A 288,358-nucleotide genomic window follows, 5' to 3' on the forward strand; every position below is an offset into this window, starting at 1 on the left:
TTATTTAATGTTTAAGATTTATATTATTTCATAGCAATTAATAAAAATCTTTTCTCTACAGCTAGTGGCTTTAAGCATTCTTATTTCAATGAACCACAACAAGAGTATAAGAACTCAGGGCCTAGAATGCTTAATAGTCCCTGGCAAGCAGGCAGAAGCCCACTGTACACTAAGACCTGTTATGATTAAGGACTGTGCAATACCTGAAGTTAAGGAAAGCTGCACTGATTGTTTTGATTTTGGTTTTGCCACTGTAAATAAACTGTGTACCCCGCTCTGCGGGCCATTGCCTTTCTACTTCAGTGACTGTGCCACACTTCCCTGCTCCTCAGGGAAGCGCCCTGTGTTCTTCAGTGACTGTGTCTTCCTTCCCCGCTCCTCGGGGCAACGCCTTGTGTACTTCAGTGACTGCGCCGCGTTCCTGCTCCTCGGGGCAGCGCCCTGCTTCACTTCAGAGACTGTGTTTACACTTCCCCGCTCCACGGGGTAGCGTTGATGTGCATTGCCAGAGACCCCTTGGGCTTCGCCGCTCCTCGGGTAAGTCTACGTCATTTCCTCCATGCTGATTCACCACGTGGCTCCGTCCCTTGGGTTGTCTCCTCAGCACGTCTCCATACCCTGCCTTGCATTCCCTTCTCTGCACTTCACCACAATGAGTTCCTACTCGGGCACTTGCATCCACACCCCAGTCTCTCTCTTTCCCCGTACTCTCTGGGCTGTCATCTGCTGCTACAGACTTCGCCTCCTGATGGTGAGGCCCAGTGGGGCTCCTCCCCGTGGGCGGTACCAACTCTCACCTCGAGCCAAGGGCCCACTAACTCACGAATCCTAACAAAAGTAATGCACATAGGGAAAAATAATCCCAACTACAGGTACAAGATGCTAGGTTCTGTACTAGGAGTCCTTGTGGACAATACTTTGAAATCACTGGCTCAGTATAAGATGGTCAAAAAGGCAAACAGAAAGTTAGGAATTCTTTGGAAAGGAATAGAGAACAAATCTGAGAATATCATAATGCCTTTGTATAGATCCATGGTGCGACCACACTTTGAATATTGTGTGCAGTTCTGGTCATCCCCAGCTCCAAAACAAAATAGTGGATATAGAAAAGGTACAGAGAAGGGCAACAAAAATGATAAAAGGGATGGAAAAGCTCCCTTATGGAGAAGGGCGAAACAGATTAGGTCTCTTTAGCTTGGAAAAGAGACAACCAAGAGGGGATAATGTTGAGAATAAAATCATGAGTGGGGAGGAGCAGGTAAATAGGGAACAGTAATTTACCCTTTCAAAGAACCCTAGGACTAGAAGGAACTCCATGAAAATAGCAGCCAGTAGATTTAAAACAAAAGTCATAGGAAATATTTTATCACTCAGTGTGCAATCAAACTGTGGAATTTGTTGCCAGTGGAAAGAAGCTGCCAGATAACTGGATCAGTTAGTACTTATCTGGCGTGGGTCACCACTACTTAGCCAGATTACAGACTTATGTGGGTAAGTGGCAGCAGTAATTTATCCGGCTAAGTAGCGGCTGCTGCCACTTACCCACATAAATATGGTCTTATCGATCTATCTGGCAGTGGGAAATTGGCTAAGTTAGTACTTTATTTTTATCCGCTACTTAGCTGGATAAGTACTTTATTTTTAAACTGTTTTTAAAACATTTTCCCCTTTTTTAGGGGTTTTAAGTGCCAGCATGTTAGTGGTGGAAACTTGATAAGTAGCTCTGACCTGGAGTTAAATTTCCAGTGCTAAAACAAGTACGCTGACTCCATGCAGTCTCTCTGCGTCGGGTGGGTACTGCTTAATGCCCTCAATTGCATAGGATTTTCATCCGAGGACATTAAGCAGTGCTCCCAATTAGAAGTGTGCATTTTCTGCGTGCAAAATTCCTTGCTGCAGCAAGAGTAATTTTTGCTCACTGAAGTGCAGGCAAAAAGGTGCATTCAACTGAATGCACCTTTCTGCATTGGCCTGATAGTGGGGTTCAAAAGAGGACTGGACAAGCTCCTGAAGGAAAAGTCAATAAAAAGTTATTAACCTGGTAGGCTTCAGAAAGCAAGTGCTTATGCAGGGAAGCGAGATACAAGAAATAGATCAAAGGTTGCGAATCTGCTGACCTGGGCTGGCCACTGTTGGAGACTGAATGCTGGACCAGATGGACCGTGTTCTGACATGTTTTTATGTTCTTATGGGTACAATTACTGAATATCTCTAAATGCCAGGATTGGTCTTCTCTCTTTTGCAAGTCCCAAAGGCATCGCTTTAGCAATGCACAGACTATATTATAGAGTTCATTCTAAAATTAATAAATTATATTATAAACAACCATAGTTAAAACACAAGGTGCCTCTTTGAGCTCAAGGTCCGCAAAGTAAACTACAGCTAGAGTTACCTCGCCAGTTCACTTCAACCACTCATGCCATGGATCTGCAGCTACAGCTAGGCATATTTAATTGCCTGTTTGAAATAGCAAAATGGTCTCCGATGAGACAGAAGAACAGATTTGGAAAGCTCAAGGGTTGAGGGGGAAATAGCTGGATATGGGTCCAGCTCCCCAGTTTGTTTGGTTTTTTTTTTCCCTGGGGAAACTGGGTCACTGCTTAGGCACCTGGTTTGGTCTCAACTCGTACTCTGGAGGAGCATCTCCATCTCTGAATTTCCTGGCTCGGGCTCACCCCCTGTGTATTTCTTTCCGTGGGATGCATCACCCATCTTGTCATCCCTTAACCACAAGCAGAAAAACAAACAAAATGTAGAGTCAGAGTAATTAGACCATGCTGGTGGCTGTGCCCATGATGAGCCTACTTGAAGAAAATCACTAGATCCACTGTGAAAAGTCTGGATTGGGTAAAAAGTAGATAGAATCCTGTTATTGCATAGCTGATCACTTTAAGATTGATGCAGATAGGGGGATAGGGGTTAACCCACAAACTCTCTTGCTAAGAAATTGACACATACACATTCACATTCTGTCACACACACTTTCTCAGACACTGACACACACTATCGCACTCTTTCAGACACACACACACAAAGGCTTAGTAACATAGTAACACAATAGATGTTGGTAGAAAAAGATACAAGAGGTCTATTTAGTCTGCCTAGCAAGCTTTTTTATTATTTTTATTATTTTCTTCCTGGGGTAATTGCTGCTTTGTATAGGTTACCCCAGTTACCATGGGCTACCCCTTTAGTCTGTTGGGAATCCCAGTCACAGACCGCCGCAGCTAGGTTCCCCTATGTTGACCAGCAGACACCGGCTTCTGTCTTCCTTCGCGGCGCCTCCGGGTAGGCTGCTCCGGGCCTCTACTACGGTGTTCTCCAGAGGGAGACACCGCCGACTACATCCTGGGCTCCTCCCCCTTAGGCATGCATGCACGGCCTAGCCGGGGATTTAAAGGGGCCGAGGCAGGAAACCTTGGCCCGGCCCTCAATGCTGACATCATTGGCTGGGGCTATTTAAGCCCACTTCCTTTGCCTTGGCAACAGGTCAGCTTGTGAGAGTAGTTAATTGTCTGTTCCTGCGTTCCAGTCTCCATTCCTGTGTTCCTGCTTGTTCCAGTGCCTGCTCCTGAGTTCCTGTTCCCGCCTTCGGTTGTCTCCTCGGTTCTGACTTTGGCTTGGTATCCTGATTCTTCTGTCTTCTGCCCATCCTGACCTTTGGTGTGTTCCTTGGCTCCTGCTTGTCTTCTGCCTGCCCTGACTTCTGGCCTGGTTTATCATCATGTTGCACTGCTGCTGCCCGCCTTGATTCCCGGACCGCCTCCGTTCTTCTGGATCTCTGCCAGCCTCGATTCGGATCACCTATTGGGCTTCACTCCGCCAGGAAGACCTCGCCTAAGTCCTGCCAGCCCCGGCACCCAACGGCTCAACCTGCAGGGAATGAGAGCTGGTAAAGGTGAAGCTCCTGACAGGTTTCCTGGTCCTGCACCACCTCCCGGCTATGAGAGCCACTAGAGGACCTTCCCTTGGTGGATCCACCAGCTCTAAAGCCGGCTCAAGGGTCCACAGTTTCAATAGTCACTGAATGGAAATGAAAGGGGTAACCTCTCTCAGAAATGCACTCTCTCTTTCTGACAAACATATACTTTTATTGCTGCTCATATGCTCACTCAGGGCCTGATTTTCAAAAGCATTTATATGCTTAAAACTGGATTTTACCCATGTAAGTGGGTTTTTGGAAACTGCTACAATAAATACCATTGAATTGTCCAAAGGATTTGCTTGCGTAAGTACATTTTATATGCGTAAATGGCTTTAGAAAATTGTTACTGTTGTATGCTACATTTACCAGAGTAACTCCTTTGAAAATTCGCTTGATAATGTTACATTTAATTGCCTAACTCCTTTGAAAATTCGCTGGTCTGTGAGCCTCCTCTCCCCTTGACTGGATAACCAAAGCACTACAGCATCATCATGTAAAGTGCTTGGGCTGGCTGCCAGCCCTTTCCCAGCCTAAAGGCGCCATCTTTACACTTCCTTTCCTTGACCTCCTTTCCACGCTTCAGGCTACCTGTGCGCACGTGACAGGGGACAGTGTTCCCACCCTCACCTCAACCTTACCCGGGCGCTCGCCATCCCGAAGGCGGCCCTCTGATTGGTAGGAAATGAGGCTTGCTGACACCCCCCCCCCTCCCTCCCTCCCTCCTCCCCGATGGGTGGTGGAACTGAACGTTGCGCGCGAGCACCAAGGCGAAAACGGCCGCGACAGAGCGAGCGACGCTGGCGTCACCTTACGTCAGCATTCGGGTTGCCCTGGCAAGGATTCAAGGGAAACTTTCAAGCGGGCGCTGTGAGGAGTCTGCCGGGGCGGGCGGAGCTGTCTGCGGCCGCTCCTCTTCCCTCCTCTAGTAGTTTCAGTTCGGGCGGCGCTGTGTCTTACCGACCCCGAGCTGCGGCTTTTTCAAAGAGAGCGAGAACGAGCAAAGCGGAGCGGACGCTGCCGGTCTCAGGTAGCCATGGAGGACATCCTGCGCTCCGGCTTGCTGGAGATCTGCGTGCTGGTTGGGGCTCCTAGTAACAAGCTAAAAGAAGTCGCGCAGGTAACAGTTAATAATAATAATAATAGTCATTCATGTCTGAGTGAATCCTTTGCAGACCTGATGCCGTTCCTCTTTCTATATTATTAATGCTGCATGACTCTTCCGAGGCTTTCTAGGGCGATGCTGCAGGTTTTCACTTAGTTTACGTTCAGCGTGGCGGGTTTTTTTTTTTTTTATTTTTTTCTGCTGAAGTTTGCCCTGCATTACAGTACATTTCAACCCTTGATGACTCCGCGTGACTCACCTGGACAGGTGGCTGCCCATCTCTCTCTCTCTCTGTCAGCGGCGAAACCCTCTGCCCCTTTTCTGTTCCCGGATCCTCGGGGCGCGCGCCTTCTGCTGTTCGATTTACCTGGTTCAGGGTCCCCAGAGATTAACCTGCAAGACTTTGATTTTCGTGGGCAGACCGGGCACCGCAATGCTACCATGATTTGGGGGGGGGGGGACGTCCAGTTAACTGCTCACGCTTTTTTCCCGTCATTTCAGGAGTTCCTGGAAACCCATCAGGATTTAGGTTAGAAATGTGTAAAATTCATGTGAAGTCTTTAATATTGGTTTTCTAAACAGTACGGGGGTGGGGGAATCAGACAAGCTAACAGCTCCAGTTATGTGAAGCTTTTACCATGTTTGCTACATGAATAGACTACATATTGGGCCAGACTTACTAAGGGGTTTTTCCTATATAGGGCCTGAGTCATTCTTTTTTTTTTTCCATAGACATAAAATGGAAGAAAAGTCTTAATGAAACAGGCCTTCTGCGTCAATGGGGAAATGGTTAATATATCTGGCGTTGTGTAACAAGGACAGATGGAATACGCGAAGGTGGAAACATGCCGACTGTGCCAGTTAGCAGCAATGCTTATTCCAAAGGGTGTGTAGTCAAGACAGTACTAAAGAAAATATTTTTTATATTTGTGGGGCTGTAGCTTTCCTTCAGTTTTAGTTGTTATCACGATTGATTAACTTTACTATAATGTTTGCAAAATTAGGGTAAAAGTCAGTAAAAAAAACAAAACACACTTGCATTTTATTTATTAAAAATTTGTATAAATTATAAAATGAGGTCTTTGAGGATATCTGAGACTTAGAGAGACTGCAAGCTTTGAGGCTTTATGGTCACCAGAGCAGTTACATTATCTTTAATTTTTAAAACAAATCTAGAATGACCAAATCTTCTCTTTCTGCTGATTCATTCTAATGATGGGAGGAATTAGTGGTTCTGACACCCTAATCAAATTTTGTCTTCTATTTAAGGGGTTTTCTATTTAAGGGGCCTATTTTAAGCATTTTCTGGGGAAAATGCTTAAAATAGGTCCCTTGAGGCTTGACTTATGAAGTGACTTCTCCCATTCTGGAAAAATGCTTAGTAAATCTGGTCCTTACTTTCAGGCCGATACAGTAAGGAGCGGTAGGAAGAGCTGCGTTAGTGCCGGGCGCACCCGCAGTAGCCGCACGCACAGTCCGGCTCACCTACCGCTCGATACTGTATTTAAATTGTTTATTTTATTTAAAAACGTTTCTATACCGTCATTAAGTTAGGTACCATCATAACGGTTTACAGGAAGGCACCAATATTAATATTGGAAAACAGATAAAATCTATCACTAAACAAGTGCCAAGACTTTACGGTAACATAGCTCGTTTATAATTACTCATAATTGTAAGTGTTATCATGTTCTATCTTGTCCATTCTTTATTGTATCATATTTTTAAAATTGAGAGCAAACATATTTAAAAATAAAAGTAGAATATATTCGCGTGTAGTTTGGGGAGGTGTGCATGAGTGTTCTGCAGATCGATTTTTTTTTTTTCTTTATCCCTGTATACTACTCTCCTTTCTCATTGTTGTAAATGCTCATTGCTTGCAAATGCAAGCCGCGTCCAAGAAGCGTTAGGCCCGTGCAACCCATTTTACTGTATAGAGCGCTATACAGTATCCTGGGTGCGCTGGCCTAACGCTTCACGGACACGCTGGTATCTGTCATTTCAAATGTCATTTCAAATGACAGGTACTAGGAAGTGGACGGTTCTCCTACGCTCGAGATTGCCAGTCCTCTCTCCCCTCCTCCCGAAGCAAGGCGCGAAAAGCAGCCTTGCTTCGGGAGGAGAGGAGAGAGGACTGGCAGTGTAAAGCAACGACTTACTTTTTTCACAGCCCTCCTCCGGAGACAGACATCTGCGGAGAAGGATCGCGGCTCCCCTGCCTCCCGGCGAAGATGGATGCCTGCACGGGCGAAACTGGCCCCTGTGCGTGCAGTTGGGCCGCTCAAGACGTGATGTCACATGTCGTGTCGCCAGACGTCGTGACGTCGCGCCTTGAGCGGCCCAATTGCACGCACAGGGGCCGCTTTCGCCCGTGCAGGCATCCATCTTTGCAAGGCGCGGAAAGTCGTTGCTTTACGCGCCTTGCTTCGGGAGAGAGGACTGGCAATCCTGAGCGTAGGAGAACCGTCTACTTCGTTGCTACTTTTTTTTTTTTTTGGCTTTTTTCGATTTTTTTCCGCTTTCATTGCTTCGGGAGGAGGGGGGAGAGGACTGGGGCTGCCCCGGAGACCAGCACCCATTGACCAGCACCCATTGCTAACTTACCACCTACCCTTACCCCTGCCTCTAATGCAGGGGTAAGGGTAGGTGGTAAGTTAGCAGGTTAAACGCGCGGCAAAACGGCAGGGTAAAAAAAGCGATAGTCGGGGCGCGCGTTACTGTATGGGAGGGAATAGCTAATTCGATCGTTTACATCTAATATACATGCCGCGGGCAGAAGGGGTTACTCGGTGATTTAAAGAGGCGGTAAGAATCGGTTAAAGGGGATTGTGTATCGCAGGAAGGGCTAACGTGGCCGGAAAGTGAGTAGAAAGCGGGTTAGGAGCGGGGTAACCGCGGCCGCACTTTACTGTATTGACCTGTTTGTAAGCCTGCTAGTGACTCATTCCTACAGCACCTGAGTATAATTTGCTTTGAAGTAACTGACCAATCACAAGAGGTAGAATATCAATCAAAAAATAAAATATAAAGTTTCCTAGTTATGTGATTGGTTCTGATATTAATGTAAGCAGTTGTAAAATTTTATCTCACAAAACCCTTACTTGCATAACAAAATTTGTGAGTTTATCAGGGGAATAGTATAGTGGATAAGAACAGCTCTTATTTAACTAGTGCCCTGTACGAAAAAAAAAATTCACATGCCGCTCCCTGACCCCTTCCCACCCCCGTGGGAGCTCTGGCATAGCACTCCCTCCCTTGACAATGGCTTTGGCACAGTATACACATCTTCCCTTCATATGCTTTTCACCCTCTGCCCAGCACCAGTATCCCTGTCTGCCCTTCCCTGTTTCCCCCTGCCCACAGTGCTCAGCATCCCTCTAGCATCCTCTTCTTTCTATTTCTATTTCTTCTTTCCTGCTCAGCAGCATCCCCCTCTTTTTCTTGCCTCCCCTCCTCTATGCAGTCTGATTAGTCACCTTACACCATAGACAGAAGCATTCTTTATCCTGCACAGAGTTCCTGAGTCTACTGCTTGCAGATGTATGGGAAGGGTGCGGGAGGGAGAAGGTAGTGGTGCCCTCTTGAATGTGGCGTCCTGTGCAGCTGCTATTAAAAAGAAACTGGCTTCGATAGTGATGGCAATGCACAGCAAAGTTAAATGTTTTAGGGAATTCAGAGCTTACTGTTGAAGACAGTTTACAGGTAAAGCAATTGATAGTTCATAGGCAGTATGTTAATTGGGTTAGAATTAATGGCCCAAAATTATACAGTGAGGAGCAGTTATGCTGCTATGATGGAGAACTCTGTTTTCAAACCCAAAAGTTAGACTATTAGCATTTAAAAATTTTAAATTTTGGGTTTTTGAGAGTGGTTTAAAGGATGTTTTATTGCACATTCAGTATAAAAATTATTTAAAACAATTGTATCATCTCTATATTGATATGGGGATCTGTGTACTAGTAACACATTAAATGATGGCAGAAAAGACTCAAATGGTTCATCCAGTCTGCCCAGCAAGTTGTTTAAGATAATTGGTCCATGCAGATTAACCCCATGCCTTCTGTTAAGGGTAGTAACTGCTGCTCCATGCAGGTTTTCTCCCTTTTTTTGGTGCCAATGCAGTACAGTGCGCTCAGCCAGCGCACTGAATGACCTGCAGTTGGATGCAAGTTGTATAGGCGCTAGGTAATCCCCTTATGCAATAAGGGAATTAGCGCAATCAATGTGGAGTGAAACCAAACGCTCATCACATGCAAATCATGTGAATGAGGCTAGTAGCTATTCACTCCACATGCCAAAAAAAAATGTGCGTCTAAGATGCACATTTTTGTGCTCAGAAATTAACGCCTGCCCAAAGCAGGCGTTACTTTTAGGAGTGCTCAGCAATTATTAAAGAAAAGCAGAAAAAACTGCTTTTCTGTATAGATTCCTACTTAATATCATTGCGAAGAAATCTTTCAAAAAAACAACCCCCCCCCCCCCCCCCCAAAAATGTTAGCAGTCAGGTGCAGGAAATGGACGCTCTGTTGACAAGCATCTGTTTCCTGAACCCCTGGCTGACCACCATTTAGGAAAAAATTGGTGTCTGTTTTCCTAACCGGTGGACAGCCGATGCTTGCGGGCTCCCATTATCTAGCGCCCCATTAATAACGCGACCCCTAATTTAAAAAATTGCATGGCGTCCCCAGGAGGGGGGCGCCTGGAGGCACATTAGGAAAGCAGGTGCTGACTGTTCAGCGCCCGCTTTCAGCACACAATTATTACATCGGCCCCTTTGTGTGTGTGTGTGTGTGTGTGTGGCAAAGATGCCTAGTATGTAAGAGCATCATTATGAATTGAATTTTTTTTATAGAAAGATATTGGCTTAAAAAACAATGCACATGTCTGTATTGAAATCCATGTTCAGACATACAATACAGCTACAGAGAATTTTTGTTGTGTGTGTCGATAGTGATACTGTATCACTATAGATAAAGCCACTAAGCAGGGCTGGTGCAAGGTTATTGGGTGCCATAGGTGAGGCTTACAGCTTTGTGCCCCACCTTCCCTCCAACTCCAGATATCTACCTGTCACATGGGTCTGTGTGGGGTGTTCAAAATGGTTAAATCTATTTCTATTCTATTTTTATTTATTTGATTTATATTCTGCCTTTCAGGCATTTCAAAGCAGATTACATTCAGATACTGTAGGTTTTTCCATATTTCCAGAGTGCTTACAATTTAAATTTGTACCTAAAGGCAATGGAGGGTGAAGTGATTTGCCTAAGGGTACAAGGAGGGCAGTGAGATTTGAATCCTGGCTTCCCTGGTTCACAGCCTACTGCTCTAGCCATTAGGTTTCTATTGTAAGAAGTTGCCATACTGGGTCAGACTGAGGGTCCATTAAACCCAGCATCCTGTTTTCAAGAGTGGCCAATCCAGGATACAAGTATCTGGCAAGAATCCAAACAGTAAAAAGATCCCATGCTGGTAATAAAGAACTATTCCTTAAGTCAACTCAAGAGTTTATGGACTTCTCCAGGGACGTGTCCAAACAATTTTTTAAACCTTGCTACACAGCCTTTACCGCATCCTCCAGCAATGAATTTCAGAGCTTCTTCCTCCACCATTCTCTACCCAGTCTTTGCATGGTTTCTCTTCATAGGTTTCAGTGATTGAAACTAGATCAGAGTCTACTTCTCTCATGGTGCCCTCCAAGTTTGTGATTATTTATTTGTATGCTTTTATATACCGAAGTTTGGCGCAGGCCTTCACTCCGGTTTACAGATAACTATGGGAGAATGGTTTAGTAACTATAACGGCTAAGTTTTAGAAGTTTAACTGTGAAGTACAGCATCACATTGAATATATTCTAAAGTGAAAAACTTAACAGAATTCAAGAATTTACACCTCCTTTTTAAAATTTCCTTTTGCTGCTCTTTTTCCATGAACTACTTTAGCAGCTGCCCTTTACATTTGGTTTTGTTTGCATTTTATTTTCTGATTTTATGTTGAGTATTTACTACTTTAGGGTTTTACCTTAACTGTGTGTGCTTGTGGGGGAGATCAGTTTGTACCTCTATCTCCCCACTCCCCCTCTTTTGCTTAATGTAAATGCTGATCCAACTAGGACTTGAAACAGTTAGGATAGACAGATGGATTTATTTGCATATTTATATAATTTACTTATGACTTGCCTATGGTAACAAGCACTCATTCAAAGTGAGTAACAGTGTTAACATTAACAGAACAGTCAAAATTACAAGAGCAGGATAATATACAGAATAAGGGTCTGAAAATTCATTCAAAGACCTGCAAAAAAAAAAATTAACACTTCCTGAATAACTTGAAACTATCCTGTTTGGCAGAGCTGGAAAAAAACCCAGGTCCCTAAAATTCTGCATCTGGCCTGAGAAGCTGATGTAGGAGCTGCAGCTTGGTGTTAGGCTCTGTACTAGTGTGCTGGGAGGGAAGTGGAAGAGGTGGAGAGATGTAGATAGTATCTGGTAGGAGAAAACAAAGAAACTTAAAAATAAAACAAGCTCCCAAGCAAGCCAAAAAAAAAAAAAAAAAGGTGAAAGGGAGAAAAATTCTTTGGCACCTAAAATGTTTTGGCTGGTGCCTAAGATTATGCAATATTTTTCCATCCCTGCTCCTAGGTCACTAATATAACCAAATTAACGTTCCTTGTGGCAGTCTTCCATCTCTGAATTCAAGGGTAATCTCTTCTGTTATAGGCTAACAGCACTTTTGAGAGAGAGTCATAGATTCAGCTTCCTGTCCAAAACCCTTCCACAATTCCTTGAACTGCATCTGAATCATTAGTAGCTCATGTGAGGTCATTTGTACTTGGTGTACAATGATATCCCGTTCATCTCCCTTTCATGCTCCTCTAATTATGCTTTGGATTCTTTGAAAGGAAAAACGTTTAGTCAGTGGAATTTGAGTTTTAAAAATATTAGCAATGATAATGGTAGGTGGATATAGCTGTGTAACTAGAGTATTAGAAACATTTTTGTATTTGAGAAATCATTTTAATGCTCTTATTTCTTCATTTTTAAACAAACCTTTTCTACCTTCTTAGTAATGGAAAAGGTTCAAACATTAGGCACCCAGCTCATCTGTTTGGTGCCTGTTGCCAGTCTGGACTGGAGAATTGTCACTGCTGTGGCTGGGGGCTTGGACTGATGAATGGAGGAGCTGCTGCTTAACTGCAGAAGAGAGGCCGGGGAGAGCCCAGGATCTTGTCTTTGATCAATCTAAGTTGCAAGTACCTGGCAGAAGAAGTTCTAATTCCTGATACTCATGCCCAGGGATGGCAATCGTTTCCTTTAGCCCACCTGACTAATAAAGTGTTATGGACTTTTCCTCCAGGAACTTGTCCAGATCTCTAATTCTCATTATGCTAGTTGCCTTGATCATGTCCTCTGGTAACAAATTCCATAGCTTGATAGTGTGCTGAGTTTCATGGATTGCCCCCTTGTTTTAGTATTATAAAGGGGTAAATAACCACCCTTTATTTACCCATTCCACTCCACTCATGATTTTATAAGCTTCTATCATGCCCCCTCTCAACCATATTTTTCAAGCTGAAGTGACCTAGCCTATGTAGGCTCTCATAGGCGAGATGCTCCATCCCGTTTATCATTTTTTACTTCCTTGAGATGGGACCAGAATTGCACATAGACAACATGATATTTTCCGTTTTATTCTCCATTGCTTTTTTTTTTTTTTTTTGTGTAAATCATTTTTATTAAGATTTCAGAGAGGGTCACACAACAGTCAGCAGAAGGTCTCCATTGCTTTTTGGATCATTCCTAACAATCTAGTTGTGCTTTTTTTTTTTAATTTAATTGTATTTATTACAATTCTAACAAAGCTTCCACTTTGTGTCAGCAACTTTGGTGCATTACAAGAAATAAGAAAAACAAAAGCAAGTATCATTTCTATTTGCTTTTTTGACCGCTGCTGCACACTGAGCCCAGGATTTCAATGTATTGTCAAAAAGGATTTCAAGGTCCTTTTCCTAGGTAACAATTCCCAACACAGAATCCAGCATCAACCTATAGTTGGGATTATTTTTCCTTATGTACATCACTTTGTACTTTTCTATATTACATTTAATCTGCCATTCATTTGCCCAGTCTCATAGTCTCAGAAGGTCCTTCTGCAGTTTCTTATAATCTGCTGTTGTAACAGCTTTGAACTTTGCAAATTTGATTACTTGTCCCATTTTCCATATTATTTATGAATGGTTTACCCTAGTTCTTCATTCCTCTCCTCTAGCCTCTAAGGATTTGCAGTGTTTATTCCATGCCATTTTGAATTCCAATACTGTTCCAGACATCCACCACCCTCTCTGTGAATATTTTCTGATGTTTGTTCTGTCAACTTCCTGGAGTTTCATATCATGACCCCAGTTCTATGGTTTCCTTTCCAACAGAAAAAGTCTGTTTGTGCATCTTTAACACCTTTCAGGTACCTGAATGTCTATCATATCTCTACTGTTCCTCCCTTCCTCCAGGGTTTACATATTTAGATGCTTCAGCCTGTCCCCATAGGTTTTCTGATGCAAACCCCACACCATTTTGGTTGCCTTTCTCTGGACTGCTGCCAACCTGTGTCTATCCTTTTGGAGATCACTTTTTAGGTGTTAACATTTCTGCATGGGTGGTGGTGAGTGGAGAACATCCATGAAGCATCAGTTGCTACCCTTCACAGAAAGCATGGGGGGAGGTAATATGCATGGAGTGGCAGTTACTACCATAAGCAACATGCTTGGGCAGACTTGATGGAACACTTGGTTTTTATCTGCCATCAGTTATTAGTATGTTATTTATGCTTTCCAAATATTAAAACAAGCATCTAATTGAGAAAGGATATTGATATCCTAGTAGTAATAAAGGAAGAAAAATTAAAATGCATGTAACAGATCATCAAACTCAACCCCAAACCAAATTAGCCTGATACTTCACTTTCAATGCATACTAGCCTGATACTTCACTTTCCAAGCAGCTTTCTGCTTCAATGGCAGGGGGAATGAAGAAAAGAGGATTTATATTCAAACAACCAACAAGGACTAAATTGCACAGGCTGGGCAAACAAATAAGCGTGGGAGTAGCTTGCTTATTGCGGCGGTTACTACCCCTAACCAATTAGGCTTCACATTGCAGCTCCAGCACTGTTCTCTACATCAATTGGCGGTGGTGGAAGGAAATTAGAACCAAAGAGTTACCAAAAAGGGCCCTGACCTTACCGGTCAGAGTAACAGATAAGTATGAGAAAAATAAGTATGAAAGCTTGCTGGGCAGACTGGATGGGCCGTTTGGTCTTCTTCTGCCATCATTTCTATGTTTCTATATTTCCATCTATTTCTTCCTTATGGCATCTTAACCTCTCTAGTATGTCCCAGTGGAATGTTGACCCAGTCAGTACCACGGTAATTGAAATCTATTATCCTTTTTTGCCAAATGTATTTGCTTTTAAAATTTCTGCTAGCATTTCATTCTTTCTTTACCCACTGCTATATTCTTGCCCTTCGCGTGTGGAATTTCTGTCCATAAGGGTTCCACGCTGGACTGGTGCCTAAATTTTCTAAACATTTTTCCATTCCCGTTAGTCTCAGATGATTTTTAGAGTGAGAGAATTTGGATTTCTGTGTAAAATTTCAAATGTTTCAGCGTTTGTGATAGAATTCTTAGGCCTGTGGCTGTGTATTTTGGTTTTAAACTAACGTAGTTTCCTTAGAGCTCAAGTCATCCAAAGTCATTTTTGCTTCTGGAGGGTGCATTGTAAGATTCAGGTTTTGCTCACTAGTAACCGCTATAAAAGGGAAATATTAAGCAAAAAGATTTGAGTGTGCAGGAACCAACATTAATGCCCCAGTTAGATATTCTGCTGTGTTCATAACTATTCATACAAAGACTTATTCACTGAAATACATATACACCTTCTTTATTTGTTTCTAGTAACCTTCAGATCTCAGTTGTATTTACTTTTACTTGTGGTTGGCATAAGTCTGGGCTGAAGTGCTATCGCACTTGTACAACTGTTAATACTTGCTCTGGAAGTAATTTTGACATTTTTGTAAAACTTTTTTTTTTTTTTTTTTTTTTTTTAATGCTTGTAGAAATATAGAAAAAGCTGAAACAAATCCTCTTGTACTGTGCCAGGTAACCCTACACAAATGTTCCAATCTTTTTCCTGCTTTTTAAACATGCTAATATTTTCCTGAAAAAGCTGCTTTTCTAGGGAGAGAGTTGCTTCTGCCACAGACATCAGTGTTCACCATTTAGAAACTGTTTTAGCGTGCCGTAGCTCATATAGCCTGTACAAATTAATGCCATCTCGTTCTGTCCTACATCTTTTTGTTTCTTGCAATTGCAACAACATCTCCGCATTTATTCTGCCACATCAAGTACACTAATGCTTGTACGCTACACATTTTCTAACAGGCCAGTACAGAATGGTGCGCTGGGCCGAGCGCATCGTTTAGCTCCCGTTTGGACACGCTTTTTAGATGCGCTATTATTACCCCTTAAACTGTAAGGGGTAATAGCGCATGGAAAACGGGTGCCCCCTCCAAACTAATAGCGCTCATAATATGCAAATGCATGTTAATGAGCCTATTAGCTAGTCACCCAAAATACAGAAAGTAAAATGTGCGGCCAAGCCAAAGGCAGGCGTTAATTTCAAATGGCACCGAGTAAGTGTACAGAAAAGCAGAAAAAACTAGAAATGTGCATTCGTTTGCAACGAAATAGGGAACAAAGATGATATTTCCTATTTTGTTGCATTTCGGGGGGCTGACAAAACGAAAGGAAAACCCACAATTTTGTGTGAATTTCCTATCTTTTTTTTGGGGGGGGGGGGGAGAAAGGGCACATTAAAAAAAACAAAACAAAAAAAACACCAAACCCAACCTTTCAAATTTAATTACAAAACCCCACCGTCCTGACCCTCTTCCTCCCCCCCCCCAAGAATTACCAAAAGTCCCTGGTGGTCCAGCGGGGGTCCCGGGAGCTATCTCCCCCTCTTGGGCCATCGGCTGCTAGTAATCAAAATGGCGCCGGTGGCCCTTTGCCCTTACCTTGTGATGGGGCCGACCAATGGCACCAGTAGCCCCTGTCACATGGTAGGAGCAATGGATGGCCATGCCTCCCGTTGGTGCGCACTAACCCCGAAATTCAGGGTGGTCGCAAAAAAATTGGCTCGAACTGCGGGAAAATGAAATTTCCTGCAGCGGGCCAGTAATGAAGGCTGAACCAAAAGGTTCGGCCAAATCACATCTCTAGAAAAAACTGCTTTTCTATACACCCTCCAACTTAATATCATAGCAATATTTTTTTTGTCAGAATAATTTTTATTGGCAAAAACACAACCAACCAGCCTAGAACAAACTAAACAAAACCAAGCTCAGACAACTAGGAATTACAATACCGTATCAATCCCAGACAAGAGTAGCCGGATACAGCCAGCAGGTATATGCCTTCCCCAGCAATTCCTCATACCTACCCCTCCTCCCCCCACCCTCCGCCCGCCAACAGACATACCCATTCACACTTCAGTCACACCGCTCCACCCCTCCCCCCCTGAGCCCCACCCTGCCCCCCAGGGACCATAGATTGTACCCAATCATTGGTATACCCACTCTCCCGTAAACCAGCTTGAACAGACTCTGGCAACAGTAATACACATTTAGTCCAACACTCTCCATATATACGATCAGGTTTCCGATGTCCTTTCAAAAAATCCAAGCGCTCCATCTGCAGAATCAAAGCCATTCGCTGAAACCACGCCACTGAAGAAGGGGCCGTCGTCGGTTCCGCCCATCCCGACAAGATAGTACGGCAGGCCAACAGAGTCGCAATTCGGCCAAACCGATCCTTAGAGGAGCCCACTTCTGCAGCACAAGCCTGCGGGCTGGACAACAGAAACTTCCCGGAGTGAGGTGGTAAGGTTCCAGTGCTCTGTGTAATCACTCCAAACACTGTAGACCAAAATGGTTGCAAACTAGGACAATGATACAGTCTATGAACCAATGTGCCCTCCTCTTGGGCACATTTAATACAAAGAGGAGAGTCAGTACTTCCCATCTTAAAGCGTCGCACATCGTCACAATAGATACTGTGAATAATGCGAAACTGTACTTCTCGCAACCCAATATCAGGAAGTTGACGATGCACCGCTGCAAAACAGAGCGTCAAATAAGTCGCTGAAATGGGTTCACCAAGAACAGCCGTCCATTTTGACGCCAAAAAGTCCAAGCGAGGTGTTATTTGCATTGTTCTGCCAAGCTTAGCCCATCTTTTCACAGTGTTGGCAAGACTAGCCGTCTCAAAGACTGTATTAGCAAAGGATGACTCCTGTCTCACCACCTCCGACGTCCAGTGAAATGAAGTCAAATAGTGGCGGGTTTGCAGGTAGGCAAAAAAATGATGAGACGATAAGTGGTAGCCAGAGTAGCAAAGTCCAACAGTACACAAGTATCAGGATCATAGAAATGAACAGCATACATCACGCCATTATCAGCCCACTTATGAAATAGAGCCCCACAATCCCGGCCAGGTAAAAAGCCCACATTGCCGGTCAATGGTACCAGGAACGAGAGCACCCCCTTCACTCCCCCCCGTCGGCGCAACCACCGCCAGGCCGCAATACAAGGGGACAGCAAAACTCTGGGATAGACAAGCCGCCTACGTTCAGCCGCACTCGACTGAATAAGGCTCAGGGGCGACCAGGGAGCAGCCATGCCAGAGATCAACCCCCGCTCACAGTATTTATATTCCCCCGTGAGCCATTCTCCTATGAAGCGCAATTGGCATGCAGCATTATACATTCGAAAGTCTGGTAAACCATACCCCCCTTTGTCCCGGGGATAGGTCAGGGTCATATAACTAAGGCGGGCTCTCTTTCCCTTCCATAAAAAATGCTGTATAGCCACTTGCACACCCTTAAGGTCCCGTTCCCGCAGCCAACAGGGAATCATAGACAACACATATAAAAGTTTTGGAGCTATGATCAGTTTGATAAGAGCGCAACGCCCAAAAAGGGACAAGGGGAGAGGGGCCCAAGCCTCCAACTGAAGGCGTACTCGATCCAAGAGGCTACTAACATTAAGCTCGTACAGGCGTCGTACATCCCTCGAAATCCAAATACCCAAATACTTCAACCGATCGGTCGCCCACCGAAAAGGGAAAGAGCCCACCCAGGAGGATTGCAGCCGGGGATTTAAGGCCAACGCCTCTGATTTCCCATAATTAATACGTAGACCCGCCGCGGCTCGGAATTGGTCAAATAGCGTGACAATCACGGGAACACTGGCTTGGGGCTTACCAACAAAAAGCAGGATATCATCGGCAAATAGCGCAGTGCGCAGGGACTGATGACCCACCCGCAACCCCCAAATCTGAGGCTCCTCCCTCAAACGTATGGCCAAGGGCTCCAACGCCAAAATAAAAAGCAGTGGGGAGAGGGGGCAGCCCTGACGGACCCCACAATGTAGAGCAAAGGAAGCAGTTACCGCCCCATTCAATAAAATGCTAGCGCTATAGAGAGTCTCCACCCACTGTACAAAAGCCCCCTCAAATCCATACTGACGTAACGCCCAAAATAAGAAGTCCCAGGACAGTGAGTCGAAAGCTTTTTCAGCATCGAGACTCAATATCACCGCGTCCGCCCCGACAGAGTAACTAAGAGAGCAGGCGGCGCATATTGCGAACCCCCTGGCGGCCCCGAATGAAACCAGTCTGATCGTCATGGACGACAGTGGGAAGAATAACACTGAGCCGTGCGGCCAAAATGGCAGCAAGCAACTTAACATCAACATTAAGTAAAGAGATGGGTCTGTAAGACCCTACCTCCTCCGAATCCTTGCCGGGCTTGGGGAGAACAACTATAACCGAATGATTCAGCTCAGGCGAGAGGGCCTTCACCTCTAATAAATTATTATAAAAAGCCGCAAGAGGAGCTAGCAATTGGAATTTTAATATTTTGTAATACTCGGAACCCAAGCCGTCTCGTCCCGCAGCCTTTCCCAGCTTAAGTCTGTGAATACCCATATGGACCTCTTGATCCGTAATAGGAGCATTGAGATCCCCCAGCTGAGCCACGGTCAGTCGAGGCCACTCAATAGACTGGAACAAAGTCTCCCTAACTGACGAATCACTGTGGCGCGCCGCATATAATTCTTGGTAAAATTCAAAAAACCGAGCCGAAATAGCCCCCGGAGACGTCTGGCGGACGCCTCGGCAATCCTTGATACCAACAATAGCCTGCCGTTGATTCCTGGGACGGACCAAGTGAGCCAGAAGCCGGCCAGCCCGGTTCCCATATTTATATAGTTGATATTGATAATATTTAAGAGATTTAGACGCCCGCTGGTGAAGCAGACCATTTAACATATCCCGAACCTGGTCAACCTGGCCCTTAGCATCCGGGGTCATATCAACCACATGACGCTGTTGCGCGGCTTTAAGAACTTGAGTGAGGCGGACGATTTCTGAATTCTGCTGCAGATTAATTTTGGCTACATACGCAATGATCTCCCCCCGCATTACAGCCTTCCCGGCCTCCCACAGGGTGGCCGCAGAGACATCCGGAGTGGAGTTATGTGTAACGTACTCCTTCCAACACCCCTGAAGGTGCGCAGTGAACTTCGTATCAAAATACAACTCGGGGCGCATGCGCCATGAAAATGGGGGCCTAACCCCTGGGTCACTCCGAAGCACTACAGAAACCGGGGCATGATCCGAAAGCGAACGGACACCTATGGTCGCCTCCTCCACCCTGGCGAACCATTTATCAGAAACAAGCAAATAGTCCAAACGCGAATAAACTTGGTGAGGATTAGAGTAAAAGGTAAAGTCAAGTTCGCCAGGATGGAGAACCCGCCACACGTCCAATAGTTGCAGCTCGTCGCACAAAAAGCCAACTCCCAAGGAACGGCCCCGCGCCTCAGCAGGTCTGGGCGGCTTACGATCTATCTGATTATCAGCTACAACATTGAGGTCACCCCCAACTACCAGGACATGGTCCAGAAACTCACTCAGCAACCCCACCAGGGACGAAAAAAACTCCTGGGAATATACATTGGGCCCATAAACATTACAAAAAGCAATTTTTTGGTGTCCCAAAACCCCAGCTGCAATCACAAAGCGACCTTCCTTATCATGACAGGTTTTAGTGAGGTGAAACGGCAGTTGCCTGTGGATAAGGATGGCTACACCCCTCTTACGAGGCGTATAAGAAGAATAAATGCAGTGACCCACCCACTCGCGCTTAAGTTTACGATGTTCCTCATCGTTTAAATGCGTTTCCTGGAGGAAAACGACTTGGGAGTGCATACGATTAAACATGGTTAGTAACTTTTTCCGCTTTATCGGGGAGTGTATACCATCCACGTTCATGGAGGTAACTCTAACCTTCGCCATGTCGCTCTGCAACTCGCCTAAATGGCAGTAGAACCCAACCAGTGGGCTCCAACCACGTATTATACCACCCCCCCTCCATCTACCAACCCAGTTATCCAACCCCCCATTCGCACCCACCACACACACCCATACACACATACCCACACATATACTTAACCGCTCAAGGAGGCACAGAGCCCTCACCCCCCCCATCCACAAGAAATGGGTGAAGGAAAACCCCCCTCCGTCCCACTCCCCAACCCAGCGCCACCCCCCCCCCTGCCTAGAAACAATAACAGATACAAACAAGGGAACGCACCCTCAGAACCAGTAGAATGAAACAAGACCACGCCCACCCGCCACCCAAGGGGTGAGACGGCCAGGGCCCAAACCACCAACAAAGGGCTGTAGAGTGTCAAAAAGAAAAATCCGTACAGTAAAAGTTATTGAAAGTCCCACACCGAACAAAACATGGTGGCAAGCAGTCCGTACGAACTCCATCACCCCCCCCCCCCCCTTCCCAAAACAGGGGTGCACATAGGTAGGGGATCCAACTGTAAGCAAAGACTGAAGATGTAGCCAACCGGACACGCAACCTTCTCACTCCCCTGCATCTTGAGGCAACCCAGCAATGAAGCCATCCGCTTCCTCCTTAGTGTTAAAGAAGAGGACTTTGTTGTTGTGAAACACCCGGAGTTTGGCCGGATACAGCAAGCCAAACTTTATCCCCCGCTTGTAAAGCTCTGAGCAGGCCGGTGTCATCAGTTTCCTCTCTGCTGCTGTGGCGGCAGAAAAATCATTAAATAATAATATCTTATGACCATTATAATCCACCGAATCCTTTTGCTTGAAGGCACGCAGCAGTTTGGTTTTGTGATCCCAATTTAAAATCCGGACCATCACCGGCCTGGGTCTGGCCGCCCCCTCCCGCAGGGGTCCGACCCGGTGGGCCCGCTCACATTGCAGCTCATTAGGAGGGATGCCCAGGCCTACCTGCGCAGGGAGCCACTTCTCCACCCAGTCCAAAAGCGCACTATCCTTCACCGATTCCGGGAGCCCCACAATTTTAAGATTGTTTCTGCGCCCACGATCCTCAAGATCCTCTATTTTATCTAGCAACTCCTGATGTCGGGAGCTCAAATCGGCCACGTGGCGCTCAGCCTCTGCCATCCGATCACCGTGGTCGGACAAAACGTGTTCCGCCTCATCCAGACGCTTGGATTGGCCCTCCACTGCCGCTTTAAGTTCTTCCATGGCAGATTGAATCCGGATCAGCCTCACATCCAAAGCAGCAGTCACGCTCTGAGAAATTTGCAGCAGAGCGTCCTCCGACACCGTTTCCAAAACTTTCGCGCCGGAGGAGGGAGAAGGGGCCGTCGCCATCTTGGGGAAGCAAGGTCGTCGCACCACAGCCTTTCGTGCGCTTCTCTGCCGCATTCCCCGCGCCACCAATGCGCGATCCGGAGCCTCTGCAACCCTTCCCCAAATATCAGGCAAGCAACCGGCGGCGTTCCGCGCTGTTTTTTGGGGGATTTGACGCCGAGCTGGGGAGCGGGACCTCGGAGCACTAAATCCGTGCTGCCGGCGCCTCTACGTCATCGCCGGAAGCCCCAATATCATAGCAATATTAAGTCGGAGGTCCCAAAAATTAAACCCCCCCCCCCCCCAAAACTTCTTTAAAAAAAAAAAAAATCTGCCCGCTGCTCTGCAGGTTCAAAAGGGACGCTCAATTTTGCCGGCATCCGTTTTCCAAACTCGTGGCTGTCAGCGGGTTTGAAAACAGATGCCGGTAAAATTAAGCATTGGTTGATGGACCCGCTGACAGCCGCCACCTCCTTATTAGCGCCAGCCCATTTAAGTACAGAATCGCACACCCAGGAGAGGTGCCTGGGCGCCCCTCTGGAGAGCGGGTGCTCAACACGGAGCGCCGGCTCTCCCACAGGTTTTTTTTTTTAATCGGCCTGTAAGTGTATCCAAACCTTGTATACATATCTGATTCTCATGTAGGACTATGGATCCTGAGGCTTGTAAGATCAGACTACTTGACTGCTCTTATTGCAGCAATGTTACCTACTTGCTATTGTATCTGTCAAACTAATTATAGCACTGCATAGAATTCATTATATTTGTTAATGCTTTCTCACATAGGCTAATTTTTTTTGGTCCTGCAGTTTCCTTCCGCTTCTTTGAACTTCCATTCTCCACTTAAAAAAAAAAAAAAAAGCTGATTAGTGACACAAATGGATGTCCTCATCCAGGACTGATGTAGAATCGTAGAAAAGTCTAGAAAGCTTTGCTTGACATGTGGGACTACTGGTTCTACGTTTACAGGAAGGATTGAATTAGCCATGCTATATGGATGACGACGTCTGATGGCACTAAATGGACCCATCTGTCATAGCTCAGTAGAAGCTTTAGAGTGCGCAATGGTTCCCATACACGTGCTTCCTTCTGAGCCATCAGTCTTTTTGTTTGAACTATCTCAGACATGTGATCCTTTGCCTCGGTGCTGGCGAGTATGTCCTGCATACAAGAGAATTAATTATTCTAGAAAAAATCAAATTAGCCAACAAAATCCAGTTATCCCCAACATGTATGTGCATGATGATTCACAAGGCCCTTCACAACATCTCCCCACTCAACCTAACTTTCCAGCTTCAACTACACTCTTCTAACAAACCAACCAGAACGGCATACCAGAATAGAATGATCACACAACCTGCAAAATCTACCCTGAGAAAACGTGCTCTATCCACAGCGGGCCCGTCTCTCTGGAACTCACTCCCACCAGACCTCTGTCTTGAACCATGCCACATTACTTTCAAGGCGAAACTCAAAACTTGGCTATTCCATCAAGCTTTCCCAGAGAGCTAATAGCAATAAGAACAAACATCCAGCCTTGCCTTGCAGCAATAATGTAATGTTCATTTATTTATTTATTTATTTTTAGATTTTTATATACCGGTGTTCCTGTATTAAAATACAGATCACATCGGTTTACATTGAAACATAAAAATTACGCCAAGAGGCGGTACATATAACAAGGTTATAGAACTTGGAAAACATGGAAAACAGGTTCGAAAAATAACATTGAGAAAATTGTATAGTCTCTTTGAGAAACCAAATCATAAAATAAGGCGTAATTGTCTAAGATAAATGTGATCTGCAGAAGGGATTGCGATGGTGAGAAAATCTTGATAGCTGGAGGTAAAAAATAATCAAAGTTCTGGAAAAGCTTGGCTAAAGAGCCAGGTTTTAATTTTCTTTTTGAAGGAAGCGAAGCAGATCTCAAGGCGGATGTCTGGCGGGAGCATGTTCCATTGGACGGGTCCTGCTAAAGAGATGGTACGTTTCTGATGTAAGGATATTGTTGAAGGAACATAGAGTGTGCCTTTATAAGCTCCTCTGATAGGTCTAGATGAAGAGTGAAAACGAAGTTGGGTACTTAAGTGGAGTGGGGATATGTTGTAAATAGATTTATGAATTGCTGTGTATACTTTATAGAGAATCCTTTGCTTAATAGGCAGCCAGTGGAGGAGTTTTAGTATGGGGGTTATATGGTCTCTTTTATTTGTATTGGTAAGGATTCTAGCTGCAGAGTTTTGAATCATCTGGAGGGGTTTCATCTTGCTTCAGTTACATGTACCAAGTTATTCCCTAAGTTTATTTCAGTTGTTTTAAATTAGATTGTACTTTATTATAGTTTATTCGATATGTTCCATGTTCCATGTACGTTCCATGTAAACCGCCTTCCCGGCGATAGTTTTCTCTGTTAATTGTGAACCGGAGTGATATGTATTGTATACAGGAACTTCCGGTATATAAAAACCTAAAAATAAATAAATAAATAAATGTAATAAATAAATGTAAATTCAGAGACTTTGAAGCGGGTCATAAGAATTGCCATACTAGGTCAGACCAAGGGTCCATCAAGCCAGCATCCTGTTTCTAACAGTGGCCAATTCAGGCTCTAAGTACCTGGCAAGTACCCAAACACTAAGTAGATCCCATGCTACTAATGCCAATAATATCAGTGGCTGTTCTCTAAGACAACTTAATAGCAGTTAATGGTCTTTTCCTCAAGAACTTATCCAAACCTTTTTTAAACCCAGCTACACTAACTGCATTAACCTCCTCTTCTGGCAACAAATTCCAAAGCTTAATTGTATGTTGAGCGAAAAAGAATTTTCTCCGATTAGTGTTTTTTTTGTCAAAATCATTTTTATTAATAAGCAACGCAGGTACAACCAAAACTGTATCTAGGGGAAAGGGAAGGTACAATATAAACCAAAGATTGATGCTGCTTTGCAATACAGGATTATTCCCCTTAATTATTTGAACCAACTTGAACACCACCCTGCGTACACGCTGTTTGAGGTCCACGGACCATAGTGATCAAACCAAACTCAGGCAGTCCCACACAACCCATTCATACCACAGATATTCTCCCACACTGCTCACAACTCCCCCCCCCCCCCCCCCACCAACCCCTAGGAGAGACAGCCCTATTGCAATCTTCAACAGGTAATCATAGAAAGGTAAATATCGAACGTCATTTAAGGTCTATGCCTCGCCTTACTGCACATTGACTGCAGACCAAACGCTATTTTGTGTATCAGTCCAGTAGGCACAGGAGATAAGTCAGGTCCAGGAAGGGTGATATCCAGTGGCAAGTAGAGTGGATTGAATTTCCATCGGGAGTAGAGTATAACTAGTGGACCAGCAAGACTTGTAAATCGAATCCTGTTCTCTCATGCTGTTCAATGCAGCTAACCGTTCCATTTGCATTGAGGATGCAAGCCGACCATACCAGGCCCGCAGGTTGGGTGGCATGCCCGGCGTTATCCAGTCAGCCAAGATCGTGCGACACGCCAATAGCACTGCATTATGGCCAAACTTATCCAGAGATAACTTGTAAGAGGGGAGAACACCCCGTAAACCAGAAAGAAGTAATTTGCCTGTCCAGCCAATAGTGGAGCCTGTGCATTGAGCAACCACTTCAAGCACTTTCGTCCAAAATGGTCGCAGAACAGGGCAGGTAAACAGCCGGTGTGCCAAAGTGCCAGTCTCTTGGTGGCATTTAATACACTTAGGTGAGAGCAATTTCCCCATACGGCAGCGGTGAACATCGTCGCAGAATATGTGGTGTAAGATCTTAAATTGCAGTTCGTGGAGAGGATAGGTCTGGTAAACTTTTAGGCATAAGCTTAAAACAGGAAAGCAAGTAAGTAGTGGGGATATCTATCGCCCACGCCTCAGTCCAATACCGGGCTACAGATTCCATATGGGGTACAGAGTGATATGTTCTGCCGAACTCGCACCAGCCTTTGATGGTATTACGCTTTAAGGCCCCATCAAAAAAGCGTTGAGTAAAAGTGGACTCTCAGCGGTAGGATTCCTCAGTCCAGCGGAAGGATTGGAGATAATGGCATGTCTGCAAATACGCATAAACATGTTTAGACTGTAAACCATAGTCTCTGGCCAAAGATGCAAAGTCTCTTACTACCGGCGAGTCATTGGCATAGAAGTGGAAGATGAACGGCAGTCCTTTTTGTAGCCAGGCATCAAAAATGAAATAACTGGCACGACCTGGGGGAAAATCCGGGTTACCCAACAAGGCTCGATATGCCCTGGTACTAGCCTGCATAATATACAGGGGGGGACTAGGGAGAGACCATGCTAATAACAAGCCCATCCTCACAATATGCATATTCATCAAGGAGCCACTCCCCCTCATAGCGAAGTTGGAAGGCTACATTATATACCCGGACATGTGGCAGTCCCAGGCCCCCCTCCCCTCGCTGGTGCATCATCACTTGATAACATAATCTCGCTTTTTTCCCCGCCCAAAGGAATTTTTGAAATGAAGACTGCAACCATTGTATGTCTCTACCGGTGAGCCAACAGGGCAACGTGTAGCTTGGGCATGAGCACCATCTTAAGGAGAGCACTTCTGCCGAAGAGGGAGAGAGGTAAGGAGTGCCTCGCTTTAAGTTGGACATCCAACTCTGCCAGTGTACTTTTTATATTCAGGTCATAAAGATAAAGAGGGTCACTTGAGATCCAGACCCCCAGGTATTTTATTTTATTCTGAGCCCACATAATAGGGAACCCTCCCGGCCAATGTTGTACTCCAGGGTCTAGGGCTAGCGCCTCCAACTTAGAAAAGTTGATGGTTAAGCCCGCTATGGATTGAAATAAGTTAAAATAGCGGGTAATGACAGGGACGCTAGTCCGGGGTTGCCCCACAAACAGTAGGATGTCATCAGCGAACATCGCTAACTTCATCTGACGGCCGATATGGAAGCCTTGGAACCCATCCTCCAATCGCAGCTTAATAGCCAGAGGCTCCAGCGCCAGCATAAATAAAAGGGGGACAGAGGGCATCCCTGATGGACCCCACATAAAATAGAAAAGGACTCCGACAGGGCACCATTAATAAGTAACCTGGCACTGGGGTTAGCATACAATGCTTGCAGCCATGATAGAAAAGAGCCCATTATACCATATGCTTGGAAAGCCCAAAACAAGTAATCCCACGAGAGGGAATCAAAGGCCTTCTCTGCATCCAGCACCAGGGCCTCAGTCTTCGGGTGAAAGCTTAGAAGACCAATCAATCGCCTCACACTTTTAACTCCCTGTCGCCCTTTAATAAAGCCTGTTTGGTCTGCATGAATTACTGAAGGCAATAGGAGATTCAATCTGGCCACCAATACTGCTGCTAGTATATTTTAAATCCCCATTGATTAGGGATATGGGCCTGTATGAGCCCACTTTCTGTGAATCTTTCCCAGGTTTAGGGAGTAAGACTATAGTAGATTGGTTTTCCATGGGATTAACAGAGGCCCCCTGGACTAGACTATTGTAATATGGCCGTAGCACAGGTAGAATTGGGAATTTCAAAATCTTGTAAAATTCAGTTCCGAGCTTGTTCGGGCCAGCTACCTTTCCTGTTTTTAGGCCATGTATAATGGCATGAATTTCGGTATCCGTTATGGGCATATTTAACGAGGAGCTGCGCCTCAGTGAACTTAGGCCATGGAAAATTAGAAAAGAAAGCCTCTCTTGAAGGTAGGTGGCTAGTTTTCTCCCCATAAAGCCCACTGTAATATTCAAGGAAGCGGTCTGCAATGGCTGTGGGAGTTATCTGACAGGCCCCAGTTTTATCTTTGATACTAGTGATGAGGGATTTAGGGCCACGTGCTCTAACCAAACTGGCTAACAATTTACTGGGCCGGTTACCATAGTGGTACAGCTGATATTTGTAATATCTCATAGATTTGGAAGCTCGTTGGAATAGGAGCGCTTGCAGAGTTTCCCATATTCTTTCCACTTTGCGCTTACTAGTCTCCGACATTGTTTTGATATGCCGGAGCTGGGCTTGTTTTAGTTCTTCTGTTAACTTAAGGATTGTGGCGTTGCGCTTCTTATTTTGGGTAGCAACATAGGCTATAATGTGCCTTCTCATAACTGCCTTTCCTGCCTCCCATATAACCCGGGGTGCTATGTCAGGAGTAGAATTGAGAAGCATATATTCCTCCCAATGTTCTGTGAGAAAGCGGGAGAACTCTTTATCCAATAACAAACCCGGGGGCATGCGCCAAGAGAAGGGGGGTTTAGGGGTTCGCCCAAGTGAGTCAGTTACGGATACCGGTGCATGGTCAGATAGGGCAATCGTGCCTATGGAGGCGGCTGTTGCTCTGGAGAACAGGAGCTCCAAGATCAAAAAATAATCTAATCGGGAATAAGACCCATGAGGGTGGGAGAAAAAAGTGTAATTTTGTTCTCCAGGGTGTAAAGCTCTCCATGGGTCCAGCAGGTGCAGTTCCTGACACAAAAAGTTAGGGCCCTTGTGAATATCAGAAAGTTCCCCCAGAATTCCCAGGAGATGTGTAAAAAAACTCATGCTGATAAACATTAGGAGCATATAGTCACCCCTCTCTCTTTCGAGAGGAGTATGAGGAGGAAAAGCACTGTCCCACCCATTCTCTCTGTAACTTTGCATGTTCACCCGCCGACAAGTGAGTATCCTGAAGAAACACTACCTGTGACCCCCATATGCTTAAAGGCCATGAGTAATTTCTTCCGTTTGATAGGGGAATGTATGCCGTCTACATTGAGAGATGTAAATTTTACCGAAGCCATGTTAGGGATTACCTAAGAATCATCCGCAAAAAATATTTGAGTGGATGCGATTAGCAAAAATCCCTTGGCTCCCCAGCCTGAGCCTCCAGGATCGTATGAGGACAGCAGCAAGAGACGTATGTCATTGTCCATTAAAAACTGCCTCATATCCATCTCAAGAGGGGTGTCTCCCAAGGTTCCCAGTAACCCCATCCCCAACAAACACAGCCATGCATCCCAGGCACACCATTCACACCAGCCACACCCAGACGCATACACACACGATCCACACCACATCCACACGCCCCAAGAGGCTCAGAGCTACTCCCACCCCCCCTCCCCCGAACAGTAACAACCTTATAGAACAGTCGGTCAAGAACGGCAGAATCTTAAAGTGTTTGTGGAGCTGTGAGGTCCTCAACCCCAAGAGGCTGCGACGCCCCGGTCCCATTCCAAGTACTCTAGTATCAAACGCAGGTCAGGCCATAGCATTTCTTGATGACACAAACAAGAGAGAAATTCCCACAGTCAGCAAGCGCGGGAGAATATCCCGAATAACAGGAGTTCGAGCCGGCAGCAAACTTCCATCATTAAGATAGCGGGTAAGACAACTTATCAAAGACTGGTCATCATTCTCCACCGGCGATGGGCAAGGTGGCTATAAACTTTTCTGCGTCATCTCTAGAGGTGAAAAAGAGAACCTTATTATCATGGAAGACACGCAACTTGGCCGGATAGAGCTGTCCAAATTTTATGACTTGTTTGTGTAATGCCGGGGACATATTCTTCCGTTGCGCTGTCGTAGTCGCCGAAAAGTCGTTGAAGAGAAGAATTTCTTGTGGCCCTGGTAATCTATGGCAGCCTGTTGCTTGGAAGCCCTCATGACCTGGGTTTTGTGAGTCCAATTCAGGATTCTCGCCAGCACCGGTCTGGGCCTTGCGGCCCCTTCATGCAGCACTCCCAACTCCGTGAACCCTTTCACAGACCATCGGGGCCGTAGAGAGCTCTAGGCCCAACTGCCCCGGCAGCCAGGTCTCCACAAACTCAGGCAACTCACTGTCCTTAACTGACTCAGGAACCCCAATGATACGGATGTTATTCCTCAGACATTTGTCTTCTAAATCTTCAATTTTTGCTAGCAGGTCTAGTTAGGTAGCTTGCAGCACCTCCACATGGCGCTGTGACTCGCCCAGCGGTCTCCATGTTCCGACAGGACGTGCTCCGCCTCGTCCAGTCTTTTAGTTTGACCTTCCAAGGCCAATTTGATGTCTTCCATAGAGGCCTGTATCTTAGTAAGGCGAAGATCTAATGCTGCTGTGACGCTTTGAGAGATTTGAAGCAGAGCATCCACAGACAGCAAGTCCAAAACCTTGGCGACTGCAGGGGCTTCCACCATCTTGGCAGCAGGGGGACGAGAGTGGCAGATGACACTCTTCCGTGCACTCCTCTGTCGCATCGCCCCCTCCTCCAGACAGTAAGAGGGCCCCCAGGACAAGGGGGCAAACGTGGGATGTCAGGCTCGCACCGATGAGAGATCTGGGATGAGAAGTCCAAGCAGGCTAGCTGATTTTAAGAATAAAAGCCTGGAGCGGAGTCAGCTGCTGCCTTCAGTGGTAGAAACCCTCTTAAGCCGGGCCTCAGTGGGGCTAGGCAGGAGACTACCATGGAACACTTAGAAGGTGCAGTCCATCTCCTCTCCACACCAGCAGAAGGGAGGAGGACAGAAGTTACAGGGGCTCCCAAATTTTAGCAGTGCTGCCACTCATAGGGATCCGACCTTCTATCCCCAAGCGAACTCAGTTACAGTACCTTGTGAGGGCAGTTACCATCATGGCCAGGCAGTTGCGCCCTCAAATATTTTCCGTCCACTGCCCTGTCAAGATCCCAAGGCTAGCAGGGAGGTATTCGGGGTGTCTCCGGAGAGGAAACGCCACGGGATCGCTCACTTGCATCTGTGGGAAGAGAGGGCCTTGCAGCATGCCGGCCGCCATTTTGGATGCGCCGTGGTAGCCTCAACCCCCAGCCGAATCTGCCACCATCTACCTCAGTTTGGTTCCGAATCGGCAGTCTCTGGGTCCCATCGATCTCCAAAGTCCGTCCCCCCCCCCCCCCCCGAGTTGAGGGCCGCTCAAATCGCCACTCTATTGTGGGGTTATCGGGGGGAGGCCGGCGGGGGACTGCGGAGCTCAGATTTCTTCTGTCTTCCTGGTGACATCATCACCGGAAGAGCTCTCCGATTAGTTTTAAATGTGCTATTTGCTGACTTCATGGAGTGCCCCCTAGTCCTTCTACTGTCCGAAAGTGTAAATAACAGATTCATAAAGACCTCTATCATATCCCCCCCTCAGCCGTCTCTTCTTCAAGCTGAACAGCCCTAACCTCTTTAGCCTTTCCTCATAGGGAGATGTTCCATATCCTTTGACATTTTGGTTGCCCTTCTCTGTACCTTCTCCATCGCAACTATACCTTTTTTTGAGATGTGGTGACCAGAATTGTACACAGTACTCAAGGTGCGGTCTTGCCATGGAGCAATACAGAGGCATTATGACTTTTTCCATTTTATTCACCATTCCCTTCCTAACATTGTTTGTTTGCTTTTTCAACTGCTGCAGCATACTGAGCTGATGATTTCAATGTATTATCCACAGACTCCTAGATCTTTTTCTTGGGTGTTAGCTCCTAATATGGAACCTAACATCGTGTAACTACAGCATGGATTATTTTTCTCTATGCATCACCTTGCACTTGTCCACATTAAAATTTATCTGCCATTTGGATGCCCAATCCTCCAATCTTGCAAGGTCCTCCTGCAATTTATCACAATCCACTTGTGATTTAACTTCTCTGAATAATTTTGTATCATCTGAAAATCTGAATACCTCACTTGTATTTATTTCCAGATCATTTTATAAATATATTGAAAAGCACCAGTCCATGAATAGATCCTTGAGGCACTCCACTGTTCACTCTTTTCCACTGAGAAAATTGACCATTTAATCCTACTCTCTGTTTTGTCTTTCAACCAGTTTGTAATCCACGAAAGGACTTCGCGTCCTATCCCATGACTTTAGTTTCCTTAGAAGCCTCTCATGAGGCAGTTTGTCAAATGCCTTCTGAAAATCCAGATAAACTACATTTACTAGCTCACCTTTATCCACGTGACAAGGAATAGAGCTTTTTCAGTTGCTGGTCCCATTTTATGGAATGCTTTGCCAGATCCTTTAAGGTTAATATGCAGTCGAAAAGAGTTTAAGAAGGCATTGAAAACCTACCTTTTCCAGGAAGCATTTAAGGAATTCGAACCCCATAGCCAAATAGGCAGGTCGATACAGTAACATTGAGTTAAAGATTCCCCGTCTGTAACGTGCTGGGAGCGCACAATACAGACGAGTAAGGCCATCCAGCGATACAGTCTCCAGTTTCACGCGTCCTTAGCGCTTCCTAAACCCTTTCCTAAACCCTTTCCGCACCCAGCATGTAAATGAACGAAAAAGCTGTATAATGAAGGAATTAGCTATTCCCCTGCGATACTGTAACGGGCGCTGATATTATCTCCTCCGTAACCCGCTGTTCTGCAGCGGCCTTAACCTGCTAGTTTACCGCCTCCCCCTAGTAGGAGTTAGTGTAGTGTAAAAACATTGCTTACCCGCCCTGGTCCCGTCCGGTCTCCTGCAGCCCTGTCCGGTCCCCTCCTCCCGAAGCAAAAAAAAAACAAACGAAAAAGTAGCAAGGCTCGGGCCTGCTACGGTAAGTGTAAAAAGTGTAAAAAAACAAAAAACCTGTGTTTATATAAAAAAATAAAACAATTTTAAATACCTGTCGGAGGGCCGTGGGTCCAGGTGGGCGGCGGGCAGCCATCAGCGGCATCCGGTAGTCCCTTCTCCCTTCCTCCCGATTTCGCACGGGCATTCATCCAGGCAGAGGGAGCCGACGGCGAACGACCTCCGGCTCCCCCTGCCTGGATGAGCACCAAAATCGCACGGGCGGGTCTGCAGCGGGGGGGGGGGGGGCGGCAGCAGGATCCGGGAGCGGCGGGTAGGCAGCAGCCAGGTCCGGGGGGCAGCGGCAGCAGGATCCAGGGGCGGCAGTGGCAGCGAGATCCGGGGGGCGAGTAGCGGCAGCGTGTTCGATCGGGCAGGTAGGTGGGAAAAAAAGATGGCCGCCTGCACGGGGGAAAGCTGCAATTGGCCGCTGAAGACGTGACGTCACACCCCGTGACGCCAAACGTCGTGACGTCACGTCTTCAGCGGCCAATTGCACGCTTTTCCCATGCAGGCGGCCATCTTTTTTTTGCCACCTACCTGCCTGCCCGATCGAACACGCTGCCGCTACTCGCTCCCCGGATCTCGCTGCCGCCCCTGGATCCTGCTGCCGCTGCCCCCCCGGACCCCGCTGCTGCCTACCCGCCGCTCCCGGATCCTGCTGCCGCCCCCCCCCCCGCTGCCGACCCGCCCGTGCGATTTTGGGAGAAGGGACTACCGGATGCCACTGATGGCTGCCCGCCGCCCACCGGCCGCCTGGACCCACGGCCCTCCGACAGGTATTTAAATTTTTTTTATTTTTTTATATAACACACAGGTTTTTTGTTTTTTTACACTTTTTACACTTTTTTACACTTCCTGGTGCCTGTCATTTCAAATGTCATTTGAAATGACAGGTACCAGCGCACCCAGGTTACTGTATAGGCGCTGTTACAGCGCCTATACAGTAAAATGGGTTGCGCGGGCATAACCCTTCCCTAACGCTTCACAGCCGCGGCATGCATTTGCATGCGATTAGAAGAGAGAATCAGGCGTTAGGTCAGGAGAACTGTGCGTGCGGGGAGGAAGGGTGCGCCTGACACTGCCGCACTGTTTTTACCGCGGCCTTACTGTATCGAGCCGTAAGTAAGGTCAGGTACGCTCAAATTATCCTTTTTTCAGGTCTTGAATACTACTAATGTAAAATGATTTTGTCTACTTAATTTATTTCTGATCTTTTAGTTTTTAATTGTAAGTGGCCAATTCTTTCTATGATATCACTTTAATTTTATTGATTACATAATATATTGTATTTTTTATTCTTACTTTGTTTTAATTTTCTAATTTTTATTTTATTTTTATTCAACCAATTTAATTTCTAATATAGTTTTGATTTAAAGTTTATTTTATTATTACTATTGTAAACCGCTTTGGTCTGTGTGTTTCACTGGTAAACGGTATATAAATAAGGCTAAATAAAATAAACATTTATTAACCCCTTCAAAAAAAAAAAAAAGAAGCAGATTTGTGAGGCAAGACTTGCCTTGGGTAAATCCATGCTGTGTTCCATTAAACCATGTCTTTCTATATGCTCTTTGATTTTGATCTTTAGAATAGTTTCCAATATTTTCCTGACACTGAAGTCAGGCTCACTGGTCTATAGTTTCCGGGATTGCCCCAGGAACCCTTTTTACATATTCAGGTACAATGGATGATTTAATGATAGGTTACAAATTTTAATTACTAGATCTGAAACTTAATTTTTTAGTTCCTTCAGAACCCTGGGGTGCATACCGTCCGGTCCAGGTGATTTGCTACTCTTTTTAACTTGTCAATCTGGCCTACTATATATTCTAGGTTGACAGTCATTTGGTTCAGTTCATCTGAAGCATCACCCTTGAAAACCATCTCTGGAACTGGTATTTTCCCAACATTCTCATTAGTAAACACAGAAGCAAAAAATTAATTTAGTCTTTCTGCAATGGCCTTATCTTCTGTAAGGGCCCCTCTGTCATCTAATGCTCGAACAGACTCCCTCACGGGTTTCTTGCTTCGGATATATTTTAAAAAGTTTTTGAGTTTTTGCCTCTATGGCCAACTTCATTTCAAATTCTCTTAGCCTGCCTTAATCAGTGTTTTACGCTTTAACTTGATAACTCTTATGCTTTTCCTATTTTCTTCAGATGGATCCTTCTTCCAATTTTTGAAGCTTTTTTTTTTTTGGCTAAAATAGCCTTTCACCTCAACTTTTAACCATGCTGATAATTGTTTTGCCTTTCTTCCACCTTGCTTGATGCATAGAATACATCTGGACTGTGCTCTAAGATTTGTAACAAAAGCAGTTCATGATCGCCTCAACGCCAATGTATTGGAACATGATCAATAGCACAGAAAGAAAGATCATCAAAACAATTCCTCCTTCCCAGAGACACTTTAGACTTTTTTACCGACAGTAAAAAGTTGGGCTGCCAATAACAAGGTTTCTCTGAAGTTGGCAGCCTTGTTTGAAGTGCCTTCTCTAACTTTAAATTTTCATGGTTAACCATAGGGTTTGTATAGGAAATACAGAGCCCAGCAATGAATGCACAATCCTGGAAGTAGAGGGGGGAGGGCAGGGCAGGAAATAGAGTAGAGGACAATGGATGGGAAGGAAGGGAGACAGAATTCATGAGAGAGGTGGGAACTGTGGAGAATGGATGAGAGAAATCTGTCCTTTTCCCTCATTCCAAAGTATCTGATTTATTACCTGCCTTTTTGAATAGTAGGTTGTACCCTGCCAAGGGTAAATTTTATTAGTATGGAAACAGAAACCTGTGGTTGTAGCAGCTTGACAATTTAAGTCTGAAGCAGACTTCAGTAAGGACTTAAACTTGATTAAACTAACAGGACTAAGCTAGGTAAAAATACAAAATGTCCCAGTAAATCAATAGATTGTAGTAGTAATTACAAGGCATTCCTATAAGATATCAAACAGTCTTATAGTGTCATTTTAGTTCTAATGCATGTAGGAAGTGCGTTTTATCTACCTTCAGGGTCAAGGAAGTTGTGGGTTTGTCTCTAAAGGTCTAGTACAGGGGTCTCCGAAGTTTTTAAATGTAGGGCCACATGTGACAGATGGTGCATTTGTGGTTTAGGCGTAGAGGATCTCTAGTTGTGAAGAAGTGGAGGGAGTCTGATGTCAGTTGGCATCTGTAGCACTGCAAAAGGAATAGGACTAAGCAGTAAGTGGACCTTATAATACTTGTCTGCCGTTAGATCCTGTGTTCCTATTTTTCTATTTACCTTTTATGTGTATATTTTTCTAACTATTGCATAGATTTTACATTGTGTTGAATTTCACTTTTCATCTATTTGCCAAGAGAACATATTTGTTTAAGATGTGACATTTTGGCAGGCAACTTCATGTTTTAATTTTTAGTGCTTCTATATCTAGTATTCATGTATTTGCATTTTTTTTGTTTTTTTTCCACTTAGCCTTAAAATATTTATTATTCCTTAGTCCTCTGACCATTTGCTAAAATACAATATGATTAAAATCAATAAAATGTCTTTTGCTTTTCCAGATTGTTCAGAGAGGAGGAGGCATGAAAGTCCATTCTTTTGATCCAGAAGTTCTCTCTGTGTTTGTGCCTCCATTTGTTGTGAAGGATGAAACACAGACATCTCAAACAAATTATAATAGCTTTAACAGGACAGCAAAAAGGCGTTCTTTTCGAAAAAAGAAAGAAAAACCAAAAGCTGAAAATGTAGACAGTACAAATGGGGAGCAGAAAGAACTGGTTACTGAAGATGTTAGTATCCCAAAGGATGTGGATCTTCTTGGCTTACCACAGCTTTGTTTTCCAGGTATTATGTCTAACACTTTCAAGATGCATTGTGTGACTTTTATACTGTGTGAAGGTTTCATGCTTTCCTGATTGATCTAATCTTCAGATTTTTATTTTTCTTTCTTCAGCTTATGACAATGTTTAATATGAAAAGGCCATTAAAAAAAATTGTTTACAATTCAGCAGCATACAAATTTAGCCCACTCTGGGATTAAACACTTCAATACCTTTATAAGACCAGTGGTTCCCAAACTTTCTCATGTCTCAGCACATCTGGCACCGGTTTCATTTCTGGCACATAATCACTTTCCCTACTCGCCTGTGCCCCCCCCCCCCCCAGTCTCTCTGGCATAATCACCTTTTGTACCCTCCATCCACTTGCAAAATCATTTTCCAAGCCCAGCTGCAGGCATCTGATTCATGCCACGGCTTCCTTTTCCCTTGAGTTTGGGTGGTTATGGAGTCATTTATTTCCTTTTTTTCCCTCTGCCTAGGACTCTACTTCCCCCAGAGAGCCTTTATAATACCACATGCTTTTAAAGAACGGTGTACTCTGCTCATTGATACATACATAGTTACATAGAAATGAAGGCAGAAAAAGACCAAACGTCCTATCTAGTCTGCCCAGCAAGCTCCCACACTTATATCCCATACTTAACTGTTTCACCGATCACCAAGTTCAGGGCCCTTGTTGGTAATTGTTTGATTCAAATTTCCTGCTACCCCCTGCCGTTGATGCAGAGAGTAATGCTTCTTTTAATTGCTAGATCCCCTTTTCTCTCAATTTCAGGAAAAAGGTTTTCTTATAGTCATTTAAGACTCTCTCTATAACAGATTCTCCAATGCTTCAGCTTGTGGGCAAAGGAGTAATTAAAAATGTTTCCTGATTGTTGGTTCCTAGAAAGCTCCAGCAACTTCTAGTATTTCTCTGAGGACAAGTAGGATGGTAGATCTCCCACATGGTAACATCAGATGGAGCCTGGCATGGAACTTTGAGGAAAACATTGAGAAGCTTTGAGCATGCCTTTCTGGGCATGTGCAGCTCTGACCACTTAGTCTGATCCCATGCAGACTCATCTCTTCCACAGACCCTGTGGGGTATGTTTCATCTCTCTCATAGCTGCTGCAGAGAGTTTTTGGAGCTACAGGTACTGTTTCTTGCAGGGCCCCACAGGTTGTTTTTAAGCCTCTAATACAGAGCTTTCCAAAGTGTGTGTCGCGACACTTTGGTGTGTCGCCTGAGGTGTGCCGGTGTGTCGCGCAAGCCCGGTGCACGTGACACACCGGCAAGTGGGAGCCAATGCGGCCGCCGGTGGAGCTCATCCCACTGGCGGCTGAGCAGCGAAGAATCGTTGTGCTGCACACAGCCGGAAGATCGGTAAGGCCGTGGTGAGTTCACGTCACCACGGCCTGAAGAAAAAGGGCACGTCTGAACGTGCAGGTGCTCCGCCTCCTTCCTGCCCACGCGGCCCCGGAAGAAAAATGTTGCCGGAGCCGCATGGGCAGGAAGGAGATGAAGCAGCCGCGTGCAGAAGAGGAGCTGCGTTGTTGCAGCGGGCGAGAAGAGTCCCGGTAGCAGGGCCCCCACCGCGGATCGGATCAGCCCGAGAAGATCAGGGCCGCTGCAGAGCCGATCCTGCAGCGACCCGTGAAGAGGAGGCCCAGAGGTAAGAGAGAGGCTGAGGGCCCGTAGAGTGCGTGTATTAGCTGAGTTGAGAGATTGTGTGCGTGTATGAGATGAGTTGAGAGATTGGGTGCCTGTGTGAGTTGAGAGATTGGGTGTGGGAGTGAGGATCTCAATGTTTGCAGAGACAGCATGTGAGAGCCTGTGTGTGTGTGTGAGAGAGAGACAGCATGTGACAGTGAGAGCCTGTGCATGAGCAAGACAGCATGTGGGAGTGAGAGCCTGTGCATGAGCAAGACAGCATGTGGGAGTGAGAGAGAGCCTGGGTGTGTGAGAGTCAGACAGCATGTGCAAGAGAGAGACTGTGTATGAATGATTGTATGAGAGAGAGAGAGCATGTGAGAGTGAGAGCCTGTGTGTGTGTGTGAGAGAGAGAAAGCATGTGAGAATGAGAACCTGACTGTATGTTTGAGGGAAGAAGATAGATGGAGAGAAAAGAAATAGAAAAAAAGACAATATGAAATGAATTGGCAAAAAAATAAGAAAGGGGAGGTGGAACAAAAAAGCCTGGGACCAACCAATTAGAAAACTAAGATCAGACAGGAAAGGTAAAAAAAAAAAAAAAAAGAAATTACTTTTTACTGATTGGCACATGTAATCTTTGTTAATGTCAAGAGTAGCACTTTCTCTATGCGGATCTCACAATGTACGAGATCAACATGGAGGAACTGGAAACCCACAGGGCCTGCACAGAGGAGGCAGCAGAATGGGCTTCAGTGCCAATAGCAGCAATCAGCGCCTCCCCAATAGCCATGCGGCATCAGTGGCAGCAGAGGAATGAGAGAGGCTCCGAGGTTGCTGGCAAAAGAAAGAGAGGGGGTCTGCCTTTAGTGTGTGCATGTGTATGAATGGGTGCCTGCCTGGGGGTGTATGTGTGTGAATGGATGGGTGCCTGCCTTGGGGGATGGTGAGGGAGTGGTGTGAAAATGAATGGGAGCCTGCCTGGGGGTCAGTTTTAGTGTGTGAGAATGACTGGGAGCTTGCCTGGGTTTGTGTGTTTGTGTGTATGTGAGGGAGCCAGAGAGAGTGTGTATGAGAAAATCCAGGGAAGTAAGAGTTTGTGTGTGGGGTGTGTGTGGAGGGGGAGAGAGTGTCTTAGAGCCTGAGAGTGTGTCAGTGTCTGTGAGAGCGAGAGGTTATGGTGGGTATAAGAGCATGAATGTGTATGTATGTGACAGTGTATGTGTGAGAGAGAATGGACATGTGAGTCTGTGTGAGAGAGGATAACCTCTGGGAAATTGTAAAAAATGTATATGATTTTAATTAATAGAAATTCTATTTATCAGTAGTTTTAAAATATTCTTTTATTAGTATGGTTTTACTATTATAACTGATGCTTTATGTTTCTTGATTTTGTTTGTTTTATGAGGAATGGTGGTTCTGTTTTTCCATTGTTAATACACAGTCTGGCTTCTTGGAGTTTCCATTTCAGTTTTTGTCTAATTTGTGCTCCTTTATTTTGTACTCTGTATTTGGTGAGGGTCTGTCTCTGCTCTGTGTGTGTGACCATGATGAGAGATTCTGCTAGCATAGGGATCTATAGCAATCGGGTTTGTTTTGTTTCCTCAATAGGTGGTGTATTGGTATTCTAGGACCCAGTGTAATATTTACCCATGCTTTTTCACAGGTAGGGTTATTGTTGTTTGAGTCCTTGGTGTTATTACTGTTATGTTACAATGGGATTGCAGTATAGATTTTGAGTGTCTTTTTTGCAAGGTTTTATTTTATTTATTTATTTATTTTATTTTATATACCGGCAACCGTTTGCACATCGTGCCGGTTTACAGATAACTTACAAACAAGGATATATAGGCAAAGCCTTTACAAAGAACAGTTTGTAACAATAAACTCAGTAACATAGCAATAAACAAGATAAATAGGTGGGGAGGAGAGGTATATAGGTAGACAAGACAAAGAGAGAGGGAGGGGGGAGGGGGAAAAGGATACATGAGGAAAGGTATGTACAGGGGTTTGAGGAAAATGTGATAAACACATAGATTATTTACAGGCTAGTATAAGCGCAGAGGAACAATGATTGGGGGGGAGGGGTGGGTACTAACTGAAATTTTAGTTTTGAAGTTCATTGGGGGGGGTGGGTGCAGGGAGTATGTCCTGAAGAGGGGGTGTTGGTGGGGGTAGGCGGTTGGGTGAGGATGTTTGTAAGGGATGATGAAGATTGTGATTGGGGGTATGCTTGGAGGAAGAGCCAGGTTTTGAGTTTCTTTTTGAAGGTGGGTGTGGAGGTTTCGGTACGAAGGTCAAGGGGCATGGAGTTCCAGAGGGAAGGGCCTGCTAGGGAGAGGGCCCGTTTGGTGGTGGACATAAGTCTTGTGGATTTTATAGAGGGGTGAATAAGGGTTCCACGGAGCGAAGATCGGGTGGGTCTGGTAGAGGTACGTGGGAGGAAGGGGGGGTTTAGCCAGTTGTAATGTTCATTAGTAATACTTTTGTGGATGAGGGTAAGGGTCTTGTAGGTAATGCGTGAATGAATGGGTAGCCAGTGGAGATTAATGAGGGTGGGATATGGGGATTAATGAGGGTGGGATTTTAGTTCACAATGTGCCTGGCAGTGGAAGGTGTTTGTGCTGCTGTTACTGTGAGGTGACACCAGCATTTGAAAATATCTTTTAGTATGATGAGCTGTAAGGGAAACATCCAAGCTCCATTGTTTGGGGGAATTTCAGTGGATGCACAGAGTTACAGAACTGGAGGTGCAGGATTTATATTGACATTCTGTCCCTTCCTATAAATTCCAGATTTCACTCTCATAGCCATACATAATTAGTAGAATGAGGCTATCAAATAATTTTATAGTGTGAAACTGGCCAGCTTTTTAAAATTATGCAGAAGACCCTTTGAACTTTTTTATTAACACCAAATATTCAAAAGCTGTGTTCATCCCATCAAGCTCATATATCTCATTAAAGAGGTAAATTGAATAACACAATAACTTTGTTTTATTATTGTTACTCATAAATTATAACAATAACATTAATCTTGGAATATTATATATTTTTAATATAAACAAAAGGTTTTCACAAGATAGGTTGTGTCGTGAAACATTTTATTATGTATATATTTAAGGAAACATACATAAATTGTCGAAATACATTTCGTTCATTTAACCTTTAACCTCCGGTTTGCTTGTAGACTAATTACTGTGTCCCGAAATTATGTTTGTCTAAAAAGTGTCACCAACATGAAAAGTTTGGAAAGCTCTGCTCTAATAGGTAAGTTTTTCATACAGTGTTAAGCTATTTAATTTTTCTGTCGGCCATATGGTGCATCAGTTCTGGTTCTCCAGGATGGTATTGGTGAGGTTTTTTTCTCACACCAAGTAGTTTATTCAATTTATTTTTCATCTGTTGCTTAGATGCCCACTGTCGCTGGGTTAGGTCTATCGCTCCCCATGATCTATGCTTGAGTGCTGACCATGTCTCGGACTGCTCTCTTGGTGAAGCTATGACCTTTAGAGGATGTTGTTTCTGGTGGGAACTGCTAGAAGCAATTCGGGAGACTTTTGTCTAGCCAATAGGCATTTGCATCGATGTCATGTCAGACATTGAGGGATACAGAGGCTTCAGACTTTTAGAGGCCCATGGGATCAAAACTAGTTGAATATGGATAAAAGGACAGGATTCTACTCAAAGTATTTCCTGCTTCCCAAGCATGTGAATGGTTCTGTCCCATCCTTGACTGCCTTTAGCTCTCACATAAGCATCTAGTGTGGGTACAAAATTCCTTGCAGTGTTGCTTGCGCACCTAAGCAAAATTGAGGGGGTTGGGGAGTGCATAATTTCTCTACCTTGATGATTAGTCAAGACCACATCTTAAGGAGGCATTAAAGATTTAATAAGTAAAATCATCCAGATGTTTCAGTTGCTAGTTGGTTATCTCTATGATCTCACCTGAACCTGTCACCTCAATTGGATTTATAGGAGCTCTACTAGATGTGACACGGGTGAAAGGCCTTTTCCTGAAAAAAAGGATTAATAGGTGATATCTTGTGGAGAGGATAAGAATGGGTGAGTTGTCAGATGCCATCATGGGACATGTCTAGGTTGTGGGTTCTTATGGTTTTGACTTGTACATGTTACTCTTAGGGCATGTCTTCACAGTCCAATTGACCCTAAAATCACGATGGATTCCAGCCACTCAGCATCTACAGGACCGCACTGTCCAGTGTTTGAGGGATTCTGGGTCCTGAAGGCCGATTCATTCTGTATTCCTCTAGTTCAAATTTACTTTAGTTTATTTTTTAATTGAATTTTGTTCATTTGTAAATTAAAATGATGTACTACTTACAAGTTGACTTATCCATGGATGTGTCTATCCTGGTTGGGAGGTTCATATAGAGGGGCTTCGCATCCAGCGATTCTGGCCTGTTCAGGAAGAATTTCATTAGATAAACTTCCTTGAGCTGAAGGCATTAAGGTATGCTCTAAAGGCTTTCAGGGTTAATTGTCAAATGAATTATCCTTGTCCAAAGAGACAGTCAGGTAGCTATATTCTACATCAACAAGCAAGAAGGAAAGATCATACTTACTGTGGTGGGAAACTCTCCAGATGTGGCCCAAGGCCATTGCTCACAGAACTCTTCTCAGAGATATATGTCTGGAGGATGAGGCAACAGTCCTGGGGGACAGACAGTCAGGTCCTGGAACACCTCAAATGGACAGAGGAGTAGCAGACCAGATAATCCTTGTGGTGCACAGTTGTGGTAGCTGTGTTTGTATATCCTGTGGATAGAAAGGTCCTCAAACTTCTGTTACAAGAGAGGAGTATGCAGCAACTAGTCTCAGATGTCTTTGCACTAGAATGGAGTCTGGGCCTTCTTTAAGCATATCCTTCAAGTCCTGCTCACAAGAGCTTATGGAAACTTGGATTAGACCACAGAACTATCATCCTCATTGCTGCCTATTGCTAAGACAGATTTGGTTCTACTCCTTTGGGAGATGTTTATCAGGGATCTATTCAGGATAGGGAGTTTCTCAATGTTAATTTTCTGGATTGGGGGCTGCTAGGCCACCTCAACATTGTAACTGGCTCTTTGTCTTAATGTTAAAAAGATAGCCCTGCAATTTCTGAATCTGACTAGTGAGGGGTGTCATTGTTTTTGTGGCTCCCAAGAAAAATGTCATGAGAAAATCCTATGGTTTGGAGTAGAGAACCTTTACCATGTAGTGCAGGGGTGGGCAATTCCAGTCCTCGAGGGCCACAAACCTGTCGGTTTTAGGATATCCTAATGAATATGCATGACATAGATTTGCATACAACTGAGGCAGAGTGCATGCAAATCTCTCTCATGCATATTCATTAGGGATATCCTGAAAACCAGACTGGTTTGTGGCCCTCGAGGACCGGAACTGCCCACCCCTGATGTAGTGTGAGGGGAAGGCCCAAGGTCCTTTGGCTTGTTTGACACAGACTGCTTGACTACTTTCTACATCTAAGTTCAGCTTGTGAACCAGCTCAGTTAGGGTTCACTCCAGTGTAATGGATGCTTATCACTACCATGTAGAAATGTAAACCCATCTCTGTATAGTTCATTTTATATGGGGCTTGCTTTGGTTGAAGCCTTCTGCTATGCCATGAGACCCCAGTGTGGTACTTGCCCAGTTGAAGAAAGTTCCATTTGAGCCTCTGGAGTCTTGTGAGCTGAAGTACCTGACTTGGTAGATATTTTTAGTGGCTGTCACTTAAGCATCTGGAGTTGGTGAGCTCCAGACCCTAGTGACTTACCCAGCTTATACAAAGTCACAATGTGGTGATTTTATGCATGCATCCTGAGACTGCCATTGATTGTCAGTCCTCAAAAGTGAACAGATGTTGCAGTCCCTATTGCATGAGAACCTTAGTTTTCTATCTGGAGCAAATTGAAACCCTTAGACCACCCAGGTTTTGCTTTGACACCAGTAAGCCTAGAATTGTAGTAGACAAGCACTTTACATCTGTTTGGCTAGCAGATTTCATCTCCTGTTGTTCCTAGGCAGGGCGGAATCTGGTGGGGCAAATCAAGGCTCATAGTTAGACCCATGGTGGCAACAGTAGCCCACTTGAGGGTAAGCCTCCATTGAGGGAGATTTGCAAAGCTGTGGTGTGGTGTGTTCTCCACACATTCATCTAGCTTTGCTATGATAGGGCCTTCTGTTGGTCGGTCTGTATGGTGGTGTGTGTGTAGAACCTTTATTCCATCCTTCTTGGTCATCATTTTGGTTTCAGACTGCAAAAAATAAACTTATAAATAAAACGCCAGAAAACTTTAGGCAGGCCTGCTGCACCAAAAATGGCACTGTTTTTGGGTTTGGTTTATCCCCCCCCCCTTTTTTTTTGTCACCCTCTTAGTTTGGGACTCCTCATGTGTGAGCACTGTCGTCCTGCTTGTCTTTGGAGAAAGTGGAGTTAGCTATATAATCAGTTGCGTAGCCCACCTACTCAGTTACACAGTGCCTGAGAAGTGAGGTCTGAAACAAGGCCATCGTGAAACTCATTCTGCATGGCCTGAGGCCTGCCCAGATCTTTGAAGGACCGCTGCGGAGCTCATCCCTTCAGAGAAGAGGCCTTGCAGCAAGGAGGCCTGGGAGAGAGGGAGAGGCCCTGATAAATGTGTGTGTGTTTGTATGCGAGAGGCAGAATGGGAATAAGTATGTGTGTGTGAGAGCATGAGAGTGAGAAGCCTGTGTGTGTGTGTGTGCGTGCGCACGCATGCCTATGGGAGTGAGAAGCCGGTGTCTGTGAGAGAGCATGGGAGTTGAGAAGCCTGTGTGTGTGTGAGAGAGAGCAAGGGAGTGAGAATCCCTGAGGAAGGAAAGGGCAAGAGGAGAGAGAAGAAATAGAAATAATAAAAGAGCCCCTGAAGGAATTAGGAAAAGACAGTCAAGGGACAAAAAGTCTGGGACCAAGTGATTAGAAAATATATATATATTTCAGCCGAAATACTGAATCGCTGTCACACATGTGGAGCACAGACCAACACTTACATAATACAGAATAAGTCCTTTTGACTTTCGTTGATTGGAATATACCATCTTTGGCAATATACATTTCTTATATAATCTGTATTTTGCTTTTTCTTCAGTATTTCTATGTTAACAGGAACTGGTTTATTGGGCTTTCCATTTCAATCTTATCTGCATGTTTCTAATTTGTAGTCCCTTATTCTGTATTATGTAAGTGTTGGTCTGTGCTCCGCATGTGTGACAGCGATTCAGTATTTCGGCTGGCATTTTTTGTATCTGTCCTCTAATCTCACGCTGTCTATAGCCCAAGGCAGCATAGCTGCCTCTGGGCTGCTCTATAAAATCAGTGTTAAATGTATTGTTAATTGTGCAGAGAGGGTGGGGCGGGGCCTGTCTCAAGGCTGTAAGGTTAGTCTATGATGCCCTTACTCTTGTGCCAGCCCTGCGTACAGGTAAAATAGATTACTCCCCCATTCATTGTGGGTTTACTGGATTATTGTTGCCTGAAGTATGGGCTAACTGGGGTTAATGGAGGTGGATGAATCAAAGTTATCCTAATAACATATGGTGCTGCTGTGCCTGTGCCCTTCCTCAACCATCGATATTGCTTTCTTTTTGTCCATGTAGAAAATGTGTAAAGTGCAAGATAAGTTTGTTACAGAAGCACAGAAGCGTGATGGTAAAAAAAATGATCATATGGCTTATCTGTTCTGCCCATTTTCCGAACTAATTACGTTTTACAATTTCCATCACTCCCTCAGAGATCTCCTGTTTAATCCCATGCTTCCTTGAATTCAGATACTATTTTTGTCTCACTGGGAGGCTGTTCCATGCATCCACTACACTCTCTGTGTCTGTAAAGAAATTTCCTAAGATTATTACTGAGTCTACCCCTTTCACCCTCATCCTATGACCCCCTGGTTCCAAAACTTGCTTTCCATTGAGGCTCACTCCTGTGCATGGAAATTTTAGACCTATTTAAATGCCTCTATCATATCTTCCCTATCTCTCCTTTCTTCTGGGATATATATATGTTTAGATCTTTGGCTCTCCCCAGATGCTTTTAGAACAAAGACCACTGACTATTTTAGTAGCCACCCTCTGGACCAACTCCAACCAGTTTATATTCTTTGGAAGGTGCGGTCTCCTGAATTGTACACTATATTCCAAGGATAATATAGAGGGGCAATATGGTCCCTGGATAACGTTTTTGGGTGGTAGCCAGCCCTTCCTGCAGAATTGGCATGGGAGACAGGGGCCCAGGTGTTAAGAGGTGGCTTCCAATCCTCTCCTACAGCTCCAAACCAGGCAGCAATATGCCTCAGACTGCTTCCTTTTAATGTGCAGCCAGAGTGTTGCACTTTGAACTGCGCGGCACTGCAGTGTCTCCCACAAATTCCAGCCCTGGGCTGAATAAGCAGAGGAAGCTGTCTGAGGCATTCTGTTGCCTGCTGTGCTTTGAGGAAGCCTGGAGTAGTGAGAGGGAGGGTTAATGGGAGGGGGAAATCAGATGGCGTGAGTGAGTAAAGGAATCGGGGGGGGGGGGCGGGATTGTGAGGGGGATAGCCGGGTGTAGTGTGTGTGTGTGTGTGTGTGGACAAGGGGAGCTGATGCATTAAGGGGCACTTTTCGGTGCTAATGTAGCCCTGATATGTAAAAAGGGCTTAAGCACCATAAAAAAACCCCTACACTAAAAACTGCGGCAGCCTAATTAGCTGTTATGCTGTAGTCGAAGGAGGCGTGCTAAGCAAGAGACTCTAGTGCGTCACCTACTACTAAGACATTTAACACCTGCTCAAAGGAAGTGAATTTATTCATTCCATTTACTGCCGCTTGGTCCATTCACTATCACATGTAAGTGAAAGGACCAATCCCCTTTCAGAAGGCTGTCCTGAAAGGGGATTGATCTTTTGGTCCTTTTGACTGACAAGTGTCAGCAAAATCAGGAATAGCTCTGCTGGAGGAGAGTCTCCGGCAGGGGTTCCTGGCCTTGGAGGGTAGATTTGGGGTCTGGCAAGAGCTGTTTTAACACATGGTCCCCAGAATGCACCATTTCAGGTAGAGGACCCCTGGGTCTGACCTTGACCACCGTGACCTTTCCTGGGCACCTGATGCTAAATTTAAATGACCTGCCACATTTAAAAAAAAAAAAAAAAAAAAAAAAAGGACACGCTAGATAAAAATTGTGTATCCCTAGCACTCAAAAGAATCTGGCACCCAGGAGATATGGCTGTGCGCTCACAACAGCATCGTGCACCCAGACCAGCGGCTGACCTGACCAAAGCTCCATCCCCACCTCCAAGGTCTTGGCCAGAGCTTTAGTCAGGTCAGCCACTGGTCTGGGTGCACGATGCTGTTGTGAGCGCACAGCCATATCTCCTGGGTGCCAGATTCTTTTGAACGCTAGGGATGCACAATTTTTATCTAGTGTGTCCCCCCCCCCGTGACCCGGAACAGGAAGTGATACGCAGTGCGTGGGAAGGAGAAAGTGCTGTGCCGCATGGAAAAATAGCGGCGGCAGCAGCATCGGCCCCCGAGCAATCAAAGCAGCTGGTAATCGGGAAAGGAGATGGCAGCATGAGCCTCCCACGGCCGATGGGATTCTTCTTTCTTGGCCTGCGGGGGCTGGAGGAGGAGGCTGCTGCAGCTACCATTTGTACTTGGGGGGGGGGGGGGAGTGAGTGAGTGAGAGAGAGAAGCAGCCAGAAAGCCTCTGTGTAAGTGAGAAAATGTGTGTGTGATTGAGCACCTGTATGTAAGTGAGAGAATGTATTTGAGAGCATGTGTGTGATTGAGAGAAATTGGTCAGAGAGCTGGGGTGTGTGAGAGATAATGAAAGTGACTGCTCAGGGAGATGACTGTGTATGTGAAAGTGTGAGACAGTCAGGGAGGTGACACTGTGTGTGAGAGAAAAAGCATGGAAGTGAGAGAGCATGGGAGTGGGAAGCCTGTGTGTGTGCGCGCATGCATATATGAGAGACACAGACTGGTTGGTTGGTAAGGTGACTGTGTGTGTGTGATAGAGAGACTGATGTGAGTGAAAAAATGTGATTCAGGGAATGAGAAGCCTGTGCATGTGAAGAGTGAGCATGGGAGTGAGAAACCTGGGTGTGTGTGAGACACAGCATGGGAGGGAGAAACCTGTATATATGTAAGACAGAACATGGAAGTGGGAAGCCTTTGTGTGTGTATGCATGAGAGAGATCAGGTGACTGGTGTGTGTGTGTGAGAGAGAAAGAAAGAAAAAGTGATTATGAGAAGCCTGTGCATGTGGAGAGAACAAGCATGGTAGTGAGAAACCTGGGTGTGTGTAACACAGCATGGGAGTAAGAAGCCTGTATATCTGAAAGAGAAAATGGGAGTGGGAAGCCTGTGTGTGTGTGTATGCATGAGAGAAATCAGGTGACTGGTGTGTGTGTGTGAGAGAGAAAGAAAGAAAGTGATTATGAGAAGCCTGTGCATGTGGAGAGAACAAGCATGGTAGTGAGAAACCTGGGTGTGTGTAACACAGCATGGGAGTAAGAAGCCTGTATATCTGAAAGAGAAAATGGGAGTGGGAAGCCTGTGTGTGTGTGTGTATGCATGAGAGAGATCAGGTGACTGGTGTGTGTGTGTGAGAGAGAAAGAAAGAAAGAAAGTGATTATGAGAAGCCTGTGCATGTGGAGAGAACAAGCATGGTAGTGAGAAACCTGGGTGTGTGTAACACAGCATGGGAGTAAGAAGCCTGTATATCTGAAAGAGAAAATGGGAGTGGGAAGCCTGTGTGTGTGTGTGTATGCATGAGAGAGATCAGGTGATGTGTGTGTGTGTGAGAGAGAAAGTGATTATGGGAATGAGAAGGCTGTGCATGTGGAGAGAACAAGCATGGGAGTGAGAGAGACTGGTGAGTGTGTGTGAGACAGAAAGTGATTATGAGAGTGAGAAGCCCGTATATGTAAGTAGAACACAGGAGTGGGAAGCCTGTGTGTGTGTATGGCATGAGAGAAACTGTTCAGGAAGGTGTCTGGTGTGTGTCAGACTGTTTGGGAAATGATTGGTGTGCGAGAGACAGAAACTGGTCATGAGGGCATGACTGGTATGGTGTGTGTGTGTGTGAGTGACATGAGCCCTAAGGAAGAGGACCATGAGTATAGAGCTTAGTCTCTACTGCTGCTTCTGTTGTGTTCTATGGCCTGCATCGTGGAAGAATAGGAGAGCTGCTGGAGGGGGTAAGTAAAGGTGGCTTAAGTTTTTTTTTTTTTGTTTGTTTTTTTTTTATTGACTGCCATTTTAATTAGAAACATAGAAACATAGAAATGACGGCAGAAGAAGACCAAACGGCCCATCCAGTCTGCCCAGCAAGCTTCTATTTAATATTATGTGATGTGTCTGCTTTTTTTGAAATATTTTATTGGTGTTTGGAGAATTTCTAATAGTTTTTATGAGTTTTTAATTGTTGGATGTTCTGTTTTGAAACATTTATTCTGCTTAGTATAGTTTTACAATTATTTCTGAGTGGGGATCTATAGCTGCTTGCTAGTTCTGTTTTCCTAATAAAAGGTGTATTGGTTTTTAGGGCCTGATTTAATATTTGTAGTGTTGCCTTTTTATAGATAGGGTTGTTCCTGTTTGAGTTTATTCCATAATACAGGTGTAACTGTGTGCGGATTAGTTTATGTGCATTACTACAGATCCTGGGAGTATGATAGGTCGGTTCTGAGATATTTTACTAGCACGTAAACGTTTGTATCAGTCTTATTTGTTGTGTTTTCTCAAGAGGACATGCATTGGTGGTAAAACTGCTGTCTTTTCATAAGTAGGGCTATTGAGCCTGGAAGTAGAAGGAGTTTGAGTTGCTTTTACTGAGATGACGACAGAACCAGAATATCTTTTTTGTAGGATGAGTTGTATAGGGGATGTCATAATTCTGCTTTACATCCATTAATGTGGGTCGGGGGGGTTCCTGTGGATGCAAACTGTACTTTTACATCTAGCCCCGTGACGATCATGGGTCAGTGTGTCACGCATGTGAGAACCATCTGTCAGATGTGTCCCGACAGAAAAAAGGTTGAGAACCACTGCTTTAGAGCACTCAGTCCGTTTATAGTCTGTGCAGAATCATGCCAAAAGTCTTGCTGAAATCTAAGTACATTACTTGTTTGTATACAGTAATTTATATACTGTTTATCAGAACCTGTTTTGGGTAGTTTACAGCAGGGGTCCCCAACCACCGGTCCGCGGACCGGGACCGGGCCGTGGGAGTTTTTTGCCGGTCCGCGGCGCCGCCAAGCACCGGCAGGTGTGTCGCGCGCTCCCAGACTCTCCCGCTGCTCTTCCTTCCCTGCTGCCATTGCCGCTGGGCTATCAGCACGTTCAAGCCCAGCGGGAACGGCAGCGGTGCAAAAAAAAAAAAAAAGCTGTGGCATCCGCTGCTGGCCTTTTCTTCTTCCTGACCCGGAACAGGAAGTGATACGCGGTGCGCGGGAAGGAGAGAGCCGTGCCGCATGAAAAAATAGCAGCGGCGACAGCAGCATCGGCCCCCGAGCAATCGAAGCAGCTGATAATAGGTAAAGGAGACAGCAACGTGAGCCTCCCGCGGCCGATGGGATTCTTCTTTCTTGGCCTGCGGGGGCTGGAGGAGGAGGTGGTGCAGCTACCGTTTGTGCTCGGGGGGGAGGGGAGAGGAAGTGAGTGAGAGAAAGAGAGAGAAGCAGGCAGCCAGCATGTGTGTGATTGACTGGTCAGAGAGCTGATGTGTGTGTGTATGTGAGAGACAATGAAAGTGATTGCTCAGGGAGATGACTGATGTGTATGTGAGAGTGTGAGACATTAGTCAGGGAGGTGACTGATGCGTGTGTGTGAGAGAGAAAAAGCATGGAAGTGAGAAGTCTGGGTATGTGAGAGAGCATGGGCGTAAGAAGCCTGGTGTTGTGGGGGTGAAAGAAAGCATGGGAGTGAGAAACCTGGGTGAGTGTGCATGCATGAGAGAGAGAGACTGCTTGGTAAGGTGACGGTGTGTGTGAGAGAAAAAGACTGGTGTGTGTGAATGTGAGAGAATGTGATTCAGGGAATGAGAAGCCTGTGCATGTGGAGAGTGAGCATGGAAATGAGAGAGACTGGTGTGTGTGAATGTGAGAGAAAGTGATTATGGGAATGAGAAGCCTGTGCATGTGAAGAGTGAGCATGGGCGTGAGAAACCTGGGTGTGTGTGAGACACAGCATAGGAGGGAGAAGCCTGTATATCTGAAAGAGAACATGGGAGTGGGAAGCCTGTGTGTGTGTGTGTATGCATGAGCGAGATCAGGTGACTGGTGTGTGTGTGTGTGTGTGTGTGAGAGAGAGAGAGAAATAGTGATTATGGGAATGAGAAGCCTGTGCATGTGAAGAGTGAGCATGGGAGTGAGAAACCTGGGTGTGTGTGAGACACATCATGGGAGGGAGAAGCCTGTATATCTGAAAGAGAACATGGGAGTGAGAGACTGGTGAGTGTGTGTGAGAGAGAGAGACAGAGAAAGTGATTATGAGAGTGAGAAGCCCATATATGTAAGTAGAACACGGGAGTGGGAAGCCTCTGTGTGTGTGTGTGTATGGCATGAGAGAAACTGTTCAGGAAGGTGACTGGTGTGTGTGTGCGCCAAAGACTGTTTGGGAGATGATTGGTGTGTGAGAGACAGAAACTGGTCATGGGGGCATGACTGGTATGGTGTGTGTGTGTGTGTGTGTGAGTCATGGGCACTAAGGAAGAGGACCATAAGTATAGAGCTTAGCTTCTACTGCTGCTTCTGGTGTGTGCCACGGCCTGCAGGGAAGGGGAGTAAGACAGCTGCTGGAGGGGGTAAGTAAAAGTGGCTTTTTAAGTTTAATTTTCTTGACTGCCATTTTAATTGTGTGATGTCTGCTTTTTTGAAATATTTTATTGGTGTTTGGAGAATGTTTACTAGTTTTTATGAGTTTTTAATTGTTGGATGTTATTCTGTTCATAGCTGTTTTGAAACATTTATTCTGCTTATTAGTATAGTTTTACAATTATTTCTGTGTGGGGATCTATAGCTGCTTGCTAGTTCTGTTTTCCTAATAAGAGGTGTATTGGTTTTTAGGACCTGATTTAATATTTGTACTGTTGCCTTTTCATAGATAGGGTTGCTCCTGTTTGAGTGTATTCCATAATACAGGTGTAACTGTGTGCAGATTAGTTTATGTGCATTACTACAGATCCTGGGAGTATGTTAGGTCGGTTCTGTGTCTGTTACCGAGATGAAATATTTTGCTAGCATGTAAGCGTTTGTATCTGTCTTATTTGTTGTGTTTTCTCAAGAGGACATGCATTGGTGGTAAACTGCTGTCTTTTCATAAGTAGGGCTATTGAGCCTGGAAGTAGGAGTTTGAGTTACTGTTACTGAGATGTCACCAGAACCAGAATATCTTTTTTGTAGGGTGAGTTGTATGGGGAATGTCATAATTCTGCTTTACATCCATTATTGTGGGTCAGGGGGGTTCCCATGGATACAAACTGTACTTTTACATCTAGCCCCATGACGATCATGGGTCAGTGTGCCATGCATATGAGAACCTATGGTGAGTTGTCACATTCACATTATAAATGTCATAATTAAATAAGTGTGCACTAAAATCCAACTCCCTCCATAACCCCGCCCTCATATGACCAAAGCCCCGCCCCTGCCCCGCCCTGCCGGGCCATGGAAAAATGGTCCCTGGTGCAAAAAAAGTTGGGGACCACTGGTTTACAGCATAATATAGCATAAACATAATGCAAATATTGAACATAATTACTGGGCATATAACTTCAAACATAAAAACGTCAAACAGATTTCCTGATCCAAAGAGAACTGGGGACCTCCGCCCTATTCTGGACTTGTGGGCCTTGAACAAGTTCCTGAAATGGGAAAAGTTCAAAATGGTCTCTCTCGGCACCTTAATACCTCTCCTGCAGAAAGGGGACTGGTTATGCTCCCTCGATCTAAAGGACACCTATGCCCACGTCGAAATTTCCTGTACCTACACTTCATGGTGGGTGTGAGCTATCTCCAGTACAGAGTATTGCCATTCGGTCTGATGTTTGCGCCCCACGGTTTCCAGAGTGTCTAGCGGAGGTTGTGTGTGCAGGTGTTTCCCTACCTAGACGTCTGTCTCCTCAGGAGTTCCACCCAGGAGGGGGCTCTGAGGTCTCTGCACTCCACCATTCAGGTGCTGGAGACCTTGGGTTTTCTGGTCAACTACCCGAAGTCGCATCTAGTCCCGTCACTGCAGTTGGCCTTCATTGGGGCCAGATTCGACACAGTGCAGTTCGGGCATTTTTTACCCCTAGACCGTGCGCTTGCCTTGGTGGCCTTGGGAGCAATGTTTTCTCGGAGCAGCCAGGTCTCTGCACACCGTATGCTGCTGCTGTTGGTGCGTATGGCGGCGACCATCCATGTTACTCCCTTTGTGTGTCTGCACATGCGTAGGGCTCAGTGGACCCCCCTCCGATCCCAGTGGCGCCAAGCCACCCAGGACCTCAAGGTGTGCATCAGTCACACAACCACTTCAGGTCTTCCTATCATGGTAGGAGACCGTGTCTTCTTAGAGACAGGGATACCCTTCCAGCTCTCCTCTGCTCAAGTTGTGCTCACCATGGATGCCTCGCACCTTGGGTGGGATGCCCTTGTAGGGGATCTCCACACCCAAGGTTGATGGTCTGCTCAGGAAGCGCAGCTTCAGATCAACTTCCTGGAGCTCTGGGCGGTCCAGTATGCATTTGGGGCATTTTGAGATCACCTTGCCAACAAGGTGGTCCTTGTCAGGACCAAAAATCAGGTGGATATGTAGTATCTGAACAAACAGGGAGGTACGAGGTTGATCCTCCAATGCCAGGAGACAGTCCAGATCTGGTCATGGACTGTGTCCCAAGGCATCCTCCTCCGTGCCATGTACCTTCCAGGGATGAGGAATAAGGTGGCAGATGGCCTGAGTCGCTCGTTCTGCCCCTACAAATGGTCCCTGAAGCAGGAAGTGGTGGATTGGATCTTCCATCTTTAGGAAACCCCAGACATGGATATGTTAGCCTCCTGCAACAAGAAGGTAGCTCTGTTCTGCTCTCCGTTCAGAGAGAAGGCCAGCTGGCATCATATGCCTTTGTACATTGTTGGGACATGGGCTTCTTATACGCATGTCCTCCGCTTCCACTGGTGTCGAAGACCCTCCTGAAGCTCCAACAGGACCATGGGACCATGATCCTCATCGCTCCTTATTGGCTGTGGCAGATCTAGTTCCCACTCTTGCAGGATCTCACCCTGAGGGAGCCGATCATCTGGGGGCCGCCTCAGACCTTTTCACTTAGGATCAGGGCAGATCGTGTCATCCTAACCCTTGAATCTTATCCCTCATAGCGTAGATGTTGAAAGGCTGATAAATGGTGTCCCAGGTCTTGATGGAGTCCAGGAGGCCATCTACTAGAAAGTCTTATGGCCTTAAGTGGAAGAGCTTATACACTTGTTGTGAGGGTCATGGGTTAGATTTGTTCTCTTGCACCACCCCTAAGCTGCTGGCATACCTGCTCCACCTCTCTGATTCTGGTCTGAAGACCAACTCAGTCAAGGTGCATCTTGGTGCTACTGGGGCTTATTACCAGGAAGTGGATAGTGCACCCATCTCTTCTCACCCTGTCGTTGGACGCTTTGTGTGGGATTTGCTTCAGCTGAAGCCTCCCTGAGGCCCACTTGTGGTGACCTGGGACCTCAGCATAGTCCTGGCTCATCTTATAAAGGCTCCTTTTGAGCCTCTGTGCTCATGTGACCTAACGTTTTTGACCTGGAAGGTCGACTTTCTAGTGGTGGTCACTTCAGCATGCAGGGTCAGCGAACTTCAAGCTTTGGTGTCATACTCACCCTACACACATTTTTTCACAACAAGGTGGTTCTGCGTACATATCCTAGATTTCTGCCAAAGGTGGTAACTGATTTCTATCTGAATCAATCCATTGTCCTACCCACCTTTTTTCGAAAGCCTCAATAGCATCAAGGTGAGAGGGCTCGCCCTAGTGTGGATTGCACGCGAACCTTGGCCTTTTACCTGAAACGGATGGCAGGCTATAGGCAATCTATATCAACTCTTCCTCTTCTTTGACAGAAACTGATTGGGAGTTGCGGTAACCAAGCAGATATTGTCCACCTGGCTGGTGGATTGTATCGCTTTCTGCTATACGCAGGCAGGATTGTAATTGGGCCATGTCAAGGCTCACTCTGTTTGGGCCATGGCAACTTCGATGATCCACTTGCGAGCGGTCCCCGTGGATGAGATCTGCAAGCCTGTGACTTGGAGCTCCCTCCACACTTTTGGCTTGCACTACTGTCTGGACAGCGCCAGCAGACGTGATAACAATTTTGGCCAGTCTGTCCTACGGAATCTTTTTCAGATGTAAATCCCAACTCGTCCTGCCTCACGCCCTTTGTTTGGGTTCAGGCTCTCTCCCTCTATTACCAACAGCACCTGTTAAGTGATTGTTGGTCTTATTTCAGGAACAGCCTGTAGCTAGGTATTCACCCTTTTTGTGAGGACTACCATCCTGCTTATCCTAGGAGAAAGAGTTGCTAGTGTTCTAGGACAGCAGGATGTTAGTGCTCAAGAAACCTGCCCACCACCCTGTGTTGGATTTTCTCCTAGTTTATTTAATTTTTTCGTAATTCTTTATTACAAGACTGAAGAGGGACCCCGCGTGCATGGTGACATGCTCAGTGTGCCTAGTCAAAGTTCTAGAAACTTTGACAAAAGTTTTGTCGGGCTCCATCTGACGATGTCACCTGCTTGTGAGGACTACCATCCTCCTTACCTGTAACAGATGTTCTAAGCAATATCACAATAAAATCAATTCAATATGGCTAAAAGGCTTCTTGAAATAACAGAGCTTTCAACTTTGTCTGGTGATTGACCATATAATATTCCACTGAGAGGTTGACCAACGTGACAGCAGTAATTTGACACTTCTAAAAGCCATTCTTGATGTATTGGGTGAGATTCAGCACTTTGTTTATAAATGACTTTCCTGACTGAAAGCAGAATTTGTTGTAGTTGGTTTTATGCTTAGTTTAATTTTCTATTCTAAAAGAGAGAACAATTAAAATAGCTTTATCTATTTCTAGGAGGACTTTACTTGTCATCACAACCAAGAGATGCCCACTTTCATTTCCTGGTCTTTACAGATGTCTGTGGAAATAGAACGTATGGAGTTGTAGCACAGTATTATCGACCTATACAGGTAACTGATTTTAATATGACCCAATTAATGCAGTTCTTTATTTGTAAGATGCTCAAGAATATGTATAGTATCTAGTTGGTTTATTTGCAATATCAAATTTCAATATACAATCAAGGAGGTTTACAATAAAAAAAAAGAAAACCTAGCATAAATACAAAAGTCATACCAGTAATGATAGCTGTACTCTGACATAAGCCAACAAGATAAAAAGGATATAGACAGTTTCATACATATTTTAAGGTAAGACTAAGCATACATATAACTGTAAAATATCACTACTAATAAATCACATTTTATGTGCAGAAAATGACTTTCATGATGTTTGCACATTAAAATAAGATTCTATACAGAAAACATTCATAAATCATATTTAAAACACAGAAATCATGGTTTATGTGCACAAATAGTTTACTGCACATAAATCCACCATCCCCATAGACTAACACTGGCTCAGGAGTTAAATTTTGAGCCATAATAAAACATGCGTTAATCCTACACGCCTCTTTGCACTGGGGTGGAGGGAGGATAATAGCTAATGCTTTCATTAGCATCTGATTTCCATTTGAGGGTGCTATCCAATATGTGCAGTTTTATGCGCGCACATTTTGTGCAGAAAACTTGCTGCCTCGGGAGTCAAGTTTTAGCGCACAAAATCTGCCCACTACTGCAGGTAAAATTGTGTGCTCTTGATTGTCACATGGGGCCACTGTTTTCACTTCATATTATTACCATTTAGTTGGATACTGAACAATAATTTACTTAATCACCAGAAAATAGATTTTTAAAAAGATTGGTGTGTGAGAGCTGAAATCTCTGGCTGTCAGTCATGGCTGCACAGGTGCTAGTTTAGAGTGTTCCACACAGGATTCATTCTTACTAAATCATTCCAGATAGCTTTTTATATCATCTGCTCTCAGAATCTTCATCACTTGAAGGTCTTTATCACCTCCCTTAGTAATGTGTTCAGTGGTTTGCAATGCCTTGAATTAGGGATGTCTTCCTTAGATTTAACACACATCTGTTACTTCCTGTGCTTTCCCCTGGTGGAGATGGAAAATAGCTTATCTCCATCTGCGACTCATCGGCCGACGCCGGATAAAACTTAGACGCATGCGTTGACCAGGCTGCGCCCTTTGACGCAGGCACCTTCGCCAATGCACCCATCGACGCCGGCACAGCTACCGAAGTGCCTTCTGACGCCGGCGCATACTCCGACCTTGACGCGCCCAGCGATGCCGGCACTTTTACCGTCGTCAAAGACATCAAAACAGATGCAGAGTTCAAATACACCTCACCACTCGATGCAACCTTCTACGCAGGGCGATTCAAAATCGAAGCACAAAAAACAAAAACCACATAAATGCAGCTGTGGGATATCAAAATTTACCAGAGGTATCTCAAAAGAAGAAACAAAGAATAGAAATATTTCCTACTCCTCATTTGGAGCATATTCCAAGGAAACATTCACATAAGAGGAAGCATATATCACACTCGCATTCCTCGGGTGCCTCTCTGCCTACAGATCATTCACAAATTTCACCTTTACATTTGAGCTCTACTCATCATAGCTCTCCTACTGACGATTGGATGGATATATCTTCTCAGTCATCGCATTCTTCCCAGAGGTCATTAATCTTATCCTCTGCTTCACATTCACAGGGCAAGGAACATAAGAAATTGCCATGCCTTTTGGAGTTAAAAACATAAGAACACAAGAATTGGAATCGGTATTTAGTAAACCTTCTCACAAAAAACGACCACGAGAGGTGACTTTAACAGCACCACCTGCACAACCACACCCAAAAAGTGGGGAAGACTTGCAAGTTCCAACTCCCGCACCAATACAATGAAACACACTTCCACCTCAATACAACAAGCTTTGGCGCAGATTTCCACAGCACTCACGAGTCTCTTCACGTCAATACAGATCACATATCAACTTCCTCAACCCTCGCCACATAGCCCTCCACTATCTCCTTCAGTTTCGAGAGGGCACTCTCCTAAAAGACCATGAAGAGTACATCGCCAGGGTCACCAACTCAGACTTCTCCCTTGCCAATATAACCAACAAAACCAGATCCTTCCTCAATTCCGCAACAGCCAATTTCCTTCTCGTCACCTACATCATCAACGGGATACCCATCAGATCCCACTGAAGGCCCACAGGAGCCTTTTTCGCCTTCTGAAGACCTTACCTACCCTAAATTTATTAGTAAGGTAGGTTTGGCTCTACAATTGGAAATTCTAGTGGTACCTGATCCACGATTGGAAACCTTAGGTCTCTTAAAACTTTTTGACCTACCTACGGAACCGACCAGCCTACCATCGCATAAAGTTTTCGATACCTTACTTGAAAAAGCCTGGGAGAGTCCTTTCAACATAACCTCCATTTCTCGAAAGATTGACCTCCAAATATAAGATGAAGCAATCAAAATATTATTCCACCCCGCAACTGCCACATCAATCCATAGTGGTGGAATCAGCTATGCAGAGAGCTAAGAGGAATAAAACTCATTCCAATAACCCCCCTTGTAAGGACCATAAGTACTTGGATGATTTTGCAAAGTAGTCATTCCAATCAGCAATGTTAGGTGCTCGAATTGGTCAGCACCAATTTTACATCGTTCAGTACTTATATGATTGTCTACAACAGATAAAAAAATCTGTTGCCAACATCAGACACAACTTCAGTGATGCCTCAGCCTATACAAGATATGGAAGAGGGATTACGCCAGGGGTCAGGAACCTTTTTGGCTGAGAGAGCCATAAACGCCACATATTTTAAAATGTAATTCCATGAGAGCCATACAATATGTTTAAAACTAAATATAAGTAAATGTGTGCATTTTATGTAAGATCACACTTTTAAAGTACAATAAGTCTCTGAAAATATTACACCAGGCCTTAAGACACCAATACATCTCCTATTAGGAAAACGGACCAAGTCAGGCTGCTATAGAGTCCTACACAGAAACTACACGCCAGCAGAAAACCTCACCTGAATCACGTGCTGTCCCTCACCTAACATAGAATAAAAAGACCAAAACGCATAACAAGAAGCATACAGAAAAAAATGAATTGGAAACTGCAACAAGCCAGAGTCTCTGTATGCAGTGTAACAAAGGAAAAAAGAAACATCACCCATCCTTATAAAACAAATCAAGAAATATAAAATCATCAGCAGTAAAACTGTACTAACAAAAAGAACATATTTCGAAACAGCTAATGAGTGGAATATCCAATAATTAAAAACACATATAAAACATTTCCAGATACAAACAAAATATTTCAAAATAGCAGACACAAAGACCCAGTAATGAAAAATAATAAGGATACAAACATTTTTTTGCTCTGCATACCTGGGAACGTTTGATATCCAGGTGTCCTGAGATTGTTCTGAATTAGCAGGAGGTGGGGTGGTTTGCTTGGAACTTTCTCCTCTCTCAGTCACATACCAGCGCTCTCTCTCACACTGGCTCTCAATGACACACCTATACACACATGCTCTCAGTACTCACATATACATGTTTTTTCTCACTCACTTATATAGGCTCTTAATTACACACATGCTGTCTATCTTTTCACGCTTACACACACACACAGGCTTTCAATCACATAAATACATGCTGTCTTTTTCTCTCACACACAGACTCATTCACATGCTTACAAACATGTCCTCTCTTTCTCTCATTTACACACAGGCTCTCAATCACATACTCACATGCTCCCTCACCTAAATCAGCTCTCAATCACACACAGACACACATGGTCTCTCTCTCTCATTTAAACACAGGCTCTCAATCACATACTCACATGCTCCATCACCTAAACCAGCTCTCAATCACACACAGACACACATGATCTCTCTTACTTATACACACAGGCTCTTAATCATACATACACATGATTTCTCTCACACACAAAGGATCTCAATCATACACACATACTCTTTCACACAAACAGGTTTTCAATCACAAACTTACACATACAGGTTCCCATTGGTAAACTTACATTCATGCTCTCTCTCTCTCTCACAGGCAGGCTCTCAATCACAGACATACTCTCTTTCACATGTACAGGCTCTCAATCATTCACATACATGCAATCTCTCACTCACACACACACACACACACACACACACACACACACACAGGCCCCCCCTCGCAGCCCGGAAGAGGAAGTGAAGAGTATCGGGTGCCTGCGCGGCAAGAAGAGGCCACGCTAGTGCGCTCGGCATCGGCCCGAAGAAAAGAAGACTGCAGCGCGGCTCGGAGGAAAATGAAGAGCTTCAACCGCGGCCGATGGGACTCCGCCTCCGCGAGGGCTGAAAATGAAGAGGTTAGCGTTGGGAGGAGGCTGCTGCTGCCGCGAGTTCCCGGGGTGAGGGAGAGAGAGAGTGAATGAGCGAGCAAACACACATGCTTGCTCGCTCATTCACTCTCTCTCCCCACCCCGGGAACTCGCGGCAGCAGCAGCCTCCTCCCAACGCTAACCTCTTCATTTTCAGCCCTCGCGGAGGCGGAGTCCCATCGGCCGCGGTTGAAGCTCTTCATTTTCCTCCGAGCCGCGCTGCAGTCTTCTTTTCTTCGGGCCGATGCCGAGCGCACTAGCGTGGCCTCTTCTTGCCGCGCAGGCACCCAATACTCTTCACTTCCTCTTCCGGGCCGCGAGGGGGGGGGGGCGAAGAGAGCACGCCGGTGCCGCTGACTCCAGCTGTCCTGCCGCGTTCCGCCCGGGCTGACAGCATTTTAAGCCCGGGCGGAGGAGGACCGGGGAGCAGCTAGGTCAGCGAGAAAGTGTGGCGACTGTCTGCGAGCCAGATGCAGCCCTCAAAAGAGCCATATCTGGCTCGCGAGCCATGGGTTCCCGACCCCTGGATTACGCCATCTTCTCAGAACAATGAGTCCTTTGAGACATCCTCCCGCACCTCTGCATCGGCAATAGCGGTGCGGAGAATAGCGTGGCTCCGTTCTAGTGCCATTAGGGAGGATGTCCACGATAAACTGGCCAATCTTCCTTGCATAGGGGACATTTTATTTGGTAGCTGTTTACAGGAAACTGTTTCACAATTGAAGGAACAATCGGCAGCAGTACAGTCGCTGGTTACCCCTCCCACATTCTCCGCCAGGCGTTTTTACGTACCGCCTCGATGCCCACCATACCAACGAAAACCATTCTGTTCATATCCACCCTATCGGCCTCGACCTATTAGCAACCACAAAGGGCACAGGTTCCGCAACAACAAAACAGATGCGGAAGGGCTCAGAACCAACGTACAGAGTCAAACAACTCTATCTACATCTAGGATGCAATCATCTTTTTAAATATGACAGGGCCACCACCACAGATTGTCGCGGGCAGAATCACATCCTCTTTCCATGCATGGTCTCAGATAACTTTGGACCGTTGGGTGCTCAACATAGTACAGCATGTATATCGCCTTCATTTTTTATCCATTCCATCCCTACCTTCCCTTTCCTATACACAGGGACACAAGACAAACCAGATTCAATTGTCACAGGAAATCAACCAATTATTCCACCAATGTGCAATACAAAGCATACCCCAGACCTCCTGGGGCAAAGGTTTTTACTCCCCATATTTTCTTATTCCCAAGAAGACAGAGGGTTTGTGTCCTATATTGGACTTGCGCGAACTCAACAAACACCTAGTAAAAGAAAAATTCAAGATGGTCTCGCTGAAATCCATCCTTCCTCTTCTCCAACTGAACGATTGGATGTGTTCCCTAGGCCTGAAGGATGCGTACACCCACATTCCGATGCATCCAACCTCATGGCGATACCTATGTTTCCAATTCAATGGGAAACACTACCAATTCCGAGTGCTTCCATTCGGACTAGCAGCTGCACCCAGAGTGTTCACAAAATGCATGGCGGTGGTGGTGGCCCACCCAAGGAAACGAAGAATATAGGTGTTTCCATACCTGGACGATTGGCTAATAGTTGCACCCAACAAAACCCATTCTACAGATGCAGGTTCACCAAACAATTCAATGTTTACAAACATTGGGACTGGTTGTCAATTTCAAGAAATCAAATCTTACCCCAACACAGATCTCAAATTTATTGGAGCCCGGTTAGTCGTGTTTCAATGCAGAGCTTTTCTGCCGAAAGACAGAACAACCACGCTTCAAAAACTGAGAAAGCTCAGGGCCTCGAATCGGCCAACAGCACGGCAAATTCTAACAGTCTGGGACATATGTTTGCAGCAGTCTACACATTCGCAGACTGCAATGGGGTCTAAAGAGACAATGGTCGCAGCATCATCAACCACTGTGGAGTTCCATTTCTCTGACGAGCCAGATGACAACAGATATAGATTGGTGGCTAAAAAAAACAAACGCTCACCAAGAGAGCACTCTTCAGAGTGCTACCTCACAATGCAGTTCTCATGATATGCTTCCCACAAGGGCTGGGGAGCTCACCTCGACCATTTTAGAGACACAAGTTAATGGTCCACAACGGAAAGCACATACCAGATAAACCTCTTGGAGCTCAGAGCCATCAGAAATGCCCTCAGGACATTCCTTCCTCAATTGCAGGGCAAAAGAGTCATGATTTACACGGACAATCAAGTCGTCATGTTCTATATAAACAAGCAAGGAAGGTCAGGTTCATGGATCCTCTGCAGGGAAGCAATTCTAATTCAGGAATGGGCAATTCTTCATTCCATACAACTTCAGGCGACGTACGTTCCAGGAATAGTCAATACCCGAGCAGACAAATTTAAGTCGAATTTTCCATCCTCACGAATGGTCGTTGCACCAGCAGATTGCAGACAAGATCTTCCGCCAATGGGGTACTCCATTCGTAGACCTCTTCGCAACAGAGCACAACACAAAGGTGAACAGATTTTGCTCACTACACCGCAGCCCTCAAAGGATAGCTCCGGATGCCTTTCTCATTCCTTGAACGGGCAACCTCATGTACGCCTTTCCGCCGATTCCTCTTCTCACTCGCACCATTCAGAAGTGCATTCAGGACAAGGCAGACCTTATCTTAATAGCATCAGCTTGGCCCAGACAACCGTGGTACACCTATCTACTCAAACTGTCAATCGACAATCCACTACGGTTGGAAGACCGCAGCGATCTCCTGTCACAAGAAGGGGGCTCTCTTCGACATCCGATGCACCAATCACTCACCTGACAGCATGGAGATTGAACGGTTTCTCATACAGAGTACAAGATGTCATACTATCAGCTAGGAAACCATCCACGAGACATAATTACCATTTCAAGTGGAAAAGATACACTACATGGTGTACAGACCACCATTTAGAACCCAGACACTGTTCCCCCAAAACACCTTTTGGACTATTTACACTCTCTATATGCAACGGGTCTAGTGACAGCCTCAGTAAGAGTTCATCACAGTGCCATCGCAGCCTTGCATGTACTACATAAAGGCCAATCCATCGCCACTCATCCAATGATTTCCCGTTTCATGACTGGTTTCGCTCATATTTGTCCACCAGTTTCAAAACCAATTCCATGGGATTTAAATATAATATTGGAACAAATCATGTTACCTCCATTTGAACCTGTGGAAACCTCCCATGTTAATACCTTTCGGGAAGGTAGTTTTCCTAGTCACTGTTACTTCAGCTCGAAGAGTCAGTGTGAACTTCAGGCTTTAGTTCATTAGTCTGTACATGGAATTCTACCACAATAAAGTGATACTTCGTACTCACCCATCCTTCTTACCAAAGGTAGTTTCTGCTTTTCATCTCAACCAATACATAGAACTGCCAACCTTTTTCCCAAAACCACATCAGACAGACAGGGAAAGACTATTACACGCATTAGCCGATTACAAGAACCTTGCCTCCCCACTTTCAGAAAAAGACTTAAAACCTGGCTATTCTTGAAAGCCTTTCCAGACACCAACTGAACCCACTCTCAACTTAAGCAACTAAGAACTCCCGTCAGAGTAATCAACAACCTTTGACAACTCAATAATGTTCTCTCTTTTTTAATGAGGCAGGTTTATTTACCTTGGTTCTATTTACCTTGGTCATTCTTTTGTTATCTCAGTGTTAATCTCTCTTTTGCCTTCTCTTCATTCCAAGTTGCATTTTATCCCTGTTTTATTGTAACTGCTACCTTATTCTTCTATCACATGTTAATGTTTTTAAGTTATTAAGTATTTATTCTGTTGTCACACCTTGTTATTTGTAAACCGGCATGATGCGACTCCCATCGCGAATGCCGGTATATAAGAAATTTAAATAAATAAAATAAATAAGAGTAGAACCTTAAGTGAAACACTCCATTCTCAGCTGTTCCTCACCTTTAATCCTAAGTTTCCCAGCTTGCCAGTGTCCAAGAGAGCCATCTCTAGCTGGATTGTTCAATGCATATGCTTTTGCTATCAAAAAAGGAGTCTACACCTTTCCGCATCACCACAGGCGCATCAAATGAGAGCAGTGGCCACTTCACTAGCCCACCTGCGAAATGTTCCGCCACTGGACATTTATAAGGTGGCAACGGTTATCTCTACATACCTTTACATCACACTATTGCCTCGATCAACAAACATGCTAAGTTGGGTCAGGCAATACTCAACACCCTTACAACTTAAATACATAGTGGCCAGTCCACATTCTAGGTCACGTGGGATCTAAAACACATACTTAGTGTGACCATTAGCTTGGGACTCCCAAGACAGCATGGCTGATTGAGCCTGCTATCGATGGGGGAAAAAGCAAGTTTGCTTACCGTAAACGGTGTTTCTGTAGATAGCAGGATGAATCAGCCATGTGGACCTGCCCACCTCCCTGGATGGCCACCTTTACAACAAATTCCAGTCATAAGACTCCTATATATTACAGACTGAGGAGAATCTGTTTTTTCCTGCGTTGCAACGGACGTGCAGGCGCACAGAGTTGAACTGTGTGTAAAGCTTTATCCAGCTCCGCCTTCCCAGGCCTGACGGACAGCCCAAGACAGCATGGCTGATTCATCTTGCTATCTACGGAAACACCGTTTACGGTAAGCAAACTTACTTTTCCTGCAAGGTCCCTCCCCCAGTTGACAATTCCGAAGTTGATTTCTGTGGTCCCTCAGAGGTGTGCCTTGGTCCGGAGGCTGGGTTTCCCAGTGTGGACTTAGCTACTAGTTCAGCTGAAAGGCAGCAGGTACAGGGGCCGAAAGTGGTGGTGACGGCAGATGCCCTCTCCCCCCGCAGCTAGAGACAGTCTCTGTACTCAGCTGCAGTGCTGAACTCAGGTAAGGTTTATGATTTAAAAAAATAAGAGACTGTTAGATGGGTTTCAGGACTTCATCCAGTCTCCACTCTTGGCGTGCCATACCAACGTTCGTTCCTGCTCCTATTGGGGTTGGAACTGGGCAGCCTGGTGGGTTGAGCGGCCCCGGTGGGCTACGTCCCACACTTTAGGTTTGTTCTTTATGTTTTTTGTTTCCTTTGCATGCCACATAGGCTGGAGTGGCTGTTTCCGTGCGCTAGTGCCCTCTATAGGCCGTCAATGCGTGTAGTGCATTGGCTCTGCGCCCGCATTGTGTGCTCAGTTTTTGGACATGCTTTTTATGCGTTCAAACAATTTTACGCACTTAACTTGGCACTCAGGTTATGCATGTGCCTTGCTTTGCTGCCTTCTCGATGCTTATTTTTTTGGACGCATTTCTTTTTTGAGCACGAGCAATTCCGATACACGCTTACTACTGCGATGGCGCCAGTAAGCAAGAAGCCTAAACGTCTTCCTATTTGTGTTGCTTGTCATATTAGGGTTTCTCAGCCTGACCTGGCTTCTAACCAGTGTCAGCACTGTTCAGATGCTCAGGGAGAGTTGTCTTCCTTGGATTTTGCTAAACCTGGCTCTTCCCATTCGGATGATGGGTTGGTCATGGCTGCCAAATCTTGGTTCTCCCTTGACAGGCTCCTCCACTGGCAAGGGCAGTTCTGTGGGACCAGCTCCATTTCCTTCTAGACTTGGTCTGGACCCAGCTGCTTTTTCGTAAGTGGAATTTTTTCAGTACTTACAAGCTTTTCTTCAGTTACAGTCCTCCACGTTCCCCATTTCTGTCAAGTCGGACCCTCAGCTGGTTGCTCCTCCCTCCTCCAGTCCTATGCTTAATCACTGGGGGCTTGTCTCCATTCCCTGCGGGTGTTCCCGTCAGGAATTCAGATGGCACTACTGATGAGGTTGATCCTGATTCCCTGGAAGATGGGGAAATTCTTCCAGGGCTGGAACTGTAGTGAACCATGTTGCGGTTCTTTCAAAGAGATGAACTGCCAACCCTGATTTCCCAGACCTTGAAACAGCTGGGTAACCCTGGTTCGGATGCTATGTCTGAGCCAAAGAAGAATCCCATTTTGGTTTCCTTATGTAAAGCCTCTTGTTTTTTCCCTGTGGATGCCATTCAGGAATTGATTGATCTGGAATGAGACATTCCGAAAGCAAATTTTAAGGGGGGTTGGACATTAGAAAGCCTATACCCTCTGGATCCGGCTGTGAGAGAGCGTTTGCATTTTCCCAAAGTGGATGCTCTGGTATGTGCTGTTTCTAAGTGGATGACTATCCCTGTAGTAGATGGACTGAGGCTATTCTTAAGCAAGCCTTTGAGGCTGTGGCGATGAATTTACAGATTGCCTCCTGTTGCACCCTAGTGGTGAGATTTTATCTGCTTCTCTCTCAGGAGATTGATTCTGGAGGGAATTCCAGAGCAGTTATGCAACCTTTTTACAGATGTAGGCTATGATTTGGTCCGGACCTCAGCCAGAGGAATGGCTTCAGTGATAACGGCCAGGTGTCAATTCTAGTTGCAAAATTGGTTGGCTGGTGCGGACTCTAAAGCCAGTTTTAGCAAGATGCCCTTTAAAGGCTTGCTCTTGTTTGGGAGCGAGTTAAACTAGCCAGTAAGTGGGGAGAGTCTCCGGTTCCTCTGTTGCCAGAGAATAAGAAGCAGATACAGTACCCATTTGGTATGGGGAGTTGTTGTCTCAAGGTTCCAGGTGTTTTCGTCCCTACAGAGGGACAACCTTTCAGTGGACTCGGCCTTTTGGTAGGTCTCAGTCCTTTCATCTGACAGCCCAAGAGAGGAGTGGGTTTGGGTGGCAGATCCTCCCAAGCTGCCCAATGAAGGTTTGCCAACCCACCTTCCAGAACAGAAAATAGGGGGACGTCTTTCTTTTTTCAGAGGTGGGTCGAGATCACATCAGACCAGTGGGTCCTGGAGGTGATACAAGAAGGGTATGCGCTGGAATTTCTCAGTATTCCTCGGGACGTGTTCATGATGTCCCCTTGCCACTCCCCGCAGAAGAAGCAGGCAGTAGAGTTCACGCTTTAAAGGCTCCTCAGACTTAGGGCTGTGGTTCCAGTGCCCATGTCTCAAAGTATGGGGCGATATTCCATTTATTTTGTTGTGCCCAAGAAGGAGGGCTTCTTTTATTCCATTCTAAATCTCAAGAGGGTCAACGGTCACTTGGAAGGTGACTCATTTTTGCATGGAAACCTTACGCTCTGTGATAATGGTGGTGTAATCGGGGGAATTTCTGACCACCTAGGATCTGTCAGAGGCTTACCTTCATATTCCCATATGATTGGAACATCAACGCTTTCTACACTTTGAGCTCCAAGAAATATTTTCCAAGGTTATGGTGGTGGTAGCGGCCTAGCAAAAGGAAGGAATCCTGGTGCACCTGTATTTGGAATACTGGCTAATTGGAGCCAAGCCTCAGGAAGAGAGCCACTTTCTGACACACAAGGTGATCTGCTTATTGCAGGAGCTTGGTTGGGTGGTGCACCTGTCCAAAAGCAATCTTCAGCCATCCCAGTTGTTGGGAGTATCTGGGGATCTGGTTCAACATGGGACAGGACAGTTTTTTTTTCTGCTGGAAATTCAGATTCAGAAATTTTCAGGTGCATCAGTTGATGAACACCATACACCCGACGGTGTGGTCCTACCTACAAGTGCTCAGCTTGATGGTGGCTATCCTGGAAGTGGTACCGTGGGCAAGGGTGCATATGCATCCTCTTCGGCACTCTTTGCTATCTCGTTGGAACCCACAGTCTCAGGACTATGCAGTTCGGCTCCACTTGCCGATGGAAATCTGCTCCCACCTCCATTGGTGGTTACAGGAGGATCATCTAAGAAAAGGGAGTTCCCTTGTCCTCTCCGACCTGGTTGGTACTCATGACTAATGCGAGTCTCCACGGTTGGGGGGCTCATTGTTTGAAGTTAACGGCGGTTTGTGTGATGTCTGATAACGCAAAAACGGTGCCCTATATCACTTGCCACGGAGGAACCAAGAGCCAGCAAGTGTTGCAGGAAGTAGACCAGCTGTTGGAATAGGCAGAAGGTCATCTGCAGATCTCGCCTCTCAGATTTGCAGACAACGTAAAAGCGGACTTTCTCAGCAGAGAGAGTCTAGACTCAATAGAGTGGGTGTTGTCAGCCGAGGCATTTCAGCTGATTATGGATAGCTGTAGCCTTCCGTTCCTAGACCTGCTGGTGACTTATTGAAATGTGAATGTTTCTAGATTCTATATTTGCAGGAGAAATCTGTGATCCCTGGGAATAGATGCTCTTGTAGAGATCTGGCCGAAAGACAGATTCCTTTATGCCTTTCCTCTGTGGCTCTTGCTGGGCAGAATAATTTGCAAGATCGAAGGCCACAGGGGGCTAGTACTCCTGCTGTTGCTGGGTTGGCCCAGGTATCAATGGTATGCGGATTTGTGACATCACCTAGTGGAGGCCCCCCTTTGTCTTCTGTCGCACATGGATCTGTTACAGCAGGTTTCGGTTCTTCTCGAGGATCTGACTCTATTCTGTCTTACGGTTTGGCCCTTGAGAGGGCTTGCCTGTTAAAGCGTGGTTATTCCTCTGCGGTGATTGCCACTTTACTCTGTGCTCGCAAGTTCTTCACTTCCTCTGCTTGTGTGTGGGTTTGGAGAGTTTATTTTTTAGGCCTGGTGTGAAGAGTGGGGTGTTCTTTCTCATTCAGTTAAGATCCCTCTCATTCTGGATTTTTTGCAAGATAAATTGAATAAAAGATTGGCCCTTAATTCCTTGAAGGTGCAGGTTGTGGCTCTTGCCAGTTTCACAGGACTTGTGAGTGATGATTTTGTTTCATGCTGATGTGGCCCAGTTTTTGAAGGGAGTGTGAAGCATCTTGGGCCTCCCTTGAGGCTACTGGTTCCATTGTGGAGTCTTAATTTGGTGCTGGATTTTTTGGCAGGCCCTACGTTCTGACCACTGTATAGCCTTTCCTTACAGTTGTTGACCTTTAAGATTGTGTTCCTGGTGGCTATAAGTTCTGCGCATCAAATTTCTGAGCTGCAGGTCTTGTCTAGCCGGGAGATGTTCCTTCGGGTGATTCCGGGGGTGTTACAACTGAGCACTATTCTATCCTTCTTGCCCAAGGTAGTCTTGGACATTCATTTGAATCAGTCAATCTCCTTGCCATCCCTGGATAAGGTCAGGGATACGGAGGAGTTTCACCTCTTGTGCTCCTTGGATGTCAAGCGACTTGTGCAAAATCTGGAGGTCTCTGAATCTTTTCAAAAGACAGATCACCTATTTGTTCTCCATGGCAGGAGTAAGCAGAGCACTCTGACTTCGTGGGTTATCATAGCTCATTGGATTAAGAAGGTAGTCACAGCTCTGTATGTGGATGCTGGAAAGCCATTGCCTACTCAGGTCAGGGCTCATTTCACTATGGCTCAGTGTCATAGGCGGGATTTAATCTATTGTCTCCCATCGATATCTGCTGAGCTGAGACATGGTCCTCCTTACACACTTTTTCTGGGTTTTATTATCTGGATGTGCAGGCCCAGGAGGATGCAGCCTTTGCATGTGTGATGTTGACAGGACTGTGGGCCGCCTCCTACCGTGTTGGGGAGTAGCTTTGGTACATCCCACTGATCCTATCTGTCCACAGTAGAAAATGGAGAAATTCCTTACCTGATTTCCTTTACTTTAGGACAGTCAGATGAATCCAACTTCCCTCCTCTGGCTGCTGAATGTTATAGCATGGCCCTCCTTTTGATATTACATATTACAGGGATTACAGGTAAGTGTTAGTCCAGTCCCTAGACTAATGTTACATTCTTACCTGCGTTCAGTGTTGCCTGTTAGCCAAGTATTGAAATGGTTATCTTTTTTAATCAAGTTCTTGCTAGTCTGTCCACAGTTGCTTTTGAAGAGAATACTGGCAGGCTGATATCACTGCAGGGGTGTACATACTGTGACGTCGGTTTGCTCCATCTCCATCTGCTGGTAGAGGTGCATAACCCACTTGTCTGGATTCATCTGACTGTCTAAAGAAAACAAAATTATCAGGTAAGTAGTAATTTCTCACTGTTATCTAATCCCTCACAAACATGACAGTTTCCCCCACCAACCAGGGTAAACCAAAATATATAAAAAGAGCATCAAATAAGCCAGACATAAACACAAATTAATCTAACACAATTTTATACATTGATGATATAACAATACTTGAATAATATAGGGGTTAAACTTTTGATTTATGACTATTTAGAGTTAAACATTTTTAGGTATTATATTATGAATGTTTATTAAATGTTGTTGAATTGTTACATTACTTTATATATGGCTTATTTCATGCTCTTTTTGTTAAACAGCTGTACATTTAAACTAGTTTAAACAAAAATATATACCAAGTTTGTAAATTAAATGGATTCTTTAGCAGCTAAGAAGAATGATTACAGTTCTGAGTCCTTTCCTTGGCTGTAAGCCTTGAACATAGAATTTTATATACTGTAGCTCTGAATATATTCCTCAAAAATGCTCATTGTCCATTATAATTCAGTACTTAAATGTTGTCCTAGCTTTTTCTGATTAGCAGCTTTTTAAAAATGGATTCCCAGAGGTTTCCCATTGGTTTACTGATTTCCCACTAGAAAAAAAAATTCTGTCAAGAATAAGGGCCACACTGGTTGATCTTTATATAAAGACAATCTCAACAGCCCTCTTACAGGCCGATACAGTACAGTGCGCTCTGGCATTTGGATGCGCGTTTTCGACGTGCTAGCTTTACCCCTTATTCAGTAAGGGGTAATAGCTTTTCTGTGCACCCACCAACTTAATATCATGCCGATATTAAGTCGGAGGTCCCTCGCGGCTTGAAAACCGGACGCTTAATTTTGCCGGCGTCCGGTTTCCGAACCCGTGGCTGTCGGCGGGCTCAAGAACAAACGCCGGCAAAATTGAGCGTCAGCAAACCCACTGACAGCCGCCGCTCCTGTCCAGAAAGAGGTGCTAGGGACGCGCCTCTTTTTACTGCGGGCCCTTATTTAAATATTTTGTTTTACTGTATTGCGCGCACAGGCCAGTGTCCTGTGCGCGTGCCGGGAGAGCAGGCGCTTGCCTGCTCTCCAGCGAACTTTACTGTATCGGCCTGTTAGCTAAAAAATCCTTCAACATTTTTCTCTCCTGTAGAAATCCACACCTCCCTTCATTCCTTTTTAGGAGAAGGGAGGTGGCCTATTGGTTAGAATAAGGAGTTGGGAATCAAGAGACCAGTGTTTGACATGTCATAGGCACTCATTGTCACATTTTATCTTCCATTGATTGCCTCAGCTATCCACTTAGGCTGCAAGCTTTCTGGGGTGGGGGCTTATTGTTCTCATTTGTAATTTGCTGTAAAATGCTCTGGTTTAGGGTGCTATATAAATGTCTAAATATTAGCATATTTCTTTTGAAGAAAAGTAAAATTATACTCCCAAAACAAAATGATTAAAAAAACAATCTAGTAATTCAAAACACTGCTTCCTTTAACAACGTGTCTTACTCTGGGAATATTCTCTAAAAGGCAAAGTTATTTTTCTGTTTCGCTTTTAAAACAAAAAATAAAATGTAGAGTGCACTTTTCAGCTAGTGCTTATCGTCATCTTCTGTAGCTAATGAATTCCAGTAACTGTATTGCTTCTGAAGAAAACTGGACTCTTGAGGAACAGCAGAAGAGATGATCTAGTACTCAAGCTTTTGAGATTTCAAAGGCTGCCTTTTCAGGTGTGATGTGATGAAGAGCTCAGCAAGGTCTCAAAAGCATGTGTAGCACCATCTATTTTGTTGGTCCTTTAAAAGTATTGCTGTCTACAAAGACTTCACATGACCGATGCAAGTAAGCAGAAAAACAAAATACCGTACTCAGTTTTATTTCTGGTTTTTTTTTCTAGTTTATTTAACCTGTTGTGTTACAGAAAGTGTAGAGGGCATTTGGAAGGCAGTCTGGGCATTTTGCAGCGCTCTGGCCTCTGATCTATGTCCCGTTTAGTTTCTGCTTTATTTTTCTGACAGTGTAAATTCATATTTTATGGCACCAACATGATTCTAATTTACTTTCAGGATGGATATAATTTGTCAAATGGACAAATTCATTGGGAATCTTCTGTACAAACTGCCAAGGCTTTTGGCTACTTCATTCCCTTTGCTGTATGTGTCATATCTAGATATCCATACTATAATGCCCTGAAGGACTGTCTCTCTTGGTAAGAAGGACTTTTACTGTTTGTTTGAGTGCGCCATTATTTGCACAACACATTTTTCTATGATTGCTGTTAAGAATGTACTGTATGAGTGGGGTGTTTAATGTGAGATGATCAGCTAGAATATTCTTATATATCTGCTTTAAAGAGTTGTAATGCTTATATAGTTGAAGACAGGGATGGCTAACCTTTCACAAACCAAGAGCTATGAAACCAGAATGCACAGTAGCAGAGAGCCTCACCTTTTGAGAAGCATGTGGGTCCTCTTCCTCTCTCCCCCCCCCCATGGGAAGAGAGCTCTCCCTTGTCCTCACCAGCCTTTCTAAACCCCACCCCACTGTTGATCCTGGAGTTGGGTCTTTTACTTCTCAGGTCATCTGGGACTGGAGATGCTGCAGAAGCCCCTGGGGAGGAGATTGTAATGATCTCTTAATAGTGACAACTAGTGGCTGGATTCAGGACCCAGGATTACAGGGTTTACAGCACTTTTTTGATTTCTACATTCTAGATGCATGAGACTGTACTTTTTTTTTTTTTGCATTGAATCTTACTACCAAGCATTCAACCACTCTTCAAGCTTTCTAAGTTCTTTCCTTATTTTGTCTATTCCCTCAGGAATGTCTACCCTGCTGCAGATCTCCAGCATAATTTGTAAAAAGACAAACCTTTCAAATTAATCCTCCCACAGTATCACTTAGAGCAGTGGTCCCCAACCCTGTCCTGGGGACCCACCAGCCAGTCGGGTTTTCAGGATATCCACAATGAGTATGCATGTGAGAGAATTTGCATGTTATGGAGGCAGTGCATGCAAATTTTCTCTCATGTATATTCATTGTGGATATCCTGAAAACATGGACTGGCTAGTGGGCCCCCAGGACAGGGTTGGGGACCACTGACTTAGAGTAATACTGAACAGAACCAACCGACTCCAGGACTGATCTCTGAGGCATTATCCAGATAACCCTTCTTTCCTTGATGTTAATTCCATTCACCACTACTCAGGGGTGGGCAAACTTTTTTTTTTTAAGTCCACATTACTGGTGCTAAACAGAGCCGTGAGCCGAGGGGGGGGGGGTGTATGACCCCTTAGAACTCTGCAAGCAGGGAGGGCTGTTACAGTTGCACGTATACCCCATAATGAGAGGACCGAAACAGCAACCATACAAATAAGAATAATTAAACAGAATTAACAAATTGAATAACATCAACTAGTTAAGAACTCAAAAATATTCCAAACACTCAGAAAATATTTCAAAACAGACACATCAAATACTTAAAGTTAGTAAGGATTTTAAAAAATTCCCCACTCTCCATACCTGGGAAACTTTAATTTCCAGATGCCCTGAGATTGTCATGGATTAACGTTAGCACGTGGGGGTGGTGGTTACACACACGTGTGCTCTTTCAACCACAATCAGAGGCTCCGTTAATTCTCACACACCCCCAGTCAGGACACCCATTCATTCTTTCTCTAGTCAGGGTGCCATTCTTCCTCTCTCACATATCCCTAGACCCCCATGCAGGCACCCATTTACACACGCACATGCGGACACTTGTTCATTCTCACTTGCACACGCGGACACCTGTTCATTCTCTTTCTCCTCCACTGCCGCGTGCTGATCCATCCTCCCTCCAGAAGGTCACGCTGCTGCTGGTCAGGTGTTAATTTCTGAGCATAATCATGTGGGTCGGGTGCACTTGTTTTCTTTTTACCTTTTTACATTTGGAGTGAATAACTAATAGCCTTATTAACATGCATTTGCATGCGGTTAGCACTATAGTTTCACCGGGGGGGGGGGGGGGGGGGGGGGGGGGGTTTGGATGTGCGTTTTGGATGCGTTAATCCCCTTATATCATAAGGGGCTGTGGACGTGTGTCCAAATTTTGCATCTAACCGCAGGTTAAACAGTGCATGGCCCCAAATTGTGTGCATAGAACTGTCCATGCTGCTTAGCTTCTTTGAAAATCTTTTACTAATGAAGGCATTAAAGATTACTCTCAGTGCAGATAGCTGCACTGGCTTACCTCATATTTTCTTTGTGCTTGAAATTTTAATTTTGTCTGAGGTAAAGTTTCCAGTGTTAGTTTATGGGCAGAAGCAAGAGTTCTGGTGCCTGGACCTATAGTTGGTATTTTATGCAGAGAAAACTTGCTTTGTGAATAAAAAGCAAATTTTCTGTGAGCTAAGCCTTTTCTCTGTGCACATTTTTAAACACTATACATTAGCTTGCTGCATCGCGAGTTTAAAAAAAATTAGCATGCGTATTAAACTGCGCTGCATTTTATCGCTCACCTAATTACATTGACTCCTCTGTGACTAATCCAGTCAACCACATTTGGGTCCACCACAGATTGTTCAATTTGTTAATCTTCTATGTGGGACAACCCGCAGAGAGAAAACCTTTTCCATATTGCGTTTCCATATTCACTTAATCCCCTTCACTCCCATTTGGGATTGGCCTGTAAATTCATTTTAGATCTAATTCTTCATATAAAAGGAAGATACAATTGGAAAAAAAGGTTAATGCTGCACCTCAAGAACACTAAAGTCTTAACTTTTAGAACTCTAAACTTGGTAAGCTCTTCCAAATGACATGCAACAGGTCACATTACTGACCCATCAGTACATATCTGTGAAAATGCTTCTTTTGGAGCAGAACGGTTATAGATGTCACATACTGATTGATTTTAAAATCCCCTTCTCTAAATACTTTATTCTTACTGTGTTCATATTTTATGGTGGGTTGAGAGAGTTTTCAGTTAGGGCTAGCATGGCAGCTCTCTGATTTATGTTCATTTTGGTAAGTTGCCAAGTAGGAGGAGCTTTGAACAATGTTTAGGCATTAAACAAAAATTAGACTAGATAGGTTGTATTAACCATTTTGTGTCAACTTTCAGCAGCATAACTTATTTACCAGTACTACTGTTTTGAGCACTCATAGTTTCTCTGGCTGTACATAGTTCTCTTTATAATCTAAAACTATTCATTCTGATGGTGCAAGTTGCAGAGTTCCTTACTTTCTACCTCTTTCAGGTAAATACATTTTCATTTTTTTGTTTGTCAGGCTAAAAATATATTATAAAGACAGTTTTGAAAGCAACAGGAAAAATCAGTATGAGCATTCTTCCTGCTCATTTTTTAAATGTACTTGTAACTTTATTTTTCAGCTTGTTAGTGAATTTGAAATCCTGTAAAGACCTTGATGTGGATGACCGTATAAAAGAATTTGCAGCAAAATTATCTTTGATACCTAGCCCACCACCAGGACCACTACATTTGGTAACTACTCTGACTCTCTCAAAATGTTAAATACAACATACCTGGAAGCTATTCCAGACTATTAATTGCTATACAGTTTAAATCAGTGGTTCCCATATATGGTCCTTGATCTCTTGCCAAATCTGTTTTTCAGGACATCCACAATAAATATGAATATTTGCTCTGGTAACTAGATCAGGTATCTGCAAATCTTGTCTTTCAGGGCTGTACTCTGTTCTGGTTTTCAGGATAACAGGAGACAGTAACTGGCAGAAGGCAGCTGTGTTGCTGTGCTTTCTTGCATGCCAGGGGCTGCGGGGTCAGAGAATGAATTTGAAGGGTGGAGGGAGTGCATTGGATGAAGCAGTCAGGTGGAGGAATGCATCGGGAGGGTGAGTGAGTCACATGAGTGGGTGAATCTGGGGAAGAAGGGGAGTGTATGTGAGTGTATTGGATAGAGGATTAGGAGATGAGTTTATGTAGCTGAAAGAAAATTTTATCAGGGTTTATAAGGATATCTTCCCTTCAGAGATTCTCAAAGCTAATTTGTTCAGTTTTCTGGGGCTAGAAACATAGAAGCATGACAGCAGAAAAAGACCCTATGGCCCATCCAGTCTTCCCATCTGTCCAATTAATTTAGCACAATTATCATCACTACTTTAGAGATCCCCTGTGTTTATCCCATGCTTTCTTGAATTCAGATATTGTTTTTGTCTCCACCACTTCCATCGAGAGGCTGTTCCACACATACATCACCTTCTCTGTAGAGAAATATTTCCTAAGGTTCCTCCTGCGTCTACTCCCTTTCAAACTCATCTCCTGTGCGTGGAAACATTTAAATATCTCAAATGCTCTATCATATTTCCCCATCTCATCTTTCCTCTAGGGCAGGGGTCGGGAACCCATGGCTCGCGAGCCAGATATGGCTCTTTTGAGGGCTGCATCTGGCTCGCAGACACGTGTCGCCATACTTCGCGGTTCCCCGCTGACCCAGCTGCTCCCCGGTCCTCCGCCGCCCGGGCTTAAAATGCTGTCAGCCCGGGCGGAACGCGGCAGGACAGCTGGAGTCAGCGGCACCGGCGTGCTCTCTTCTCCTCCCCCCCCCCCGCGGCCCGGAAGAGGAAGTGGAGAGCATCGGGTGCCTGCGCGGGAAGAAGAGACCACACTAGCGTGGTCTCTTCTTCCGCGCAGGCACCCGATGCTCACCACTTCCTCTTCCGGGCCGCGGGGGGGAGGAGAAGAGAGCACGCCGACTGGAGTCATCCGGGTGCCTGCGCGGGAGTCATCGGGTGTCAGCCGGGTGCCAGCGCTGGAGTCATCGGGTGCCTGCGCGGGTCTTCCCGCGCAGGCACCCGATGCTCTCCACTTCCTCTTCCGGGCCGCGGGAAGAAGAGAGCACGCCGGTGCTCTCTTCTTCCCACGGCCCGGAAGAGGAAGTGGAGAGCATCGGGTGCCTGCGCGGGAAGAAGACTGCAGCGCGGCTCGGAGGAAAATGAAAATCTTCAACCGCGGCCGATGGGACTCCGCCTTCGCCTCCCCGAGGGCTGAAAATGAAGGAGGTTAGCGTTGGGAGGCGGCTGCTGCTGCCGCGAGTTCCCGGGGGGGGGGGGGGGGGGAGAGAGAGAGTGAATGAGCGAGCAAGCATGTGTGTTTGAGATCCTGTGTGTGTGAGTGAGAGATTGCATGTATGTGAATGATTGAGAGCCTGTATATGTGAAAGAGAGTATGTCTGTGATTGAGATCCTGCCTGTGAGAGAGAGAGCATGAATGTAAGTTTACCATTGGGAACCTGTATGTGTAAGTTTGTAATTGAAAACCTGTTTGTTTGAAAGAGTATGTGTGTATGATTGAGATCCTTTGTGTGTGAGAGAGATCATGTGTATGTATGATTAAGAGCCTGTGTGTATAAGTAAGAGAGAGATCATGTGTGTCTGTGTCTGATTGACAGCTGGTTTAGGTGATGGAGCATGTGAGTATGTGATTGAGAGCCTGTGTTTAAATGAGAGAGAGAGACCATGTGTGTCTGTGTGATTGAGAGCTGATTTAGGTGAGGGAGCATGTGAGTATGTGATTGAGAGCCTGTGTGTAAATGAGAGAAAGAGAGGACATGTTTGTAAGCATGTGAATGAGAGTCTGTGTGTGAGAGAAAAAGACAGCATGTATTTATGTGATTGAAAGCCTGTGTGTGTGTAAGCGTGAAAAGATAGACAGCATGTGTGTAAATGTGTAATTAAGAGCCTATATAAGTGAGAGAGAAAAACATTTGTATATGTGAGTGACTGAGAGCATGTGTGTATAGGTGTGTCATTGAGAGCCAGTGTGAGAGAGAGCGCTGGTATGTGACTGAGAGAGGAGAAAGTTCCAAGCAAACCACCCCACCTCCTGCTAATTCAGAACAATCTCAGGACACCTGGATATCAAACGTTCCCAGGTATGCAGAGCAAAAAAATTTTTGTATCCTTATTATTTTTCATTACTGGATCTTTGTGTCTGCTATTTTGAAATATTTTGTTGGTATCTGGAAATGTTTTATATGAGTTTTTAATTATTGGATATTCCACTCATCAGCTGTTTCGAAATATGTTCTTTTTGTTAGTACAGTTTTACTGCTGATGATTTTATATTTCTTGATTTGTTTTATAAGGATGTGTGATGTTTCTTTTTTCCTTTGTTACACTGCATACAGAGACTCTGGCTTGTTGCAGTTTCCAATTCAGTTTTTGTCTGCATGCTTCTTGTTATGCGTTTTGGTCTCTTTATTCTATGTTAGGTGAGGGACAGCACGTGATTCAGGTGAGGTTTTCTGCTGGCGTGTAGTTTCTGTGTAGGACTCTATAGCAGCCTGACTTGGTCCGTTTTCCTAATAGGAGATGTATTGGTGTCTTAAGGCCTGGTGTAATATTTTCAGAGACTTATTGTACTTTAAAAGTGTGATCTTACATAAAATGCACACATTTACTTATATTTAGTTTTAAACATATTGTATGGCTCTCATGGAATTACATTTTAAAATATGTGGCGTTTATGGCTCTCTCAGCCAAAAAGGTTCCTGACCCCTGCTCTAGGGTATACATGTTTAGGTCTTTAAGTCTGTCCCCATATGCTTTAGAATGAAGACCACTGATCATTTTAGTAGCCACCCTCTGGATCAACTGAAGGTTGAAAAGAACTGGTCCAAGGACTGATCCCTGAGGCACACTGCTAGTAACAACCCTTCCTCAGGGAAAACACATTTACTGCTACCTTTTGTCGCCACCCAGTCATTCACTCTAGGATCCATACCAAGGGCGCACAATTTATAAGTCTTCTGTGCGGAACCATGTCAAAGACCTTGATGAAGTTCAATTACACTGTGTCTGGCTCACTACCTTTTATCCAACTCTCTGGTCACCCAATCAAGGAAATTGATTAGAATCATCTGACAAGATTTACCTTTGGTAAAACATGCTTCCTTGGATCTTGCAATCTATTGGATTCCAAAAATTGCCCTATCCTCTATTTTAGCAGTGATTCTATTAGTTTGCTAACCACAGAGGTCAGACTAACTGGCCTGTAATTGCCAGCTGCCTCCTTAATTCCTCTTGTATGAATAGGAACCACATTTGCCCTTTTCTAGTCCTCCGGAACTACTCCAGACTCTAAAGAATCATTGAAAAGGTCAGCCAGTGCTTCTGCAAAGACATCTGTTTCCATAGTACCCTCGAATGTATACCATCCAGCTCCACTGCCTTATCTATTTTAAGTTTAGTTAGTTCCTCACAAACACACGTCTGAAAATCGATTTTGAAGTTTACCTTACTTACAGTTTTTTGTGTTACGTAGTCCTGCATCAGGTCCTTCCACAGTGAACACTAAACAGAAATACTTAAGCAATTTTTTGCTTTTTCCTTAGCTTCTCTATATTCCTTCCTTTCACCTTTGAGTCTCACAATGCCACTATTGCACTTCTGTTTTATCACTAACATACCTTTAAAAAATAAATCTCCCTATTTTACTGTATTTACAATTTTTTCTTCTATTTGAATTTTTGCATTCCTGACTATTTTCCCAGCTCCTCTTAATTTTTCCAGATATTGTTGCCTGGCTGCCTCTTTCTGCGATCTCTTGTTTATGAATGCTAACCTTTCCTCCCTTATCTTTTCATCTACTTCTTTAGAAAACATAACTTTTTCCTTTTCCCTTTATTTACATTCCTAACAAAAAGATTAGTTGCCCTTATATCTCCTTTTAGTTTTGTGCACTGCCCTACTTCCCTAGATTTTCCCACTGCTTGAGGTCGTCCTCTATTTTGAGAAAGTTAGTTATCTTGAAGTCTAGGATCCTCACCTCACAATGAACCTTCATCTCTTGCATCCTAATATTGAGCCACACCATTTGGTGGTCACTGGTTCCCAGATGGTCATACACTACAACATCAGAAATACTATCCCCTTTAGTAAGCACCAGGTCCAGTATTGTCTCATCCCATGTGAGTTCTGTTGCTAGACATTGGAGTAGATTTTAAAAGGTTGTGCGCGGGCGTACATGTGCACGCGCTACCTGGTGCGTACATGTATGCCCGTTTTTTATAACTTGCACATGCGTGTAAGTTATAAAATCAGGGGTGGGGGTGCACAATTGTGCACCTTACGCGTGCCGAGCCGCGCTGCCTTCCCCCTTTTCCTCTAACCGTCCCCCCCTGACCTTTTATTTTATCTTTTGTCTGCCGCTGACCCCGCCCTGGACCACCCCCTCCCTGCCCAAGCCCCAGGACTTACACATGTCCCGGGCCTTTTTAAAATAGGCCCGGTGCATGTAAGTCCGGTTACACTCGTAACCCTTTTAAAATCCAGCCCATTGGCTTTAAGAACCCTTGCTGGGCTGAATTTGTCTTCCACCTGGGGTTAGGATTACAAGTGCATTTGGGGTACGGGTTAAAGTACTGGGGAGGGGGGAGAAAGACTTGGTATAGACAGGAGATTAGAGACTCCTAGGCAGGTTGTGTGGGAGAGACTGGCAAGGATAGCCTGGGGGAAGAAGACTGGCAGGGTTAGGCTTGGTAGGTTTGAAAGAGTGTGGTAGAGATGGGATAGGGGGTTGAGAGAATGGGATTAGGCTTGCTGGGAAAGAGAGAATGGTTGGGATGGGCTGGATGGGGTCGTGTTGAGAGAGTGATGGAAATAGGCTGTTTGGGGGAGGAATGGGGTTAGAGAGCAACTGGGATTGAGTTTGGTGGGAGAGAGACTCTGGAATAACTCAGAACTCTGGAAAAAGCAATCCAGCCCTAACACTCAGAACACTACACCCTGGAATTCAAAAAGATGAGAATGCAAATATTGCAGTGTGCCCTAGAATACTAATACATGTCATATTGGAGGGGTGCAAATTGGAAAACAGAACAAGCTGGACTATAACAGATCCTTCCATAGAAAATACATGCTAGCAGAATACCTCACCTCAGTAACAAATACAAAAAGCTGGCAGATCCTCACCAAATACAGGATAAGTAATTACAGATTAAAATAGATGCAGACAAAAATTAAACAGGAAACCCCAAGAAGACAGATTCTATGCAATGCAACACTGGAGCAATAGAAACAGAAATATATTTCCTATTGTGCTGTACAAAATACAGATATCTGAGATGCACATTTCCCAAAGCCAACAGAGAAAATCCAAGACTTCCCACAAAAAAAATTCCTTATAATCCTATGGGAAAGAGAAGAAACAGTGGTTATAGCAGCAAAATGTGGTAGCCTGCCCCCTGACTAGGGACAGTACGGACCAGCATCAAAACCTGAGATGTCCCTAAAGCTGTCCTTTTATTTGATTTATTACCATTTTGTAATTTTCGCCGTCTTTTGCTACCTTTTTTGTTGACCTTCCACTCTGTCATCCTAGGTGTTTAATATGAAACCGCTGCAGATAGTGTTTCCGTCAGGGGAGGATTCGGATAGCCCAGTCACTGATTTGGATCTTCATCTTCCATTATTGTGCTTTACCCCCGAACAGGTGCTACAGGTAAAACAAAATGCTTGCTAAAATCACCACCTGCAAGTTTTGTTCAATTCTCACTCCATGTGTGTTGAAATATGGGCACAAATTAATATCTTTACAATAAATGAGGTAAAGTTGTGACTTAATGTAGGAAGTCCCTAATAGCCAAAAATCAGGGCAGTGTGTTCTCTGGGTTCTCTTATCTAACACACTCATTCCCCTGCAAAGCAGAATGAGAATGTTGGATTTGCTTGTAAGTTGGAGGTCTTGAGTAATAGGGTTTCTCACAGGACAAGCAGGATGGTAGTCCTCACATATGGGTGATATCACAGGATGGAGCCCAATCACGGAACACTTTTGTCAAAGTTTCTAGAACTTTGACTGGCACATACTGGGCATGCTCAGCATGGCACTAAACCTGCAGCCAGCAGGGTCCCCCCTTCAGTCTTCTTTTTTCCGCGCAGCAGCAACCACGCGGGTTAAGCAGCTCCACAGATTCCTGACAGGAATTTTCCTCACGGAATTACTGCAAACTTTCATACCCCACAGGGGTCCCCCTCTCGAATTTTTGCTTCCTCGGTACTCCAGTAAGTTTTTTACCTGGTTTTGGACGATTCCCGTCTAGTTTGGCCCTCGCAGCCTACTGGCCGTCGACCGCACCGCGGCTCAATTTTTCAAAGGCCATGGCATTGGGGTTCCGTCGGTCCCCTGACTGCGCTTGCACCATGTCCATAACAGACCCCCATAAAGCCTGTGTAATGTGCCTCGGGTGTGAGCATGATGTCCTGACTTGCACCAAATGTGCCTTAATTACACCAAAAGGTCGCAAAGCCAGAATGGAGAAAATGAAACTTCTCTTCTGTTCTCAAACTCGGACGCCGTGTATTGCTTCGATGTAGTCCGAACCGGCGCCATCTACTTCGCGCCAGCATCAGGCACAGACAGGTGACTGTCCGGCGTCGACAACCTCCCGGCCATCGACTACCTCTACTCCCCCTCAGGACCGAGGGGATTGTAGAGAGAAGCATCGACACCGAAAGCCTCGGACCATCGATGAAGGAAAGTCATCGACCTCGCCATCGTCCGAGCTGTCATCGAAGAAACTCCATCCAGAAAAGGCATCGTCCATTTCTGAGACTGGGTCACCGAGGCAACCCTCACCCGGACAGGTGTTGGGAGCCGCGACTCCGCCTTTAACGGTGGTCCCTCTGGCTATGCCTCTGCCTCCTTCTTCCCTGCCGGGGCTGATTGCTCCAGGTCTCCGTGAAGAGCTGGACCGGATGATTCAGGAGGCCATCTATAAGGCGTTGCACAGATTCCAGGTTCTTCAGACATCGGTGCAAATTGTGGAACCGACCACCGATCCCATTCCGGCAGCATTGGCACCGCTGCTTTTGAAGATGGAAGCACTTCTAGCCGCTTTTTCACAGACTGATCCGGTATCACCCATGGCTCCCGTGCCTTCTCAATTTGCTCTGTCATCGGGAAGAGAAACACCGTTCAGTCTTCCCCCATTGGGAGTCCTGCCGATGCAACCATCGGCTCCACCGATCCATCCATCGATGCCTCGATACCTTCATCAGTGCCTCCAGTACTTCCCTCGATGCCTTCAGAGCCTAGACCGGGACCTTCAGGAATACTTTTGTCCCGTCCCTCTCAGGTTCCTAGAAGGACAGGTGCTGATCCCTATGACACCTGGACTGGCGAATCCTCCCCAGACACTGATGATTTACCATCACCACTCTCTCCTACTGAAAGCAGGAAGTGTTCTCCTCCGGAGGAATTGTCCTTCATAAATTTGTGAAGGAAATGTCTGAGATGGTTCCCTTCCAATTACAGACTGAGCAAGACGATAGACACCAGATGATGGAGCTGTTACAATTCCTGGATGCTCCCAAGGAAATCACCTCCATCACTATCCATCAGGTTCTTTTGGATCTTCTCAAAAAGAATTGGGAACACCCTGGTTCGGTAGCTCCAGTCATCTGAAAAGCTGACACCACTTACTTGGTCCAGTCAGCTCCAGGGTTCCAAAAACCTCAACTGGATCATCAATCCGTGGTAGTAGAGTCTGCCCAAAAGAGGGCACGACGCTCAAAGCCACACTCTTCCTTCCCTCCAGGCAAGGAGCAGAAATTCCTGGATGCCATTGGCCGACGTGTCTTCCAGGGATCCATGCTCATCTCTCGGATCGCCTCTTACCAGCTTTATATGACCCAATATAATAGGGTCTTATTCAAGCAGATACATGACTTTGCAGAGTTCCTGCCTCAGCAATTCCAGGAACAGCTACAAACTGGTTCACAAAGGCTTTGAAGCGGGGAAACATGAAATAAGATCCTCTTATGACATCTTCGACACAGCTTCCAGGGTTTCGGCAACTCCTATTTCTGCAAGAAGATGGGCCTAGCTTAAGTGTTCGGACTTGCGTCCTGAAGTGCTAGACAGATTGTCCGATCTGCCTTGCATTGGAGACTATCTGTTTGAATAGATCCAGCGGATGGTGGCGGAACTCAAGAAGCATCATGAGACCCTTCGCCAACTCTCTGATGCCTTCTGAATATTCGACTAAACAACCATTTAGGAAGGACACCAAAAAGTCATTCTTCTGTCCAAAGAAGTCCTATTCACCACTGTCTAGAGCAGTGGTTCTCAACCCTGTCCTGGGGACCCCACCAGCCAGTCGGGTTTTCAGGATACCCACAATGAATATGCATGAGAGAAAATTTGCATGTTATGGAGGCAGTGCATGCAAATGTTCTCTCATGTATATTCATTGTGGATATCTTGAAAACCTGACTGGCTGGTGGGGTCCCCAGGACAGGGTTGAGAACCACTGGTCTAGAGGTCGTTCTATGAGGCGTTTTCGAAAGGCCCAGTCTCGTCAACCCCAAAAACAAAAGCCGCAAGCAGCTCCTCAGCCAGGCCCTGCTTCCGGTTTTTGACTCCTGCATAGAGAGCAGCAGCCAGTTTCCGCTGCCACAGGTACCCGGTAGGTCGTCGATTGTGCTATTTCAACAACATATGGCACACTATCACCTCGGACCAGTGGGTCCTTGCCATAATCTCTCAAGGTTATCACCTGAATGTTCTCTCCATCCCACCACACTCCCCACCTTGGCTGACATGGGGAACATCAGACCATTCACTACTCCTGGATCAGGAAGTCTCCCTCCTCCTTCAATCCAGAGCAATCGAACCAGTGCCCTGCTCCCAACAGGGCCTCGGGTTCTATTCCTGGTACTTTCTAATCCCCAAAATGTCAGGCGGCGTTCATCCAATTCTGGACCTGCGTGCCCTCAACAAGTACCTCCAACGAGAAAAGTTCAAGATGGTAACCTTGGGTTCCCTCCTTCCTCTTCTGCAAAGAGGAGACTGGCTCTGCTCTCTCGACCTCCAGGACACGTACACACACATTGCGATAACTCTATCTCATCGCAGATTTCTGAGATTTCTGGTAGGCCCCAAGCACTATCAGTACCGAGTGCTCCCGTTCGGCCTAGCATCTGCTCCATGAGTTTTCACCAAGTGACTCATAGTAGTAGCAGCTTTCCTCAGGACTCAAGATGTCCACATTTACCCCTATCTCGACGATTGGCTGATCAGGGCTCCCACTCAGCAAGCTGCTCTGTCGTCCCCACATCTTACCTTACACACTATGATTTCGCTAGGATTTCTTGTCAACTACGCGAAATCCTGCTTAGTCCCATCTCAAACTTTGTCCTTCATAAGGGCAGACTTGGACATTTTTCAAGCAAAGGCTTTTCTGCCTTGACAGCGAGCTCTCACTCTCATTTCTCTCGCACACCAGCTACAGTCTCAACACCATTCGACTGCACGAAACTTCCTCATCCTGCTGGGACACATGGCGTCTTCAGTGCAGGTTACCCCAATAGCCCGCTTGGCCATGAGTCATGCAGTGGACTCTACGGTCACAATGGACTCAATCCGTTCAACCACTATTGACCGTTGTCCACATCACTGACCCACTTCGTCAGTCTCTAGCTTGGTGGAAAAATCAGATCAATGTTCTCTAAGGCCTGCCCTTCCAGGCCTCAAATCCTCAAATAACTCTTACCACCGATGCTTCCAACCTCAGTTGGGTAGCGCATGTTGCCAGTTTGAAAACCCAAGGAGCTTGGTCTCCAGAGGAAGCCAAACACCAAATAAATTTCCTAGAGCTACGAGCAATAAGATATGCTCTCAGGATGTTTCGGGATCACCTATCCAACTAGGTCATCCTGATACAGACAGGCCATGTGGTACATCAACAAGCAGGGAGGAACGGGCTCCTACCTACTGTGTCTGGAAGCAGCACAGGTATGGGTGGAGGCCCTTTCCCACTCGATGTACCTCAGGGCCACCTACTTGCAGGGAATGGACAATATGCTGGCAGACCAGCTGAGTCGCACCTTTCAGCCGCACAAGTGATCTCTAAACCCCACAGCAGCGAACTCAATATTCCAACGTTGGGGTTATCCTCAAGTAGACCTCTTTGCGTCACCTCAAAACCGCAAAGTAGGGAACTTTTGCTCTCACTCGCAGCCAACACTCACAACCAAGAGACGCATTCTCCCTCTCATGGACCACCAGTCTCCTATATGTATTCCCTCCACTTCCACTTCTCTCGAAGAGTCTCGTGAAGTTACGTCAGGACAAGGGAACCATGATCCTCATAGCTCTTCACTGGCCACGCCAAATGTGGTTTCCGATTTCTTCAGGACCTCTTCATTCGCAGGCACATTCCCCTGAGGAAGAACCTGCATCTGATCACCCAGAACGACGGGTGCCTTCGACACCCCAATCTTCAGGCCTTGTCCCTGACTGCCTGGATGTTGAAAGGCTAATTCTTCAGCCACTCAACCTTTCGGAGCCAGTTTCCCGTGTCCTGATTGCTTCGCGGAAGCCTTCCACGAGAAAATCTTATTTTTACAAATGGAACAGGTTTAAGTCATGGTGTTCCTCACTGTCACTTGATCCTTTTACCTGTTCCACCACGAAGTTTCTAGACTATCTCTGGCACTTACCAGAGTCAGGTCTAAAAACTTCTATCAGGATGCATGTCATTTCGGTAGCCGCCTTCCATAAAGGTGTTGGGGATGTACCCCTTGTGACACGCTTTTTGAAGGGCTTGCTCCACCTCAAGTCTCCACTGTGCTCTCTGGCCCCTTAGGACCTCAACCTGGTTTTGGGTCGGCTCATGAAACCACCATTCGAGCCTGTCCAATCCTGTGATCTTAGATATCTCACATGGAAAGTGATTTTTCTTTTGGCAATCACATCTGCTTGCAGAGTTAGTGAGTTACAGGCCCTAGTTACCTATCCGCCTTACACTAAACTTCTGCACGACCGGGTAGTACTCCGCACTCATCCTAAGTTTTTGCTTAAGGTAGTATTGGAGTTTCACATTAATCAATCCATTATACTACCAACCTTCTTTCCCAGGCCCCATTCTAATCCAGGAGAACAGGCTCTGCATACCCTTGACTGCAAACGGGCTCTAGCATTCTATCTCTAGACCATACAGCTGCCCACAGGGAAAGTACTCAATTGTTTGTTTCTGTCAATTCCACCAAATTGGGACAACCTGTAGGTAAGCAGACTCTCTCCTCCTGGTTAGCGGACTGCATATCCTTTTGCTATCAGCAAGCAGGCATTCCACTTCAAGACCGTGTTAAAGTGCACTCTGTCAGGGCCATGGCAACTTCAGAAGCGCACCTATGGTCTGTGCCGCTCCCTGATATTTCCAGGGCTGTTACCTGGAGTTCTCTCCATACCTTTACAGCCCATTATTGCTTAGACAAGGCTGGAAGACAAGATTTATCTTCGACCAGTCTGTCTTGTGCAACCGTTTTGCAACTTGATGTACCAACACCCTTCCGCCTGCCTGTTAGGGTTCAGGATGCCCTCTACCAAATTTCCACCCCAATTGTTGTGCCTGTTGCACGTCTTGGGTATATTTGGTGCATACTCGGATATTCTCAGCTCTGTACTCACCCATATGTGAGGACTACCATCCTGCTTGTCCTATGAGAAAGCAAATGTTGCTTACCTGTAACAGGTGTTCTCACAGGACAGCAGGATGTTAGACCTCACGAAACCTGCCCGCCGCCCTGGGGTGTTGGGTTCATTACGTTTTCTTATTTTATTTTTGTCACTTCCTGTAGCTTTAAACAAGACTGAAGGGGGACCCCTGCTGGCTGCAGGTTTAGTGCCATGCTGGGCATGCCCAGTAGGTGCCAGTCAAAGTTCTAGAAACTTTGACAAAAGTATTCCGTGATAGGGCTCCATCCTGTGATGTCGCCCATATGTGAGGACTAACATCCTGCTGACCTGTGAGAACACCTGTTACAGGTAAGCAACATTTGCTTATTGAAGTTTTCCATAGTATGTTGCTGCTTTTTACAACCCGCTGCTCTTTTGCAGGAGGCATTTTGTTAATGCTCTTCTGTTTTTGCTGATGAAAGCAGATCATTTTGGATCAGGCATAGTGAGTAGTGAAGTCCAGGGCTCTGTTCAGCAATGCTGTGCATGGACTGGGAAACATAAGCATGAGAACGGTTGGAAGAATTTGTCACCAATTTGATATCTGGTTCAGTATGATACCAGAGGCCTTGTGAAGATGAGGACCAAGTATGTGAGAAGAAATGAAATGGGTGTGGTAGCATCCCCCCAGCTATGCACCATACGTGCCCTGCCTTGCCATGTTTCTGGTTTTATTCCCAAAAGATGTGTGTGGCTATGGGGTTCTCATTATTGCATATTTTCCAGCTATGCTGGCTTATTGATTTGACTGGGGAACACTGACTTTTTCAATGATTTGTTTCTTCCCATGCCTCCCTCTCTCCAACCAAGGGGGAAGTGAGGCTTGATTAGAGAGGAAGGGTCTGTATTATTGCTGAAGGCAGGAAAATACACAGTCTAGATTGATCTTGAGTTCTTTATTTGCTATAATTATTTGTTTTTTAAATGTACATTTTTTATATTTACACAACAAAAACTGAACAAGCCTCACTACTTAATGCTGATTTATATGTTAAAGGACCTTAAATAGTAGGGTACTTGTCGTCTTGAATCAGTTATTAGTGACTTAATGAAGATTTTTGTGATGCCCCAGTTTTAATCATTGGTCCAATTCACTGTATATATTTTTTGTCTTTTATATTGCAAGTGAAACGTAAAGGCTCAAAATCAACAGGTCTTTAACTTTTGCATATCGTCCTCAGATTGCACTTTCTCTTTATATATAATTCATTTGATGATCCTGCTTCAGGGGGATATGTATACTGAGTCCAATCGAAAACAAAGATCTTCCCCTCACTTTTATATTCCACAGCAATTTTATACAGCTCTCCTACTGAAAAGAAAAGTGAAGTCTCCATGTGAAGTAAAAAATTGCCGCCAGTCGTGGCACGTTATATGTCATTCTTTTGTTTGCTCTATAATTCAAAAATTTAAAACTTGAACAATATGTTCAAATGAACATTCTTATTACTATTTTTAATCCACTTTTGCATATGTAAAAAATGTTACTTAAGTTCATAATCATTTATCTCTTTGTAACCTTATCCTTTCTCCTTCAACATTCAAATTACTCTTGACTGAAAATCCATATGATAAAATGAAATCAAATCAGCGAACCCTATTTCCCCCCCCCCCCCCCCAATGAAAGATTCTGTAACCTGATCTGTAATTACCCAATGGAGTTTGTCAAAAGATTTTTTTTCGGTAGTAAACAGTACTATTGGGGCATTCAGTTTGGCAGTATATAGGCAGCTATGATGTTCATTTAATCTGACATGAATAGATCTTTTCGTCCGACCTACAGCATGTCACAAGCATATACAACTCATTTTGGTGAACAATCTGAATTCTTTGCTCTGATCACAGTGTGAACATGTTCTGCATTTTTTATGACCCCTACATGTGATACTTGCTGGTTATCCCGTAAGAATGCTCTTGTAACCATCTCTTTAATATTTTTAATATTTGTCAAATTTTATAGAATAGTCCCAAGACAATTACATCTTATTAGGCAACCAGCACAGAAATTGTACAAATAAACCTAATAGGTAAAGAAGAAAAACCTGATCTAGTAGTAAACCACGAAGTCTTCAGTGCTAATCGTGGTCCACAAGAGAGATTGAGAATCTGTTTGTATCCACTGCTGTAATGCTGACATTGGCTCCAGTAACTGTACTGATGCTGGAGCCATTGTAGGTCGTGCTACCTCTTCACATCTGAAGAAGAGGCCAATGAGCTTCTCAGTAGTTCGTGCGCTACAGTTTGTTGGGCCTGCAAAGACTCTGATTTTGTTTATAAACACTTCTAATATCTTACTTGGTTCCAAGATAAACTTTTCTAGGATCTTATAACATGGACTATTGAATGATGCATTATTACTGTTTGGCTGATTAGTTATAACCTGATGCAGCCATTTCAAACTACCTTGAACAAATCTTTGCATAAATATTTGTAGGTGATCTTAAAATACTTAAAGGTGAATTTTCGAACTGTTACACATGTGAAAATTTACATCTATGCACATCAGTAGCCGCTGCTCGCATATCCATATTTTAGAAAAGTAGAAAATGTGTGCACATGTATATGCATAAAAAAAGGTCAGTCTTAAGGGCATTCTGGGGCGAGGCAGACAGCCAAATTATTCACGCATGTTTACTCCTGCTGCTAATCTGGCGAAAGTGATGTTAAGCTTGTTTGTGTTCTATTGGCTGGGTGGGAGGTCTGGGTGAACTAGGGGAATTTAGACTAAAGAACCAGGAGGGTCTTGATGACCTGGAGTAGGACTGGGTGAACTGGTGGACTAATTGGTAAAACTGGTAATTTCCTTGATGTGTGCATGTTTTAAAATTGACTGATTTTATGTGCTTAAATCCTCGCATATGTGAGAAATGTTCATGCATAAAATACATGTGCGTATGATTTTAAAATGGGTAAAGGATGTGTTCAATCTATTGAAATATGTGGTTTCAATGCATTGCATTTATTAGCATGTAAGCCTACATACGCATACATGTTGCAGGGAAATATGCATGTACGGTATGCAATACATGTAGGTTATAAAATAAGGTAAAACTACGCACGTCTATATATGAGTGTATATGCCACCGTGCGCAGTTTTTTGAAAATTATCCTCTCAGGAGGTAACTTTCAAAAGAATTTATGGGTGTGTAGAAGTGGGTATTACACGTGTAAATAGACTTTTGAAAATTGCTATTTCTAAATGTGTAATGCCTTTGAAAATTTACTCCATAGGGCTGAATTGTCAAAAGATTTTATGCACCTAAATGGGCTTTTGAAAATTGCTATGAGATCTTACTTTTAACATAAGAAATTGCCATAGTGGGTCAGACCAAGGGTCCATCAAGCCCAGCATCCTGTTTCCAACAGTGGCCTATCCAGGCTACAATTACCTGGCAAGTACCGAAAACATTAGGTGTCCTAATCAATCCTCATCTGAACCTCAAAAACCACATCACTTCTGTTATTAAGGGAGTTTTTTACAAGCTCATGGTCCTAGAAAAGCTCAAGCCCCTTCTCCACACCCACGACCTCAAAACTGTTATCCAAGCCACATTAACATTTAAGCTAGATTACTGCAACTCCCTGTATCTTGGCCTTCCTTCCTCCTCTATCAGACCTCTCCAGATACTGCAAAATGCCACAGCAAGGATCATTAGTAACACACGCAAATCAGATCATATTACCCCATCCTTAAAAACCTACACTGGCTCCCTATCTCCTCCCGCATCTTGTTCAAAACCATCACCATTATACACAGTTACCTACAACCACAACTCCTCTTGGCTTAATGAACCCCTCCAACCCACACAATCCTCCCGCCTGACCAGAACAATTCATAAATGTACCTTGCTAGTTCCCTCTCTTAAGAAAGCCCGCCTCTCAGCCACAAGGAATCGAGCCTTCTCAATTGCTGGCCCTATGCTCTGGAATGATCTGCCGCCCAATCTTCGTATGGAACCCTGCCCTTTCAAATTTAGAAAACAGCTAAAAACATGGCTCTTTCATCAAGCCTTCCCGGATTAACATTCTTGACCCCCTCGGCATTTCTCTTGACCTCCCCCCCCCCCTCCCCCCGGTAACATTCATAACCCTAGTATATTTTGTATAATTGCTTCCATGACCCACCGGATTCTGGTCTCATTTGTATATTTTGTACTTTTGCACCTTTGATTAACCTTGTTACAGTTCCTCTTGCCTCTCTCTTTTCTATCTAATTTTTGGGGTCACCTCCTTCCGACCCCCTGTTCTTAGTTCTCCCCCTCCCCCTGTTTGTATTTTCTACCTTTTGTTATTATGTAAACCGATATGATGTGTACTTTAATGTCGGTATAGAAAAGCTGTTAAATAAATAATGCCAGTAATAGCAGTGGCTATTCCCTAAGTCAGCTTGATTAATTGCAGGTAATGGACTTCACCAAGAACTTATCCAAATCTTTTTTTTAAATCCAGCTACACTAACTGCACTAACCACATCCTCTGTCAACAAATTCCAGAGCTTAATTGTGCATTGAGTGGAAAAGAATGTTTTCTGATTAGTTTAAATGTGCTACTTGCTAATTTCATGGAGTGCTCCCTAATCCTTCTATTATCCGATTTACATTTACCTGTTCTTGACCTCTCATGATTTTATAGACCTCTATCATATCCCCCCTCAGCTGTCTCTTCTCCAAGCAGAACAGCCCAAACCTCTTCAGCCTTTCCTCATAGAGAAACTGTTCCATCATTTTGGTCGTCCTTCTCTGTATCTTCTTACATCGATACCTGGAATCCCCTATTTTGTTTATAGTGAATAGTCTTTGGATATGTTTATGGACCTTAGTTTTCAGTTTGTTTGGGTTTTTTTTGTTATAACATTAAAATTTCAAGGAAAACTAGATATGTTAAATATACCATACCTTTGTAATTGTTGTTCTATCAAATCTCTAGATCTTTTCCTTTTTTGTTGTATTTGCAGTCTTCAATATATAATGCAAGAAACATGTGGTTAAAATACCGTGAGTAGCATAAGAAATCAATATACAGTATAAAGAGAGAAAACAAATAGGAAAAGATCTCCACTATTTCCAGCATTATTCAGTCCACTAATAACAGGAGAGAGTAAATATCACAGTTTAAGGAAATTTGTCAAACTAATACACTTCTTTTGCTTCATGAGAAATGGGAAGCTTAGGAGATATACAGGAGAGCACAACTTATGGAAGGGAAGGTACAGGAGGAGTTCAGTGACTGGCTAGAATTTAGAAATGTGGTTAAATGAGAGAGTTTATAAAACATATACTTGTTGGACTGCTACTTATCACGTATTAGCATAGAAAATTCAGTCAGAATAACTCGCTAAGTTGTAGTACCCTGGTCCTCAAAAATCTTTTTTTTTGCGTTGCCCTAACTAGGTCACGGGAGGCACAGATTTTACAATTTAGAGGCTGGATGTCCTCCATTCTTTTTCATACCTTTCTGGTACAGAAACCACCAAAACTGTACATGTAGTCCAGATAAAAGCTTAGCAAAGTTCTAGACAGTAATAATAGAACATCTTTTGCCTTCTTGCTAATAGTCGTCCTTGGGTAAGCGAGGACCTTTGATATCTTGTCAGGAAATGTTTGACCCTGTAACATTTTTAGTTGCTTTTTTTGACTTATTTGCAATATTTTTCCTTTGTGAATATATTTCTTTATGCCTGTGAATATTGAACAGTGTCATTTTTTTTTCTTTTTTTAAACAGATTTTATCTTGCATTTTAACTGAGCAGCGGATTGTGTTTTTCTCTTCGGATTGGGCTTTATTGACGCTCATTGCAGAATGCTTTATGTTGTACCTTCATCCTATTCAGTGGCAGCATACCTTTGTGCCCATTTTGTCCAGTCAGATGCTGGACTTTATAATGGCCCCAACTTCCTTTCTTATGGGATGTCATCTAGATCACTTTGAAGAAGTTAAAAAGGTCAGTTGTAAAACATTTCATGTATAGTTTGCATGAAATTCCTGTCACCATTGTTTTTGCTGCATTCCTTTTTCATACATTCAGGATGAGAATATGAGAATTTTAAATGAATATAATTATTTTAAATTAAAATTAGTATTTGTTGCTGTAATTGTGTACATAGTATTGTCACAAAAAGCTTTGTCTTATCTATGATTGAATTGCCCTGTCGCTTACAGTGAGGATGAGGAACCCTGTGACCCCTTGGGGGATGACATTTCAAAGTCTGGTTCAGATGGCCTCCCTTCAGTCCCTTCTTCTCCAGAGGAGCGAATGAAGTCTCTGAGGGCTTGACCTTCGCAGGGTTTGTGAGGGTGGTGAAAACCAAAACAAAAGAATTCAAAACGGCATGGGTTAAATATTGTGGATCCCTAAAGGATGGAAAGGAAGAAAAGAGTGCATGAAGTAACTTGCTGATGCAGTGGTTACTACCCTTAACCAATAAGCCTCGATACTGTTGATGCAATTCAAACTTTGCTTTCTACTTCAACGGCAAGGTAAAACGGGGAATTGGATTCAAACAGCAACCAATGAGGTACCTGACTCTTTCAGTGTCTGAAACTGATAAGCATGGCATAACCTACAAGGTGCAGAAGATATCATACGCTTACTGGGCAGATCCTTTTCTGCCATCATTTCTGTTTTTTTTTTCTATATGGTGGAAGCCATCCCTTTTCATTTATTGACAGAGGAGGGATGCCAGGCAAAAAATGCTTGAGATCCTCCAATTCGTGGAGCCTCTTAAGGAGATCGTGGTGGTCCTGGTACACGAGATCCTTAAGGAGTTGTTGCTGAGAATAATGAAACATCTCCCTAACAGTGCCTCCAGTCAGTAAGAAGGCAGATGGGGTTTACCTTGGCCAGAAGGCTGACTGATTTGATAAGTGTCTGCTGCCCACCAGTCAGTGGTGATCGAGTCCGCCCTCAAGAGGGCCAAGTGCTCTCTGATTCATTTCTGGGCATCCCCGGGAAAGGAACATTAGAGTGATGGATGCTCTTGGGAGAAAAGTATTTCAAGGTGCCATGCTTGTCTGCATTGCCACCTGCCAGTACTTGTGGGACATCTGGAAGCAGGTGCAGGAGGTGACTGAGCAGCTACCTCAAGAGCAGCAGGACACCCTCATGTCGCTAATGCAGAAGGGCCTAGGGTACGGAAAACAAGTGGTTCGTACAACCTACAATGTTTTCAAGATGGTATTGAGAGTCTCTGCAGTGGGAATCATCAATCATAGAATGGCATGACTGCGGGCCTCAGAGTTCTGACCAAAGGTACAGGAACGACTCTGACATGCCGTGTACTAGAGAAAATCTCTTCTGAGATAGGGTGAGGGATGCTGTGGCTCAACTTCTGGACCACCATGAAACCCTCCAACAACTCACCACCAGTACTTAGAACCCGACCTCCTCATCCAGGAGGCCGTCAGGATCAGAACCAAGGAAGTCTTTGGTTTAAAAAAAAAAAATACTATGGGCGGCACTGGGTCCTCCACCTCCTCACTCCCATCAATACCATCAGGGGTCCTGTGGCAGACCCAGGCAGAGAGCCCCCCAAGTCCCAGCTGGCTTCTCAGCACCAGGGATGGAGTTTTGACTGGGCCGTAGGGAGCATAAACCAGTTGTCCATACCTGGGACAATGGACCCTCTGGTCGGGGGCAGGCTGTGGTTCCTTGCTAACCAGTGGCCCAGTATAACCTCGGACCAGTGGGTTATCTCCATCTGCCAAGGGTACCAATTGAATGTATTGGGTGTCGCGCCAAGTTGCCTTCCATGTCCATATTAGGGGCCGGTAGCGCTTCGCCTCCCTCTGAATGGCCAGAGCGGTCGAGCCCATACCAGGTGGAGGGTGGGGATTCTATTCCAGGTACTTCCTGATTCCAAAGAGAACAGGAGGACTCTGTCCTATCCTAGACTTAAGGGCCTTGAAAAAGTTTCTAAGAGAAATTGAAGATGGTTTCCCTGGGCACCTTGATTTTCTCCCCCCCCCCCCTTTATTTATTTATTTTTTTTCACAAAAAGGGGACTGGCTATGTTCCCTCAACCTAAAAGACATTATACACTCATATCGAGATCTTCCCCGGTCACAGAAAATACCTCTTATTTCCTAGCATGTAGCCAGATGGACTCAGGACCAATAGGGTATGTGTTCCCTGCTAGCAGATGGAGACAGGTTTCAAAGCTGATGTTACCCTAGATATACCCCTGCAGTGACCTCAGCCATTCAGTGTCTCTCAGTCTCCTAGCAGATGTGGATGCTATCCCCACACCAGCAGCGGTGTTAGCGGGATTGCAGTACTAATTCAAAGGAGAAATTTTACCTTCAAATTGGAAAGATGGAGCCACGCTCTCCTGCTGTGATACCTAAGGGTCCCTTCCCCAGTTGAGAATTCCTGAGGTGATTTCTGAGATCCTTCAGAGGTATGCCTTGGTCTAGTAGCCGGCTCCCGGTGTGGACTTCGCTGCTGAAGCAGCTTGAAAGGTAGTGGGTGAAGAAGTCAAGTGCGGTTGTGAAAGCCTAAGCCCTCTCACCCCGCAGCCAGGGACCATCTCTATACTCAGCTGGTAAGTGCTGAGACCAGGTAAGTAGAGAAGAATTCCTCCAATCCAGAGACGTGGAAGACCTTCAGTAAGTCTTTCCTCCGGTTTCCTTGCTCGGCGTGCCGTACCGACATCGTTCCAGATCCTGTTCGGATGAAGGAAGGGGGTTTCCGAGCTGGTTGAGCAGCCCCCCGATGGGCTAGGCCATGCTTCCCACTTGGTGGACTCTCCACGTGGTGATCCATAGCGGTGCCATCTTGCACGCGGTTTGGTGCAGCGCCATTTTCCCCTTTCATCCGTCGGTACGCACGGAGTGGGCTGGCCCTCTGTGTGTGTAACTGCAAGCATAACTGTGCGCGTAAGCGCACGTATTCCTTAGTGTGCAACCAGCCACTTAGTTGTATGCACTCTGGGGCGAGCTTGTGCGCACAACCTAGAGAAGTTATGGCCTCCCCCAGATATACGCCAGGAACAATGCCATCTCTCCTTCAGAAAGAAACTGAAAACCTGGCTGTTCACTCAAGCTTACCGTTGAAGGAACCTTTTATCAAACACATTGACTCTCACCCTGACCGCCTCCCTAACTCCCCCCCCCCCATCCCTGCCACCTCCCCACCTGCTTACCTCTCCATGTTTCCCCCGTCCACAAAATTATGAATAATTGTGAATAATTGCCTAAGATTAACCTACAGCCGAGCTTAATCGAGCTGAGTATGTATCGCTTTCTTTTGTTTTTCATTGTTTTCAATGACCATTTTACCACTCTTCAGTTGTTATCGTTTTAAAATATCTTTCCTGTCCTCCAGCTCCCATGTTTTTCGCTCCCTGTTTGATGTAACTTTTACCTTCTATATAGTTGTTAATTGGTTTCCCCTGTTCTATTGTAAACCGGTACGATAAGACCGCGTCTTGAGTATCTGTATAGTAAAAGAATTTAAATAAATAAAATAAATAAATTATAAAAAATTGCAGAAAAGAACATTTTTGTTCACATAGCCTTTCAAAAATTTGAGGGAATTTTGGCCATGTTGGAAACACACCTTGAGTATTGTGTGTAGTTCTGGTCGCCTCACATCAAATAAGATGTGGCAGAACTAGAAAAGGTGCAGAGGAGGGTGACAAATGATAAAAAGGGTTGGAACATCTCTCCTATGATGAGAGGCTATGCAGGCATGGGCTCTTCAGTTTGGAAAAGAGATGGCAGAAAGGGGGCATGATAGAAGTTGATAAAATCAGGAGTGGGGTGGAATGGGTAAATAAAGGATGGTTATTTACCCTTCCAGAAATATTATAGCAACCAGCGGATTTAAAACAAATAGTAGAAAGTACTTTTTCACTTGGCATATTACCAAGCTGTGGAATTTGTTGCCAGAGGACATGGTCAAGGTGACTAGTATAGCAGGGTTTAAAAGAGGTTTGGGCAAGCTCCTGAAGGAAAAGTCCTATAACATTACTAGCTAGATATACTAAGGAAAGCTATTGCTATCCCAGGAAGTACTTGTGACTTGGATTGGCTACTGTCTGAGACTAGATGTTGATCTCAATGGACCTTGGTCTGACCCAGCATGGCATTTCTTAATTTTTTAGGTTGTTATATATGAGCTTTAAGTGATTGTAGAACTTGTTCCTTGGAGTTAAAGTGTTTTGTTTGCCCAGCATAAACATGCCATTGACACTGGGCCAATATTTCCCGAGTTCATGATTTATCATTGGTTTTGAGTGACTTAAGATGCTTATGTCCTCTTGTAACAACATATAAGTGAATTTCAATATAGTAGGCTCAATAAATCCTTTTTTCTGTGTGCCTTAGTGAAATGCATATAGATAAAATTAGTTCCTGGGTATATTTATTCACTTTTTTCTTAAATGTTTTCTAAGGCAGGTGAAGACTTGATTTTAATAAATATTGATCATGGCAATATTGCATACTCAAAATCAAGTGAAAATGAAAGTCTTGACATTGACATCCCAGATGTCCCCTCGAAAGCAGCTGAAACTTTTATAAATAGGTAAATATTAATGTTAATTTTTTATTGAAGTTGCTCTGACTATGGTTTTATTAGTTTTTATATACCATCACATCAGTTAGGACCATCACAACGGTTTACAATCATTGAAATATTTTAAAACTTTTGGTACAGTTTCATTATCAATTTTTTTGTGCAAATATGTTGAAGTGTGCTAGTTTATGCATGGAAAAAAATGGATTTAAAAGCATATAAGTAATATTTTATAGCTGCAATATCTATAAAGAACACCAAGCTTCAAAGAAGTTGAGCACAAATGAAGCAAACTTGGCCAGCTTATCTTTCTGGTATTGTTACGTGTGTGGATGCACATGTGACAATCTCAAAGTAAACTCCTCTATTTCTAGGTAGCACTTCTTGTAAGTATCGTGTAGAAAGTTGGACTAAATCATTTTTCTCAGTGGATAGAGATGAAGATATCTTTGCTGTTTTAACATTGTAAATAAATGATTTGGAAAAGGGAGTTTTGAGTAAGATGGTTAGATTTGCAGATGACACAAAATTATTGCTAGTTTTTGAATCACGAGTAGACTGAGGCCCTGCAGAAGGACCTTGCAATACTGGGGACCTGGGCATTTAAATGGCAAGTGAAATTGAATGTGGTCAAGTGCGGAGTGATGCACATAAGGAAAAATAATACTAAATATAGGTACACAATGCTGGGTACTGCATTAGGGTCACCCCCCAGGAAAAATATTGGAGTCGTGTCCCGTGGCGCCATCGTAACAGAAGCACCCTTTGAACCTGTGTCTAAAGCATGTTCTGAATCTCCTGTGGATCGTAAGCATTCTAATATGCCGAAACACATGTTGGTATAGTTTCATAGTGGGCTCTGTTTGCTATATTGACACTTCTGAGAATGTATTACCTTGCCTTATTTATTACACTACCAGCACAATGCTGCCCACAGCAACTTGTGTATAGTGACAGTTTTCTAGAAGTCAAAATGTTTTTCTCCACAAGAGTATATGATGAAGGGTTCTAGTTTCCTGTCCGTTTCAGAGAACTATGAGTGTGTGCAATATGAATATCCTCTAATTGTTTTATGTTTTCTATGGAAATTTCTTCCTGGCATTGTATGGTGTTACGTTTTAAGTGTTTAAATTGTAGATTTTCCATGACCTTTTTTTAAGTGGGTAAATTGCCAAAACATTTTACTTTCCTTTATAGCTAACCCCTACCCTTATCACACAACTTTTACGCACATTTTTTTGTGTTTAACTATGCCATGATGGTTCATAGTACAGGTTAGGTCTAGTGTTTATATATACAGTATGTAAAAAAGGTAAACAAAAATAAATTTCAGACTCTGCCTTTATTTTTGTGCTTGTAAAAATAAATAAATAAAACCCAATGCATAAACAACATTCTATAGTCACAGTTGCTGTTTGATTTGGCATTCTTACCATGAGGGACAATAGGGCAGCAAAGTAAGGATGATTGTGAAGACATCTAAAGAGGAAATCCCTGCTCTGGCATCGTTAATAGCACCAATATTTACTTTCTTTTTTCCACCTTCCCACCCATTGTCAAGAAAAAAAGCAGAGCTCAGCCGCCCAGGCAATAAAAAAAAAACAGTGGTGGTCTCCAAACAAATAGAGAAAAAGTCATATAGAGGTACACACTGAAGCTAAAAGGTTTAGATATGAAAGTCCATCATAAAATAGCAGCAAATCATCGTCAGACGTGTTAGCAGTGTGTTATTCTTTGGGTTGGACGTTTGGGAAAAGGTGGGTTGGGGGGAGCCTAGTCACGGGGCTGGGGGGGGGGGGGCATCCTGGCTGCCCACGTTAAAAAAAAAAAAAAAAAAAAAAAAAAAAAAAAAAGCATTGGAAACAGTAGATAAATCTACCTTAAATTAAAAAAACAAAAAAAGTATGTATATTGCAACTTTCACATGTATGTGAAGCCCTCTTCCCCCCCCCCCCCCACCCGACTTAATAAAGTAACTGGTTCCCTTGTTACTTTTATCTGTCAAACCTACTTGCCTTTAAATGTTTTATAGGTGGTCTCGCAAGAAATCTCTCTGAATTAGACCTCTCAGCAACAAAGTGACATCAAAGAAGTAAATCTGCATGTGCTGCACTAATTACTGTATCACTAAAAAGTCTGTAGAAAACTTTTATTGTAAATTTCACCCTGCTGTATCTTTTACTTCCCTAGTGTGAAGACCCTGCAGTTGCATTATGACTTAGAACTCTGCCACCTGAGCTCCTGTACAGACCTCACTGAACTAAGAATGCACAGGAAGATTTGGCAGCAAAACTTGAACTCTGAGTTGCAGCAGATCGCCCTGCAATTAATTGTTGCTATCTTCAGGTAGGCAGTAGGAAACTAGGATTGTTTGATCAGTTTTTTTATGATTCTGTTTTTCTGTAGTTATTTACCTTATTGCCATTTTAAGAAGGGGGGACCTATGTGGTCTTAAGAACTCATGCATTACATTTTCTTCAAATAATTCTTATGGTGATCCAATAAAGTATATCAAATTGGAGAGAATCCAGTTTAGAACTCTGACCTGTTGTATGGCGCACAGATTTTTTTTTTTCTGATTCTGTGGTCAGATGTTAAAAACCAACGTACTTCCTCTATTTTAGTGGTTTATGTTGTTGGTCTGCTGTTCTGCTTTCTTGTCTGTCTCCATTTACATGAAGTTATTCCTTTACTTATTCAGAAATTCTGTACATGCTATGTGTTTGCAAACTATCGACTGTAAACTTGGAGCTGATCATGAGTTCAGCTGGGATTGTTACCTAAGAGCTTTAATTCTCTTAGGGCTTTTCCCATAGTTACAGCTCAGTTTAGTTCGTCTTCGCTAATATGAATCTGCAGCCAAATTCGCCTTTGGTTCTAAAGTTTAATGGATTATCTTTCAGTGCTTTGTGTATATATTTTTTATTTGCGAGTACTCCTGTTATTTGCTTAATAGTTTGAGGTTTTCAGAAACTTTTGGTACAAGATGACATCCTTTAAGCCTGCTAATGCTCTATACAGTAATACTCACAACCCACCCACTTCCCTGTCCTGAGGGGAAGATTTGAGACAGATGTCTTTCATGTGGGAACGGGGGGGGGGGGGCAGAGCAATGTATTTATATTCCCAAGTCTTGATCATGGAAGATAACAGTGCATAAATAACTCTTGTAGATACCGGCCTTTTTTATTTAACAAACTCCACTACTTGATACAGACTAGTAATATCAAAATTGGAAAAACAGAGAGATTTCAAGCATGCAATACAGAAGAATATCACCAAGAAAGCAATCTATAATATGGCTAAATTTAAATTTTTCAACTTAACTGGCCACAGGAACAGGTAGCAATGTGTGTCCAGAGGGGTGGCTTCAGTACTTGCAGCCAGTTGTCAGTTATGGCTGAGAAATTGGTCAACCAATACAACCTCCAAGGCTAACCTCACCAAATTGCCCTTTAATGGCTTGCTCTTATTTGGGAGTGAGTTGGAGAATGTGGCTAGTAAGTGGGGTGAATCACTGGTTCCTTGTTTACTGGAGGATAAGAAGTAGATGCTGCACACCTTTAACATGAGAGATTGTGCTAGAGGATCCAAATGTTTTTGACCCTACAGAGGAGCGACCTTTCAAAGGACTCTTCCTTAGATCTCAGTCCTGTCATCCCAGGCAACCCAGAAGGGGCACAGGCTCTGATAGTGGAACCTCCCAATGAAGGTTTGCTGACCAACCCCTAGGAACAGGAGATAGGGGGACGCCACTCTCTTTTCTATCAGAGGTGGGTCGAAATCACATCGGATCAGTGGGTCCTGGAGGTGATACGAGAAGGATATGCAATGGAGTTTCGCAGTGCTCCTTGGGATGTGTTCATGGAGTTTCCCTGCCACTTCCTGCAGAAGGAACAAGCAGTAGAGGATACATTGGCAAGGTTCTTATTCACTTCAGAATTCACATGACTCTTAAGGGACAGAATCTGTTCTTTCATGCTTTCCAGACACTTAGGTCTAATTCCACTCCTGCTACAGAGCCAGTTGGTCGTCTTAATGAAGTGCTGTGGGTTCACTCTGATCAGTCCAGTAGAAGGTCGCTTACAGTGATTTTACCAGGAGTGGGCCTGAATAACCTCATATCAGTTGGTGTTAAGAGATCATTCACTGCAGTTACATTTGGAATTGTGTGCTCCTATTCCCGAAAACATTTTGGCTTTCACCTGTAAATTGGCTATTAAATAAAGGGCGGTGCACAGATCCTCCTTTGGCTTCAGCTCTTATGGGCAGTTCTGTTTCCTTTGGAGGAGAGGGATCTCGGCAGGTATTCACTTTAATTTCTTGTTGCCCAAGAAAGACTTATTTCAGGCCAATCCTCAATCGCAAGAATATCAACAATATCAAAATCTCTCATTTCCAAATGAAAACCCTCCAGTTTGTGCTGTTGGTAGTGAGACGGTGCAAGTTCCTTGTTTCATGAGACCTGTCAGAAGCATATCTCCATACTCCTATCATGTAGGCCTATTAATGATTTCTCCATTTTTATATTCTGCAGGAGCAATTTCGGTTCAGGGTACTCCCCTTCAGTCTGGCTATGGCTCCGTGAATGTTCACTACAATAGTGGTGGTGGCTTCTCTACAGCGAGAGAAGATAATTGGTTCATTCTTATCTGGATGAGTTGTTGATCAAGGCAGTTTCATAAAGCTCAATCTCTCTCTTTCAGTGTCTGGAGTTTTTGGAGGCACACTTCAAAACTAAAATATGATTTTAGTTTTTCAAATATGATTTGAAGACCAAAACTGTAAAGGACTTCAAAGGGGCGTGGGATAAACACTGTGGATCCATAAAGTCTAGAGCAGGGGTGGGCAATTCCGGTCCTCGAGGGCTGCAAACCAGTCAGGTTTTCAGGATATCCTTAATGAATATGCACGAGAGAGACCTGCATACACACTGCCTCAGTTGTATGCAAATCTATTTCATGCATATTCATTAGGGGTATCCTGAAAACCCGACTGGTTTGCAGCCCTTGAGGACCGGACTTGCCCACCCTTGGTCTAGAGGATGTGAATGAAGAGTGGGTGGCTCACGGGAAAGACGGCTACTACCTGGTGATAATACCCTTATTCAATAAACATACACACGGTTAATGCGACTCCAACATTGCTCTAAGCTTCAGCGGCAATGAGGAAATGTGGAAAAAGGATTTGCATTCACAAAAAAGCGGGGAGTAGCTTGCTTGTTACGGCGGTTACTACCCCAAACCAAATAAGCCTAATACTTCACTTTCAATGCATAGCCAGCATGGCTGTCTGCTTCAACTGCAGGGGGGAATGAAGAAACGTGGATCTATGTTCAGGCAACAACCAACAAGGACTGAATTACATAGTCTGGATAAACAGATAAGCATGGGTGTAGCTTGCTTTCTCACAGGACAAGCAGGATGGTTGTCCTCACAAATGGGTGACATCGAGGATGGAGCCCACCACGGAAAACTTCTGTCAAAGTTTAAACAGAACTTTGACTGGCCCCTACTGGGCATGCCCAGCAAGGCACTGACCCTGCAACCAGCAGGGGTCTCCCTTCAGTCTTCTTTTTTTCCGCGCAGCAGTTGCCACGCGGTGAAAGGAGCTCTCTAACCACGTTCCTGACAGGAATTTGGAAGTTAATTTCCTAAGAAAATTTGCCCCTCAGGGGTCTCCCTTCGACAAATTTTTAGTCATCTTACGGAACCCGGTAAGTTTTTTGCCTTTTTCCATCGACTACCGTCGAATTTGGCCCTTGAGGCCTGTTGGCACTTACCGATCCCCAGCCTAAATTTTGGCTTCAGGCCATGGCAACGGGGTTCCGCCGTTGTCCGGATTGTACCCGGACTATGTCCATCACAGACCCCCACAGGGTTTGTGTGATGTGTTTGGGTAGTGAGCATGATGTCCTGACTTGCACCAAATGTGCCTTAATGACACCCAAGGGTCGCAAAGCCAGGATGGAGAAGATGGGGCTCCTCTTCCATGCACCCACCCCAACGCCATCGATAGCATCGACGTCATCGGAACCGGCACCGTCGAAGTTGTACCATCATCGTCAACCCTCCGGTGACCGTCCACCATCGATCGCTTCTCGGCCGTCGACTCCCGTCCCTTCCCCGGATGGGCGAGGGGATCGGAAGGAAAAGCACCGCTATCGATGGCACAAATCTCGGCCTGTCGAGGATCCACAGCCATCGACCTCTGCTCAAGCCGAGCCACCGACAAAGAAGCCGCGAACAGACCGGACACCCTCCACGTCTCGTTCGCAGGCATCGAGGAAACCCTCACCCTCCCGGGGTGCGGGGGCCGTGATCCCACCGGTTACGGTGGTCCCTCCGGCCCTGCCTCAGCCTCCCTCTCCCGTCGAGCCGGGTATGGTTACCCCTGGTCTCCGGGCAGAACTGGACCGGCTGGTCCAGGAGGCCATCGAGAAAGCGATGAAGAAATTGCAACCTCCATCGGCACCGTCTCTGGCACCGGTTCCAGTGCCGCCCCCAGCACCGACACCGGCACCGGCTTCGCCACCGAGGAGGGAACCGACCACCGAGCCGTTGATACAAGCGCTAGCACCGCTACTGAGCCGCATGGAGGCGCTCATGACGGCCCTTCCATCGGTGATTCCAGTGCCATCGACAACACCACCGTCTCCGACTGGATTTTCATCGGCAGGAGAAACACCGTTCCGGATTCCCCCTTCCGGGGTGGTTCCATCGGTGCCTTCTGGTATATCTCCACTGATATATCCTTCGGTTCCATCCATTCCACGCCAGGCACCGATTCCATCGACAGCACCGAAGCCATCGATGCCATTTCTGGTTCCACCTACGGCACCGATTCCACCTCGGTTTCCATCGATGCCTTTAGAGCCTCAGCCAGGTCCATCAGGGTTACAAACCCCACTTGATCCCTACGATACCTGGGGTGATGATGATGATACATCTTCTGACACGGATTTGCCTTCGCCTCCATCTCCTACAGAGAGTAGAAAAAGATCTCCTCCTGAGGATCTATCTTTCATTAATTTTGTGAAAGAGATGTCAGAAGTTGTACCTTTTCAACTACAATCTGAAGCTGATGACAGACACCAGATGATGGAACTCCTTCAATTTCTGGATGCTCCAAAAATCATCGCTTCCATCCCTATACACCAGGTGTTTTTTGGATCTGCTCAAGAAAAACTGGGAATCTCCTTCATCAGTGTCCCCAGTTAACAAAAAAGCTGACTCCACCTACCTTGTCCAGTCAGCACCAGGTTTCCAAAAACCTCAACTGGATCATCGCTCTGTTGTGGTTGAGTCCGCGCAGAAGAAGGCCAAGCGTCTTAAGCCACACTCTTCTACCCCACCTACCAGGGACAACAAGTTCCTAGATAGTGTTGGACGGAAAGTCTATCATGGAGCTATGTTGATTTCACGCATAGCTTCATATCAACTTTATATGACTCAGTACAACAGAGCCATCCTTAAGCAGATGCAAGACTATGCTGACACGTTACCAGACCAATACCAACCGCAGCTTCAAGCCCTTCTTCACAAGGGATTTGAGGCAGGGAAGCACGAGATTAGGACTGCCTACGACATATTCGATGCTTCCACAAAAGTTTCAGCCACAGCCATCTCAGCCAGACGTTGGGCTTGGTTAAAATCATCCAACCTTCGCCCAGAGGTTCAGGATCGTCTTGCTGATTTACCCTGCTTAGGCGATAATTTGTTTGGAGAGCAAATTCAGCAGATTGTGGCGGAGTTGAAAGACCACCATGAGACGTTGAAACAACTCTCATCTGTCCCACCTGAGCTGACCTCCAAGCAACCGCAAAAGAAAGACTCTAAGAAGTCATTCTTTCGACCACGCCGTTATTACCCTCCATCGGCCAGGCCTCGTCCAGCTCGATCCTCTACTAGGCCTCAGCCGCGTCAGCCTAGGAAACAAAGGCCTACTGTAGCCCCTCCTCCTGGGCCTGCGGCTGGCCTTTGACTCCCCTGTAGGGAGCACATGCCAAACCCCTCTTCCGGACATCCCTGTAGGAGGTCGACTGTACCATTTTCTACAACCTTGGTTGCAGATCACCTCAGATCAGTGGGTGCTAACAATTATCGCACAGGGTTACCACCTCAACTTCATAACTCTTCCGGCAGACTCCCCGCCTCTTCAAGCGTGGAGTCTATCCACCCATTTGGCTCAATTACAACAGGAAGTATCCCTTCTTCTGCAATCAAATGCTATAGAACCCGTTCCTCCCTCTCAACGAGGCAAGGGATTCTATTCCAGATACTTCCTAATACCAAAGAAATCGGGGGGACTACGTCCCATTTTGGACCTTCGAGCCCTCAACAAATACCTTCAAAAAGAGAAGTTCAAAATGGTAACCCTAGGCGCGCTGCTCCCTCTGCTACAAAGAGGGGATTGGCTGTGCTCTCTCGACCTCAAGGACGCTTATACCCACATTGCGATCACACAATCCCATCGCAAATATCTGCGGTTTCTAGTTGGCCACGACCATTATCAATACCGTGTCCTCCCTTTCGGTCTAGCTTCTGCCCCACAAGTCTTTACCAAATGTCTCGTAGTGGTAGCAGCATTCCTCAGGAAGGAAGGTGTCCACGTCTACCCATACCTGGACGATTGGCTAATCAGGGCCTCCACCCAACAGATAGCTCAATCCTCCCTAAAATTGACAATTCAAACACTCCTTTCCTTAGGGTTTCTCGTCAATTACGAGAAATCTTGCTTAGTCCCGTCTCAAACCTTATCCTTCATTGGGGCAGACTTGGACACCTTACAGGCAAAGGCTTACCTTCCTCTTCAGAGGGTCCACACCCTAATGTCCCTGGCTCGCCAGCTCCAGTCTCAGAACACTGCCACGGCTCGCCAGTTCCTCATTCTCCTAGGGCACATGGCATCCTCGGTTCAAGTCACTCCCATGACCCGACTAGCCATGAGAGTAACACAATGGACTCTACGACACCAATGGATTCAAGCTTTTCAGCCTCTGTCCTCCATAGTCACAGTCACACAAGCGCTGCGCCTATCCTTAACCTGGTGGACGACTCAGGTCAACCTCCTTCAGGGCTTACCCTTTCTTCCACCGGATCCGCAAGTAATCCTAACCACCGACGCTTCTCAAATCGGTTGGGGAGCCCATGTGGACGACTTTCAAACCCAAGGGTTATGGTCCAAAGAGGAAGCCGAACACCAGATCAATTTCCTGGAACTTCGAGCAATCCGCTATGCGCTCCGCACTTTCAAAGATCATCTCTTTCATCAGATAATCTTAATCCAGACGGACAACCAAGTGGCCATGTGGTACATAAACAAGCAGGGAGGCACCGGCTCCTTCCTTCTGTGTCAGGAAGCTGCGCAGATCTGGGCGGAAGCCCTCTCCCACTCCATGTACCTCAGGGCCACTTACTTGCCGGGAGTAGACAATGTATTGGCAGACCAGCTGAGCCGTGTCTTCCAACCACACGAGTGGTCACTCGATCCTCTGGTAGCGACCTCTCTGTTTCACCAGTGGGGTTATCCCCGCATAGACCTCTTTGCGTCCCCTCAGAACCACAAAGTGGACGATTACTGCTCTCTCATTCGGAGCCAGCACTCTCGGCCGAGGGATGCATTCTCCCTCAAGTGGACAACCGGTCTGCTCTATGCATTCCCTCCACTTCCTCTTGTGTCAAAGACTCTCGTGAAGCTACGCCAGGACGGGGGAACCATGATCCTGATAGCACCTTACTGGCCACGCCAAGTATGGTTTCCAATACTCCAGGATCTCTCCATCCGCAGGCACATTCCTCTGGGAAAGGACCCGCATCTGCTCACTCAAAACGACGGATGCCTCCTCCATCCCAACCTCCAAGCCTTGTCCCTGACGGCATGGATGTTGAAAGGTTAGTCCTTCAGCCTTTCAACCTTTCAGATTCCGTTTCTCGGGTCCTGATAGCTTCACGAAAGCCTTCCACAAGAAAGTCTTACTCATACAAATGGAAAAGGTACACATCATGGTGCACTTCTCAGTCCCTTGATCCCCTTTCCTGTCCAATCTCCAAATTCTTGGACTATTTATGGCATCTCTCTGAATCAGGTCTTAAAACCTCTTCTATCAGAATGCATGTCAGTGCGGTAGCCGCCTTCCATAAAGGTGTACAGGGTGTCCCTATTTCAGTACAACCCCTAGTAACACGTTTTCTTAAAGGCTTGCTCCATCTGAAGCCACCCTTACGTCCTCCGGCCCCATCTTGGGACCTTAACCTGGTTCTTGGTCGTCTAATGAAACCTCCTTTCGAACCTCTGCACTCCTGTGAGTTAAAGTATCTCACATGGAAAGTGTTATTCCTTTTGGCTATCACTTCAGCTCGCAGGGTTAGTGAATTGCAGGCCCTAGTTACCTATCCGCCTTACACTAAGCTCCTGCAGGACCGGGCGGTACTTCGCACTCACCCTAAATTTTTACCTAAGGTAGTTTCTGAGTTTCATATTAATCAATCCATCATACTACCTATCTTTTTTCCCAGGCCCCACTCCAACTCCGGGGAACAGACTCTGCATACCCTAGACTGCAAACGAGCTCTAGCCTTTTATCTAGACCGTACAGTTGCTCACAGGAAGAGCACTCAATTATTTGTCTCTTTTCATCCTAACAAGTTAGGACATCCTGTGGGTAAGCAGGCTCTTTCCTCCTGGTTGGCGGACTGCATTTCTTTTTGCTATCAGCAAGCTGGCATTCCCTTTCAAGACCGTGTGAAAGCACACTCTGTGAGGGCCATGGCGACGTCAGTGGCACACCTTCGATCGGTGCCGCTTCCTGACATCTGCAGGGCTGCAACCTGGAGTTCTCTCCATACCTTTGCAGCCCACTATTGTTTGGACAAAGCTGGAAGACAGGACTCCATCTTCGGCCAATCTGTCTTACGTAACCTTTTTCCAACGTGATGTACCAACACCCTTCCACCTTCCCGGTAGGGTGCGGATGCCCTTTACCAAATTCCACCCCAGTTGTAGTGCCTGTTGCACGTCATTGGGTGCATTTGGTGCAAGTCAGGACATCCTCAGCTCGGTACTCACCCATTTGTGAGGACAACCATCCTGCTTGTCCTGTGAGAAAGCAAATGTTGCTTACCTGATGTAACAGGTGTTCTCACAGGACAGCAGGATGTTAGTCCTCACGAAACCCGCCCGCCACCCCGCGGTGTTGGGTTTGTTTTGTTTTTACTTTCTAGGCACTGCCTGTAGCTTTGAAAATCAGACTGAAGGGAGACCCCTGCTGGCTGCAGGGTCAGTGCCTTGCTGGGCAAGCCCAGTAGGGGCCAGTCAAAGTTCTGTTTAAACTTTGACAGAAGTTTTCCGTGGTGGGCTCCATCCTCGATGTCACCCATTTGTGAGGACTAACATCCTGCTGTCCTGTGAGAACACCTGTTACATCAGGTAAGCAACATTTGCTTATTGCAATGGTTAATACCCCTAACTAATTAAGCTATTTCATTTAGATGCAGTTCCAATACTGCTCTCTACATTAATGGCGAGGGTGGAAGGGAAATAGAATAAAAAAGATTACTAACAGCCAAGAGTAAGAGAAGTATGAGAGAAAAAAAAAGTGCGAAAGCTTGATGGGCAGACTGGATGGGCCGTTCGGTGGTCTTCTGCCGTCATTTCTATGTATGTATGTTGATGTGCCTTTCTGACCTCAGAAAGAGTGGACAAGTTGCTAAGTTAGGTGCAGAGTTTCAGTGCATTAGAAAGCATGGGCCTGGGACTATCTGCAGCTGATGGGCTCTATGGTGGCTGCTGTAGATCTCTCATTCCTTAGGTTAGGGCTCATTTAAGTTCTCTGCAGGCTGCACTTCTATTATGTTGGTTGCTTTTCTTCCAGGAATACAAGATGTGTCCCCTGCTGCCATAGCTGATGAAGGACAGTCCTCCGAAACTCCCTGTCTCTCTTTCCTTGAGTGGAACAGAATCTAGAGCTCTTGGTGGCTTAGATTGTGGGCCTGGGGAAAGTTCAAGTGGACTTTCTAAACAAGAATCTTCTGGATCTGGGCAAGTGGGAGCTGGCCCAAGATGCCTTTCAACGAATGGCCCTCAAGTGGGGCTTGCCTTGCATTGACTTAATGGCTACTTGCAAGAACGCAGATGCTCTTTGGTTCTATGATCATCGCAGGGAGTCCATCACTGAGTCTGTAGCTCAGCCTTGGCCTCAGAATGGGCTTCTGTATGTCTTTCCACCATGATCAGTGATTGGGTGTGTCCAGCACAGGATCAAGGTCAAAGACCATCGAGTGGTCCTGATAATGCTGGATTTGCCTTGGAGACTTTGGTACGCAGTTCTGATGAGGTTGCGGTCAACATTTCCTCCATCTATTTCAGGAACCAGACATGATGCTCAGCTTTGTCATACAGCTTGGCTCTTGAGAGGTTGAGGTTAAGGAAAATAAGACTACTTGCCTTCTGTTATTTCCACCTTATTGGAGGCTTGTAAGGCTTCTACTTCTTTGGCTTACATCAGAGTATGGTGTAGTTTTGAGGTGTTTTGGAAGACCATTCTCTCTCCCCCTGGCATGCTGATGTTACTTGCATTTTGTCCTTCCTTTAGGAGGGTTTAGAGAAATTTGGCCCTGCATTCTTTGAAGTTTAAGTGGTGGCTGTTTCCAGTTATGGGGCAAAGTTCAGGGTATTTCTATAATAACTTTCGGATGTGGTCCATTTCTTGTGGGAAGTTAAGAAACTGCATCCTCCGTTTCAGCCTTTGGTTCCTCGGTGGGACCTGAATTTGAGATTGCGGTCTTTGTTCTTGTTTCCTTTTGAGCTACCGAAGTGGGCTTCTTTGAAGGATCTCTCCTTTGCTTAGCTCATTGTATCTTGCAGAGATCCTTCTTTGATTGACTGGTTTCTTTCAGGCGTGTTCTACTCTTTTTGCCAAAGGTGGTTTTGGCATTTCATATGAGTCAATCTATTACATTGCTGTGTTTTTTTTCTGAGGAGGAGTGCCCGGATGTTTGCTGGGTTCTTATGAGGTATTTGAGCATAAGAACATAAGAAATTGCCATGCTGGGTCAGACCAAGAGTCCATCAAGTCCAGCATCCTGTTTCCAACAGAGGCCAAACCAGGCCACAAGAACCTGGCAATTACCCAAACACCAAGAAGATCCCATGCTACTGATGCAATTAATAGCAGGGGCTATTCCCCAAGTAAACTTGATTAATAGCGAGGTTTGTATAAGTTCTCCAAGAACTTATACAAACCTTTTTTGAACCCAGCTACACTAACTGCACTAACTGCATCCTCTGGCAACAAATTGCAGAGCTTAATAGTGGGTTGAGTGAAAGAATTTTCTCAGATTAGTCTTAAATGTGCTACTTGCTAACTTCTTGGAGTGCCCCCTAGTCCTTCTGTTATCCGAAAATGTAAATAACAGATTCACATCTATTCATTCAAGACCTCTCATGATCTTAAAGACCTCTATCATATCCCCCCTCAGCCATCTTTTCTCCAAGCTGAACAGCCTTAACCTCTTCAGCCTTTCCTCATAGGGGAGCTGTTCCATACCCTTTATCATTTTGGTCTTCCTTCTCTGTACCTTCTCCATCGCAACTATCTTTTTTGAGATGTGGCAACCAGAATTTCAAAAGTCTGCATAAGGGTGAGGTGACCTCAAAGACAACCTTGGAATGTTAGAGCAAGGAAGCATATTTTTTGGTCTATATGCTGAGGGGCTAGTGGCCCTGGAGCTTATTTATGTTCATCCTCATCCTGGGCAGAAGCCATTGCTATCGCACTGGAGGACATTTGCAGGGCAGCTACTTTGTCTTCCCTGCATTCTTTTACAAAGCATTATTGACAGGATGTGTTTTCTAGGGAGGGCTGGTGTTCTTAAAGCAGCCCTTACTTCCTTCCTCCCTCAATAGTTGGGCTTGAGTACTTCCCACCTGTTTGGACTGGACTGGAATAGAATAGTATAGCAAGATGAAACAGAAGGAGAAATTTTCTTAGCTGTTACTTTCTTTCCATGAATCCTGCTATACTCGTTCAGAACCCTCCCAGGAAGTGGGGCATTATGCTACTACCGCTGTATGTTCCTATTAATGTCACTTCTTTCTGGGTTTTTTTTTTTTTTTGTATTCAAGGTTGTATGTGCCTTTCTGTGCTTACTCTACTTCCTTGCTTGTCCTCTCCTTCCCCTCATCATAGAGTTGAAGACAGGGTGAGTCTTTGGGGATGATTTCTCCCAGCATGTTTTCAAAGGGTTCAAGTTGGTTTTTGCATCTTGCACACCAATAGGGCCATAAAAGAATGAATAAGTTGTTTGGGGAAGAAACCCAGGCTAGCTCTCCAACCTCCCTTCCTTCCCAGCGTGTAGGCTCTTTCGACTGCGGGATGCAAGGAGTCCTCTTGGTTCCCAGTGCGGGGTGATTAACACTCCCTCTGGAATTCCCTGGGTTAGGGAAATTGATAATCTATGTGCTATGTGCCAAAGAAATAAAAGAAGCCACTGTGTTTGTGTCCAAATAAATCTTTACTATTGCAAATAGTTGTAAATGGCACAATACTGATCCACAGCACCATTAAATATGTTCTTTACAGGATTTTCTTTCATCTGTTCAGGAATATGTGTTGCCGCTGTGCAGGGAATCACTACCTTCCAGGGTTTTGTTAAAAAAAAAAAAAAAGAGTTCCAGATGGGCAGGGTAGCCTTTGTATATGCAGAATACCCCTTCCAGATGGCCAGGATACAAAGCTGCTGCAGAGAGAGTTAAAGTTCTCTTTCCCCAGGCTTTACTGAAGCACCAGATGGGTAGCTCTACGGATGTTAGGCTTTGCCTTTACTCACTGTTAGATGATTCAAACCTTCTTTGTTCTTATGCAGTCCTTATTCTTTCCTTTAACTCTTAATGGGAGGGACTCCTTGGAGCAGGATTATCAGTGCTCCAGCAGGAAGGAAGGGCAGTCAGAATTTCTAATCTGGATCTTGAAATTAGGCTTACAAAACCGAAGACAACTCTGGGGTGGCTTAAAACAGGGCCCCTGGCACCCCCTTCTTTACCAAGGCAATGGGGAGCAGGTCTTCCCTAACCTGCCCAGACCCAGAGCCCAAGGGCTGAACAGGCTTCAGCAAGGCTCCTATACTTAAAAGGTAAAAGTCCAGAAAATGTGCTCAGACGGATCTCTCACCAAACAGATTGTGTACTGGCTGGGCAGAAACCCTCCTGATCTTAGCCAGGACCACCAAACAGGGCTTATTTAGCTAAAACTGGCTGGCTGGGCCTGTAAAACAAAATTCTTTACTCTCTCTACCTCCAAAATCTGTTCTAAACTTAAAGAACTGCCTCCTCAGCTGTATAGCTGGTGGAGCTATTATATAGTATTACCAATGGGAGAGCCATGGCAAACCCCACAGAAAGAGGGGCTGCATCTGCATGGACCTCCCAGAATCCACCCTACTCTAGCTGATACCTGACACTCTGGCCTTAATGGTAACAGAGCAAAGGGTCTTTTACATTTAATGCAATTTTGTTTTAAGTGCTTTCTCATAGGTATACTGGAGTGTCTCTGTACTGCACTAACTTGTCCTAATAATATATTCTATACTTCTGTTACAAAATGGTAAGAACATAAGAAAATGCCATACTGGGTCAGACCAAGGGTCCATCAAGCCCAGCATCCTGTTTCCAACAGTGGCCAATCCAGGCCATAAGAACCTGGCAAGTACCCAAAAACTAAGTCTATTCCATGTTACCTTTGCTAGTAATAGCAGTGGCTATTTTCTAAGTCAACTTAATTAATAGCAGGTAATGGACTTCTCCTCCAAGAACTTATCCAATCCTTTTTTAAACACAGCTATACTAACTGCACTAACCACATCCTCTAGCAACAAATTCCAGAATTGTGCGTTGAGTGAAAAAGAACTTTCTCCGATTAGTTTTAAATGTACCACATGCTAACTTCATGGAGTGCCCCCTAGTCTTTCTACTATCCGAAAGAGTAAATAACCGATTCACATCTACCCGTTCTAGACCTCTCATGATTTTAAACACCTCTATCATATCCCCCCTCAGCCGTCTCTTCTCCAAGCTGAACAGCCCTAACCTCTTCAGCCTTTCTTCATAGGGGAGCTGTTCCATCCCCTTTATCATTTTGGTTGCCCTTCACTGTACCTTCTCCATCGCAACTATATCTTTTTTGAGATGCGGTGACCAGAATTGTACACAGTATTCAAGGTGTGCGGTGTCACCATGGAGCGATAGAGACATTATGACATTTTCCGTTCTATTAACCATTCCCTTCCTAATAATTCTTAACATTCTATTTGCTTTTTTGACTGCTGCAGCACACTGAGCTGACGATTTTAAAGTATTATCCACTATGATGCCTAAATCTTTTTCCTGGGTGGTAGCTCCTAATATGGAACCTAACATCATGTAACTACAGCAAGGGTTATTTTTCCCTATATGCAACACCTTGCACTTGTCCACATTAAATTTCATCTGCCATTTGGATGCCCAATCTTCCAGTCTTGCAAGGTCCTCCTGTAATGTATCACAGTCTGCTTGTGATTTAACTACTCTGAATAATTTTGTATCATCCGCAAATTTGATAACCTCACTCGTTGTATTCCTTTCCAGATCATTTATATATATATTGAAAAGCACCGGTCCAAGTACAGGTCCCTGAGGCACTCCACTGTTTACCCTTTTCCACTGAGAAAATTGAACATGTAATCCTACTCTCTGTTTCCTGTCTTTTAACCATTTTGTAATCCACGAAAGGACATCGCCTCCTATCCCCATGACTTTTTAGTTTTCGAAGAAGCCTCTCATGAGGGACTTTGTCAAACGCCTTCTGAAAATCCAAATACACTACATCTACCGGTTCACCTTTATCCACATGTTTATTAACCCCTTCATAAAAATGAAGCAGATTTGTTAGGCAAGACTTCCCTTGGGTAAATCCAGTCCTTCTCTTGAAGAGATTTATACAGCCGATTATTGACAGGGGCAAGACTTTCCATTCCAAGAGTTTATTCTTGAGAGATTTTAATAGGAGCAAAACATTATATTTTAGCCAAAGAGATAATTGGATGCCCAAATAGCGAAAGGCTTCTCCTGCTCATTTAAATGGGAACCTTGTTTGCCAGTCATTTTGATGATGAGGATGTGAGGCTAGAGCCTCCAATTTAGTCAGGTTCAGTTTAAAACCCGAAAAGGACCCAAACCTTTCAAAGTTCCATCAAAGCAGTCAACGATGTGATGGGATTGGTAAGATGAACTAATAAGTCATCCACAAATACAGCAACTTTGAAAGGAAGAGTCCCCACCCCTACATCGGCAATGTCCTCTGTCTTCTGTATGGCTAATAAGAGAGGTTCAAGTGAGAGAATAAATGAGGCAATAAAGGAAAACCTTGCCTTGTACTGCATTGTAGCGGAAAGTCCTCCGTGACAGAGCCATTAAGTAATATATATGCGCTCAGTGCCGTGTATAAAAGATGAACCACCCGCAACCAATCACTTGTGATCCCAAATTGCTGCAAAACAAAAAAAGAGGTAGTCCCATGCCACTCAGTCGAAGGCCTTTTCGGTGTCAAAACTGACCAGTATGGAGGGAATATTACGTTTCAGACTCCAGGCAATAGAGACTAGTGCCCGAATATTAAACACGGGATGCCACCCTCACAAGAAACCCACCTGATGAGTCCCAATCGGTAAGGAAAAACCACTTGCCAAATGGTCGGCATAAATCTTCGCAAGCAACTTGGTATCAAAATTCAGGAGGGAGATCGGCCAGTAGGAGCCAGGATCTAGAGAGTCCTTATCTAAAGCCTGATTAGTGTGTGGGCGGGGGGGGGGGGGGGGGGGGGGGGGGAACTTGCTGATCAAGCAAATGTTCATAGTACAAAAGCAAAAGTGGGGGGACTCTATCCTGCAGTATTTTGTAATATTCTCTGCCATATCCATCGGGGTCTGGAGCTTTATGAATTTCCTCTTTAAAGTTTACTGCTGCTGTCAGATGAGAGTGCCACTAGCTTGCAGGCAGACCTGGATAAAGGCTTGGGAGCAGCAGCATGCTCTGGTGTCTAGCAAAATTTTGGCATTGGAGACAGGTATATTGCCTGTGCCTAAATCCAGGCATGTTTCTCAAAAGTGAAACTTCAGCTTTCCTTTTCAAACCTTCTGAATTCCTCCTCTTTGTGAAGTCCACAGCCCTGGGGCTCATAAAGGAAGTCTTACACTATATACTATAACTTATGATTCCAACTTGTAATTTATTTTCTCTGAGGACAAGCAAGATGGCAATCCTCACACATGGGTGTCATCTGACAGACTGGCACAGAAAAACTGTCAGTTTCTAGAACTTTGAGATTCCCTGGGCATGCAAAACCCCTCTCCTGATGTCTTACTGATGGAAAATTTCTGGGGACTGAATTAGTGATGGGCTATTATGACACATGTCCACCCAGGGTCCCTTCAGTCTCTCTCACTTTTCACGGAAAAGTCATGGTTTGAGCCTCTTCTCAAGATTTTTGGTATGACTTTTTTTCATATTTTCTTCAGTTTTTGGCTGCCTGTCATGGGGCCCTGTGGTCTCTTCCTCTGTAGTTCCCAAGATATGGTAGGGGGGTTTTCAGCATTTTTCTAAGTTTGTTTGCTGCTGTTCTCAGGGGAGGTTGGGCCATCAGTGTGGCCCGCCATTGACACTATTCTGCCATCAGGTTAAATTTTACATCCCTTTTGTTTAGGTCCGATATGTATAGTAGGTACCAGTGCTGTTCTCAATATGGCAGGAAATTATAGATGTACCCTATGCTTGAGGGAATTGTATAATGTTTGGGAATGCTGCAAGTGCAGAGAAATGACCCCCAAAAAATGACGTTCACTGTTGGATTTCATGGAATGTTTGTTCAGGTACCGGAAGACCAGTCCATCAGCATCTGCATTGGAGGCATAGTCACCAAAGGAACCTGGAGCTGCATTGATGATAGGAGGGCCATTGACATTATTGGGGGAACTATTAGTTCCGTCTGTCTATGATCAGTAGGGAACCCGGAGGCAGACCATTGTCCAATTCCTCCCATTTGAAGAAGATATCAGGTTCTGCCTCTTTGACCTCTGAATCCAGGAAGACCCATGCCGAGCATCGAGGGAAGCTGAAGAAACATCGGCATCTGTTCCCATCTATGCATGGTGCTGGGAGTGGGGATAGTCTGGTGCCTGCTGAGAGCCTCTCTAAGTGTATGATTGCAGCTCTTTTCAATAACAGATTTCCATGTTATTGTTCCAAGAGACTGGACCACAATACAGTAGCTTCAGATGCCTTTGCAATAGCTTGGAACCAAGGCCTTATGTATGCTTTTCCACCAATTCCATTAATGAAGACAATTCTAAAATTAAGGAAAGATAAGAGGACATTGATCCTAATAACCCAATTCTGGCTGTACTAAATCTGGTTTCCATAGCTTCAGAGACAAACAATAGCTCAACCAGTTCACCTGAAAGATTTCCATATCTCATAACCCAATACAAAGGCTCTCTTTCACGTCAGCCTTTGCTGTCTGGCATTAACAGCATGGATGTTGTGTATCAAATCCTAGATGTTATGCACTTTCCACAGAAATTGACAGTAGCAACAAGGAAGACATTCTTGTAAATTAAAATGAAACACATGGGCAAGATCCTTTTCACTGCATTATCAATATGCTCTTATACCTTTTCCATCTTTCAAAATCAAGATTGAGGTCTAATTCAGTAAGAGGGCTTACCAATATACTCCATTCTGCTTGTACTCATTTTTATGAAAGGTCTCATCCTCCTATAAAAGAGCCCCAAAGTTAAACTTAGTTTTATCAGATCTGATAAATCCACTATTTGAACCTATGGCAGCAAAAGACCTCAAGTGTTTGACTTGGAAACTGTTTTTTCTTATAGTAGTTACTTTGGCTTGAAGAATACATGAACTCAAAGCCGTAGTGCTGGGACCCTTATGTACTTGATATTTAAGGACAAAACAATGCTCAGAACTCATCCTAAATATCTATCTAACATAGTATCACAATTGCATTTAAATCAATCCATATATAACCTTAGCTTCTTTTTCTGAACACCTCATGATGATAAAGCAGAGCAAGTATTCCAAACACTGGTCTGCAGAAGGGTCTTATTTTACATAGAACAATGGACTAAAGAAAATCTTCACAGTTTGGCTTTTATAAGCCGAGTAAGCAGAGATAAGCAGTAACAAAGCAAATTATTTCTTCTTGGCTTTCAGACTATTGCTTTTTGCTACAATAATTCAGGTATAGTGATCCCTGGCAGAATTAACTATATCATCAGTAGCATTTCTGCATTCAGTTTCAGTTTTGATTCAGAACATCTGTAAAACCAATCTCATCTTCCTTACACACATTTGTAAAACAGAGCCAGAATCCTGCTCAGACAGTGCTTTTTGGGCAAGCAGTTTTAAATAATTGCTTCAAATAACAGCTTCAACTTTCCTACCTTTTTTTTCTCTGATTGCACATCCTTTGAGCAAGCTATATATGTAACATTTAACCCTCAGCTTGGGAGTCCCCACCTGTGTGGCTGCATTTCATCCTGCTTATCGACCAAGAAAGCAAAGTTGTATACCTGTAACAGGTGTTCTCTGTGGGACCTCCCTTAGAGTTGAAGTTCAGTTGAAGAGGCTTACATGGGACTGATGTGCAGGAACTCCTGTTCATGCTGAGAAGTTTATTCTGAGTTCTGAGAGTATATCTGTCATGCTGCCATTGGAGGTAGTCATCCACTTGTGTGGCTGATTTGTCCTGCTGTCCATGCAAAACACTGTTTACAGGTAAGTGACTTTGCTATATCCTGCAGGAGGTTAAGCTGACAACTCAGAGCTTTCCTTAGCTAGAACAGTATAGGCAGGAACAGCTGAACAGACTTGGTGGGCCTTATCTGTTGACATTACTCTTACTGTCTTAATAAAGGGACAATTTTCAGAAGGTTTTCAGCAGGTAAATCCCTGCAGAAACACTCCTTCCCAAAATGACCTCCCCTCCAGTGCAGGGGAACGGGAAAAAGTAACTATTCTGGGGTGGTGCCGGGGCTATCCTGGCAAAGTTTAACTTCCCAGTAGAGTTTGCACTTTCAAACAATCCAGATATTTATATATTTGTGGTCTGTAATGGGCCAGAAACTTTCAAAGGGAAACACTACATTCACTGTACACATTAAATCTCATCTGCCACTTCTCCTCTGCCTGTTAGGCCAGAGCATATATATTCTGTTGTAGCCAGTGTTGAAGCCTTGATAGATGCTACTAGTTAAGTTTCATACATGTGCTAATTCAGCATCCTTTTCTTTATTTTCGTATGTCCAATGTATGCATATACATTTTTCAGTATATTTAGGGACCTTAGTTTCTAGTTTTTATTTTATTTTGAATGGGAATTTCAATGTTAGAACAAAAAAGAAATTGGCAGAAAAATCATTTCTACTGATTTTTTTCTCCTATGTTATCTCTCATTTTTTCCACTGACATCTTTTGTTATAACATTGAAATTTCCAGTCAAAATAAAAACTGAAAACTAACTTAAGTATATTGCATTGTAACTCAGCTTTGAGTTCCAGTATAAAAGAGTTGATACAGTAACAATTTGAGCATGATTGAGGCCACAGAAATGCAAGGTAGCTTGTTTGAATAGCTCCAATAATAATTGTCAGCAAATAAGAACCATTTGGCCCACCCCTTCTGCCCAGTTTCCCCTGCCTACTGAGATCTTGATCTGTCGTCTGACCCTTGCCCTTACAACTGATCCAAGCAAATCCTATGCTGTGTAGGATAATGTGTGGTGTTGACAGGATTCAAGCTTCTGTAACCTAACATTGCTTCTTTTATGTATTGGTGAGCACCTCCAAGTTTTATTTGTATCATTTCATGGTACATCCCATTATTAGAAAGTTTGTGAACCCCCAAGTATGATAATTACAAGTTCTTATCATGATCTACTTGTTCCATTGAAATCACTCTTATGCAATAAAAAGGATATACATTAAACAATGCCATGTTTCTTGAGAGACAATGTGTGTGTGAGAAATAGTAAGTGAATCCATTTCCTTAGCACAACTGGCTAATAAGAATCAGGTGTTTAAATAATTGTGTAACCAATAAACCGCCCTGCAGAGTAAGTCTGCATGACTGAGTTTGGGCATCCTCTTGTATAAAAAGGTCCACAATTAAAAAGTCATCTGTCTGGGCAAGGTTACAAGACCAAGGCTAAATATTTAGAGCTACCATAAATATTGTGGAAAGAAGCGCAAAAGCACACTTAAAAATCAAAATGATAGATGCAAATGTGTGCTGTGGAAGCTCTTTGAAATGGTCTGTGAACAAGCGATAGGTTGATAAAGTTGATGTAGATGGAGCTGATCAAATCAGATTAAACAGCAAAGTCTTCCTTATAATGTAGATAAGGAAAAATTTAATTAAATCAGAAGTAAAAATTTACAACTCAGTCCCCCGACATGGGACAATGTTTTACCAAGGCTACATAGGGAGGTGGCGGCTTACATCAGAAGCACTTTATGCGTTTTTGACGACAAACAGTTAAACAGGTATTCTAAAATGGAAAATAAAAGCAAAAAGTAAAGCATTACAGGTGCAGACCAAGAGATTGCAACAGCAGAGGAGTGAAAGCAAAAGTACATATACCATATGTGAGAAATAATTTAAATACCATATACACAGATCCTTCAAATGGAGACTGTAAAGCACTGAAAAGAAATATAAAATGTTAATGAAATGTTTCTTTAGGTCCTGCTTTTATAATTGCTACATTTTCCTTTTTAATCTTTTGTTTAAGCTACCTATCGTGACTCTGTGAACTATGCCTGTTTACAAGTCCTGCTTCCAATAGCAAAAATTGCTGGATCAATTCTATTTCTTTTTAGTGCTTTAGTCTCCATTTCAATGATCTGTGAATACAGTATTTAAATTGTTTCTAAATATGGTATGTACCTATTTTACTTCTCTGCTGTTGCAATCTCTTGGTCTGCACCTATAATGCTTCACTTACTTTTACTTTTATTTTCCATTTTAGAATACCTGTTAATGCATTTTTTATGACAAACAGTGCTTCTGATAAAAGCCGTCCCTCCCGATGCAGCCTTGGCGAAACACTGACCTGTGTCAGGGGACTGAATTGTACATTTTTATTTCTGATTTACTCCTGAAATAAATTTTGCTATATCTGCATTATAATGAAGATTTTGTTTAATCTGATGTGATCAGCTCAATCTACATCAACTTTATCAACCTATCGCTTGTTCACAGATCGTTTGCAAGAGCTTCCGTAGCACACATGCATCTATCATTTAAATATTTAGAGCTCCATCCTTCCACTGCCAGACAGATAACTGACAAATGGACAATGCAGAAGACTAAAGTGACTCTACCCAGGAGTGGTTGTCCTGCCAAGATCACTCCAAGATCAAACTGGAAAATCATCCACAATATTACAATGAGCCATAGACTTAACATCTAAATCATGAGGGTTTATGCATCAACTCTTTAAGAAACTATTGAAGGGGAAGGGAGTTCATGGGAGGAGAGCTAGGAAAAAAAATCACTGTTCCCTAAAAAGAACATTGCTGCCCATCTCAGGTTTGCCAAATCTGGATGACCCACAAGACTTCTGGAATAATGTTCCCTGGACAGATGAGTCAAAATGGAACTTTTGGTAACCATAACAAATATTTTGCTTAGTGAAAACCAAACACTGCTTTCCAGAATAAAAACCTCAACTCGATTGTCGAGCACAGTGGTGAAGGTATTATGGTGTGGGTCTGCTTTGCTCCATTGGAACCTGGATGGCTTGCCATTATTGATGGAAGTATGAATTCTCCTTTAGATCAGAAAATTCTAGAGGAAAATGTCAGGCCATCCGTCTGAAAGCTGAATGTGAACTGAAAATGGGTCATGCAGCAAGACAAGGAACCTACAAATTCAATATATCTACTACAGAATGGCTGTAGAAAATTGGCCAAGTCAAAGTCCTAACATAAATATCCTTTTGAAATGTGGTGGCAAGGCTTGATGCAAGCTGTTCATAAGGAAGCCCTCAAATGTCTGAGCTGAAACAGATCTGCATGGAAGAATGGGCCAAAATTCCTCAAGGATGATCTGAGAGACTGATCAACAGAGGAAATATTTAGTTACAGGAAATATTTGATGCTGAAGGAGGTGCTACCAGTTGCTGAATAAAGGATTCACATTTTTTTCACACGAATATTTATCATCTAATCTGTTGCTAAATAAATGAAAATATATCCTTTTTATCTGAATTATTTATTCAATGCGATTCTTTCTCATTAGGATTTAGGTTAGGATCTACTCGTGCTTTGAGTATAAATTGTGCTAAAATACAGACCATCCTAGGGAGTTCACAAACTTTTTCTCAGCACTATATGTAGCGGTCGTAGAATGTAATTTGTAAAACATGCAGGGTGCTGGGATGTGAGGTTCAGACCAACACAGCTCAACTTTGGTTATGTCAGAAGAATCTAGGTTCTGCTTGTATGGTAGTTGCTTTTTAACAAGTTCATGTACTACTGTTTAAGCATCTGTGAATTTTTTTTCACTGTTTGAGATGTAAATATATTTTGTAATGCAGGGACGTAAAGGATCATCTTAATTATGAGCACAGAGTTTTTAATAGTGAAGAATTTCTTAAAACAAGAGTACTGGAGGATCAGCCGTTTTACAAAAAGGTATCAGTTTTGGTATTTTAAATATTTTGTTCTGTTATATATGTATTAGAGAATATGTTGTTGGAATTATAAAATGGGTGGAACTGAGGGAGATTTTGAATTTGGCTCATAGCATTTCTTTTGGACATCTTTTTAACTGCACTCTTTTTTGACTTTGCATCCCTCATATCTATATTTCAGAAATTAAACATGGAATATGGCAGCAGGTAAAGACCACCAGGTTCTTGTGGTCTGCCCATTACATACTACAGAGCTAAGTGGATATCAGACTTTACATTCATCTAATCTCAACTAAGGCTCATCTGTGCTTTTCCCAAATTCCAGTATAATTTTTCCTCCATCAACTTACCTTGGAAAAGCTATTCTATTTATTCACTACCTGAAGGGAGATTTCCTTATTTGCTTCTCAGTCTACCTCTTGAAGCTTCACATTGGGACTACTTGTACCAGCACTATCTTTCTGCTGAAAAATGCTTGCTGTTTGTGCAGTATTTGTGTTTGAGGTATTGAATGTCTCTGCTATATCCCAATCTCCCTCCCTTCCTCAAGGTTTACATATTTAGTCCTCAAGTCTCCTTTTATAGGATTTATAGGCCAGGCTCTGCACCATTTTGATAGTCCTCCTCTGGATTGTCTCTACTCTGTCTATATTCACTTGGAGGTATGTTCTCCAGAACTGCACACAGTTCTCCAGATGAGGTCTCACTAGTGATGTGTACATAGACAACCTTTTTTTTTTTTTTTTTTTTTTTTTTTAATTTTACTGATGATATTGGTCCCTATGCAATCCTTTTTTCCTCTGGCTCTTTAAAACTGTCTTGTCACACTGATTTGCAATCTTGAGGTCATCAGATCACCTTGAGATCTTAGTCCTGTTTGGTGCATATCATCCTCTCACCCCCTATCCCTTTAGATCAACGCACCTGTCAGAATGGTCAGTAGCATTTTCAGAATGTCATTTACTTTAAGTGTTTTCCTAGTTCTTCAAATTTTTAACAAGTTTGTTTTATTTGAGGAGCTACTGAAAGCTTCCAAGAATGTTTCCGATTTATTTAACCTTTCTGATTTTTATGCTACAGCAAGATGTGTATAAGCTGTTATCTCGCTGTCAGATGAGCAATACCAAGTCACTAACTCTTTTGTGTTAGAGATAAGATTGACAGAATCATAAATTGTAGGCATTGACAGAATAGCAAAAGCTAATGAAACCTTTTACTTTTTACTGTTAAACTACAACTGCCTGAGATACTGTCTGTCCCCTTTGGGAACTTGAGTTCTTTTTATTTTCCTTTTTTTTATTTTTGTTCAAATACTAGAGTCCAACCTTGCTGCAGTAGTTTTATTGCTGTTAACAAACGAGTTTTCCTTTCATTTGTAGTAACTATACCATTTTACTAAATTAAGATTGTAAACTGTATTCTAAACTGAATTTTAAAATTCTTTTTAGTTTGTAACTTATTTTATAATAGTCATACTCATCTAAAGGAGCTACTGTCACCCTGCATGCCCTCATGTTCCCACAACGTTATAATATGAATTATGTTACTCTTTGTGGGCAGAGTCGCAATAGATGGGGGTGCTTTGGAATTACTGTAAGATGAGGGGAAAAAGGTGTTTGTATCTGTCATGCTGTAGGGTGAAAGGTTATATTTGCACATCTGCCTCACAGGCACACAACATAGCTTCCCTGATGGTAAGCGTTTGCACCTGACTCACTTGCATGCTATGCTGGCTTGGAGGATGTCTAAGCTTTCTTAGACTGCTATGGAGCGTGCATTCAGAACTTCCATTAGCCTCCAGGTTTGCAGCTCCTCTGTTACTGCTTTTTCCATCATTAAAGAATGAGGGCCATCCAGATTTTTGTTGCCGCTGTTTTGGGCTTTTCACTTTTTTGGTGACATTTCCTGCTCATTTACTTCTGAGTATCCTACTCAATCAGGAATTTTTTCTCTCTGAACTTCTATGTAGATCTGCCTCTTCCCTTTGTACAAAGCAGTATTTTCTCCAACCAGTGACAAATAGTTCTGCTTAATATGTTTTCCAGTGATCATTAATTGACCTATTGTTTGTTTTAATTTTAGTCTGGACTAATTTTGCACTTATTTGTATGAGGCCACTAATTGATTCCTGTTATGCACAATTATTTTCCCAATACCCTAAATAGGCAGTAGTCTGTACACCAAGATTTGAGTTGGGGATGGAAAAAAATAACTTACTCACTTCCCCCACTAACTAACCCTTAAACTAGTTTCCATATTCCACATTATAGAAAACACAGAATAAGTTTAAACCTCCTACTATTCCTTGAGCATGCTTTAAACACACTCACTTTCCCCAGTAAACCAATATTTTTAAGGCCTGCTCACTCATCAGTGGATGTGGCTTCTTCTGTCAGCACGTCTTCAATAAGTAGATGTATGCAAACACTGTTTCCTAGTCTTTTATGTAGTATAGTATTTCCATATTTGTTTTACACACAGTTTCATAGTAAATGGCGGCAGACATGGACTAACTGTTTGTCCTTGTCTGCGCTTCTCCAGCTGAGGATATCTCCCAGCTGTCAGCCATACAACCTTGACCATTTAGGTGAGGTTGCTCCTTATCCAAGTTGTTTATCTCCTCTTTTTTGGTCTCTTCCATTACAGGTAGATATTCATATATAAATTGTAATACCTAAACCAATACACAAGCCCTGATGTCTTTTATCCATGATATTCTCACTCCTGTTTCTGCTGCTATCTATATTTGTCCCAACTCCCAAGAGTGTTTAAATTCTTTTAGTTTTGGTTTCTGCCACCTCTATTGGTATCCAATCACTTTCTCAGTAAAGTATTTCCATTTTGTGTTTCCCTCTTCTACAACGTCATATTATGATCCTTGTCCTGGAATTTCCTTTTCTATGAAAGTCATCTTTTTGTATTTTTTGTTTGTTTGTAATCATGCAGATATTAAGCCCTGAGAAGGGACTCCTCCTCTTGTGTAAATCCTTACATTTAATTGATGTGTGGAGGGTTTTACACCCCTCTGAAAGAGATTATACTCACTATGCTGGGGCACATCCTGCCAAGTCTAGATTAGATTACATCTTAATTTCTGAATCTGTTTTTTCCACTGTTGACAGGGCTGATATAGAAAATTTTGTGGTATCTGACCACTGTCCAGTTTTCTGCACTACTGGGACGGCACCCTTAATTGCTTTATTTATTTCAATGGCGTATGCCTGAATGGTTGGCTACAGATCGGGAATTTGGGGCATTTTTGGAACAGCAGTGGAGACAGTATGACGAATTCAATGGGCAACATAAGGATGACCCAGTTTTGTACTGGGAAGCAGCAAAAGCTGTAACCCGGGGAGATATTTTCCAATATAAGAGAAAAAAAAAACAGAATTCCCAGATTTTGCTTTTAGAAAAGAAACTGGCCTATTATAAAGCTCAATGGAACCATCTTAACTCTGATGGCTGGAGGGATTGATTTCGGCAAACACAGGCAGTATTAAATGACCTCCTACATCGTAAAGCGGTGGGAAGTATGTTTTCCTTCAAACATAAGTTGTTCTTACATGGCAATAAGCTTGGGCAAATGTTAGCTCGTCTTTCACAAGCTCAACACCCTTCTAAATCTTTTTGTAATTTTGTTTTAAACCTAAGTATTTACATGCTCTTATCTTCTTTCTCTTTCCTCCAGTGAGCATATTTTGAGTTCTTAAGGCTCTGCTTAGGGTTTCCTCAGTGTGCTGGATGAATGGATTGGCCTTCCAGAAGAGATATTGGTGGAAAAAATTATAGTGGAATTCAGAAAGCATGGGAGAAACAGAGGATCTCTAGTTGTGACGAAGTATATTGAAAGTTAGAGATCAGCTGGCGTCCTTAACCGCTGTCATATTCTGTGTTTCTATGGTAAACCCTTCCTGAACTGCTTCCATCTTCTCAATGTCCTTAAAAAGGTATAGTCGCCCCGAATATTTTGTTTCGCTCTATTGTAGTCTCACTAGTGACATCTCTTTCCTTTCTTTTCTGCATCTTTCTGTTCATAGAAACATGGAAAATGATGGTAGAGGACTACAAAGCCCATCTAGTCTGCTTTTTCTTGATGGAATACCATAACACCAGCACAATTTCACTTCTTACTTTTCTTCTTAAGCAGTCTGCAGTTTGATTTACGACTACACACTGTCTGTCAGTCAACCAATTTCTGATCAGTTCCACCACATTGGGATTGGCTCCCAAGGTGGTAAAATGGATCAGAAATTGGTTGACTAACAGACGTCAGTGAGTTATAGAAAATGGAACCAACTCTGAGGAGGGAAGAGCGAGAAGTTGAGTGCCTTGGTTATCGGACCAGTTCTGTTCAATATTTTTGTGAGCAATATTGTGTAACCCTTCCTTAATGTACATGTCTGGTATGAAACATAGAAACATAGAAATGACGGCAGAAGAAGACCAAATGGCCCATCCAGTCTGCCCAGCAGGCTTCACACATTTTTTTCTCTCATACTTATCTGTTTCTCTTAGCTCTTGGTTCTATTTCCCTTGCACCCCCACCATTAATGCAGAGAGCGGTGATGGAGCTGCATCCAAGTGAAATATCTAGCTTGATTAGTTAGAGGTAGTAGGGGCAGTAACCGCCGCAATAAGCAAGCTACACCCATGCCCATTTGTTTTTACCCAGATTATGTTATACAGCCCTTATTGGTTGTGTATGGATAGGCACATGAACTTTTTTGCAACTCTTTGGGGAAGGAACCCAGGTTAGCTGTGCTACTTTCCTTCCTTCCTAGAATGTAGGTTCAGAAGACCTTGGAGATGAACCTCCCAGTGCGGGATGGCTAATTCTCTTTAGGCATCACTGGGAGAGGGGTACTTTTCTATTCGCTGTGCACTAGGTGCCAAATAACCACGCTGGAGTCACTGTGTTAGTGTCCAAAAAGTAATTCTTTACTGAAGACGATAAATGGAAAATGGCACAACTTTTTGATCTACAGCAGCATCTCATACTTCTGATCTTCTTTCATTTTCTTTCCTATCTTTCTCCCTTTTTATATTTTACACATTTTTTCTCTGTCTTCATTTTATCCATTCCCTTTCCAGATGACCTTTTTCCCAGTAGTGTCTCTAGACAGAAGTACTTGAGGTGGTGACAGGTGGCCAAGCCACAGTCACACACACATCTGGCCACTCCCCCTCCCCCCGCCTCCATGAAATTGGCTATAGAAGATACAATAAGAAAAAGTCCCAAGGTCCTTCTGTGTAATTAAAAAAAAACAAAACTTAGCTGGTTTCAACCTTCCAGTAAAGCAACCATTCACATTGGCTACCCTCGTTCAAACAATTCTTTTAAATGGATATGAGAATGAAGTCTGTCTATACAAGAACAGACAATTTTAATATAAATCCGCACCTCTAATTCTAAAATATAGTCTGTATCTTCAGAAAGTCCTCCAACTACAGATCGAGGATGTTGACCCTTACAATTACCATACCAAAAAAAAAAAAACCCTTTCGAAGTATTACCTTAGTAAAAGCACCTTCTACTGCCAGACTTTGTGAAATAATACCAAACTCTAACAAAAAGAAGCTTAGAACCTATATAGCAAACTTGTCATACCATAACAGCTCTAAATCTAAGGACTTAAACAGTAATAACCCTACCTATGAAGAGGGAACAGTAGATATATTACATTAGGCCCTAAAACACCAGTACACCAATTAGGAAAACAGGCTACTACAGATCCCTCTACAGAAAATGCACGTAAGCAGATTTCTTCATTAGAGGGGGAGGATGCACATTATTATCCTCCCTCACACACACTTGCACATGTTCACTCTTATGCCATTCCCTCTCACCCTTAGGCTTCTTCTCTTCCTCACATGCAGGCGGGCTCCCTCTCTCTCTCTCGCATATGGATGCGAGCAGGTTCCCACTCTCTCTTCCATGCACACGCAGGACATGGGCAGGATTCATTCCCCCCTTTTTTGTGTGTGGGTGGCCATGCAGGCAGGATTCATCACCCCCCTTTCTTGCATGTGGGCAGGCACGCAGGCAGGATCCCTCCTCCCCCTTTTGCATACGGGTGGGCATGCAAGCAGGATTCCTCCCCTCCCCCTCGTGCTTGGGTGGGCATGCAGGCAGGATCTCCCTCTCTTGCAGGCAGGCATGCATGCATGCAGGTAGAATGGATTTCTCTCTTGCGTGCATATGGGTGGGCATGCAGACAGGATCTCTCATTTGGGTGGCCATGTACATTCATTCTCTCTCTCACTCTCTCTCACTCTCACTCTCTCACACACCCCCCCTGGAGGCAGATAGATTGCCACTCACATGCACTCAGGCTATTCTTTTTCATCAGCCATTGATGGTATGGGGATCCGTTGGTGGCTCCTGGGCCTCTCCATTGCTGCGTTGGGGGAGGCAGGCAAGATCCCCTTCCTCTGTTCCTCCTTTGCCAGCTGCGAGAGTGTATTCAAAACTTGCAGGGCTGTTATTGCCTCTATGTTGATCTAGTTCATCACGAGATCAGCATACAGGACATGCCAACACTGAGAGTTTTTAATGCACTCATGGTGCCTGCAAATGAAGAAGAATGGCTGTCACTCTGCGCACACATCTGATCTGGGTCTGGCTGGTGAGTGGGCTGAGGTATGGCATTCATAGCAGCATGAAGACATATGTGCGCACCTTAGAGATAAAACCCTATCTGAAACTGAAGTGGTAAGCTATGCCAATTCCCTTTCTCCCTACAACCATCCCCTCCCCTTTCACTTACTCCAGGTCTTCCTTACCTCCCATACCCAATTCTTTCAGCTCAGCTGCTGTTTACTTAACAAGCTTTATTGGTCTGACCTCCATTTTACAGTCAGTGGGCTGGGCTAATCTTGTGGATTCTTCTTTTATTAGCTTGACTGAACTCTGTTGGGCATATTCCATCTTTTGGCTCCTCCTCCATAGTTGAACTAGTGGAATGTGTTCACTGTTGCAAATCTCCTTCTCTTCCTTCCCCAAGACCTTTAGTGGGTGGTTCTGGACAAATTTTGAGGTCACCTTGCCTCTTCAGGTCTCTTTGCCTGCACCCAGTACTTGGGGATCTGGCATTCTCATGGTGGTCGAAAGATTTGCTCAGTGGCTTTTCAGGAAACCCCTATGGCTTTAGAGACATCCCTGATTTTTTTTTTTTTATTACTATATTTTGTCTTAATTCTCACATGCAAGTCAAAATTAACATGCATCTTGACGAAGTATAAAGAGAGAAAACAAAAGATCAAAAGCCAGCTGTCTTTTACAGGGTATAGGAAGCTTTGTATAGATGAATTTGCTTGTGGAAAACAGAGATGTCATCTTCCCCTTAAAACAGAGGACATTTTATATTCTACCCATACAATGTTTGCCAAGCCCAAAAAGATGATTTTGGACCTAGTTGATTTTTATTTTTACCTAACTGTAAAATTCACACATTGTTTCAACATTTTGCAAATATACCAGATATTGAGGACTAGATGGGAGGGTTGTAGATATCCACAAGGCAATAGAATAGTTCAAATACTGTAATACTTTAGTAATGCAATGAATAATTTAAAAAAATTCCCAATAATTTAATTTATTGGTTTGCAGGTATTGGAAACCTATATGTTTCACTCTTTTCTGAAAGCTCGTCTTAACAAAAAGATGGATGCATTCACACGACTGGATCTAAGTACGCAATCTGAAGCAGATAGGTAAAATTTCTTTACTGAAGCTATTTTTTCAACTAAATATTTAAAAATGAACTAAATAGAAAATTAAGCCTTTATCCATGATGATGAAGTTTTACAAATTTAAAAACTCATTTGATGATTGACAGGCATAACGGGATTGGGAATGCACTGACCCTTTTCTCAGATTCCATTTAGCTATTTGGAAATAATTATAGCAACACAAAGCTAATGCTAACAAAACATGATCACTGTTTGTACAGGTCTTTGCTGAAGAGAGGATGTAATTGCTTAGGAATGTACTCTCAACACATTTATGTCTCTTTCAAAATAAGTTAATTTAAACAAAATAAAACCATTACTTTCTTTTCTGAAGGCCTACTTTAGATCAACCTTTTTTTTTTTTTTTATCTTCTCAGAATAAATTTGATGCTCGATAGCCCAAGAAGACGGTCAACAGAGAAAATGTTTTTGAAACGATTTCGTCCTGAGCACATGTTTAGTAAACGTTTAGTAATAAGCATGCCCAATCTACAAGAGATCAGACAATCTGATCCTCCTGCTAGACAACTCTCACTCAGGAAAATTGATCCAGAACATGGTAAGAGCAAAGTGACACTATAATTAATGTAGGTTTTTCAGGAGATCAAATAATAAAGAACTGATTAATAAAATTTCTTGTAGCTGGGCTTTGCAGATTTGCTGCTATGGAGCATGAACTTTAAGAATTGCCACACTGACGGGCCGATACAGTACAGTGCGCTCCGGAGCGCACTGTTAAACCGCCATTGGACGCGCGTTTTCCCTTACCCCTTATTCAGTAAGGGGCCGAAAACGCGTGTCCAACCCGCCGAACCTAATAGGGCCCTCATCATGCAAATGCATGTTGAGGGCCCTATTAGGTATTCCCGCACAATTCACAAAGCAAAATGTGCAGCCAAGCCGCACATTTTGCTTTCAGAAATTAGCGCCTACCCAAAGGTAGGCGCTAATTTCTTCGGGCACCAGGACCTCCGACTTAATATCATGGCGATATTAAGTCGGAGGTCCCGAAGGGTAAAAAAAATAAAAAAAAAAATTTTGAAGTCTGCCTGTGGCTGTCAGGTCGAAAACCGGACGCTCAATTTTGCCGGTGTCCAGTTTCCGAGCCTGTGGCTGTCAGCAGGCTCGAGAACCGCTGGCAGAATTGAGTCGGCTGTCAAACCCGCTGACAGCCGCCGCTCCGGGCCAAAAGGAGGCGCAAGGGACGCGCTAGTGTCCCTAGCGCTTCCTTTTGCCTGTTTCTACCGCCGGGCCTCATTTAAATACTGAATCGCGCGCACAGGCGAGTGGCCTGTACGTGCACCGGGAGAGCGGGCATTCGTCCGCTGTCCCGCGGACTTCACTGAATCAGCCCATGAGTCAGACTGTGAGCATCCCTCAAGCCCAGTATCCTGTTCCCAGCAGAGACCAATCCAAGATCCCAAACAGTAAATAGATCCCATGCTTCTGTTACACAGTGATCAGTAATGGCTATTCCCATAGGGCCTGATTTTAAAAAGCATTTACAAGTTTATACTTTTGATGCAACTCCAACATTGCTCTCTACTTCAACTGCAAGGGGTAATGGGGAATTGGACTCAGCAACCAACAAGGGCCTTGACTTTGACAGTCTGGGAAACTAAGTATGGGGGTGACCTGTATGGCATGGCAGATACTACCATAAGCTTGCTGGGCAGACTTGATGGACCGTTTGGTCCTTTTCTGCCGTCATTTCTCTTCTGTGCTTAAAATTGGGTTTTATGTGTGTAAATGCACATCTGATGAAGTGGACTTTGTCCTTGAAAGCTCGTGCCTTAATTGGTTAGTCTATAAAGTGCCACCTACCTCTTATTGTTGCTATACCAGACTAACAAGGCTATCCATCTGAACATCTTTGCCCATGTAAATGGGCTTTTGAAAATTGCTACAAAATATGGCATTGAAATGTCCATAGGATGTTCATATGTAAGTGCACTTTGTGTGTAAATGGCTTTTTAAAATTGCTACGATAGTATGTTACATTTACACGTGTAACTTCTTTAAAAATTACCTCCTAAGTCGAATTGGTTAATAACAGTTTATGGACTTCTCCTCCAGGAACTTCTCCAAGCCTTTTTTAAACCCAGTTATACTAACTGCCTTAACCATTTCTTCTGGCAATTAATTCCAGAGCTTAATTGTGCTTTGAGTGAGAGAGTATTTTCAGATTCGTTTTGAATGTGCTGCTTACTAACTTCATGGAGTGTCCACTGGTCTTTGTATTTTTTGAAAGAGTAAATAACAGATTCTTTTTTGAGATGCAGTGATCACAATTGTACATAGTACTACAGGTATGGCCTCACCATGGAGTAATACAGAGACATTGACATTTTCTGAGGACACGCAGGATGGCAGTCCTCACACATGGGTGACATCATCCAAAACTTATGTTAAAGTTTCTAGGACTTGGATTCAGCCTCTCAGCGTGTTCCGCATGCAATATAGCACATGTTCACGGAGGGTCTCCTCAGTCTCTGATTTTCCGTGGAGTCCAGTCTCTAACTTTTTTCTCCTCTTTAACTATTTTTGTTTTTTTTTTTTTGCAAGTATTTGCATTGGGGGGATTGCGCAGTTCTCCCAGTTCGCTTCCTTACTCTCTGTTATGTTTTTCAGCATTTATCTGTAAGTTTCCTTTCATAGTCTATCCCCCGGCAATGCGCTCAGAATCCGGCTGTCGACTGCCACTTCTATTGATTTCAACATCAAGTCCCTTTTTTCTTGTGACAGCATGTCATCAACCAGTTTTAAGCATTCCCTCTATGTATGAGGAGTATCTATCATGGATTCCCATGATAGATGTGTCCTCTGCTTGGAGGCATCACATGATCAGGGTTGCAGCAAGTGCACTGAGATGATCCCAAAAGGATGCTGAGCCAAGCTAGTTGAGATGGACCTGCTTTTTGAGCCCGGGAAGACCCAATTTATCAGCATCAACATTGAGAGACCTTAGAGTAGTACTGATGACCATCAAGCCATCGACATCAGCGGGGCCATCAGTTTAGTCAGCATTGGCTTCCAGGGATGCTGGAGGTGGACTATTGCTCACCTCCTCCAGGTCAAAGACATCAGGTTTGTCTTTGACCTTGGCACCAGGTCAAAGACATCGGGTTTTTCTTTGACCTTGGCACCAGGGAAGGGCCGAGCATTGAGGGAAGCTTTAAAAAAAAAAAAATGGCATCTGCTTTGTTCCCCATCGATGCAAGATGTTGGGCATGGGGTTATGCCAGCCTCAGTTGTAATAGCCCCAAAGAGAACCTGTGGTGAGTAGCTCCAGTCCTCCATGGTACCCATGGCCTCCACTGGTTCTGATGGCTGCCATCGATCCTTCTCTTGGTTCCGAAGAAGATCTGGCCACATCTCCTGGATTTCAGTCAGTCTTGGTGTCTGTGATCTTCAAGGAGCATGCAGCAGGCCATGGAGAAAACAGTGCAGAGCCTCTGCATCAAGGTACCAGGCCCAGTGCCTTCTCTCCTCAAGCCACTGCTCGAATCTTTGCACGTGCTTATCGGGATGCTACTGACAGTCACAGATGTCAGTGCTCCGGATTCACATCGATGCCTGGCGGAGGATCAAGACTGCCATAGACTGATCCATCCATAGTTCCTCAGAGGAAGCTCCCCCGGCGATGGGGGCAATCTCTGGGTCCAGGCCCCCACTTCCAGTTGAATTGGTTCTCATACTGCTGGCCAAGGACCTAGCACCTCTGGCCCTGTCTCCTGTCTGACAGTTAGGACAATGGCCCTTATAACCCTTGGGGGGAAGGCTCCTCAGGTGTTTTGGATACAGATGCATTGAATGGCCTCCCCTTCAACTCGTCTTCTCCCAATGATAGAAGGATGTCTCCCCCAGAAGACCTCTCCTTCATGGGCTTATTGCAGTTGATGGCTAAAGCCATCCCATTTACTTTACAGTCAGAGGAAGATACCCAGCACAAGATGCTGGATATCTTGCAATACGTGGAGCCTCCTAAGAACATATTGGCAGTCCCAGTGCACGAGATCCTTATGGAGCTGCTGAGGAGGAGGTGGGAAAACTCTCTTACTGCCTCCCGTGAATAGGAAGGTGGACGTGGTATATCTTGTCCAAAAGGCTCCTGGATTTGACAAGTAATAGCTGCCATACCAATCAGTTGTGATCAAATCCACTCTTAAGACTAACAAGCACACTTTGACCCATTCCTTGTTGCTCCCGGGGAAGGATTAGAGGACCAATGATGCTCTTGGTAGGAAAGTGTTTTAGGTTGCTATGATTATCGCCTGCATAGTGGCCTCCCAGCTCTTCAGGGGCCAGTATATGTGGGACATCCTGAAGCAGGTGCCTCAACAGCAGCAGGGCACCCTCCAGTCACTAATGCACAAGGGTCTAGAGTGCGGAAAGCATGGGGGTCCAATCGATCTAAGCTGTTGTTGAGGTGGCATTGTGAGTACCTACTGCAGGGATCAGTGCCTAAGACTCGCCTGGCTGCAGGCCTCTGATCTCCATCAGGAGGTGCAGATACAGCTCGGTGACATGCCATGCTCAGGAGAGAATATCTTCGGAGATAAGGTGAAGGGTGCAGTGGCCCAAATTCCTGACCACCATGTGACGCTCCAATAGGTCTTTGCTAGTATTCATGACTCGTTGTCCTCATCCTGGAGACCCACAAGGTCTGACCCCAGGAAGTCTTTCTTACACTTGAGATACTATCCTCCACCACCTCAGTTGATGTCAGCAACAGTAGGCCCCCTCATATCCATTCAAGGCAGCAGAGGGCCACAATCAGCGCCTCAGTCAAATCTGGGGATGGGGTTTTGACTGGATCATAAGGAGTGTAGCCACCACCTCTTCCTGTGACAACAGATCTTCCGGTTGGGATCAGGCTGCACACAGCGAACAGGCAGCCCAGTATAACTTCGTACTAGTGGGTACTCGCCATCATTTGCAGAGGGTATAAATTAAACCTACTGAGTACCCCACCAAATTGCTCCAACTCCATTTTTGGGGACCGGTAGCATATCAAGCAGATCTCTCCTCCCTCTTAATGGGCAGAGCAGTTGAGCATGTTCCACTAGGGCAGCAAGGGCAAGGATTTTTACTCCCGGTACTTCCAGATTTCAAAGAAAACAGGGAGAGACTGTCCCATCCTAGATCCTAAATTCCTTGAACAAATTTCTAAAAAGTGAAAAGTTAAAAATGGTTTCCCTGGGCTCCTTGATCAGATTCCTCTCTATCTTAAGGGCGCATACACTCACATTGAGAGATAACCCAAAGAAAGATCTCAAATTCGTGATGGGAAAACAGCACTTCTAATACTGCGTTCTGCCATTTGGGCTTGCATCTGCCCTGCGGATCTTTACCAAATTACTGGCTGTGGTGACAGTGCACCTTCTCAGACTGGAAGTTCACATTTTTCCCTATCTGGACAATTGGCTGGTCAAGAGCACCTCTCATGCGGGAGCCGAAGAGTCTTTGAGCTCAACTATCTGAGTGTTGAGGACACTAGGGTTCGTCATCAACTATCCCAAGTCTCATCTCAGCCCATCATCTCAATTGGACTTCATAGGAACCCTGCTAGACATGGCTCAGGCAAGGCCTTCCTGCCACAGCAATGGGCCATCAATGTGATGTCCATCGCAGCAGAGATCAAACAGCCAGCAAGTATCAGCATGGTACATGTTTAGGTCATCTGCTACAGTATACGTTACTCTCTGGGCATGCATGCACATGCAGTGAGCCCAATGGACCCTGTGATCTCAGTGGCTTCAATCCATTCAGGATCTACAGGACTGCATCCGAATCACTCCGACCCCCGGGAGTCTGTCCTGGTGGTGTGAAATTTCCAACCTGGAGCACAGAGTATCTTTCCAAATTGTCCTGACCACAGATGTGTCCACCCTTGGCTGGGGAGCCCTTGTAGATGGACGCAGCACCCAGGAGCTCTAGTCTGACCAGGAATGTCTCTGTCAAATCAACTTCCTGGAGCTCTGGGTGATCAGGTACATGCTGTGGGATTTCAGAGATCAGCTGTCCAATAAAGTTGTGTTGATCCTGACAGAAAACCAATGGTGGTGGTTTTCTGTCTGGTGATCTACATTAGCAAGCAGGGGAGGTATGGGCTCTTACCTCTTGTGTAAAGAGATGGTCCAGTTTTGGTCCCGGGCCATCTCCCATGGGATGGGGCTCAGACTGACATATCTGACAGGTACGGAGAATGGGATAATGGTCAGACTGAGTTGCTCCTTCAGACCCCATGAATGGTCTCTGGAACTGGTGGTAGTGAATTGGATCTTCTGCCTCTGGGGAACAGGAAGGTACCTTGGTTCTGTGTTTAGAACACATGGCAAGCTAGCCTCAGATGCCTTTGCCTGTCATTGGGTCCAGGGTCTCCTGCACGCATATCCTCCAGTTCCTCTAGTGGCGAAGACTTTGTTGAAGCTCCGGGAGAAGGGGAATATGATTTTCATAGCCCCCCATTGGCTGAGGAAGATATGATTTCCTCTCCTTTGGGAGTTGTCCAGAAACTGATCAGACTGGGATTTTCCCATATCTTATCACCCAAGATCAGGGCTGTTTGTGGCATCCTAATCTTCAAGCCCTGTCACTCGCAGCTTGGATAATGAGGGTTAATCTTGTAACCCCTCAGTCTCTCTTGTATGATGTCTTGTGTTTTCGTGGATTCTAGAAAGTCCTATGTGCATAAGTACCACACTAGAAATTGATTACAATTGTTTCAAAATTAGCACAGAGAATTGCATGCTCCAATAAAATGGATGATTCTTTTTATAATGAGTTAAACTAACCCCTCCAAACTGGCTGGATAAAAATGCACCCATATGAGCATGTAGAGCTATATTTTTATTTATTTATTTCGTGATTTTTTTATATACCGCGGCACGTTAATAACATCACCTCGGTTTACAATAAACAATAAATCAGCAACAAGCTTTACAGTCAATAAGAATTCAGGTGTACATAAAAAATATCAATTAAGAATAAATTAAGAACCAATTAAGAACAATTAACAAATAAACTAATGATAAACATATTCCATAGTTAATGGCGAGACTAATAACTGGGAGGAAAGAGCCCGATCAAGTAAAATTTAGCAGCGGGGAATAAATAAATTGGCATGTGGCATTGGATCAGAGAAACATAAGCAATAACTGGCATTTCAGGAAAAGAGATGGTCATTGAGTGTAAGCTTGTTCGAACAGCCAGGTTTTGAGGTTCTGCTTGAATTTCTTATGGCAGGGTTCTAGACGCAGGTCTGTGGGCATTTTGTTCCAGAGGTTTGTTCCCGCAATCGTGAAGGAGCGGTCTCTTGTAGTAATGTGTCTGATGTGTTTAAGACAGTATAGTATATTATATTATACTTGATATAGAAGAAAAATAACTGTCTGTACTTTTCCTTTCATTTGGTGCCTTTCTTTTGGGTTCAGTTTCAGATTCTCTCTAGCTCCCTAGTTAACACTACAGCAAAGTTCTCTGCTAGGACCAACAGGAGGTCTGAGTGCTACTAGAGCGATCACAAGGAGGTTCTTGCATGTGCTACTATTCAAAATAAAAAATATTTTTAAAAAGTTATTTGATACTGAGAAATGTATATTTGAAGAACATTTTATCCTAAACTTTAAGACTGGTTTAGATTCGGTACATTTTTAAATGGTACCGCCAGAGCTCTGCATCAGATAGACAAGAGAATGAGGCTCTGGAGAACTTGGAGGATGAGAAGGGCACAGCTTTCATTCTGTAAGACTTACCAGAGGATGGCATTCTAACAGCCTTCTTCCTGCCCTTTCTCAGATTCTGCTAGCCTTGCCTCATTCTTTTTAATTTGCATCTTATTTTGAAGCAAGTCCAAATTAATTGCAAAGCTAATATTGATTGCTGTTTCAAGTACCTAGTAATTGTGTAAATAGTGAAGTTATTTTTAGACCATACTTTGTAAACTAATTTTATTAAGCTGTAATCCACCATGCTCTTCAAGTTTTCAGAACAGACTGTTCATTGGAAATGTATGTCTTTCTTTCATTTTAGTAATAAAGATACCATCTAAATCAATTCATGTGTTCAAGTTACCTGAAATCCACTTTCCTCTGGTGAGTCGCTACGTCCAGTCTTATTACATGGATTTCAGCAGCCAGCTCAGCAAAGCCATCAGTGGTCAGTCACCTGAGAACTCGGCACTGTTGGCGCGATACTTCTACCTCCGGGGACTTACCTATTTGATGCAGGGAAAACTGCTGCTTGCCCTTTCAGACTTTCAGAATCTTTACAAAACAGATGTGCGGCTTTTCCCCATCGAGCTAGTAAGGAAAGTGGTAGAAGCCATGCCTCCCAATGAGCGTTCCCAGGCAGACCGCAGGCCCGAACTGAAAAGGCTTATATGCCAAGTAATGGAAAAAGAGAGAGAGGCAGCAAAAACAGATGACCATGTGAAGAAATTTGAATTGCCCAAAACACACATGCAGCTGGAAGATTTTGTGAAGCGAATACAAGAATCCGGAATTGTCAAAGATACTGACATCATACATAGACTGTTTGACGCACTGACTGTAGGTAAGAGGAAATGAGCCCTGATTTAAGTTTGACAAAAGCAAGGCACAAAAATTGCCAAATTGCCTGCAAGTCAGTTTGATAGTCTTGAAATAAATCTTTGTCTGAGGATTTAGTTTCCTGCAACTTTAGGAAGTGAAAATGAATCCACGGAGAAAAAGTGGATGAGCAAAATTGGCTCCAAACCCTATGACACATTTGCTAAGAGTGCCAAACTTTAAGAATTTGGCCAAAGTTCCAAGGTGCTTTGCAGATTTGTCTGTGAAATTTACAATGTTACAGAGGCTACATGAAGCTTAAATCTGGATTATCATGGTACTAAGCACTTTGCATTTTGTTGCCTCTTTCCTGTGGGTTTACTTTTGATGATTTCAAGGGATTGCACTATTAACACTATTCAACTTTAATAATCCGAATGGAATCCTTCTCTGGCTCGATGGCCCTAGACACACAGTAGTACGAGTGCCTTATATGAACATCAGTGTCGGTCTGAAGGATTTATTAGGTGAAAAACTAGCAACAGTTTTGTTCCTGTAATTTATTTATATTCTGCTTTTCATATACTTCAGATCTTATTATATTCAGGTACTCTAGGTCTGTCCCCAAAGGGCTTAGTCTGTATTTGAGGCAAGGCAGGGTAAAGTGACTTGTCCAAGGTTACAAGGAGCAGTAAGATTTGAACCCTGGTTTCCCTAGTCCTTCTCTCTGGTCTAACCACTAGACTAGTCCACTACCTCTGATTTTTTTATATATTAAAGGCATCCAGTGATCCATTCTTACCATTACAGGAGTGATCTCTTGTGTTCAGGGGTGGCATTGCTTCAGTTCTCTATCCCTAGTTCCTATGAGATTACTTCCTTTTGTCAGTGGCAGCAATAATATCTGTAAAAGATAGAATGTCATTTAGTTGTTTCTTTTCCTTGTCACGCCTCATTCCCATTTAACTCTTTATCAGAGTTACGATGTGTGTCCTTTCTTTTTTGCTCTCTCCCACATTGCTTCCTCTGTAGTGGTGCACCTTCTGTAGCTCAAATCAGAATGCTGCTTACCCAACTCCCACTAGATGGCACTGTAACAACTTATATTTGAAGTCCTATATCCATCCAGGCAGTTAACAACTTTAATTGGTCTAGATGGTTCATTTTCTATGGGCAAAATCTGAAAGAAAAGGTTTTCTTGAAATTTAATGCAGTTTAAAATATAACGTCTGTAGTGGGTCCCCTGTTTAGACTGTATGCATCATCCAGGGGTGCTCCTGAATGGGGCTCAAGTCCGGATTTGGGGGGGGGGGTGGAGATTAATTTACTGGGCTACTGGTGTGGTCAGTAGTCCCTCAGTTCAAACAGTCCACAATTCTCCTGGGTGATACTAAAGAGGTGTAGGAGAACCCACAAAAGGGCCAAAGAGGGAAGAGAGCTACAAAAAGGTCCAATAACAATCAGCCCACTCATCCATTCAACAAGGGCAGAGTAGAAAAATAAACCAAATAGTCCAAATGGTGTTCAAAATAAAGAAATTACTGCAGTTTAAAAATTAAGAATCCAGCCTAGAATGGGTGAATAAGAAGCAGCATGAAAAAATAAAAGAATCAGAAAGACAATGGTTTCCATTATCCATTTTGTTTCTCCTAGTTGGTCTTTGCACCTCTGCACCACCATCCAAACTCAAAATCCCCTCCCCTTGGGGAGGGGAGGGTAGATGTTATACAGCACCAGGGTAAGCTGGTTCAAAGATGGAAAAATTCCAGAATTGAAAAATATTCAAAATCCAAGTGTAAAAAATCTTCAATTGTAATCTAGACACTCAATCTCAACACTTCTCTTCACTCTTGCCTTTAACCAGTCGCTTGGACAAAAAGATCTTCGATAAATCCTTCTGGATATAGGGAGGATGCCCTTCCTGCCACACTGATCAGTCTTCTCAAACAACAAATCTCACTCCATATCTCCCTTCAGGTCAGTGGCCCCTAGGGATGAGGTAATGACCATCAAGAGCTCGCTCTTCTGCTCTCTTCTTTACGCTGAAAGCTGAGAATGCTCCAGGGACCATTTATAGCCCACAGAAGCCTCCCACAAAAAAGGTGGACTGAAAGCTAGGGGGAGGATGCCAGAAATGCAAAACTTACTCCCATTATCTGTTCTAGAAAAATCTAATGAAAACGAGTAGATGGATCGGAGTAAAACAGGAATTTATTCAAGCATGCCCGACTCTGGCCGAGTTTCACTCAGAGAGCTGCCTCAGGGGCTTACAAGCCACATCAGTTGGCTTAAAACATCGCAAGTGAGATCAAGTTGAAATAGCACAAAGAGTTTCTTAGGTTTTGGAGCGAGCTCTGAAAATACTGGTATTGCATACCAATTAGTAATGCATTCGAAGAAAAGAGCTCGCATAGTCAGCGTTCAGCAGCGGGTATTCGCCAAAAAGAATCGGGCAGATAAACCAGGCTTTCAATCACATGACAAACAGTCTGCAGCATCTTTCTGGATTAAGCACAGTGGACATTTTCCTTGCAGAAACCTGATGATTTTACGCTGCAGACTGTTTGTCATGTGATTGAAAGCCTGGTTATCTGCCCGATTCTTTTTGGCGAATACCCGCTGCTGAACGCTATGTGAGCTCTTTTCTTCGAATGCATTACTAATTGGTATGCAATACCAGTATTTTCAGAGCTCGCTCCAAAGCCTAAGAAACTTTGTGCTATTTCAAATTGATCTCACTTGCGATGTTTTAAGCCAACTGATGTGGCTTGTAAGCCCCTGAGGCAGCTCTCTGAGTGAAACTCGGCCAGAGTCGGGCATGCTTGAATAAATTCCTGTTTTACTCCGATCCGTCTACTCGTTTTCATTGCCTACAGCCGCCTTGGATCGGCTACCGGTTTGTTTTCTTGGACCTAGAAAAATCTAAGAAAACTCAGGAGAATCTTACTGACAGGCAAAACAGTTATACACTTTTTAATCTGTGTGTAATTTCTGCAGAGGTGCACTACAGTGCTTCTCTCTGATTGCTAGGAATGAGAAACACATACTGATTGTGTGACTAAGAAGTCCTTTGCCTTCCTGTTTTGCTACTTTGTCAGCTGTCAGTGGGTGGTGATCTTCCTTCACTCACCTAGAGATGCTCCCAGGCAGTACCTATATATGCTGAAAAAATGCCTTGGTATCTTTGACATTCTTTGGATGTGTATAGTATTGGAGAAGTTAAATCAAAACTAGGACAGAACTATTTAATTATAAAGTTTAACTACAAGGTTAGGAATTCCTGTCAGCTCCCTCCCTTAGTCCTATCCATTTAATAGATGACTTTAATTATGGAAGAAATGCATAATGACTGTGATATTGAGAAAACGTTTGTTTTTAATTGAGGACACCAGAAACAAATAGACCCCGAAACGTTCAAAGAGTTCTACAACTATTGGATGGAAACTGAAGCAGAGGCAGAAGATGTCAGCCTGCCTCATACAGTGATCGAGCACCTGGATAAAAACGAATGTGTATACAAGCTCTCAAGCTCAGTAAAAACCAACTATGGAGTGGGAAAAATAGCAATGACCCAAAAGCGTCTGTTCCTTCTGACAGAAGGACGACCAGGCTACATTGAAATTGCAACATTCAGAGAAATAGAGGTAAGGAATTAATAGTTTAATAGTTGAATTTTGCATTTTGTTCTTATTGAGTAACCTGCCATGATAGAGGTTGAATTACTGAGTATAATGTCCAAATAGGATTGTGGGAAGGGTGGGGGCCTGGGCATGAGAAGGCCATTAAAACTTGTGGGGCACAAACTGCACTGTTACCATGATGATAAAATCCTTGGTGTCAGAATGTGCTTAGGATTGATGCCCTGTAGTGGTGCTTTTGTGGGTTGACTGACAGTGTCATACAGCTGGTGACTGGGAGACACTGTAGCTCTCAGATGAGGCTTGTCACTCGATGGAGGCCCATATATAGTGGATCAGGAGGGCATGCTCAGACAGGATCGGTTATGGGGCCAAGCTGTGGACAAATTAAACGAACTTGAGTGGGTCCCAGTGAGTCATGTTTGCACAGGCAAATTACAGCATGTATTAGGGATAATGTCAACAGTTGGGTGTGTACGATATGGCATCAGACTGCCATCCGCCACAGTTTACATGTGACTCTCAAGGACATAGTGATTTTGTCAGGCTGACCCTGGTGCTGAGAACTTATGGATGGTGAATCAGGTGTTGGGAGGGGATTTATGGGGCATCTAGGAGTCCAGACTTATTTTATTCTCAGTTGTGCTTTGTGGGAGAAAAGGAGGCAGCATAATAGCTGGGAGTTATCAGTTGTTTCATCATGTCCTGGAGAAGAGGCAGCTCTGCACTATCACAGTAAATCCAGCTGAGAAATCATTGCTGAAACGAATGTGTGAACCTCTTAGTGGTCTCTGCTGGTATATGTCTAATAAGTATGATTTTTCTTATTGCCACTGTATAGGACTTATGGAGGAAAATGAAATCTGTGGCTAAATTGCTCTGATTAGGCATGCTGCTTTAATTAGTTTTTCTCTGTGTTGCACTTAATCAGAAAATGCCCAGTGATTGCAAAAGTAATCAGTATTGAATCTGTACATCTGAGATTCAAAGGCACAGCGCCAATTTAAGGGTATATCAATCAATGTGATTACATTGGTCCCTGCTGTCCTTGGGGGACCCTCAAGCTGGCTGACTAGGAGCAGTGATGAGATACGGCTCCCAAAGTTCTCTGCGTCACTTCTGCCTGTATCATTGTTTTGCTGCTGCTTTTGCCCTGCAGGGCTTAAAAAGAATACTGCATGTTTTACTCTACTCTCTCACTTCAGTCCTGCAGGGCTTAAGAGAAAGCTGTCTTTTTTTTTTTTTTTTTTTGCTGCAGTAGCTACAATTATTGAGCCCCCCTTGTTCCTGGGGGCTCCTAGCAGGCCATCTGGGAGCAGCAGTGAGGTATGGCTCCCAACACACCCTGTCTCCCTTCTGAACATGACTGATTTGCTGCTATGTCTGCCCTGTAAGGCGTTAAAAAAAAAAAAACCAAAAACTTATTTTCCTGCCCTGCAGCAGGAATTTATTTAAAAAATTGTAGCAAGCACCATTAACATTTCTAGATGGGTAATAGTCTCCGGTCCATGAGGAGAGGAGCTGAACTGCATTGCAAGGTGAAAGAGGAGATTTCCACTTTATTTGGTAAAAAGAGGGGAGGGGGAATTTTTTATTTATTTTTTTTTTTTTTGGTAGACCGGTGTGGGATGTAATAAATTTCTTTGTCACAAAATTGCCTGTATGTATAGTGCCTCCATATCTGGTGTTGCACTAAACCCAAACATTTTTTAAACAGGTCCTGCAAAGGCAGCCGCTTCCTTTGCTGCTGTGTGCTTGGTGCAGGGGTGAGTCTGTCATTAGGCAGGATGAGGCAGTTGCCTCAGATGGCAGCAAGTGCCCTCCAAAATATCCTGTGGTGGCTGCCTCATTTTATTTCCAGATACTGGCAGGAGGGGAGAGAACTGTATGGCGATGCGGTTTAATGACCTAATGGTAGGGAAAAGGACCTGCACTGTGGGTTGGTTTAATGATGTGCCAGCTGGACTCCTCCCACCTTCTGGTAGGAAGAAGACCCGCACGGCCGAGCAGTTTAGTGATGTGTTTGAGGGGTTTTCAACCCCTGCCACCCAACCTTATGAGGTGGTGTGATAAGTAAGGTACTGCTGGGGGTTCTACCTGGGAAGAGAGGATGTGAGTGAGAGGGGAGGATAGCAAAGGTAAGGGGGAGGTGTGGGAGGTAGAAGAGCAGAGTGAGAATAAAGGAGCAAGACTGTGAGGAGAAAATGTGCCACCTCCACACGCAGATTCCCACCATTCACCCATCTTCCACTTCCCTAGGGGACAGATGATGGGGGGGGGGGGGGGAAAGGCAGGTGGCAGAGTTGCCAGCTTCCTAGAAATATTATCACTAATACTCTATCTGCAATTCCTGTGGAAACACAGACTCTTAACTTTCCCCTTTCCCAGCACTTCACATCACCGACCCCCACCTTGGATCTCTCAGTAATTTAAGCTGTGCCATGCCTGGTTAGGGGGAAAGGGTTGAAATATTAAGTCAGTCCCAAACTTCAAAATTGATAATGGAGAAATTATTTTTTATTTTTCATAGCGGCAACTCCATTGCTTAAAACAGCACAGATTTCAGAAAAGGGGTCCCCCGACACGGACCCATGTTCTGCCAAACTCGGCTGCGTCGGGAGGGACAGTAATTTCATGCGGCATTCATAAACTATAAAATAAAGAAAATTTAAATAAAGTAATAACAGGAACCGGTACAAAATGGATCAATTAATATACAAACGTAATTCAAAAACATAACACATACCTTTACAACTCTATGCTTTAGTGTGGTTTAATCACAAGGAGAGCAAGCAGTACAGATGGACCTCGGCATTTAAAGGGACTGAAAATTTTAGCGCCAAACGTTTGGGCCAATCAGAACGCACCAGCACTACACATTCAACCAATCAGAGTAAAGATTTTACTTTTTTGGTTCTTTACTCTGGTTGAATATGTGTAGTGCTGGTGCGTTCTGATTGGCCCAAACGTTTGGCGCTAAAATTTTCAGTCCCTTTAAATGCCGAGGTCCATCTGTACTGCATGCTCTCCTTGCGATTAAAGCATAGAGTTGTAATGGACTTCTCCTCCAAGAACTTATCCAATCCTTTTTTAAATAATTGCTCTAGTTCATTGTATCATTGTATCAAAGCATCGACTGAACCTGCTCGCTCGTCTGTTTGCATCTGATGATTTCACCAGAGTGTGAGGACTATCCTGCTGTCCTCGAACATGTTACAGGTAAGTAAGTAGTATCTCATCCCTCTCCTTATGCAGCAGATTGCCTAGAGTTGCCCCAGGAATAGCCTGCAGTTTTTAGCTGTCACATAGGGTTTTTGCTCTCTCCAGAAATGAGCAAGCTTGAAGTATATGTGCTTTCAGCGGTTTGTAAGATTGTGGAAGTAATACATCTCTACTGATTACATGAGAAATGACAGTGTAGCACCAAGACTCACTGAGCTACTACAGGATTCATCTCTCGCATATAGAATTTAATATTTCACTAACGATTTGTACGTCAATATCAGTAATTTTACCTCCAAAAGCGAAATGTCTTTTGAAGGGCTTTTATGATTTTACATTTGTGGGTTGTCTCCAGGTATTTGTGTAGTTCCTTGATTATAGTGCTTTTACCATAGTCTCTAGTTTCCGTGGCAAGAGAGCAAATTCCGTGACAGATTCTTCAAAATTATGCAATTTCTTAGCATTCAGATAGGTGGATCCACGACCAATGGGTTATGCACCTCTACCAGCAGATGGAGACTGAGCAAAGCTAACATCACTGTATGTATACATTGCACTGACAGCCTGCTGGTATTTTCCGTCTCCAGCAGATGGTGGATGTTCATCTCCCTACTGGAGATTGCATTAAAAGGTTTTATAGAAGGAGAAAAAAGTTTATTGCCCAACTTTCCTGTGGTGATACCTTATGGTCTGTCCCTCAGTTGAGTTTCCTGAGGTGATATCTTCGGATCCTTCCCTCAGATGAGTGCCTAGGTCTGGTTTCTGCTGGCTTCTGCTGGCATGGACTTATAAAAAAAAAACAAAAACAAACTGCTGAAAGGCAAGTGGGTGCAGGAAGCCAGGTGTGGCAGTGAAAGTGTATGCCCTCGCCCCCTGCTGCCAGAGACACTGTGTTCTCAGCCGGGACGGGCTGAGCTCAGGTAAAGAGGGGGGGGGGGGAGGATGTAAGGGGGGTTGATTTTAGGGATTCCTCTCCCCTTCAGTCTCCGTACTCAGCATGCTAATACAACATACATTCTCACTCTGGGAGGGAGCTTGGGGGACTTGGGCAGGTTGAGCAGCTTTTAGGGCTAGGCCCCACTCTCAGGCTTGGATGTTTTGCTGCCTGGTAGGCTGCGGCGGTGTTTTTGCGCCTTTTTCTCTGCGCATGAGGCTGCCCTCATCAGGTATGTTGGTTCGTGCTTACATGCCCAGTTGTGTCTCGTGTGCATAGCTGGGCACTCATTTGGGCACATAGGGATGCCTACCTGGGCACTCAGTTGTGAGTGTAAGGGTGCGTAGGTGGACTCACATTGGTGCGCTTCAGGGCGCCGAGGCAGGCACTCAAGTTGTGCATGTATCTGAATAGTGCATTAGACGCCTAATTTTTGAGTGCTTATTTTTACAAATGCAGAGTTCTCGGATGCCTGTCTGGAGCATACTGTCAAATGACTATGGCACTGATAGCAAAGAATCCTAATCGCCTTACCCTTTGTGCTGCTTACCATATTAGGGCATCTCAACCTGCCATCCCCTCTAACTTGTCTGCACTGTTTGGAGGCTCAGGGAGACTTGCCTCCATCTGCTTTTGCTAAGCCCGGACCTTCCCAGAATGCTGCGGGAATGGAAAAAGGGTTGCCAGAGGTTTCACCTGGAATTGGGGCTCCCCTAGCTGGTTTGTCAGCAGGGGAAGGTAGTTCAGTGGGTGCAGGACAGACGCCCCCTGGCTTTGGCAAGGACCCCTCTGCCTTTCTTGGGTGGAATTTTTTTCAAGGGCTGCAGCCTATCTTCAGGTGTAGTTGTCGGCCCCAGCCAATCTTAACAGATCAGGATTGCAGACTGCAGATTTCCACGTGCTTGGTGCTGCAGGTAAGCGTCTGTGCCATCTGGGTCCCCAATAGGGACCCAGATGGCACAGATAATGATCCATTCTCCCTGGAGGATGGGGAAATTCTTCCAGGGCTGGAGCCGTATAAACTATGTTGTGTTTCTTTCATAGGGCTCTGATTTCCCAGACATTGAAGATGCTGGGGATACTGGAGGCTGTTTCTCTGTCTGAGCCAAAGAAAGATCCTGTTTTGATTTCTTTGTGTAAAGTCTCATGTTTCTTTCCTATTATAGAGGCTATTCAAGAACTGACTGATCTTGAATGGGGTGCCCCAGAAGCTAATTTTTTTTTTTTTTTGTTCAAACATTTTTATTGGGTTTTGGATATCCAACAGAATTAAGCCATACAAGAGAGAGTGTGTTCATATCTCTCCCCCGTCAGATAAACCCAACAATATCCCAAGACCATTCCCCCCCCCCCCCCCCCCCCCCCATAGAGAGTAGAACACTGGAGAGTCATAAAAACAAGCATTTAGACGAAGGCACCACAGGGAAGAGTCAGTAAGCAGCCAACCGGAAGCAATCGGTCATTTAAAACCAAACTCCTCGCTCGAGGTGGCAATGTCTGAAGATAAGGACCCCAGATGGAAGCAAATCGTCGTCGTCGAGTCGGGGAGCCACGTGCCACCATGCTTTCCATAGTCATCATGGTGTGTAGCTGATTTCTCCAAGTCCAAAAAGAGGGAACATCCGAAGTCTTCCACAGAAGGAGAATCGTTTTCTTTCCCACCAGACTCGCTTTCTGAAGTAGCAGGCGAGAGCCAGGATCTCTAACACGAAGCGGGGAAATGCACCCAAATAAAAACCATAAGGGGGAAAAGGGCAACACCACATTAATCAAGTCTATTAAATAGTCCGCTATCTTACGCCAGAAGCGCAATATTCCAGGACATGTCCAAAACATATGAGATAGGGTTCCCACCTTACCGGGGCAGCGGACACAAAATGGCGTAGGGGCCACAGACAATTGATGTGCTCGCTGAGGGGAGATAAACACCCGGGTTAAGAATTTGTATTGCATTTCCCGGTAGTACATGTTGGTAGAGATCCTGGCTATACGCCTAAAACAGACCTTCAAAATGAAACCGGTGAGGAGAAAATCACCATCTTTATTCCAACGAACAACAAGAAAGGAGCAAACCTCTACTTGGGTGTGTGTTTGTAGCGTTCTGTAATACTGGGATAAAGACGGGGCCTTGTCAGCCCCAAAATGGAACACCTTATCCAAGGCGCGGTACCCCGTGAGCTCCTTTGTCTCCGGAGATAATGACTTGAGGTAATGCTGAACTTGTAAATATGGAAACGTATGCTTGGAATCTAAACGATAGAGCTTTTGAAAGTCACTGAAGTTCAGTAACACCCCCTCTGTGGTCCACATATGACCTAAGTATTGTGCCCCCCTAGCCTCCCAGACCCGAAATGAAGCTGATTGAATGCCTGGTTGGAAATCAACATTCCCCCGAATAGGTAAAAAATAAGCACATATATTGGGAGTGTGTAAGAGTCTAGTTAGACGCTTCCAGGAATGCCTAAGAGGCCGGGTAAGCGCGGAGTGGAGTATAAACGAAGGTAGACTACTCGCTTTGCATTGTAGGGCAAAAGAGGGAGCCAACGGGTATAAGAGAGTGCGCTCCACTGAGAGCGGGGTATAATGCAAGGAACCCTGTAACCAATTGCGGAGAAGCCGCAAATTGCAGGCAAGATTATAATTGGCCAAGTTAGGGACCCCCAGACCACCCTTTCCCCAAGAATTCTGTAACCATTGAAGGGGTAACCTAGACCGACCCCCCCCCCCCCCCCTCCACAAAAATCTACGCAGCTCCCCCTCCACCCCAGCAAGGTCTTTGCGGTTTAGAAGCAAGGGGATATTCTGTAGCAAGTATAACCATTTGGGGAGTATGGTCATCTTAAAAAGGGCCACACGTCCCGCCAACGATAGTGGGAACGCCTTCCAATTGTGAAGCGTAGTTTGGGTTTGCTGGAGCAATCGTGGAACATTAACTCGGTAAACTAACTCCGGATCCGATGGTAAATAAACTCCCAGGTAGCGAATACTATCCCCCGCCCATTGTAACGGGAATTGTCCTACCCAGTTAGCTCGCAAGGTGGGTGGATAGGCCAGGGCATAGGACTTGGTCTCGTTTAGTTGAAAGCCCGAAAATGACCCAAAAGTCGCTATTAAATGCAATAGTGGGGGTAAAGACAAATCCGGTTTGGTGATAAATATGAGCAGGTCGTCTGCAAAAGCTACCGATTTAAAGGTCCCAGAATCCATATAAAGACCCCGGATCTCCGGATCTTCACCAATGGCATGTAACAGAGGCTCCAATTGTAAAAGAAATAAGAGGGGAGAAAGTGGGCATCCCTGTCGAGTACCCCGCGCCACTACAAACTCCTCCGACTGAGAGCCATTGGCCACTATATGGGCCCGAGGATCCGTGTAGAGGAGGCGTATAGCCTGCAAGAAGAAACCATCAAAGCCCATACGCTGCAAAACATAAAATAGGTATCTCCACTCCACCCTATCGAACGCCTTAGCGGCGTCAAAACTAATAGCAAGATAGGGAAGGGACATTCGCTGACTCTGGGTCATGGCCGCCAAGATTTTCCGTATATTGGACAATGCATAACGCTGACGGACAAAGCCTGCCTGATGGTGGCCAATTAAAGAAGGCAAGCAAGCCGCCAACCGCTCCGCCAAAATCTTGGCTAATAATTTATGGTCATAATTCAGCAAAGATATGGGGCGATACGAGTCTGCTTGTAAGGGGTCCTTTCCCGGCTTGGGTATCAAAATAATGTGCGCTAGATTGTCCTTGGCAAAAAAAGAGCCCCTAGTCACCAAATCGGTAAATGCCAGTGCTAGAGGTTGCGACACCGAATCCCTAAGAAGTTTAAAGAACTCAGACGTGAATCCGTCGGGTCCGGGAGCCTTAAAGTTCTTAGAAGAGTGAATGGCTGTCGCCACCTCTGTCTGAGAAATCGGGGCGTTAAGCTTATCGCTATCTGCCCTGGTCAGTAGGGGGAGCGATAAACCCTCACAAAACCTACGGCATGCATCGGGGTTCCACCCCTCAGAGGCATAAAGTGAGGAGTAGTATCCCAGAAGCTAATTTTAAAAGAGGCTGAACCTTGGAAGGGCTGTACCCCCTGGATCCAGCTGTGAGAAAATTTGTGCTTTCCGAAAGTGGATGCACTTGTGTTTGCTGTCACCAAGTGGACGACTATCCCTGTAGAAGAGGGAAAGGCATTGAAGGATGAACAAGATAGAATTGAAGCCATCCTTAAGCAGGCCTTTGAAGCGATGGTAATGAATTTTCAGATAGCTGCTTGTTCTCTGGTGGCTTGCTCTTGTTTATTTCTCTCTCAGGAAGTCGACTATTCTGGTGTGAGTTCCAGGCCAGTGATGGAACCGGCATCTGCCTTTTTGGCTGATGCGGACTGCAACCTGGTCCACACTTCAGCCAGAGGGGTGGATTCGGTAATAGCAGTCAGGCATCAGCTAATACACAGGAATTGGTCAGCCAATACAATTTCGAAGTCTAATTTTATGAAATTGCCCTTTAAATGATCGCTCTTGTTTGGGAGTGAGCTTGAGAACATGGCTAATAAGTGTGGTGAGTCCCAGGTTCCTCAGTTTCCAGAGGAAAAGAAGCAGATGCCAAGCTCCTTCAGCACGAGAGGTCGTGCTAGGGGCTTTAGATGCTTTCAAGCCTATAGAGGAGCAGCTTCTCAGAGGTCTCAGCCTTTGGGTAGGTCTCAAGCCTTTTGTCCGAGGCAGCCCAGAAAGGGCGCAGGCTCGGGTAGTGGTGCCCCCACGAGCCTCTCAATGAAGGTGTGCAAACACACCCCAGGGAACAGGAGATAGGGGGTCGCTTCTCTTTTATCATCGGAGGTGGGTCAAGATCATGTCAGACCAGTAGGTTCTGGAGGTGATAAGATGGTTACACTCTGGAGTTTCTTATTGTCCCTCGAGACATCTTCATGGTGTTTTGGTGAGTGTTTGAGGCTTGATATGAGGATCTAAGGGTTCTCCCTTGTTCAATTAAGATCCTGCTCATTTTGAAGTTTTTGCAGGATGGATTGAGGCCTTAATTTGTTGAAGGTACAGGTGGTGGCTCTTGCTTGTTTCTGAGGTCAGGTGATTGGTGGACCCTTGTCGGCTTATCCAGATGTGGCTCGTTTCTTAAGGGGTGAAGCTTCTTTGTTCTCCCCTTCGGTTGCCAGTGCTCTTGTGGAATCTTAATCTGGTTTTGGATTTTCTGACGGGTCCCTCCTTTAAACCGCTGCGTAGCCCTTGAGGTTATTTACCTTGAAAGCAGTGTTTCTTGTGGCAATTTGTAATGCATGTAGAATCTCCAAACTGCAGGCCTTGTCTTGCCAGGAACCGTTTCTGTGAATGACTACGGGGGTGAAACATTTGCATACTGTTCTCTTTTTTGTCAAAGGTGGTCTCAGATTTTCACTTGAATCAATTGATTTCCCTGCCAACTCTGGACAGGGAGAGAGATGTGGATGAATATCGCCTGTTTATGGTGCTTGGATGTCAAGCGTATTTCGAGGTTTCTGTACCTCTCAGGAAGAAGGACTGGCTGTTTTCCTTCATGGTGGAGTAAACATGGAGAGCAGGCATAGAAGGCTACAATAGCCCACTGGATTAAGATGGTTATCACAACCGCATATGTGGATGCTGAGCAGCCATTGCCTAGTCAGGTTAGGTCTCATTTCACTAGGGCTCAGGCAGTGTCATGGGCGGAGATTAGATTGCTGTCTCCCATCGAGATTTGCTGAGCTGCAATGTGATCCTTCTTACATACCTGGAAGATGCAGCCTTTGAACGTGCAGTATAGATTGGACCATGGGCAGTCTCCTGCCCTGTTGAGAAGCTTAGGTACATCACACTGGTCATGAATCCACCTATCTGAATGCTAAGAGAGGAGAAATTACTTCTTAACTGATGATTTCCTTTTCTTTACTGAAGATAGGTGGAGCCATCCTCCCGCCCTTGGCTGCCGGATGGTGGTGCTATTGTCGTCCTGCATGGCTGCATTTTACAGGAGTTACTGGTAAGTGTCAGTCCAGTCCCTAGACTAGTGTTACACTCCTTATCTGAGCTCAGTGGTTTGCTGAGTGCTGGAGTGGTTGTCTGTTTTTAAACAAATTTTGTTAGATGGTTCACAGTTGGCTTTTGCAGAGAATACTGATGGGCTGATGTCAGTGCAGGTGTATATATACCATGACATCAGATTTGCTCTGTCTCCATCTGCTGGTAGAGGTGCATAACCCTCTTGTCGCGGATCCACCTATTTTCATTAAAGAAAAAGAAATTATTAGGTAAGTATTAATTTCTCCATTTTCCACTTAATTATCACAATTTTGCATAAAGTTTCACATCTTACATTCTAAAAAGTCACTTATTTTTATTGAAAACTATTCACATTGTTTTAAAACTATATACAAATACTGAATTTGCCATGTACAAAAATCATTTTATTGTGAAAATCACTTGGTTTTTTTATTGGACTGAAATACAGGGCAACCATTTTTTTTATATTTTCTTGAAAAATTCCTTCTTTCTTGGTATGAGTTTTGTATGCTGAAGCTGTGCTCTGCATCAGCAGAGTTCATCTTTTATTAATCAAAATTTATGCCATCTCTGCCAGCTGTGGGACAGGAGTAGCTGCAAACTTCCAAAATATAGTTCCAGCTTGCATAGAAGTCAGGAAATCTAGGATATGTTGTAGAATATTATCTTTTTTTTTTCCACTGTTAGATTTTAATTTGTTTGATTTTGTTTAAATGTATTTTACAATTTTAATATTCACTGCTTTGGTTGACCTGTTTTGAGTAAGCAGTTTATAAAAGTTTTAAATGCACAGGATAAATTCAATACAAAATACATAATATAATAAACCATGCTTAAGCAAAAACAACCAAATTGTCCACTGTTCTGACCCACCCTCTTCTCTCACCGAGGAACTGAGCCATCCCTAACTCTAACTCACTCACCCAAACCACTGCCAAAACTAACAACCAAATTCCTCAGCAAACAAAGGACCCACCCGTTGGAATGCCCTCCCCACTGAACTCCGCACTGAGCCCTGCCAGTACAAATTCAGAAAAAAGCTAAAGACCTGGCTCCTTAAGCAGGCCTTCCCAGCATAGGTCTTCCAGCTCCTCCTTTCGATCCCTCCACGATGTTGTTATTATGTCAACTATCTTGGTATCTTTATGTTAATTATGATTGTTATTATTATTCTACACTACATTAGATAATTTTATATCTTATTTTATCTGCGTCCACTGAACCATCTACCCGTTATGCCTTGTTATTCCCCCTTGTTGTTTCTGCCCCCCCTGTTCCCTGTATTTCTCTTAGTTCCATGTAAACCGATATGATGTACCCACGAATGTCGGTATAACAAAGTTGTCAAATAAAAGCAAGTCTTCACAAAGAGAACAAAATTAACTTCTCCTTCCCCCAACATATCAAAATTCCCAAACAAAGTAGGTAGGTGCTCAGAATCTCAAAGATAGCAGAGCCATAATTTTATTGAAGGACAGCATTCTATAACAGAGCTACAGACAGACTACCCAAAGGGCTCACAATCTGCCACCCCACCCTCCAAGCTGGGCTGGCTCTTCATTCCACCGATGTGCAGGATAACATCATCTGGGTGCAAGGAAGGTGGGGTTGAGTGTTCAAAACAGCCCCCCCCCCCCCCCCCCCCGCTGCTTCCTCAGCTGTTATGCTGGCAAGCTGAGCCAGCTCTTCACCTCAACTGGCAGTGATGCTGGTGGCTGTGGTAACATCTGGGTGCAAGGAAAGGAGCACCGAAAGCTGGAAATGGATAGAGTTCAAGCTCTCTTGCAGCTGGAGTTGACACTTGGTCAGCTGAGACATGGTAGTCAGCAGGCTGTAGGAAGTGTGCCATGGGGCAATTTGAGGGTTCTATGCGCAGTGCAGATGGATTCCTCCCCCAGCTTGCAGACCAAGGTAATATCTCACCTCCTTGCAGTCCACCTGTGCTACTTCCCTTTAACGTTTCAGTTTGGGCTGCCTTCTATTTTACACCTTCTGTGAACTTTGAGTCGGTGATGAAGGTCATTACCTTCTCCTAACTTGGACAGTCTCCTGATTCTCTCAAATTAGGAAGAGTATTGATTAAAGGCATTGGACCTGATTTTCAAAAGCATTTACATCCTTAAAACTGGGTTTTACATGTGCACTTGACCCGTGTAAGTAGACTTTTGAAAAATGCTACAATATATGCCATTGAATTGCCAATAGATTTTATCACCATTAAGTACACTTAACACTAGTAAAAGGCTTTTGAAAATTGATATGATAGTATGTTACATTTGTATGCATAACTTCTTTGAAAATTCTCTTGATACTGTCATAGCATCAGCCTGAAGTTTGTCCGATATGCAATCTTTATAGGGCAGATAATCTGCCACAATATTCGTATGAGCAGGAACTCGCTAAGATCATTCATTTTCTAGCGCCTTTTACTATTGTTTCTTTGAAAACACAGAGCTCACAACATTGGGATTGAGGAATGGTCACTCCATGAAGTTAGCAAGTAGCCCATTTAAAACAAATCTGAGAAAATTCTTTTTTACTCAATGGACAATTAAGCTCTGGAATTCATTGCCAAAGGATGTAGTTAGGTCACTTAGTGTAGCTGGGTTTTAAAAAAGGTTTGAATAAGTTCCTGGAGGAGAAATCCATAAACTGCTATTAAACAAGTTGACATAGGGAACAGCCTCTGCTATTACTGGCATTAACAGCATGTGATCTATTTAATGTTTGGCTATTTGTAGGTTGATTATAACCTGGATTGGCCACTGTTGGAAACAGGATGCTGGGTTTAAATGAACCCTCAGTCTGACCCAATATGGCAACTTATGTTCATATGTTCTACTGCTTCCAGCTTAACTGACCAATTAACCCACAGTTGGCTAAATGCATGAGGGGCTATCCTGTTAGGAGTGCTTGTACACCAATATGCATATTCAGCAACATTAAATGGCAATTACAAAATACAAAGTAAAGTTATCTATCTTGTAAGCAAGTTTATGGGTGCAGGGACTTGTCTGCTACAGGACACTCCCAGTTCTACCACTTCACTTCACGACCCTAAGTTCAGGAAAAAGACAATGTGTTCTCCTCAGAAATAGCTTTTATTTATCAGATTTGGCAGGATATAGCATTTAGAAAGTAACTATTCCTGTCTCTAACATCCTGGTCACTAAGCACCAATTTACCCTAAATGTTCTGTTCCCTGGGTGGTTTCAAATATGCCTGCTTAATATGTTAAACTTGTGGCTAACTTACTTGCCCCCGGTCCCAACTTCAGGCGATATCCCTCTGTTCACCTCTGAGGCAGATGCTGGCTGGAGGTCTGGAGAATGTGTGCAGGGACAGAGGCTTGCTTCCTGGGCTTGGTACTGGCAGAGCAGGCAGAGCAGGCAGAAGGTCCCGGAAAGAGACTTGCTTCTGGCTCTGGTACTTGCCGGGCTGTCTGGGGCTTGCTCTCGCCCCTCACCATCTCAGACTCCATGTCACTCTTCGAATCTGAGCAGGGCATCTCCTCTCTCTGGTCTCCTGGCCACACCTAGTCTTCTCCCTCCTCAATAGCAGGGGGTCCTGGTTTGCTTACGACTCCCCTTTCGCTCTTTTGATTCCTTTTCTTTCAGGGTCTCGTTCAGGGTGGTTTTTCTGGTTTCGCTCTCAGGGTTTGCTTCTTTCTCTTTAACTCCCCCCCCCCCCCCCCATCTTAGATTTTCCAGCTGAAAAATATGCGTTAGCTCTTTCATAATCACATGGTGATTATGCATTGCAAGACTTTTCCCCCTCCCCATTTCTTCAAGGGAGGGCCTGCCATGTTGCAGGTCTTTCCCCCCTCCCTGTTTCTTCGGGGGTGGGGGAGTACTGCCATGTCTGTATGCCAAGCTGTTATGCCAGAGAATGCTTTTCTCTGTTTGACTGCCCCCCCCTTCTTCCAGTGGTGGGAGTCTTTCTGACCTCTGGACTTGCTTGGCCTGTCCATGACTCCTGCTTATGAGCTTAAGTTGCATTGTCTGTCTGTCTCTTTTTTTATTTACACAGACACTTACAAACAGGCAGATCTAGATAAAGTAGGACTTCCTACTGGGCCTACCATACACCACAATAAGACCACTACAGATATTACAAAACACAGCTGCAAGAATTTTAACTGGCAAAAGTAAAAGAGAACATATCACCAAGCCTATAATTTTGTTTATCATAAAAAGCAAAAATTACTTTAAATTCCTGACAAAGCTAGAGATCTTTCAAGAGGAATGTCAAGTGAGGGTAAGATGCACGTCTGCTACTTTTGGGTCCAGGGCCCTTCGATAGTCAGGGGGTTCCCTTATTCTCTGAGGGTATTATAAAAAAAAAAAGAGGAATATCAAGTTTATTTATGGTCTTAATTTTAGCTATTGGTGTTTTCCAAAATTATTTCCAGTCACAGTGCAAAGATAAGCAGGAAAATAAAACCCTCATTCCTTCTAGTACTTAATATAGATGTCCAAAGAAAGAGGTTTCATGTGGTAGCCTGTAGTCTTTCAATGTATTTTCTATGAATAAACTTACATTGCATTGTCTGTATTTGAGATTTCACTAGAGTTTATGGGTTTGGACAAAAAAGTTCAAAACAAAAAAACTATGGGATAGTAACAGTGGAAGAAGCAAGAGGCTCAATCATTTTAAACAATTTTTTTTTCTAGCAACAGCTGTTGTTTTAATAACGTAATCATCTTGAACTAGAAAAGACTTGTGTGCAATATGTGAGATATCCACAAAATTAGAAAGCTTGAAAATATGAAGAATTTGCATATGCTTATCACAGTTCAATTCTGATGTTAATTCAATGAAAATATTCCGCATGTTTGAAATGTGATACACAGCATATGTCTTCATAGGTTCAACGGATTCCACAATAATAATGGGTGGTAAGCTTAAATCCACAAACAACTTTAGTCCCTGGTAGAAGATTTCCATTTTACCATCTAGTGGCTTTTCAAGGGGAAAGTTAAAAGCAAAGATGCTCATTCATGAATTAAAATATGTTGAAAGCTTACTCCCAAATACCAAATGAGCTCTTAATGTTCAAGGATGTGTATATGGTTATCGCAGAAGACTCTTGTCTGGCTGTGCATATTACTTCCAACTCTTGAATGTGTTCTTACATTTAAAAGTGAATAAATTTATCACACAACACACTAAAAGTAGATTTCTTTATTCTTCCTGTAGAAGCTGTCTCCAAATTCAGTAGTCAGTCTCTATAACTCTTAAGTGAATTAAAATCAAAAACTTATTTTAAAAATCCACTTAATAAAGCCATTTTTTAATAATATTACAAATAGAAAATTAACTGTGGTCCAATCTCATCTCAAGAAGTTAATTTGCTTGCTCATCCATGGTTTACAAAAAAAACGCCATGCCTGGCGTTTTTTTGTAAACGCCAAAAGATGCCTTGTTCTGAATTACCTCAGACAGTCAACAAGGCCAAAAGATGCCTTGTTCTGAATTACCTCAGACAGTCAACTCCATCTCCTCATAAATGCTGTCAAAGACTGGATGGCTCCCTTAAAATGTAGTCTAATAGGATGATTTTTAAGAGCAAATTATACAAAAAATTCCAACCTGCATGAAAAATTTCTTTAGGAATGCTTCTATTCCATAGATTGATTTAAACCTTGTGGTTACAAGCTTTGCCATTCATAAATGTAACATTGCTCACAAAGATATAAGCACTAAGACACATTCCCTCATTTCTGAAAGACTGCATAATAAATTTTAAATCGTTGTAGTTGCATGGAATACAAGTGGAGCCCCTTGTTTTTTTGGGGTTTTTTTGTATTTCTTATGCTGCTCCTATGCTTGATTTGTCCTCACCTGACATTTCGTGTGTCATATAAATCTCATAGGTACAAACAATGACATAGATCACTTTAGATGCCAAACAGGTATAATGAGCAGACAACTTATGTTGGTAACATTGGATGAATAAACTCCCAAAAAACAAATTGAACAGTGTTTGGGTATTTGCCAGGTACTTGCAGCTTGGATAGGCCACTGTTGGAAACAGGATGCTGGGCTTGATGGACCCTTGGTCTGACCCAGTATGGCAATTCCTTTTGTTCTTGTGTTCTTAGGTGCTGCACCTACATTGATCAGGTTGTATTTAGTTTGTACTAACTACTCTCTCAAATTATGATCCTATTTTTTTTATTTCAAAAAAGAGTATCTTTAAAAAGTGAGTGTGATCCCAGTTTAGGCCAATAGCATAAAAGAATATTCTTAATGTCAGTAGCTCTAGATGAGAGTAAGAGAAGTGATTAATTGCATAGATTCCTTATTTGGTGTTTGTATTAATGTGTAATGCACATTTATAGGCTTTTTAATAACTAGTTTAGGATATCCCCAACTGAGAAACCTGTTAGAAATTACTATAGCCTGAATTTTATATTCATAAACCATGGAGCATAATCTTAAAAGTAAGAATTTCTCCACTGGAATATTATCTTTTAGCTGTTGTGGATGGTGACTCGGATAATGGAGCAGGGTGTTAATATGGGTAGCCAGGATATACACTTCTCCTCGCATCTGCCCTTTTAGAGAGTACCAACAATAAATACACAGACAAAAGATTGGAATCAAACAGGCCACAGCTTTATTACTTTACACAATCAGGTGCCCGAGCTCCCTAGATACAAGCTTAAGGAACGCCCAGTGACCATCCGCCAACAGCCAGCAAAATGATCACTGGCCAGCAGGTTCCTGCATAACACAAACTCATTTCCATGACCCCCGCCACCTCCCAGCAAGGAGCCATATGGGGACAACTGCACCCATTTGTCCCCCATAGGTCGAGATATGACCGCTGTCAATTCAGCATAACACTGAATCCCAAACCGGCTTGAGCAACCCGTCACAGACACAGGTATGAAATAACCTGTGACCCCCCCCCCCCCCCCCCCCCCCCAAGATGCAGCCGAGATTCCTAACAGAACAATTCTTCCAAGGCCTCCTGAAATGAGTACAGGAACAAAGCCAAACCAATAAAAGATAAATGGACCTCATCGTCCCTGAATAGTCCATGCTCCAAATGCCATCACCACTCATGGTGAATATGATGAATTCCCCCCCACCCCCCCCAAACAGACTCAGCCAAGAACCACTCTGGCGCTTGCCCGGCTCCTGTGCCATATTAAATGACTCATCTCAGCAGGTCTTGCTATAATGTCAGACGAACAAATCACAGCAGCAGGTAATATGGAAATAAACATTAAATCTTTGCGAACCATGCTGATGAATGTGCACCCTTACATTTTACCCCAATCATGATCCCTCCCAAATGAATGATCAGCACACACAGCTGACCAAACTGCTCCAAACCCCGTCGCAAGCAAGGGATCAGTTTGTCCTAAAGATCCCCCTATGCCCCAACCAGTGAACAATCGCGCCTCATTGAGTCAAGTCCAATTGAGACCCATAAGGCCGTCCACAAGCATGTTAGGCCCACATGATATAGGAATGCATAACAATCCATGCACAACACCCCAAATATGAAGTGCCTAAAAATAAAACAGAAGATGCACCCATATCATAGAAGCCTTGGACAGACATAACCCTCAAACACATCTGATTTCCACTGACTGATCCTCTGAATTTCCCCCCAGACAGGCATGAACGAGCCAGGCATCTAGTGTATTTCTATTGTCATCCCATTGTCCACTTGTTTGGTCATCTTAAGCTCATCAGATACGATCATCTCCAGATCCTGCTCTTGTTTTATACATTGAAGAATTTTACCCCCATTCTGTGAACTGTTGGGTTAATCTATCATCGCCCAAGTAAAAACAGGGTGTCTGATAAATTGCTAGACTTCTGTTCTTCTTTGACCTTATGTTATCAATCACTTCTATTAATTGGGGACTTTAATATTCAGGTAGACTGTGCTGATAATTTTTCAAGATAATTCTAAAAATGATTGTTATACTTGGTTTATCACAAGTAGTTGATCACCCTACTCATCGTACTGGACACATTTTACAACTCTTTTAGTAAACTGTAATGTGTTTTAGTTTGTTCAACAGAAGTTTTATGGTAAGATCATTTTTTGTTGTCATTTCACTTTAAACCATCAATTTGTTCAATGCCACCAGTGAAATCTGCACTTTTGCACCAGTGCAGATTTCACTGGTGGCAGTGAGATTAAGGTAAGTTTGCCTTGGCTTGGAAAGATGCTAAAGGTCAGGTAATTGACAATTCTTCATCAGCTATGGCAGATTCCCTTCATGAAGCTTTAACAGATAATAGAGGAGGTTGCTCTGCTAAAGGCTGTCGTACAGCATACTATGAGACGGCGTGCGCAGTGGTTTACCCCTAGATTAATTCAGTTGAAGAGATTGATGTGGAGTGCAGAATGAGGTCTTCTGAGAACTCTGATTTATACAATATCCAAAAGTCTGATACTGCACGCATATCTAGCATAGCTCTCTGCTTCAACGGCAGGGGGAATGAAGAAAAGTGGATCTATATACAGACAACAGCCAACAAGGACTGAATTACATAGTCTGGGTAAACAAATAAGCATGGGTGTAGCTTGCTTATTGCGGCAATTACTACTCCTAACTAATTAACAGGCCGATACAGTACAGTGCGTTCCGACGGAGCACACTGTTAACCAGTCATTGGACATGCATTTTCCCTTACCCCTTATTCAGTAAGGGGCGGAAAATGCACGTCCAACCCACCGAACCTAATGGCGCAAATGCATGTTGATGGCCCTATTAGGTATTCACGCGCGATTCAGAAAGTAAAATGTGCAGCCAAGCCGCACATTTTACTTTCAGAAATTAGCGCCTACGCAAAGGTAGGTGCTAATTTCTTCCAGCACCAGGAAAGTGCACAGAAAAGCAGTTTTACTGCTTTTCTGTGCACCCTCCGACTTAATATCATGGCAATATTAAGTCGGAGGACCCGAAGAGTAAAAAAAAGTTTAAAAAAAAAAAAAATTGAAGTCTGCCAGCGGCTGTCGGGTCGAAAACCGGACACTCAATTTTGCCGGTGTCCGGTTTCCGAGCCCATGGCTGTCAGCGGGCTCGAGAACCACCGGCAAAATTGAGTGTCGGCTGTTAAACCTGCTGACAGCCGCCACTCCTGTCAAAAAGGAGGCGCTAGGGATGCGCTAGTGTCCCTAGTGCCTCCTTTTGCCCGTTTCTACCGCCGGGCCTCATTTGAATAGTGTATCACGAGCACAGGCGAGTGGCCTGTGCGCGCGCCGGGAGAGCGGGCGTTCTCCCGCGGACTTTACTGAAGCGGCCTGTAAGCTAGATATTTCACTTAGATGCAGTTCCAACACTGCTCTCTACATTAATGGTGGGGGTGGAAGGGAAATAGAACCAAAAGGTTACTAAGAACCAAGAGTAACAGATAAGTATGAGAAAAAAAAAAGTGCAAAACTTGCTGGTCAGACTGGATGGGCCGTATGGTCGTCTTCTGCTGTCATTTCTATGTTTCTATAGATCATTGTTTTTTAAGCAAAAAAAGGAGGATTACACTTCTGTTGTGGATTTCTTTAAACTGACCCTGTGAATTGTTTGCACTTGTAAAACTGTTCACCGAGTTTCCAGTGAATCCAGTGGAGGTTAAGGTTTATTTATTTAACTCTTTTCTATACAGACATTCATGATACAGATAATATTTGTCTTGATGTTGCACAATTTTGGGAAAGGAAAATAGCAAATATTGTTGCTACTACTGCAACAGAGATCTTAAAATCAACTAGCCCTGACTTTTTAGTAGCTCATTCAGCTTTTGGATTTGTAGCTACCATGGAGATACATGATGATGAAGGGATTAATGAGGTCACATAGCCCTTTAGACACATGTCCTTTTTGGCTATTATATAGCCTTAGGAATTCTTTTGTTGACATGCTTTCTAGATTAGTTAACGTGTCTTTAAGCAAAGGATATTTTCCAGATCACTTTAAAAAGGCAATAGTACGCCCCATACTGAAGAGATTAAGTAATTCTCTAGCATGTAATGATCCAGCCAATTATTGCCCACATTGCTGCATTACTGTCAGTAGGAAAAATAATTGAAGACAGTTATGAACCAGCTTACTAGCTATTTAGAAGAAAATAATAATCTTAATATTCAACAGAATGGTTTTCGCTAGGGTCACAGTACTGAGACTGTTTTAATATTAGTCTTTGACTTTGTCCTCTGTGAGTTAGATAAAAACCACCAGATGATTGCAGTTTTCTTGGATGTGTCATGTGCATTTGATTCACTAGCATAAAATACTATAACCGTACTTGTTGAAGTTGGGATTGTAGGGAAAATAGGCAAGTGGTTTTCCTCCTTTTTGAAGGAACATTCATATCAAGTTACGGTGGGTCAGGATTCCTCTAACTGGTTGCCATCCCAGCAGTTCCACAAGGGTCCTGTTTATCTGCAGTGTTTAATATTTATCTACTCCCTTTATGCACTTTGTTGGAGAAGATGAATGCTATCTTCCATTTTTATGCCTATGATTTTCAGTTGCTTTTTCCAGTAATGGGCAATCTAGAGAATAGTGTCCAGGATATTGTTAAGTTAATAAACAATACTATTCATTTGATGTATCAGAATGGTTTACTGGTGAATTAAAAAAAAAAAAAGAAACCCGAACTGAAATCATTTGCACGTAATGAAACTGGAAAATCTTATACCTCTTTCCATGTTAGTGCGTTTGATATTTCAGCTAGGGAATCTATGCATGACCTAGGGGTGCTTTTAGACTCTTGAGTTTACTATGCACCCACAATTGCAAGCTGTGGTAAGTAAAGGCTTCTTTAAACTTAAGAAGCTTCGTAGATTAAAATATGTTCTTGATGAGTGATTTCAGAATTTATTTTATTTATAAATTTTTATAGACCGTCATTCGGAATATACCATCACAACGGTTTATACGATTGAATAATTAAAAAAAATACAGTATAGTAAAAACAAACATAATAAAATACAATAATAAACAAGTATAAGAAAGGAACATAGCATGAGATCATTCATTAAAATCAAATCAAATGGCAATAAAAAAGATAAAAATCAACAAGACCAAGTACTTTTAGAAGATTGAGTTTGGATCAACTGTCCTGCATAGGTGTGCATTCCTAATCATGGTAGTTTTCATCATAAGCCTTGCAAAATAGCCATGTGTTTAGCCCTTTTTTAAATGATTTTGAGTTCTGCTGTAGTCTTAACTTTTCAGGTAACGTATTCCAAATTTTTGGCCCAGCTAGGTTTTCTCCTGCTTTAATTCTGGAGAGACACTGCATTATCCGCAGCTGCTTTGAGTTTTTCTTCTCCGATTTTAAGGGACGTGTTAATAGAACTCCCATAATATTGTGGAATTGCCTAAAGTCCTCTTAGTGCTCAGTCCAGAAAGCCTTCATAGCCAAATGAAAATAGAAATCCAGCATCCAGTAGTTGATACCCATCTCTAGCACACTGTCTGGCTCCCACATGTAACTCCGCCCCAGATTCAAATGAGCGCTCGCCATTTTTCTCTGTAAAAATTGTAATGGAAGCCTTATTCTATCTTGTTTGGACTCCTGCAGTGCCCTCTTATATAGAACTTCCTAGGTGCTATTTGAAGGCATTGCAGATTTTAATGAATGCGGCCCGAGTGATTTCTGGTTTCCTCCTTTTTGCTCACATATTGCTGGTGTTGAACGCTTTACATTGGCTTCCTATCAAATTTCGCATTAGATTTAAAATTGTCATTTGTCCATCAGATTTTATATGGAGTGTCCTGCATGTATTAAAACTCTGGTATACCCGTATTGTCCAAATCGGAGCTTGTATTCTGAAAGCCAACAATTAACTATCCTGACTGCTAAGGAGGCTCACTACAGCAAACTTCCCATTGTGTCTTTTCTCAAGTAGCACCTGCTTTGTGGAACTTAATTTCCTTAGAACTAGTTTAATCAGCAATTTATAAATGTTTTAGGAAGAAGTTGAAAGCTTTTTTGTTTAATGATGCTTTTAAATGAGCCTCCAGCCTTGTACAGCCCAGCCTGTTCCAAGCTTCCAGCCTTATACCAGTCTAGTCCAGCCTGCTTCAGCTTCCAGTCTCCACAGCCACTGAAGCCAAGGACTCAACCTGCAAGAGAGGGGGCTGGCTAGGCAGAAGATAATCCAGGCTCTCTAGCCATGTGGGCCCACACTGCTCCTGAGGGGGGGTATTCCCTGTTCTCAGTACAGCTCCCCATTACATATACTTAAGGATCTTCTCTTTCAATTTTATTTTTCTTGAGGATTTCAATGTTATAACAAAAGAAATCAGTGGAAAAATGATTGTTATAACCCAGAAGAGAATCAGTGGAAAAGATTTTCCTCTTTTTTTTGTGTGTGTTATAACATTGAATTTCCCAGGAAAAATGAAATAAAAATAGAAAATGAAGGTCCCTATGTTTACTACATGTAATGCAGTCCCAGGATCCAACTCTCCGGTCACTCAATGAAAACAATTGATCAGATTGGTCTGACAAGACCTACCTCTGGTAAAACTGTGCTGCCCTGAACCTCGTAATCCTTTGGATTCTTTTGTGTTTGCTTTATGTACTTTTAGTTTAGCTAACGCCATATGAGCACAGTCTTCTGAAAATTGTTTACCTAAATTCCAATCCTATTTGTCTGTTTTATGTAGTCATGCTCCTGGCCTCAATGAAGACCAAATAGAAATATTTGTTAAATAATTCTGCTTTTTCCTGGGCCACCTTTAAAGATTCCTCCCCTTTACCTCTGAGTCTCTCAATACCATTTTGCACTTTTTCCTATCACTAACATCTTAAAAAAAAAAGTCTTGTCCCCTCGTATTTGCTCTTTCATCCATTTGCATCTTCGCTCTCCTATGTGCTCAGCTTCTCTTAGCTTTTTCCAGATATTGTCACCTGGCTTCCTTTTTATGCGATCTTAGTTTATAAATGCTGTTTTTTTCCTTTTTCATCTACTTCTTTAGGAAACCATAGCAACCTCTTTCTTCTTTCCTTTATTTACTTTCCAAGCAAAAAGGTTAATTGTCCTTAGAATATCTTTTTAGCTTTGCCCACTGCTCCTCTTCCCCTAGATTTTTCCATTTAGCTAGCTCCTTGTACTCTTTCCCCCCCCCCCATTTGAACAAAGATTTCCTGAAGCCTAGGATCTTCACTTTGAATGAACCATCACAGCCTGAGCTCTAATACTGAAGCACACCATCCGGTGATCACTGGTTCCCAGATGATCATCCATTACAATATCAGAAACACTGTGTTGGGGACAGGGGGGGAGGGAGATGTGATTCAGGCCCCAGGGGGGAGTCTTTGTGAAGATCGGGGGGGGGTGGGGGAATTGGGTAAAGGACAATCTTCGGCTAGTGGAGTCTTTCTAAATTGAGTTGGGAAGTGGAGATGGTATCTATGAGGGCTTGTATTGATTAACACTAAAACTAAATTTTACTTCCCAAGGTATATTTGTTTTTTCGTTCGCCAAAAGGCTAATACAAATTGTGTGGCCTTGTAGTGATTCATTTAAATATTAATTAGCTGTTTGGTATGCATTTTTATGCAAGTGAGTTCATTTTATTCTGGGAGTAATGCCAGATTTTTTTTTAGTGTTAACAGTAATGCAAGCAGGTATATTACCATTAACGCATGCTAACACAGCGGATTAATGCTCTTTAATAAATAGACACCTAAATAAGTAAGGGGTTAGTTTTATTTAAAAAATGATGCATAGATAGGTGTGTATTCATTTTTAGTTGAAATAATGATCTGATTGTGGTATGTATGTCAGAGGCTGTTACCAATGTTTAGGGAAAATTTGGAAAAGCTGAGTTCAGTTCACGTTGATTGGTGCAGTATCACGTTGATTGGTGCAGTATCACGTTGATTGGTGCAGCATAAGTTCTTGGAGGAGAAGTCCATTCTCACAGGACAAGCAGGATGGTTGTCCTCACAAATGGGTGACATCGAGGATGGAGCCCACCACGGAAAACTTCTGTCAAAGTTTAATAGAACTTTGACTGGCCCCTACTGGGCATGCCCAGCAAGGCACTGACCCTGCAGCCAGCAGGGGTCTCCCTTCAGTCTTCTTTTTTCCGCGCAGCAGTTGCCACGCGGTGAAAGGAGCTCTCTAACCACGTTCCTGACAGGAATTTGGAAATTAATTTCCTAAGAAAATTTGCTCCTCAGGGGTCTCCCTTCGACAAATTTTTTAGTCATCTTACGGAACCCGGTAAGTTTTTTGCCTTCTTCCATCGACTGCCGTCGAATTTGGCCCTTGAGGCCTGTTGGCACTTACCGATCCCCAGCCTAAATTTTGGCTTCCAGCCATGGCAACGGGGTTCCGTCGTTGTCCGGATTGTACCCGGACTATGTCCATCACAGACCCCCACAGGGTTTGTGTAATGTGTTTGGGTAGTGAGCATGATGTCCTGACTTGCACCAAATGTGCCTTAATGACACCCAAGGGTCGCAAAGCCAGGATGGAGAAGATGGGGCTCCTCTTCCATGCACCCACCCCAACGCCATCGATAGCATCGACGTCATCGGAACCGGCACCGTCGAAGTTGTACCATCATCGTCAACCCTCCGGTGACCGTCCGCCATCGATCGCTTCTCGGCCGTCAACTCCCGTCCCTTCCCCGGATGGGCGAGGGGATCGGAAGGAAAAGCACCGCCATCGACGGCACAAGTCTCGGCCTGTCGAGGATCCACAGCCATCGACCTCTGCTCAAGCCAAGCCACTGACAAAGAAGCCGCGAACAGACCGGACACCCTCCACGTCTCGTTCGCCGGCATCGAGGAAACCCTCACCCTCTCGGGGTGTGGGGGCCGTGATCCCACCGGTTACGGTGGTCCCTCCGGCCCTGCCTCAGCCTCCCTCTCCCGTCGAGCCGGGTATGGTTACCCCTGGTCTCCGGGCAGAACTGGACCGGCTGGTCCAGGAGGCCATCGAGAAAGCGATGAAGAAATTACAACCTCCATCGGCACCGTCTCCGGCACCGGTTCCAGTGCCGCCCCCGGCACCGACGCCGGCACTGGCTTCGCCACCGAGGAGAGAACCGACCACCGAGCCGTTGATACAAGCGCTAGCACCGCTACTGAGCCGCATGGAGGCACTCATGACGGCCCTTCCATCGGTGATTCCAGTGCCATCGACAACACCACCGTCTCCGACTGGTTTCTCATCGGCAGGAGAAATACAGTTTCGAATTCCCCCTTCCAGGGTAGTTCCATCGGTACCTTCTGGTATATCTCCACCGATTTATCCTTCGGCTCCATCGATTCCGCGCCAGGCACCGATTCCATCGGCAGCACCGAAGCCATCGATGCCATTTCTGGTTCCACCTACCGCACCGATTCCACCTCGGTTTCCATCGATGCCTTCAGAGCCTCAGCCAGGTCCATCAGGGCTACAAGCCCCACATGATCCCTACAATACCTGGGGTGATGATGATGATACCTCTTCTGACACAGATTTGCCTTCGCCACCATCTCCTACAGAGAGTAGAAAAAGATCTCCTCCTGAGGATCTATCTTTCATTAATTTTGTGAAAGAGATGTCAGAAGTTGTACCTTTTCAACTACAATCTGAAGCTGATGACAGACACCAGATGATGGAACTACTCCAATTTCTGGATGCTCCAAAAATCATCGCTTCCATCCCTATACACCAGGTGTTTTTGGATCTACTCAAGAAAAACTGGGAATCTCCTTCATCGGTGTCACCAGTTAACAAGAAAGCTGACTCCACATACCTTGTCCAGTCAGCACCAGGTTTCCAAAAACCTCAACTGGATCATCGCTCTGTTGTGGTTGAGTCCGCGCAGAAGAAGGCCAAGCGTCTTAAGCCGCACTCTTCTACCCCACCTACCAGGGACAACAAGTTCCTGGATAGTGTGGGACGGAAAGTGTATCATGGAGCTATGTTGATTTCACGCATAGCTTCATATCAACTTTACATGACTCAATACAACAGAGCCATCCTTAAGCAGATGCAAGACTATGCTGACACGTTGCCGGACCAATACAAATTTTTTAGTCATCTTACGGAACCCGGTAAGTTTTTTGCCTTCTTCCATCTTCCATCTTTCCATCTTCCATCCTTGTGAATAGCTGTAAATCTAAATAATGTTTACCTATGTTTATCTATTCTAAATTATTGTAAAGCCTGTTGCTACATTATCTATGTTTATCTACTCTAAATTTATTGTAAAGCCCGTTGCTACGTTACGTTACACTGTGAACCGGGGTGATGTTTTTAACGTGCCCCGGTATATAAAAACCTCTTAAATAAATAAATAAATAAATAAATAAATACCAACCGCAGCTTCAAGCCCTTCTTCACAAGGGATTTGAGGCAGGGAAGCACGAGATTAGGACTGCCTACGACATATTCGATGCTTCCACGAAGGTTTCAGCCACAGCCATCTCAGCCAGACGTTGGGCTTGGTTAAAGTCATCCAACCTTCGCCCAGAGGTCCAAGATCGACTTGCTGATTTGCCCTGCTTAGGCGACAATTTGTTTGGAGAGCAAATTCAACAGATTGTGGCGGAGTTAAAAGACCACCATGAGACGTTGAAACAACTCTCATCTGTCCCACCTGAGGTGACCTCCAAGCAACCGCAAAAGAAGGACTCTAAGAAGTCGTTCTTTCGACCACGCCGCTACTACCCTCCGTCAACTAGGGCTCGTCCTGCACGGTCCTCTAACAGGCCTCAGCCTCGTCAGCCGAGAAAGCAAAGACCTACTGTAGCCCCACCTCCTGGGCCTGCGGCAGGCCTTTGACTTCCCTGTATTGAGCACATGCCAACTCCCTCTTCCACACATCCCTGTGGGAGGTCGGCTGTACCACTTCTTACCCCGTTGGAAACAGATTACCTCAGATCACTGGGTGCTAGCAATTATCGCACAGGGTTACCACCTCAACTTCACAACACTTCCGCCAGACTCCCTGCCCCTTCAGGCATGGAGTCTAACCAGCCATTTGACTCAATTACATCAAGAAGTATCCCTTCTTCTACAATCAAATGCTATAGAACCCGTCCCTCCTTGTCAACAAGGGAAAGGATTCTATTCCAGATACTTTCTAATACCAAAGAAATCAGGGGGGTTACGTCCAATTCTGGACCTTCGGGCCCTCAACAAGTATCTGCAAAAAGAGAAGTTCAAGATGGTAACCCTGGGCGCCTTGCTCCCTCTGTTGCAAAAGGGGGATTGGCTGTGCTCTCTCGACCTCAAGGACGCTTATACCCACATTGCGATAACACAATCTCATCGCAAGTATCTGCGTTTTCTGATAGGCCACGACCATTATCAATACCGAGTACTACCTTTCGGGCTGGCATCTGCTCCACGAGTCTTTACCAAATGTCTCGTAGTAGTAGCAGCATTTCTCAGGAAGGAAGGTGTCCACGTCTACCCCTATCTGGACGATTGGCTAATCAGGGCCTCCACCCCGCAAATTGCGCAATCCTCCCTAAAGTTGACAATTCACACACTCCTCTCCTTAGGGTTTCTTGTCAATTACGAGAAATCTTGCTTGGTCCCATCTCAGACCTTATCCTTCATTGGAGCAGACTTGGACACCTTACAGGCAAAAGCCTACCTTCCACTTCAACGAGTCCAAACTCTCATGTCTCTAGCTCGCCAGCTCCAGTCTCAACACACTGCCACAGCTCGCCAATTCCTCATCCTCCTAGGACACATGGCATCCTCGGTTCAAGTTACTCCCTTGACCCGACTAGCCATGAGAGTAACGCAATGGACTCTGCGACACCAATGGCTTCAAGCTTTCCAGCCTCTGTCCTACATCGTCACAGTTACACAAGCGCTACGCCTGTCTTTAACCTGGTGGACGACTCAAGTCAATCTCCTTCAGGGCTTACCCTTTCTCCTCCCAGATCCACAGGTAATCCTAACCACCGATGCTTCCCACATCGGTTGGGGGGCCCATGTGGACGAATTACAAACCCAAGGGTTGTGGTCGCCAGTGGAAGCCGAATACCAGATAAATTTCTTGGAACTTCGAGCAATTCGCTACGTGCTCAGAACTTTCAAAGATCATCTATCAGATCAGATAATCTTAATCCAGACAGACAACCAAGTGGCCATGTGGTACATAAACAAGCAGGGAGGCACAGGCTCCTTCCTTCTGTGTCAGGAAGCTGCGCAGATTTGGGCAGAAGCCCTCTCCCATTCCATGTACCTCAGGGCCACTTACTTGCCGGGAGTAGACAATGTATTGGCAGACCAGCTGAGCCGTGTCTTCAAGCCACACGAGTGGTCACTCGATCCTCTGGTAGTGACCTCTCTGTTTCACAAGTGGGGTTTTCCCCGCATAGACCTCTTTGCGTCCCCTCAGAACCACAAAGTGGACAATTATTGCTCTCTCATTCGGAGCCACCACTCTCAGCCGAGGGATGCCTTCTCCCTCAAGTGGACGACAGGTCTGCTTTATGCATTCCCTCCACTTCCTCTTCTGTCAAGGACTCTCGTGAAGCTACGCCAGGACAGGGGAACCATGATCCTGATAGCTCCTCACTGGCCACGCCAAGTGTGGTTTCCCATACTCCAGGATCTCTCCATCCGCAGGCACATCCCTCTGGGAACGGATCCGCATCTGCTCACTCAAAACAACGGATGCCTCCTCCATCCCAACCTCCAAGCCTTGTCCCTGATGGCATGGATGTTGAAAGGTTAGTCCTTCAGCCTTTTAACCTTTCGGATTCGGTTTCTCGTGTCCTGATAGCTTCACGAAAGCCCTCCACCAGAAGATCCTATTCATATAAATGGAAAAGGTACACATCATGGTGCACTTCTCAGTCCCTTGATCCCCTTTCCTGTCCAATCTCTAAGTTCTTGGACTATTTATGGCACCTATCAGAATCCGGTCTAAAGACCTCTTCCATTAGGATGCATGTCAGTGCGGTAGCCGCCTTCCATAAAGGTATAGAAGGTGTCCCTATTTCAGTACAACCCCTGGTGACACGCTTTCTTAAAGGCTTGCTCCATCTGAAGCCACCCTTACGTCCTCCGGCCCCATCTTGGGACCTTAATCTGGTTCTTGGTCGTCTAATGAAACCACCTTTCGAACCTCTGCACTCCTGTGAATTGAAGTATCTCACATGGAAAGTATTATTCCTATTGGCTATCACTTCAGCTCGCAGGGTTAGTGAGTTACAGGCCTTAGTCACCTATCCGCCTTACACTAAACTCCTGCAAGACAGGGCGGTGCTCCGCACTCACCCTAAATTTTTACCTAAGGTAGTTTCTGCATTTCATATCAATCAATCCATCATACTACCTATCTTTTTTCCCAGGCCCCATTCCAACTCTGGGGAACAGACTCTGCATACCCTAGACTGTAAACGAGCTCTAGCGTTTTATCTAGACCGTACAGTTGCTCACAGGAAGAGCACTCAATTGTTTGTCTCCTTCCATCCTAACAAGTTGGGACAACCTGTGGGTAAGCAGGCTCTTTCCTCCTGGTTGGCGGACTGCATTTCTTTTTGCTATCAGCAAGCTGGCATTCCTTTTCAAGACCGTGTAAAAGCACACTCTGTGAGGGCCATGGCGACTTCAGTAGCACACCTTCGATCGGTGCCGCTTCCTGACATCTGCAGGGCTGCAACCTGGAGTTCTCTCCATACCTTTGCAGCCCACTATTGTTTGGACAAAGCTGGAAGACAGGACTCCATCTTCGGCCAATCTGTCTTGCATAACCTTTTTCCAACATGATGTACCAACACCCTTCCACCTTCCCAGTAGGGTGCGGATGCCCTTTCCCAAATTCCACCCCAGTTGTTGTGCCTGTTGCACGTCGTTGGGTGCATTTGGTGCAAGCCAGGACATCCTCAGCTCGGTACTCACCCATTTGTGAGGACAACCATCCTGCTTGTCCTGTGAGAAAGCAAATGTTGCTTACCTGATGTAACAGGTGTTCTCACAGGACAGCAGGATGTTAGTCCTCACGAAACCCGCCCGCCACCCCGCGGTGTTGGGTTCGTTTTAGTTTTTACTTTTTTAGGCACTGCCTGTAGCTTTGAAAATCAGACTGAAGGGAGACCCCTGCTGGCTGCAGGGTCAGTGCCTTGCTGGGCATGCCCAGTAGGGGCCAGTCAAAGTTCTATTAAACTTTGACAGAAGTTTTCCGTGGTGGGCTCCATCCTCGATGTCACCCATTTGTGAGGACTAACATCCTGCTGTCCTGTGAGAACACCTGTTACATCAGGTAAGCAACATTTGCTTTACCTGCTATTAAGTTTACTTAGAGAATAGCCACTGCCATTAGCAATGGTTACAAGGAATAGACTTAGTTTTTGGGTACTTGCCAGGTTCTTATGGCCTGGATTGGCCACTGTTGGAAACAGGATGCTGGGCTTGATGGACCCTTGGTCTGACCCAGTATGGCATTTTCTTATGTTATTATCTCTTTTCACTGTTATGCTGTTTATTGTTTATAAGAAAGAAGATGACTTGAGTATCATAGAACTGAATAAGGCTTAGACCAATGTAGTACAATAAATCTCAAAGTTCCTCAAGCCAATTGATACCTTTCGCTTGGCTTGATAACTTGGTCATGTTCAGAATGCTTCTGTCAATTTATGCATATCTTTCTAAGGAACTGGAAATAAGACTATAGCTAAAAAAAAAAAAAAAGCATTATTGGTGTTTTTAATATTTTTGCTTTTTTGTTTTCAGGATGTTAAAATTACTACGGTAGCCTTCCTAGTTCTGAGAATACCAACACTTCGAATTAAAACTTCATCACGAAAGGAAGTCTTTGAAGCAAATCTTAAAACTGAGTGTGATCTTTGGCACTTGATGGTAAAAGAGATGTGGGCCGGAAGGAAAATGGCTGATGATCATAAGGTGTCAATTTGAACTTTGTATTTCCATAAATTCAGAATTTTACTGTTTCAGCAAATGTTGGCAGGGCCACCAAACACTTTCTTCAGAGCATGGGGCAAGTAAAATATTTTAGGTTCATAGCATTCGCAAAACCACTCTTGTCCATTTTCCTGACTGCTATTTTATCTTTGACTTTTCCCTCATTTCCCTGCTACTAAGTCATCTCTGTTCTTTATTTCTTGCATTCTGGAAGTTAATCTTTTTGGGAGGGCCAGGAAGGAGAAACTTATGCTCTGCTGTTCCAGCCATCAACCCCCCCTCCCCCGGCTATTAACTTTTGCCAACATCTTTCTCTCTACTTAAGGTTCTGCATTGATTTGTCCCTAGGCCTGTGCTATCTTAGTGTATTTCCCTGAAACCCCATTCTTAGGGGAAGGATTGGCCTAATGGTTAGAGCAGTAGGCTGAAAATCAGAGGAATCCTTTTCCACTTAAAAAAAAAAGTTTGGAAGGGTTTAAAAGAACGGGGGTAGTGCAGGCTATTAAACTAGGGAGGTTTGCAGGACCAAGCTCAACACTGGGTGAACTGGTGGATGAACTAGTGAAAATGGTCATGGTGTGGACACGTGCTAGTTATAAAATACCCTGACTTATGAATTAGAAATGAGATTTACATGGCTAGGTACGGTCACTTAAAATTGTGCGCGCTCAGTTGGACATGCGCCGAGGCACGTGTGCCACTAGGAAAGTTATCATTCTAAGCTCTTTGAGGAAGACACTTATTGTACTTGCATACATATCATCATTGTACAATGCTTTGTTTATTTATGGTGCTATAAAAATAAGTATTGTACTAATAAGACCTTAAGTATTTTTTATAAAATGTTTCAATGTGCCAATTTTTTTTTTTAAAGAGTATCAACTTACAGCTGACATATCTAAAGGGAGGCAAGTTGATCCAAAGACAAATTCCACCATTTTGACAAACTAGGCATTAATGGTCAGGACTTCTTTCTCATGCTGTCTGGTCAATATGTATGTTTTTGCTGATAGGGGAATCATTGATTTAACATTTCAGTTAATCATTGCTGCTGCTATACAGAAATAGTATAACGTAATAGAATAGTACAGCATATTTATGGCAAATTCAAGAGGTTTAAATATCTCCGCTGAATGAAGTTCCTTGTAGCATCTTCTAGCAATATATTTTTTTGTTTTGTTTCGTTTTTCTTAGAGGTATCCTCCTTCCCCCCACTTTCTTAGGGCTATGCTGGATAATTTGAGATCCAATGCAGGCTAAGGGTCTAAAGGGAATTCTTCTTAGTTTATATGTCTGTTAGCATCATTTCAAATTTCTAAAGCTTTTGGATTAGAATTCACTTAAAATATTAAAACAGCTGTTTCTACATACATCATATTCTGTTTTAAATGGTAATGAATACATGATTTCTGTCCTTGTAACTGGCAAGATGCAGCTATCTCTACAGCATTGTCCAGCAATACTTCAAGTACAGAAGGCTAGGTTGCTCAGCTTTTACATCCTTTGAACTGTTTTACTGCATAAATAACCGTTTTGTTTCCAAAATAAAGGATTATGATTGCTTTTAGTAAGGTAATCTGAAAAAGTGCTCATCTAGCCTTTCTCTCTGGTTATAGGACAGAAGGTAGTTGTCAGAAAGCTTCTTCTCAATGTAAAAATGTTTATTATATTTTCTGGAAATGTTTATTTTGTCATAGGATCCTCAGTATATTCAAGAAGCACTGACTAATGCCCTCCTAATGGATGCCGTTGTTGGCTCACTGCAGTCTACAAAAGCTATTTATGCTGCCTCCAAACTTTCTTATTTTGACAAGATGAAGAATGAAGGTAGGTAATGTATTCAGTTTAGTAGGATTTCTTTGTCAGTACTTTTGGCCTTACTCAGGCATATGGCTTAGCCTTGTTTACATGCTCTTCTGAGTTTAGCCAAGGAAGGATAAGAGATGCTGAACATTCTTTACTGTTCCTGAGAGGTTTTTCATATTTCTTCCTCTCCCCTTCTTCCATTATAAACAAGTTTCTGAGTAGTCTAGAGATCATGATGCAACAAAACGTTCTCCAAGGATAGCAGGATGGCAATCCTCACACATGGGGACATCATCCGATGGACCAGACACTGAAAACATATGTCAAAGTTTCTAGAACTGTGACTGAGTCTCTTTGAGCATGCCCAAGAATGCATTATACCACGCGTCCATGCGACATCCCTTCAGTTTTTCTTTTTCCACAGAGCCTGTGATAATTGAGACTCACTTTTTCCTGGATTTAATGGGAATTTTTTCTTTTGTTAGAAAATACCATCAAAATTGCTCTTGTTGACACAGGGTCCCTTGGCTTCTTTCTTAAATGTCCCTAGATAGGTTTATTTGATGTTGCTCTGGTTTTTTTGTGTTCATATCCCTAGGGCAGTGGTGTGCTTGGTGCCCGTTGGTCATGGAGGGCCACCACCATCAGTATTGATCTTGTGACCCTTTTGGTTTACAATACCATGTCATTGGGATTCCAGCAATCCCCCAATGCGTGAGGGCCATGACTATCATGGATCCCCATGATAGATGTGTCTTCTGCTTGGGGACATCGCAGAACACCCAGAGTTGCTGCAAATGCACACAGATGACCCCCAAAGGATGCCGGACCTGGTTGGAGAAGATGAAACAACTCGTCAGTCACTGGAAGATTGATGCATAGACATCAGAGACATCGAGAGACTTCAGAGCCGCACCGATGACCATCGAGTTATCGATGTGGGTGGGGCCATCAGCTCCGTTGGTATCAATGGCTGTCAGGGAATCTGGAGACAAACATGGCCCAGCTCCCCCAGGCTAAAAATGACATTCGGTTCATTGTCTTCGACCGGGGAAGGACCATGCCAAGCATCAGCAATGCACATAGACTCTCCAATTTTGGCTGTGAAGCCCCAAAAGTGACCTGGGGTGAGGAGCGCCAGTCCTCTACGATTCACAGGGGTTTGTCATTGACTCCATTGGTCCATTTGCCAGCCACTAATCCTCCGTTTGGTTCCAAAAAGGATCTGATCACTCCTTCTGGCTCCCAGTTGGTGTTGGCATCAGCAATTTTTGAAGAGGACTGGAGAAACATGTGCTGCTTGCCATGGAGAAGGCACTGCAGGGCATCTGTGTCGGAGCACCAATGGTACCTGAATCGGCACCTTCGCAAGCTGCTGCTCAGCACTGTACAATCGCTTATCGGAGTACTACTGACACTGTCACCATTATCTGTGCCTGCAGTGGCGTTGACATTTGGCGGGTCATCGAAGCTGCTGCCTCCTGGTCTGGTGGTTGTCTATGGTTTGGAGGAGGAAGCTTTCCCGAAGACTAATGCGACCTTGGGGTCCAGGTCACTCAACCATTTGTTCCGGTATCCATACCTCTGACCGAGGACAGAGTGCCACAGGATCCGTTCCCTATTAATGATGGAGAGGAGGACCCCCTTAATCCCTGAGGGGGAGATTACGTGGAGGCTTTGGATGACAAGCACTGGATGACCTCCTCTCTGAACCGTCTCCTTCTGCTGGCAGAGCAAACTTTCCTCCAGAAGACCTTTTTCTTTGCAGGTTTTGACGGACTGATGACGGAGGCCATCCCCTTTAATTTACTGACAGAGGAGGTTGCCAGACATAAGATGTTGGATATCCTCGAGTACTTGCAGTCTCCTAAGGAGATGGTGGCAATCCCAGTGCATGAGATCCTTATGGAGTTACTATTGAGGATGGTACTATTGAGAATTGACAAACTGAAGAGTAGTAAATCACCTGGACAGATGGAATACACCCCAGAGTTCTGAAGGAACTAAAAAATGAAATTTCAGACCTATTAGTAAAATTTTGTAACCTATCATTAAAATCATCCATTGTACCTGAAGACTGGAGGATAGCTAATGTAACTCCAATATTTAAAGAGGGCTCCAGGGGCGATCCGGGAAACTACAGACCGGTTAGCCTGAATTCAGTGCCAGGAAAAATAGTGGAAAGTGTTCTAAACATCAAAATCATAGAACATATAGAAAGACATGGTTTAATGGAACAAAGTCAGTATGGCTTTACCCAAGGCAAGTCTTGCCTCACAAATCTGCTTCACTTTTTTGAAGGAGTTAATAAACATGTGGATAAAGGTAAACCAGTAGATGTAGTGTACTTGGATTTTCAGAAGGCGTTTGACAAAGTTCCTCATGAGAGGCTTCTAGGAAAAGTAAAAAATCATGGGATAGATGGAGATGTCCTTTCGTGGATTACAAACTGGCTAAAAGACAGGAAACAGAGAGTAGGATTAAATGGACAATTTTCTCAGTGGAAGGGAGTGGACAGTGGAGTGCCACAGGGATCTGTATTGGGACCCTTACTTTTCAAAATATTTATAAATGATCTGGAAAGAAATACAAGTGATTTAATCAAATTTGCAGATGCTACAAAATTGTTCAGAGTAGTTAAATCACAAGCAGATTGTGATAAATTGCAGGAAGAGCTTGTGAGACTGGAAAATTGGGCATCAAAATGGCAGATGAAATTTAATGTGGATAAGTGCAAGGTGATGCATATAGGGAAAAATAACCCATGCTATAGTTACACAATATTAGGTTCCATGTTAGGTGCTACTACCCAAGAAAGAGATCTAGGCGTCATAGTGGCTAATACATTGAAATCGTCGGTTCAGTGTGCTGCGACAGTCAAAAAAGCAAACAGAATGTTGGGAATTATTAGTGAATGGTGAATAAAACGGAATATGTCATAATGCCTCTGTATCGCTCCATGGTGAAGACCGCACCTTGAATACTGTGTACAATTCTGGTCGCCGCATCTCAAAAAAGATATAATTGCGATATAGAAGGTACAGAGAAGGGCTACCAAAATAAGGGGAATGGAACAGCTCCCCTATGAGAAAAGACTAAAGAGGTTAGGACTTTTCAGCTTGGAGAAGAGACGACTGAGGGGGGATATGATAGAGGTGTTTAAAATCATGAGAAGTCTAGAACGGGTAGATGTGAATCGGTTATTTCTCACAGGACAAGCAGGATGGTAGTCCTCACATATGGGTGACATCATAGGATGGATCCCTGTACAGAAAACCTTTCTGTCAAAGTTTCTACAAAGCTTTGACTGACACTGGGACACTGAGTGCACTGAGCATGCTCAGCCTGCAGTTATCCCTGTGAGCCACAGGTGTCTCCCTCAGTCTTCTTTTTTCCGCTCTGCAGTAAGCATAGCAGTTAGGAGCTCTGTGAGAAATTCTAATACTTTTTCCACACGGAAACACTTAAACTTTTACTTCACAAACACTTTTCCATGCATGAGTCTCCCTTTGCGCACGTTTATTCAACGCTCGGTGAGTACTATGCCCTGTTTTTTCGGTCGGTTCCTGTCACCTCCCTGGCCTGCCAACAGACTGTGGCCTTTCCTCTCCCTATGTTTTCAGTTAGCCACACATAGCCTGAGTGTGTCCATCTGTGACACTCTGCCTGGTTATTAGCGCTAGTGGGACAGGGACTTCCACGGTTTCCGTTGCCGTCAGGGCCCCTGTCGATTCAGGTCCTTCGATTTCCTCGGCACCCTCACGCAGTCGATGCTCCCATCGCTACCGTCGGTACCCACTTCAGACCGTCCTGGATTCTTAGATGCCTTTGGTACCCCTCCCCCCACGGTACACTGATGCCATCGGTTCCTGCATAGTTTCTATCAATGCCATCCATGTTTTTCATCCATGGCACTGAATTTTCCTTGGGTTTCATCGGTGCCATCATTGCCCGGATGGATGCCATCGACGTACATCTTGCCTTGTCGGTGCTATCCATGCCCGGGTCGATGACACAGTCACCCGGGGCACTTCCATCGATGCCCAGGTCGACACCCGGGTCAATGCAGATATCATTTTTCCGATGCCAACAATGTTTTTTCGATTATTCGATGCCACATCGTTCCCATAGATACCTATGCCAATGCCGTCAGTGCTTCCGTCACTGTAATCATTGCTCTGGCCGAGTCATCGACCTTTTTTCATATATATTTTTGACGATACCCTCTAGGCCGCTTCGGCCGCCATTGACACCATCAATACCGACATAGCACCGCCGCATAATGCCCTCGCCTAAACACAGTGCTCCATGCTTTGGGTTCTTATTAAAGCCCCGTATTAGCCTATGACACTACATAGTGCCAGGAGCAGTGCAGGCATGCTGACAATCTGTCATCAGTCGCCATCCAAGACAGCGAGGGCATCCATCTCGGCGCTGGGGAAAGACCGGGCCAAGCACCGTGGCATGCATAGTCACAGACACGGTGACCGTCCGCCACAGACGCCATCCAGCACATTCGTGCTATCCTTCTCGATGCTGGACAATGCTCGGGTCGAGCAACATCACCACTGCCATCGACACTGATCCGCACAGTATTGGCAGTCCTTGGTGCTTCAGAAACACCGGAACGAGTTCCGAAGAATTCTGCACTGGCGTCACGAAACATCGAGCCGCTGCAACGAGGGCCAGGTTCACGAGCTGTTAATTGGCTCCCCTGTTACAAGTCGTGCCCCACCGACATCGGTGGGGGATTGTGGCCCTCCACAAAATACTACCGTGGTAGTACCAGCCACGCTCAGCCTGTCTCCTCTATACCTGCACCACCATACCAGGCATCAGAGTTGAGACGGGCGTCTACTCCCTCGATGACTCCTGAAATCCATGGAGCCAGCAATCTTCACCGGCTTGTCCTTTGGCAATCCACATCGGATGGTAAGTACCCGCTTCTGCTGCATTCCCATTGAGATGTGTTCTCTAATTCGAGCCAACATGGTTCGAAAAGTTCTAGGTCATGTACCTTCCAAGAACCGTATTAGTGTCGCATATCGCTATGCCAGCTATGTCAGCCACAATGCCAGCAGAACCTCTCTATCATTTCTTTGGGATTGCATCAGGGCTTCCTCCCATTTTCAGCAATGAGGCTCTGTACTGATTAATGCTCTGGCTTCTGGTTTCTGCTTCAGAACCAAAGTTCCAGGTGCATTCGCTGATCTGCTAAACACGAGATCCAGCAAATACTGCCTCAAGTGCAAGTCCACCTCGAAGCCTGACGACAGGTCTCGATGTCTCCTTGTACAGCCCACAGAAATACGGGTAAGACTTTACCACTCACGCTCCCGTGGGACGTTAGAAGATATCCAGATTACATCAGCACCTCCTGGTCTCCCAACTGGCCGGATATCAGAGCGGCCACCCCACCTTGTACCAAAGTTCCCGGTACACTCCCCCAGACGCTACAAAGCGCAGAGGGGGAGGGGGGGTTGGGGAGTTTTAATTACACTATTCTTTCTTTCAACAGAAAGTAGTTACTCTCTGCCCATCCTGGACTTCAGAAATACCAACTTTCTTCAGAAGGCACAGGTAAAATGGTATCTCTTGTTACCATGCTTCCATATCGCAGTAAGTACGTTACCTCTAATCTTTCTATGTGCTTCATGGTGAGTCAACAATATTACAATCCCAACTGGGGTATTCATTGAATCACTATCGGTGACTGCTATTTCTCTGCGGAGTGCAACATCATTCACGCTTTTCCTTGCATGGACAGCTGCATAACCACAGTCAGTCCACCTGGAACTTCTTCATGACTCACTATACATTTACTAACTGGGATTACTGTCACTGCCATAAATCCCTTATACAACACTTCTGGACACCACAGTCATAATGACCTTCCTGTCCTGCATACGCGCAGACATTCTAATAAATTCTTACATGTCCCTGCGTGCATTTTCCATAATCTCAGCCTCCTCAATTCTTCATTGTCGGGCCATGGGGTTTTTTCACTATGCACTTTTCTCATAGAAAACTGCTTTGTGTTAGATTCAGTGAAATTCCATTATCAGTGTATCTAAGCTGTTCAACCGCTTTCGTCCCTCATCCATATTGCAGATCTAGAACCAAAACCTAGTCTGATGCTGCTCATGCTCGCATTTACTCAGGGTTGTAAAGTTTGACCTGAAAGCTACTCAACCCAATATGCGTCTACTCCACTCCAGGCACAGTTTCACATGAACTTCCTGAAGCTTGTAGCCATGCATTATACCCATATGCCTTCCAATACTGCCTCTGCAACAAATCTTTGTGCATACCGACAGACAGCATAGGGATAATGTGCTTTTCAACACACAAGAACGCATAACCTCTTAGCTGCTCTGCAAGGAAGCTGCGCAGCTCTACCCTTGGCCCTTGCTCACTCCATGTATCCTCGGGCCACTTATCTAAGAGATTTACTGACTGCACTAGCAGACCTTCTCCATGTAGGTTTCCATCCTCTCGAATGGTCTCGGACTACATGTGTAGCGGTAAAGATCTTCTAACGCTGAGGTCAACCAAACTTGCCCTCTGGGTCCGAATCGAACCATACGGTGCACAGATTCTACTCCCTACACATGTTTCCAGTGCATTCCCATGGACACATTTCTTCCATCAAGGGCCTCTTAAATGTCTCTTCTGCTGCCTCTCTTAGCCAGCACTCTTCTAATGTTGAACCGGGACAGGGTTCACTGTTCCTCAGACCCACATCCTGGCCGAGACCAGTATGCTTCCCATACTTCTCAATCTATCACACCTGTAACCAATTCGCCTTCTCACAAGTCAGTCACAAATCGTAGACTCACTGATGTTCTCAGGCACTGGTAGCTTGTCAAAACCTTCCACACATAAATCCTACCATTCAAAATGGCATGATTTACCACATGACGCATACAAAAGGGTATTTCCCTTTTTCTTTTTCTACACCACTCTTTTCTCTTGCTCCCTTGGATTCTGCTCCTCAGACATCCTCCTCATAGGTACACTTGTGTTCCAATTGGTATATCATTTGGGAATGGGGATACCCGATTAACGGTAAACCCCTTCTGAGTCAGCTTACCATGGATTATCCACTGATCAAGCCGCCTCTATTTTCACTAGTCATGGAATGGAGCCTATATCTTATCCTTATAAGTCTCATATGTTCTCAGTTCGAGCCTTTCCATTCCTCTCATTTCACAGTTTGACATGGGAAATTCTTTCCCTCATAATTGTCATTTCTGCCAACAGGGTCAGTGAGTTACACACCTTGTTACATACTCATCTGACCCTGCGTTCCTCCATGACCGAGTGGTTTTATGTATTCAACTTCATATCTTTCTTAAGGTAGACGTAGCATCTCACCTTACTCAGAATATACTATGTCCATTTTTCCCAACACCTCTCTCTCACCAAAGCGAGAGGGTTTTTTCCACTTCTTGGACAGTAATAGTGCACTTGCATTCTATCTAGATCGCACTACATTCCATAGGAATTCCACCTAACTCTTTTTTTCTTCTGTGGCAAGAGTCAAGCTGCGAGTTCCAGTGGGCAAACAGACCTATTCCTCCTAATTGACGTTGTGTATCTTTCCTACCAACAAGCAGACATTCCACTACAACACTGAGTGTAACCACACTCTGTTGCGTCCGTCCCAGCCTTAATAGCTTCCCCTCGGCCGCTGCTGCTTATACATATTTATCAGGCTGCAACCTGGAGTTCTCTCCATACCTTCGCAGCCCATTATTGCTTAGATACGACTAGCCGGCATGCTCCATGTTTGGCCAGTCCGTCTACTCTTATTCTTTTCAGTTTAACTACCCAACATCATTCCACCAACCCGTTAAGGGTTTCAGGATGCCCTCCGTTCCAAATTCCACCCCTGTCATTGCGCCTTTCGCACGAATTGTGTGCATTTGGTGCGCTCTCGGGCATCCTCAGCTCGGTACTCACCGATATGTGAGAACTACCATCCTGCTTGTCCTGTGAGAAAGCAAGTGTTGCTTACCTGTAACAGGTGTTCTCCTAGGACAGCAGGATGTTAGTCCTCACGAAACCCACCCGCCACCCTGCGGAGTTGGGTCTGTATACGTTTTACTTTTATTTTAGTTTCGCTTGCGCTTTTAGCTATAAGACGAGACTGAGGGAGACACCTGTGGATCACAGGGATAATTGCAGGCTGAGCATGCTCAGTGCACTCAGTGTGCCAGTGTCAGTCAAAGCTTTGTAGAAACTTGACAGAAAAGTTTTCCGTACAGGGCTCCATCCTGTGATGTCACCCATATGTGAGAACTAACATCCTGCGGTCCTGTGAGTACACCTGTTACAGGTAAGCAACACTTGCTTTACTCTTTCAGATAATAGACTAGGGGGCACTCCATGACATTAGCATGTGGCACATTTAAAACTAATCCGAGAAAGTTCTTTTTCACTCAACGCACAATTAAACTCTGGAATTTGTTGCCAGAGGATGTGGTTAGTTCAGTCAGTGTAGCTGTGTTTAAAAAAGGATTGGATAAGTTCTTGGAGGAGAAGTCCATTACCTGCTATTAATTAAGTTGACTTAGAAAATAGCCACTGCTATTACCAGCAACGGTAACATGGAATAGACTTAGTTTTTGGGTACTTGCCAGGTTCTTATGGCCTGGATTGGCCACTGTTGGAAACAGGATGCTGGGCTTGATGGACCCTTGGTCTGACCTAGTATGGCATGTTCTTATGATGTAAGAGAACTCCCTTTCTGTGGCGCCTGTAAATAGGAGGGCAGACCAAGTCTGTCTTGTCCATAAGGTTTCCAGATTTGACAAGCACCAGCTGCTACACTAATCTGTAGTGGTCGAATCCACTCTCAAAAAGGCTAAGCGTACTCAGACTCACTCTTCTGTGCCTCCTGGGAGGGATCAGAGGACCATGTGTACCCTTGGGATGAAGGTGTTTCAAGATACTATGTTCATCGCCTGCATAGCGGGCCAGTACATGCAGAACATCCTGAAGCAGGTGCAAGGGATGGCCAAGGAGCTTCCTCAATAGCAGTCTGACACCATCCAGTCACTGGTTAATAGGCGTATGGAGTGTGGAAAACAGGGGGTCCTTTCAACCTACACTGTTTTCGAGGCAGTCTCTGCCACAGGGATCAACATCTGCAGAGTTGCCTGGCTGTAGGCCTCAGATCTTTGACAAGAGGTACAGGAACGATGTGCCATGCATAGGATGGAATCTCTTTGGAGATCATATAGAGGAGGTACTAGTGCAGATCTGTGATCATTGTGCAGTGTTCCAGCAGCTCTCTAAGTATTAAGGAAGTAGCCTCCTCATCCAGGAAGGCTCTGAGATTGGGACCAAGGAAGTTTTTCTTAAGTCCAAGGAGAGACATTATCCTCTACCTTCTCAGGTCCCAAAGCCCCAGACGACACCTCAATAAATTCCTAAGACAGGGTTTTGACTGAATTGGAGAGAATGTAGTCAAAACGTTTACCCGTGTCAAAGGACCTCCCTATCAGAGGCAGGCTGCAGTTCTATGCAAACCAGTTGCTTAGTGTAACCTCAGATAGGTGGGTCCTTGGCATCATTTGCAGAGGGTACAAATTAAACCTACTGTGTGTCCCACCATATTGCCCTCAGAATCCAGTTTGGGGACCCAGTAGCTCATCAGGAAGTGCTTCTTTTGGAGCTCTCCTCCCTCTTAACGGCCAGAGTGGTCGAGCTCATTCCACCAGGGCAAATAGGGTGAGAATTCTACTCCTGATACTGCCTGATTGCAAAGAAAACTGGGGGACTCTGTCCCGTCCCAGACCTAAGGGCTTTGAACAAGTTTCTTGAAAGAGAAACGTTCAAGATGCTTTTCCTGGGCACCTTGATATCTTTCTTGCAAAAAGGGGACTGGCTATGCTCTCTTGATCAAAAGGATGCGTACTGTCATATAGACATCATCCACAGCCACCGGAAGTATCTCAGATTCAAGGTGAGAAACACACTTCCAAAAAAACCTGGGGGACAGGGGACATCATCTGTGATGACAAATTTAGCCAGTAAATATGATAAAAGCAGTTAGAAAAGCTAATTGTATACTGCTGTACATAAAGAGAGGTATCACTAATAGAAAACAGTAAGTAATTTTACCTATTATTCCTAATGAGACCACGAGATGAGTACTGTGTGCAATTCAGGAGACCACATCTACAAACTGACACCGATATGGTGAAGGCAGTTCAAAGAAAGGCCACCAAATATAGTGTATGGCCTGCACTATAAACAATACATTGAGAGACTCAAGGAGATCAAGATGTATTCTCTAGAAAAAGTAGTAAAAGGGAAAATTCCCACCACTGAGTGGTGGGAATTGCTGTCAGGCCGGTTAGCCTCACCTCGGTGGTGGGAAAAGTATTGGAGTCGCTGATGAAGGAAAGAATAGTGAACTATCTACAAGCAGCAGAATTGATGAACCAGAGGCAGCATGGTTTCACCAAGGGAAGGTCTTGTCAGACAAATCTGATCAACTTTTTTGATTGGGTAACTAAGAAATTGGATCGAGGAAGAGCGCTCAATGTCATCTACTTGGATTTTAGCAAAGCTTTTGATATGGTCCCGCACAGGAGGCTTCACAAATGGCTCACTTCTCTGCAGGCTTAAAATGCAGGAAATTGGCCAGAGGAATTAAACAGTGACTATACCAGCTCAGGGAAAAAATAAATTGACACCCTACAAAAAACTCTTCTGAAATGACAGTGTGCAACAACCTTCTAGCCAAGAACTGGAGACAGAGAACTAATTCTATATATGACATACCAGTGATGTGTTTAAAAAAAAAAAAAAAAAGTCTCCAGCTGCTGGAGGAGGGGATTAAACCCACATGTTCCTGACTAGTGAAGCAGAAGGAAAAAGAACCCATGATAACAGGCGGTCATTGGGTCTGGACTTAACATTACATACACCAGATATTTCTGTACAGAGGGAACTGAAAGATCTAAGAAAGCTAACTGATACATCGCTGTCCATGAAATCACAAATACGCACAATAGGAAAAAGCGTATTTTTTAAATTAAGATTACTGCAAAGATTAAGATATAGCCTGGTAAAAATAAACTTCAAACAGGTTGTGCAGTCCATGGTTCCCTAGCTCTTTGGGCTGGGAATGTAGGGTTACGAAAATATGATTAATGTTTTACAATTAGCCCATAATGTGGCTGTCAGATTAATTTTATGATGCTCCAGAAGGAACTGTATTGGCTCCCAGAGGCATACTGAGTAAAGTTCAAAATGTTAACATAAATGCATAAAGTATTTTATGGATCTGGGCCATCATATCTGCAAATGCTAGTACTGCACTATGCTCCTTCTTGTCAACTTAGGATCTTCGCAGAATTTGTGGTACCAGCAATGAAAGATGCAAGATGTCACATTATGCGAGAGAGGGCATTTTCAGTAATTGGCCCAAGGCTTTGGAATGATTTACCAATAGAGATTAAGAAAGAAGTTAATTTTAAATTATTCAAGAGGAAATTGAAGACATTTATTTCTTAAAGTGATTCCTGCAGCCATGACTGGAGCTTGACAAAAGTTTTAATGTCAGTAGTAAACTGAATTATGTAATATCAATGAGCATTTTTAATATACTGTCTGTATATATTTGTTCTTTATATAAGTGACTTTTTATGTAAACTGTTGTAATCTGCTTAGGACAATAGATATTGAATAAAGAGAAAGATACATTTCAAAATAAATAGATAAATACCTAATACTGTTTGGGAGGAGAGGAGAAAAAAAACCTTTTAGATCTAAAGAGAGCCTATTTTTCATATCTCTTTAAAGGAAAGCAACCAACAATATCTGTTTTTTGCATAATTGGAAGACATCCGTTCAAAGCCCTGCTTTTGAATTATCAGTGACACCAAGAACCTTTTACAAAGGTAATTGTGGCAGTGGCAACCTGTTTAAGAAGTGGTCCATTCTTATTTAGACGATTGGCTGATCAGAAGCAAATCATATGCAGAGGGAGTAATGGTTAGATAATTTTGGGGAAAAGCAATTTAAAGCTTTCTCAAGTTACACACTAGGGGCACAAATTCAATACCCAAGCAGGTTTGGTTACAATAACTTCAAAGGATCATCAAGATTCAGTCACATGTAGAGAAATTTGCAAGCCAGCAATCCCCCAAAAGCATAGGATTATCTTCAAATTCTCAGGTTGATGGCTTCAACTTTAGATAAAGTCCCATGTACAATAGCTCACATGAGACCTTTGCAATTAGCGCTATTGACGAGATGAAAACACTAAACTCTGGACTATGAGGTTCAATTACCACTGTCACTTTGTCTGGGAAAGTCTAAATTGACGGTTAAGCAAGGCAAACTTTCAGAAATGGTATCGTTATAATATCAAGATTGGATATTGATGACAACAGATACCAACCAAAAAGGTTTGGGGGCTGATTGTCAGCAGGGTTATTGGACACCAAGAGAGAATGTGTGGTCCAAAAACAGGTCATGCTTTATATTGCTCCAAATCATCTTTAAGACTTAACTTTTAATTTAAAAAAACCCATTTATATATAACAACCTCTGTCCTCCTTTCTTGGCACTAGTTCCCACATTTTCAGTCTGAAAGATTGAAATAGCTGGTTGGTCTTCATCTCATCTTCAGTACATATTGGTTCTTTCACTTTATGGTGCACACTGTTGCAATAATACTTAGACTAGGATCCTAAACCAAAGGCAATCAGGAAATTGCCACTTACCTGTTGAATGACACAGTTTCTGCTTGTCTTGTTTCTTGCACTGATGAGGTTTTATCATGTGTCTCTGCACTAGATGATGGAAATTCATGTGATAACTGTCTCATCTATTGACCTTTCATGGTCTCTTCTTGGCATTTCATCGATATAATGTCCAGTGTTCTCTTCATTTAGAGAATAAATGACTTCATCATATTTACTTTTAAGTGTAACCTCCATCTTCTAGAATCAAGAAGCTTGGGATCTCTGCTTGTCAGAATATTCATCATTTTGAGATCATCCAAGGCTATCCTTTCCTGTTTTTGTAATAACCAACAAAGATTGTAGGTTTGCTCTTAGCATCTAACTTCTGATATTGCTTGGACATCTAGGCATATATGAGACTTCCAAACACTTTGAAGTATCCTATAGATCAGTGGTTCACAACTAGTGTGTACCAAGCGCACACAGGTGTTGCCACACTTTCTGGTCCCCTGCTGGCCACCTGTTCCCTCTGCCTCAGCAAGATGTGAACTCTTCCTCTGCCCCGGCTTGAAATGCTGATAGCCCGGGCGGAATGCGGCAGGAGAGCTGGAAGAAGCACTCAGTGGTACTAGCAGCATGGTCTCTTCTACCCGCCCCCATGGTCAGGAAGAGACCATGCTAAGAATACAAGTGTGTGCAGCATTGGCTTAAAGGAGAACAGCGTAGCCTGGAGCAATGTCACTCCCTGCAGCCGATGGGACTCCTTTCTCAAGGCCACAAGGGTTGTAAGAAGAGGAGGCTACTGCTGCCTCTAGTTGCTTCGGTGGTGGGAGAGCGAGCGAACATGTGTGATTGAGAGCCTGTGTGTGTGACAGAGAGAGTTGCTAGCAACTCCTTCCTTCCCCCCCCCCCCCCCCCAATACTAATTCACAACAATCTCAGGGCACCTACAAATTGAACATTTCCAGGTATGGAAAGCAGAGCATTTTTTATCCTTATTTTTAATTATTGGGTCTTTGTGTCTGCTGTTTTGAAATATTTTATTGGTGTCTATAAATTTTTTATGTTTTTAATTGGGCATTCCATTCATCAGCTGTTTTGAAATATTCTTTTTATTATGGTTTTACTGCTGTTGATTTTATATTTCTTGATTTGTTTTATGAGGGCTGGTGATGTTTCTCTCTTTCCTTTGTTGCACTGCATACAGTCTCGCTTGTTGTAGTTTCCAGTTCAATTTTGGTCTGCATGTTTCTATTTATGCTTTATGGTCTCTTTAAACTTTGTTAGATGAGGGTCTGCACATGTGAATGAGGTAAGGTATTCTGCTGGTGTGTAGTTTCTGTGTAGGGCTCTATAGCAGCTTGCCTTGTTGCGTTTTCCTAATAGGAGATGTATTGGTGTGTTAAGGCCTAGTATAATATTTTGACTTTTCTTAGGTAAGGGGATTGCTGTTTGAGTGCTGGAAGCTGGTGCTGTTCTGGTATGGGAGATTTACTATTTATGTAATTTATTTTCAGAGAGTATCTTATCTTTTCCTTGTGTCATTTTTAACAATAAAAGTAATACGGGGTTGTTTTTTTGTTTTGGTTTTGTTTTTTTAATTTTTGCTGTGGATTGTAATGAGCAGTGTCACACATGTGAGCGTTGTCTGTCAGATGTGTCAAGATAGGGAAAAAGGTTGAGAACCAATGGTATAGATTGCCTCTTGCCTGTCCCTCCTCCTTCTCTTGATTTTTCTTTCAATAACTTGTTCCAACAATTTCCTACATAAACAGCAGTACTTAATGCTTCAGCCCAGCCCTTGAGTGGTAGTCCTGATCTTATTGGGTTTGTTTTAATAACATTTGATTAACATGTTCTGCAATTCTATTTTGGGATGGTGAATATGATGAACGCCATACTTCTTCAGGAAAGTCTCTTATCTGTGATTATCACATCCATTATTGATATGGCCTTGTTTCACCTTCTTGCCTGTTTGGCGTTCTGAGTATCATACATAGTCATTGAAAATATTTAGGACTTCATTATTGTGCTTAAGAAAAAATACATTGACACAAATATGCACGCTCCTATCAATAAAATCCACTGGCATGGGTCCATATAAATTCATATGTATTCGTTCCAGTAGATTTTTTTGTGGTTCCTTGGAAATTGCCTTTAATGCTTTTCTTAAATTGTTTGTTTTTTCGTTCTTGTATTTCACAACTTCCAACGTAATGTGTTTAGTGCGGATCGCATATTTACATCTATAATCTAGCACAAATAACAGCATATACACATGTCAAAAATTAACACACAAAATAAGACAACTGTTAATCATGTCTGCTTAAAAAAAAAGAGCTTTCACCTTTTTTCTAAAACTTACATAATCTGATTATTCCCTTAATTCAGCCAATAAAGTATTCCACAGTGTAGGAACTAAAAAGGAAAAGGCTTTGGATCTGGTTTTCTGCAGTAAGAAATCTTGCATGGGGAAACTGCTAATAAGTAATTCCCCTCAGTATGAAGGGAACATTTTGGAATTTAATGATTTAGGTATTTTTTTAACACAGGTGGGATGTCACCATATTGGGCCTCTTTGCAGGCTTCACAGATATCTAGAATGCCAGTCTTCAAGCGAATACCTTTAATTTCCCACTTTCACTTAGGTTTTAAGAGTGCCATAGTTTAAAGATACAAGGCATTCCTGCCATAACTTGTATTAATTGCACAATATTTATTTAATTTACTTTATATTCTGCTTTTTGACACGTCAAAGCAGATTACATGCAGGTACTGTAGGTATTTGCATGATCACTCATTGGTATAGCCTTGGCATTCATCTGATAAATGTCTCGGTCTTTTGATGCAGTGCCATTTTTTACTTTGTCAGCATCTGTTAATTTGGAAGTTGCTATGAGATTGTCAGCTAATTCAGGTACACACAGTACATATTCAGCTATCAGGCTAGTAACTATCTCCATATGGCTTGCATTGAATACCACCTCCTCCCACTGTTTCCTTGTACAATGCCATCTGCCATTGTTTCAAATCTGGCCTGTACTGCAGTATAGCTAGAGTAATTCATGCTGCCCAGTTAAATGACTTGAGGCACCAGAATCTACTGAAAATGACTCTTTATCAATTGTCTCTTGATCCGTATGGTTTGTTTTTACATGAAATGCATATTGCTTCTTGGTGGTTCCAGTAATTCTTTTGTTGTTAAATGACTTTTGGGCTATTTTTACTCTGATTATTTTTCCTTTGATCCCTTTCATTGCTTGAAAATGTAGTTCCTTTTGCATTTTGAATGCAATCCCTTGCAAAATGTTTACATGTCTTGCAGTAATAGCATTTTATTTTCTGTCTGTCATTTTCTCTGAAGTTCTTCCAACTCTGCTTGCACTATATGCTGATTCAGTGTCTAGAGAATCCTTTTTTGGCATTGTTTTCTTGTAGAATTGCATGATGGACTTTTTGTGAATTCAGTTCAGACCTAGTGTACACATCAAAATTTCTAGCCACTCAAGAGTATGCTTAAGAGAGTCCTTGAGTTGCTAATTTACAACTTCTGCCTCCTCAGTTGCACCTCTTAGGTTTCAGAGTTGTTCAGCTGATGATTGCACATGTATGTATGGAATAGACACTCCTCCTATTTGACACAGTATTTATCTCACATTTCTTTTATTTATTTATTTATTTATTTATTTATTTATTTAGAGTTTTTCTATACCGGCATTCATGATACAATCACATTATGCTGGTTTACAAATAACATTTAAGTTTGTTTCCCCCTCCCCACTCACAAGATTACATCCTCTGCCTGTTCCACACCTTGCCGAATGCCTTTTGTTGTAGTCTGGTTAATACAACTTTTTTGTGATGTTCTCAGTGTCAAAGCAGTTATATTCATGGTGTTTGTCTTATTTTAACTTTGTATGTTCTTTGATGTAAATCATTTCATTGCTCTGGATTTAAGCAGCATGTTACTATAATACATAGAATGGTTTGTTAAACATTTTTCCAGGCATTTTTTGCTTCATATATAGCTTTTATATCAGGTGAATCAGTCTGTCCAGAATCACTTAGGTTTGTTTTTTGGGGTTTTTTAAAGAAGAACCATCATCTTAAAACTCAAGGTTGGATAGTTGCTGGAATTCAGAATTTCAATATGATTTGTAGCATTTCCACACTCCTTCTTTTTTTTTTTTTTAAATGTTTCACTTTCAGTTTGTTCACAGAAAATCTTTTCTGTGCAGGCAGATTTTTGGCAAATCTTTTATAATTCACAAAAAAATCCTTTGGTTTTCTACAGCTTGCTTGCCTAACTTACTGTTTTTTTTTCTTTTTGTTCTGTTTGTCTATCTAATTTTGCTTCAGCTGTGGGCCAAATGTATCTGTTCTGGCTTTCTCTTTCTCTTCTTTTTCATTGCCTGGGCCAGTAGCCTTTTTTTTTTTTTTTTGTTAGAGATTTGTGGCACAGTGAATTTGTTTGTTTAGCTAATAGAATGCCTTTTAAAGAAAAACAAGCCAGGAAGGTTTCTACTTTACAAGAAAAGTAAATGCACTTTCATTAATAAACTAAAATAGAGCTCAATTCACACACAAACAGCAAGCTAACAAAACAGTATGAAAGCCCTAATACCTCAAAACAGTTTAGAATTAAAGTCAATACAGTCCAGCACAGTAACACATATTTTTTTATATAGTTTACCTAAAAGAACAATGTTTTCTAGTGCCTGACTAATCTAGTTTTTCACATTTATACCATGTTGTGACATAATATATTTTATTGTAGTGCCCATGATGGTTCCAAAAACTACAGCAGAAACATTAAAGCACAGGATTAATCCTTCAGCTGGTGAAACTGTTTCGCAGGCAGTTGATGTTTTACTATATACACCAGGTAAAGCAATAGTTTTTATGCTCAGAATTCTTACAGATTATACTCTATTCTGATGTAATTTGAGATTAGGAAATCATTTTGTCTTGCCCAAAGGGAGTTGTTTTTTTTTTATTTATATGATTATAGGTTAAATATATTGAATGCTTCATGTCAATGTTTCTTTAAATGATACTGCTTGTTTCCTGCTATGGAGAGAATACCCCCCACCCCACATATATCAGAAATGCACATATAATTCGTCCAAAACTGAAAATCCAAAAGTGGCTGAAAACTATTAAATATCAAAGTGTAAAATCCAGCTCAAAAGAAAGAGGGTAAATGTTTTTTAAGCTCTGGAGTAACCTCATATAGTGCCACTAGGGGCTACAAGCTTGTAAATGAAGCTCTAGAAGGTGCTAGGGCTTTTTAATCACTGGTTACCCAGAGTAGATGATTCTTCATAGGAAGCTATCATGCATTTAGGTAAAAGTCCACCTTGAAGTTGAAAAGATAATAAATCTTTGTGTTACCAGTCTGTAGTTCACAATCAGGTCGAGCTGGGCTTCATTCATAGAATATCTTATGCTCTCCATGTGCTGTCCAACACTGCAATGTTTCGGAAGACGCTCCTTCAGGGAAACAGGGGATGCTTGATACCGGCAAATTGTGACTGGTGGGTAACTTGTAACCTAAAATAATGTGCAACAAAAAACCCTTTAAATGATATGTAACATCTAGATTTGGATGCGAAACAAGATTTGTTAAGACACCTATTTGGTCTATATAGGGCGGTCAATATATAGGTGAGACCGAGACTTCATAAATGCTGAAAGAAACAAGCCAACCAATCAAAGTTTACATTTCTTGCATAGGTCTATATATGTGGAGGACTTCAGCGTAAAAACAATCGATTCTCAATTTCAAGGAGAATCAATGGGTTTTTAGTCTACAGTGCATTGAACCATCAGGCCTGAATGAAAAATTTGAATGGTATTATCTAATTTAATAATGTGTTAAAGTCTACTTTTTTCTTTTTTCCAATATGGCTTCCCGATGACGTGCATACCCATTTAAGGAGAACTAGGCTTCCCCAGTTTTTCCAAAATGGCTGCCATATGATGTAGATGTCCTTTTTTGGATACACTCACGTCACATCTGCCTATCAATCTTCCAGATCGGCGGGATTTTTTCACTTAAATGTCAGCATTCTACAGCGGGTGACTGTCAATGTCAGACTCATCGGATGCAGCAGGTTTTAACCGCGCACGTAAGTTTTTACGCTGAAGTCCTCCGCATATATAAAACTATGCAAGAAATGTAAACATTGATTGGTTGGCTTGTTTCTTTCAGCAATTATGAAGTCTCGGTCTCACCTATATATTGACAGTCCTATACAGACCAAGTAGGTGTCTTAACAAATCTTGTTTCGCATCCAAATCTAGATGTTACACATCATTTAAAGGGTTTTTTGTTGCACATTATTTTAGGTTACAAGTTACCCACCAGTCACAATTTGCCGGTATCAAGCATCCCCTGTTTCCCTGAAGAAGGAGCGTCTTCCGAAACATTGCAGTGTTGGACAGCACACGGACAGCATAAGATATTCTATGAATGAAGCCCAGCACAACCTGATTGTGAACTACAGACTGGTAACACAAAGATTTATTATCTTTTCAACTTCAAGGTGGACTTTTACCTAAACGCATGATAGCTTCCTATGAAAGCTTCCTATGAAGAATCATCTACTCTTGGTAACCAATGATTAAAAAGCCCTAGCGCCTTCTAGAGCTTCATTTACAAGCTTGTAGCCCCTAGTGGCACTATATGAGGTTACTCCAGAGTTTAAAAAACATTTACCCTCTTTCTTTCGAGCTGGATTTATTACTGTTTTACATAATTTGTCAGCATAGTAAATTGACCAGATGACTGGAGGACTTGTAAAGAAGAAAACAACAACAACTTTGTTTCATTGCAGGTCAACTTGATCCAACTGGAAAAGGTGGAGAGGCCTATCCAAAATTGTGGTGTGCTTTAAGTGAAGGGAAAGTGGTTGTGTTTAATGCATCTACTTGGTCTATTCAAGAGCATTGTTTTAAAGTGGGCAATGCAAAACTGGTGAGCGAGCAATAGTGAAACTTTTCTTACTAATCATTTTTACTGTATATAAAGTTAATTTTATCAGGGCTCTGTAGAGCCAATTCTTGGGTCCACCTGTAAACAAAACTCTGATCAGAATCTGCCACGCTGGCTCTGTAGAGGTTTTATAAACTAGATATGTTTAGTGGCTTGAAATATAGAATATGATTGCAGATACTATCTTCCATTCTGTTTGTTATACTCAAGACAGTACTTAATCTGTGATGTATCCTCCTTTTCCTGCAAGGAAGGATCTTCTTTGCTTGTCCCATGCTTTCTTGAATTCTAATACTGGTTTGGTCCCCTCAAACGTAGTAAATTTTCAAAAGTGCCGCTTTAAACTACAAAAGTTAGGAGCCTAAACCCTTTGAAAATTGGCCTCTCTGTGTTTGACAAGTTTGAATATTGAGTAGAATTTGTTGCCAGAGAATGTGGTCAGGGATAATAGTACTGCTGGGCTTAAAGGTTTGGAAATGTTTCTGGAGGACAGGCCCATTAACATTTAAGCAGGCAGGTGTGGGAATCACTACCTCCTGCGTCTGAGTACTTCCAAATGACTTGGACTAGATTCTCTCAGAGAGGGATGCTGTTTTACTCTTCCATTCTTTTGTTTCTTGGGGTAGATGTCCTTGCATAGAGGGATATCATGCATATCTCTGGGACTGTAACATCCTTGTGCCTTTGTGAAGAGTGTAGCTCATGCATGAAATGTCAATATAATAACTGCTGGCCTTGGGTTGACTGGCGGTGTGTGTATGTATGTAAGTTTACTTTGAGTCTGAATTTATATATAAAATAGCAATCCAGATTGAAACTAAATTAATACTCCAGTACAGTTAGGGATAACATTTACGTTATTTTTTTTTATTACAAAATCATCATGTCTGTGTTGCATAATTGTCCTTCCAACGCCCCCCTCACCCCGATTAACTTTTCAGACAATTCAATTTCATTCCAACTTCTGCCACAAATAGCAGAGCACCGATTGACACCTGGCTCCTAGTTCATGTTCCCTCTCCACACCCCACCTCCTCCGCTCCCTGCACTAAAGAATTGCTGTTTGTCCCTTTAGATTCCTGTAGGGAAGCAGCCTGTTGAGTTCAGTTGTAATCTGATTGGTTGGTGCACATCATGATGTCCCCGAGCATTTGTACAGCTGTCCTGCCCTTCATAAGTGCTTCTAGGTCCCTAATTACGTAGTTTGAAGTATAGCAACGTGCTGCACAGGTCAATGCTTTTTAAAGAAAATAAATTGAAATCTCAGGGACAGATTATTGTGCTGTCATCAAAAACTGTTAAAGCTGCCCTGCCATTGGTTAATGTTGATCATTTTGAAAACTGCCCTATGATTGGTTAGTAGTCCTTAACTATATACAGATTTCTGTACCAAAGAGGAAACCACTGATCAAGAAATGTTCATACATCTCCTTGCTTCCTATTGGACAGCTGGCCTTAAGATTACTTTCTGTATCTGCCTTTCCTTCCTCCAGTAACCTTTTTTAATTGTTCATCCAATTTATTGAAATGTATGTCACTGTCAGCGTGCCAAGTAACTTCCAACTCATATTTTTTCTTTTTATTTCCTGTAGGAAAACAGGTCAGTCTCAGGGAGATGAGGCTATTGTAATATGAAGTATTTTTAAAGCTGCTTTGCCATTGGTTACTGCCTGGGGTCAACATTCGACTCCATTTCTTGCTAGTTTCCTAAGGAAAAGCTTTCTGTAATATTTACTGATGCACTAATTACACAGATATTCACATAATGAAAGTTGTCATAATCTTGTGCCAAAGATGGAAGCCAGTCAAGGTGAAACTTTGACATTGACACATCTTGATCATGTGATACAATTGGAGCAAACATTTGTTTTCATTTGAAAATTTGTTGCAGATAAGGTTGCCAGGTGACAATTTATCATTAGGCTGCATCAGTCTTTGTTTTACCTCATTGCATGCATGGACTTGTGTAGGGATCCTGTTAGTTCCCTACTAATCCTGGATAAGGAATATACCAATTAGGGTTGGGGGGGTAAACAGATTGGTGTGTTTTGGGTTTGCAGCTGCCCCATGTGGCAGCTGGAAATGGTAGGGTCCCCAGTGCTTTTCTCTAGAGATCACCATTTGGCTCATGCTCATGGATCCATTTTGCTTTCAGGGAGGCATCATGTCCTAAGCTCTGCTATCATTTTTCTAAGCCTTAACTTTAACCTCCATGGAGACTTTTGTTTTGGATGAGAGTTTTTCTATCCTCTCATGCCACCTTTAACTTACTTGAGTTTAGAGTTCCTAATTCTTTTGGACTTAACTAAGCTGTTTTGAGTTTTCTCTTCTAACAAATGGAAGAGGGTTCCCTTCTTAAAAGAGGAATCTGAGATCCTAAGAATCCAGGAAGAGGATGATTTCAGACATCCTGAGAAAGAGAGTAATAAAGAAAGGAGAGGAAGTGGACCACATCCATGGCCCATGAACATCTACTGAAGAGAAGGAGAAACAAGGTATCACCCTTGATACTACCAGAGGAAGAAGATAAGACTAAGATGGTAACTTTCAAACTGCTGCATGGATGCATATGTGCACGTGTTCCTCAGCCCGCACCCAGGAACGCGGCTATTTTATAACTTGTGCATGTTATGAAATAGTTTCACCGCACGCACCCGTGCGAACGCAAATGCTGCTTCTACTGCATATGTCAATGGATTTTAAAAGGGGCGTGCACCAACGCCATTTCCAGTTCTCTCTTATCAGGGCGAAGTCCTCCAGCCCTTCCATGGATTTCATAGCCTTCACTCCTCCCCCCCCCCCCCCCCCCCCCCCCCGTTATCCCTGACTCTTAAAACCCTGCCGATCTGCCTATTTATATTTCTTTTATTACTTACATGGTATCCGTAGCAAAAGTAGTCATGTGGCAGGAGGCTTCTGCACATGCTGGATCACTTAAGCATTTACGCGCACATCTCAGTTTCATGCCCCAAAACAGTGCCCCACCCCTTTTTGAAAACTTCTAAGATGTGTGCGCTGCGGCATTTGCATGCGTATCCAGGTGGCTTTTAAAATTCACTCAGCACACTCAAGCCCTACAGATTCGCGCATCCCCTAATTAATGAACCTGTCCGGCTTTTACATTTCACTTTTAAACATTTTAAACATATATATATATATATATATATATATATATATATATATATATATATATATATATATATATATAGATACTTCAACTACCAGCATCCAAATGTGCCCTGTATTTCAATGGGAGGAAAGATATCATGTATCTGAAGGAACTAAGTAATTTTGGAGAAAAAACATCTGAAGGTAAGACTGTAAGAAGTCACAAACTTTCTTAAAAGTATTTGCATCATCTGGAAAGTGAAGTGCACAGCTGTAAAGACTTTAAAGCTCATCTTTGCACCTTATCAGTAAAGAGAAACTTTGGAAACCACCAAACAGTTCTCATGTGTCTTATAAGAGTAGTGATTTTGCTATCTTCAGTGCTGAGATTATTATTGCTGTGTGCAGGAGACTTAACTATGGGGTGACAAGAGGGCAATGTGAGAGCCTTGGAAGGAAACTTGCCCCCCTCCCCCCCCATGCAGTAAACTCTGGAAATTAATCTGTGATAGCTACAGTGTCCAACTACAATAGAAATGTGAGAGATGGCATCTGGAACTATTATCCAGGGTTACACTTGTAATTCGACTTTACTGTAATACTACACAATCCATGAATGCAGTGGGATGAAACAGACTAGTGCAGCCTGAAGGTTTTAAATGGAGCCAGCTAGCAACCTGAAATGCAGAAACTGATGTCGTCTTTCTGTTAATGTCTGGATCCTTGTGATGCTTCAGTGCATTTTTTGTCGTCTTGACAGACCTGCATGCTAGGTGTGGAGCACAACCAAGTATGGATTGGTTCTCAAGATTCTATCATCTATATCATAAACACTCACAGTATGTCATGTAATAAGCAACTTACTGATCATCGTCATGATGTTATGGATGTAATTCTGGAGAACAAGGAAAACGCATGCAGGTAAAATAGACTTTTATATTTTTGTGTATTTTGTAAAAATGTGAAAAGTCATTATAATTACCAGAATACATTTACATTCTGTGAACTGATGTCTTATTTTAATTAAATTTAATATTTTTTAAATTGCCCACATCTGGTCAAGTAATCTAGAGAGAGGCAAAAATATTGGGGAAATTCAGTCCATTGCTCCTGTTTTTAAAAAAAAAAAAAAAAAAAAAAAAAAAAAAAAGTCTATTTTTATTCCACTTTTCAGCACTTCAAAGTGTACATCAAAGCGGATTATATTCAGGTACTGTAGGTATTTCCCTATCCCCACAGGGCTTACGATCTAATTTTGTACCTGAGGCAACAGAGGGTAAAGAAACTTACCCAAGGTCACAAGGAGCAATAGCAAGATTTGAACCCTGGTTTCCCTAGGGAAAAGCCTGCTGCTCTAACCACTAGGCTGCTACTCCACTCTGTGAACCTGGAGTTTCTAGAGCTTTGACTGTGCATCATTGAGCATGCCCATGCATGCTTTTATACTACGCATCTACATGGGGTCCCTTCAGTCAGTTTTGTTGCCTCATGCTCCTGTTTCTAGGCCTTTGTGATTTTTTACCAGATTCACAGGATCATTCTTCACGGCTTCCCAAGGTTTTGTTCCTTGCAGCTTCCCTAGATATATTGACACCCCCGCAAGCCAGCCCTCTCACCCAAGCTCTCCAACCAGCCATGTCAGGATGCCACCACTCTTTGCCTCCCAATGTGCCCCTAGGCATGTGCGCGCCAGACTCAGCCAAACTTAGGGAAAATGCCTGTGGTGCCCATTGATGATGTCACCTGTGTAGCTGTGTAAAGGGCTTCTCCAGACACTTGCTGCCTCAGCAATGGGTCACCTGCATCCTTGCAGAAGTGTTGCTGCATCTTGTGTTCCTGTTCCAATTCCTGCCTACCTTTTGTTATCCCAGTGTCTTCCTCGCCTGCCCTTGGCTTCTGCCAACATGTTTTATTTGCACTACCTTTCCCATTGGCTATTTTTATTCTCTTTCAAACTGACATAGCTGACGTGCCCTGTCTGTTTCACTGCGTAGGACTTAAATACAGGCTGCACTATTTTGCTGACCTTTCTCTAGATTTCTTCTGCTCAGTATCCCTCTGGAGATGTAGCTTTCAGAAATGAACACAATGAGTTGTACAGAGGCATTCCCACCTCCATTTTGTTTATTATACGGCTCCCTTTGTACCCTACCAATCAGTGGACTTTGCCTGACTGCCCAATAGTGCTACAAGTTAAACTCGAGGTCATCTGCTATGATTATCCCTGGAGACCAGATGGCCTAGAGATCAGAATAAATGCAGGTGCTAGGCCTGCTCAGTGGCAGTGCTGTCTTTGGTTTAATTTCTGGGCTTTCCACACCTTCAGGCCGATGCAATACCGTGTGCTCAACTGAGCACACTAGTTAATCTGTGGTTGGACGCACGTTTTGGACGCCCAAAATGCGCGTCCAACCCTCCGCGAAACTTATAATGCTTATCACATATAAATTCATATTGATGAGGCTATTAGCTATTCTCCCTCAATGCAAAAAAAAAAAAAAATTCTTTGCACATTTTTCTCTCCAAAATGAGCGCCTGCCCCGGAGCAAGCATTAATTTTTGAGCAGTCCAAAAGGTGAACAGAAATGCTGAAAATACTGCTTTTTTCTATACTTCCTCTGACTTATTGTGGCAATATTAAGTTGGAGGAACAAAAAGGAGGAGAAAGTTTAAAACTAAAATTTAGAAAAAAAAAGTGTCAATGGTCAGGTTAGGAAAAGGGATGCTCAATTTACGAGAATCCATTTTCCTAACCCGTGGCTGTGCACAGGTTAGAAAAATGGAACTCGTAAAATTGAGCCTCTGTTTTCCTAATCCGCTGACAGCCACCTCTCCTGAGTGCCCGCTGCTGAGAAGGCGTAGGGGCACACAATTTCCCCTAGAGCCTCCTTTTTACCACAGCAGCCGATTTTAAATATTAAATCAGGTGCCCCAGAGAGGTCAATATGTACACATTAGGGTGCATTATATGCACCCATTTTCTGCGTGCCGATATTGCATTGGTCTGCTTGGGTTGGCTGGGGATGCTGTACAGGAAGAATTCACAGCCCCTGGAGGGAGAGAGTCATGGTCATCCTAAAGGGTGTCATCTGGCAGCCAGATTTTTAGCACATAATAGAGGAATTTAGAAGGAACCCTAGTATATGACTTCTGACCTCAGGACCATTGCTGCAATGACCAGACTAGGGACAATGGGAAGATAGGGACTATTTTTCTGCATATTTTTAATATGCCTGAGTAGTTGTGAATGAAGGCTCATTGCATTAGAATCTCAGCACTGGTTCCAATTAAGCTGGAAGAAAAAAGACAGGAGGAACTATGGCCAATAATCTTAATAAGGGGCTGGGGACCAGGAGATCTGGATTCCATTTCAGCTTCTGCCACTGTTTCTACTTTTGGTCTTTGGCAAGTCACTTTATCGCTAGCTGTCTTCAATTATAAGCTTTTTCTGTAGGGGGCTCATTGTATGTGTATGTAATTTGTTATAAAGCATTTTCTTAGGATGCTTTCTAAAAGTCATCTTTTTTTGGGTAACTATCCGTACCTTACACTCCATCCTTCCCATATCTCCCCCACACCTTTCATTTCCGTCTTCTAAAGACTAGAGGACAGAAACATACTAGGTGTGTGGGGGGGCGCGTAGCTTGCTGATAAGGTGGTTACTACTCTTAGCAGAAGGCATGGAGATTACTACCCTTAACCAGTATACTTTGCTGCAATTAATGCAACTGCAACAAGACAGCAGGGGGATAAGATGAATTTGATTCAGATGGCAACTGAGAGCTCAGACTTCCATGGTCTGGGATATTGTTATGTGGACATAAGGGAAAAAGCACAAGACTACTTCTATGGCCAAGGAAACGAAGAAGAAAGTGTGCATGAGGGTATCTCGTTGGTGCAGCGGTTACTACCCTTAACCAATAAGCCTTGATACTTTTGCTGTGACTTCAGCATTGCCCTCTCCTTCAAATGACAAGGGAAATGGGGAATTGGATTTAGACAGCAACCAATGAGGGCTCCGACTTTTATGGTCTGCGGAACTGATGAGCATGGGGGTAACCAGCACAGTGCACTGGTTACTAACTTTAACAGAAGGCATGGGATTATTACCCTTAACCAATAAGCCTGGATTCTTTTGATGCAACTGCAACATCACTCTCTGCTTCGAAGGAGGGGGGTGGGGTCTGAAAGGAAAGAGATGGACTGAATCAAATCAAGGTGAACCTAGAAGATGTGGTAGACCTGATTGACAAACTGAAGAGTAATAAATCACCTGGACTGGATGGTATACACCCCAGAGTTCTGAAGGAACTAAAACATGAAATTTCAGACCTATTGGTAAAATTTTGTAACCTATCATTAAAATCATCCATTGTACCTGAAGACTGGAGGATAGCTAATGTAACCCCAATATTTAAAAAGGGCTCCAGGGGCGAACCGGGAAACTACAGACCGGTTAGCCTGACTTCAGTGCCAGGAAAATAGTGGAAAGTGTTCTAAACATCAAAATCACAGAACATATAGAAAGACATGGTTTAATGGAACAAAGTCAGCATGGCTTTACCCAAGGCAAGTCTTGGCTCACAAATCTGCTTCACTTTTTTTTTAAGGAGTTAATAAACATGTGGATAAAGGTGAACTGGTAGATGTATACTTGGATCTTCAGAAGGTTGGAACTTTCTGAAGATCCAAGTATACTTGGATCTTCAGAAAGTTCCTCATGATAGGCTTCTAGGAAAAGTAAAAAGTCATGGGATAGGTGGCGATGTCCTTTCGTGGATTGAAAACTGGCTAAAAGACAGGAAACAGAGAGTAGGATTAAATGGACAATTTTCTCAGTGGAAGGGAGTGGGCAGTGGAGTGCCTCAGGGATCTGTATTGGGACCATTACTTTTCAATATATTTATAAATGATCTGGAAAGAAATACGACAAGTGAGATAATCAAATTTGCAGATGATACAAAATTGCTCAGAGTAGTTAAATCACAAGCAGATTGTGATAAATTGCAGGAAGACCTTGTGAGACTGGAAAATTGGGCATCCAAATGGTAGATGAAATTTAATGTGGATAAGTGCAAGGTGATGCATATAGGGAAAAATAACCCATGCTATAGTTACACAATGTTAGGTTCCATATTAGGTGCTACAACCCAAGAAAGAGATCTAGGCATCATAGTGGATAATACATTGAAATTGTCGGTTCAGTGTGCTGTGGCACTCAAAGCAAACAGAATGTTGGGAATTATTAGAAAGGGAATGGTGAATAAAACAGAAAATGTCATAATGCCTCTGTATCGCTGCATGGTGAGACCGCACCTTGAATACTGTGTACAATTCTGGTCGCTGCATCTCAAAAAAGATAATTGCGATGGAGAAGATACAGAAAAGGGCTACCAAAATAAGGGGAATGGAACAGCTCCCCTATGAGGAAAGACTAAAGAGGTTAGGACTTTTCAGCCTGGAGAAGAGACAGCTGAGGGGGGATATTTATTTATTTATTTATTTATTTTTATATACCGGTGATCTTGTATACAATACATATCGCACCGGTTTACATGGAACTGAACAGTCTCCTCTGGGGCGGGGTACATTAAAACAGGTGTATAGGAACACATTAAGGGATATGATAGAGGTGTTAAAATAATGAGAGGTCTAGAACGGGTAGATGTGAATCGGTTATTTACTCTTTCGGATAATAGACTAGGGGGCACTCCATGAAGTTATTTAAAACTAATCGGAGAAAGTTGCTTTTTTGACTGCTGCAGCACACTGAACCGACTATTTCAATGTGTTATCCATTATCACCTTTTTTTTTTGTTCTTTCTGCTTATTCCTTTCTCTAGATCAATTAACAGATCATCAACAAAGGTTCAAAATATTCAATAAGTCAAAAAAAGGAACCTCGTGTAAACTGTTTGTAAATTTCACAGGGCAAATCCTTTTAAAAATTATATAAAGTGGAGGTTTCATATATTTTATTGGCAGGAATTTAATCTCGACCAGTGTTCGATCATTCTTTGCTTTACTATTCTACTTGTGACATACATATATATATATATATATATATATATATATATATCTTGGGACATGGACATAAAATACTACATTGTCCGATGTGCAACCAGTGTCGTGTCTCTCCTTCTAATGACGTAGTTTGTGACAGGATCAACCCAATTGCTGCCTTCGATGGTAAAAGTGCAAACTGCACCGACCACATTTGTTGTGAGCTCCCCATCTGGTTGGAGCTTGGTTTCTCAAACCTGTATGAACAAGCCAATCTCTAATGTTTCTACCTCTACTGGTTGCTATAAGTGGAATGTCCTGAAAAATATAATGCAAAGCCAAGATGTGCCAATGTTGTCTTATAGATGCTATAATCGATTCTGTGTGCATACTATAAGGTAAAACACAGACCAATCTATCACTTTCTTTTCAGGGTTTGTACTGTAATAGCACGGTCGCTGTACTTGGCCCGCTTGTAAGCCTGTTTAACAACTTTTTTAGGATATCCCCTAGATAGAAATTTTTGGCTTAACGGCAAAGCCTGCCTTTCATATTCTGCTGTGGTCGAGCAAATCCATCTTATTTGAAAAAACTGTGACACTGGTAAACCCTTTTTGAAGGTGATAGGATGATGACTTTCATAACGAAGTAATGTGTTATAGTCTGTGCCTTTTACATTAACCGTAGTTGAAATCTTGTTGCCATCCAACTTTAGTCGTACATCCAGATAAGCTACTTGGTCTCGATTCCAATTGTACGTAAATTTAAGGTGTTCATCTATCGTGTTGATCCACTGACCAAACCAGTGTAACTCCTCTTCAGACCCCTTCCAGATGAGAAACACATCGTCGATGTATCTATACCATTGCTGTATATGGACCATCCATTCAGACGTGTAGTATATATCATTTTATGTCCATGTCCCAAGATATATGTTGGACACACAAGTAGAACAGTAAAGCAAAGAATGATCGAACACCGGTCGAGATTAAATACCGCCAGTATGACAGCCCCGATCGTCGCACACTGTTTAGAAGCTCGGCACAAGTTCGAGCAGTTGCAGTGGACAGTAATTGATCATCAACCGAAGGGGGAAGGAAACCGGTCTGCTAAACTAAACTATTGCGAACAACTTTGGATTTACAAATTGAAGTCGGAACAAACCTATGGGTTGAATGAAGAACTTGATTGGGCATCTCTAATTTGAATTCCGTGATTCTGATTGGTGCTCCAGGTATTCCCAGGTGACTTTATAATGTGGAGAAAGATGGCGGATAGACAGACCGCCATTGAATATGTTCGGTGAGGAGGCTTTTCTGCCCGAATATGAATTAAGGGAGTGATGAAGTGGAAGAAGTTTGACAATTCAAACGGGAACAACTTTTGTTATAAGAACATTGTCTCCTGAAGAAGGATTGATTTCGAAACTTGCGCAAGTTGGGTTTGATGAAGCAGTGGCATACATATTACATCTTAATCCAGCTAAGTTTCTGTTCTGGCGGTCTGTATGCAGAAATTGAAAAGTCTTTTGTGCAGTTTTTTAAATTAAAAAAAATATAATTTTTGTCACGTTATAAGTGCACTTTAACAAAGTGTGAATTTCACAGTGCTTCATGCAATTTACTAAAAAAAAAAAAAAGGGGTGGAAGGAGGGTTGGTTGATTAAAATAAAAGGACGGGACAACCTGGATGGTTCCTGCCAATAAAATATATGAAACCTCCACTTTCCACTTTATATAATTTTTAAGAAGGATGTGCCCTGTGAAATTTATAAACAGTTTTTACACAAGGGTCCCTTTTTTGACTTATTCCTTTCTCTATGCAGTCCAGCATTCTTCTAGCTTTAGCTATGTCCTTGCCACATTGCTTCTATCACCCCAAGGTCTCTCTCCCAGTTCGTGCACATTAGTCTTTCACCACCCCCCAAAACATACAACTCTTTTGGATTACTGTACCCCAGATGCACTTCTTAGCATTGAATCCCAGTTGCCCAGTCTTTGACCATTCTTAAAGATTTCTTAAATCTCTTTTCATTCTCTTCTCATTCAGGCATGTCCACTCTGTTACAGATATTAGTATCATTTGCAAATAGATGGAATTTACCTCATGATTGCCCTCATGATAGTATACAAATTTTGTACAGGACAGGTACAGAGACAGTTATCACGGCCTTGCTTATTGTAGCCTAATAGAAGTTTCTATTGGGAGATCTTTTCTCTTCGACAGGAGGGCTGGGGGTGGTGGCTTTGGCACATAGCATGAGAGGCTGATTTCTTAACTATACTATCTATGCTGCGTGCTTTGCTGCGGCCCACCTAAGCTCTCGCTCTAACCCATCTGCATTGGGTTATGTAGATAAAAGTACCCTTTTAGGTTTTAAAAAGGTGGTATAAGGTGCATTAGTAGCTTGCCTACAATGAGCATATTTTTGGGGGAAATTTAAATATCAGTGAGGTTTCCAAATGCCTGTGAAAGGTTCTCTGCTCCCCTTTCCCATAATACCTCTTTTCTAGGCATCCAAAAGTACAAGTATGCATGCTGGTGGCTAAAAATTAATTTACCTGGATATGACTGACTTAGGTCAATTAAATATTTTTACCTGCACAAAAGTTACCTAAATGCTTGAAAATGTATCCCTTAGAGTACAAAATAATATATTCTAATTTTTAATATATATTGTTTTTCATCCAAAGTGTAGCATATTCATGCAGTGTGGATGGAACGGTTATTTCCTGGGATGTCAGTACTTTGAAAATTAACAGAAGATTTAAACTGCAATGTCAATATCTAACGTCAATCAAGTGGCACAATAGCCTGCTTTGGTGTTGTAAGTTATAAATTTAAATCTTAAGTTTATTTAAATTTATGTAATTTTTCATTATTTTGATATCACATATATGGTACAGTACATTAGTTGTACTATTTTGAATTTTTTAAAAACAAAATAGCAAAAAAAAAAAACCCCCGAGCATTTGTCATTGATGTCTTAATTCTCCATTTTGGTAATGAGATCTGTATTCAGAAGCATTTAGCCGGTTAGCTCAGAAGTTAGCCGACTAGAATTTAGCTAGATAAATTAGGGATGTTCTGGGGTGTAACTGGGAGGAGTTGAGATAGCCGGCTAATTTGTCCAACTAACTCTGATATTTAGAATTAGCCAGATAACTTAGCCAGCTAAGTCTGATCAGACTAAAGAGCTGTCCTAAAGAAAGCCGGATAAAGTTAGCTACCAGCTTTAAGATAGTCGGCAGCTGCACTACTGATATCCTTCCACACTTTGTTCTCCAGATAGTGACTGAATATGGACCTTGGTGTGCATTTTAATGCAGTGATAATCACAAATTTAAAAAATGATTTACCCAACTGTTGGTTTTTACTGTTGTCATATCACTACTTGGTATGATATGTTTGGTATAAGGCACAGTAGGCAGGGTACAATTTTCTTTTATCTTGGATCACTTTCTGTCTATGGTGAGACGAGTGAACTGCCTGGTTTAAGTTGTAAGTACCAACAATTTGGTAATTTTGTAAACAAGCTGTTTGGGCAATGGAATTTTGCTAAAGTTGCTGGATTGGATCTTCTAAAAAAGAAAAATTATTTTTTAAAGAGTGGGGTGACGTGTTCTCACAGGACAAGCAGGATGTAGTCCTCACATATGGGTGACATCACAGGATGAAGCCCTGTACAGAAAACTTTTCTGTCAAAGTTTCTACAAAGCTTTGACTGCCACTGCCACACTGAGTGCACTGACCATGCTCAGCCTGCAGTTATCCCTGTGAGCCACAGGTGTCTCCCTCAGTCTTTTTTTTTCTGCTCTGCAGTAAGCATAGCAGTTAGGAGCTCTGTGAGAAATTCTAATACTTTTTCCACACGGAAATACTTAAACTTTTATTTCACAAACACTTTTCCATGCATGGGTCTCCCTTTGCGCACGTGTATTCAACGCTCGGTGAGTACTATGCCCTGTTTTTTCGGTCGGTTCCTGTCACTTTTCTGGCCTGCCAACCGACTGCGGCCTTCCCTCTCCCTATTTTTTCAGTTAGCTACACATAGCCTGCACGTGTCCTTCTGTGACACTCTGCTTGGTTATTAGCGCTAGTGGGACAGGGACTTCCATGGTTTCCGTTGCCGCCAGGGCCCCTGTAGATTCAGGTCCTTCGATTTCCTCTGTACCCTCGCGCAGTCGATGCCCCATCGCTACCATCAGTACCCCCTTCAGACCGTCCTGGATTCTTATATGCCATTGGTACCCCTCCCCCTGCAGTACCCTGATGCCATCCTCCCTGCATCGTTTCTATCAGTACCGTCCACGTTTTTCATCCACGGCACTGATTTTTCCTTGGGTTCCATCGGTGCCATCACTGCCCGGATGGATGCCATCGACACACACCTTGTCTCGTCGCTGCCATCCATACTCGGGTCGATGCACTTCCATCGATGCCAGGGTCATTTCATTGATGCCATCCTTTATTTTATGGATGCCATCGGTGCCCAGGACCTTTCCATCGATGTCCAGGTCCTTTCCATCGATGGGCATTGATGCCAGGTCTATTCCATCCATGGACATAGATTGCCAGATGGTTTCCATCGATGGGCATCGATGCCCGGGTGGTTTCCATGGATGCCATCGATGCCGTCCATGCCAACATCGATTCCATTGGTGCCCATGTCAGTGCCATCAATGCCCATGTCCGTGGCATGGATGCCATGCACGCCATTGCTGCCCGAGTCGATCCAATCGATATCGTCAACGTCCTTGGCCATACCGTCGATGCCCGTGGCCGTGCCACCGATTCAGACGGTGCCCACCTACATACATCGATGCCCTCGACGCCATGTCGTTTCCATCGTTGTCTTCGACTTTCCTATCGATGCGGTCATCGACAGTCGATGCCGGTATCATTTTTCTGATACCAACGATGTTTTTTCGACTATTCGATGCCACATCGTTCTATAGATACCTACGCCGATGCCGTCAGTGCTCAGTCACTGTCGTCATTGCTCTGGCCGAGTCATCGACATTCTTTCACATACATTTTTTGATGATACCCTCGAGGCCGCTTCGGCCGCCATCGACACCGTCAATACAGACATAGCACTGCCATGTAATGCCCTCGCCTGAACACAGTGCTCCATGCTTTGGGTTCTTATTAAAGCTCCGTATTAGCCTACGACACTACATAGTGCCAGGAGCAGAGCAGGCATGCTGACAGTCCTTCATCAATGCCATCCAAGACGAGGGCTTCCATCTCAGCACTGGCACAGACTGGGCCGAGCACCGTGGCATGCATCATCACCAACATGGTGACCGTCCGCCACAGACGCCATCCAGCACATTGGTGTTATCTTTCTCGATGCTGGACAATGCTCGGGCTGAGCAACATCGGCACAATTCTGCACAGTTTTGGCAGTCCTCTGTGCTCCAGAAACACCGGATCGAGGTCCGAAGAATTCTGCACTGGCATCACGAGACGTCGAGCCACTGCAACGAGGATCGGGTTCGCGAGCTCGTTAATCGGCTCCCCTGTTCTCGGGGCATGCCCCGCCATCATTGGTGCGGGATTGTGGCCCTCCGCTAATTACGGTGTAAGCGCCAGCCACGCTCAGCCTGTCTCCTCTACACCTGCGCCATCACAGGCATCAGAGTTGAGACAAACATGTACATCCAAAGGCTACCCCTCGAGGACTCCAGAAATCCACGGAGCCAGCAATCTTCACCAGCTCGTCCTTCGGCGATCCACGTCGGATGGTAAGTACCCGCTTCTGTGGCATTCCCATTGAGATATGTTCTCTAATTTGGGCCACATGGTTCGAAAAGTTCTAGGTCATGTACCGTCCAAGAACCATATTGGTGTCACATATCGCTATGTTAGCTATGTCAACCACAATACCAGGAGAAACCACTCTATCATTTCTCTGGGATTGCATCAGGGCTTACTCCCTTTTTCAGCAACGAGGCTCTGTACTGATTAATGCTCTGGCTTCTGGTTCCTGCTTCAGAACCAAAGTTCCAGGTGCATTCGCTGATCTGCTAAACACGAGATCCAGCAAATACTGCCTCAAGTGCAAGTCCACCTCAAAGCCTGACGACAGGTCTCGATGTGTCCTTGTACAGCACACAGAAATGCGGGTAAGACTTTACCACTCACGCTCCCATGGGAGGTTACATGATATCCAAATTACATCAGCCCCTCCAGTTGGACACCACCTGGTCTCCCAACTGGCCGGATATCAGAGCAGCCACCCCACCTTGTATCAAGGTTCCCGGTACACTCCACCAGACACTACAAAGCACAGAGGGGGGAAGGGGGGGTTGGGGAGTTTTAATTACACTATTCTTTCTTTCAACTCTCCACCCATCCTGGACCTCAGAAATACCAACTTTCTTCAGAAGGTACAGGTAAAATGGTATCTCTCGTTACCATGCTTCCATATCGCAGTAAGTACATTACCTCTAATCTTTCTATGTGCTTCATGGTGAGTCAACAATATTACAATCCCAAGCTCTGCCGGTTACACCAGCTTCGGCAACTGCGGTATTCATTGAATCACTATCGGCGAATGCTGTTTCTCTGCGGAGTGCAACATCATTCACGCTTTTCCTTGCATGGACAGCTGCATAACCAGTCACTCCACGCAAGGAGCTCACTTCTTCATGACTCACTATACATTTACTAACTGGGATTACTGTCACTGCCATAAATCCCTTATACAACACTTCTGGACACCACAGTCATAATGACCTTCCTGTCCAGCATACGTGCAGACATTCTAATAGATTCTTACATGTCCCTGAGCGTATTTTTCCATAACTTCAGCCCCTCAATTCTTCATTGCCGGGCCATAGGGTTTTTTTCACTATGTACTTTCCTCATAGATCCAAAACTGCTATGAGTTAGATTCAGTGAAATTCCATTATCAGTGGGTCTAAGCTGTTCAACCGCTTTCATCCCTCATCCATATTGCAGATCTAGAACCAAAACCTAGTCTGATTCTGCTCATGCTCGCATTTACTCAGGGTTGTACAGTTTGATCTAAAAGCTTCTCAACCCAATATGCGTCTATTCCACTCCAGGCACAGTTTCACATGAACGTCCTGGAGCTTGGTGCCTTTCAAATACTGCCTCTGCAACAAATCTTTGTGCATACAGACAGACAGCATAGGGACAATGTGCTCTCCAACACACAAGTACGCACAACCTCTTTGCTGCTCTGCAAGGAAGCTGCGCAGCTCTACCCTTGGCCCTTGCTCACTTCATGCATCCTCGGGCCACTTATCTAACAGATTTACTGAACGCACCAGGAGACCTTCTCCATGTAGGTTTCCATCCTCTCGAATGGGCTCAGACTACATGTGTAGCGGGAAAAATCTTCTAATGCTGAAGTCAACCGATCTTGCCCTCTGCGTCCGAATCGAACCATACGGTGCACAGATTCTACTCCCTACACATGTTTCCAATGCGTTCCCATAGACACCTTTCTTCCATCAAGGGCCTCTTAAATGTGTCTCTTCTGCTGCCTCTCATAGCCAGCACTTCTAATGTTGAACCGGGACGGGGTTCACTGTTCCTCAGACCCACGTCCTGGCCAAGACCAGTATGCTTCCCATACTTCTCAATCTATCACACTAGTAACCAATTTCCCTTCTCACGTACTGGTAGCGTCACAAAACCTTCCACACATAAAACCTACCATTCAAAATGGCATGATTTACCACATGACGCATACAAAAGAGTATTACCCTTTTTTCTTTTTCTACACCACACTCTTCTCTTGCTTCCTCGGATTCTGCTCCCCAGACATACTCCACATAGGTACACCTCTGTTCCAATTGGTGTAGTGTTTGGGAGTGGGGATACCCGATTTACGGTAAACCCCTTTTGAGTCAGCTTACCATGGATTATCCACTGATCAAGCCGCCTCTATTTTCACTAGTCATGGAATGGAACCTGTCTTATCCTCATAAGCCTCATACGTTCTCTGTTCGAGCCTTTCCATTCCTCTCATTTCACAGTTTGATATGGGAAATTCTTTCCCTCATAAATGTCATTTCTGCCAACAGGGTCAGTGAGTTAAACACTTTGTTACATACTCATCCGACCCTGCGTTCCTCAGTCACCGAGTGGTTTTTACGCATTCAACTTCCTATCTTTCTTAAGATAGACATTGCATCTCACCTTACTCAGGATAAACTCTGCCCATTTTTCCCAATACCTCTCTCTCACCAGAGCGAGAGGGTTTTTTCCACTTCTTGGACAGTAATAGTGCACTTGCATTCTATCTAGATCACACTACATTCCATAGGAATTCCACTTAATTCTTTCCTTCTGTGGCAAGAGTCAAGCTGCGAGTTCCAGTGTGAAAACAGACCTATTCCTCCTAATTGACGGTCTGTATCACTTTTCTACCAACAAGCAGGCATTTCACTACAGCACTGTGTGTAACCACACTCTGTTGCGTTGGTCCCAGCCTTAATAGCTTCCCTTCGGCCGCTTCTGCTTGTACATATTTATCAGGCTGCAACCTGAAGTTCTCTCCATACCTTCGCACCCATTATGGCTTAGATACGACTAGCCGGCATGCTCCATGTTTGGCCAGTCCGTCTACTCTTATTCTTTTCGGTTTAACTACCCAACATCTTTCCACCAACCCGTTAAGGGTTTCAGGATGCCCTCTGTTCCAAATTCCACCCCCGTCATTGTGCCTTTCGTGCGTCTTGGGTGCATTTGGTGCACTCTCGGGCATCCTCAGCTCTGTACTCACCCATATGTGAGGACTACCATCCTGCTTGTCCTGTGAGAAAGCAAGTGTTGCTTACCTGTAACAGGTGTTCTCACAGGACAGCAGGATGTTAGTCCTCACGAAACCCACCTGCCACCCTGCGGAGTTGGGTCTGAATATGTTTTTCCTTTTATTTTATTTTCGCTTGCACTTTTAGCTATAAGACGGGACTGAGGGAGACACCTGTGGCTCACAGGGATAATTGCAGGCTGAGCATGCTCAGTGCACTCAGTGTGCCAGTGTCAGTCAAAGCTTTGTAGAAACTTTGACAGAAATGTTTTCCGTACAGGGCTCCATCCTGTGATGTCACCCATATGTGAGGACTAACATCCTGCGGTCCTGTGAGTACACCTGTTACAGGTAAGCAACACTTGCTTTTACAAAGTTGCAATGTGGTGCTCAGTTTACAAAGTGACAAGTCACTGCTGTCTAGACGTGGCCTCCCACCTGGATTCTAGGTTCATGTCATCTGTCCTATAGGGCCTGTTTGCAGAGTAGAAACCATTGTTCATGGTGTGTTGGGTTGTTCCCTTGTCTGCATGTTATATGGCTACATTAAAAAAAAAAATCAGTTTCTGTTAATAAAACCAGTAATATCTTTTGGCATAGAAAGAGGATAAAGAATGTAAGTGGGAGGGGCTGACCCAGTGGCACAAGGAATCCAAGTTCAAATTCCTTTCCAGTCCTTTGGCTGGCAAAGGTTTCCAGAGAGGCCTGTGCCAAATTTTTATTTATTTAAAATATTTAAATACCACAAATCAAAAATGTCTATGCGGTTTAACATAATGTCTATGCGGTTTAACATAAGTAACATACATAATAAACTCATAAATCAATAACAGACAAAAATTATAACTAATAAAATCCTAATGTTAAAAAATAATAATAATACTTAGATTTTATGCTACTCCACAATGCTGGTAGCCCATTTTTAGACTAATCAGCTTGATCTTCCAACTGCTATGCATCCATGAAGGCCCTAGAGAATAAGTGAGCCTTAAGATGTTTTCTGAACTTCAATAAAGATATATTTCTTTCTTTAGGTTGAGGGGGAGGGGAGTTCTTTAGTAATGGGCCCTTTTACATAAAACAGCTTTTCTCATCTCATTGAGACGAATGATTTTTTGAGAGGGTACTGTCAATAAGAATTGACTTGAGGATCTCAGGCTGCAAGATGGTTGGTATAATTTCAAAGCTGCATTAAATCTAAGTGGGGGGGGGGCAATTTTATTAATGCCCTTAAATACGAGCATGATGATTTTAAAAATAATTCCTCATTTAATTGGTAAGAAGTGTAAATCAATTAGAATCGGGGTATTCCCTGTACGTACCCGGATCAGTCCAGACCATGGGTTAAGCACCCTTTCCAGCAGGCGGAGACAGACCAAAGTTCTAAGGGTAGCCTATACAAGGATGAAACCCACCCTGGAACCCTCAGTATTTGTCTGTCTCCAGCAGGTGGAACAGCTCACCCTTTGGTTCCCTGTTAGCTTGCCCTCTGTGCTTTCTTCTTCTTTCTTCTGGGGCAAGCTCACGCAAGTACATTTTTAGTTTGCTTCTTAAGTATTTAAAAAAAAACAAAACAGAATTTTTTCTCTGACTGACTGTGTTAGGGCAGACAGTTCTGTCTCCCTCGCTCTTGGGGTTCCTAGGGGGCTTTGCCCCTTGATTTCTATCAGCCTAGGTTCCCTTCCTGGTGACCTTGTGTGGGTGATACTGGTGGTGCCAGTCCCTCTCCCCACTTTTCTCTGCTGCCGTGCCCCGAGATGCCCATTCCTCGGTTGAGTTTTCAGGGAGGAAGATGATTCCCCTGCCTCTGTGAATAAAATAGAATATTTTATTGGATTAAGAGTATCTCTTTTTTTTTTCACAGAGATTCACAGAGCAAATTTTTAATAATAAATTCTATGTTCTTTGTTTTAAAAAAAGAAAGGCAGCAGTTTATTTTGTGAGGAGGGAGCAGGGTTCAATCTCCCGCCCAGCTTCTCAGGGGCTCCCCGGTCAGCTGTTTTCAATTAGTATCGCGGCTGCTTCCTTCATGCCACGGCCGCTTTGTTGTGTAGCTTGTGGAGAGTCGGCCTCCCGACTCTCCCGCGAGGGGGTATGCTCCAGGTGACTTTCGGGGGGGGGGGGGGGGAGGCTCCTCTTTCGAGCCACCAACTATTAGACCTCGGGGAAGGGCTCCCCGACGTGCTGCCAAGCTGTTCCCATCCCAGGAACAGCGCCCATTTTAGGTGTTTGTGATGAAACATTTCCTGCTTCTCCGGGGGCAGGGGACCCGATTTCTCCACTTTTCCCCCCCCCGATTTGAGCCCGGTTCGCTCTCGGGGTGGTGGCTCGCACCCCCCCCCCCCCCCGTGACAAATTCGGCACGGACCCGTTTTTCCTCAGATTTTGTTCTTTTGTTACATGAATCATACTTGGACCCCCCTCCAATTGTTCCCCCTCCCCTGAAACCTCCTTTTTTGCCTGTGCCGTCCCCCGATGTTGTTCCGGACCCTCAGGGCTCGGTTCGGGTAGTCCCAGGAACTCCCTCCCCCCCCCCCCCCTCCCCCCAGCCTCCTTTAGACCCGTTTGATGAAGGGGATAATGATACCACGGCTCAAGCCCCCCTGCTAGAGGGTGACGATCCCTGTGTCCTGCGCTTATTTCAGCTGGAGGAACTGGAGCCTCTTATTCCCTTTGTTCTCCAGGAATTGGGAATTGATGCCCCACCAGATGATTCTGTGGCGGGGGCGATGATGCCAAATGCGGACCCGGTCCTGGCGGGACTCAGGGCGTTACCGCATACTTTCCCGTTTCATCCAATGCACCACTTGCTCCTCCTCAGGGAATGGGAGTCCCCAGAGATGGGTCTTCAAGTTGATAGGGCTATGGAAAAGCTCTACCTGCTTCCTGAGGATTGCCTGGACATGTTAAAGATTCCAAAGGTAGATTCTTCTGTCACTGCGGTGACGAAACGTACCACCATTCCGGTGGTGGGCACCACAGCATTACGGGATGTGCAGGACCGTAAGCTTGATTTTTATTTGAAACGCATTTTTGAGGTTTCAGCTCTCTGAGTCCAGGCAACAATTTGCAGTAGTCTCATGCAGTGGGCAAGCCTTAGGTGGATGCAACAGTTACTCAGCACCCAGGACCTCCCGTCTGCAGAGGCTGAGCAAGCTGAACGCTTGGAGGGCGCTATAGCCTATGGTGCGGATGCCCTCTATGACTTGCTTCGGGTCCAAGCAAAGGCTATGGTTTCTGCGGTTTCGGCCAGACGTCTTCTCTGGTTACGTAATTGGTCCGCTGATGCTTCTTCTAAGGTTCAGTTGGGCACTCTTCCTTTCAAGGGCAAGTTGCTTTTTGGTGAGGACCTGGAGCAGCTTATTAAGTCGTTGGGTGAGAACAAGGTCCACAAGCTGCCAGAGGACTGTCCCAAACAGTTGAAGTCTTTTTTCCGACTTGCACTCTCTTCAGGGGGAACCGCCGTTACGGCAATAGGGCCCGTGGCTCCTTCCCCAGGGGGGGCATATCCAGGTCACAGTATTGGTCCCATTCCTTTCGCGGTCGTCGAGGTTTCCGAGATGGCCATCAGCAACTCATGACCACTAAGTCGGCTCCCCAATGAGGTTTGGCCGGTCCATTCCTCCGCACGAAACTTAGGTGGGCGTCTTTCTCTGTTTCTCAAGGAGTGGGCCAAAATCACATCTGATCTCTGGGTCCTCGAAGTGATAGAACGCGGCTACGCGTTAGTTTGCCAGGGACCTGCCGGATCTATATATTGTGTCCCCTTGCAGCCGTTCCAAGCGACCTGCAGTTTGTCACAGCCTGTTGAGACTTCAGGAATTGGGGGCGATCCTTCCGGTTCCGGTGCAAGAACAGGGCGCTGGCCAGTATTCAATTTACTTCATTGTTCCCAAAAAGGACAATTCCTTTCGCCCCATTCTGGATTTTAAAAGGGTCAATCGGGCCCTCAAGGTTCCCCGTTTCAAGATGGAAACCTTGCGTGCAGTAATTGCGGCGGTCCGTCCCGGCGAGTTCCTCGCTTCCCTCGATCTGACGGAGGCTTATTTTCACATTCCCATCCGTCGGGAACATCAAAAGTTCCTTCATTTTCAGATCCTAGGCCAGCACTTCCAGTTTCGGGCCCTCCCATTCGGTCTTGCCACCACTCCCCGCACTTTCACCAAGATCATGGTAGTCGTTGCAGCAGCTCTCCGGAAAGGAATATTAGTCCATCCTTATCTAGATGACTGGTAAGGGCCAAGTCCACCGCTCTTTGCACGCACGCAGTAAACAGAGTTCTAGCCCTACTCACATCTCTCAGATGGATAATCAACTACTCCAAAAGCAATCTTCGGCCCTCATGAGAGTTGGAATTCCTGGGTGCTCTTTTCAACACTCTGGTCAGGAAAGATTTTCTTTCGGACTCGCGGACACTCAGCCTGATCGATCAGTTTGAACATTTTCATCTCTCTACCGCTTCCCACGGCGTGGGATTACCTGCAGGTTCTAGGGACCATGGCTTCCACGATCAATCTCGTCCCCTGGGCGTTTGCTCATATATGCGTCCTTTACAGAGAGCTTTATCCCATTGGAAGCCGATGTCTGAACAGTACCAGGAGATTCTTCCTCTCTCTGACTCTACCATTGCCAATATACAATGGTGGTTCTCCCCGGCACACCTTCTCAAGAGGATGCCTCTTTTGACTCCCTCTTGGGTCATAGTGACGACAGATGCCAGCCTCTCTGGTTGCCAATCTCAAATGACTCAAGGTTTCTGGTCCCGGTCCCTGTCCCAGCCTCAGAGGTACATCAATCGTCTAGAAGCCTGAGCGGTTCGCCTGGCTCTCAAATTTTTTCTTCCTCTGATTTGCCACAAAGCGGTCCGGGTGCTATCAGACAATTCCACCACGGTGGCTTACGTAAATTGACAAGGGGGGACTCGAAGTCGTCTAATGGCGCTAGAGGCCAGCAAGCTCTTTCTCTGGGCAGAGAGGCACTTGGATCGCCTGGCGGCCTCTCACATAGCAGGCAAGGAGAATGTTCAAGCCGACTTTCTCAGTCGACAACTTCTCTATCCCGGTGAGTGGGAGTTGTCAGATGTAGCGATGGACCTAATTGTGCACAGGTGGGGTCCCCCTCACCTGGACCTCATGGCGATTCTATCCAACGCCAAGGTTCCCCGGTTCTTCAGCCGGTGGAGGGAGCATTGTTCGGAGGGGGTGGATGCACTGGTTCTTCCCTGGCCCTCCGACGTGCTACTTTACATGTTCCCACCGTGGCCGTTAGTGGGAAAGGTTCTACGGAGAATAGAGCTTCATCGCAGACTGGTCATTCTCATGGCCCTGACGGCTGTGGTTCGCGGACCTGGTGAATCTCACGGCAGACTGACCTCTTCGTCTCAGTCACCTGTCCCATCTTCTGCAGCAGGGTCCCGTATTTTTCAACCAAGCGGATCGCTTCTGTCTAGCAGCATGGCTTTGAACGGAGACATTTGAGACGCAGAGGATATAAGGCAGAAGTTATTGCCACCCTCCTTAGGGCTCGCAAACAGTCAACATTGCTTACCTATGTCCGAGAATGGAAGGTTTTTGAAAACATCTGCGAGGAGTTGGGTGTTTCGGCACGTTCGCCTTCCGTTGCGGTGATACTCACCTTTCTTCAGCGTGGTCTCTCCAAGGGTCTATCGGTCAGTTCCCTGCGAGTTCAGGTTTCGGCTCTTGGTTCCCTCCTGGGCACCACTGAAGGTCGGGCGATCGCCTCTCATCCAGATGTTGTACGTTTTCTCAGGGGCGCTAAGCACCTGAAACCGCTTGTCCCCTCTTTGTCCGTCATGGAGTTTAAATTTGGTACTTCGAGCTCTTTGTACGGCACCGTTCGAGCCTCTCCATCGTGCCACTCTCAAAGACTTGACTCTCAAGACTGTCTTCTTGGTCGCTATTTGTTCAGCCAGGAGAGTGTCTGAGCGCCAAGCTCTATCCTGTAGAGACACTTTCTTACGTTTCTCAGACTCGGCGTCTCTCTCAAGACCGTACCTTCTTTCTTACCTAAGGTGGTTTCGTCTTTTCATATTAACCAGTCCATGGAACTCCCTGCTTTTTCGCCAGAGGATATTGCGGCGTCTGGTGGTAGTGATCTTCATCGTCTTGATGTCAAACGAGTCTTATTGCGTTATCTTGAGGTCACTAATGATTTTCGGGTCTCCGATCATCTTTTTGTCCTGTGGAGTGGACCCAACAGGGGGAAGCAAGCTTCTAAGGCTACGATCGCTCGCTGGATGAAGGATGCGATTTTTTTCTGCCTACATTTGCAAGGGCAGACCAGTTCCTGAAGGCCTAAAAGCTCATTCTTTACGTTCTCAAGCGGCCTTTTAGGCGGAGTCTCAATCTGTGTCTCCGCAAGAAATATGTAGGGCGGCTACATGGAAATCTCTTCTTACTTTTGCTCGTCACTACCGACTTGATGTTCAGGCTCCAGTCTTTGGTTCCTTTGGTCGGCAGGTGCTTCGAGCGGGACTGTCTGGGTCCCACCCTTTGTAGGGACGCTTTGGGGACATCCCATGGTCTGGACTGAACCGGGTACGTACAGGGAAAGGAAAATTAGTTCTTACCTGATAATTTTCGTGCCTGTAGTACCACGGATCAGTCCAGACGCCCGCCCATTCTTCTGTCCGCTCGAATTCTTCTTTTTTCTTTTTTTTTTTTTTTGCCAGAATCGTATTTTTTATTGGTACATCAAGCTTGTAGCAACCAAGTACGAACGAACAACCAAAGCTATATTGACAATAAACAAAGGAACTCAAGACAAAAGGTTGAACAATAGTTACATCAGGGTTGTCACCTCCTGACCCACCTTTTAACTTAATTTCCAACCTGTACCCTGTATCCCCTCCTCCCCCCCCTCCCCCAGTCACTCATTCACACCGCAATGTGTCACACTCACCCCCCCCCACTTGAAGCCCCCCCCCCTTGAACAGCCCAAGTAGACGTGTACCCATTCGCCCGGAGCTCATCCTGCATTTCTGTAGACATTGTTAACACATAGGCATCCCAACAAGCACAATAAACTTTATCCGGGCTCCGGCGGCCCAATAGAAAGTCCATTCGTTCCAAGAGAACCAGTTCAGCCATGCGCCGAGCCCAGGCCTTAAATGTAGGTGTATGGTCCGGAGTCAACCAGTCCTTTAGGATGGTGCGGCACGCCTGCATAATGACCACTCTCTCAAATTTAACCTTAGACCAACAAAGAGGGTGGCAACGAGCTACGCAGGAGCACCAGCCCTGTGAGTCGAACAGTCACTCCCAGACAGGTATTCAGCACAGTCTCTATGGCTGCCCAAAACACTCGGAGCGTCGAACAATCAAATAATCTATGAGCCAATGTCCCAGGCAGCAAGCCACATTTAATGCACAACGACGTGGGGGCCAATCGCATCTGAAATCTCCGGATGTCATCACAGTAGAGCCAGTGCAAAATTTTGAACTGCACTTCCCGCAGACCAATATCTGGAAGGAGTTTCTGCAAGCGTGCAAAGGCAGTACGAATATGTGCAGTGGTAACCGGAGAGTTGAAGGCCTCGGTCCATCGGCCCGCCAAATGCGACGCCCTGTCCAAACTGCGGAGTTTCTGTCCCAGAGTCTTCCATCCAGTAATGGTATTAGTATGATAAGCAGTCTCAAAGGTAGCAGTAGCAAATTTAATTTCTGCCACTATGTCCGTTGCAGTCCATGCACATGAACGAATGTAGTGACGAGCCTGAAGAAAAGCATAAAACTGTTTGGCTGGAATATGATATGTACTTTGTATAGTTGCAAAATCCAATATGTGGCCTGTTCCCTCATCCAGCATATGGTATAGGAACAACAACCCCTGAGAGGCCCAAAACTGAAATATTGCCCCGCTGTCCCGCCCCGGCAGAAATTCCAGGTTATGAACCAGGGGAAGTCGGAGAGACCGAACCCCCGATCGTAGGATTTTCTTTTTCTATCTCTGCATCATCTTCCTGGAATTTACTGATAGGCACCGGAAGTATCATTACGATGATCAGGGGTAGATATACAAGAGCGTTTAGTTACACAGTTCATTCAATTGTTCTGTTATTTTCTTGGTTTAAATTAAATTACCAGTTATCCTGTTACTTGCTTGATCTTGTACTTTCTGCTTTGACAATGGTTATACTGAGGGTTCCAGGGTGGGTTCCATCCTTATATAGGCTACCCTTAGAACTTTCTGTCTCCACCTGCTGGAAGGGGGGCTTAACCCATGGTCTGGACTGATCCGTGGTACTACAGGAATGAAAATTATCAGGTAAGAACTAATTTTCCTATATGTTCCTTCAGTAATATCCCTGTGATGATCCTAGCTGCTGAATTCTGTACCAATTTCAGAGCTGCTTCTAAGGGATTTGAAGATACACACAGAAAAAGGTTTCTGTATGAAACCTTGAGTGCAAAAATGAGAGAGTATGCCAGTGCTGTATGGACTGTTAGAACTATAGAAAATAAGTCTATATTTAAATTGAGTTATTTTTAAAATTTAGATTTAGCTCACACCTATTTCATTGGTAGCTCAAGATGAGTTACATTCACGTACAGTAAGTGATTCCCTATAAGTAGAGGGCTTAGAATCTAAGTTTGCAACATAAGTATTCAATCCTTTCTCCATCTCTTTACTGGATTCTTTCTGCATTCTAGAACATAAAAGTACAAGAGATGCCATACTGGGTCAGACCAAGGGTCCATCAGCCCAGTGTCCAACAGTGGCCAATCCAAGTCACAAGTTCCAAACATCAAATAGACCCCAAGTTACTATTCCTTATTGATTAATAGCAGTTTATGGATTTCTCCTCAAGGAACTTAACCAAACCTTGTTTTAAACCTATTTATATTAACTGCCATAACCACATCTCTGGCAATGATTTCCAGAGCTTAACTATGCCTTGAGGTGGTTAGTGCAGTTAGTGTAGCTGGGTTCAAAAAAGGTTTGGATAAGTTCTTGGAGAAGTCCATTAATGGCTATTAATCAATTATACTTAGGGAATAGCCACTGCTATTAATTTCATCAGTAGCATGGGTTCTTCTTAGTGTTTGGGTAATTGCCAGGTTCTTGTGGCCTGGTTTTGGCCTCTGTTGGAAACAGGATGCTGGGCTTGATGGACCCTTGGTCTGACCCAGCATGGCAATTTCTTATGTTCTCAGATTTGTTTTAAATGAGCTACTTGCTAACTACATGGAGTGCCCCCTAGTCCTTCTACAGGGTGGCCCATGGAAATGTAGCCTGCCTCCAATGCACTAGTATCTCTTATCTGAGAGAATAAATAACCATTTTATGTTAACCTGTTAAAGTCCTTGTATGATATTGTAGACCTCTTATATCTTGCCTCTCTTCTCCAAGCTGTCAGCCCTAACCTCTTTAGCCTTTCCTCATTGGGGAGCCGTTCTATGCACCTTATTTTGGTCGCACTTTTCAGCAATTTCTTCAGTGAAACTATCTTTTTTTGGTGGGTTGTGGCAACCAGAATTACAGACAGTATTCAAGGTGGGGTCTCACCATGGAGCGATACAGAGGCATTATGACATCCACCGTTTTATTTGCCTTTCCCTTCCTAATACGTAACATTGTTTGCTTTTTTGACTGCCACATCACACTGAGCCAAGGATTTCAATGTATTATCCACTCTGATGCCTAGATCTCTTTTGTGGGTGGTAACTTCTAAGATGACTTTGTATAACTACAGCATTGTATAGCTACAGCAAGGGTAATTTTTCCCTATATGCATCACCTTGCAAGTGTCCACATTAAATTTCATCTGCCATTTGGAAGCCCAATCTTCCAGTCTTACAAGGTCTTCCTGCAATTTATCACAATCCGCTGAGATTTAACTACTCTGCATAATTTTGTCACATGCAAATTTGATCACCTCACTCGTTATCCCCTTTCTAGATCATTTATAAATATTAAAAAGCACCAGTCCAAGTACAGATCCCTGAGGCACTCCACAGTTTACCTTTTTCCACTGTGAAAACGGACTATTTAATCCTACTCTTTCCTGTCTTTTAACCAACTTGCAATCCACAAAAGGACATTGCCTGCTATCCCATGACTTTTTAGTTTTCTTAGAAGCCTGTCGTGAGGGAGTTTGTCTAACACCTTCTGAAAATCCAAATACACATCTTTTGGTTCACCTTTGTCCACATGTTTATTCACCCCCTTCAAAAAAAAAATGTAGGAGAATTGTGAGGTAAGGCTTCCCTTGGGTAAATCCATTCTGGCTGTGTCCCATTAAACCATGTCTATCTAAATGTGTTGTGATTTATATAATGGTTTTCACTATTTTTTCCGGCACTGAAGTTAGTCTGTAGTTTCCCAGATCACCCTTGGAGCCCTTTTTAAATATCAGGGTTACATTGGCCATCTTCCAGTCTTCAGATACAACGGATGATTTTAATGATAGGCTACAAATTAATTGTAATAGGTATGAAATTTCATTTTTAGGTCTTTCAAAATTCTGGAGGGTATGCTATCCAGTCCAGGTGATTTACTACTCTTTAGTTTGTCAATCTGGCCTACTTGCATCTTCCAGGTTCACCGTGATTTGGTTAATTTCATCTGAAACGTCACCCTTGTAAATTGTCTCTGGATCGGGTATCTCCCCATCATCCTCTTCAATAAAGAATTTGTTTAGTCTTTCCATGATGGCTTTATTTTCCCTATATGCCTCTTTAACCCCCACGATCATCTAATGGTCCAACCCAACTCCCTTGCAGACTTTGTGCTTTGGATATATTTTTAAAAATTATTTGAGTTTTTGCCTCTGGCCAACTTATTTTCAAATTCTCTCTTAGCCTGTCTTATCAATGTCTTACATTTAACTTGCCAATGCAATATCTTATCTTCTTCTGATGGATCCTTCTTCCAATTTTTGAATGAAGATCTTTTGACTAAAATAGTCTTTCACCTCACTTTTTAACCACGCCAGCCATCATTTGGCCTTCTTTACACCTTAATGCATGGAATACATCTAGACTGTGCTTCTAAAATGCCATAAAGCGCCACCAAATTGCTTCTCTCTATCATTGTGATATCATTTGTACCCTGGTATAGCCTTATCCCATTGGTTTATCCTCTTTCCACCATGTCTCTGAGATGCCAATTAAGTCTGACAAAATTCACTGCTATACACTCTAACTCTCCCATCTTACTTCTTAGACTTCTCGCATTCGCATACAGACATTTCAAAGTGTTTTTTTTTGTTTATATTAATATTCTGCTTTTCAGTTGATAGGGATAAATTGGAATCTTTTAGCTCAGGTTCTTTATTTATAGGCATATGGACTTCTTTTTTTTATTATTATTGGAACTTCTCTGGAATGCCCTAAATCTAATGCTTCATTAGTATCCTTTGAAGATACCTCCCTACGAGCCATGTGCTGCTGAGCAACTGTTGGCTTTCCCCTTTTCTCATTTACTCTTCTCTGCACCTTCTCTTTGCTAATTTCTGGCTGCATGCAAAAACCTTAATTACTTGCCTCTTTCTCTCTTCCCCCCCCCCCCCCCCATCACTTCTCCTTCCCTTCACTTTGCTTTTAATATCTATCTGTTGCTGCCTTTCCTATCTATTTGCTAAAAGAATATCACTGTCTAAAAGGCAAGAAGGAAGCAGTTAGTACAGTCATGGGAAATCTGTATCTGCATTCCAAAATTGCACTTGACACTCAGAGCAAGCTGTCTTAGCTGATCAGCTATGCTGGGAGAATGACAGCTTGACCACTCAAGAATTATGTAAGAATTATATGTGGTAACAATACTGAACCGTTAATTGATTATTTGGATATCTGGCTTTGTTTTACAGATGTCTTTCATTCGCAGTACATTATATTAGCATCTTGTGCACATCTAGCATGCTAGCATGGCTTCAAATATCACAGTTCAGAGGCGAGGGGGTATGTTTTGAAGGGTGGATTATTAGGAGAACTGATTAGCTTATTTACTTGAGTTATTTTATGGTATTTGTTATACTTAATGAAACTGATCTTGTAGTTTTGATATTTTATGCTGATGTATTATATTGCTGTGCTGATGTAATTATTGTATTTATGAATATTCTAAACCGCTCTGTCACTTGAGAAGTTGGTATATAAATCAGAAATAGAAACTGTAAACTATAAGTTTGAAACTTCCAGTACAAACTAACTAGAATTCTCTCACTTGTTCAGTTTTTGTTTTGTTTTTTTGTTTTGTAAAAACCTTCCAAATACACTGAAACAGGGTCCCTTTCCATTTTCTCATGGTTGCATCTTTCCTATGAATCAGCAGAACAATATTGAATTATATCATAGGAGAGATGCAACCATGAGAAAATGGAAAGGGACCCTGTGTCAGTGTATTTGGAAGGTTTTTACAGTTAAAATCTTAATTAAAAAAAAAACAAAAAATCTGAACAAGAGAATTGTAGTTCAGTTTGTATTGGAAGTTTCAAATATTTGATATCGGTTTGCTTAAAGAAATATTTGCCATGTATTTTCCTTGTTATGAATAATTCAGATGCTTGCCATGAAAGAACTTTTCTCCTTTAGTTACTTGGTTTGTTATACTGTGATATGAAATAAATACCTTAATATTTGAAATGCACACAGGTACAGGTGACAGAATACTGGCAGTAAGAAAGAATGGGTCAGCTGTGAAAGAAGTGATGATTCCAAAGGACGTGAAAGAGATCGCTTCTCCTTTTAACTGCTTTCAGCTGCTTCTTGAGGTACCTAATAAGTCTGTCAACATAAACTCCTTTTTATGTACTTTTTGACTGATGTATATGTAATACTTTATTTTTTGCATATGTTTCAGATGGATCAGCTATGGGCAACATGTGCAGGAAACAGTGTTGTGTATATTTGGGATACAAAGGATCTCTCCAAAAGTCCCCAAAAGATTCAGCTTCAGGACTGTACCGAGATCAGCTGTATGATAAAAGTAAAAAATGAGGTAAAGCAAAGGCTGTGCATGGACTGCAACCTACAGGATAAAGTGTGTTTGCAAATACAGGGCAGCTCTCTTGCCACTTCCAGTATGTAAATGTTTTCCCCTGCTGCCACTATTAAATGCTCTTCTTCTAATGCCCCAAAGCCATAACTTACCTGTACAGATTCTTCACAAAGAAGGGCTGAACTCAGCTGAAAAAAGCTAATGGAACAATGACTTTTGGAAATTCGGGATGCATATGACATCATTTGACCCTTGCTTTTCCTTTCCATTCTCACCTAGAGGTTGCATCATCTTGTATCCTCTACCCACATATGCTCTTGGGCCACCATCAAGTTGATTCAGAGTAGAGTAGCTTGTTCCCGTCACCTTCCGGAGGGGGGAGGGGGGGTGAATATCACCTTTACAATGCAGCTCCTCCACCGCTCTCTACATTAATGGCGGGGGTGGAAGGGAATTAGAACCAAGAGCTAAGAGAAACAGATAAGTATGGGAGAAGAAATGAGGGAAGCTTGCTGGGCAGACTGGATGGGCCATTTGGTCTTCTTCTGCCGTCATTTCTATGTTTCTATGTTTCTATGTTTCATCAAGTCACACCTGGCTCAAGGTATTTTCCCAAACCAAAGCTTGTACATGGACACTCACAATATTAACTACTGCATGTTTAGATCTTTGTCTGTCCCCAAGTGCTTTAGAATGAAGACCAGTTACCATTTTACAAGCAACCCTCTGGACCTACTCCATCCTGTTTATATCCTTTTGAAGGTGCAGTCTCCAGAATTGCACACAGTATTCTAAGTGCAGTCTCACCAGGGACTTATACAGGGGCAATATCACCTCATTTTTTCTGCTGATCAATTTTCTCACTTTGTAGCCAAGCATCTTTCTGGCTTTTACTGTCTCTTTATCTACCTGTTTGGCCCTTATGATTATCAAATAGTCACCTCCAGATCCTGCTCTTTCTTTGTGCTTAGAAGAATTTCACCTCCAATACTGTACACTCTCCCTTAGGTTTTTGCATCCTAAATGCATTACTCTGCATTTTTTTAGCATTAAATCTTAGCTGCCAGACCTTAAATTCCTTGAGCTTCACTAGATCCCTCGTCATGATTTCCACTCCCTCCTGGCTGTCCACTCTGTTCGAGATTTTGGTATCATCGGCAAAAAGACAGACCTTTCCTGACAACCCTTCCGTTATGTTTCTTATAAAACTGTTGAAAAGAACTGGTCCAAGGATCGATCCCCCATTATATAAACTGTATTGTCAACTAATTTAACCTCAAGTACTGCATTTGTAGTGCTAAAACGTACCTTTTTCAATAAAAATTGCAATGTTTCTCAAATCAATACTTGATATAGCTAAATATAAAATTGTGCTTGCAATAGCATTCTTGCTTCCAGGGCCAGTGCAAGGGGATTAGGCACCCTAGGCGAGCCTTCTCCCTTGTGCCCCCCCCCCCCTCCCCAGATCGCGCCACCAGCCCCCGGTCTTGGCCCCGACTCCTACCTCATTCTCGATCACACCCACCGACTGTGTGGTTTTCTGGGTCGCAAGCAGGTTGGGCACTGCTTGCGGCCCGCCAAATCTCCACTCCTCTTTGCCACTGCTTGCAGCCCCATATGGCTCTTGCCCAGTGGCGCACCAAGGGTCTCTGGCGCCCAGGGGCCAATGCATTTGTGAGCCTCTCCAGCATTCCCCCTTAATCCTTCTTGTACTAATGCTTAAGGTCACAGAAAATCAGTGGCATCTCTAGACAGAAGAATTTTTTTTTGGGGGGGGGGGGGAGCCAAAATGACATTTCTTCATCACACCCACCTCTATAGCATGGATCCTGCTTTAAAATTGGTTAAAAAAAAAAAAGGCCAAAGGGTCTTCTGCGTAATTTTAAAAAGCTGGCCAGTTTCACACTTCTAGTAAAACTACTATAAAATTATTTGATAGCCTCATTCAACTAATTCTATGTGGCTATGAGAGTGAAGTCTGGAATATATAGGAAGGGACAGAATGTCAATATAAATCCTGCACCTCCAGTTCTCTAAACTCTGTGCATCCACTGAACTTCCCCCAACAATGGAGCTTGGATGTTTCCCTTACAGCTCATCGTAGTAAAGGATTTCTGGTGTCACCTCACAGTAACAGCAGCACAAACAGCTTCCACGGCCAGGCACATTGTGAACTAACACAAAACCCCGCAAAAAAGATACTCAAAATCTATACTGCAATCCCATTGTAACATAACAGTAATAACACCAAGGACTCAAACAACACTAACCCTACCTGTGAAAAAGCAAGGGTAAATATTACACTGGGTCCTAGAATACCAATATACCACCTACTGAGGAAACAAAACAAACCTGATTGCTATAGATCCCAATACAGACACTACATGCTAGCAGAATCTCTCATCATGGTCACACACACAGAGCAGAGACAGACCCTCACCAAATACAGAATACAAAATGAAGGAGCACGAATTAGACAAAAACTGAAATGGAAACTCTAAGAAGCCAGACTCCGTGTATTAACAATAGAAAAATAGAACCACCATTCCTCATAAAACAAATAAAATCAAGAAACATAAAGTATCAGTTATAATAGTAAAACCATAATAAGAGAATATTTTAAAACTACTGATAAATAGAATTTCTATTAATTAAAATCATATACATTTTTTTACAATTTCCCAAATACCAATAAAATATTTCAAAACAGCACATATATCAAATAACATTCAATCATTATTTATTTTATTTATTTATGAGCTTTTCTTTACCGACATCCGTAAAAACACATCATGCCGGTTTACAATGAACTGAAAAGGAGGAAGATTACAATGAACGAGGGGAAGGGGAGATTGGGCAAGCAAGAAAAGGGGAGAGGAGGGATGGGAGAGGAGAAAGGTGGAAATAAAGGAAAGGAGATGGAAAACGGCAAGTAAACTGAATACAATAGGAAAGGTGTACAAGAAACTGTATACAATAGGAACTATATACATATTATATATCACAGTATGCATCTATAAAATCTTGAATCAGTGGCGGCTGCTGTCATCACTATAGGTGTATGGGAAGTTAAACGGGAGATAATAGGGGTTTGTTGGGCTGGGAGAGGAGCTAGTAGCTAATAAGGATTTTAAAAAGCCCCTGCTGTCCCCTTCTGTGGGAGCTCTTGATTTCCAGTCACCCTGTTACTGTTGGGGATTAGGAGGTTATCCTCTCTCTCTTGCATACATACTCGCATGTCCATTTTCTCTCACACATACACTGTCACATACATACACATTCATGCTCTTATACCCACCATAACCTCTCGCTCTCACTGACACTGACACTCTCAGGCTCTGACACTCTCCCCCCCCCCCCCCCCCCCCCCCCCCCCCCCCCACACACACACACACAAATTCTTACTCCCTTGGATTTTCTCATACACACTCATACTCTCACACTCACTGGCTCCCTCACATACACACAAACACACACCCCCAGGCAAGCTCCTAGTCATTCTCACACACACACACACTGATCCCCAGGCAGACTCCATTCATTTTCACACCACTCCCTCCCGATCCCCCAGGCATGCACACATTCATTCTCACACACACAGACCCCCAAGCAGGGGTCCCTGAAAAAAGGTGGCACAAAGCCGTTCTGGGATGTTTATGCCAGAAACACAAAAAGGGGATGAATTAGCATAAGTTTGAAAGTTGTGAGCAGCAGTGTCCTTCATCAGGACCAGGGGTGAAGCTGTAACAATTGGCATTACTGATCACATCTTTCAAACCTGTGCCAATTCAAACCTTTCATTCGGGTCTATCCAGTACCGAGCGGTAGGAAGAGCTGCGTTAGTGCCTACGGCACCCGCGGTTGCCGCACGCACAGTGCAGCTCACCTACCGCTCGATCCTGAACACTAATTTTATGTAAATGTAAACCGCGTCCGTAATGCCTTAGACCCGCGCAACCCATTTTACTGGATAGAGCGCCTATACAGTATCCTGGGTGCGCGGGCCTAAGGCTTCACGTCACGCTGGTATCTGTCATTTCAAATGTAATTTGAAATGACAGATACCAGGAAGTTGCTTCGCCGCTGTCAGTGTCTGTTCTCTCCTCCTCCCGGAGCAGGGCGCGAAAAGCAGCCTTGCTCCGGGAGGAGGGTAGCATAGACACTGACATCGGCGAAGCAAAAAAAAATAAAACGAAAAAAGCCCCGGCCGCGATCATAGGTGCCAGTCTCTGTGGCAGCCCCAGTCCTCTCCCCTGCTCCCAAAGCCAAAAAAAAAAAAAAAGCGAAAAAAACGTTGCAGCCCCCCTCCGATGTCAGGACTGGGGCTGCCACGGAGACTGCAACGGCGAAGAAAAAAAAACCCAAAAGCAATTTTGGTTTGTTTTTTTCAAAAGCGACAATTTTGTTTTTTTTCCAAAAGCGACTTACTTTTGGGATCTGTCAAGATCCCAAAAGTAAGTCGCTTTTGGACTCCTGCAAAACTTACTATTCTGAAGCCATCAGCAGGAAGACATTGCAATCGTAGCTCCTCCCGAGGAAGACAAAGATGGCCGCCGTCACGACGTTTGGCCACGTCTTGAGCGGCCAATTGTAGCTTCCCCCCGTGCAGGCGGCCATCTTTGTCTTCCTTGGGAGGAGCTACGATTGCAATGTCTTCCTGCTGATGGCTTCAGAATAGTAAGTTGTGCAGGCGTCCAAAAGTGACTTACTTTTGGGATCTTGACAGATCCCAAAAGTAAGTCGCTTTTGGAAAAAAAACAAAATTGTCGCTTTTGAAAAAAAAAAAACAAAATTGCTTTTAGTTTTTTTTTGCTTCGCCGCTGTGTCCCTCCTTCTCCCGGAGCAAGGCTGCTTTTCGCGCCCTGCTCCGGGAGGAGGACAGACACAGCGGCGAAGCAAAAAAAAAAAAAACAAAATTGCTTTTGGTTTTTTTTGCTTTGCTTTGCCGTTGCAGTCTCCGTGGCAGCCCCAGTCCGGACATCGGAGGGGGGCTGCAATGTTTTTTTCGCTTTTTTTTTTGGCTTCGGGAGCAGGGGAGAGGACTGGGGCTGCCACGGAGACCGGCACCCATGATCGCGGCGGGGGCAGGTGAGCGGGGGCTGGGGGAAAGCTTTCCACCTACCCTTACCCATGCCTCTACCGCCTGGGTCAGGGTAGGCGGTAAGTTTGCAGGTTAAACGCGCGACAAAACGGCAGGGAAAGATAGCGATAGTCGGGGCGCGGGTTACGGGATGCTAGGGAATAGCTAATTCGCTCGTTTGCATGCAATATCGAGCTAATTCGCTCGTTTGCATGCAATATACATGCCGCGGGCGGAAGGGGTTGCCCGGGGAATTTAGGACGCGGTAGGAGTAGGTTAAAGGGGATTCGGGATCGCAGGAAGGGCTAACGCGGCCGGAAACGGAGTAAAAAGCGGCTTAGGAGCAGGGTAAACGTGGCCGCACTTTACAGGATAGACCTGTTTGTGTGGAAGGGCTGGATTAGAGAGCAGAGTGGCGGTTCTGCGTGCGCTCCAGGCTCACCCTCGCTTCCTCTTCCTTGCGGGCTGCCGGGAGCGGAGGGGCCGGAGCAGAGAAAAGAAGTGCCGAACTGCGTTCCACACCATTCCCCCACAAATTAAGCCCTGTTAGGGAGTAAGAGTAGGTTTGGGAATCGAACCAGCATTTACTGCCAACCCTTTTTTTCACACTTAACATAATCCTTCTATATAGAAAACATTACTGGGAGGAGCAGTATTTTTGCTGATTGAAACAAGTCTTTTTCTGTGCTGATTTCTCTCCTTCTCTGGACTTGAGCTTCACCTTCATAGTATCACTTGAGTCCCATCAGCCAGGAGGCTAGAACTTATCTCCTGTTTGCCAGTGCCTAACACTGTAGCTATAGACAGAATATATCTTTTAACATGAATAGTCAATGTATTTTCTGTGATTAAAGAACCCAGACACGTAATGTGCTTAGGACACTGTATTTGTGCAGTCAGAAATGGGCTTAAAAACAGGCCTCCTGTGTTATACTGTCTCCCTACCCCCTTAAACCTAATTCTCTTCCAGCATACCCTGACTGTAGTTTGGCATTACACAATAAGAAATGTGCAATTTCATCTGACGACAAAGTAGAAGGCAATGTTATAATAAATATATTCTTCTTTTTCAGATATGGGTTGGCAGCAGAGGAATATCACAAGCAAAATCTAAAGGCAAAATCTATGTGATTGATGCTGAGAAAAAAAGTGTAGAAAAAGAGTTGGTAGCTCATGCGGACATTGTGAAATCATTGTGTTCTGCAGAGGACAGATATATTCTTAGTGGATCTGGAAGAGAAGATGGAAAGATTGCTATTTGGAAAGTGTAGTGGTTATTGTACTTTTAAACTCCTATCATTTATGTTTGTGAAAAAGATCTATGTGGTCTTGAAAAAATCATATATGCCACCTTCTTTAAAGAAGTATATTGAACAAACAAAAAATACAATCCTACAAGAAATTCGGGTTTCTTCAAGACCAATATGGTTCTAGAAAGCTGCACTACATGTTGCAAGTTTAAGATAACTTGCAAGCTGCTATCATGCTCACATGCTTTGCACTTCTGAATTTCCAGAGTGACCCCAATGGGGAATGTTTACCTTGGAACCTAATTACTAATCGTTTCTAAAATTCTTTTTTACTCATATATTGCATTAAATGGTCACAGGACTCTTAGCACTTCATTAACTTGATATGATACCATAATGTCAAAATTACTCTTCTAAACACTGTTCAGTCACCTTAATTTAGCATAACCAGCATGTCTACACAGATTGTTCATGCCCAATCAGGTGTTCAAACTATATCATACAATCGAATTATGGTTGCCATCTTTAATGCTACTAAGTGCCTAGCAACCTGTCCCTAAGTGAGGAATTTGCATAATATATACAACTAAAGGGGCCGATGTAAAAAGGTGCACAGAGCTGTACACGCATGCTAGCAAGCAGTTGCACATGTTTGTGTGTGTGTGTAGAATTTCCAACTTAACAAGGAGTTTTACACACACACAATGTGTGCATAAATTAGTGCCCCTCCATGAAAATCCCCTGTTCATGGAATTAGCAATTACTCCCTGGTGTAGAGAGGTGTATAGGTGTAACTTAAATTTTCTTAACACTCAAAACGTAACTCCTTGTCTGAGGTTGAGTCTAGTACCTACAGTGCCTGAATGCCATCCACTCTGAAGTGGTGAAAAGTGGGATAAAAAATTAAAAAAAAAAAAAAATCTATGGGATTGAACCTGCAGTTCATGGTGCTGGGATCCCATACTTGGGATTTTGTTTAAAAAAAAAAAAAAAAAAATCTGATTTGTGCACAAACCATATTTTCTGTGCATAATTCCACTCCCCTGACTTAAAATGTGTGCTCAGCCTATACAAAAAGATAAGCCCACATTTTAGTCAGCCTTCTTTTTATTTATTTATTTAAAATTCTTATATTCAGCAGTTTCCAGGAAAAATTCTGTCCAGTGCAGATCACAAAATAACATTCAGAATAAACAAGCACATATAAAACAAAACAAGTAAAAAGACAAAATAATCATAAAAACATAAAATACGTCAATTGCCATCCAGAATACTCTGAAAAGCATAGTTTTAATGTTTCCCAAGAGGCTTAGCATGCCATTAGCATACTGCATAGGGAGTGACCTCTTTTTAGCCTTTGTGTTAAACTGTGTGCTAACTCTCAGCACACAGCTTTATTACATCAGCCCCAATGTTTGTCGATACTGTGGTTTTATAATGGGTGAAATATGGTCTTCCTTTGTGTTAACCATTCTCAGAATTAGGGGAATAGTATATAGAATGTATTTCTTTGGAGGCGGTGGGTGGGGCCAAGCAGTGACCTTGCACTTCTTGCTCAGTTGGATCCTGCCTCTGTTAGGCTTTGGTGCCAAATCCAAATGCTGCTTTTTGCAGCTATCCAGTGTGCTAATCCTGTTTTATAGTCCCAGCTAACTTAATCCAGTCACTGCAGCAACAGTCCTCAGCTATCTGTCATGCTTCACAGCTCCCTCCAGAACTCGGCAGTTGTCTGGCTACTATTTATCACCACTGAAAATATTTTCACAGCAATTTTTGGTTTGCAAATTATTTTAATAACTGGGATTTCCACATCAAAATCTAGTTTCTCTGTCAAATATTTCATTGTTAAATGCATGTCAGGCAGCTTTGTAGCTCCTCAGATGAGATGGAGAGGGAGTTGTGGCCATTGCTTAAGGGTGACAACTAATGGCCAGATTAGAGGCCCATGATTGCATGGCTGAATGTAGGGGAATGGTACCCTGGACGAAAATCATTGATTCTCTCCTCCCCTTGCTCGCCCCCCCCCCCCAGTCCTTGGTGTTAGATTAGTGTGTGGGCATATATGCAGCCTTTTCTAATCCCCCTCCCTATCTGTCACCCCCATCCCCGAAACTGGCTTGAGGCGAGGGTAAACAGACTTTCTATTCCTCCCTCCAACACTCATACTCGTGCACGTGCTCTTTCTCCTTACATGCCTGAGTCTGAGCACTAGTGCTGTGTCCCAAAGTATGTCTATATTGAAATATTTTGAGGGCAAACTAGGAATGGAAGGAATAAAGCCAAAATGACATTTCCACAATCATCCCCACTCCTACAGCACAGTCCCTGCCATCACCTTTAAAACAGCTGGAAAAAGACTACAAGAAAAAATCCCAAGAGCCTTCTGTGCATAAGAAACCCCCACCCAGTTTCAACCACCCAAAACTATCATTAAAATTATTTGATAGCATCATTCAGCCAGTTCTTCCATATGGGAGGAAAGTCTGAAGTCTGTACAGGATGGGACGGAATCTGTTATAAACCCTACATCTCCAGTTCTGTAGCACACATGCCTCATTTCCCTTCAATGGAGCTAGGTCATGTCTCCTTACAACTTGTCATACAAAGCATGTCTAGGATTGTATGGCAACTTCAGAGAGCGCGTTTTATGCTTGTGGATGAGTAGCTGTGTATGTGAAGAGGAGCTATAAGGGTACCCATGTGTGTGGGGAGGTGTGGTATGTGTTTGTAGCTAGAGAGGGTATTTTATTTATTTAAAAAATTTTATATACCGTCATTTGTATAAATACATCATAACGGTTAACAAAAAAGTAATCAAACACAAAGGTATACATCGAATATTATAAATACAATAAAATTCTTACATTAAAAAAGAGAAAGGGAGACAATGTTCTAGCAAGACGGTATAGGCATAAAATAAGATTATAGGTCTTTATATCTTATTATTAGTCTTTTCTTAGATCGGCTGAATAGGCTTGTTCGAAAAGCCAGGTCTTCAAGGCTTTTTTAAATTTTTTAATCTCGATTTCGAGTCTTAGTTCGGCTGGCAAGGTGTTCCAGAAGGTGGGTCCTGCAATAGAGATAATTCTCTCATGAACTAAAGTAAGATGGGCAGTATTTATGGATGGAATCTGGAGTAATCCTTTATTAGCAGATCTTAAAGTTCTGTGAGGGGTATGTAATCGAATGGTAAAATTCAGCCAGTCATTTTTTTTGGCCGTAGATTGCTTTGTGGAGCAAACAGCAAGTTTTGTAAAACATTCTTTGTGTGATTGGGAGCCAATGCAAATTTATCAAAATGGGTGTAATATGGTCGTGTTTTCTGCAGTTTGTCAGAACTCTGGCCGCAGAGTTCTGAAGTACCTGTAACGGGCGTAAAATGATTTGTGGGAGACCCAGCAGTAAGGAGTTGCAATAATCTAAAGAGGAGAAAATTAATGCCTGTAGTACAGAACGAAAGTCATTAATGTCAAGTAGTGGTTTTAACCTTCTAAGCACCAGCAATTTATAGTAGCCTTCTCGTAGTTTCGTAGAAATGTTTTTTGAAGTTTAACTGACAGTCGATTATCCCTAAATCTCTGTCTGACTCTGCAAGAGTTAAGTTACTATCACCTGGCAAGATAAGCATGCTATTAACAATATAGTTTGGTTTTCTATTCAGTAATATGAGTTCTGTTTTTCCATGTTAAGCGCCAGCTTCATATGACTGAGCAATTGCTTAATAGCAGTCAGGTAGATGGTAATTAATTTGAAAGTTTGATCAAGAGTATCTGGTACTGAATCTGAATGTCATTAGCATAAATGTAGAAATTTAGACTGAGACCAGCTAAAAGATGACAGATTGGGAGAAGATAGATATTAAATAAGGTTGCTGATAAAGCGGAACCTTGGGGCACCCCAGTCTTAAGCTCAATCTTTTCAGAGAGGCGATTACCTATCTTAACTTGAAAAGATCTCTGTTGAAAAAAAGAAGTAAACCAACTGATTATGTTGTTAGGCCGATTTCCTTAAGTCTTGTCAATAGAATATCGTGATTCACTGTATCAAAAGCAACTGACAGGTCAAGTAATACAAGTACATATTGTTGACCTGTATCGAAACCTTTTAGTACGGTGTCAGTCAATGAAATTAGCAAGGTTTCAGTATTCAGGTGTTGGTGAAAACCAGATTGATTTGGGTAGAGTATATTGTTTGATTCAAGATGTTCTACCAGTTGTTTGTGTACAACCTTTTCAATTATTTTTATAAAAATGACAGGTTAAAAATTGGCTTATAATTGCTTAAAGTTTCTGGGTTAAGATTAGATTTCTTTAAAATGGGTTTAATAGCAGATTTTAATATATCTGGAAAGTGGCCTTCAGTTAGAGATTTACAATCTGAGTTACTATTGGAGCTATAACATGCACAGCAGGTTTTAGTGCCACTGTAGTAATAGCATCTAAAAGATGATTAGCTGGGTTTAATTTCTTGATAATAGTTGTAATTTCCAAAGAGGAGACCTCTTAAAGAAGGATGTACCAGAATGGTCCTCTTTTGATCATTTTTATTTCTTGGTTCTGGGTATTTGGAAATGAGTTGACAAGATTCTCTTTATTTTTAAAAAATACGGCTACTTCATCACATTTAGATTCTTCCAGTTGATTAGTATCTGTATTAGGAGGTTTTGTTAAATTCTTAACTAAAGTAAAAAGCGTTCTAGGATTATGATGAAGCTCTGGATTTTACATTTAAAATAATCCTTTTTTGTTTCATTGATAAGATGTTTATACTTGTTTAGCTGTGATCTGTAAGTGCCTAATGTTTTTGCTTTTTCTCCACATTCTTTCAAGTTTCCTAAGTTGTGTTTTAGCTTTTTTTTATATTAGTTATACCATGGTTGGGATATAGGATTATGTTTTTAGAGGGTTAATTTGTTCTGCAATAGATTTGGACATCTTAAGCCAAAAAGAGGTTGCAGTTTGATAGTCACATAAATCGATGTTTCCTAAATTATTTTCTAATTCATTTGTTAGATCCTCAGTGTTATATTTCGGACTGTAAACGATAATTTATTGGGATGGTTTCTTATCCAGGCTCTTTGATTTACTTTGAAGTTTACAAGTTATTAGATAATGGTCAGACCAAGGTACGGGTTTTTGAAAGGTGTCATAAGATTAAGTTCTTGAGGTTTGTTAATATTAAATCTAAAGTGTGGCCTGCCCAATGTGTGGGTCTCTGAATTATCTGACTATATTCTAAACTCAATAGCGATTCGGTAAAGGTGAAGCAGGTATTGTTCAATGGTTCATTGTCTGTAAGTATATTAAAATCTCCTAAAATGATGGAACATTTATCAGGTTTTAATATTGTTAGTAATTCGAATAAGGGTGAAATGCTGTGATCTAAAAGACCTGGTGGGCAATAGACTAAACAAATTTGAAGGGATGAAGATTCAAATAGAATTAATTCATAAGGTTCGTCAATAGTGGTCTGTACCAATTTCAAATTTAGTTCGTTCTTTGCTATTAGCATGAGACCACCTCCTTTCCTTTTCACTCTAGAGGCTGAAAAGGTGGTATACCTCTCATTGGAAAGCTGGTTCACTATCACTGAATCACGGGGTTTAAGCCAGGTCTCAGTAATAGCAATGAAATCTGGTTTTTGGTCGGACAATAGATCAGAAATAATAGCAGTTTTCTTAGTTAATGCCTGTATATTGATTAACAGGTAGGAATTCTCTCGCCTGTCAATGTCATAGTCGTTTTGAATACGCAATCTGTTGAGAAAAAAACAAGTTAAAAGTCAGTAAGCGAAGGGGCGCACAAAGGGACATGCCCCTTTGTCGTGCGGCTTCGGAGCACAACACCAGGGGCGTGGCGCCTGACACCCAGAATCTGTGCTTATAGCCCCTTCTGCACCCTTATGATGTCATCAGGGGGCAGCTCCAGCAGCCGAAGGGGGAACAGCATGACGCAAGTCTCTGGGTCTTTGAAACTGAAAGTAAACTGAAGGTATCAGCAGGAGAGCCTCTGGTTATCTTTGAGGCAGCAGCAGGAATCAGCCGAGATGAGTGTGAAAGCTGTAAAACGCTGAGAATGAAGCCTGAGACCCGGCTATCCCATGCTCTTCCACCCTTTCCACAGCCCTCAACTTGACCCCATGTTCTCTTAACAAACTCTACTCTCTCTCCCTCCTCCCACTCCGGCTCTTTCAGCCATTTCCCTTTCCCCTCCCTCTCCCACATTCCCCCACCTCCTCCTCCACTCCCACATTCTCCTGTTTACTCATCTCCTACCTTCTCTCTCCTTCACTGCACTTACCCCTCTGCTCACTCATCCACTCAGCTCCAGTGTGTCTCTCTCCAGCTCTACCCTTCCTCCCCCCCCCCCCCCCCCGCTCACTCTTATACACTTTCCCCACTTCACTCCCCACTCAATGCTCTCTGTCCCTCCTACCTCCACAGCTAAGTGCACAGCAGACAGTGCAGTTGGCAACCAGAGAAATGTTTCAGGGCAGATAGCAGCTAAGGGCTGCACAATATGAAAAGTCATAGCTCATCAAGGTTTTCATTAATGGTGTCTGGGGGTCCCTGCTGGCACTTTTCCTTCCCTTCTGGGGCTTCTCTTCTTCAGCTGGCAGGTATGGGCATCCTACCAGGCTACTTCACTTTTTCCAACACCAGCCTCCTTGTCAGCCTGGGGGCTCCCTGCTGGCTTTTCATTTTCTCTTGTGCCCCAGACCACCCAATAGGTGATGCCATCGGTGTATGGGTTCCACTTGTCTCACATGATACTGGGCAATTTTCCAGCTCATTCTACCTAAAGGCTGGCACTAACCCAGGACCGTTGCTACACTGACCGGGCTAGATATGTTGGGGATGAATATAAAATAGGAGGAAAAAAACCTTGAATAATAAGGTTCAGGCTGCCAGATCCTAACCTTGGATATAACTGAGCTGGAAGTACAAAGGAGCAAGAGGAAACTGCAGTAAAAAAATAAACTTATTTGTCAGGAAAATTATGAGGAATTCACATTTGACTCTGGATTGTGGTGATACATTTGTGACATCACATATCTATCTTTGGCTCCCTTGGGCATAAGACAAAAAGTGGTCACCACTGTGCTTTGTTTATTATTACATGTATATTTTCTATGCACACAGAGTATATTATGAAAAACAGAAATGTTATTTTGCGGGACTAAACTTGGGGAAGAAAAGTATTTCTTTGTTAGACAAATTTAACATCAATTCATATAACCTGTTAAATAGGTTTTATGATTTCCTCTGAGCTTCCCTGAAAATGATGTATATGATGTTTTCTTTTTATATATTAATGTTGTAGATATTCTAATGTATGCTATCGTATGAAAGTAGTTAAGAGATGCTTGATAATATGTTTTGTGGGATTTATTTTGTCGCCTTTTTTTCCCTCTCCAGGTGATGAAATGGGTGGGGTTTAATATAATTTTTTCACTCAAATAAAAATGGTGAAATTTAGGAAACAAAATGCTGTAAAAAGGTACAGTGAAACTTTCTCAGTTATTGTCTTACATGAATTCTACAAAGGAAACCTTGTACATAGCTGCCTTTGTGAGAACTGAAAATTCTTTTGTAAAATATGTACATAACACTCTGTAGTGAGTAAAGTTTTATATGACCCTCCACATTGTCTGTGTTCAGAGTTTGGATGTTCTGAAACCTTTGTTTTATGCTTAACTAAGGAAGATGTTGGGTAACTACCCACACAGAACTATTCTTTGTAGGTGTTGACACAGAGGAACCAACACAAATCACTGTGAACAGGAAGAGGTGCTACAGCAAGCTGCTAAACTAAATGGTAGCAAATTGCTGTGATACAAACATTCACTGGTATACTCTTTCTGCACACTACAACTTTAATAGAAATTATATTGCTTGATGGGAATTAATGTCAGGTGCAGCAGTGCTTCATGCTTTTTTTCATAGTCCTGCTACTTTGAAACTTTACCATGTATTCTTACCATGTATTCTTACCATGTATTCTTAAGCACCTGACCTGGCACTGTTTCGGAATCTGATTCAGGAGTGCTTAACATGTGCCATCACAATACATACCATCTTCTCTCATCAGCTGTAAACCAGAAGAGAAGCAAACAATGGCTATTATATGTTTCCTGGGCCTTGAGGCCACTATACAACAATGCCAACCATTCCCATTCTTCAGCCTATTGTCCGATTGAGCACACATTGTAAGGAAGATTGTTACAAAATGTTGGGATGTGCGCTCTCTGCACTCAATTTTTAAGGGACACCTGTGAATAGCTTATTCTAGAGCTAGAAAAGTTTGAGACAGCGGTACATTGTCTTGCTGAGTGAGACATCAATTGGGGACAATTGTAAAAAAAAAAAAGAACGAGGAATGTTAACTGTGGTAACTGTTCTCTGTGCAGTGAAACGATAGAAGGTTCCCAATGGAAAAGTCCCGTGTCTTAGCAAGATATAACTTTCCAACATTGTACTGATTGTACTTCAGACAATGTGATCTATTCTTTAATGTGTCCATGTATGTATAGGAAGAACTAAAAGAATGGTAAAAATGCATTTAATGGAATAAGGAAGTGATATGATATTGAAGGTCTGATGAAGACTTGAAACGGAGGAACAGCAATGGATATTTAATCTAAAGTGTGGAACCATGTAGAATGAATGCAGAGTTAAAATGGTATTCATTAATTTGACTGCAATGTATAGCATTTTATTTATTTATTTATTTTTATTTTTTTCTATACCAACATTCTTGTACAGATACAAATCATACCGGTTTACATTTAACTTCAATTTCGCCATGAAGCGGTACAGAGAACTAAGTTAGAAATTCAAAAAATTTAACAGGAAAGAATGTAACTGTGGGAAATATGCGCTTGCCAGCAAGCCATTTCATCAGGGTTTTACACTAACTTCCCTTCTCCCTGACCTTTGCCTGAATAAAAGCATCACTTGTACTTAAGTCTCTGCCTGGGAAAGGATACCTGACTATCATGTATTTCTCTGGCTTATAATTATTCCTGATAGCCTGAAAGTAGGGCTGGGTGTTCCCTAGTCAGAGGCAGGACAAAAGTCAGGAGGTATAGATTTCAGCAGCCAATGAAATGATCCGTGCACACCCCCTGAGCCAAAGCCAATAGTGTAGGGACTCGTCTGCTGCTATGGGGACATAGTGTAGCATGGCTTAATAGGGAAGAATCAGCATGGATTTAGCAAAGGGAAGTTGAACCTTAGAATTCTCGGTGTGTGGCCTGGTGGCTCACTGGCACTGTTAGGCTTAGTCCCGCTTTCCGGGGCTGGGGATACTGTGGAGGAAATACTCAGAGCCCCTCAGGGGAGGGAGCCGTTGCCATTGGGCAATGGTGATACCTAGGAGCTGCATTTACGGGTCCATTAACAGGGTTTTGAAAGGAGCCCTGGTGCATGGGCCCCTAGCTAAACACTATTGTTACAATAATGGGGTAAAATAATAGGGGAAGAATTCTCTAGGTAATTGTGAATGAAGGCTCATGGTGCCAGATGCCAACCCCGGTTCCAATTGATTAGGAAGGCCAAAGGAGGAGGAAACCGCCAGGTTAAAAAAAAATGGCAAGCCTTTTTGTGGGTAGAGAGGGAAATAATTATTAGGGATAGAGACAGAGCCCTTTGCTTCATAATGGAAAGACTTGAGGAAGATATCCTCTTGTGCTCTCTCTCTCTCTCTAGATTGGGCCATCATTTGGTGAATTTTATAAGCAATGATGATTTTTATGTAAATACAAATCAATTCTTGAACTGCACAGTCTTCTGCAGAGATTGTATTCAAACTAAGGGTTGGATACACAGCTGCTTTGTTGCGTTGAAAGTTTCTCCATCAGCGATTGACAATACAATTGTGTTCTTATTTCTCTCTTCAAAATAAGTTGAAAACTGAACTCAGACATTTGGTCTTTCAGTCTAACCAACCTATACATCTAATTCTAAGTGGAGCACAGGATTTGGTGAGAGAGGTAACAGTGGTGGGGCTGCTTGGCAATAGTGATCATATGATCAAATTTGAATAAATGACTGGAAGGGGGACAGTAAGCAAATCCATGGCTCTCGTGCTAAACTTTCAAAAGGAAAACTTTGATAAAATGAGAAAAATAGTTAGAAAAAAACTGAAAGGAGCAGCTACAAAGCTAAAAAAGTGTGCAAGAGGCGTGGTCATTGATAAAAAAAAAAAAAAAATACCATCCTAGAAGCACAGTCCACATGTATTCCACGCATTAAGGAAGGTGGAAAGAAGGCAAAACGATCACCGGCATGGTTAAAAGGGGAGGTGAAAGTAGCCATTTTAGCCAAAAAATCTTCATTCAAAAATTGGAAGAAGAATCCAACAGAAGAAAATAGGATAATGCATAAATGTTGGCAAGTTAAATGTAAGACATTGATAAGACAGGCTAGGAGAGAATTTGAAAAGAAGTTGGCTGTAGAGGCAAAAACTCACAGTAAAAGCTTTTTAAAATATATCAGAAGCAGAAAGCCTATGAGGGAGTCAGTTGGACAGTTAAATGATCGAATGGTTAAAGGGGCAATTAGAGAAGATAAGGCCATCGCGGAAAGATTAAATTATTTTTCTGCTTCAGTGTTTACTGAAGAGGATGTTGGGGTGATACCTGTATCAGAGAAGGTTTTCATGGGTGATGATTCAGATGGACTGAACCAAATCCCAGTGAACCTAGAAGATATGGTAGGCCTGATTGACAAACTAAAGAGTAGTAAATCACCTGGACCAGATGGTATACATCCCAGAGTTCTGAAGAAACACAAAAATGAAATTTCAGACCTATTAGTAAAAAATTTGTAACCTATCATTTAAATCATCCATTGTACCTGAAGACTGGATGGTAGCTACTGTAACCTCAATATTTAAAAAGGGCTCCAGGGGTGATCCTGGAAACTACAGACCAGTTAGCCTGACTTCAGTGCCAGGAAAAATAGTGGAAAGTGTTCTAAAGATCAAAATCACAGAACATATAGAAAGACATGGTTTAATGGAACAAAGTCAGCATGGCTTCACCCAAGGCAAGTCTTGCCTCACAAATCTGCTTCACTTTTTTGAAGGAGTTAATAAACATGTGGATAAAGGTGAACCGGTAGATATAGTATACGTGGATTTTCAGAAGGCGTTTGACAAAGTTCCTCATGAGAGGCTTCTAGGAAAAGTAAAAAGTCATGGGATAGGTGGCGATGTCCTTTCGTGGATTGCAAACTGGCTAAAAGACAGGAAACAGAGAGTAGGATTAAATGGGCAATTTTCTCAGTGGAAGGGAGTGGACAGTGGAGTGCCTCAGGGATCTGTATTGGGACCCTTACTTTTCAATATATTTATAAATGATCTGGAAAGAAATACAAGTGAGATAATCAAATTTGCAGATGACACAAAATTGTTCAGAGTAGTTAAATCACAAGCAGATTGTGATAAATTGCAGGAAGACCTTGTGAGACTGGAAAATTGGGCATCCAAATGGCAGATGAAATTTAATGTGGATAAGTGCAAGGTGATGCATATAGGGAAAAATAACCCATGCTATAGTTACACAATGTTGGGTTCCATATTAGGTGCTACTACCCAAGAAAGAGATCTAGGTGTCATAGTGGATGACACATTGAAATCGTCGGTACAGTGTGCTGCGGCAGTCAAAAAAGCAAACAGAATGTTGGGAATTATTAGAAAGGGAATGGTGAATAAAACAGAAAATGTCATAATGCCTCTGTATCGCTCCATGGTGAGACCGCACCTTGTATACTGTGTACAATTCTGGTCGCTGCATCTCAAAAAAGATATAATTGCGATGGAGAAGGTACAGAGAAGGGCTACCAAAATGATAAGGGGAATGGAACAACTCCCCTATGAGGAAAGACTAAAGAGGTTAGGACTTTTCAGCCTGGAGAAGAGACGACTGAGGGGGGATATGATAGAGGTGTTTAAAATCATGAGAGGTCTAGAACGGGTAGATGTGAATCGGTTATTTACTCTTTCGGATAGTAGAAAGACTAGGGGGCACTCCATGAAGTTAGCATGGGGCACATTTAAAACTAATCGGAGAAAGTTCTTTTTTACTCAACGCACAATTAGACTCTGGAATTTGTTGCCGGAGGATGTGGTTAGTGCAGTTAATATAGCTGTGTTTAAAAAAGGATTGGATAAGTTCTTGGAGGAGAAGTCCATTACCTGCTATTAAGTTCACTTAGAGAATAGCCACTGCCATTAGCAATGGTTACATGGAATAGACTTAGTTTTTGGGTACTTGCCAGGTTCTTATGGCCTGGATTGGCCACTGTTGGAAACAGGATGCTGGGCTTGATGGTCCCTTGGTCTGACCCAGTATGGCATTTTCTTATGTTTTTATGTTCTTATCCCAGTTGCCAGCCACAGAGTGATCGCCTGCAAGATTTCTCCTTATCTGGGACCATCTTTTTTTTTTTTGTCTTCATCTTTAAGAACTTATAGGATGCCCATTTAGTTCCCACCTTTCCCCTGCCTAACCTCAAAGTTCTGTAATAATCTAAATAGCCAGCCACACCTCTGTAACCATTGCCCTAAGTCCCCTGTGTAGCCTCACAGACACAACCAGTTATCTGAGCACTTCTAGTTCTCATAGAACTTGAAGCCTGCCAGACAAACCAACTTGCTAGTTTGATTCTATCATCACAGCCTGATCTAAGTAGCATTTCTAGTAAACTTCCCAGCTCCCTTGTGTAATCAATCACATAGATCCAGCTACTTGAGTGCCTGCGTTTTCTGTAGGACTTCTAGACAGACCTAGCTGCTAGTCTATTCTACCATCACAGCCTGTCTCACAAACCTGGTCCTGTGTCACAGTAAAGTCTTTAGCAGCTGATAGTTGAAAAGTGACATTGGCCCCTGTGGTTGGTTAACGGGAAGGATTAACTGACAGGCTGATACAGTACAGTGTGCTCCGACGGAGCGCACTGTTAACCCGCGTTTGGACGTGCGTTTTTGACGCACTAGCTTTATTCCTTATTCAGTAAGGGATAATAGCTCGTTGAAAACGCGTGTCCAACCTCCACCCCCAAAACTAAAAGCGTTGCAACATGCAAATGCATGTTGATGGTCCTATTAGTTATTCCTGCGCGATACAGAAAGTAAAATGTGCAGCCAAGCTGCACATTTTAATTTCAGAAATTAGCACCTCCCCAAAGGTAGGCGTTAGTTTCTCTGTGCACCCTCCAACTTAAAATCACCATGATATTAAGTCGAAGGTCCCAAAAGTTAAAAATTAAAAAAAAAATTTTTAAATCTTCCCGCAGCTCGTGGGTTGAAAACAGGACTCTCAATTTTGCTGGCATCGGTTCTCAAACCCGCTGACAGCCACGGGTTCAGAAACTGGACGCCGACAAAATTGAGCATCAGCTGTCAAACCCGCTGACAGCCGCCACTCCTGTCCAAAAAGAGGCACTAGGGAGGCGCTAGTGTCCCTAGTGCCTTTTTATACCACAGGCCTTAATTTGAATAATTTTTTTTTCTGAATCACGTGCACAGGAGTGTGGCCTGTGCGCGCGCTGGGAGAGCAGGCGCTTGCCCGCTCTACCGCAACTTTTATTGTATCGGTCTGTGAGATATTAAGTTCAGAAGCTCTTTGCATCAGTTGAAAATAAACGTAGTAGATATTGGCAGATAAGGACTAGTTGGAGCACCAATTCACCCAGTCATCCCTGCTGTTCTTATGTCAGCAATGCAGGCTTGACTGCAGGAGACTGCTTCCTAACCAAGTCCTTTACCATTCTGTGTTGATGAGAAGTATGTTTTCAATTCTAAACCAGCACACATGCCCCCACTTTATTTAATCAACCTCTCCTCCCCCCTGTTTTTACCTCTGCCTTGCTGCATTTGTTTTTAGAATGCTTAAATTTTCTATATTTATACTCATAGCCACTCTTCTACCCTTTCAGTAAAGAAAGGGGGGAGGGTTCTAATTTTCCCCAGAATCTTCTTTCCTCTAACTTCATATAGGATCTTAAGGTGCTTGTGACCTGGACTGGCCATTGTTGGAAACAGGATGCTGGGCTTGATGGACCTTAGTTTGACCCAGTATCGCCTTATGCTCCCTGCCCGAGGAGCCACATCCTGTCAGCCCTATTCCCTTAAAGAAAGCAAACAGTCATAAAGCAATACATTGTCAATACTTGACATCCAAGGACCATAATAGGTAATATTCCTCCCTAGAAGTAGGGAAATTCTTCCGGGACTGGAGCCAAATAAAACTATGTTGCATTTCTTTCGTAGAGGTGAGTTACCAGCTCACATTTCCCAGATGTTGAAAATGTTGCGGGTACCGGAGTCAGATTCCATGTAAGACTGACCAGAGCCAATGACTGTGCCAGAACTAAGGACTGCAGTGCTTGAAAAAATTTCCATCCAAGAAAAGGCAGAGGGGTCCATGCCAAAACCAGGGGCAATCAGACCTGCACTTACTCACCCCTCCCCTCCCCCCCACTGAAGAACCAGTTAGGGGATCCCCAATCCCAGGTGAAACCTCTGGCAACTTTTTCCATTCCCGCATAATGCTGGGAAGGACCGGGCTTAGCAAAATCAGATGAAGACAAGTTTCCCTGAGCCTCCAAACAGTGCCGACACAAGTTACAGGGAACACTAGGCTGAAATGCCAGAATATGGCAAGCAGCACAAAGCGTAGACACTTTGGCACTAATGGCAAAGAAGCCTTAGAGTTTTCAGTATACTCCAACAGCCGTCTGAGAAATGTGTGCCCAGCTGTGCTTGCAGTAGGCGCTTGAAAAAATAGGTATTAAAAAATTAGGTACCTAATACATCATTCAGGTAGATGCTCAACTGGGCGCCTACCGAAGCACTCATGCTGTATGCAACTTGAGTGCCTGCCTAGGTGGTGGTAAGCACACCACTGTGCGTACACTTAGGTGCTCCTACTTGCACAACTGAGCACCCAGATAGATGTCCCTGTGCCCAGCTAGGCGCGCAAGTAGACACACAGCTGGGCGTGTAATTGATGTACCTGCACAAAAAAAAGCAAGCAAACTCTGCCATGGCCAACCACGTGGCGAACAATCCAAACCTAACAGCGGGGCCTAGCCCAAAAGGCTGCTCACCCTCCCAAGCTTCCCGAGTCATCAAGCTCCCTGGCGGTGGGAATGGACATTGGATCGGCGAGACAAGCGGAGAGGAATCCCTAAAATCAACTCCCCCTTACCTCTTTTCTTTTTTTTTTTTAAACTCAAGCTAAGCCTGACCCAACCAAGTACAGTGTCTGGCTCCGGCTGTGGGGAAAGAGAACATAAGAAATTGCCATACTGGGTCAGACCAAGGGACCATCAAGTCCAGCATCCTGTTTCCAGCAGTGGCCAATCCAGGCTACAAGTACCTGGCAAGTACCCAAACACTAACTAGATCCCATGCTACTGAGGCCAGTAATAGCAGTGGCTATTTTCTAAATCAACTTGATTAATAGCAGTTAATGGACTTCTCCAAGAACTTAGCCAAACCTTTTTTGAACCCAGCTACACTAACTGCACTAACCACATCCTCTGGCAACAAATTCCAAAGCTTAACTTTGCATTGAGTGAAAAAGAATTTTCTCTGATTAGTTTTAAATGTGCTACTTGCTAACTTAATGGAGTGATCCCTAGTCCTTCTATTATCCAAATGAGTAAATAACCAATTCACATCTATCCATTCTAGACCTCTCATGATCTTTAAAGATCTCTATCATATCCCCCTCAGCCATCTCTTCTCCAAGCTGAACAGCCCTAACCTCTTTAGCCTTTCCTGAGGGGAGCTGTTGCATCCCCTTTATCATTTTGGGTCACCCTTCTCTGTACCTTCTCCAGAGGGCATAGACTTTCACCGCCATGATCAGCTTCCTGTACCTGCTTACCTTTCAGCTAATTTTTTATTTATTTTTTTTTTTAATAGCTAAGTCCACACAGGCCAAAACCAGCTACCAGACCAAGGCATTCATGTGAGGGAAGAATTTGAAGAAATTACCTCAGGAAACTCAACTGATGCAGGGCCCATAAAGTATCACTACATGAAAGCGGGACAATAAATTTCTTCTTTTCTCCTTCTATAAAAAAACTTTTAAGGTAATCGCCAGTAGGGAGATGCACGTCCACCATCTGCTGGAGGTAGAGAATACTGGTGGGCTGATGTCTGTGCAGGGGTATATATATCGTGACATCAGCTTTGCTCTGTCTCCATCTGCTAGTAAAGGTGTATATCCACTGGTCCTGGATCCACCTATCCCAATGCTAAGTGAATTTAGAAAAGGTTGGGGCACATTTCTGGAAGGAAGGACCATAAGTAATTGTTAGCCAGGTAGACTTTGATTTCTCCACCTCTTGCTTCATGGGGAGAGCAGCATGAAACAGATTTTAACATTTGGATTTTCTGGATTCTTCCATGCAACCCAGACTGGCCACTGTCAGTAACAAGACTCGATGAACCATTGGTCTGACACAGCATGGCATTTCTTACATATGTTCTTAAAGAGAAAGATGAAGGTTGCAGTCACTAGTGTGTGGCACTCCTAACAGCATGACAAATCCGTCAAGGACGGTAGAGTTCGAGAAGCTACACAGTCCCCTGCACTAAAAATATAACTCGCTGCAGTCTGTCTTTAGAGCAGTGGTCCAAGTGATGATCAACGGGCCACTCCCATTTTTGCCATCGCTGCAGGGAATTCTGCAATCATCTGGATGCTGTTAATTTGTAAATACAAGATTAAGCACCACTAGGGGAGAGATGAATAGTGCGTGCATATGTGCCTGTGGCAACTGCCAAAAGAATTTAGTTTGCATTCCTGATGTGCAGAGCTAAATTGGGAATGCAAATAGAAACAGAAATTTAACAATTAGTGCTCATTATTACCAGATTTAATATAGATGATCAATACTAATCTATTTGTGTAGGTAAAAGTTTAATATGGCATTATTGCAGATCAGTGCAATCTGCTACTGTCTTGTGGTACAGATTAGTTTTAGATTTCCTATAAGAATTAGGAATGCGATTAAATTCAGTGTCAACATGCAAGCTCTATTTATGCTTTGTACCAGAGGATATTAGGTCCATCCATCTGTATAAATGTTTTATTATTCTGTCCAATTAAAAAGACTTACTTAAGGACTAAAGCAGTAATTGCTCACTGAGCAGTGAAGTTAAGGCCTATGGCAGTCATGAAAGAGTTCATGTTTTAATAAATACAATGGGACCCGCTTTCGGGTGGGAGAATGGTCTTGGATGAAGCAGCTTCAGCGTGAGAAAAACAAGTCAATAGGAATGGAGGTTCTAGTGGTTAATGTGTGACTCTGTCCTTCCTCAAGTGTGCTCCCACCTCTTGCTAACAAGCAGCGGGGAAACACGATGGTGCAAGTGTGAGTGGTCGAGGCCGCAGCTGAAGCTATTTGGATGCAGGATGTGAGAAGAGAGCCTGAGATTGGGCAGACCTGATGGGCCTGGTGCTCCTTAGCTGCCATGGGGGGGGGGGGGGGTCTGCGTTTCTTTTCCGCAGTTGAAGGTGAAACGTTGTTTTAATTTTCTTCTGTTCTTAAGCTGATTCCCTGGGACAGGGATGGACAACGTCAGTCTATAAACAAACTTGGCTTCTGAACGCTGAAAACGTAACAAGCTCAACGCATGTTCACCGGGGATGTTCTGCAAAGCTGACTTCCTTACAATAGTGGAGGGCCAGAGTTTATTAGGGCTGTGGAGTCATTTAAAACAATATTGAAAACTCACCAGTGACTACTTGGAACCTTTGAGCTTGGTGCCTTTTTACCCACTGGGAAAAAGTAAAAGTCGGAGGCCATGACTGGCCCTGATGTGGTTTGTGTTTTGTTTTTTTTTTTAACAAATTACCATGGGGTGCAATTCCCCAATGATTCCTGTGCAAATGCAGCTTTTGAGCATGCAGTAATTCTCATTCTGCTGCTCGGTAACAATGTGGCTGGCCGGGATTGCAATACACATGGTTGCGAGTGCAACAGGTAAATCTTACTAAAGCGATTATAGAAAAACTCAGTATAAGTGTTAAATGCACATGAGGTCAGCATTGTAAAAAAAAAAAAATCTATTTGGATTAAGTAATTGAAGCATATAACCATAGACTATTGAAAGGACCCAGTTTGTCCTTAGAAGCAATTACCCGTTCAGTGCGCATTATGCAAACAGTCCCTACCAGGACTCTGCCTTACTGTATCCCCCCAGATGGCTGCTTTCTGGAAAGCTGAATTCTCCCAGGGGGACTGGAGGACGATCGGCCCTGCTGCAGCTTGTGTTTACTCCCCCAGGCCAGCAGGATTTGTAATAGCTTTCTTCAGATAGGACTCTCCTTTTTTCAGAGTTTTCTCAGGACGATTACCTCGGTCCTGAGAAGTCTGGCTTCCTCAGATGCTGGACCCGAGCTGACTGGACTAAGTTTAAAACTTTACTATACAATAAATTGCCCCTGTAAACTTATCTCGATAATGGCTCATTTATCATATGGTTCAACCTATAGCTTCTCACAGGAGCAGATCTAGAGCAACACTGTCAAAGACGTGACACAGAAGTTTTAAAAACCCACTGCTTGTAGCATCAGTTCTGATATTATATTATTATTAACAAAGCAAAGTGACACATTCCTTTTAATCAACTGACTTCTTCCCACAGTAAGAGGTGAGTTTTAGAAGAGTTGCTTGCATTAAAAGGCCCATGTGCGTGAGTATCTGGGCCAAGCGCCAGCAACTCGTATTTTATGACAGCCCAATTCCATGCATATATGTGTGTGTGGAAGACAGGGGCGGAGTTGTGGCACGTTTGGGGGTGGGTCCAAAATATACACGTGTAAATCTGTATTTTAAATACGGGGGCCACAGCTGCATTCCTTTGGCTTTAAAAAAAAAAATGATTTCAGTTTGCTCCTCTTTATAAGAAGGGATTCTCACTCCTTAGCTCTACACCTCTATATTTTGGGATTTCCTGAGAGTGCATCGCTCATCACTTCCACTTTGGATTTGCTATATGACCAAAACTTCTTCCCATCAGGATGCTGCTTGGTGGTCTATGAGAAATGAGCCGTGGTCTCAATCAGGTTTCCAGTGGACAGGTGGCCAAATCACTAACAATCCACCATGATGAGGCACTCCTTGCATGCCTCATCTGAGAGGCAAAAACCTAAACTGCTAGGGAGACTGAAACCCCACCCCCCCAGAACAGGTTTCAGACTTACTGGCACTGCCACAGCACCTGCTGTTCTGTACATATACAAAGGACTTTGGGTTTTCAGGGATGTTGATCCCGCACTTTTCACAAGCACTGCATGCATTCATAAAAGGCAGGCACCAAGAATACAGTTTATAATTGGTCAAGAACTGCATACTCAGCATTTTTGCCCAATGCATATTATACAATCATAGCAGAGAGCATGCTCGCTTTGGAGGAATGTGGATGCCTTTTCTTGGTTATTAAGTTTTCCTTCTGTGAAACTGGCCTGACCTTTGAAATCCTGCACCCACCTAGACAGTCGGGTTATCTCAGCAGGTTTTAGCATGAGTTTGCTGGCTGAGTTTCATTGAAGCGTTCCTGGGTTCCCCTGGGTGTCACCTGTATTCAGTGAGCACTTGGAAGACCTTAGCAGGAATTTTTTATTTTTTTTTGCAAGCATTGTACTGAAAAAAAAAAAGAGCAAAGCTCAGCAGGGTATGTTAGAAAGCGCTCAATATCCACATTCGGTCTGATTCACATGCAGCGCCTTCCTGAATCTTCTCTCAGGCGAAAGCATTCCACACCGCCTGGCTTTGAATTTATTTTTTTTAGTTTTCTTATTGAGAAGCAAATGAAAACAAAAAATAAAGAGAAAAATTGATTTCATTACCTAACTGCTATATATAAAATGCCTTCAAGCAAGGTACACAACGATAACGGAGAAGACGAGTGTCAAAATGGAAAGGGGAACATAGAGCAGGGGAAAAGGTGAGGAAATAGCAAGCGAGAGAGATCCTGATGCAAGATATGAGAGGCCAGGAGAGATTTCAAAAGCAGAAGTATAGAAATGCAGAAAAGACAGACTTGACAGAAAATAAAGCCCATTCCCCTCAGCTGCTCTGCCCCTTTTCTTTACCTTGCTAAACTATTCCATCTCCACCTTCTGAGGATAAAGCTGGTGGAAACTTTCCCTTTGCTAAAGATTCTCCTCTGCTTTTTCCGGTACCATTCTGAATTTTAAAAACATTTTTTTCCCCATCATGTCCTCACATTACATCAAAAAATAAAAATTGCCATACTAGGTCAGACCGAGGGGCAGTCAGTATCCTGTCTCCAACAGTGGCCAAGACAATTCACAAGATCCAAACAATAGGTAGATCCCGTGCTCCTAATGGCCAGGGAATAAGTAATGATTTTCCCCAAGTTTACCTGGTTAATAGTTTATGGACTTCTCCAGGAACTTGTCTTTCTCACAGGACAAGCAGGATGGTTGTCCTCACAAATGGGTGACATCGAGGATGGAGCCCAACCACGGAAAACTTCTGTCAAAGTTTCAGGAACTTTGACTGGCCCCTACTGGGCATGCCCAGCACGGCACTAACCCTGCAGCCAGCAGGGGTCTCCCTTCAGTCTTCTTTTTTCCGCGCAGCAGTAGCCACGCGGTCAAAGAGCTCTAAACCACGTTCCTGACAGGAATTCTTCAATTAAAAATTTCTGAAGAAAATTTGCCCCTCAGGGGGTCTCCCTTCTTCAAATTTTTTCATCCGCGGAACTTCGGTAAGTTTTTGCCATCGTTTGGTCAACTACCGTCGAGTTTGGCCCTTGAGGCCCGTTGGCAGTCGACAGTCCCGCGGCTAAATATTTGGCCTATGGCCATGGCGTCGGGGTTCCGTCTGTGTCCGGATTGTACCCGAACTATGTCAATCACAGACCCACATAGAGTCTGTGTTTTGTGCTTAGGAAGCGAGCATGATGTCCTGACTTGCACCAAATGTGCCCTAATGACACCAAATGGTCGCAAAGCCAGAATGGAAAAGATGGGACTCCTTTTCCATGCTCGTACCCCAACGCCATCGATTGCATCGACGTCATCGGAACCGGCACCGTCAAAGTCTCATCATCATCGACAACCCTCCGGTGACCGTCCGCCATCGACGACTTCACGGCCATCGACTCCTGTCCCTTCCCCTGATCATCGAGGGGATCGGAAGGAGAAATATCGCCATCGACGTCATAAGTCTCGGCCCGTTGAGGAATCGATATCATCTACCTCCGTACCGTCCGAGCCTCCGCCAAAGAAGTCTCGACCAGAAGTGGCACCATCCACTCCTGTCTCGCAGACACCGAGGCAACCCTCACCCCTCCGGGGTTTGGGAGCCGCGATTCCACCAGTGATGGTGGTCCCTCCGGCTCAGCCTCAGCCTCCCTCTCCAGTCGAGCCGGGTCTAGTTACCCCAGGTCTCCGGGCAGAACTGGACCGGCTGGTCCAGGAGGCCATGCTACGGTGATGCTACGGTTCCAGACTCCGGCACCAACTCCGGCACCGAGAGTGGAACCGGTCACCGATCCAATTCCAGCAGCACTGGCGCCGCTGCTTGCCCGGATGGAGGCGCTTATGAATGCCCTTCCACCGGCAATACCTGGATCACCGACAGCCTTCTCATCAGGTGGAGAAACACCGTATCGAATTCCCCCTTCGGGGATAGTTCCATCGGTGCCTTGTCGTCCCTCGCCACCGATACATTCCTCGGGGGCGATACGCACATCAGCTCCACCGAGGATTCCGATGCCGACAACGGTTCCTTCGATGCCGGCACCGATACCGATGCCGACATCGATTCCATCGAGGACGTTCTCGATGCCCCCGGTGATTCCTTCGAGTTTCTCGGAGCCTCAACCGGGGCCTTCAGGTATTCAACCCGCTCATGGTCCTAAGGGTCAACAACCTGATCCTTATGACACTTGGGGTGATGATACCTCGACTGACACCGATGATTTGCCTTCACCACCCTCTCCTCCGGAGAGTAGAAAGCGTTCTCCCCCTGAGGACCTCTCTTTCATAAATTTTGTGAAGGACATGTCTGAGTTGGTCCCTTTCCAGCTTCAATCTGAACAAGATGACAGGCACCAGATGATGGAATTGCTCCAATTCCTGGATGCCCCTAAGGTCATCACCTCTATTCCAATTCATCAGGTTTTTCTAGACCTTCTCAAAAAGAATTGGGAATCTCCTGGATCTGTTGCTCTGGTAAACAAAAAAGCTGACTCTACCTACCTTGTACAGTCAGCACCTGGCTTTCAGAAACCACAATTGGACCATCATTCTGTTGTGGTAGAATCAGCTCAAAAGAAAGCTAAACGAATAAAGCCACATTCTTCCATACCTCCTACTAAGGAAAACAAATTCCTAGATAGTATAGGTAGGAAGGTATACCAAGGAGCCATGCTGATTTTTAGAATAGCTTCTTATCAGCTATATATGACTCAATATAATAGGGTCATCCTTAAACAAATGCAGGAGTTCTCAGATGCCTTACCAGAACAGTTCCAGCCACAGCTTCAATCCCTTCTAAATAAAGGTTTTGAAGCTGGGAAGCATGAAATAAGAACAGCTTATGACATCTTTGATGCTTCCTCTAGACTTTCTGCTACGGCTATCTCTGCTAGACGCTGGGCTTGGCTCAAGTCATCTGACCTTCATCCGGAGGTTCAGGATAGACTCTCTGACTTGCCTTGCCTAGGGGATAACTTGTTTGGTGAGCAGATTCAGCAAATTGTTGCTGAACTAAAAGATCATCATGAGACCCTTAAACAGCTCTCATCCATTCCTCCTGACTTGCCTTCTAAACAGCCGTTTAGAAAAGACTCCAAAAAGTCTTTTTTCCGGCCTCGGAAGTATTATCCTCCACTAGCCAAGGCTAGGCCTGCGAGGTCTTACCATAAAACTCAACCTCGCCAGTCTCATAAACAAAAGCCCGCACCAGCTCCACAACCTGGCCCTGCGGCGGGTTTTTTACTCTCATTTAGAGAGCACTTGCCAAACCCCTCTTCCAGCCATACCAGTAGGAGGTTGGCTGTGCCACTTTCTAGAAAGGTGGCGTCATATCACCACAGATCAGTGGGTGATAGCAATAATTGCACAGGGTTACCATCTCAACTTCCTGACTCTACCTTCCGACTCCCCACCCCGGCAGGCGTGGAGACTCACCGATCACTCTGTTCTTCTAGAGCAGGAAGTATCCTTTCTCCTCCAGTCAAGCCCTGGGGGGGGGAAGGGGTAGATGTACCCCTGGCTCTGGCGCTAGGATATTCCTGCACAGATTGAGGAGGAAATTGTAAACGAGCAGATAGTGAGGTGCTGCGAATTAAGTTGCTGTGCCCTTCTTCACACGCTTTGAACAGTAAAGTTATTGTTTTGGACACCAACACAGTGGCTCCAGCTGTTTATCTGGCACATCCAGCACGCACTGAGACACAAGTGACCCCCCCCCCCCCTCCACTGGGGACACCCCTGTTACTCACCAACAAAGAATCCTAACCCCGGGGGAAGGGGTTAACATCTTAGAGCTAGCCAGAAGAGAACTCAATCCCGAAAAGAACAATAAATAAGTTTCTGACCCCAGCCATGCCGGACATGCACGCCGGGATAGGGTTACACACACCTACCCTTCAATCCTCACCCCTTACCCTCCTAAACCTCCCTCCCCAGTCATAGGAGGCAGCACAATTGCTAGAAGTGGGGAAAAAAAAGGTGCACAAATATCACGTGTCCACTGAGATGGTGGTGTCTGAAACCAATGCCCCAGGCTGGGATTCTGCGCTGGCGGGCCCTTGAATTCTCAAATCATTAATGTAGGAAGGAGACATACCAATCTATCTCGTGAGTCGCTGTCACGAGACGACGCAATCCTGGCCAAGCCAAAGCCTCCATCTCTGCAGACACGCGCATGCGTCCTGAGACCGGGGAAATTAGAGTTCCACCCGAAATTTCCAGGATCCGTGCAGAGCGTGACAAAAAATTATAAAAGTAAAACTAAAAATAAAATGAGAGGTGGGAGGGGTACAGGATAGCAGCTCCCACGTCCGTGCTCCCCTGCCCCCCCTGCAGCCACCTTGAACCATGAGGTGAATTTTTAAATGATGCGTGCGTTTGGGTGACAGAAGGGGACTTCGGGCCGAAAAGCCAGGAGGGTGTTCCCAAGCTGCAGATAGACTAGGCAAACTGGTGGACTAATTGGTAAAATTGGTCATTTGTTCGTTTATCACAAAATTTGAGGAATTATGTGCGCAAAAGCCAACAACTGATAAGAAAAATACACAAGTTAAATCTTCTCATGTAAATGGTTAAAATTAGGGGCACGCCTGCACGTGTAGAGCAGATCTGTGCCACTTATCTGGATCATCTTTGACATCTCTGGGTAAGTGGCAGTTTTGCTGCCATTTAGCTGGCTATGTTCTACGTTACACGCTGCGTATCTGTTAGATATGGGCAGATTTACACGTATTTTATGTCTTCCACGTGCAATAGCGCACACAATATAAAATACATGAGCATGTGCACATCCATATATCTGTGTATGTGGGCGTGGGGGGAGCGCTTGTTTTAAAGTTAACCTCCCTGAAAATACTGCAAAATGCAGCCTGAATTAGCCCAAGTTAGAAAGTTCATAACGTCAAATGAATCGGCCTCGGATGAAAAGGACAGAGAGGGCCTTACAGCTGCATCTAAGCAATTGTAATCCAGCTTGCTGCAACAGTGGCGTGCTACTGCTGTTAACTACGTGGATGGAGAGAGGCCACGAGCTGCTCTGCTTCCTGCACAGTTTGAAACGCCTGAGGAGAACCCCCATGTGTTAAATGGAGATGAATGGAGTAAAAAAGGGTACGAGGCATCTTAAGCTCACAAAGCTCCCTTTTCACGTCCGAGAATGCCTGCCTTCTAGGTTGGAGATCTATTGAGAAGTCCTGAAAAATAAACATTTTGGCATTCTACACTTTAAGCTCCCCAGTCTTCCTCACCCTCTTCAAGGTCTTTGCTTTATCAGAAAAGTTATGGACGGATATGACAACTGCCTCGCAGCTCTGTCCTTGTCCACCAGCCTTTTTGCAAAGAAATACTTACCTGGTCCAGGCCCTCAGTTTTCTCTGGGAGGTCTATGACCCGAAGATTATGCCTGTAGCTGCGATTTTCTAGATCATCTGTTTTATTGAGTAATAACTTCTTGTTCCCTCACAACCATATCTACTACCTAAAAACACACAGCCATCCCCCCAAAAAACACCTCACACCTCCCATACACACATCCACACAGCCTCCTACCCACCCAAATACACACATCACCCCCCCATACACATCCATACCCAGTCAATACTTTCAAAGCCAGCTCTCCCACATTGCTAATGCATCACTCATCCTCACACTTTCTCATACTACCCACACACATGCACACACCACACACTCTTAACCCCCACACCAATCATCCACCCACCCACATATACACCTCCACACATGCCCACGCACACACTCACCCACACACCCATTATCCACCCTCACATACACCGCCATACATGCCCACACACATATACACCCACACATACACCGCCATACATGACCAGATACACACTTATACCTCCTCACATGCACACACACACACACACACTCGTGGCTATCCTCTTCACATACCAATGCCCCATATACCCCATCACTTGCCACCAACCCCCACACTGTCCTATACAACCACATACACCTTTACTTCCCTGCCCCCTATTTCCCTCTCACACCCACACATTCCTACATACCCACAACCACACCAACACAAACCCATGTCCCACATATCCATCTCACACACACCCACACACTTCCCACAGTCATTTATAACTCACACTCATCACACCCACAACCCTCCACACAATCTCACGTTCACACACTCCTACACCAATCACACACATTCTCCATCTACCCAACCATATGTACATACATACCACCCATATGCCCCTACCTTCCTATACCCACCAGCAACAGACCCCCTACATCCCATCACATACTCCTACATCCCCATAAATATGCCCTACACCTACAGTCACACATCCCCACACCAACCCCAGCTCCCCATCCATCCTTATCCACCTGCCATACACATTCACATACCCTATACACCACACACACACACATACACTTCTACATCCACACATTAATAATGCACTTAAACAGAACACTTACACTCTCTATAGAAACCCTCAACTCACACTCCTCCCACACAACATCCCCTACATTCAAACCCACACAGTCATACAACTACACACCTACAATGCACACACTCTCCCCACATCCACGTCCCCCCATACAGCACTCCATCCACCCCTGCACACTCCACCTATACCTTCCAGAAGCATCCACACTCCCCATTTGCCCCGAACACATCTCTACCAACAAATCTCCACACACAAACACCCCTTCTACAAATCTATGTTGGAAAGCATTTCAGAAGCCATGCCCCTGCATGCTTTCTCCATTTGTTTCCTAACTATTGCATAAGCCTGGATTTTCAAAGGAATTGGTGTAATCTGTACAATTGAATAAAAAATGAAAAGAATCCAAAATAAAAATAAAACTGTATAGCCTTGTTGACCAGTGATTTATAAAGTCAGCACTGCTAATGCATAATTATTTCTTTCTTTACAATTTTTTCTGGGCCTGAGTCAAAAAATGTTTAATAAATTATGCAGCAGGTTATGAGCTAGTTTTAAGAGAACAGGAAGTTGAGAAATGGAATGTTATTCACCTTTGTTTTAATAACATTAAGGCTATGAGCTGTTGTTCGGTTACCATGGTAACATAAACACTTGAATGTTGTCACCTGACAAAGATTAACATTGCCCTTAACCTCATTGTTTTAAAATATTCAAACGGAATTTGGTCAAGTTGCTTTACGGGGATTTGGAAAAGGGAACTAGGCTCGAATGAATACAAGAGGCCTGGTTCTTGGAACTGAAGTCTGTGATGTGGTGCACGATGACCATGTAATTTCAGAGAAGTCTTGCTCGTTCTTTGGCACCTAAACCAGAGCAGGCCATAAGAACATGAGAATTTGTCAGAGCGGGTCAGAGCGAAGGTCCAACAAGCCCAGCATCCTGTTTCCAACAGTGGCCTGTCCAGGTCTACACCTGGCAAGTACCCAAACACTAAGTAGATCCCATGCTACTGATGCCAGTAATAGCAGTGGCTATTCCCTAAGTCAACTTGATTAATAGCAATTGATGGACTTCTTCTCCAAGAACTTATCCAAACCTTTTTTGAACCCAACTACATTAACTGCACTAACCACATCCCCTGGCAACAAATTCCAGAGCTTAATTGTGTGTTGAGTGAAAAAGAACTTTCTCAGATTAGTTTTAAATGTGTCCCTTGGTCTCTGTATTTTTTTAAACTGTAAAGAACCCATTTACCCGTTCTATTCCACTCATGATTTTATAGACTTCTATCATATCCCTCCTCGTTAGCCTTTCCTGATAGGGGAGCCGCTCCATCCCCTTTATCATTTTGGTCGCCCTTCTCTGTACTTTTTCTAGTTCAACAAGATCTTTTTTCAGATGCGGCAACCAGAACTGCATATAATTCTCCATGGAGCAATACAGAGGTATTATGACATTCTCTGTTTTATTCTCCATTCCTTATGTAATAATTTCTAACATTCAGTGGCGTACCTAAAGTATTTGGCACCTGGGGTGAATACTTCTTTGGCACCCTCCCCCCAATATATAATTTTAAAATTTCCTGAACATCGATAAAATATTTCAAAACAGCAGACACATCAGATCTCTTTGGCGTTCACTTGGATTCAGCTTTGAGTCTGGATAAACATGTTTGCCTTTTGGTGAGAAATTATTTGAGAATCAAAATGCTTAGACAGATTAGACCATTTTTGGATCTGATAGTCTTGAGAGCTTTTGCTTTAGTTCTGTCTTATATTGACTATTGCAATGCTTTATTTTTGGGGGTTGCCTGTGAGAACCACTCAAACTGCAGATCATTCAGGATACAGCAGCTCGTATTGTGACTCGAAATTCCAGGAGAGCTCCCTCAGAGCCGTTATTACTGGGCTTACACTGGCTGCTGGTGAGATCGAGGTATAAATTTTAGAATCTGGCCCTGGCTTTTAAAACTTTGAAGGGAGTTGGTTCACATCCACTGAAAAACCGTCTGAGTTGGTACAGGCCCAGTAGAAGTTTAAGGTCTTTGAATGGTTACTTTTTAAGGATTCAGGAGGTTAAAATGTTTCAAACATTCTCACTTGAAGGCTAGATCCTTCTCTGGATCTATTCCCCATCTTTGGAATAATTTACCACTGAACTTCAGAGAAGAAGTAGATTTTTTAAAATTTAGGAAAGCCCTAAAGACCTTTTTGATGAATTAAATTGTTCAGTAGATAGAAAGTGTCTAGCAGAGTACATGAAATTTTGTCCCAGAAGGTTTTATTATTTTATTATGTATTTTTAGTTTGTGTTGTATTTTTTAAAGCTGTGTTCTGCACTTTGTTGTAAATCACCTAGGGAGATATTTTCTGATAGGCGAGAAATAAATGATTTTAAATAAATAACACCCAATAATTAAAACTAATAAGGATTTAAAAAATCTTCCATCTCCATACCTGTCATCCTAATATCGTTGTAGACTGGGGGCACACACACACACACACACACACACACACTATGCTCCCTCTCTTTCCTAAATATATCTCAACTTGCTACATAGAGGAACTCATTGGATGATAAGTGACCTTCATACATAGCCACTATGCTTGTGTGGCTATCGAGAAGATAAACCCTGAAACCTTTCAGGTTTTTTAATCATTAGGTCACTTAGTGTTATTATGAACGATTCTTGTGAAAGCTTTCATCATAAAAATCGCACTTATCTGTAGATGATACCTGTTCTTTTGTAAATAAAGCCGACATCGTGAATGTTTCGGAGCTCAGCAACTCCTTCCTCAGGGTGACTCGGCATGAATAGATGCGGACTTGGTTGTGAACTGATTTATTGATTACTGTGCTATCGGTTTTGCTGTTGAACTTCTGCTTTAGCTATATCAACAGTTTTGCCATCAGACTTCTGCTTTGGCTGACAGTAAATAGCGGTGCGGTCAAGTGCGGGTGGAGTCGGCACCGTAAGGGGAGAAGTCAGGGAGGTACAGGGGCGGACGCAGCAAAGACATCGCTGGTGGCGAAAAGGTAAGGCCCCTTATCGCCGCCAGTAACGCACCCAATAGCACCACCTTTCACGGTGGTGCTATTGATTTGCGAAAGCTGGCCCGCCCCAGTACCATGCAATACACTAAGGACTGTGATTTTAGAACATCCAGGCCTTAGTGAGAAACAGAGGGAGCTTGAGTGTGTGTGGGACACACACACACACACACACACGTTTCCTCCGTCTTTTTCTCTCTCGCTCTCTCACACACACATACTTCCTTTGTATCTCTACACAATTCCTGTCTCATACATGCGCGCGCACACACACACACACGCTTCCTCTCTCCCACCATGCCTGAACACAGGCACCCTCTCATATATATATATATATATATATATATATATATATATATTTATTTATTTATTTATCTATCGAGTTTTATATACCGTCGTTCGGTTTCGCCATCACAACGGTTTACAAAATTACGATGGTTAACAAGGTTTCCAAAACAGGTTCAAATGATTGTTAACATAGAGACATCAATTTGCAAAATAATTTCTTGATCAGTTTTTACATATTTCGATTCTTTATTATAATATAACTTGTGTCGAGTTCCCAGATTTCCTAGGGTTAACCGGAGGGGGTTGGAGATTTTTCTTCATTGGGTGAGTTGGTAGGCTTTGGTGAACATCCAGGTTTCTAGATCTTTTTTGAAAGATTTTAGGTTTTCTTGTGTTCTAAGTTCGATTGGGAGGGAGTTCCAGAGTTTAGTGCTTCCTAGAGAGATTGCTCTCTTTTGGGTTGAGGTGAGTTGTTTGGAACGCGTAGGTGGCGTCTTTAAAAGTCCTTTATTTGCTGATCTGAGGTTTCTGTTTGGAGTGTGCAATTTTATGTAGGAACTTAGCCTGTTTGTTTGTTTATATATATACACTGGCGCACACATACTCACTCTTATATACACTCACCCTCTCATACACACACACCACTATCATACACCGGCATTTACTCTCACAGGGCTAGTCTCTCACTTCTTCGGCCACTGGCTGCCCAGCAAGGCCTCTTCTGCCGCAGGGCCTTGTCTTCTGCTGCTGGTTTTCTGCTTTTGCTGGTAAGGAGAGGGAACCCCATCAGCATGTAACTGCTCCGCACCGCCACAGGACCTTCCTGCTTGTGGCAATGGCACCCCTCCCCCTGTTGTCACCTGGTGCAGAATGCCCATTCACCCCCCCCCCCCTTAGTACGCCACTACTAATATTGTTTTTCTTTTTTGACCGCTGCCACAAACTGAGCTGAGGATTTCAAAGTATTGTCCACAATGACGCCCAGATACTTTTCCTGGATGGTAACTCCTAATATGAAACCTAACATCATATACTGGATTACATTTCCCCATGTGCATCACGTTGTACTTATCCACATTACATTTCATCTGCCACTTGGATGCCTAATCTTCCAGTCTCTCAAGGTCCTTCTGCAATTTTATACAATGGATGATTTTAATGATAGGTTAGAAATTGTAACTAATAGATCTGAAATTTCATTTTTTTAGTTCCTTCAGAACCCTGGGGTATATACCTACTAGTCCAGGTGACTTAATACTCTTCAGTTTGTCAATCAGGTCTACCTGAATTCATCTGAATCATTACCCATGAAAACCTTCTCCAGAATGGGTATCTCTCCAAAATCCTCTTCAGTAAACACCAAAGCAAAAAAAGAATTTAATCTTTCCGCGATGGCCTTATCTTCACTAAGTGCCCCTTTAACCCCTCGATCATTTAACGATCCAACTGACTTCCTCGCAGGCTTTCTGCTTCGGATATATTTTTAAAAGTTTTTACTGTGAGATTTTGCTTCTACAGCCAACTTCTTTTCAAATTCTCTCTTGGCCTGTCTTATCAATGTTGCAATGTAAAATTTTACCAAGGACATGAGGACAACAGAGACAGTGTATTTCTCATGATCAAACGCCTTTATTCTTATGTGCATAAGGAAGTCAGCTCCAAAAGGTTAACAAGGTGGTGGCCCTCCCCGGGGCACATCCTTCGTATTACATAGAAATATAGAAATGATGGCAGAAAAAGACCAATTGGCCCATCCAGTCTGCCTAGCAAGCTCCCAAATTTTCCCATACGTATCTGTTTCACCAACCACCAATTTCAGAGCCCTTATTGGTAACTGTTTGATTCATGTTTCCTGCCATTGATGCAGAGAGTAATGTTGGAGTTGCATCAAAGGTGAGCATAATGCTTAATGGTTAAGGGTAGTAACTGCCGCAAAGAGCAAGTTACCCCAATGCTTGTTTACCCAGACTGCACAGATCATTGTCTTGTTGGTTGTTGTCTGAATGCAAATCCTCTTTTCCCCATTTCCCCTTGCCGTTGAAGCAGAGAGCAATGTTGGAGTTGCATTAACCTTGAGAAGGCTTATTGAGTAAGGGCATCTACCACCCTCTCCGTGAAGAAATACTTCCTGACATTGGTTCTGAGTCTTCCTCCCTGGAGCTTCAAGTCGTGACCCCTAGTTCTACTGATTTTTTTCCAACGGAAAAGGTTTATTGTTGACCGTGGATCATTAAAACTTTCAAGTATTTGAAAGTCTGTATCATATCACCCCTGCTCCTCCTCTCCAGTATTGCGGACAATGCAGAGACTATAAGCATAAGTGTCCCACCTATCCCCCATGCTTCAACAGGACTTTACCTCATTGTGACTACAGGAGAAGCAGCCAGTCAGACAATGTGGTTCACCAGCTGTGCCCTATGGAAGCTGGGAAAAAGATCCATGGGACCTGCTCTACTGGCTATGGACACAACCTCAGGTGTACTGGGAATTATACTCTTGATGAGTACACCCCTTATCCCATGTTTCTGCTTGCCAAAGCTTATATTGAAATGCAAGGCTGTTCTGTGTTGGGCCTTCCTGTTGCTACCAGAGGGAACATATCAAAAATCTACTTCACCACCTCTGAGGTAAGAGTAAACGACAGCAGACTACCTGTTTATAATACCTTAGGACTATGGTTCTTTGTACCGTGGGAAGCAGTAAAGACTATTTCCTTTAATACTACTACTCAGTTTTCCTTTGGATACATTGTACCCTTGTTTTCCTTAAACAAGAATCACCAGAATGGTTTACCCCAAGAGAAGGCGCAGGTCACTATTTGATCTCCAGATGAACAGTGATCCCTTTTATCGTGTTTTGAGAACCTTTTTCCCTGGTTTAGGAGTTTTTGAACTTGAAAGTACTTTAAAAAATCTTTCTGCCACTGTGGAAGTCACAATGAATGAGACAATGAAGATTATGGGACTAATGCAACAAGAGATTAAGTCTCTTAAATAAATAGTTTTAGATAATTGTATGGCGCTAGATATGTTGCTAGTTGACAAAGGAGGGGTTTGTCAATTTATTAATTCTTCTTGTTGTTCCTATATTAATAATCATGGCAGTAATAGAAATCACATGCAAGCCATGGATACTCTACTATCAAACCTTACTCACTTTACTGGCACAGAAAATCCCTCATAGGATTTCTTTGGTTTGGGAAATATGCTAGGACTTTGGGGCCAAAGGTTACTAATGATACTTATAACAATAATAGTATTCCTTCTTGTTTTATGTGTATCCATTCAATGCATTTTAATGTTATGTAAAAGAAGCATTCCTAAATTAATGGTCTCAGCAACACTTGCAGTGCCCCAGAATGTATCCTCAGATGAAGAATTTATTAGGTTATGCACTATGAATGATCATATAATAGAAATTTAAGACAAGCACTGCCCCCTGGACCTAAGGAGGGACTGCAATAATAAAATTTATTAGAGGCATCTTTTTAGTGGAAAATTACCAGAAGAGTTCCAGGAGGCATTGCTAGGTCTTGAAACTGTCTCACACAGATAACAGAAAGACAAATGTATCTCTTTGTAGTTTTAGATACCACAACGAACAGCTGTAAAAAATGCATGTCTTCAAGGTCAGTTAGTGTTCTCAGGACACTTAGGAATGTTAAATGCCATCAAATGGTTTTCACCTTGTGATCTTAAAGCAAAGAAGTGTTGTAGTAATGTCCTGGGCAAAAGTATATTTAAATAAAGTCAATTGGATATCTGATTGTCAGGCTCTCCAACTTTGGAGCTGACTTCCTTATGCGCATAAGAATAAAAGCTTTTGATCATGAGAAATACACTCCTCATGCCCTTGGTAAAATTTTACATTGCATTGTCTTACATTTAACTTGCCAATGCTTATGCTTTATCCTGTTTTCTTCTGTTGGATCCTTCTTCCAATTTTTGAATAAGATCTTTTGGCTAAAATAGCCTCTTTCACATCACCTTTCAAACATGCCGGTAATTGTTTTGCCTTCCTTCCATCTTTCTTAATGTGTGGAATACATCTGGACTGTGCTTCTAGGATGGTATTTTTTTTAACAATGTCCATGCCTCTTGCACACATTTTACCTTTTTAGTTGCTCCTTTTTTTTTTTCTATTTTTCTCATTTTATTAAAGTCTCCCTTTTGAAAGTTTAGCATGAGAGCCGTGGATTTACTTACTGTCCCCCTTCCAATCATTAATTCAAATTTGATCATATTATGATCACTATTGCCAAGTGGCCCCACCACTGTTATCTCTTACCAAATCCTGTGCTTCACTGAGAATTAGATCTAAAATTGTTCCCTCTCTCATTGGTTCCTGAACCAATTGCTCCATAAAACTTTCGTTTAATCCATCCAGGAACTTTATCTTTCTAGCATGCTCCGATATTACATTTACCCAGTCAATATTGGGGTAATTGAAATCTCCCAATATTATTGCACTACCAATTTGGTTAGCTTCCCTAATTTCTCTTAGCATTTCACTGTCTGTCTCACCATCTTAGCCAGGAGGATGGTAGTGTACTTCTATCACTATACTTTTCCCCAACACACAAGGGATTTCTACCCATACAGATTCAATTGTGCATTTAGTCTCATGCAGGATCTTTATCCTGTTGGACTCTATGCCATCCTGGATATAAGGCGCCACCCCGCCTCCCAGATGCTCTTCTCTGTGCAGATCTCTGTTCAGATCTTCAAAACCAGTAGAAAAAATACTTCAGTTCCTCTCCTTCAGACTTCCTGAGATTTTTTTGGAAGAAAATCTCTGCCCCACGCCTGCTACTGCCTTCTGCAATCCTGGGAGAGGATCACAGCCACAACCTTTTATCTGTCCTTCCAATCTGGAGCAGCTCCAGACTCAGTAGAGTCAGGGTTTTTATTGCCTTTTCCCCTGACCCAGCCCATAGGGGCTGTACCCTACTGTCAGTCAGGAAGGGTCTGTAACACCCTCTGACCAAGAGATGACCTGTAATCACTCGGACATTCCCAATGCAACCTTCTGCACTCTCAATCTCCTGTACTCCATTTACAATCTTTTCAGACTTCCCATAAGAGGAAAATCTCCACTTTACAATACACCTCTTTAGAAACAGAAAATCCTATGCACTCTGTAGCATAAGGGTGCCCCATTTTATTTTGTTTCTTTTATACTGCCTATATGAAAATGCATTCTAAGCAGTATACAACTTCCATACTACTGGTGGTTATTTCAAGGTGAACCTGATAGACCACTGTCAGAGCCAGGATGCTGGGCTTCATGAGCCACTAGTCTGACTCAGTATGGCTTTCCTATTTTCTCATGGAATATTTTTTATTGGTGCAAGATAAGGATTATCTAATGAAAATACATTACAATACTTGCTGTACATGAGCTTGCAAGACCACAGCTGTCTCTTCTTCAAATGTAACCAATACATGAGGGGGGGGAGGGGGATAGGATTAAAAATATCTCCAGGAACCTTGAAATTGTTCTTTTGATATTAATAATGCATAAATTGCAAGATTTGTATTATTTGTCGGCTCTCATGTCTATAGTTCTCTCTCATATCCTAGTCTCATTAGCAAGATTCTCCACATCTGTACCTTTTCTCCATTGCAGAGATGTTTTTCTTCCTAAACCCTCTCCTTCCTGTCTCAATAAGAACGTAATCCATCATGGGAATGGTGCTGGAATTTTGTGATGGGTCTTGCTTTTCAGGATATCCCGGCATTTAGCGCTAACATATGTCAGACTAGGGTTAAGACAACAATTACAGCACGTTTCATTTTAAATCTTGTGGACCAAAGGGCACCTGTCTTCAGCATGTTATAGTACTGCTTGTTACATTATCCATAGAATAAAGTTAGGCACACTCCAGTTGTTTGCTATCCAACCTTTGAAATTAGCATCCTCCAAAGACCAGCTGGGAGCCTGTACGCAGTGAAATCTTTGGGGTGGGGAGGCATTCAGCTATTTACTCCTAGTGAGGTTGATATTCAAAAGCCATTTAGATGGAGAGCTGAAAAGTTGTCCATCTAAATGGCTTACCCGGCTATATTCAGCCTTTATCCAGCACAATTCTAACCAGCTAATAATAAGTTAAGCGATTAGAATTTAGCCAGATAAGTTGGGGGCTTTTGGGGGGGGGGGGGGCGTAACTGGGAGATGCTGAGTTAGCCAGCTTATTTAACCGGCTAACTCCGATACGCAAGAGTTAGCCGGATGACATAGCCAGCTAAGTCTGGTCAAGTCAAAGAGCTGACCTAAAGTTAGCCAGCTATAGTTAGTCGGCTAACTACTTAAAATAGCCGATTATATTAAGTTATGCGGCTGCACTACTGGATATGCCTTCACAGTTGGCCAGATAAGTTTATCTGGATAACTTTGTTATACAGACTGTTGGAATATAGACCTCAGTATTATTTGAAAGGGTAAATAACCATTCCTTATTTACCTATTCCATCACACTCAGGATTTTACAGACCTCTACCTCCTCTCAGCCATTTATTCTCCAGGCTAAAGAGCCCTAATCTGTTTAGCCTTTCCTCATAGAGGAGCCATTTCATCCCATTAATCATTCTGGTTGCCCTTCTCTGTGCCTTTTCTATTTTTGCTATAGTTTTTTGTTTTTTTTAATGGAACAACTAGAACTGCATAGGATATTGAACTCCTAGTAACTAGGGAGAGTTTGCTGTCCTCTACTGAGCTGGTGCAGGAGGCAGAAAGTGATACTACTGGGCAAAGAATACCCTCCAGGGACAGCAGGTAGTGGACACTGCGAGAGATGCCCCTGGCCTTTTCCCTCCCAGTCCAACCTCAAACCTAGTCCCAGCTGAAGAACCCAAGCATCCAGAGAGGGAAAGGAGGTAAGGAGGCACTTTAGAGTTAGGGAGACCCAGCATGTATTTACTGATGTAAGACCATCAGTACAGGAAAGATTCTGAGCTACCTTAAAAAGATGGTCAAAGCAGTATAATTTTTTTATAAAAGAACATCCGTTAGCATTGGTTTCAGGGGAGACCACCAGTAGTAGCCTGGGTACAGCAGCAGCAGCTTCAGGAAAGCCAGAAAAAGAAGAATAGTGGTCTTGTGGTTAGAGCAGCAGTGGAGAACCATGGAAACCAGGGTGCAAATCCTACTTCTCCCACTGCCACTTCTTGTGACCTGGGAAAGTCATTTTATCTCCCCTCACCTCGGGTACCCACTTAGACTGTAAACTTTTGTCATACCTGAATACTTATTACTACTGTACAGTGCTGCATATGTCTAGTAGCACTATAAAAATATGTAGTATTATTATTATAGAAAAAGGGAACTCTCTTCAATGCCAACCCCACAGCCCTTTCCCTCCATGAGGACAAGCAAGCGGCTCTCAACCCCCATATCAGCGGCAAGCCACCATGGAGTGTTTTAGGACATCGCTATTCCCATAGCAAGAGGTGCATGAGGGAAATTATTGCCCTGGATCAGCCTCTGCAGATCATGGAGAATGTGAGATTTAAGCAGCTGCTGTACCTAATAGCTCCCAGTTACAAAGAGCCTTCCTGGACAACATTCAGTAGATATCCCTGTCCTTTACACTCAGTGCCATGCTTTGTACGCTTGCTGTACCTATAACAGTAAAGGATGGCCTAGGGGCTAAGGAGGAGTATGACAGTTTAGACCTGAAGGAACTGATAGTGAGGTGCAGGAAAATGGTGGGGCATGCTCACTGGAGTGTGAAGGATGGGTATAAGAGCTCTGTGAGAAGCAGGAAGCAGAAGGGGCACTATGCAGCAGCTCATTCAGGATGCAGGCACCAGATTTACATCTATCTAAAGTGGCAGAGTTTAGTGGAGCAATAGATAGCCCTTCATGACTTATCTCTGCAAAGTAAAATAGGTAAGGATCACCCCCTGGGACATCATGACTGGCTACAGGTGACACAGATGATATGAATCATGAAGCATTTTAAGGACGCCAAGGAGTATCTCTTTTCCAAAAGAGACCCCTAGGTAAGGTCATCTCCATAGTCAATATCCTGAAGGAGACGTTAGAGGGTTTCCAGCAGGAACAGGGATGGTACCAGAGGCTCCTTGCAGCAGCAGGTGCAAGATAAACTCAAATTCCTCACTGAGAAGCATACTTACAAGATAGCCATGCTGTGTGACCCATGGGTAAAAGGGAATATCGCCCTCCGGTCCAACAGTCTAATTCACTGGAAGGAGATGCTGGCATCTAGGTTGTGGGAATATGAGTGTCAGAGGCAGAAGGAGAATGGGAAAGCGTCTCCACGAGGGAGACGCCGCCGAGGTCCGACTCTAGCTCTGCCCCCTCCAGGGGCGCACGCGAGGAAGGACCTTTTATAGGTCCAGCACCCGGAAGCAGCGGATAGCCCCCTGGATGATGTCAGACGCCGGCATGGTACTTAAGCCGGCGTCTGCCTGCATAGAATCGCCTTGCAACGAGGTTCCTCTTTTGAGTATCTAGTTGCGTTCCTGTTGTTCCTGCTCCTCCTGACCCAGTCCTATGGTACCTGTTCCAGATTTCCTTGGTTGTTTCTCTGGCTCTTGACCTCGGCTCTGCTTCCGTTACTTTTGTCTGCCGCCTATCTCGACTTCTGGATCATCTTCTCATCGCTTCTCACCGCCGTTGCCTAAGTCCCAGCGGTCCGGGTCCTCACAGGCTCCTCCCGGGGGATCTTGGACTTCCAGGGTGAAGACTTCTTCTTCGCTGCAAGACTTGCTACACTCTCCTAAGTCCCAGCGGTCCGGATGCTCACGGGCTCCTCCCGGGGATACCGCGGACTTCCAGGGTGAAGCTTCTTCACGGTACTTTGTCTGCCAGCTGCCAACCCAGTCTTCTTTTTCAGTGAAGTCCAACTACACTTCCAACTCTTCTCTGCAAGACCGGCCCTAAGGGTCCACATTCCTGGTTTCAACAGTGCAGTTTTGGTCACCGCATCTCAAAAACAATACAGCTGCACTGGAGAGAGTGCAGAGAAGGGCGACCAAAATGATAAGGGACATGGAATGGCTGCCCTATGAGGAAAGGCTAAAAACGTTAGGGCTGTTCAGTTTAGAGAAGAGGCGACTGAGGGGGGATATGATAGAAGTCTACAAAATCATGAAAGGACTTGAACAAGTTAATATAAATCAGTTATTTACTCTGTCAGATAATAGAAGGAGCAAGGGGCACTCCATGAAGTTAGCAAGTAGCTCATTTAAAACAAATTGAAGAAAATTCTTTTTCACTCAGCGCATAGTTAAGCTCTGGAATTAATGGCCAGAGGATGTGATTACAGCAGTTAGTGTAACTGGTTTTAAAAAAGGTTTGGATAAGTTCCTAGAGGATAAATCCATAAACTGCTATGACGGTAATTAATAAGCAATAAAGCTTGTGATCTATCTAATGTTTGGGTACTTGCCAGGTACTTGTGACTTGGATTGGCCACTGTTGGAAACAGGATGCTGGGCTTGATGGACCCTTGGTCTGATCCATATGGCATATCTTATATTCTTATGCTTCCAGCATACCCAGTGGGGACAAAAATCTTTACCTCTCCCAAGGAAGAGGACTCTAGAGGCACCCCTGTCATGCTGGGTTTTGAAAGGAGGTTTCCTTTCCCTTCACTAACAAAGGGCCCCAGTCCTGGGGGAAAGAGCCCGTGAAAGAGCTAGTCTGAGTGATCCAGCCCCAGAGACTAACAAATTATTTTATGGCCCCCATCGGTACCCAGCAGTTATCCAGAGATATGGGGTTACATTAGCATTATCATTAGGGAACCAACGGTAAAGGAAAATTAGGTTCTTACCTTTGCTAATTTTCGTTCCTGTAGTACCAAGGATCAGTCCCGACAGCTGGGTTATGCCTCCTGTCCAGCAGATGGAGTCAGAGAGAAAATGGAAAGCACCCCCTAGATATACTGGTGTGCCACCTGCGATCCCTCAGTATATGTGATATCAAAGCAGAAATAAGTAATTGACCACTTCAGACAACTTCCTCAAAAATTTCCTGTACCCCCTTGTAATTTTGTAGGCATGTAGGTACTTAAAGACTAGATCAAACAGAAACTTCCTGGATAACATAGAAGACCAGGTAGACTAATACAACACAAATAGTGTAAAAGACAAACTGAGGAATTACAACTTACCCTTAAAAACTGGTCCGAACGTAGCGAACACAATCTGCCAAGGAAGGACCGTGGAATATGAGAAGACGAGCGGACTCCCAGAACCGTGGGCGGGCGTCTGGACTGATCCTTGGTACTACAGGAACGAAAATTAGCAAAGGTAAGAACCTAATTTTCCTTTCCCTGTACGTACCAGGATCAGTCCAGACAGCTGGGATGTACCCGAGCCGCCTGAACTGGGGTGGGACCCTGAGAGTCCCGCTCGAATCACGCTGCTCCCAAACGACTGAGCGGACGGACCACGGACATCCAACCGATAATGCCGGGAAAAGTATACCATGATTTCCAAGTGGCCGCCCTGCAGATCTCTTGACTAGAGACCAATTGATTTTTCCGCCCACGAAGTCGCCTGAGAACGCAAAGAATGAGCCTTAAGCCCATCTGGAACCGGTTTACCGCAACCAATATACGTGGACGCGATAGCGCCCTTCAACCAGCGGGCGATAATAGACTTGGACGCCTGAAGCCCCTTCTTGGGCCCATTCCACAAGACAAACAGGTGGTCTGACCTACTAAAGTCGTTGATAACCTCCAGGTAACGCAGAAGGACCCGACGGACGTCCAAACGCCTCAGGTCTTTGCCTGGAGCCGACCGGAGCTCCTCTTCCGAGAAAGAGGGCAAATCAACCGTCTTAACATGGAACGAAGAACCACCTTAGGGAAGAAGGAGGGTATGGTCCATAAGGAGACTCCCGACATGGAAACATGCAAGAATGGTTCTCTGCAGGAAAGAGCTTGAAGCTCGGAAACACGACTGACCGAGGAGATGGCCACTAGGAAAACCGTCTCGAGAGGTAGGTCCGTCAAGGAAGCCATCCTGATAGGCTCAAAGGTGCCGCACACAGGCCACGGAGTACCAAGTTCAAGTTCCAGGAAGGACAAGGAACACGCACCAGAGGTCGCAAATTCCAACCACCTCTCAAAACAAAAACCGCACAACAGTAGGGTGACTCGCAAGAGAAAACCCCTCGACCATGCCTCTCAAGTAACCTAACGCCGCAACCTGAACTCGGAGCGAATTGTACGCCAACCCCTTCTGCAGGCCATCGTGCAGAAACGAAGGGATGTGACCCACAAACGAATGCCGGGGCGCAACAGGTAGCGCAGCGCACCAAACGTGGAAATCTTCCAAAGACCTTCGCGCCTGAGGGAGAGTTGAAACAACCGCGTCTGAATAGCCTCTCTACCTCAACTGTGTCCGCTGATAAGCCAGGCCGCCAGCCAAAAGTGATCCGCCAGATCGAAAACACCGGGCCCTGACGGAGAAGAGTTAGAAGATGCCCCAGCCGTAGTGGACCGTCGACCGGCAGGTTGACGAAACCGCAAACCACGGACGGCGCGGTCATTCCAGAGGTACAAGGATCACCAGGCCTTGGTGTTACTCTATGCGCCGCAACACCTTTCCGACCAAAGGCCATGGAGGAAAACACGTAAAGAAGAACTGACGGGGCCACGGAAGCACCAACGCGTCCACTCCTTCTGACCCGTGTTCCCGCCTTCGGCTGAAGAAACGCACCGCTTTCGCATTTAGTCTGGTCGCCATCAGATCCAAGCGTGGGATTCCCCAACGCTGGGCGATGAGGTGCATCGCCTCCGCCGACAGCTCCCATACTCCGGGATCTAGATGCCGACGACTGAGAGAATCCGCCTGCCCGTTGTCCACGCCGGCAATGTGAGTGGCCGCTATGCTCGACAAGTGCCGCCCCTGTCGATTTACGTACGCCACTGTAGTTGCATTGTCCAACAGAATCCTGACCGCTCGGTCGTGGACGATCGGGAGGAGACGGCGTAAGGCCAGAAGCACTGCTCTGGTCACCAGGCGATTGATGGACCAGGTGGACTGGAGCGCTGTCCACGCGCCCTGGACTGCTCGGGCCTGACAGAACGCCCCCCCCCCCCAGGCCGATAGGCTGGCAATCCGTCGTCACCACAATCCAAGACGGAGGCTCCAGGTCCGCACCCTGCAGGAGAAGACCGGGAGTTAGCCACCTGGAAGGACTGGAGTGGGCCGGGTCCAGCAAGGGCAGTTCCAGGCTGTAAACCTCGGACCTGGGATCCCAACAAGAAGCAACGCGGTTTGTAACGGCCGCATTTGTGCAAAAGCCCACTGCACTAACTCCGCAGTAGACTCCAAAGGACCAATGATCTTTAAATAATCCCAAGCCGTAGGAATGGGAAGGGCCATCAGGCGCCCCACCTGAGCCATGAGATTGAGCATGCGTTGATGTGGGAGAAACAACCTTGCCCTTTAGGGTATTGAAGCGAGCGTCCAAAAATTCCAACTGTTGGGTCGTCTCGCGTCAACTCTTCGCGAGGCTGACCACCCAACCCAACAACTGAAGTTGCCGCACCACCAAGGAACCGCCCGATTGCAAGAGTCTCGCGACTTAGTCCGGATGAAGCAATCGTCGAGATAGGGATGCACTAGAACCCCTTGCCGACTGAGAGAGGCCGCAACCACTACGAGAACCTTGGTGAATACCCGAGGAGCGGTCGTCAGCCCGAATAGAAGGGCACAAAATTGGCAATGACGTCCCAACACCAGGAACCACAAGTACCTCAGATGCCGCTCTCGGATACCGATGTGAAGATACGCCTCGGCCAGGTCCAAGAAGCCAAAAGTCTCCCCTGTAAATGGCCGCAATAACCGACCGTAGCGTTTCCATCCGAAAACGAGGCACGCGTAAGGCCTTGATCACCCCCTTTGAGATCCAGGATCGGTCTGAAGGTGCCCTCCTTCTTGGGAACCAGAAAGTATATGGAATACCGACCTGTTTTGATGTCGCCCGGTGGGACCGGGACCACTGAAGTACAGCTTGCTGCTTCTCCGGGGGCCCGCACAGCGATGTTATGAAGAGATCCCGGAGTGAACGTGCAAAATCCAACTCGTAACCTCGCCGAGTCACGTCTAGCACTCATAGATCCGAAGTTATTTTGACCCACTTCTCCCCAAGACGGGACAGCCGATCTCCGGTTAAAGGAACGGAGGAGCGGGACTGCGTGTCTTCATTGAGCGGGCTTGCCGGCCGAAATCCTTGCGAGGCACCTCCCCGCGGAGGCCGCCTACCCTGAAAGGAAGAAGACCAGGACTGGGACCTCGTGGGTTGCTGCATCTGGGGAAAGAAATCACCCATACCCGTACGGAAACAGCGTTGACCCAGAAACCGAGCCCTGGTATTCCCAGAGGGCCGAAACTGATGGGGCTTGTCCTCGGGCAATTTGTACACCTAGTTATCTCCCAGGTCCTTAATAATCTGATCTAGTTCCTCACCGAATAACAACTTGCCCTTAAGAGGGGAAGGAGCCTAACCTGGCCTTGGAGGAAGCGTCTGCCGACCAATGACGGAGCCACAACAACCGCCGCACTGAAACTGCAGAGGACATAATTCTCGCTGAAGTGCGCAGCAATCATATAAAACATCCGCTGCGTATGCGACCGGCGCTTCAACACAATTTTGCCCGCTCCGCCACAGCCGGAGGGAGCTCCTGCGCGGTCAAAGGCTGTTGGACCCAGCGCAGGATGGCCCTCTGGACGAGACTGCTGCACACGGCTGCTCATACCCCCAAGGCCGCCACGTCAAAAATGCGTTTCAATAAGACCTCCAACCTACGGTCCTGGAGATCCTTCAAGGCTATTCCCCCCGTAACCGGAATAGCTGTATGTTTGACCACAGCCGTGATTGCTGAATCCACCGCGGGCGTCTGGAACAGATCCAAATGTACCGCGGGTCACGAATACAAAATTTTTTTATTTTTTTTTTATATATATGGCCCTGTTCATCCGCAGGGAAGCCTCCAGTAATTCCCATTCCCTAGAACAAAATTGTAAAACCTTGGGATGTAAAGGGAAAATCGGGGGGGCCCTAAGGCTGGCCATAGCAATATCCCCCGTGGAGGTAGCAACATTGGAAGGTGGAGCAGGCAGCTCCCGCCCTTGCAGGACATGGAGGATGAGGGACTTAACTCATCCTCCCCAAATAAATGTAGCACCTGGGGGCGTCCCTTCTAAGACCTCTAGGTCGTCCGCTGCATGCAACGCTGGTGCCCCCCCCCGGAGGGCCCGAAGCGGCTACTGAGTCCCCCGCACTCCCGGCCCCCCCCCCCCTCGGGCGGGTGGCCTGAGTCTCTGTAGATCCCCGCCCCCAGCGGGGTCTCCTGCAATAAGGAAGTCCTGGGAGTCTTCGGGGGAGAGGGACCTGCTGCTTCCCCACCAGATTCTGCCTGCAGTAGAGCTTTGTGCTTTAGGAGCACACAGTCAGGAGAAAACGGCACCGACCTTTTTTTATTTTTATTTTTTAATTCAATTTATGTGAGCCCAGGAGAAGGGGGGGGGCTCCGAAATCCCCCAAATCGCACCGTGGGCACAGGCTGAGGTCGGGAAGGGAAAGGGGAGGAGAGATTTCCTCCTCCACAGCCGAGAGATCCGCCTGCCTCGTGGCCAAGATGGCCGCCGCTCACCTCCCCGAAGGAGGAGGGGCCGGAGGATGGCTGCTCGGAGCTGTGCTAAGCCGCAGCGTCGGGGGCAGAAAAGAATCGCTGCGGGCAGCGCTCGACCCCCCGGGAGGGTCCCCCGTCCCCCGGGAAGACAGTGGGAGCAGAGACCCTCCCGGGAGAGTCGCGCCCCCGCCCCCCCACAGGCCGTGCAGGCCGAAGAACGCTGCATCGTGGCGGCAGAGGAGCTGCCAGAAAAGCGCGCCAAAAAAGAAGGTAAGTAAATTGTACCAGAGAACTGCGCCGGGTGACCCAGCCACCCCTTCCGACGTCCGTAGAGGCACTGGCAGGCCGGGGCTAAGCAACAAACCAGCTCACTGCCTGTCACCAACAGGCCTTAAGTGGCTCAAACACTTTTTTTTTTTTTTTCTTTCAACTTTGCTCTCCTTCTAAACCCCCTTCAGGGCTAGGACCCTGGAAAATGGGGGGAGGGTGACCGGCCCACCGGTAAACTCTCCCCCAGCCTCATGGACACTCTAAGCCGGGGAAAATAAGAGGGCAAGCCCTCTGTGCCTGCCACGCTCTAAGCTCCTGCGCTGCCAGGGAGAGAGAGAGAGAAACAGACAGTCTAACAAGAATAACACAACAAGAGAGAGAAGAAACCACTTGATCCGGTCCTAAGTATAACTAGCTTACTATAATAATTTGTTTCCCAGTACTGACAAACTGACCAGGCCAGGACCGCAGGTTATGCCTCTCAATCTGCTGGAGTCAGAGATAATACTGAGGGATCGCAGGTGGCACACCAGTATATCTAGGGGGTGCTTTCAGTTTTCTCTCTGACTCCATCTGCTGGACAGGAGGCATAACCCAGCTGTCTGGACTGATCCTGGTACGTACAGGGAATGCTAACGAGCATGAATTGGTTCCCATTGATAAAGAGAAAAGGTAAAAGCCATCCTGTAGTGGATTCTGCTGTGATGTCAGTAGTTGTGGACCCCATCAATTCCTTCCTTCTTACATCAGGGCCAGGAAGGAGACCGTTTGCTGGTGATATTGGGCAGTGTGGTTAGTCCTGGGCTATTATCCTCACCTCTTGTCTGCCAGTGGTACGCCGGATACCTTCCCACTATCCAACACCCTGAGTCTGGTCTGGAAGAGCCCACAGAATTTGGGGGAGTCACTGGGCTTGAATCAGCAGCTGGAGGTGGGGGCCGCTTGGACGTTTGAGTGGTGCCTTTTGAGAAGCCAGAGTCGTCGTCGGGGTCCTCTGGAGCACAAGCTGATCCTTAGGTTTTACCACCTTCTCAGGGTGCTCAGGAGGCTGCTGTTTCTTTGAATTCTTCTCAGAAGGTGTCGCTTGGTCAGATTTGGCAAGTTATTTTGGACATCAGGCAGGCTTTAATCTCTAAAGTTAACTCTTTGGATACATCATTTTCTGACTTGAAGGAGCCAATCTCAGAAACAACAGCTGACTACGGAAAATATTCAAAATGACTTGGGAGTAATGGGGGGCGAAAAACCGAGTCAGTGGATTTGGTAGTTAATAAATTGGTTCAAAATAACCTTGCTTTAAGACAAAGCTTGGGGAATTGTGAGAATACTATGAAATAGAAGAATGTTAGAATAAAACATTTTCCTTCGGTTAAAAGTATTTCTCTCCTACATGTATGAATGTTTGGTGATTCCTAAAGAATCTTTTCCGCCTTTGCTGAACGCATATTATCTTCCTGTTAAAGATATCGTCAACGATAGAAACCTTGGATATATCCCTGGAAGTGAATACGTTGCATTACCAAGTTGTTGCTAAAAGAGACTTCATTGTGACTTCCCACCTCGAAACAGTTAGGGATTGGTTTCTCAGAATAATTTATACTAAAATGTTCTTAGTTGGGAAAATCTGGATTTATCCAGAAGTATCTAGAACTCAAGCTTAGACATAAACATTTTTGAACTTAAAATCAGATGCTTTAAAACGGGGGGGGGGGGGGGGGGTACCGATTTCCAGTCGTATTACCCACGTAAATGTAAATTGAAGTTACGGGATATCTCTTATGTTTCTTGGGATCCTGACCAAATGTTGGTTCTGCTCCAAAATGAGAATAAGAGAGAAAATTAAACAGATTGTATTAAGCATGTAATTATATTTAATTTCTTCATATTTACTGACATATTGCGCCCCTCCTCAGTCATTTTTCTTGTGGGCTTAAACCAGTAGATTATCTTTTCTTTGGGTGATCTGATAATTGGCTTTGTATTTTTTTATTGTGTAAATTACTACTGGGTGCTTCAAAATGTTTTCTGTCTTGGATTCATGTTAAAATCAAATAAATATAAAATGTATTAAAAAAAAAAATGCTAACAAGAATAAAAAGAGCACCCATTAACTGTGGCAGAGTATGGGCCTTAGCTAATGCCCGCTGCTGACGCACCTTTAATGTGGTGGTAACACTAATGCCTATTAGTATTTAGGGAATCAAAGTGACATTTGTGTGTTGCTCCTGGGCTTAAGAGCCATGTGATTACGAAGCAGGTGTTCTGGGGATTAGAATAATGAACTGAGAACCAAGGGCAGATTCAAATCCTGCTTCTGTCACGAATACTTCTTGTGATCTTGGGCCAAGTCACTTCTCCCATTGCCTAAGGTATCCACTTAGATTATAAGCTCTCTGGGGCGGGTCTCATTGTATGTGTATGCGTATAGTTGTAATGCACCCTCTTTTAGGATGCTGAGTAAGTGCTAAAATAATGATATGCCTTTTAACTGTATAATTCGTTTTTCAGGTTTACGGTATGTTTTCTTCTACACCATCAGATGGCAGGCAATGGCTTTATTTTAGGGATGATGTAATCATGTAATAGGTTAAGAGTTGAGATGCTGTCATTTATATGGTAGTTTGCCTTCTGTACCACTAGATGGCAGTCTAAGCTTCCATAGTAACCTAGAAGGTGATAACAGAAAAAGACCAGTTGGACCATCCAGTCTGCCTGGTTTTTCCTACTCATGCTGCTAAGATATATTGCAGCTGCCAGCTGTAGCAATTTGACTGCTTGTAGGATGCCACTTCTTATCCAAGCTTGCTTCCTCAGTGGTTCTCTACCATCATGAGTAGATGACCATACAAGATCCCATACTTCACCCAACACTGACACCCCCCCCCCCCCCCTTCCATGTCCTATTGCCAAGCTCTGCAACAATTCAAACATCTACCAAAACTAGTGAGACTGTTGCCTGAACAGCCTCCTAAGACCCTGTGGCCTTGCTGGAGTGAACCCCGCTACCACCATCCTGGTTGCTTTCTGGGGATTTGCAGCTTTCCGTCATGAAAGTGGGTACCCAAATAAGGAAACTTCCAGACGTTCCTTTGTTTTGCAGAAAGTAACTGTGTACGTATGACTCCCTTCTGAAACTGACTTGCACTGGAGAATATTTAGTATGACACAGATATTCTTTTACTTGACTTTCACAGAGAAGGTCTTTCTTGTAAATATGATAAAGAATTAGAATACTTCGTACAGAAGTAATTTCAGTTTAGGAATACGTAATTCTCCTTGAAGCAGTCTAAATTTGGGGAAAAATATGTTCTTCTCAAGTGTTAAATGCTTAAATAAATACATAAACTATCATCCATCTATATCAAAGTCATGCTAGGCGAAGTACAAAGGTAAAACAATAAATTAAAACAACATTACATAATATAGAACATTACAATAAAATCAAACACAATAAAAATAACATAAAATCGATCATAGCTGCAGCACAAATGCAATTGTTAATTAAAAGCCTCCCTATAAAGGATGGTTTTAAGCTGCTTCCTGAGCATGATAAAGTCATCAATTTTCCTCATTTGGCTAGGTAGAGCATTCCGGCATCCCAGTCCATACATTGCAAATGCACGATTTTGAGTACTGAGAAGATGAGCAGCCTTAACTGTGGGGGTCTTCAAGATTTCAAATAACATAGCTATAACCTTAAAGGTGATTCTTTCCTTTCCTGGCAACCAATGTAATTCTTTTAAAATTGGGGTAATATTTTCATTCCACAGCCTGCCAGAAACCAGGCGAATGGTCGAGTTTTGTAAAATCTGAAGAGCTTTTAAACTCGATTTAGGTGGTGCATAATAGACTAAATTGCAGCAATCTATACATGTTCTTATTTAAAGGTGTCTGGACTGACAAGTCCCTGATGAGTAGGCAGTGCTGGAGTTGTTTTGCTGCAGGAAGGACCTCAGTCCATGTCGTTGAGAAAAGGGGCGCAAAAGAAAGAGGATGGTCACGTCTAGTCAAGGCCAGTGCAAGGTTCTGTAATGCCCTAGGCAGAACAATGTAACACCGTCCCCCCCCAAACTCACCCTGAGTTGAACGTGCCCCTCTGACAGTGTGCAGATATATATATATATAGTTATGGTCTTCCTTATACAGTTCTGCTTAATGGTCGCGCCGGCCCTGCTTCGAGTTCTAATTGGCATTGCTGCTTCCTGAAACCCAGCCCTCTCTACGGTTCCCAGCTGGAAAGGTGGAGTGTCCTTACACAAATGACCTGGGCGAGAGACCAAACTGAGAAATAACCTTTGTCATTCGAGTCAGGAACTCTGTTTACTTTTGGGCCTTCTGTGTAACATTTTACATTTACATTTATTAAATTTGTGAATCGCCTAACTCAAAACAGGCCTAGGTGATGAATATAATAAAACATACATAATGATTAAAAGCAGCAAAACGAAAATCAAATATAAAAGCAGACTATAAAACACAAAACTAAAAACAATGCAGCAAATTTAGGAGGGTCCCAAAGTTCCCCGGGCTGCTCTTCTATGTCCCAGACCCTCTCATTTTCTTACACTCGCCTCACGAGAGCCCCTGGAGACACTGGGGGTTCATTCGAATGGGGGGGGGGGGGGGGGGGAAAGGTGTAACCTCCATAGTTCCTGGTGCATTCATGGATGCAGTCATTAAATTTACACTCATCCCACTCTTCCTGGTCACTAGTCAGTGGTACTCTCAGATGGGGAAGTATTTCCACTGGAGATTCGGGTAGCAAATAACCATGGAGTCCATGAGTGGTGTTCACAGAAAATTTTCTTAAAGCTTGAAAATAAGAATCAAAAAAGATACAGTTGCGATGGAGAAGGTACAGAGAAGGGCAACCAAAATGATAAAGGGGATAGAACAGCTCCCCTCTGAGGAAAGGCTGAAGAGGTTAGGGCTGTTCAGCTTGGAGAAGAGACGGCTGAGGGGGGGATATGATAGAGGTCTTTAAGATCATGAGAGGTCTTGAAGGAGTAGATGTGAATCTGTTATTTACACTTTCGGATAATAGGATTAGGAGGCATTCCATGAAGTTAGCAAGTAACACATTCAAGACTAATCGGAGAAAATTCTTTTTCACTCAATGCACAATAAAGCTCTGGAATTTGTTACCAGAGGATGTGGTTAGTGCAGTTAGTGTAGCTGGGTTCAAAAAAGGTTTGGATAAGTTCTTGGAGGAGAAGTCCATTAACGGCTATTAATCAAGTTTACTTAGGGAATAGCCACTGCTATTAATTGCATCAGTAGCTTGGGATCTTCTTAGTGTTTGGGTAATTGCCAGGTTCTTGTGGCCTGGTTTTGGCCTCTGTTGGAAACAGGATGCGAGGCTTCATGGACCCTTGGCCTGACCCAGTATGGCAATTTCTTATGTTCTTAATCCAGGCCAGTAAGGATAAAAAATTAGGACCAGCATCGGAAAAATCATAATCAAAAAAAGCAATAGTTTCTTTGTCCATGGCAAATCCCCTACTTGTTCTTCTCCCGAATGAACCAGTGTCCAACTCTAGAAGTCCTTCCCCTTGGAGGGTAGGATTAACCTCTCTCAAGTCCCATCATGAAATGAGGGCTGGAAAGATGGCAGAACCTCCTGTTCAAAAATAGATCTTTCAAAACAGGCGACTACAACAATCTCCAACCTCTGCTGCTGATAGGTAGCAAAGGTAAAAAAAATCCGGAACCCAACCCTTCAAGATACCAGGGGTTTGCCCTTATGTCAGGAAAGTGCTTCCAATCCAAAAACTTCACATCTCCACTCCCGAACTAATCCTTGGGGAAGAAAGACTGACCCTGCCGCAAACTCCTCACCCTCCACCTGTGAGCTGCATACTCACAGGGCAATTTATACCTCTGAGTCCCTGCCCTGAAAAAGGGGGAGGACCCCAAAAATGCAAAACCCCTAGATGAATACAGGGCAGAATATCAGTGGCAGGCAAAGCCTAGTCACATCTGATTAACCCCAAGTCTTCGGAGGGTTGACCTCCCTGGAAAAAAAAAATCTATTTTTGAAAAGGCGCGTGGATAGTCTCAAAGTGGACGAGAGCAGCTGACTGTAATATAATGTGGTAACAGTGGATGTTGTGGATCATGCGGGGTCCTCTGTGCTGCTCTGTACTCCTGATACACTACAGGTAAACCCTTCTGGACACTCCCAAAGCTGTGGACACTCCTGGACTTCAGCGTTATGTCTAATGCATCACATCTGATTTCCTGTAGCCAGGGCTAGCTCTTTTGCTGCTCCTTCCTCCTCCTCCTCCACTTAGACTAGATTTTCCATGAAAAATAATAATCACTCTTCTGAGGTAAAAATATCATTTATATTATATTTACCTGCTCTGCTGTGGTGCCAACCAGAAATCCTGCAAAAGGGACAATTGGAACCCATACGGCATGAGGCTTATTGTTAAGCATGTTGGGTGTGTGCTTGACCATCAGAAAGCCATGAGTAAACTGAATTATAATATAATAAAACTCCTATAACAAAACAGCACTAACTGCCAGCACTCAAACGGTATCAGCCCTACCTTTGAAAAGGCAGCAATGCAAATATTACACCAAGCCCTAAAACACCAATACACCTCGATATTAGGAGACTACCTCACCTCAGTCACATATGTAGACAGACCCTCACCAAATACTGAATAGAGCGACCATAAAGTATAAATAAAAACATATAGGCAAAAACTGTAATACCCACATGAGGCAAAGGCCCAACTGGAGTTTCGCCTTTATAAGCCCACGTTCCCCTTGGGCTGAGCCTTTGGGTATCGGGGCCAGCAGATGTAGGCAGGGGAATCTGCTTGTAGAGAGATCCATGGACATAGCACGGTTGGAGCTGGAAAAGGCAAGGTGTATCCAGTGGCAGGCTATGGTCGGAGGCAGGTGGCAGAAAATGTCCGGAAGTCAGGCCGAGGTCAATATCAAGAATCCATCTGAAGGAAAGGGAGGGACAGATTGGCAGGGCAGGCAGACAAGGAGGGGAACAAGCAGGTGAGGCACACTGAAGAACTGAAGAGGCAACCACAAGAACTGATGAATAAGACAAGGGCCATGGAGGGGCTGGAGATGAAGACAAAGGCTGCCTGAACTGAAGACTGAAGACAAAGGATGCTGGCAGGCAACTCCTTCTACTAGGACATAGGAAGACCTTTTGCCGAGGCAAAACCTGAAGGAAGCAAGGGCCTTTTATAGGCCAGAGCCTAGGAGATCATCAGTGGGCACCATGGGGGATTTCCCGCCACAGGCCCTTTAAGTCTGAGAAAATCAGGCACACGCGCACTTAGAGGAGCCCGAGGAGTGATGATGTTGGACGCATCTAGCTGCGAGTCGCGTTGGAGTATATGGCCTGTCGGCATGCGGCAGCCTGATGTGCAGCTGTGCGAGGGGTCCTTGGCAGCATCAGATGATGGCGGTAGCTCGGGCCCGGGGCTGGAGGTAAGTGTAGCAGAACATAGGACAACCCGCGGACCGCTGATTGCAAAAGCAGTTTCATGTTTTACACCCATCAGAATCATCCAGTCTCATTTTGCGTCTCTTCACGTTGTTTACATGACAAGGATGTAACAACTTAAACTGCATCTTCTGCAGCCCAGCATCAATTGGTAATTTTTGAGCCTTTGTGAACATTTTTTGCATATCTTTAATAGTTACTTTCTGCCTCATTTCCCTTTGTCAAAACGTCACCAGGTCTGTAAAGCACTCCCATATTATATTTTGCCTGCTTATTGCATACTCCAATGATGTAGAATCTATGCCCCCCACACCACCATCTGTTGCATTAAGGATTCTCTCAGTTTTTAACCTTTATTCATCAAATCCTAGCTTTTGCATATGTGCCCCCTTCCCCTTGGTCCAGACTATGAATTACCCCTTTGCTTGGGATGGGGAGCACTCCATGAGAAATTATATTCACTAATATGATTTATCTTTGAGTTTGTAGCCTGAGTGGGGGATAAGACAGGGTCCCGGTCACCCCCGATACCGCAACTCTGTGCCCTTCCCAAGCAACCTCTCACTTGATTTTAAAAGCTGCGGGCGCACAAAAACAGCCACACACATGCGTAAGTTAAGCAAATTTTTAATAGCCAGGATTAATGTATGCGTGCCCAGAAAAAGGGGCAGGGCATAGGAGTTCCCAGCATTGACGCTGGCACGCGCATGTTACACCAGTTTACTCCAGCTCCTCCTTAGGCACAGGAGAGAGAGAGAGAGAGAGAGAGAGAGAGAAACACTTTACAAGGCTCAGTCTGATACTCTATTTATTGTAAAGGGACACTTTGAATCTAAGGTCTAAATTTCTTAACTGATGTCAATTTTACAAGGAATACCTCTGAATGTGTAACATCACCCTCCTGACCCCAACCCACCTCCCAAAAACTCACCCTGATTCAAAGTGCCCCCTTACAATGGTCCATATGTAGAGTATCAGACTGATCCTTATAAAGAGTGTGTGACTCTCTCTCTCTCTCTCTCATATATTCCCCCGAAGAATATTTTATAAGCTACGCATATAATTTATAAAATAGTGGGTGCATTTATGGGCGCACCTGCAGCCCCTTTAAATCTACCCAAAACTGCGCAAAGTGACACCTGTTCCTCGCTGGGCGTAACCTGTGTGGGGGGAACTCACAAGCGTACTTTGGAAAATCAAAAAGGCTGTATGAAAGCCCCAACGCCAACTCCCAAATGCATCTCCCCGGTGCGTGTGAAAGGGCGGGCAAACCTGGGTCACACACATGTGTGCTGAGCCCCGGGCTGTTTTAGCATAACACCGGGCTTTAGGCATGCAAGTGCCTTTGAAAATCAAGTCCATAGGGGACCATTTTCAGAGCAGGTGAGAAAAACCACTTACCTAAATTTTCAAACATGCTTATGTGATTTGCCCCCCTAATCAGATATAACAGGTGCAAAGTACTTTGCACTCCCGGTACTTTACAGGCAGTTAATGCCTGAGGTCCAAAGTGGGCCAAACCTTTCCGTGCAGGCCCTTAATCTTGCAGGCTGCACAATTTGCAACCCTGCCGCAGAATAACCTGAATAAAGCTCGTCTCTCTAACAGTACAAGTGCCTGCACTAACAGCTTCACAGAAGGAAGCGGATCTCGCTGGATGGCTACAGAGGTCAGCCTGTTCCCAGGGTCCTGGAATAACACGATTTTCCCCCCTTTAACGAGATTCGAATAACAATAATAAACTTCCTTGCAAACCTTTGGTGTTTTCTGACTTTTCCTGCCCCGAGAAAAGCAAAGTCAGCACAATGCAGCCTGTGCTGCCGCCCCGCCCGTCAAAGCGATGCAGCGGTGCATAAAAAAAAAAAAAAAAAAAAGACAAAATACCTCGGCAGATTTCTCAGGAAATGGCAGCGCCTCAGACGAGATCCGCGCCAATTGCAGGCTTGTCAGTGCGCGGGCAGGCTTCAAAGGCTTTTATGCAGGTGAACTCGGTTTGAATATTTGTCCCGCCCGCCAATGCACGCCCTACTGCAGGTTGCCCAAGTTAAAAAGCGGGTGGGTTTAGGTTGGTGGGCGCTGCGCAGTCATTTTGAAAGCGCCATGCGGGCTTTCGGGCACATACTTTGCACGGGCTTTGAGGCGGGAGCAGACGCAGTTGGTACCCGCGCTGCGTCTGCCAGTTCACCGGGTCTGTGGGTACAAAGATGCCCCCTCCTCCAGCTGCCGGAGCTTTTGCCACGCGTGCTTTGCGACCGATTTTTACGGAGAAGCCTCCTGGGTATTTGCACTTTATAAATGACAAATAGTCGTAGGGATGGTGGTAGAAGTGGCGATTCAGGTTGTCACACCCCCGACAAACGCCTTAAAACTGCGAAGAAAAGAAACCAGAAGAGTGAGGAGTCCCCTAGATTACCCTTCCTCAGCAGGGCGAGTAAAGGAGGCAAGCACGAAGCTCAGACAAGGCGAGGAGACATGAGCTTACAAATGCCCGCCGCCTAGGCCAGGGCTTCCCCAGACTGCAGCCCACGGGCCAGATCGGGCCTGCGGCTGAACCGTACCCAGGCCGTGCTGGTGGCGGGAGGCCCCTCGCTACCGCGTTCTGCCGTTGCCTCTCATTATTACCAAATCTGTGGGCTTGTGATACAGAGGAGCGGGAGGGGAGGGACGTGGAAGCCTTTGGGTTTAAGCTTTAACATCTGGAGGGACGGTTAATATTATTTAAGGGGCAGGAGGGAGGCAGGATCCTGCGGGGAGCTTCCAGGGCCCCTGTACAACCTTTGTTTGCAAAACGGAGGGGGAGGGGGTAAATCAGGTTTTTTTAATATAGAGAATTTAGCAAATTCCCGTTTTTCAGCGCTAACTTGCTAAATCGAGCTGAGTAACCCTAGTTGCACTAAATCTAACTGGTCACATTTTGATCGGCCAGATTTAGGGGAATGTTTAGCTGAAAACCTAGTCAGTTTGGTTCAGCTGAATATTCGGTAGAGATAACCGGCTGAAATTAGCTGGTTATCTTAACTACTCAGCAGGTCTTCCAATATCTAACTCTAGGTGCCGAAATCTAGATGTTGCAACCCCTTGGGATCACCGCTAGATGGCGCTAACCTAGGCCATGCACTAAGGGTGAGGAGAGTGAGTGTACCCTTTCTTAACAGCTCCTGCAAGTTTACTGATAGGGTCAAACAGGACTGACCCTATCAGTAATCTTGCAGGAGGTGTTTACCTTGGAAGATATGCAGTAAAGTTTGGGACGTTCATTTTCAGTTTTTATTTATCAGGGTTTATTGTGACAAGGACAAAAACGTGAGAAAATCAGTGGAAAAATGAATATCACAGTTTATTTTGCTGGACAAAACCAGGACAGTAGATTGTGGGGGGTTTTTTAATTTATATTTTTATTAAATGAAATAAATCAAGAAAAGTATTAACTAAAGGGAAAAAAGGAAGTTAACAAATACAAATTATACATTCAATAAATCCAATCTAGCCCACATTATGGGGGAAATACAGTCATGTCTTATTTATTTATTTTATTTTTTAATTTTTATATACCGGAATTCCTGTATACAATACAAATCAATCCGGTTTACAATAAACAATAAGTTACCCTGGTTGGAGCTGTCCGACCTGGACTTATTACAAGGAACATTGAAAAGTAACAATAAACCATTTAACATTTAACATATTTCGTATTTTGAAACAATACGTGGGTTCAACTTTTTACAAGGAACTTTGAATAGCGACACCAAACCACCAAACATAGAAGGAGCTAATTCAGATTTAATCTGCCCAATAATACCTATCCCTCAGC

The 288,358-nt window shown here is 44.0% G+C and overlaps 1 protein-coding gene across 4 annotated transcripts; it reads left to right on the forward strand.

The window, feature by feature from the left end:
• Nucleotides 1-4,436: 4,436 nt before the first annotated feature.
• On the forward strand, nucleotides 4,437-240,308 carry DENND3 (DENN domain containing 3). 4 transcript variants are annotated; one of them, XM_029592114.1, is made up of 23 exons: nucleotides 4,448-5,042; nucleotides 35,844-36,126; nucleotides 55,866-55,981; nucleotides 72,336-72,478; nucleotides 75,644-75,755; nucleotides 81,615-81,734; nucleotides 93,478-93,696; nucleotides 98,150-98,280; nucleotides 100,462-100,617; nucleotides 122,918-123,014; nucleotides 130,623-130,726; nucleotides 131,122-131,303; nucleotides 138,779-139,300; nucleotides 142,660-142,919; nucleotides 173,774-173,944; nucleotides 175,660-175,789; nucleotides 193,253-193,360; nucleotides 195,315-195,454; nucleotides 199,341-199,501; nucleotides 207,277-207,410; nucleotides 225,989-226,107; nucleotides 226,197-226,334; nucleotides 232,488-240,308. In XM_029592114.1, the coding sequence occupies exons 1-23, from the start codon at nucleotides 4,959-4,961 to the stop codon at nucleotides 232,683-232,685; spliced, it is 3,828 nt and encodes a 1,275-aa protein (XP_029447974.1). In that variant the 5' UTR covers nucleotides 4,448-4,958; the 3' UTR covers nucleotides 232,686-240,308. The 4 variants fall into 4 exon arrangements, 3 of the variants coding, with proteins under 3 accessions (XP_029447976.1, XP_029447974.1, XP_029447975.1); XM_029592115.1 differs by lacking the exon at nucleotides 4,448-5,042 and adding an exon at nucleotides 5,808-5,913; XM_029592116.1 differs by lacking the exon at nucleotides 93,478-93,696 and having other exon boundaries at nucleotides 4,447-5,042.
• Nucleotides 240,309-288,358: the final 48,050 nt, after the last annotated feature.

Source organism: Rhinatrema bivittatum, chromosome 2 (genome assembly GCF_901001135.1).
Source record: "Rhinatrema bivittatum chromosome 2, aRhiBiv1.1, whole genome shotgun sequence".
Lineage (NCBI taxonomy): Eukaryota > Metazoa > Chordata > Amphibia > Gymnophiona > Rhinatrematidae > Rhinatrema > Rhinatrema bivittatum.

Excerpts from the sequence above, each read along its gene's own strand:
- DENND3 (XM_029592114.1), top strand. The coding sequence starts at position 4,959 with ATGGAGGACATCCTGCGCTCCGGCTTGCTGGAGATCTGCGTGCTGGTT. Across the intron at positions 75,756-81,614 it reads CACCAGGACCACTACATTTG|GTGTTTAATATGAAACCGCT; the intron begins GTAACTACTCTG and ends CTGTCATCCTAG. Across the intron at positions 139,301-142,659 it reads GTTTGACGCACTGACTGTAG|GACACCAGAAACAAATAGAC; the intron begins GTAAGAGGAAAT and ends TTTTTAATTGAG.